Source organism: Leucopleurus acutus (genome assembly GCF_964270905.1).
Source record: "Leucopleurus acutus genome assembly, chromosome: 5".
Lineage (NCBI taxonomy): Eukaryota > Metazoa > Chordata > Mammalia > Artiodactyla > Delphinidae > Leucopleurus > Leucopleurus acutus.
In genome coordinates, this window is record NC_139147.1 from 69,260,035 (window position 1) to 69,548,392 (window position 288,358).

A 288,358-nucleotide genomic window follows, 5' to 3' on the forward strand; every position below is an offset into this window, starting at 1 on the left:
TTCGACAGGCAAGTTGTTTCTGCCGTCTGGATGTTTCGTCGTCCCTGGTTATTCTCTCTCCTATAATTTCCGCCTCTGTGTGGGATTAATAAAATGATGCTTTCATTTTCCCTTCTCATCTTGACTTCTCGCAGTGGTCGTATCTTCACCCCTATACACGCGGTTCGAGTAACCTGCCATTTTGGGTCAGGGCAATTTACGCTGATTTCGCTTCCCATCATCCCTAGAAGCCGGCGGGAACTGCCCTTTATCTTAACTGCTAGCCGGGTTGAAGATTCTGTCTCTGAAGGTTTATTCCCTGCCTTTTGATGTTAAGTTACTTGTACAGTGGAGAACGGCAACGAGAAGTATGTCCCTTTTCCTATCCGATTAAAGTTGCCCGTGTGGCCTAGGATCCAGTGTCATTCTTGAGGGCCTGGAGGATGCCCAAATGCGTCTTCCAGCCCGAAGCCGCGTGGGCTCGCCCGTCGCCGAAGCCCGTCGTCGAAGCAGGACGAGGATGAGACGATTAGGCTGCCGGCTAAGGGTGAGGTGTCGAGTGGAGCGAGAAGCTTTCCACCCACAGTATTCCAAGGTAGAGGGATGTTGGCTTATATGGAAAATATGTCTGCTTAAGGAAAGCGGGACAGCTTGGGGAACCTGCTTCAACCAGCTGACCTCACTTTCCATTCACTGCTTTGTTCTAGCGGTTTTTGGTTTGTACTAGAAGTCTCCTAACCGTCAATTTTCTCATGCCCAAATCTCTCTTTAAATTAATTACTGTACATGTGGTGGTATACGATACTTATTTATTCTTTCCAGTAAGTATTTATTTTATGGAGCGTCTGCGACATTGCACTGGGGTTCATGGCACTAAGTGAAAGACCGAGTCCTCGGTCTCCCAGACGTTATAGAGGGAGCCAGGTGAAAATAACTGTGTTAATTGGTGAAGAGTGTTATCAGTTAGGAAGTTGTTTCAGTAATCCAGGCCGTAGCGAGTAGTGGTTTGGGCCAGAGTGGTCGCAATTGAGGTGATGAAAACTGAATTGAATTCTGGACATATTTTAGAAGTAGCGCTGATAAGATTTGTTGATATGTTAGCTGTGGCGTGTGAGGTAAAAGACATTATGAGTAGCTTGGAATAATTGAGTTGTAGAAGAAGCTATTTTGAAGGCAGAAATCTGAGATTTTATCTTTTACTTGCTGAGCTTGACGTCTATTAGACATTCAAGTGGAGAGGTTGAGTAGACAGATATAGACACTGAGGTTCCAGGAAGAAGTGTGGACTAGAGGTATAAATTTGACAGCCATCAGGGCGGTGATGGTATTTACAGCCATGAGATACCTAAAGATTGAGAGGTAATAACAAAACGGTTGTCAGTGTCTCATCCTTACAGCCCCACCGATTGTGTAGAGATCCTGTTGCCTGGTTTTCCTGACTTCTTTAAAGTGCAAGTTGGTGTACTCACGTTGCAAACTGTGATCAGAGGGAAAAATTTTTGCAAAGGAAATAAAGAAGCGAGTCATTTTGCAGAGCAGATAATCACTATCTAAAAGCTTCTTTCATTCATTTAACTGATATTTTTCCCAATATAACCTGCTTAGTGGGAAAGTAGGAGGCAGGAATGCATAAAGCTCTGTCGGAAATCAATTTAAAACGCAACGTATCTTCTTACAGTCACTTAGACTCCAGTCTGTTCTCTCCAGTATAGTCACAGTGATCTTTTCCAAATACAAACTTGTTCATGTCTACTACCTTCCCCCCACTCTCTTATGACATTTAAATGGCTTTTAATGGCAATTATGGTAAAGTATAAAATATTTAATGTGACCCACAATAATGTGCGTGGTCTTAACTCCTACCTGCTTCTTCAGTCTCACGTCACACCATGCTCTCCCTAGACATACTACCTTTATCTTAGTTCTTCCAATGAGTGATGAGCCTTTCTGCCACAGGGGCTTTGAGCCTGTTGTTCTCTCTGCCTAGAATCTCCATCCCTACCTTCCTCCTTCTGATCTAAGTTTGCCATCACTTTCCCTAAACTTCTGGAGTGAATCATTCACCTTGTCTCCACGTACTTCCTCTCATGACACAGGCCACAGTAATTTTATATTTACTCATGTGACTTCTCTCCCCAATAGACCACAAGTTTCATAAGACAGGAATAGTGGTATTTTCTTGTAGTAGTGGTTTGTTTGAGTTGTTTGTTTTTCCCCTTCATTGCCTGACACATTGCCAGCAACATGATTCTGTCTGGATCAAGCATGATTTCTCTAGCAAAAGTAATTATTTCAAGCCTTAGGACTATCATGACACAAGCAGAGCTCATTAGAGTTCTTCTGTGAAATTGATATGAGGATGCTGGGGTGTAGTGTTCATCTTTTTGTCAGGATTATTAAAAATAAGAGGTTGCGCTCCTGGCTCCAGACAGTCACCTTCCCTTCCATGTGGGCAGAGGAGAAACCAAGCAAACACGAGGGACTCTGTGTTTTAAGGGCTTTGGGTCTTGATTCCAGTCCCTGAGGTCTGGTACTTGATGCTTTTCCTTCAATTTTGTGGGTTTTCTCGTTATTCTCCCCAGCAAGGGAGTCAATATATTTCTTTTGCTTAATCTAGCAGTCCCAGAACAACAACAACAAACCACAGCTCTATCCCATTTGTTCCAATAAAAGCCCTGGAAAGTAATCTCTTTAGTTTGACTCACATGCCCATCACTGAGCCAATCATTGCAACCAAAGGGGATACAATATGCTGACTGGCCAGGTCTTTGTCATATACACATAGCAGGAGGAGGGAGGCTTCACCCAAACTGTATAAATTGAGTTTATACATCCCCCGCATTTGGGGGATATAGTTCCCCCAGAAGTAATAAGGGAGTTGTTATCAGAAGAAGAGAATAGATGTTGGGCAGGTATGGTAGGCTGAAAAATGCCCCCCCTCATTGATGTCAAATATCTGTGAATGTTACCGTATTTGGAAAATACATTTAAATTAAAGATCTTAAGATGAGAAGATAATCTTGGATTATCCAGTGGGCCCTAAATGCAATCACATATCCTTATAGAATAGACACACAGAGAAAAAGAGTCACACAGGAAGAGGAGGAGGCAGTGTGACCACGGAGGCAGTGTGATCACAGAGGCAGAGATTGGAGTGATGAACCACAAATCGAGGTACGTTGACAGCCACCAGAATCTGAACGGTGCAAAGAATGGATTCTCCTTTAGAGCCTCCAGAGGCAGTACAGACTTGCCTTGCAATACCTTGATCTCAGACTTAGAGAATTGTGAGAGAACAAATTTGTCTTAAGCCACCCAGTTTGTGGTAATTTGTTACTGCAGCAACAGAAAACTAATACAGCAGATAAAAACAACAGATACTGAATGCATATTATATGCCTCCAAGTATCTTACTCCAAGCCGAGTATTGGGAGAATTGCTACATTCAAAGAATAATTGAGAATGTTAAGCAGGTTAAACTGGTCTAAATAAACATTATTTCTGAGGACTACAAAGCAGTATTGTTGTGAGGAGAGAAGTCAGGAAAATCTTCTCGAAGGCATGTCTCAAACATAATCATAGGGATGTGTTATGAAAAGGTTGAAAGTCATTAAAGTGAGAGAAGATAAAAGGTAAAAAATGTAAGAGGACACAGCCATGTTGTGTTTACAGAAAGCTAACAAGAGTGAAGGGATAAAAATAAGTCTGAATAAATAGTTGGAACTTGATTGCTGGACTGAGGAATTTAAATTTGAACTAAGGCATGGTAATGAATCAGGTTCTTAAATAGTTATAGGTTGAAAGTATTATCCGAAAAGAAAAATCAACTCCCATTTATTAGTTTCCTATTGCTGCTGTAAAAAATTATCACAAGTTAGTGGCTTGACACATCATGGAATTTATTCTCTTAAAGTTCTGTGGATCAGAAGTCCAAAATGATTCTTTCAGGGATAAAGTCAAGGTGTTGGCAGGGCTGGTTCTTTCTGGAAGCTCCAAGGGAGAATCCATTCTTTACCTCTTCCAGCTCCTAGAAGTTGCTGGCATTCCTTGGCTACAGTCACATCTCTCCAGTCTCTCCAATCTCTGATTCTGTTGTTGGAATACCTTCTCTGATTTTGATTCTCCTGCTTCTCTCTTACAACAACTTTTGCGATTACATTGGGCCCAACCTGATGGTCAGGGATACTCTCCCCATCTTAAAATCCTTGACTTAATCTTATCTGCCAGTCCCCTTTACCTTATAAATAACAGTCTGGGGGTTAGAGCATGGACATATTTGGGGGCTATTATTCAGCCTACCACATTCCATTACCAAAAGAAAGGGAAGGAGGGAGAGAGGGAAAACCCCAAAGACTTGAAAAATGATAAACATTCTTTAAACCATTGCTGAATTTGCAGGAAAGTAAAGGGTATCTCCAAAGTGGGGATCAGAAGTGGAGTGAGGGCTTGTGTTGGGCATGGTAAAGAATAGTAAATTGAAACCAGAACAGTGATCAGTTAGTATAAAGCAAAAGCCAGGATTTCTCTGAAGGTAAATGCTAATGCCAGTGCTAGGGCTGAGACTAATCCAGTGAGTTTTCTAGGGCTTTTTCTATTTGGGCACAACCCATTGATTTCAACATATGAATTTTGAGGGGGTCATAAACATTCAGACCATAGAAGTTGCCTTCCTTGACAAAAGGGATTTTGTAGGTGTGATTAAATCAGGGACCCTGAGATGAGGAGATTATCTTGGATTATTTGGGTGGGTCCTCTGTAATCATAAAAAGGAGGCGGAGGAAGAATCAGTCAGCCAGAAGGCAGTGTGACTACAGAAGAAAGTCAGAGTGAGATGCAGTGTTTTTGGCTTTGAAGATGGAGGAAGGGGACTTCCAGAATCTGGAAAACACAAGGAAGTAGGTTCTTCCCTAGAGCCTTCAGAAAGGAATGCAGCCGCGCCAACATCTTGATTTTAGCCCAGTGAGTCCTGTACTGGACTGCTGATCTACAGAACTATAAGATAATAAATTTGTATTGTTTTTTAAGCCACTGAGTTTGTGGTAATTTGTTACATCAGTAATTGAAAACTAATACAGTAATACATCTGTATCGATAGCAGCCAAAAAGCATTACTAGAGGTAAAATCTTTCATAATAAACTGTTCTGTTCACCAGGAGAACAACAATTTTAAACAGGTATGCATAATTTAAGAGGTATGGCCTCTGTGCTACTGTTCCAATTCTACGTAGAGAATTATAAAACATTATTGGATGATGTTAAGGAAGACCTAAATAAGTGGAGAGATACTGAGTTCATAGATTGGAAGACTCAATACAGTAAAGATGACAGTTCTCCCCAAATTAATTTATAAATTGCATGCAATCGCAATCAAAATTTCACCAACTAGTTTTTGTTGTTTGTTTTGATTTTTGTGGAATTTGAGAAGCAGATTGAGATTTTATATGGAAATTTTAATGGTCCAAAAATTACCAGGATATTGGGAGAACTTGCTCTACAAGGTAACAACATTTATTGTAAACTATAGTTTTACAATTAAGACAGTATAGTATTAGCATAAGGATGGCAAATAGACTGATAGAACAGGATAGAGAGTCCAGGAACAGACCCACACATATATAGTCACTTTATTTATGACAGAGATACAGTAGGGAAAAGATGAACATTCCAGTAAATGATTCTGGGAGAAGTGGATATTCGTATGGGAAAAAAAAATTTCCTTCCTCACACTATACACAAAAATCATTTCTAGACTTAAAATGTGAAATTAAACATTTAAAGCTCTTAGAATTAGTATAGGAGAATATCTTTATGACCTCAAAGGTAAGGATAGAATTTTAAAACAAGATATAAAAAGTACCAACTGTAAATGAAAAGGTTGCTACTATGACTATATTAAAGTAAAGGATTTTTGTTCATCAAAAGATAGCATAAAACAAGCAAAAAAAAAAAAAAGCAAGGTACAGAGTGGGAGAGGATATTTGCCACACATGTAATTAATAAACGACTAGTCTCCACAACATATGAAAACTTCAAATCTGTAAGAGATAATTACATTGAAAACGTGGGCAAAAAAAATATAAATGACCAGTAAACATATGCAAATATGTTCAACCTCTTATTAATCAGGGAAATGAAAATTATAAGCACAGTGTGATACCATTAGCCATTCTCTGGAGTGGGTAAAATGAAACTGTTTGATAACACCAGCTGTTGGTGAGGGGACTGCAAGTGGTGAGTTGGCACATTCACTTTGGAAAGCAGTTTGGCCTTATCTGGGAAAGTCAAAGATACACATATCCCATGACTGTTTTTCTAATGCCAGGTTGATGGCCTTAAAGATTCCCTAGGGTACATATATCAGAATATTCAAAGCAGTATTTTTCGTTATAGTCCCACACTGAATGGAACACATCTATCTACAGTAGAATAAATAAATAAATTGTATATCTTACGATGGGATACTTTACAGCGATGCAGGTGAACAAATTGCAGCTCTATTCAGTTATAACAGAGGAATCTCAAACAATATTGAGTGAAAGAAGTAAGGCACAGAATACATACAGTATGATTCATTCATCTAAAGTTGAAAATCAGGCTAAATGAAAAATTATATTGTTTAAGGGATTCATACACAGGTGGTAAAACTAAAGAAAAGCAAAGAAATTATCATCACAAAAGTCAGGATAGTGGATACTTACCCAGGATAGGTAAGATAGGTGGATAGTGGGGAGGGAGGAATTTATGACCAAGAGGGGACAAGTAGCAAGGATTGGGAGAGTGGCAGGGAGAGGAGTTCTGGGAGTAAAGGAAATGCTTTATTTCTTCACCTGGGTGGTGGCTATATAGGTTTTCCCTTAGTGATAATTCATTAAGATGTATATTTATGTTTTGGGTGCTTTTTGCTTATACTTTATATGTTAGATATACTTTATATGCTTGATATACATAAATGATATATAATAAAAAATAAAGAGGAGTCCTGATAGTAGGAAATACTGCATCAGGATGATCATGTAAGAAGCTATTGTAGTTAATCTGGGTATAATAAAGATGTTAAGGGGGGACATCCCTGGTGGTGCAGTGGTTAAGAATCCGCCTGCCAATGCAGGGGACACGGGTTCGAGCCCTGGTCCGGGAAGATCCCACATGCCGCGGAGCAACTAAGCCCATGCACCACAACTACTGAGCCTGCACTCTAAGCCCGGGAGCCACAACTACTGAGCCCGCACGCCTAGAGCCCGTGCTCCGCAACCAAAGAAGCCACTGCAATGAGAAGCCCGTGCACTCCAATGAAGAGTACCCACTGCTCGCCACAGCTAGAGAAAGCCCAGGCACAGCAACGAAGACCCAACGCAGCTAAAAATAAATAAATAAATATATATTTTAAAAAAAAAATGTTAAGGGGACAGCATCGCTGGCACCTCTTTTTTTTAAAAAAATTTATTTATTTATTTTGGCTGCTCTGGGTCTTAGTTGCGGCATGCGGGATCTAGGTCCCCAACTAAGGATTGAACCCAGGCCCCCTGCATTGGGAGCACGGAGTCTTACCCATTAGACCACCAGGGAAGTCCCTGGCACCTCTTTTAAAGAGAAGCTGCTGAGGCAAAACCCTGGTGACAGATAGTGGCCATGTTTTGTACCCTATTATCTTCATCCCTTTGACTACAGATAGGAATACATATACAGATGGTAAGACTATACAACAAAGCAATGAAATGTTTATCACACATTCAGGATAGTGGATACTTCTGGACTTGAGCTGGGCACCTGATCCAGGAGTTATTGATAGGGAGGCACCCCTCTTCCTCATCTTTTCATCTCCATAAAAAAAGGCAACTTCTGTACAAAAGAGGTTATGTACTAATCAGATTTCCAGCTTCCTGAACAATGGAGACCAAAACTGGTTAGTTAGAGAGGAGTGTATTGAAAGGACATTGGATAGCTCACAAAATTGATGGAAAAGCTGAAGAATAAGGTTTGGAACATCGACAGGAGCCAAGGGAAATTAGACATCTAAAAATAGAGACCAAATCAATACACAGGAAGAGTCTGGTTAGTATCTAACAACTTCTGTCATTGGCACAGCCACCATTGGGCATTGGATGCTGCCATTATTGTTTCCTCTGTCACCTCTGGAAAGATTCTAAACTGCCATTTACTTCTCTGTGTTATTCACTCCAGAGTCAAGGTTGTAGGTAGGAGCATATTGTTGGAAGCTGACATGCCCAAGAGACAAGGCAGATGGGAAAGGGGCTATTTGCCCACACTTGAGCTTCTTTATTGGAATTACCTCCAAATAGGAAGTGTGTTTAGATACTGGGTGGCCAAAAATGAAAGACACCCATCACAGGAAATATCAGAAATAAACATATCTGGCCCCACAGGGAGGAGGAAAGAGTAATATGATTAAGATCTGTGAAATTCTTTGGGCCATGTTTTAACCGGGGACGAGAGATTCTGCACAGTCAGGAAAGGCAGCCAGGCTGACTCTTACTTCTGCCCTGCAGTGCACCATTCTCTCTCTTTTCTAGTTTCTCTGCCTGTGATTGGGAATAGGGAGTAGGGTGTAATTCTGATCAGCCCTGTGCTACTGGCTTGGCTATCTTCAATTCAGGAAGCTGAAAGTCCAGAGGTCAGCAATCTCCATGGTTGGTCACGTGCCCCAAAACATACCCTTATAGGGCTCTCTCTTTTTCTTTTATTATTTTTTTATTGAAGTGTAATTGATTTACAATGTTGTGCCAGTCTGCTGTACAGCAAAATGCCTCAGTTATACACATATAGACACTCTTTTTTTATATTCTTTTCCAATTTGGTTTATCACAGGATATTTAATATAGTTCCCTGTGCTATACAGTAGGCCCTTGTTGTTTATCCATCCTATATATAATAGTTTACATCTGCTAATCCTAAACTCCCAGTCCTTCCCCCACCTCCTTCCCCCTTGGCAACCACAAGTCTGTTCTCTGTGTGAGTCTGTTTCTGTTTTGTAGGTAGGTTCCTTTGTGCCATATTTTAGATTCCACATATAAGTGATACCATGTGGTATTTTTCTCTTTCTGACTTACTTCACTTAGTATGATAATCTCTAGTTGCATCCACGTTGCTGCAAATGGCATTATTCCGTTCTTTTTATGGCTGAGTAGTATTCCATTGTATATATGTACCACATCTTCTTTATCCATTCATCTGTCCATAGACATTTAGGTTGTTTCCATGTTTTGGCTATTGTGAATAGTGCTGCTATGAACATAGGGGTACATGTATCTTTTTGAATTATAGTTTTGTCCAGGTATATGCCCAGGAGTGGAATTGCTGGATCCTATGGTAATTCTATTTTTAGTTATCTGAGGAACCTCCACACTGTTTTCCATAGTGGCTGTACCAACTTACATTCCCACCAACAGTGTAGGAGGGTTCCCTTTTCCCCACACCCTCTCCAGCATTTGTTATTTGTAGACTTTTTAATCATGGCCATTCTGACTGGTATGAAGTGGTATCTCATTGTAGTTTTGATTTGCATTTCTCTAATAGTTAATGATGTTGAGTATCTTTTCATGTGGAGGGCTCTCTGTTAATGGCCAGATGGGAGATGGTGCTGAGGTCATTCCCCACCTTCCTGAATTGTTATAGTTTCATTATCATACAAAACCCTGCAGAAAAGGAGGGGTGAGTGATAGGATTCAAACTCTAAATTCCACTCTAAACTTCCAGTTAGCCCATAGAATGGCCAGTGATATGACTAATATGAAAAGGTTATATCACATTATTCTTTTGAGAATTTGAGCTGACACCTGAGCAGATGTGGAGAGGGGAGACGCTCTATGAGAGACTGTGAGATAGCTGCCTTAGTACTTGATGACTTTCTATGATCAGCTTCAGGCCATAGGTCTCCTTATAAATGGTTAATAAACACACCAATGAAGATAAATAACATTTATGAACAAACGATGATTAAAATGATGAGATGGACACCCCCTTTTTTTTTTTCTTCAGAATGTCAAAGATAAAAATAATACTGTTAGCAGGGATATAAGGACATGGGTATTCTTAAACTTTGCTATTGAATGTACAGACTAATAACACTGTCTGGAAGGCAGCTTGACAATACATAGCAAAACCTTCAAACCATGAATGTCCTTTGACCCAATAAGTACACTTCTTGGAATTTATCTTAAGGGATTTAGCTCAACTTTTTTTTTTTTAATTTTATTGAAGTATAGTTGATTTATAGTGTTGTGTTAGTGTCTGCTGTACAGCAAAGTGATTCAGTTATATATATTCTTTTTCATATTCTTTTCCATTATGGTTTATCACAGAATATTGAATACAGTTCCCTGTACTATACAGTAGGACCTTGATTTTTTTAAAAAATTTTTATTGGAATATAGTTGATTTACAACGTTGTGTTAGTTTCTGCCGTACAGCAAAGTAAATTTGTTATATATGTGTGTGTGTGTGTGTGTGTGTGTGTGTGTGTGTGTGTCTCCACTCTTTTTTAGATTCTATTCCCATGTAGAGGACCTTGTTGTTTATCTATCCTATATATAATAGTTTGCATTTGCTAATCCCAAACTCCCAGTCTTTCCCTCCCTTACTCCCCTTCCCCTTGGCAACAACAAGTCTGTTCTCTCTGTCTGTGAGTCTGTTTATCTTAAGAAATTTAGGGTGTGAAAAAAGATTTAGTTAGTTATAAATGCTCGTCACAATGCTATTTACAGTATCAAACTGTTGTAAATAATCTAAATGTCCAGCAGTACAGACTGGTTAAATTATGATAGAGGTTTAAAATAGTATAACATTAAGACATTAAAAATGATTTTGCAGAAACTTAATTTCAAATGATTCAGCAAAAATAAAGTGTGTGTGTGTGTGTGTGTGTATGTAACAGAGAGCACAAGTGTGAGAGAAATTGTGAGCAAAGGGCAAATGTGGAAAATGATGTGATTGTTAAGACAAAAACTATAACAGGTCAGAAATGTCTACTCTGCCTGCAAGCTGACAAGGTGGCCTGGCCCCCACCCCACACACTCTCGTATTTTCATGTATATTTTTCTTTCAGGGCCCAGCCGCAGCAAGGGGCTCCAGATTTTTGTCCCTGGAGACCATTACTGCCAATTCTTGGGGTCTTCCTCCCAAAGGACAGCCTCAAGGCATTGTTCTCTCTTTGTGACCCAGCCCAAGTTTCAGTACCCTGTGCTGAGGAAGCTGGCCTCTTCACCCAGGTCCCTCAATGAGGAAATGTTCTCTTCTTTTGAATACCATGGGGGACACACATGGTCTGGGGCCTGATCCAGGTGGATGGAGTGTGGGGTTTCACAGGAAGAGGAGCAGGGCAGAGCTTGATCTCAGGGTGCACTTTGTGGCTTAAGGTATGTGTGTGGGGGTTAGTCTGGGTCCAGATAGAGGGGCAGGAAGAGGATATATGTATGTATGTGTATGTTTATATATATAAAATAAAATATACATGTTATTTATATATATATTATACTGTTACATACACACACACACACACACACACACACACACACACACATACGCACACAAATAATGAGCCCTCTGAGCCACAAAACAAAAACAGTTTATCATTTATGGCAAAAGCAGCAGCCAGAGCAACATCTTATGTTGGTTACCAAGCCCCATCCACACAGGGCAACATAGTGAGGGCCAGATGGTACCTGCATATGCAGTGGGGTGCATTACAGGAGAGGAACCCTGTAATGGCATATTGGGGGTGGTACATTCTGATCCCCTTCAGCTCCTTATACAAATATTAGGAAACTCTGATCTTATATATGGCTGCTGGTGACCTGTCTCTCCTGCCCTCCAAAGAGAGAGAAACCTTGTCTTTGTTCTAGAATGTAAGCCAGTCTTCTCCAAGATGGGAAGGAGAGGTCTTTATCTTTACTATTCTGAACATCTCTGGGAAGAGAAACATATCTAATCCTTACCCTACTGGAATGTCTTTGTAGGGGAGGAAAAAAAAAAACCCTTTATCCTCTACCCTCTTAGGTTCAGTGTCTGGGACCCTGCGAATTGAACTGATAAAAGATTAACAGGAGAAAAAGGTTTACTTCATATACATGTGGGGGGCCTCACAGAAATGAAGTGAAAACCCCAAAGAGGTGGTCAGACCCAGAGGGTTATATACCATTTTAACAAAGAGCAATAAATTTGTGGAGAAGTGACAAGACAAAGGAACGTGGGTTAAGGTTTTTATGGGCAGTAAATTGTGGGAAGGTAAGCTTGTGGGGAAAATTAATGGAAGATAAGGGTTATTTTTAGTAAAGTTTGTTATGTAGCTGCCACCTCTGGGCTGAGACGAGTTTAGAGTCAACTCGTGTCTGGTGATTAAGTGTTATTGTGCTCTTCCTGATATATGAGAGAGGATGGGGACACATTCACAAAGGGAAATTTATGCCCTGCTTTTAGGCAAATAGGGGGAGGTTAGAGAGCTTTTTCTGTATCTGCTGTTTCTCACTTGCCTTCAGCTCAAAATAGTCCTTATGTCAAAGTGGCATATTTGGGGGTGGTACATTTTGATCCCCTTCAGCTCCTTATACAAATACTGGAATTGATTGTAAATGCTTTTGATCAGAAGACCTGAATTGTCCAGAAAAGTGAGATGTTCAGAGTGGATCATCTCCGAACAAAATGGAGTGGATCATCTCCCAACAGTATTCTACTGAAGGGTTTAAGAGTGTTTATCGAACTATTCTATCAATCTTTCTCCAAGTTTGAAAAAATTTTAAATAAAAAGTTGGGGAAATAATGCAGAGATGCATTTGATATGGAAATTGTTTAGAATATATTAAGTAGAAAAGTGGACTATACATGGTGTGTACTAAGATCTTATTTTTATAACAGGTATATCTGTCTATAGAGAGAAAAAATCTATAAGGGGATATACCAATATATTATTAGTGTTTATCTTTGGCTGAGTAAGGGCATTAGGTTTTTTGTTTTGTTTGTTTTTGCGGTACTCGGGCCTCTCACTGTTGTGGCCTCTCCCGTTGCGGAGCACAGCCTCCGGACGTGCAGGCTCAGCGGCCATGGCTTACGGGCCCAACCGCTCCACGGCATGTGGGATCTTCCCAGACCTGGGCACGAACCCGTGTCCCCTGCATCGGCAGGTGGACTCTCAACCACTGTGCCACCAGGGAAGCCCTAGGTTTTTTTTTTTTAATGTTCTTTCTGTTTATATGTATTCTGCTTTTCTTTCCCCAATGAGTGGTATTGTGAGTAAATTTTTTTCTCTAAGTTTATCAAAAACGAATCCCTTTATGTGTTCTAATGAGGGTAGATAGCAGTGACATGTTGGTTTTTTCTCCCCCCATCTTGGATGTACTTAAATTGCCCTGCAAAGTGGGGAGGGAAGAGAGTGAAAGATAAAGAGAAGAGGAGAGAAACCTAGGAGAAGAGACAGGTCTGGGAGGATTTTTCAAATGAAATGCTGATCAATATGAATTCCCTTATTTACCTTACCTACCTTACAAAATCAGTAAATTCTTTTATATTTTTGTGTGAGTTGAATTTTTTGGTGGGAAACTCAAAAGGAAGAGGAGACAACAGTAGTATGGGTTACATTTTGGGTGCTGCCTGGGATTTTCAGAGTAAAGTGCACTGCCTAGCTATATTTAGGATTAAATCATCGCCTAGAATAGTGGTTTTCAAACTCTTAAAGATTATTGAGGCCCCTAAAGAACTTTTATTTATGTGATTTATAACTACTTTATATTATCCATATTAGAAATCAAAACTAAGAAAAATTTAAATCACAAGAATATGTAAGCTGTCAGAGTGATGACATTATCACACATAATGACACCAAAAGTAAAAGCAACAAAAGCAAAAATAAACAAATGGGACTATATCATACTAAAAATCTTCTGTTACAGCAAAGGAAACCATCAACAAAATAAAAAGACAACCTACTGAATGGGAGAAAATATTTGCAAATCATATATCTGATAAGGAATTAATATCCAAAATATATAAAGAACTCATACAACTCTATAGCAAAAGAACAATCCAATTAAAAAATGGGGGCTTCCCTGGTGGCACAGTGGTTGAGAGTCCGCCTGCCAATGCAGGGGACACGGGTTCGTGCCCTGGTCCGGGAAGATCCCACATGCCGCGGAGCAGCTAGGCCCGTGAGCCATGGCCGCTGAGCCTGCGCGTCCGGAGCCTGTGCTTCGCAACGGGAGAGGCCACAACAGTGAGAGGCCTGCGTACCGCAAAAAAAAAATAATAATAATAAAAAATGGGCAGAAGATCTGAATAGACATTTTTTTTTTCCAAAGAAGACACACAGATGACCAACAGGTACCTGAAAAGATGCTCAGCATCGTTAATCATCAGGGAAATGAAAATCAAAACCACAATGAAGCATCACCTCCTGCCTGTTAGAAAGACTTTATCAAAAAGACAAGAAAGAACAATTGTTGGCAAGGAGGTGGAGAAAAGGGAACCCTCGGGCACTGTTGGTGGAAATGTAAATTGGTGCAGCCACTATGGAAAAAAGTATTGAGTTTCCTCAAAAAATTAAAAATATAACTATATGATCATATAACTATATGATCCAGCAATTCCATTTCTGGGCATTATCTGAAGAAAATGAAAACACTAACTAGAAAAGATATATGCACCCCCATGTTCATTGCAGCATAATTTACAATAGCCACGATATGGAAACAACCTCAGTGTCCATCAACAGATAATGGATAAAGATGTTTATATATATATATATAAAATCTCCATAAAAAAGAATGAAATCTTGCCATTTGTGACATGGATGGACCTCGAGGGCGTTATGCTAAGTGAAATAAGTCAGACAGAGAAGGCCAAATACTGTGTGACCTCTCTTATATGTGGAATATAAAACAACAACAACAACAAAAACCCAACCAACATCATAGATACAGAGAACACATTGATGTTCTCTTTGTTGGGATTGTTGCCCGATCCCTGTGTTTTCTGAGTTGCTACTTCTCACTCTCAGTTGTGCCTGTTGTCCACCAGTCTACAGCTTCTCTAGTCTAACTTTATTTATTTATTTTTTCCCTCTGGTCTAACTTTAAAAGACCCCTTTTCCTGCCAGCGTTCGAGGAGAGACTGTCAGAGGGCCTGTGGGCTAAGGGAGGAGATGGAGGGGGGACAGTCAACCTAATTCCTGTTTTTTGCCTTGTTCTGTGGTAGGACTCAGCTTGCTTTTTGACGGTTTCTCCCCTGAAGATGCTTGCAGTGTGGAAAAAGTTGAAACGAAATTACTTACCAATTAGTTTATCCCAAAATTTTGTCAACAACTCAAGTCTAATGTATCACCTCTCTTATTCTTTGCCCTGTGGGTTTAATGCCTTTTGTGCCTTTACTTTCATTTTAGTGAGGTTTTGGGAGGCAGGAGATAAATTCAGGTGTCCAATCTGCCACGTATGACCACTAGCCTCAATTTAGTTTCCATAGAAACAGCTTCTCTTCCCTTTAGCACCCCATTTTTATTGATTTATATAATAATTAAATTATGTAATTACAGTTGTACAACTGGCATAAAGAAGTTTAAGAACAAATCCAATTGACTCTTGGTAAATACTACTACTCAGTGGCCATCAGTTAGTAGAACAGAAGTGTGTGGGCTCCAGTTCATTTATTTTACAGAAAGACTGAAAATTGTGGTTAGGTTGGGCAAGTTGGATTAAATGGAAATTAGTTAACTGAGCTTCTACATTAAATAAATGAATATAAGACATTCATTACAGGGTGCATTTTATTTCTATTTTATTTTTTTAACATCTTTATTGGAGTATAATTGCTTTACAATGGTGTGTTAGTTTCTGCTGTATAACAAAGTGAATCAGCTATACATATACAAACATCCCCATATCTCCTCCCTGTTGTGTCTCCCTCCCACCCTCCCTATCCCACTCCTCTAGGTGGACACAAAGCACCGAGCTGATCTCCCTCATTAACAGGGTGCATTATTAAAAGTCTAAATGATTTGGCTTCTTGGACAACCAATTTAACTTTAAATGACTTTATCTGTGTTTAAAAACTCCTTGAGCAAGCAGATGCCTTTCCAGAATCAGGCTCTTTTCTGTACTTTGAACGTGGGTACTATTGATGTGTTCAGACTGACTTCCTGGACTCTGGACCCTTGTCTGTCCTAACTCCTATGTATCCCATCCTACTTCTGCATTGATTTCCTGGTTGGACTTTGACCTGCATTGACCTCAATGCATCAGTGAGTTGATGCCTTACATTCCTTTTGAGGCTCCCCTTCATAGGTACATGGTTCCCTCAGTCTCTAACCTTTTAGGCTTCTTCAGAGTAAAACTGACTTGCCTTCCTGTTGGCCTTCTTCTCTGCAGGAAGTCAGGTTTCAGCTTCTGTGCTCTAAGTAAGTTACCTGCTCATCTGTTTGCTTTCCACCTTCCAAAATTCTGGTATTTTTCATCTTTCTTCTCCCATATTTGTCTTTGAGGGGTTTATAGCTTTAATAAAAAGTATTCCTTCACTCTCGGTTTAATGGGATTCTGAAGAGAACGGTTACTGCTTGTCTTCTGGAGTTCATGTTTGCTCTTCTCTCGACTATGGTAGCTTCCCATTTTCTAAACCCTTAATCTCTTGATTCTCCAGAAAATAGGAGCATTTTGAGCTTTCTAGACAACTTAAAAAAGGTGTCTACCTAGTCTTTTCCTGGGACTGCCTAGCAGAGCCCTATTTGTTCTGTGGTTAATATACTGCCAGAAACAAGTCAATGTGAATTAGCTTTTGTAAATATAAATTAAAAATTAGAGAACTTTTGGGGATTAAAGGTTAAGTGTGTGTTTAAAGTCAAGCCAACTTTGAGAAATTTCCTCTTGATTGGAAAATAAGACTCATAAGGTCAGATGAGCTTTTCTCTTTTGACTATGAAGAAGAGAGTATTTAGAGACTGGAAGTTAAAACTTCCGGAGACCAAGAAGGCAGTTGTAGCATTTCCTAAACTCAGAGCAATTGTGTTTCATACAGCTGTATGTGCACTTTCAGTTACAAAGATGTTTTTCCGGAGGTGGGTGGAATTTCAATAATTCTTTCCATCTTTCATTAGTGTATAACTTTTCCACATATTTGTTTTGTTTCTACAGAAGTATTATCAGTTCCTTGCGGGTAGAGGATGTTCCTGACACATCTTAGCATCTCCGAGTGCTAGAAGGATAGAGCTGACCATAAGGATCAGGTACTGTGCATGAGCTCTTTTAATTTTTATAACAATCTGTGAAGGAGGAAATATAATTTCTCTAATTTTATAGGTGAGGAAACTGAAGCACAAGCTACACAACTCCAGTGAGAAGCAGAGCTGGAACTGATTCCACTTGGCTGATTCCCCAGGTCAGCTAGATCCTACCCCTCATATCCTGCAGTGCTTGCTTTCAGTGAACAGGTGAGTTGCTTTCTGGAGAGACAGATCTGGGACTTCATGGAGCTTACAGAATAGGCTGTATGACTGCTTGCTAAGAAATGTCTGTTGAATCTGACCAGAGGCTATTGGTCATTGTAACATACCATCTGGAGCAAGACTGTGGAGAAGCCCTATAGCTTAACCTGTCTCTTAACTGTTGGAAGCTACTGATGTCTGCCCAAAAGAAGCTAATAATAATGAATTGACTTTTAGGTTAATTTGTAACCTTCTTCTTCCTTAGTTATCTCCAGCTGGAAGAAATCTAGTCCCAGAGAGTCAAATAATGATGTCTTGTGAAGAGTTATCATGTACTTCTGTGTGGTCACTACTGGGGCTGTGATCTCTGACATGAAGCCCTCCTTGCAATGTACAAGCATTTGGAACACTGGCAAGGCCTGTGAGCTAAAATTTCAAACAACCAGCAGTTAGAAACTGACTGTTGTCTCTAAGTGCTGTAGATCTCCTGGGTATTTCCAGTTCCAATGGGAAGGGAGTTATGATCAAAGCCACTAAGGTTAAAATGACTGTAGCTATCAGGATGGCCCCTCCCCCTTCCTTTTGGTTCACTGTCGGGGAAATCTTGCCCCAGGGGTGCTCTTTCTCTGCTATCTCAGTTGTCCCTGTTGGATGCTCCCCTGTCTCAAGTAGCTACAAGTTCCAAAAACACCAGAGATTTTTTGCCTAACTGGTTGCTTCATATCACAAGTAATCTGGTAATTGCTTGTGAATTGTAGGTCTCTATTTCGATTTTGTGGTGAGAAGCACAGAACTGGTACTTTTTCAATGTCTTAAAAAGTGAAAAAATATATGAATGTAAATAATCAAACACAATAACATAAGTATTGAGTTTGTGTTATCCAATATGATTGATGAAACTATAGACCATACTTTCCAGACTGATTTCATGTAAACTTTTATGTTTTAATTTCACAATTTGAAAAGTGATATGCATAGTTAAGGTAAAATTTGGAGTTTCTCTTTTCCTCCTAGTCCATCTAAAACAGTGCTGTCTAATAGAACTTTATAGAACGTTTTAATCTGTGCTGTCCAATAAGATAGCCAGCCACTAGTCACATGTGATTATGAGCACTTAATGTGGCTAGTGCAGCTGAGGAATTGAATTTTAAATTGTATTTATTTTCATTAATTTAAATTTAAATAGTCACTGGTGAGTCATGGCTACCATATTGGTCAGAATAGATCTAGAATACAGTGATGACCTTATAACAGGATAGTCTAGGCTATGTTACAGCCACAAAGAATGCTAAAATCTTGGGGATTTATAAGAACAAAGATTTATTTCTTTCTTGTGTTATGTACTCATTTGGGATTGGCTTGGGACCTAGGTGGATAACGTAGCCACCATCTGACATGTTGCCAGTCACTATGGAGAGTCTTGCACCAGTACTTAAATTCTCTGGACCAGAGGGGATGAACATCACTTCTGCTTCTACCTCGCTGACTGGAATTAGTCACACAGCCCCATCTCCCATCTCACACAGGGAGTCAGGAATGTGGTCCTAATCATGTGCCAGGGGGCAAAGAGCCTCAGTAATGACTGTCACAGACATTAGCTTCCTTTTCGAAATACAGAGGCATTCCCAAGGGTTAAAGAAAGTAGTATTACCTGTGTTTTCTTGAAAAGTGGAGTTTCTTTAGAATTCAGTTATTCTTTAGCTCATTGACACTCACTAGCACAGATGTATTAAAGCACAGATTTTATTAAAATGTGTAGAACTCAAACATCTTGATAAAAAGAGACTTTAAGTTAGAGCTGACAACAGTCAGCATGTCTTTTTAGTTATACATAGAAATTCATTTAATATGAAGCTCTGCGATGTAAGGAATAATCAATGGATTGTTTTTTATATGTTTGGGAAGAGAATGGAATGGAAGGAAATTGTTTTCTTTCAGAATATAAGGTACATTTTTCACTAGCGAGGAATAAAAAGTCCTTTTCTTTAAAAATAATAATTTCCTCACTAGGAACATTTGTGGATTGGGGTTGCCTTAAAAAAGTGAAACAATTTAAATATTATCTGGACAATGGATTCTTTCCAGACTATACTGTGGAATCATAGAATCATCTAGTCTAACATTTAATAGTATGTCTTGATTCTTTCTAGAATACCTACAGTATTGTTTGAATACTCGAGGCCTGGGGGGGCCCACCATCTGATATCTGAAAACAGACTTCCTGTGAAGCAGGAGTGATGGTTTCCTGAGAACAAATGCTTCACTATCAAGACATGGAAAGATAGCACTCGGCTGCTAGTAACAAATTGCACCAAAGTTACAAATGCAGACCAAGCCTTGGTAAATATTAATGACGATGATGATTTTGTGACCTACTAAAAATGTCAGATTTTAGCATTATGAGCGTACTGTAGATACTAGAATGTAATTGAACCAAAATGATGCTCGAGAGAAATTTTGAAGTAAATGTGCAAATTAGGCTACGTAGTATAAACTAGAAGTGCCTAAGTCATTCTTCTGTTCCTTAGTAAAGCACAACCAAGTAAGCCTTTTTTTTTTTTTTTTTTTTGGCTGCTCTGCGAGGCATGTGGAATCTTAGTTCCCTGACCAGGTATCGAACCCATGCCCCCTGCAGTGGAAGCGTGGATTCTTAACCACTGGACCACCAGGGAAGTCTCTCCCAGCATGTAAGCCATTTATGCAGCAGAGCATTTGTTTTTAGTTTCTGACATCTGTTTGGGTCGTCTACAACTGGTGGCATGGAAGGGAAAAGAAGGCTGCAAAGACTGAACAAAGAGCATGCACTGTGGTAGCCTTTATTTAAAAATTGTGAGCTAACTACAGTTGTAGTGTTCTCATTTACCATTCTGATGGCATAATAAACTGGGAGAACATTAACACAACTTCAAGAAGGCATCAAAAAACCTGTAAACAAACATACACACCACGCATGCGCGCACATATACAGCATACATGCACACAAAGATTATAGTCTAAACACAATCAAAAGTGATGAAGAAAAGCTTTGAATGCTCTAAATCAAATTTTAAAACACTTTATTATAATAAACTGTGGCAATACTGTGGCTATATGAAAAATGTTGTAACTGCTTAAAAAGCAAAAAGAAAAATACTGGCAATTTGAAACTAGCAGCAAGAAGCAGATAAAAATAGAATGGAAGATAACATAAGACTAAGTAACATCAAAATTCTAATGTTGATACTGTGTAGGATTGCACTGAAGTAATTTAAAATTAGTTCTTAAGGAACTCGCAAAAAGTCCCTTGAAATATTAAACTGCTGCGCTTTACAAACAGTGGAAAAGAAAAAAGTATTTGGAATGTTACACACACAGAGAGGAAATGTATTAGGCATATCAGTTTATGGTCTTTGTTTATGCCCTTCAAAAAGTTTTATAAAGAAAAATTTAAGTGCCAATGTAGTGAAAGAAAGTTAAAAATTCCTAAAGATGCAAGTCTGAGTGCATTTATCAGGTTAAGAATATATTTCAAGGTCGGGGGGCAAGGCATGATTGATGCACATTCAAGAAGAAAAGTCTCGTGGAATCCATAAGGTAAGTAGAGTTCTCTGGAGCACGTTTAAAAATGAAGGTATATTAAACTCAGACTATCCTGAATGAGATTCCAAAGTATGTGGAGTTCTATAGCTGAAATCTATTTCATAGTGGCCAATAAATAATTAAGACTAACTTTTCAGCAAACTGTTTTTTCATACATTCAAACACAAAAATCTTTACCACACATGCAGAGCTGATATTCTAAAACAGCGCAGGTATGAATCCTGGTTTCAGAAAAACACATTAACAAGGATTTTTTTTCCATTTTTTTTCCATAGGTTCCTGTAGAAATCTTCAAAGGGGGATAAGTTTAGATTTCCTACTGATTTTGGAAGAAAGGAGATTCTGTTTTTCCTAAGGAAGCCAGTCATCCATGAGCAGGAGACGTGTCTTCAGAATCTAAGAAGTGTAATATCCCTAATGCTTAAACTCATGGCAAGTCCAGATCCAGAAAAACTGGCAGGTAGAACAGGGGATGGAAATGAAAAGTTCAAATGTCTATAGTATACTTTGGAAATATTGTGCCTCGTAAGTTAAAATGGCTCAACTGCCTGCAGAATGAAGTGCTACAGGACTGGAGGAGACCCGGTTCTCTGGAGTAGGAGCTGGGAGAGACCCCCATCTCCAGGGACCCTCTGGGCAGGGCTGTGACCTTGTTTTTTCATGAGTGCTTTCAGTTGGAGAATTTATATGACTTTGCCCAGATAAAGCTTCCTTATGTTACTTTTTCTCTAAAATTGGTCGGTCAGGCAAGTTACTGGTGATTTCCCAAAATGAAATCTAGCTGTACTAGAATCTTAAGGTGCCAGCTAATTTAAATTAATGCCCCTCAGTAACGCTGCTGGGTATCAACCACTATTGCTGAAGAATCAACCCCCAAATGACCTAACTAAGTAATCTATCACACTAGGTGCTTCTACTGTCTTGGGTTTTTTGAGCTTTAGAGAGATAGTCTTTGTAATATGACTTAGAAACTGCTTCTCTCTGGCTTTGTTTCATTCTTCCTCCTCTTCTTCTTCCCCTTCTCCTTCTCCTTCCTCCATGGTTTCCACAATGAGCTCTGCTGTGCAGGTGGCTTCTCCAAGACTGTTGACAGCCTTGCAAGTGTACTTGGCATCATCATCCCCGCAAACATCACTAATGATTAAAGAGCAGTTCCCATCCTCATCATAGTCTATCTGGAAGTGGCGGGACTCCCTGATTGACTGGTCATCTTTGAACCAGACGACCTCAGGGTCTGGGTATCCTGTATCACAGGGAGGGAACACAAGTTGCAGAAACTATTATTTAAAACTTATTATCAGTTCATGCAAACTCTTGAGCTACCTCTATTGATTAAGGGGACAAAGGGAAAAAAATTATGATGTTGGCTTTTACCATCTGTTTCGATATTTACATTTGAATAGGGGCATGTACTGTAAACACTAATATCTGAAACGCCACATAAGGTATTGTACAGGCATCCCGTTCCCCACCCATGTAAGGCTGGCACCACCTCCCACCTTAACACAGACATAGATAACTCCCCAGACACTGTCCCAGTTCCAACCACATGCCTGGGGCTAAATATCTTCTTGGATTAAAAGAAAACTTTTTTTTATCTTGTATAAAAGAACTTAAATAAATTTAAATAAAACAATAAGAGTTAGAAAAAATGGGCACAAGGGATCTTTTGGGGGTGATGGAAATGTTTAAAAATTGGATTGTGGTAATGACTGCACAATTCTGTAAATTTCTAAAAATAATTGAATTGTATACTTAAAATGGGTGAATTTTATGGTGTATAAATTATAATTCAAAGATGATAACAGACCTGTAAAACATAAATTAGGGGAACTGACAATACTGCTAGGAAAAAGAAAGCAGTATTTGTCTTAGTCTGATCCAAAGACAGACTCATTTGTCTCATTTTATGCATTAGTCATGTTGCTGCAAAGTTCAGCATTAAAATATATATGTTTTATGCCTTTAAAAACATAATAATACTAACTGACTTGTTTTTAAACTTTGGAGAAGTAGTTTTACAGGACAAAAATCACAAATTACACATAAGAATTCTAACATTCTTTTCGAGTAGCTTTTAACGAGCAGCATCATATGCTTTACTTTCTCCTCAGCACTCCAAAGTGATGCAAATACCAAGAAAATAATCCCGAAGAGAAAAGTAAGCAAAAAGATAATTATTATGAAATAATATTTTCTAAAAAATAAAGGAAAAAGTAAAGAACTTAAGACCCAAAGACAGCGGTGATGGTGAGAGCTACAAGCAGTGGCCCAGGACTCTCAGCAGAACCCCCAATCTGAGCACTTCCACACTAGCAAAGGCAGCACATCCACTTTTTAAAAATATTGAATGAAAAAAGAGAAAGATTATTGTAGGCGAGGCATTTATAAGGCATCTTGGTAATATAGTGATGCAGGAGAAAAATTGTTTTTTCATTCCTACCTTTGGGTTACTTTACCCAAAAGGCATTATCTAGCCATACTGCTGGAGAATCTTACAAAGTGGGAGGCATGGTTCGTTATCACTGCTGTCCTGTGCTATGCTGCCTTGGGGAAGTTGGTCTGACCGAAATGGGAGATAGCCCTCCACTCTGGTTGGCACACAACAGTCACAGACCTGAAGCAAAGAGGCCTGTCTTATCTTGCCACTTATCTTTCTAGAATGTTGCAGTCTGTTGAGACTGAAATGCTATGTGTCACCAACACTGCTAACTTCTCAGGTGCTACGCTAAGATCCCTTAGGGTCCCTTGAGCTCTAACAACTCACTCTGGCCACGTTATTTCTAGCAGGCAGAGAAACATGGGGAAGACAGCACAGGGGCCTGGATCCCAACTTCCCTCAGTTTGAAGTCACACCGCAGGCTGTCTCTGCACTTACCAGATCCACAACTTTTCCCTTGACTCCATGACATCTTTAAAAGACTTGAAAGGTTTCCCCTTTCCACATGTTATCTCACAGTCTCCAGAGCCACTCAAGGCATTAGACACTGTCTTACAGACGAGGACTAGAGGCTCAGAAGAGCTGAATCACCGCCCAAGGTCACAGAGCCCGGTGATTAACAGCAGAGCTGCCTTCTCTGCATCCTATGCTCTGTGCCAGCCTTCCTTTGAGAGCCTTTGGTGGGCAGTTCACATGCTTCCCATAAGCTTGCAAAGCTCATTTCATTAAGCACGTTCCATAGCCAAATAGGTCCATGATAAACCACTTTTAACTTGGGTGTAGTGGCTGATGTAAGTAGGTGAAATATCCGATGTGCCCTCAATGAGTCCCTGAATGGCCCTAATCTTAAGCAGGTAGAGTGGGGCAGTGGGCCAACTCCTCCTGACCCATTTTCCCTCACAGCCTGGCTGCCCCAGAACTGACATTCTGCCAAGGGCACACCGTAGGGGCCCACCAGCCAACCATACCCCTTTTGTAGGTAAGGGAAGAACAGCTACAAACTTACCTTCGATCTTGCAGTCAAATCTAGCAGCACTTCCCTCCACAACTTCTAAATCACGAATGGTCTTAGAAAAGTAGGGTTTTACATGGGGCTTTTCCTCAGCGACAGCCTCAAGGAAAGCTTGGGAGACATCTTCTAGAAGACAGGGAAGAGGACATGGCAATTTCTTTATTCCTTGTTCTCTCCTCTTCCCTGGTTTAAAAAAGCTGACTTTTTTTTTTCTTTTTTAAGTTGTTATAATTTAGCAAATAATGGCGCTTAGAGGACTGAATCATAAGCACACCTTTCTCCTGGGGACTGGCTGGCCTGCTGCCAAATGATTTTGGCAGAAGAGAGAACTGTGACCAAACTGGGGAAATGTTTGGACTCCCTCCCTTATGCTGACACACTGAAAAAGGAAATAATCTTTAAAAAAGTTATCTGGCTGCATTTCATGCTGCTTCAGGATTCAGTTGAGGGTATCGAAGAAGGACAGAAGCACGCCATCCCACCTGATCTCTGTACCCCCTCTGCCCTCCTCTGGGAGGAGGGCAGCAGCAGGCCCTTCATCTGCTCCTTGGAAGGGAAGAGCCAGGTCCTAGAGGCATCTTCGATTTGCCAATAGCTCTATTCTCCACACGGATACTGCCTTCACAGTGTATGACTCTGGACCAGGGTTTGGGATTGGTCCAGGGAAAAGCTGTAACTTTGAGTGGCTCCTGATCCTCTCCTTCCCCTTCAGGCTATTTCTGGGTCACCTGGAGAGTGGCAGGGCTGGAGCAGGAGGGACCAGGCCCATGTGCAGCAGTCTCGGTCCCCGGCTGCATCAGAGCAGCTCAGCAAGCAGCCTCACCGATTACCCTGTCTTATGCACAAAGGGAGCTAGACTCAGCTTCTCACCTTTGGATACCAAAAGCATCAGGCAGTGGGAGGTGGAGGAGTGTCTCAGGCCAAATGAGGCACCTCAGGATAAGGGCCAGACCCTACATGCATCTGAAGCGGGAAGAGGCCAAGGCCTTCACTGAGGAGATGGATGGGGCAGCATCTCAAAGACGGTGGGCAAGTAACTAACCCTGTTGGTGTCTAGGAGGGGCCCTGCCAGTCACTGTCTACCCAGTTCAAATGACATATTCCAGCATCATGAAAAATACCAAACAAATATGGACTATATGAGTCAATTTTTGTTTAAAAGGAAAACGCAAAGACACGTTAAAAAAACGGATATTTTTAAAAAGTACACTGCTATATGTGATTTTTATTTTATGTTTGCCTGTTATACAAGCATCGCTTTTGTAATGAGAAAAACGAAACTTTTAATAAAGCCTTTGCTAATTCTTATGTAAAATATAGGTAAAAGGTTAGTGTAGATCATCTAGTTCTATTAGACAAATAACTTTCCTTCTGAAAATAGTTAAACCTAAGGTGAAACAATTAAAGACTACTACATTTAATAATTATTGTCAGGGCAGTGTAAAAGTAGTTTCAAATTTTTCCTTGTAGGTTGTATTATTAAAAAACCCAACCCCCCACCTTAAGGGAAAAAACCCTCTAAATGCCTGTCCATCCCCCAACCCTTCCTTTGTCACCATCGGGCTGGAGAAAATCTTCCTGGAGCTCCTTACCTTCAGATTCTAGTTTTTCTGCATTGAGTGGGCTGGTTGGTGACCCTGTTGAAGATTTCCTGCCACTGAGCCCTGAGATCATTGCCATAGAGGAGAGTCTTCCAATGGCTCTCACAGCATTGCCCGTTTTCTGGAAAATAGACACTGGCGTTGGACTCAGGCGGTGTCACTGGTTCCAGCTGGGCAGCGGGGCTCAGGGAAAAAAGCCCAGCCCAGGAGAAGCAGCTGTCCTTGAAACAAGGGCCTCCTGCGTGCCGAGTTTCTGCAGAGGAGTGAGCCCAACCTTGCTCTGCTCAGCACTATCAGCGTGTCAGAAGATGTTCGGAGAATGGAATGGGGCCTGGAACCGATGTGTGCGTTAATGTGACTAAACAAGGTCAACATGAGACAAAAACCCTTTTCATACTGTGCTTCAACTCCCATAAAAGGGATAGTTTATATAAAGCAACTGCAGGCTGAGACGGCTCCAAAGACTTAACTGCTGACAGGGCCCAGTGGAGGCTGTTTCTCATAAAACAATGCTAGTGATAGGATTTTAATTGGCCAAGAGAATAGTTACTACGGATCCCACAGGTCCCGCTGGGAAAAGAGAAAAAAAAAAAAAAAAAGGCCTTCTATTGACCATAGGCAAGTCGCTTAACCTCCCTGGGCTTCAGTTTCCTTCTCTGTATAAGGAGGGGGTTGGACAGGATGATCTCCAAGGTCTCATTTAGTTCTGTTTATGATTCAGATACTTAAAGAGATTTCGAGAAATACTCTGGCTGGCCCCAGCACAAGTCTACAGTGAAGTTCTGGAGGGGTGTTCTTCCCTGATGTACACCCAGCATCAAAAAGCAGCACCCAAAGAAATGAAAAGCACAGCACTTTGCTTTTCTTAGTCAAGGCACCTTGGGAGAGGACAGAATTTTTACTGAAAAAGATGCCAGGACTTGAAAATTTTCTTTGCATTGTGAAAATTCTACCAAGCATAGGATTTAGGTCAAGAAGTCCCCAATTATACACATTGTGTCTGTGTTTCTCACCTTTAAGTAAAGATTCTCACCCGTTTTCTAAGGTCAATGGAATGACTAAGATAAGAAACTAAGGCATAACCACTGCTTTCCAGCCCTGCACCCAAAGCATCTTTTGAGGCATCCAGATGCTGTGCATCCAGGGAGCAAACGTCACCACAGACTAGCTGCTGAGAGAGGAAGGAAACAGCCTGACAAGGGACAGGCTAGTTCTCTAACCACTCATTACTCTGCTAACGTGTGCAAATCACTTCCCCTCTCTGGGCCTCACTGTTGGACCTGAAGATTCAAATATCCCTGCAGCTCTAGTCGTCTACAGAAAGACTGTGATTCAGACACGCAAATGTGTAGCAGGGAACGCTCCCCTTGAGCCCATGGGCTCCCTAATCCCAAACACCTGGATGCAGGACTGTCTCCACTTGTATGGTGTGGAAGAATGAAGTCTTTCCTCTTCTGTTAACAAAAGGACTAATAGGAAGCCATGAGAACAAGGCAAATCAAAGCGTTACAATATTTCAGAGAAGGTGGCAAATGACAAACGAATAGACCACACACTGGGGGAAATTTTCCATCAGATGGAGCAATAGACCATATAATTTCTAAAACAGGAAGAAATGTAAGTGCTCAATAGGGAAAATCTTAGTAACCCACACATCAGAGGTCAATCTTTGGGAGCTGCTTCATGGGAAAAACTAGTTGGTGGGGAAGTTATTTGTCAGAACTATATGTTCTAGCCTTCCAGTTTCATGCCTTTGAGCTGAAAATTGGTTGCTGCTTTACTAACTGAGACCTTTGGAAATTTTTAAAACATCAAAAAAGAAAGATTCAATTCTTGATAAGTTCCATTCTTGTCTTGAGGAGGCCTTTTTCTTGTTGGAGGGCAATTTGCCAAGGCTGGGTTCCTGTGTTCCAGGCGGGCAGGGTCTGTAACGGCTTCCCTAACAGAGCACAGACTCCCTCCCCTGGGAGAGCCAGCGAGGGTGACTAACCAGCCTGGTTTCCCAGGACTGAGGGATGGCCCAGGATGAGGGGCTTTCAGGGATAAAGCTGAGACAGGCCCTGGAAAACCTCGGCAAGGTGATCACCCTAGAGCCAGCCAGCCATCATGGGCCCTACATAAACACCAACAGCCCCAAGACTACAATTTCCCCTGAGAATGCGTATTATCTAAATGTGATGGCCAAGAGTACTCCATGCTATACTGAGTCAAAAGCTTTCTTCCCCAAGGCCCTTTGGTCCAGACTGCTGAAGTCTTTGTGGTTCTCAGAGAATAAAGATGGCTGCCCACAAGCCTCCAATTCCTAGTCCTTTGCTTCCATTTTGCATGCAGAGGCCCTGTTATCCTGCTCAACTTACCCACCCTCAATGCTATTACTCACCACCACGTCTCTTCAACATTCTTTTGATATAAATAAAAAACCTACCCTCTTTCAGAATAACTTCATTCTAAGATCAATAATACAATGAGTCATCTATCTATTGCTTGCTTGTTGGGGCTTGTTCCCATGTTACTTCCTTCCCCTTTTATGAAAACCACACCAGGGGCTTCCCTGGTGGCACAGTGGTTAAGAATCCGCCTGCCAATGCAGGGGACATGGGTTTGAGCCCTGGTCCGGGAAGATCCCACGTGCCACACAGCAACTAAGGCCATGCACCACAACTACTGAGCCTGTGCTCTAGAGCCCATGAGCCACAACTACTGAGGCCACGTGCCACAACTACTGAAACCCCCGCGCCTAGAGCCCCTGCTCTGCAACAAGGGAAGCCACCGCAATGAGAAGCCCACGCACTGCAACAGAATAGCCCCCGCTCACTGCAACTAGAGAAAGCCCGCGCGCAGCAACGAAGACCCAACACAGCCAAAAATAAATTTAAAAAATCCTTAAGAATGTCACAAGCTTTAAAAAAAAAACACCACGCCAGAATGATAGCAAGGAAGCTTTTCTTACGCAGCTGTAGAGCGCTGTGGGCCCCCTGTGCTTGCCTTGGCCCTCTCCCTCCACAGCACACCCCATTCTATCCCCCTCCACTCCACTCCGCCTCAGCACACAGAACCTCAGCTGCTCTCAGAGGGAACCCCCTATTCCAGGGGTGCTAAGGTCCTGGTATCCAGAGTTTAAAATGTGAAAAACATTTTCCTAAGGAGGAGATGTAACACAAGGTGGTCAGATGCAGCTGAACTATTACCAGTGACAATATGCTTCAGGGACATTGTGTGTTGAATGGGATTTTGCAGACTACTTTTCTATGTAATTTTGTGAAACATAACCACTGTTTCTGTGGAAAAGCCATTTCCAAATGCTGCTACCTATATTAAAATAGGAAATTAATGTTCCTTTTCTGAATTCTGTCCTTTCCCTTCTCACTTTCAGAAAACCTTATGGCTGATAACACTGTAAACAACAAGAAAAAAATGTGATTCAGATATCACCACAAATTATGGTTTCCGGACACATCTGACTGAAAAATTCCATTTATTTCCTCTCCCATTTCCTTATCTCTTCTCTGTGCCTATCCCCTGGGTTTAGGCTCTTCCTGGCTTTGGTTCACCAGCAGATGTGTGGATGCCTCCAGAAGCCTGAAGTAATAAGGCTGCCCTTTAGCCCACGGCCTCATCCAACCAAAACCCAGTGCAATTCCCTCCTCTGAGAACTGCCCCACCCCCATACCAGTCACCGTATCTGCTCCAGAAATACCGCTATTTCTTTGAGATCTACTGGCCACAGGATCATTAATAAAGCCAACCTTTGATTTTGTGGTCCCCTTGTGGCTTTGTTTTTTTTTTAAAGAATATTTGCTCCTCTGATTTCACTGGACCCTAATGGCACCAGAAGGTAAGGTAAGCGGCACAGGTGTTCCAACTCACCAGGTACTTGACAGAGGCCAGGAGATCCACCCAAACCTTCAGGCGGGGCTAACCAAGAACTGACTCCCACTTCGGGGAGGCCGCTGAGATGTGCAGGGGGTGAAGTCTCTCAGACCCACACACCCGAAGCCCCTCTCTCACCTTTGCTCCTCTCAACCTTTGTGTGAACTTGGACTTTTCAGTGAACTGCGGTTTAGTCATTCTGTGTGGCAAATCACCAGTGTCCCAGTTGCCCCCAAAATGGTGGTTTCCTTGTTCTCTGCCACAAAGGCAAGGTCTAAATGCCCCAGTCCCCTGAATGCCCAGCTAAAAGACTGCTTCTGTCAGGCCAGCATGATCAGGGTGGGGTCCAGTTCCCACCTCTGCGCCTTTTCCTCCGTCTGTGCTGTTATCCCCTCCTCTCTGTGCTCTACTCATGTTCCATGGCCAACTTCAGACTCCTGTCAGACTCACATCCACCTCTGGTGTGACTGGTTCCATTCTCTGTCCGCACTCACATATATGGGAATGGAGAGCTATAGTGAACATTTATAATTCTTGGTGTGTGTTATGTCCTTTTATGTCTATTTGCTTCAGGTCCCTGTTACACTGTACATTCCTTGAGTATAGAAACCATGCACCCTCCAGTAGCCCAGGAATTTTATAATACTAGTAGTGATAATAGAAATAAAATAGATCATGATAAGTTCTCTATGGTTTTGGATGATCATTTTCTCCATCTGCTAACAATCAGAGGCGATTTGTGTCATTAAACTGTGTGCTGTTAAGACTCTGTACGCTGGAGCCAGTCTCTGGGTTTGAATCCTGGCTTTCCCACTTACTAGCTGTGACCCTGGGTGACCTTCCTAACCTTTCTCTGCTTTGTTTGTCTGAGAACTGGGGATAACAATAGTACCTGCCTCCCAGGATTAAAAAACTACATAGAGAGTGCTTTGAATGTTCCCTATACGTGGCCAGCCCTCCATACATATTGGCTACCGATCTCATCTGTGAACACTTACTATGTGCCAGGCCATGTGCTAAAGGCCAGATGAATATTATCTCATATAATTCTCACAACAGTGAGAATCTCACAAAGATTTGGTACCACTAATATCCCCATTTTATAGATGAGAAAACGAAGGCACAGCAAGGTTGAGTAACTTGGCTAAGGACATGTAGCTAGTAACATGCAACCTCTCTATGTCTCTCCCATGTCTCTCTTTGTGGAACATGTGCCCACCTCCTTCACTGTAAAGAAATGCAAGACCATCACGCTACCTATAAGGAGATCACATTCTCCAGGGCTGCCAAATAGTCCTAAAGGTGACATTGCTCGTCCCTAGTCACGAAGACATGGAATGTCAGTCTTGGTCCCAGACTATTTCAGAAACAAATGTAAACATTTTTGGAGTGAGGCCAGGGCAAGTTGGGAATGAGGGTAGCTTGAATAAAGCAATTATGAGGGACGACATCCCAGTCCAAAGTGACCCCTCATTACCTGCCATTTTCTTCTTGCCATGTACTTCTTCATCCGGTCCTTGGAGAGTTTCTTGGCCTCCATGTTCTTGGTGTCTTTCATTAGCCATGTATGCTGAAGGCACTGGGTGCAGTCCAAGCGGTTTCTAATAGAGGCAGAGATCAGAGGGTTTCTGAGCAGAAGGGGACCACAGAGGCTGCTGGTCAGATCAGAAACGGGAGGTCACCTGTCCCTAGTTACACAGGGCAGAGCCCAGGGCTCTCTGCTCCCAGTCCATCCACCATGGTGAGAATCACTGTGCTCTTGGCCTTTTTCCTCTCTTGGTCTGGGTTACACTGACTAGACCCAGAATACATTAGTGTTGAGAAGGCCTAAACACCAGTAAGCAACTGGAGTCTCATGACCTGCCCTTGGGGTCTAGGGAGGCTAAGTGCTGGAGGGCAGACATGTCTGGGAATGACTGGCACCGTATTCCAGGGTGGGGTCATTCTGCTGGTCACGTGGGGGCTGGGAACTGTGGAGGCCCGATCCTTCTGCCTCCTTGTCTGATGGAGAGAAGAGTGAAACCTTAGGCCCAAACCTTCGAGAATCAGTGAACTCTCAAATCTTATGGTGTGGTTGAGTATCAGGTTTTTCCCATTAAAACTCAGAGATCACATTCTCTGGGCCTGGGGTCACAGCCTAACTGGCCAGTGGTGGAAGGTACCTGGCCACACTCAGGCAGGCAGCTCCTACATGATCTAGATACAAAATAAGCATCCAGCTTTGTACAACCTATGAATTATGACAACCTTAGAACTGCACTGAAACTCATTTAATCTTCTGAAAGCTCTGGGAATCTAGAAATATTTCAGGGCCATCACCTTAATTGTCATAGGACTAATGAAGCCCAAAGTACCAAGTGCTAACATATGTAGAAAAATGAGTAAAAGTAAATTTGCTAACTATAGCAAATGTAGTGGTCTTTAGATAAGGGGATATGGATTATTTTAATTTTCTTATATTCAAAGTTTGTACAACTTACATGTATTAACTTATAATAGAAAAACATTTTTTAAAGTCCTGATAGATGGAGATTTCTGGTTGAAGAGATGCTGAGTTTGAGTTTATGGGAATCTAGTGTCTTGATCTATATGAAATCAATTCTTTGGTGAGTCCATTTTATGAGCACAGAGAAGCCAACACGTTTCTGAATAAACTCAAGGTCAGGTGAGAAAATAGGGTATATACACAATACCTCATTTACCACATCTTGGGTGAATGAAGCCTGGTTGACAGAAGCCATCCTTGGACCAGAGTTGTTAGGAAGGAGGTCCGCACCTCCCTGAGGCACCTGGGGAGCGGGGACCCATCACACGGGAGGGGCATCTCGGCCCCCCGCAACATCTAGATCCTCCTTGGGTCACGCCTGCTTCTGAGGTGAAGACTGGGGCAGCAAAGTGCTAAAAAGACCTCGCTGTCAAGGAGTGTGGAATGTCTCCTCTGGAGGAGTTTGGCCCTGAGCTGGCTAAAAAGGACTGAGAGGTGGGTGCGTAACCAGAAAACCAGACCGAACCACTTAAGAGACCCTCTAGCCTCGCTCCTTTAGCAACTGTGCTCTCATGTCCCAGACAGGATTTCCCCCAGAGGGGGCAAGACGACCGACAGCCTCACAGGGGTCTGCGGGCCAGGCAGACAGGGCAGAACCTAGGCCACAAAGTCCCCTTGGTGCACATGCAGAGCCTCTGGGCTGACTCCTCCCACCTTCCTCCTCCACGCCACCCGTTTCAACACCACCTTCTGGGGAAAAGCTTACAGCTGCTTGTATTGCCAAATACGACTCCCCGGGGCCCCTGGAGCCAGGCCTTGCCTCATCTGGCCACCTGTTCACAGAGTGGGTGAGGCGCCCGACAGCCCGTGGCCCCCCGCCGACACCCCACCACTCCCTTGCCCTGCTGCAGGCTGGCCCTCCCAGCACGTGCACGGCCCCTCTCCATTTCCTACCGTAACGGTAGCTGCTTCCCCTCGCCAGTGAATTCTCTCCAGCCACACCAAGACCCCCTCAACCTCCCCTCCTCTGCTCTAGCCTCCTCTACTGCTCCCATCTCCATCCTCTTCCCCCTGAAATACTGACTGAGCACCTTGGGCCTCTGACCTTTCCTCACAGCCTTAGGCCGTCTATATGCCTGAACACTCAGGCCTCCTGACGTTCACAAATGTTCTTTATTGTCATCTGCTGACCACCTGGGCAGCTCCAGGCAGCCCCAGAAGGTGGAGGAGAGAACCTCACAGTCTGCACGGTTGCAAGGGACAGAGATGGAGCTGGGCCCAGTGGCCTGGGGTCACAGCCTAACTGGCCAGTGGTGGAAGGTACCTGGCCACACTCAGGCAGGCAGCTCCTACATGATCTAGATACAAAATAAGCATCCAGCCAGAATAGCTAGGAGTATGGTCAGGACCGGCAAACAGGGTACCCCCCCCTGCAAGCCCCAGAAGGGGGGCTGAGGTTTCCGCAGGGCGGCTGCAGGCCACAGCTGTACACGGAAAATAAAAGGGTCTGTCGTTATTCACACACAAGCTGCCTCATTCCGTCAACAGGCAGTCAAGCGCTGTGTTTCAGGTGAGGTTTCTGTGCTTAGAAAGACAGGAGAGTGTCGGGCACCAGGGAGCAGGACCCTCGCGCACGCAGTGCCCATCCTCCCCTCCTCGGGTGCGGAGGGGCCCACGACAGGGAAAGAGAGTCCCTGCCTCTGGACCCCAGTCCGGGGAGTGGGGAGGCCGAAAAGACTGAAATCGCGACTCATTACTTCATATCTTTCTTCAGCAAGCTGCTGATAAAATCCTTGGCGTCATCAGAGATCTCATCGAAGGCCTCGTCGTCAAAGTCCCAGGTGGCTGAGGTGACGTTGGCTAAGGTTTCGTTATCGTTGTCACCCATGAAGGGGGACAGTCCACTGACCCTGGGGGATGAGAGAGGAGAGCAGTGAGTGGGGGAGGCCAGCAGGGAGGGCGGTCCCGCCAGGGGAGCGCTCCCTGAGGTCAGAGGTGAGAGCGCCCCAAACGCCCCCACGCCTGCCTCCCCTCCCACCCAGGAGAGAAGGGGGCGTGGCTCTCAGCCTCTGCCCGCTGGCTCACTCACTGTACTTCTGGGGTGTCGCCCGCCTGTTGACACCACCTGCCTGTGAAGCTGAGGCGGAGGGACTTTTCTTCAGTTTACCACTTCCACACAGCACTGCAGGGCCTTCCTCCCTGCCTTCTGTTCTTCCCCAACACCCAGGCGAGAACTTCGCCCCGCAGAACCTTCTCCAAGGTCCCGGGGGGAGGAATGGCCTCCTTCGCAGGGCTCCAGGCACGCGCGCACGCGCACACACAGACACACAGACACACAGACACACAGACACACAGACACACACACACACACACACACACACACACACACACACACACACACACACACACACGTGGACTGGTCACGTGGTACAGCACTCATCACCGCACCCTATCCCGCCCTCCCACCTCTCACCATCAGCATCAAGAACAGGGCCAGCCCAAGTGGGGCTCAGCAAGGGTGTGTCCACGAAGGGTGGACCTGCAATGCGGGTCGGTGATCCATCTATACTTGACGTCAATGCGCCTGAGGCATTTAGGCCAAACCAGAAAACTTCCCTCGGAGGAACCATGGCCTGTTCATTCGCTGGGTGACCTTGGACAATTCCCCTCATCTCTCTGTGTCAGCTTCCTCCTCTGTTAGATGGACAACCTGCTACTTGGAGTGGTCACCACTGCCACCTCTCCCTGTTCTCCTTCTCCTGCGTCCTCATTCTCATAACAGCAGACATCTATCAAATGTTCACTATGTGCCATGCACTGGGCAGAGAGCTAAAACAGATGGACTCATTCAGTCTTAACACCACCCTTTAAGGCAGGTAACTCATTACGTCGTTTAACAGATAAGGAAACTGAGGCACCAAGTGAGGGTAAGTAACTTGCTCAAGGATTTGCAGTCAATGAGCCTATTTCTTTTTTTTCTTTTTCTTTTTTTTTTTTTGCGGTACGCGGGCCTCTCACTGTCGCGGCCCCCCCTTTGCGGAGCACAGGCTCCGGACGCGCAGGCTCAGCGGCCATGGCTCACGGGCCCAGCCGCTCCGCAGCATGTGGGATCCTCCCGGACCGGGGCACGAACCCGTGACCCCTGCATCGGCAGGCAGACTCTCAACCACTGCGCCACCAGAAAAGCCCAATGAGCCTATTTCTTAACTGCTAATTTGTACAGTCATTTCTAGGAAGATGAAGTAAATCACAGCGTACAGCACTGGCAGGAGGCCTGGTCCGCAGTAAGGAGCTTGGTCTGTGACCACAGCTATTATGCAGTTCTTCTGTACACAGTTCACCCCCACTGCCCCATCAATCTGTGATCTCTGGAATGACTCACTTACCAATAGCTTAAGCCAAATAAAATTTGGAAGGTAAAGTATCTCAGAGCCGAATGGAGCAGACGTCTGGCTTACTGGCCTCACTTCTCACCTCTGGCGGGCACCTCATCTTCCCCCCAGCCATGCAGCCCGCCGCTCACCCCGACCTAGGGCCGGCTTCATGGGCCTTGGAAGAGCCCCGCTCTTGGCTTCATGCTCTGCTGCCATCATTTTGAAATTCTTAATGTTTACACAAGTCACCCCACCTTTTGATGCTGCACTGGGCCCTATGATTTATGTAGCTGGTCCTGCCCTGTCCCCACCTGAGCCCCATGAGATGGATCTAGGGCCCTCATGCCATCAACCTTCCAAGTTAAGGCTTCACTAACAACCCTTTCCCCAAATCCCTCATCATAAACAATAATGCAAACCCCTCGGGAGCTGTTTTGGCATCCAAGAGGCATCAGCTTATGAAATACACTCGGCCCTGAAAACTAAGTTTTGTAAAACAAAATCTATTGAAATATTGCAAGGAAAGCTTGCCATGGGAGGAACCCTCTGGTGAAAATCTTCATTAAAAAGAAGAAAAAGAGCTTTTTCAGTGTGAATTATCTCGCCCTAATCAACATATTTGTGCTTTTGAATAAAAGAGTTTTATAGATGGCATTAAAATGTCTTAAAGCAAGACACCCATTTATGTTCTGAGAAGGCAAGGAGATAATCATTCTCGATCATATCACAATGAGGGAAGGGTGGGACCTCACCAGGCCAGAGTCTGTGCTGTTATATGCTATTCCTTTCCCCTCTCTGGGCCTCAGCTTCCCCCCTTATACACCAAGGGTACTGGACTAGAATTCCTAGGGGCTCCCAGGAAGCCCATAGGCTTAACTAGTCCCATCAAGAAGCAGCCTGACTCTTGCTTGCCAGCTACATGCTTCATTCTGTCTCTGCACTTTCCATTTGAAACAAAGAGGGGAAGTCCTACAGCACTCCAAGAGATCGCCGGGAGGCGGGGGAGGGGGCAGGGAAGTAAACAACCCTGCTGTGGAATGCTGAAAGGCCGCCTTTGTAAACCTCCTTTCCTAATTAGGAGCTGTCATCCTGCAAAGATAGGGCTTAATCTCTGTGATGTTCATAGTTGGGGAGAGCCTCCTCTCCTCTGGCCTCTGGCACTCCTCCTTCCTGGCAGCCCATCCATCTGAAATCCCTCCCAAGCCTTGGCTGGCTCCTCACCTGCCCCAGCTCCCCCAGCATTCCCCCTGATAAACAGTACGTCTCTAAAATAAAAAATATGCAGAGCCTGACGATGAAGACAGTATGCGAATTTTAGTAATTCGAATTTTAGTAACGCCTTTCCGTGGTGGTGGGATTTTGCAGAATTTTTAAACTTCCTTTCTTGTACTTTTTCTTTATTGCTAGAATTTGCATAGGATCATATATGATTGGGTTGTTCAACCCAATTAACAAACATAGTAACCCTAGCATTAAAAACACAGCTACTCACCTCTTTTCCTAGTCTTACCTAGGTTTTAACTGAAGGGGATCAGAGTATACCACCCCAAAATATGAACTTGGGCATAAAAATTGCCTTGAGCTGAAGGCAATTAGCCCTTTGTCCTCCCTCTTTCTGTCTAAAAGCAGGACATAAATTTCTCTTTGTTAAGGTGACATAAATTTCCATTTGTTCTATTTGTCCATTTCTTCTCTTCCCAGGAAGAGGAGGAAGACTGTCATCTGCATATTAGATATCGACGAACAGTCCCTATACATTTCCTAGTCACCTTGTCACAATTTACTCCCTCCAGAAGCTCCAAACCCTTTTTCCTTCGTCTAGTTATTTCTGTATAATTTATCACTCTTTGTTAAAGTAGTATATAAGCCCCAAATTTTCAAGGTACCTTGAGTCACATTTCTTTATGAACACCTGTGCATATGTACATAATTAAATCTGTTTTCTTTTTGTTAATCTGTCCTTTTAAAAAAAATTTATTTATTTGGTTGTGCCGGGTCTTAGTTGCTGCATGTGGGCTCCTTAGTTGTGGCATGAGAAGTGTTAGTTGCAGCACGCATATGGGATCTAGTTCCCTGGCCAGGGATCGAACCCGGGCCCCCTGCATTGGGAGCGTGGAGTCTCAGCCACTGTGCCATCAGGGAAGTCCCGTTAAACTGTCTTTTGTCAGTTTGACTTGCAGACCCCCAAGAACTGAACCAAAGAGGTAGAGGAAAGTGTTTTTCTCCCCAACGTAACCAGTGAATTTGTCTGGTTTTCACAAAATTGTCATCAGTGTGGGCAAGTTCTTGGATGCTCTACTTTTTCCTCACTTGACATTGTCTTTCACAAGTGTATACAGAGTCTCAATGTTCATTTTTAATGGTTAAATATTAGTCTTTGTGCTAATGAGTCAACTAAGGACATGACTGCAGGGTGTTCTAATTTCTTAATCTCTTACTGCAGCCAAACGTCACCAGGGAATCTGATGCGGGGGCGTGTTCTGCTTGGAGGACAGAGCATGAGGAGACAGAAGGCAGAAATGCCTCTTGAATTACACTTTCTCTGTGGTGCTTTTTAAGCAGATGATTCCACTGCATGAATGGCCAGCAAAGGAGGCCATACATCTTCCAGCAGAACTACTGAGCGCTTAGGAAGGGGTTAGTATTTTATCCCATTTTATCCTTGGGATGCTCATTCCCTGGTGTGGTGGGAAGATTTGAGAGGGCTGGTCAGGCCCCACAGGAAGAGCTGGGCATCGTTTTGTGCAGTAGCCTAGGAAAGACAGACCCAGGGTTTAGTCATGTTAACCACAGCCCAAGTCCCTGGAGAGCAAAACCTGCAGGTGGTGTCTGGGCCTGGTGTGGATGTAGGGTGCCTGGAGGTCTCAGGACCTGCAATAGAGAGCATGTCTGGACTCAGCAGCTAAGAGGGAAGAAGCAGCCCTGGGTGGAGCTCCTGGATCCCTCTGAAGAGCCCTGCATCCAAATCTGAGTCTGAGTAGGTACCTGATGCTTGGGCACTGGGACTTCTCCCCAGCTCACTAGGCTGCTGTCCCCAGAAGGTAGATTCCAGACGGGGATGGATCTGGCTCTCTGGACCATGGTACGTGCTCACAGATGAGCTGAGATGGGAAGTCTGCCGCTGAGCACAGCAGGAAGATGGCAGGGAGGAGAAAGCAGGGCAGCAGGTTGGGGGAGGGGAGGAGGAGAAGGAATTCTGGGGTAGGGGTGAGGGCAGGGCACAGAGAAGGGTTTTGGTGTCTCCACAGGCAGTAAGGGAACAGCAAGTCCTAAGGAAATGGGGGGAGGGAGATAAGAGAGGGAAGGAGGTCTTAGAAAAGGAGGCGAGGCTTAGAATTTCTTCACCGTTGAAGTGTGGCCTAGAGAGCCTGGTCCTCTCTCTTCCTGCCAGAAACCAATGGGTATTGGTAAGAGCAGAAGTCTCCAGCAGATCCACGAAACCTGCTTCTCCCTTCAGAATCAGGGGTGAGAGGGTAAGGGGCCCCCAACCCCACCTGCTACATCTCTACCCTGCCTGGGGACCCTGGGCAGGCAGTGGAGCCAGGTCTCCTGTACCGTGACAGGCTCTGCCCCGATCTCTCCGAGGGTGTGAGGAGTTCCTTCAGCAAAGTCAAAACAACTTATGGGACACAGCTGCTCACTTAGGAGGTGCTCACCAAATCTGCGCTGAGGGATACACCTGTTATCACTCGTCCCCCAGCTCTCCATATCTCACTGGCCCCAGAAAGGAGACGGTGGGGAGCGGGGGGCACCCTCTGGCAAGGACTCCAAGCTCCAAAGAGAGGGATGGAGGGTGCATGAGGGCCGCCAGAGAACCTCTTCTGGGGGCTTCCGGCAGTGGCTCCAGAATTCTGCAGAGCAGGGGCTGAGCGGAAGCAATCTGGCTGGCTGCACCTTGTGTTCTCACACCACATGCCCTGCTGACAGCCCTAGCTGAGGAGAGAGACTCCCGGACCTCAATCCCCACTGTGAGAGCAGCAGGAAACGTCCCGCAGGGCAGAGCAGCCCGGATGCTGGGGAGGCTACAGGAGGCTGCGTAGGGCTGGCCTGTGTCCGCCACCCCCACTGCTCACCTGCCCCCCTTCCACAGGCACCTCTCCACCCTCCTCCCGCCTCCGTCCAGATGCCTTCAGGCTGGTGCCCCATTCATCAAAATTATTTCCCCCCCCATTTCAAAAAGCCCTTCCCTATTCCTAGGTCTCAGCTTTAAAAGTAATCTAGCAAACCATGTAACATGTTATCCAAATTACTTCTTCCACCTCAAAGAATTTTCATTTTAAAATAAAGTGCTCTTATGAGCCAGTAATTCTAGTTCTAGATTATGTATCCAACAGAAATGCATAAAGAGATTCACTAAAGCACGTGTACCGGAATACTCACAATAACCCGAACTGGAATCTAGCCCATCGGCACAGAATGGATAGGTAAACTGGATGAAGTTCACAGAGTGGAACACTATACAGCACCGAGAATGAACAGCCTACAGCTACACACCGTAACGTGAATGGGGGCCGCAAACAAGGTGGGGCAGAAGCCAGACACATCTTTCTGTATGATTTCTTTTATATAAAGTTCAAAAGCAGGTGAACATGGTGCGTGATGTTAGAATGGGGATCAGGTTACCCCTGAGGGAGTAACCAGAGCCTGGGCACCGGGAGGGCTGCGGGCCTGGTATTGTGTGGTTTCCGAGTCTGGGTATAGGTGTGTTTACTGTGCAAATTCACTGAACGTCTAGTCACCGGTCTGGCCCTGACCCGTAGGGAGACCGATCGTCCTAGTTTGCCCAGGATGGTCCTCACTGCAGCACTGAAAGTCCCGTATCCTGGAAAACCCATCAGTGCTGGGTGAACTGGGACAGCTGGCCATGCTCTAGGACTGTGGGAAGTGGGCAGCCATGTGGGCTTCCCTGGCTCCTGTGACCTCAATGCCCAATGAAGATCGAATCTCTGCCATGCCCCACCCCCAGGTTTATTCTGAGGACCAAACAGATGGTCCTGATTCTACAGCAGTGGGAAAACCGATGGAGAGAGTAAGGCAAGTCTCCACGATGGCTGCAGGGGGACCCAGGGCCAAGCCAAGCCACAGGGCAGCTGGGTCTGAACAGAGGGGGCTGACCAAAGACCGTGTCCCAAGACCCTCTCCTGGGCAAAGACCCGGCGTGACCCCATCCAGCCTGGGGCAGCCCCCACTGCCCTGCTCTTTATTTACCAAGGGGCCAGCACTACAGAATCTGGCAGTTTTCTTCACTCCTCAGCTCCCTTTCTCCTGGAGGGGACTGGGTAGGGAGAGGCAGGGAGATGCTCTCCTGGCCAGTTTCTTCTCTGCTGCTCTGGGGGAGGCTGTGTGGGTGGGGGTGACCCCAAGCAGGGAAGAAGATGACTCTCTGGGGTACAGAACCTGTGACACAGGTTCAACTGAGGTAGGCTGTCCTCATAGCCCACAGGGAGAGTAAGACTCCTGAGCACGTGAAAAAGCCACATTGGTGCGCGCGCACACACACACACACACACACACACACACACACACACACACACACACAATCACTCTGCTTCTGCTAAAGCTTTTGTAACAGTGGTTCCTAAACCTGGCTGTGCAGCAGAATCACCTAAAGCCATTTCTCACACTGGGGTCTGAAGACCCCATGGATCTAAGAAAGTATTCTTAGAGGTCAATATTCAAGTTTTCTGTGAAAATGTTTAATTTGTCCTTTTGCTTTAACAACAAAAACTTTTTTACAAAATGACTACATGCATATCTGCATTTTCAGGGAGACCATCCCCTAACTGTGTGATGCCACACAAACTCAGGGGCTGCCACTAAGGCTAGTGCCTGCTTGCAGCCTCGGGCTTCAGAGACTAAATCAGTCAAATCCCAACACGAGGGTGTGCTCTAGGGCCTGGTACTCAAAGTGCTGTCTTCAGACCAGCACCACCAGCAACCAGCGCCTGTTAGGAATGTGGATTCTCAGGTCCCCTGGAGCCTCTGAATCAGAACTTGTAATCTAAGCAGCCCAGGTGATTCCCTCATATTACTGTCTGTGAAGCACTGGTCTAGATTACTGGCCTTCCCTCTTTTCTCCAGCATTTTTTAACGGAATGGCTTCCTATTTTCCACCTAATTTCCCAATTCTAATTACTACACAGTAGCTTTCTGTTGTCTATGGGTCCCACTAAAAGCTCTATCATCAAAAGTGCTTATTAATTAGTCTGTATACTGGACGCAGAGATGAGGCTGGAATTTGGGGTCCCTCTGCCGTGAGGATGGGGTGCGGTCCTCTGAAGATGACGATGACACCCACAGCAGATGTACACCTGGCCTCTCTCCCTGCTTCTCTATGGACCCATGTACACACATGAAGGTAAATGCCACGGCACCAGCCACGTTCCTGTCCTCCTGACCAAAGGCCCCTAGGTGGCTAGCATCAAGGATGGTGAGGGGCCCAGAACGGGGCTCTTGCTGTGTAGAGCTAGACGCTCCTGCAGAAGTGTGACGTGGGCTGTGGACATCACCGGGAGCACAGAAGCCAGGCAGGCCAGCGAGGAGGGGGTTGGGAGCCTACCGCCCTCCTGACTCTAGGCGGGCTCCCCATCAGGACCCGCCCTGGTCCCGTCAACATCAGGGCAGCCTGGGGACCCTCCCGCCGTGCGCCCCAGGACTCACAGGATGTAGCAGATGACCCCGATACTCCACATGTCTGTGGCGTAGCCGATGGGCTCGTAGTTGATCACTTCCGGTGCGACGAACTCTGGGGTGCCAAAGAGGACCTTCAGAGAGCCCGCGTTCTCTGCAACCAGGATGGAGAGGGATCAATCGCCAGAACGTCCCTAAGCCAACCCGAGGTCAGCAGGTGCCTGGGAGGGACACAGGCGAGGCCGGCCTTCAGCGGCTCTCCCCCTGCAGGACGGCACAGGGACAACAGCCTCCTCGTGGAACAAGGGCATCGACACACCAGTGGAACCGCCCTGCCCCGGATGGAATGGCTCTCCATGTGTCTGTCTCTCCCATGAGTTCCCTGAAAGAGGGGTGGTGACTTGTGCTTGAAAATAATCTCTACCATTCAGTCTGTCATTTGTACCCTGCTGCCTGCTTTATGAGGACTTTCCTATTTAATGCTCTGGCCAAGGAGGATGGCCCCCATCTCCCAAGGAGAAAAGGGAGGCCCAGGGAGTGACTCCCCCCGAACCCTGTGTCCCGGTAAATGGTGCTCAGGACCTAACCCAGGGGGTCTGACTCCTGAGCCATGTTCCTCCCCTCCCCCACCCACCTCTCCACGTCTAGTGTCACATCTCTCTTCCCAGGAGCTGCCGGGAGGTTAGTTGGGAAAAACCGTAACCCTGAGGTGGGGCCTCTGAGCCATAGAGGGCCATCACCCGCCAAAATGACTCTTGGGTTGGGTACTCAGGCCCTGAGCGCCCTCCCCTAACGTGCCCTGCCTCCTGAAAGGGCAGGAACAGCAGTGTTGCTTCAGAGAGCCCTGGACTAGGCCCCAGGTCCTCATTCCACCCCAGCTCATCGTGGGACTTGCTGGGCAAAGCTACTGTGAACCTCGGTTTCCTGGTCTACAAATTGAGGCTCATAAAATCTGCCCTGCCTGCCTCCAAGCGTTGCTGTGAGAATCAGATGAGAGAAAGTAGGTGAAAGTGCTCTGGAAACTGTACAGTAGGGTGCAAATGTGAGGAAGCACCATCAGCAAAACGTTCTGCTGCTGAAGGCACCAGAGTGAAAAAAATAATAATGATAAAACAAATGAAAACACCTACAAAGTGCTTACCATGTGCGAGGCACTGCTCTTATCCCTCTACCTATATTAACTCAGTGAGCCCATAACAACTCTATGAGGTGAGTCCTACTGTTACCCCAATTTACAGATGAGAAATTTGAGACATAGGTTCCCATAGCTAGTAAGTGGGAGGGGCAGTCTCCACGGTCTGTGATCTCAGCTCCAATCCAGGGCATCCCCTTTAATACTGTTGTGTCTGATACAGTGCCTGGAACACACACAGCCATGGCCACTGCCATGACGTGTTGGTGACAACAGGAGAGGTGGCTCGGCCTTACCCAACCTCCTGGCCAGACCGAAGTCGATGAGCTTGATCCTGGTGCCTGTCTTGTTGACACACATGATGTTCTCGGGCTTGAGGTCCAGATGGACAATGCCCTGCTTGTGGATGTACTCCACCCCCTCCGAGATCTGCCTCATGTACTTGATGCACTCCCGCTCGGTCAGCTCAAAGTCCTCATCGATGATGCGCTCGAACAGCTCACCCCCGGACACGCTGTGGGGACAGAGGGGGTGCTCAGACCACAGGAGCAGGGAGCCTGGCTGGCAGGAAGCCTGGCCAGGGTAGACTGGGGGAAGGGGTCACGGCCAGGAAAGCCCAGTGTATGGGGGTGCCAGGCATTTTCTGCAGCTTCCTGAGTCCCAGACCACTGCCCCGTTATGTCGGTCCCAGTCTTCCACTGTGTGAGGACGGCCTGGTCCTCCTGGTTTCCTGCTTGGGGGACACCGCCTGTGCCCACTAAGCTTTGGAGGGGTTCAGGGAAGCATTTACTAGGCAGTCTCAGAGGTGGCCATGAACTGAGAGATCTAGAATGATCTCCTAAGCAAAAAGGGTAACTGCCAGACAACCTCTTTCCCCCAAATGACTATAGATGTAAGGGATTATCCTGTTCTCCAGCCATGTCTTTTAGTCATAAAGAATTGAGTTTAAAAACTCACAGTACCCGTAAGCATTTGTTTTGCATAGCCAGAAGCAGAAAAATATCTTCAATAATACAGAGCATCAGCACGTTTTGTAAAAGTCATTGGCTGTAACCTATTATACTTACAGTTGGGATCGATTTGCTTCCTCTGGCTAGGCCTATAACATCAGTTTACTCCTTCCAGCCATAACTAACTTGCCTCCCCTGCTCCCTGGCCCAGGCTGGGAGTGTAGTACATCCTTCCTGCCTGGACAGACTCTGGATCCTGGCCATGGTGGTTCTGGGGCCTGCAGTGGGCGTCTCTTCTAAGGATTGGCCAGCCAGCCTATTTCCCTTCAGTGCAAATGCTGTCACATGGGGCCTCTCTGTTCCCCTCTCCCAGCCTTCCAAACCCACCTTCCTTGCTCGCTGCTCAGGAACCTTAAAGCATCCCCTTGGTAACTTATGCAGCATCCAGACATCAGTAAGCTCTTTTTTTACAATGGCCTGTGGATCCACCAGCTGAACAAGGTTGAGTGGGCTTCCTTCGGAGCCTGTCCTCTTCCAAGGGGCTTCCCTCTTCTAAGGGAGTCATCACAAAGATGGGAAAGAGCCGAGTTTGAATCCCGTCTCTGTGGCTTGGGCAAGTTACTTAACCTTTCTGAGCCCCAGTTTCCTCATCTGTCCCTAAAGCATCATGTCTGACACACAGTGGGTGCTCAGCACATATTAATTATCGTCTGACAACCTGCTGCGGGCCAAGTGGATCTTGTTACTGACCCCTGAGGGAGAGACAAGACAAGGACGCACCATGGGGCCCAGCACACGGAAGCCTCTGTGGGTCTCCATCACCACAGGACAAAGACTTCTGGGAGGGCTGAGCGGGTAAAGGTCAGTCTGTGCCAGTGGCCGCTGGGGGCCGCTGGAACCAACGCTTTAGAACCAACCGAGAAGGAGGTCCTTGTGTGGCCAGCAGGTGGCGCCTCTGTCCTCAAGCCCTTCATTTCTGTTGCCCGCCACCCAGGCTCTAGGTCAAACTCTAATCCCTGTTCTTAGGTTCCTAGGTTTCAGGCCATTCTTAACATCTCTGAGCCCCAATTTCCTCATCTGTAAGATGCAGATAAAAACAGCACTATCTCACAGGGTTGCTGTGAAGATTGAGTGAATTAATACAGGTAAAGTGCTTAGAAAAGTGCCTGGCATATAGTACGTGCTCAATAATGTTAATTATCTTTTTTTTTTTTCCTTTTTAAAGAACCAGTGGGGGCTCTTGTTGAAAATACAGACTCCCAAGCTTCTCCCCTGAAGATTCTGATTTAGAAAATCTTGGAAGGGTTGTGATCCATATTTTTAATGAGTACCCCAGGTCATTGTTAAAATCAGACAAGTTTGAGAAATATTGGCTTACTCAGTTACCACCCCTGGGAAGCCAGCTGAAATTCATGTCCTCCGAGAAATCACTCCCAATTTCATCATATGATCTTTCCCTCCCTGGGTTCCCACACTCTCATCTCTGCACTTTCCCCATCAAGTCTGCCTTGTCTTAAAGTTGTTTGTGAACATGTCTGGAAAAGGTACGGCTCATCTCTAGACCCTTGTTTTTACCTGGCAATATCTGGCACAGACAAGGTACCCCAAAATGTTTGGTTTTAAATTTAAAATATTCTGAAAAAGCAAGAAACCATTTTTTGCAGTGTCCTTGGGAACGTCTGAGGCAATGAGTGGTGGAAATCTGAGCCGTGGAGATAATTACTGCTGCATTTCTAGAGGTAGCCTATTCAGTAGAGGTGCAAATATAGGTTCAAACCTATTCAAATTTAGTTGATGTATTTTGAAAACTGTCCTTGTGGTCCATTTTCAAGGATGTAAGGGGTTACATAAACGGTTCTATATAGGTTTCTTTTCAAAACGCTCAAGACTGTGGGTGGGAAGAAGCTGCCACCCACAGAGATGGGATAAAGCCATGGGCCAAGACTGGGCGGAGGAAATGTGTGCTTAATAAATTAACAGTGATGAGTGAGTGAATGAATGAGTGAAAACCTACCTTATTCCAAGGGATCAAATTTATCCCCCAACTGTAGACATTGGCCAGCGCTCCCTGGCAGCCAGAAGGACGACACTCCATGGGGCTCCAAACCCAGACCCTCTCCTCCTTGTCTCATGGCAGCTAGCTGCTTATTCTTTGATCAGTTTTGCCAATGGCAGCATGAAGGTGAGATGGGCAATGGATGGATGACTCAGCTTAAGCTGCACATCTGCTTCAGTGCTCAGGGGCCCACCAGCCCTTGGAATGTCCCGAAAGGACCAGCCCTGACTCCAGGCCCGGAGCCTGAAGGAACTCCTGTATCAGAGCAACACTGCTACAACGATAGGGGCTACAGTAATCGGAGGTCAGAAAGGCTGAAGACACATTAATTCTGGGCTCTCACTGTATCTGAGGCGGCTGATCTGAAGCCTGGGGCCCTGCAATACATTTTCATTTTTCTGTATCACCAGGGATTGTCCTTCTCTTAATCTCAGTTTCTCCACCGAACAAGGAGAAGAGCAAATCGTACTGCTGAAAGCCAGCCTTTGCCTTCTCAGTGGCCAGGTCTGTTTAAGCTGGAAGGGAAGTACAGATTGAGTATGAATCTGCTCCTTCTTCTCTGGTCGAGTTCCTATCAAGGGGCAAGCTCCTTACCCCAAGTGCAGGAGAATCAGCTGGCATCTGTGAATGTAAGACTCACTCCTGTCCACGGGGGAGGCATGGGGTGGAGGGATGAAAGCCAGACCAGCTGAAGCCCTCGTACGTTTTCTCCCAGCATTTTCCGTCCAGCTTGCCAACTCCCAATTCCAAGCTAAGTATGGTATTCTGCCCACTGGTTCTGCTGCCCAGCCTCACCCAGGCTTGGTTGCCTCCTACCCGCTCCTGCACCTTCTCACGAGCTTGCTCAAGGGTTAAGTTCCAAAGATAAGACATTTCTTCACATGTCCCCACACGCCCACGCTGCCTGGACCAAGCAACCTGTTCTACAATAAATGTGAAAGGCTGCAGCCCACAGGGCTATTGTGAGGGTATAATGAGTGAGGCCATGGACATGGGCTAAATCTTTCCTAGAAGTGGGGAGGGAAGTTTGAATTCGGGGCTGAAAACTGATTCTAAGAGACGAAGGAAGATTTTCTTTGAATCTGTGTAAAAGTTCCACAGAGCTGCAGAATTTTAGAACCAAAAGGGAGTATAATCCAAATAGCTCTCCTCGCTGAAAGGATATAATAATTACAAAGTCACAGCTCGACAGTAATAGAAGCTGACCCCAGGTTTCCTCAATAGTAGGATTTGTTCCACAAACCAGTTGGGTGTTAAAGTGCTCACAAAATAATTTTAAGTGAAAAAAAGACCAGGATATAGAAAAAGTCAATGCATCATACTCCTAAGAATAACTCGCAATTATACAGCCTGTGCCTGACACATGTTATTCCATCTAATCCCCTATTGTACACGAGATGGTTTGTAGCCTCCTTTTACAGATAATAAAACTAATGATTGGCACAGTTGGGCAACTTATTCAAGGTCGTCAACAAGAGGCAGAGCAGGGATTGAAGTGAGGTTTCTCAGACTCAAGTCTGTCTCTTAACCACGACTGCCTTTCCTGAGGAACACAAACTGAAAGGAAACACAGCAAAGGTTCACGGAGTGAGGGGAGTCACTTCTCAAACTGGGGATGCCTCACTGGCTTCACCTTTCCCGGGAAGGAACACCGAGATGTTGACACAGTCCTCTCCGAAGGACTGAGATCCCTGAAGCTCGGGATGAGCAGTTCAAGGATGCTGCAGGCACTTTCAGAGTATTGCTAAAGCTGTCAAATGCACATCCCCTTTGATCCGGCACTCCCACGCTTCTGGGAGTTTACTCTACAGATGTACACAGGCATGAGTGTAAAGCTATATGTACAAGGTTATAGACACTGCCTTTTTGCAAAAGCCAAAGCCTGGAAACCATCCAAAACCCTATCAAAAGAAGACGAATAACCTGTGGTCTATGCATGCGCTGAGATCCCAGGGAGCAGGGAGAGTGAGGAAGCCCCCTGGCTACTGATGTGGGCCTCTCTCCAAGATACACTGTTGAATGGAAAGAAGCCAAGTATAGAATATTGAGTGAAACTTGTCTTTGGGTTAAAAGGTGGGAAGTATGTGTATATGTACATACATACATACATATATATTCATACATGAATATGAATAATATATATATAAATAATATATGCTTGCATTTTCATAAAGAAACTTTGGAAGGACACAGACAAAACCAACAAAATTGGTTACCAGTGGTGCTGAGGCAGGGTAGGAACAGGGTAGACGGGAGACGGGTAGGAATGGAACTTCTCATTGTGTATTCTCTTATATTTTTTTATGTGATTGTATCATATACTTTTAAAATTCAGATTAAAAAAGGAAAAGAAATGATTAAAAAATACACATTGGGCTTCCCTGGTGGGGCAGCGGTTGAGAGTCCGCCTGCTGATGGAGGGGACGCGGGTTCGTGCCCCGGTCCGGGAAGATCCCACATGCTGTGGAGCGGCTGGGCCTGTGAGCCATGGCTGCTGAGCCTGTGCGTCCGGAGCCTGTGCTCCGCAACGGGAGAGGCCACAACAGTGAGAGGCCCGTGTATCGCAAAACAAAAAAAAACAAACAAAAAAAACACACTACGGAGCATGTCTGGCTTACTGACTCCAGTATGTTTGTGTGTGTGTGTGTGTGTGTGTGTGTGTGTGTGTGTGTGTGTCTGTGTGCGCGCGCACATGCAGACCAGCACTCAGAGGGGAGAGAGGTGAAGGACTGGGACTCGAAGAAACAATGGAGTCCAGGAAAGCCTTGGCTGGATGTCATCTGGTCCTCCCCCGCCTCTGTACAGCCCAGCTCAGAAAGCGCTACTCTTTGGTGAGTGAGAGGTCAAGAGAGAACAAACCAGCGTGGACCAGGGGCACACAGAGCAGAGCAGGAGGACGGGAGCGAGGCTTATGCTCCTGCATTCTGAGCTCCCAGCCCTGGGCCCCCTTCTCTCTCACAGGCCGGTTAGGAAGCTGCCCTGTCCCCCCTCTTCTGCTCTAAAGCCACCTCTAGGTCAGAATGCCCTGAATGAAACCAAGGAGCCGAGGGGTAGCCCTGAGCCTTTCACAGGGAGGTGAGGGTGAGAAGGGGGCAGGGGTCCTCAAAGGCCTGCCAGTGTGCTCTGGAGATGAGCAGAGGGGGCTGGTGGGCAGTGGGTCAGGGCCAGCACCGTGCACAGATGGGCTGTCCCCAGTGGTCGGCACCCGGCCACATGGGCTGCTGAGTGTCGTGCACATCACACCCTGGCCCACAGTGCTCTCCATCTCGGGGCGGAGGGTGGTGGCAGGACAGCGGTGGAGTCCCACAAGGGGATCCTGGGCCGCCCCGCGGCGGGACACTCACATTTCCAGGACCATGACGATGTTGGCCTTCTCTTCGAAGGCATCCACACACTGGACCAGCTTGGGGTGGTGGAGGCAGTTCATGATGCTGATCTCCTGCCGGATGTTCTCCTTCTCTTTTGCTGAATATGCCTTGAAGAATTTCCCTGCCCAGATTTTTCCAGTTTTCTTCTCTACAAGTCGAAAGACCTGTCCAAATTTCCCACTGTGAAAGGAGGAGAGAAAAAGCAATTTAGCCCAGCTTTCCACTGACCTGGGATTGGCAAGTGATGGACCGTGGGACCCATCTGGCCTCCCTCTTTTCCTAAATAAAGTTTTACTGGAAAACAGCCATGCCCATTTGTGCCCAGATTGTCTGTGGCTGCTTCTGGGTTTCAGTAGCAGAGCAGTCGTTGCAGCATAAACCACATGGCCCACAAACCCTAAATATCCATTATCTGGCCCTTTACAGAAGAAGTCGGCCAGTCCCTGCTCTAGGTCAGTGAAGCACACTGCGGATGCCATAAACCTACTCTCCATCACTTGTCAATGTCAGCCCGGGTCTGGCCCCCAACCCTGCCCTAACCCTGTCCAGTGTTGCTGTTCTTTCAGGACTGTCATCTCCTTGGGCTGAGGCCTCAATCTTGGCGACAGACTTCTTTCCCTTTCCCCCGCGAAAGGACCCGTGACGTCAGGTTGGGGAAGTCCTCCCCAGGTACCGGGAATTTCAGAGTGGTTGCCTTCCTTCCACGTCTTTCCAGTACCGGGGGCCTGGAGACAGCCTAGCAAGGCCCCTGCTTCCCACTGTAGGGATGGCAGTGGTGGCATTCCGCTGACACCACTCCCGCCCCAGAGCAGGGTCCTCGTTCTTCAGGACTGCGATGAGGTTGGTGTCACTCCTTTATTGGACAGAAACCCTCTGGAAATAAAGAGCTGAGCCCCATTCCTCTCTCTTCCACCTCCCCTCCTCCTCCAGGGATAGTGGGCGACAGGCAGCCCTGGGTGCTGCTGCTGGTGGGCACAGCCTAGCTGTGCCGAGGGCCCAGGGTTGTGGTCTGAGTCCACTGGTGTCTCTGCAGCCCAGGGAAGAGCCTGAGCAGAGACTGTGGCCTGAGTTCACAAAGCGAGGCGTGATGACAGGAGGTGCATGTCAAGGGGGCGCGTTCTCCTGAAGCACTAGAGCTAGAACTGCTGAACGGCGAGCACGGATCAAAGGGAAGGGATCCTAAGGACGGGTCGGGCCAGACCCGCTGCCCTGGCTTATGTCCTATGTGAGGGGTGGATTGCAGAGGGGGACGGGCCTGCTCAAGCTTGCGGAGGGATCCCGGGGCACAGCAGCTCCTAAGAGAGCCCTGGCCGGGTGATGCTTTCACGGGTGCCAACAGGTCAAGCCCTCCCGGTTCTGCAGGAACCTCAGTCTGGAGAGTTGGCAGAACCCAGGGAAGGACAGGAAGAGGAAGCAGGGAACTTAACCTCGGGGCCTGCGCCACCCTCACCCTGGGCTCCGGAAGGGTGCTTCCCACTCCACTTACGATCCTAGTCTCTCTTCGATGTCATAGAAGTCAGACACTTTCTGGTCAGTATTGACCACGACGGTCCGATAATCGACCTCGGGCTCCTTTTCATCTGCAGGGTGGGGGTCGGGGTGAGTGTGAGTCATCAGACCCCTCACCCACCCCCCTCCACCCCTCGAGTCTTCCCGAGGACGGGGGCCAGCACTCACCATCATCTGACACCTCCACTTCATCCTTCGGCTCTATGGGGAGAGAGGGCGTGGGCGATTAGTAACGAAGGCCCACTGAGAGCAAAGCATGCCGGGAGCCCTGTCGGACTTCAGCCTTCCCAGGCACAAGACCACCAAGCCCAGAGCTCTGGGCACCACCACGGGGTCAGTGGGTCCACGCTGCAACAGGGCCACGTATACACTGGCAGGCGCTGACCCCCACCCAGCCCCTCCTCTGCCAGCTCTCCCCTCCATCCACTCCCCTCTAGCCTTGAGGTCCCCTAGACATGCCCTTCTTCACATCTTTTCTAGTCTCTCTGACTTTCAGAACCTACACACAACTACAACAGTCCCTTTCTGCTCCGGCTCAAAAGTCGGCAACTTATAATTGCTACTAGTGTCAAATCCATTTATCCATTTGCTGAGAACTTTTTCTGGAATTCCAGCTAGGTACCAGTTATTTTGCCAGGGATCATGGGTGTACAAAACAAAATACAGATGGCATGATCTCTCCTCCTTTCTTGGAGCTTATATATAATTTCGTTGGAGAGGCAAAAACACATATCCTTGAAATATCCATTACGAGCGTTATATAATCAAGCACGTGATATCGCAGTACAAACTGAGTAGACAATGGAGGAAGGTGACACAAGTGGGGCAAGTATAAAGTCAGAGCAATTAGTCTAGGAAGAAGGAGCCCTTGAGTTGCGTCTTAAAGGAAATGATGGAACACAGCGAGGAGGTGGGTGACGTCATGCAGGAAGCCAGCGGGTGTTTATGGGTATGGCAAGGAGGGACATGAGCAGCCCACCCTGGCCGTTCACAGGTGGGGGGTCGTGGATGGGGGGTCGTGAGGGGACAGGCTGGTGGCCAGAGGAATCCACCCCCTTCTGAAGTCCAGGCTTTCCTTTGCTTTGGTATAATTAGTCCCTAAAGAGCCACTGTGGCTTCTTGACCTTAGCCAAGTGCCCTTCCCTTCCTGGACCTCAGTTTCCTCATCTGTAAAAGGAAAGCACTGTACTTCTGGGTGGTTTCTCGGGTCCTTGGCTAGCCCTGGACGCCATGCTTTGTGATGTGCTAGGTGCTACTCAGCCATGATGTGGGGCTGTGTCCCATCTGACAGCGGGAACCAAGGGAGGCTTCCCGAAGAGGTAGAAAGACCTGAGGAAGCCAGAGAGGGAGGCCAAGGATTTCTAAAGTGTGTGTGTGTTTGTGTGTGTGAACAACTGGGGGAAAGGGTGTGATTTGCTGAAGCTCCCAGCAGAGCAAGACTGAGGACAGGAAAGGGACGGCAGATGGAAGGAAGGCCAGAGCAGACGGGGCCGAGGGGTTGGTCAGACACTGCCCAGAAAGGAGGGCTTGTGTGGGAGCGGGCCCAGCTCTGTGTGCTTCGCAAGTGGAATGCTGGCGGTGAAGGTGTGGGTAGGGGACCAGGTGCAGCTTGAAACCATAGACAGTGAGCCTCTCTGTTAGGCTGAGGGCAGAACAAATGACTGAAACCTAAGCAGGCAACCTGAGAGAAGTCACACAGTTCCCATGCAAGGTAAGTACCCCTTGCTGGAAAAGAGTTTTGAGAGAGTTTATAAGCATGTGACCGGGAACAAGAGAGGCTATGATTTGTTTAGAGTTCTTAAAATGCTGTTGATAAAGTTTCATTTTAAAAAACCAACACAAGTGGGATTGGGAGGAATATTTGTCACAGAAAGGAAAATGCCGTGGAAAAATAAAAAAAGGATAAGGTCGATGGGGACTCAGATTAGTGGTGGGGTTCACAGATACTGTCGGGATGTGAGTATAACTGATCAAGTCTTCTAAATCACAGATTTGAGAGTTGACAGTGACACTGTCAAATTCACAGATGACCAAAATGTACTTGAGAGCAACACACCTGGAAGGTAGTAATGGAGTCATGTGTTCAGGGAGAACTGAATCATTCAGACTTTCAGCATGACAAGCCCTAGGGTATCTAGTTAGAACCAAATGTGGGAGGCCCCATTCCTCAAGCAACTGCTCTGGCCAACAGAATGCTGTCACTGGGGACGTGTGCACCAGCTGCAAACAGGTGTTATTACTCTGCCCTTGGTAGAGCCTGGGGTCATGTGATCCTAGAACCCTGGCTGTTGGCACTGAGAAAGTCTCAGTGGAGCTGGAGGAGGCGTGGGCCATTGAAAGGAAGAGCTGCCATGTGAGGATGATCAGAAAAGGTTAGGCCTCTCTGGTTGGGAAAGAAGCCTAAAGCAGACGTGATAAAAAACAAAAAAATCACAATAGCCAAGGGTGAGATTAGGGTTATGAACTTTCACCAACTCATGAATACTATAACGTGGGAGAACAGTTTAGCGTTATACCTCACATGGGAGGAACGCTGCAGGCATCTGGAAATCACACCTCAAGAGCCACCGTAAGAACGATGAATAGGTTCACGAGATGTTTAGGTTAGTTCAACAATGGTATGTCAGACGGGGATTTAAGGAAAGCAAGAGATTCAAGTCAATTCAACAATCACTAACTGAGCACTTGTGGATGCCAGTCACTGCATGGGGCCTTAGAGACAAAACATTAATGATAATACCCACATTTAGTGGCAGGGAGGCCCCATCGTCCTGATCCGTGGTACCCTAGCTGAGACAGTGGTTTGACCTCTCCTGAACTTTTTGTCCCCATGCCACATATCCTGGTGTAGAATGAGCAACAGGATGAGAGAGTACAGAGAGACAGGCTCTCCTGGCCTGGAATCTCTAGGAGGAACCGTCTGTCCTCTCCTCGTGAAGGAACAGAAGCAGCGCTGTGAGCCCATGAGGGGCTTTCCGATGACCTGTTTCCCGGAGGCATCTTCCAGGTGGCCCTGAAAGGGCATGCAGTTCTAGAACTGGCCTCTCCCCATCTCTCTGACACCAGTTAGAGATGGAGCTAGCCTTCTTGCCCTCCTCTCAAATACCACACCTACCCTCAACTCCTGCCTCTCTCCTTAGCAGTCAAGATGCAGCGTGCTTTCCTGGTACCAAGGCTGTGGGGTCCAGCTCAATCTCAGGGAACCCAGGCCCCGGCCTCTGGCTCACTGTTACACAGCAACCCTTCCTCTGTGCGGAACTCGGACCAAGGCTCCAGGCTGAGACATTTCCCTTCCTCCTTTTCCTTCTCGTCCTGTCTCCACTCTATTTGGAAGGGAAATGGCCATGAGAGGAGGAACCCCAGAGGCGTGGGGGAAAGACCACAATTCAATTAGCCAAGCTCTCTGAGCATAAAGGGGTAGTAATGAGAGAGGTGGCCACGTGGTGTCCATCTTTCCATTCAGGAAGGAGCTAAACTGCAGTAGAAGGGACTTCAACGAGATACTTTTAAAAAAATCCACTCGGAAAGAGCTGTGAGATCCAAGAGCTAAGTGGAAGAACTATTCGGAAGATGGTTTCAAGATATTTCTGCAGGCAGATGACACCATCCGCCTGGAGTGGTGTTTCGGGGAGGGCCGGCTGAGCGCTCTGGCCCTCACGTGGCACGTGTCTAGCTGGCTCCCTGGACAGAGCGGTCCCTTTGCACGGCGGAGGGCTGCTGGGCGCCCAGCGGGCACTAGAGGGCGCCCGCGCCCCGGGGAGGGCAGCCGCGGCAGCTCAGGGTGAGCGGTTGATTTCCGCTGCTTCTCTGGGGGCTCTGCATCTCTACCCTACTCTGCAAGCAGCCTCTATCACAGCTGTTTGCTAACAACCATACAGACTAGAACAAATGAGGATTAGGAGCAAGGACGGAGCGGATTTCAGAGTTAGAATTGAGTATGGTGGGAGTGGAGATCCAGACCTGGTTGGGATGGGAGAGAGCGGCTGCGTTGGGTGGGAGGGGGAAGGGGAGGTGCTCGTTTACTCAGGTTTGGGAAGACGAGGAGGGGTGCTGTCAGGTTACGGGTCCTAGACTTAGCGGGGTGGGGGGCTCTGGCATAAGGAGGCCACAGAGCTGGGTGGAGACCTACATGCTATGCTGTGGCCTCCACCGTATCCCTAGAGCCCCTGCAGCACCCGGAACACAGGAGGGGCACCGGTCACACTGAGTGAGCGAATGCAGAGTGAGGGCGGGGATGGAACTGAGAGGTCCGGATGAAGCCCAAAACTGAAGTTGCTGAGGCAGAGGCTGGAGGGGCCGTGGTAGCGGTGGGAAGGTGAGAGCCAACATTAGCTGTGCTTAGAGGGAGGAGGGTTAATTGGCACTGCCTTTGTATGACCACCAGACCCCACGGGCTCACAGAAATGATCTACTATAATCACATTCCTCTTCTACACGTGTGCACACACACACACCCCCTCCACTTCTCTGAGAGCCATTGCACTTTTAAAGAGGAGAGAGATGATCAACCCAGGCTATAACTGACAGGCTTCTGAGCCATCCACAGAGCTTCACTTGGAAGCCACACCCCCTTACTCTCACCCTCCCATCCCCCCCTTCATCCTCTGCCCCTCAGAGGATGTTCTGTGCTGTTCTGCCCCTTCCCCCTCCCATCAGGGACAAGCCAGCTGGACCTGGGGGTGGGAGCATCTTCCAGCCTGGAAGCCCTGGGTGGCCTGGACCCCTCCTCTGGATTGCAGGCAATTTCAACATTTCCCTTTGTCTGCTTCCTGCCAGGACGGGCCCCAGGAAGAGAATCTGAGGACCACAGAAGGGAGTTCAGCTGGCCTCAGGCAAGAAGGGAGAGGCCACCTGCCTGGACCCAAGTGGTCCCAGCCCCTCCTCCCCACAGACCGTCCTCACAGCCCTGGAAGCTGCTGTCCTGGCCTCCTAGGAGCCACACGCGCAGCTCCTGTGGCCTCTGGTCCTCTGTGTGGGGCTCAACAGGTATTCTACAGTCTCTCCTGGTACACGCCCTAAAAGACCTGGAAGTTTTCCCTTCCAGCTAATGCACATCTCACTGCCACGTTACCCCTTTTCTATCACTTTTCTAGGAGGTTGGGAGTCATCTTCTTGGACAAAGTAATATGCTAAAAACGTGCAGACTGGAACCTGGCTGCCTCTCCTGGCACGCCCACTCGAACCAGTCTGCTTCCCATTCTGCTCATGTCAAAGGGCGGCCGACGGCAGTTTTGTTACTGCTTCTCCCAGAAGACATCTGTGAGCGGCTGGTGGGCAGGAGCCCCATGAAACTGCAAAGAGGTCTGGCAGGGCTCTCTCGGGCCGGGCTCCACGATCCACGCCGCCACAGCACACTGTGGCTCTCAGAGAGACCTGCCCTCTGGGGGATCTCTAGGGCTCCCTGGGCAAAGGCCCCCAAGACAGGGCTGCACAGGCAGAATTATAAATTTGGTGTGTTTTCCACTGGCAACCTCCAAACTTTCTTTCTGGAGCCCTCATTTAATTTGAAAGTAAAGTTTAATATCTGTTTTATGCCTAAATTTTGAAACTAAAGAGGGGTATCAAACTGTAATGACAGTTTCCATACGTATGATGCCTCTGGCTATACGGTGATTTCAGGACCTGCGCCCTGTCCAGCTCCTGGTCCTTTAGTCTTCTCTCTACCTCACATCTTACAGCTCTCTCTTCTCCTAGAAGTCTTTCACTTGTTTTCCCTCCACCTTCCTCCCTGCCCCCAACCTTGCCTCCATCTTAAATTCACAGCACTCGTTTTCTTCTCTTCACATGAAACTTCTTGAAGTAACGTTCCATACTTCTGGCCTCTCCTTCTTCCATTTATTCCTTAGCCCTAGGCCAACCATTCTCGACCCTGTGGAAATGCTATGGACTTTGCTCTCAAAGATCATGGCTTATCAAAGGGCTGAATCCAAAGATCTTGCATCCTCATCTCTTTCCTCTTTGCCACTCGCTGCTTCCATGTTTCTGCAACACAGCTCCAGCCTCCCCTTGGTTCTCTCCCCTCTCAGTCCTTTCTCCTGGTCGTGCAGGCTCCTTCATTTCTGTATCAGTGTAGACTTTCTTTACCCCCCTCTCCGTGAACTTACTGATGCCCATGGCTTCAATTACCAATTAAATAGTGAAGACCCCCCCCCCCCGCCCCAAACCTGTAGCTTGAGCTTAAACCTTTCTCCTGAGCTCTGGATTCAACCATCCAACAGTCTGAAGACACCTCCCCATGGATATCCCTCAGACACCTCAACTCAACAGGACTGAAGCCAGAACTTCCACCTTCTCTGGGACTCCCTGCTATCTAACCTCCAAGTCACTGGGAGGCAGCCTGGCCTCCTCCATTAGTTTAATGAACGGAGCTCAGGCTCAGGGTCAGACAGCTCTGAGTTCAAGCTTCAACACACCATTTCCAAGCTCTGTGACCTTGGGCAACTAGTTCCACCCCTCTAAACCTCAGTTCCCCTATCTGTAAAGTGGGGGTAATGACAGTATCTACTTCGTTGAGTTAGATGCGTGACATAATGCACGTAAAGTGCTTAATGTATGGTTAGCATACAGCAAGTGTTTAATATATGTTAGCCACCATGAATCATAATCATCAACCTCTAAATGGCTCTTGAACTTGTCTTTAGTTGCCCAAGCTGGGACTTGGGAGTAATCTTAGACTCTTCTAACTTTTCCCTTGAATTCTCTGCCCCAGAAGTCATCAGGAATAGTCAATTCCACCTCCTAAGGAGCCCTTACTATACCTCTCCCGGACTACACCACAGGGGCTCAACCAGTATTTCACTGACTCCGATCTCATCCCCCTAGTCCACTTCAGTGCTTCTCAAACTTTCAAGTGTATATGAATCCATGGGGGGTGAGGGTGGATAATGTTAAAATGAAGGTTCAGAAGGGACTAGGGAAGTGGGGGGCAGAGAGTCTGCATTTCTAACAGGCTCCCAGGATCCCAAGACTAGTGGTCCAGACCACCCCTTGAGTTCCAAAGGTCTATTCTTCCTCTAACTCTCTTTCTAAAAAAACAGATCTAATTGCATCAAGCCCCTGCCTGAAAACCTTTGATGAACTCACGATTTTACCCACACTCTCCTTTTCGTGTTGCTTCCTCCTGTTCTATCTCACACAGCATATGCCCTGGCCACACACACGAGTCTCAAAATGCCATGCATTTCTACCACTTTGTACCTCTGCTCACACTGTTTCCTCTGTGAGGAATGCCTCTCCCAATCTGCCCTACCTCTTGGAATCCTATTCCTTTTCCCAAGACTCAGCATAAGTATTACGTCTAGGAAGTCTTTCCCAACCTTCATGGCAAAATTATTCATGCTTTCTGCTATGTCTCCGCAATTTGTTTATACTGGTCTAATAGGATGCAGCCCATCTCATTATAGTTAGCTGTCCTCCTTGTCAGATTTTATGCTCCCAATCTTATCGGTCTTCCCTGACACTGAGTTCACCCTCAAACATGAGTGCAAGAGAGGAGGGAGCTGGATGAGTGGGTAGGGCAAGACGTTGAAACTATAGGTCTACCTGAGCTCCCGCTTCCCAGGACTGTGCTTCTGATTAACACACCATCGGCCCTGCTGGGAGTGTACCAAAACCGATGGTTCAATAGTTTTTGAAGGATCATAGGTACCTCTTTTAGAGTATGCATCAGCATCACAACATTGGAAATCAAGATCCCAAAAGACTCTGCCAGCCATCAGTGATGTCTTGTCAGTTCCCTTGTACCCATCTCAGCTCAGCCTTCTATACACACAAGGTAAGTCACGCACATTTATCGCAAGCCAGTGATGAAAGGAAGGCAGCCTACCCTCAGGTTTCTCTCCCACCACTGTGAGTTCAGACTCCTGGCTCGGCTCACTGGTCCCATAGACGTTGATGGCGCGCACACGGAATTTATACTCTCGGTCAGGCAGCAGGTCGTGGATGTTAAAAGAGGTGCTGCGGCATGTGGCTAGTTCCTTCCACTTCTTGTCCACCGAGTCCCAGATCTCGACGCTGTAGGACTGTACGGCGCTGCCCCCATCGTACGAGGAGCCGTACCAGGACAGGGTCAGCGAGGAGCTGCGAATGTCAGAGGCACAAGGCGTGCCGGCCGGGGGGTCCGGCTTGTCTGGGGAGAGAGAAGCACAACATCACCCAACTCTGCAGGACTGCAGGGAGAGAAGTTCTTTCATTGGCTCTGTCATGAGGGAGAAGCCTGGAGAACAGGAGCTGTGATCCCTGGTCCTGGCTCTCCTTCCCTCATCCACACGGCCACACCTAGGTACATACCTGCCTATGTGGAAAGCCCCACAAATACCGATTTGCTCAGAAAAAACCTCTTTTTTGGTTAGTTTCCAGTCTACACATCATGGTTTCCTGTGCTTTGCCCAAGTCAAAAACATATTTCTCTGTGTAAACAGACCTAGGAAGCTGCCCAGGAGGCGTGGACTGCTTCCCATCAAAAATATGCTTTGAGAGAGAGTTCAGTGTGTGTGTGTGTGTGTGTGTGTGTGTGTGTGTGTGTGTGTGTATGTCTCCTTCAGGCCTGATGTCAGTGACCTGTGACATAACCAGGGGTCAGTCTCCACTTTCTCTAGGACCTGGGAAACACCTGCCCCGCTGGGAGTCAGTACAGCACAGTGAGCTCTGAAGTCACACACTGGGTTTGAATACAGCTCTGTCTTCATTCATTACTTGTTAACCCCTCTGTGCCACAGTTTCCTCGTCTGTAAAACGTGCATGATAATAGCACTGGATCACAAGGTTGTTGTGAGATGTTCTTAGAAAAGCGTCTTGTTTGAGTAGCCTTTACTGTCATCATTATTGCAGAAGTTTATTTCTAACTTTATAATATATAAAAAATTACTCCTACCCTCTCTCTGTCATCCTCCTAGGACTGGTATAAAATGAGATAGAGAATTTCAAAGCGAACCACAGTAGCAAATCACAATCATCCCTGACTGAGGGCCAGAAAATGAGCTGAGGACACAAACTAGGAGCGGCCCTTTGTCTGGCCGCCTTCCCATTCAGACCAGTAATGCTAAGAACCAGTAACACTGCCAACTTCAAGGCAAATCACGGTAGTCAGTGTGTTCATTAATGCGGTTCTTTAGTTCTGCTGATTTTTGGCAGGTGTTCATCTGAACAGAATTCTCTTCTTCAGATTTAGTCTCTGCAGGTGGTTGGTTTAGTTACAGATACCAGTGTTCACTAAGCCTTCATCTCCTCCAAGACAATCTGAGTCCTAGAGCTCCCCAAACTGGCAATTAAAAGCCATGTTTTATGCTCTGTGAATTTATAAGCTATGTGAATTCCAGCTAATTCCTTAACTTCCAGGACAAGTTTGTCTTTTTCATTTGGAAAATGGGGTTAATATATATCTACCTCTTAGGGGTTTGGCAAGCATCAAATAAGCAAACCCAGGTAAAAGTACTTGATTTCTACTCTCCTTCCCCTCAGCAAGGTAGGAAGGCCAAAGAAAATCCCTGCAAATGACTTAAGCATATTGAGAAGAAAAAGAACATTCTGCCTGTGTATGTGTCCATGCATACACATACACCTATACATACATACACACACACACACAAACACATACATATACACCTATACACACATCCACATATACATATACACACACATACTCATTTTCCCCCCTCCCCCAAGCCCTGCTGCTTCTACATCCAGCCAAGAACGCACTGCCCGGAAGCCATCCATACCCAGCAAGCCCAGCCTGGGCTGACTCGCCCTGGAGTGACTCTGGGACTGTGACAGCCACTCCCCACCGGTGGCAGTCACGCTGGAGGCCTCCTATGATGGAACCACTTTCACGGGTTGTTCAATATGTTCTCTTAGAAAAACTGTTTGTTCTGAAAGATATGTTGGTCTTTTTAGAAATATCTCTGGTGTTGGCTAAGATGTTTATTACTCTAAACTCTCTTACAGGCAAGTGGTTCAAGTCCTCTCAAGACCCAGCTAAGGCAGTCAAAAGGCCTAAAGAAAGATGAAGGACAGACTCCCTGCCTCCCTCCCTCAAAGGAAATGCCTGGAAAACTGACTGGACACGTTTAATGTCCTGTAGTTTGAGATGACGAATACAGATACACTCCACTGACTGATATTCTCCCCTCCTGCTTTGGTCAAGAAAAGAAAACTTGGAGAAATGGGTATTTTGGAAAAGGTACTATTAATCCCCTACCCTGTTCCAAATTTAGTCTCTTGGCTAAAAGAGAGAGAACTGACACAGGACATATGTCACTGCCTGCAGCATGAGAGAAGATGCAAAGTTTGGGGAGGGTGGCTTTAATTCAAAGTGAAACCTCAATGCTTTCAAGGAATTTGATGCCATATTAAGGAGTTCAGAACAGACGCAAGTTTGAAGTCATAGGAGATTAGGAGGCCCCACCCGCATGCCTGCCCTGGGAGCCACGGGCTGAGCCTGATGCTTTCTGTTCTTTCCAGCCTACGGCGCTCCACATGGAGGCCGGATGAGCTGGGGACGAAAACCCTCAGGACAGAATAGACGTCCTCAGAACAGCCTGCTCTCAGGGCCAAAGAAACAGACGCACTCAGTCTGGGAGGGAGGCCTGGGCATGGCCTGGCAAAGGCCAGGCGGGCTCAGTGTCCGGGGCCCCGAGCTCCATGCTTCCTTGGAATTCTTTCGTGGCTCCCTGGAGACTTGACTAGCAGAATGGGAAACGCTGAGTCTAAAGGAAGGGGCTCCGATGGTACCAGTTCCAGGATTTTCTCTCCAGCAAATGTTCTCACTCCTGGGAAAACGGAGGATCTCATCTCTGCTGCTTCTCTGGAGTAACTGCGCTGGCAGTCCCTGCGTGCCTGTGTGTTTGAAGATGGTCTGTGACTGGGCCTAACCCCACCTGGGCCTCCCTCCACTGGCACCTCAGAAGCCACCTGCAGCTTTTAGAGAATGGCAGGGCTGCAAGGGCCCCCAGGTTATCTAGCTGGGTAATCCCGGCCCTTCGGGATTAGGCAAGGCACTTTGCTTACCGAGAATACCCAGCTGGCCAGTGACAGAGCCAAGAGGAGATTCTAAAAGGTCTCTGAACCCTCACTCCAGGGGCCTGTTATTTTCCCAGCTATCAGGCTGAATAAGATCAAGAATGCATCTTGCTTAAGCCCAAGCCAAGCATTACGATGAGAAATCTCCTGCCCTTAAAAATCATGCAAGTTCCAAGCTCAGAGAGTATTGGGGGATTACTGGGTATCTGGGATCCCCTTTGCTTTGTTTTTCTCCTTTAAAGATACGCAGAGTGGGGCTTCCCTGGTGGCGCAGTGGTTGGGAGTCCGCCCGCCGATGCAGGGGACGCGGGTTCGTGCCCCGGTCCGGGAAGATCCCACGTGCCGCGGAGCGGCTGGGCCGGTGAGCCATGGCCGCTGAGCCTGCGCGTCCGGAGCCTGTGCTCCGCAACGGGAGAGGCCACAACAGTGAGAGGCCCGCTTACCACAAAAAAAAAAAAAAAAAAAAAAGATACGCAGAGTGGCCTGTTTTTCTTGTGTTGCACAAGTCGTATGAAGGACTTCATCTGGGTCCAGCTGCTCTCTCCTGCCCGAGAGGCCCCTCCCTCACCCTTCCGAGGCCGAGGCTGGAGGCCCACTCGTGGGCAGAGGTCCTCTGCGCATCACAAATCCCTGCACTATCTCTTAACATATAATAATAATTAGCCTTCAAAATAGCTAAACATCACTCATTTAAAGTAACTGAAGGAAAGACTAAGTTTTTTGAATGAATTTATGTATTTATTTTTTTATTTTTGGCTGTGTTGGGTCATCGCTGCCGTGCGCGGGCTTTTCTCTAGTTGTGGCGAGGGGGGGCTACTCTTCCTTGCGGTGCACGGACTTCCCGTTGTGGTAGCTTCTCTTGTTGTGGAGCACGGGCTCTAGGCACGTGGGCTTCAGTAGTTGTGGCGTGCAAGCTCAGTAGTTGTGGCTCGCGGGCTCTAGAGCACAGGCTCAGTGGTTGTGGCACATGGGCTTAGTTGCTCCGCGGCATGTGGGATCTTCCCGGACCAGGGCTCGAACCTGTGTTCCCTGCGTTGGCAGGTGGGTTCTTAACCACTGCACCACCAGGGAAGCCCAGGGAAAGGCTAATTTTTATCATCATTTAAAAAAATAGGAGTCAGAGACTATCTGAAAAGAAAGGGGTACTTTAAAAAACATACAAGAAGAGACGTTTACTGCTAATTAGTAGAAGTTGTGCTAAACTGGCCTTATTTAGCTGGCTTACAAGTGGGTGCTTCCAAAGTGCTTGTAACTGACTGGAGTAGGCCAAACAATTCCTGTTTCATCTCATTTACATTTTACATCTACTTAATCAACCCTGATCAGATAATACACAGATGTCGCTAGAGACATGCAGGTAAACCTGGGCTTCATCCAGATTTACTTTGGACTGATTCTAAATCCCCAGGCTCTGAATGAATGTGGATTTGCTGTACCCATCAACGCGAGTCCTCATTTTATTGAGCAATTCTATTCTTAGCTCTCCAAGGGGGAAGCAGACAGAAAGCCCTTCCCCTCCATTCCATTCCCCTCCCAGGACGGCATTTAACATGCCGCTCCTGCCAGCTGGCGGACAGCCACGCCAATGGCCCTGTCAGCACCGGCCGACGAGAATGAGAAACTCAACCATAAAAGGCCACAACTGCAGCCCGTACGGTGGTGATGGGGGAGGGGAGCGGGGGGCACCGTGGGGAGCATGGGGGCAGGGGGCGCTGGCCCCAGAAAGGCAGTTCCATGGACTTGACCCTAACGTTCCCCCAGCAGGAGCAGATGAGAGAGAACACCAAGGAAAACTGGAAACTGCTACCAGCTGACGGGCGGGGCGTGGCACCAAATCAATACTCCAGGTTCCGGTCTAAGTGGACAGGCGAACCGGATCACTAGCACCAATCCCCCCCCCAAAGTGTTCCTGACTCCAGGAGGAGACAATTAAAATAGGAGTCACCACAGAGAGTGAGGGGGTCAAGGGTCTCTCCTGTCTTTTATAGATGAGAAACCTATTCCCTGAGCCTCTGGTCCACTGGCCTTCCCAGAGATAAAACTCCTGACCTAAGGAAACTAAAGAAAGGGGATCAGATCAAAGAACACCAGGTGAAATCCAAAACTGGGCAGAAGGCCTAAATAGACATTTCTCCAAAGAAGATATACAGATTGCCAACAAACACATGAAAGGATGCTCAACATCACTAATCATTAGAGAAATGCAAATCAAAACTACAATGAGATATCATCTCACACCAGTCAGAATGGCCATCATCAAAAAATCTACAAACAATAAATTCTGGACAGGGTGTGGAGAAAAGGGAACCCTCTTGCTCTGTTGGTGGGAATATAAATTGATACAGCCACTATGGAGAACAGGATGGAGGTTCCTTAAAAAACTAAAAATAGAACTACCATACGACCCAGCAATCCCACTACTGGGCATATACCCTGAGAAAACCATAATTCAAAATGAGTCATGGGGCTTCCCTGGTGGCACAGTGGTTGAGAGTCCGCCTGCCGATGCAGGGGACGTGGGTTTGTGCCCCGGTCCGGGAAGACCCCACATGCTGCGGAGCGGCTGGGCCCGTGAGCCATGGCCACTGAGCCTGCGTGTCCGGAGCCTGTGCTCCACAGCGGGAGAGGTCACAACAGTGAGAGGCCCACGTACCGCAAAATTAGTCATGTACCACAATGTTCACTGCAGCTCTATTTACAATAGCCAGGACATGGAAGCAACCTAAGTGTCCATCGACAGATGAATGGATAAAGAAGATGAGGCACATATATACAGTGGAATATTCCTCAGCCATAGAAAGAAATGAAATTGAGTTATTTGTAGTGAGGTGGATGGACCTAGAGTCTGTCATACAGAGTGAAGTAAGTCAGAAAGAGAAAAACAAATACCGTATGCTAACACGTATATATGGAATCTAAAAAAAAAAATGGTCATGAAGAACCTAGGGGCAGGACAGGAATAAAGACACAGATCTACTAGAGAATGGACTTGAGGACACGGAGAGGGGGAAGGGTAAGCTGGGACAAAGTGAGAGAGTGGCATAGACATATATACACTCCCAAACGTAAAATAGATGGCTAGTGGGAAGCAGCCGCATAGCACAGGGAGATCAGCTCAGTGGTTTGTGACCACCTAGAGGGGTAGGATAGGAAGGGTGGGAGGGAGGGAGACGCAAGAGGGAAGAGATATGGGGACATATGTATATGTATAGCTGATTCACTTTGTTATACAGCAGAAACTAACACACCATTGTAAAGCAATTATACTCCAATAAAGATGTTAAAAAAAAAAAAAAGAACACCAGGTGAAAAGCTTTCGTGTGCACCACGTATGAAGGCCCGAAAGTGCTCTAGGACCAGCCTGCTATCCATCTGCTGCTCCTTCGCTGTCCTGAACGCCTGCCACGTGTGTGTGTGGGGGCAGTGGGCTGAGCATGACGGACAGTAGGAGGCCAGTTAGGAAGCTAGTTTGATATTTCAAGAGAGAGTTGACCAGGGCATGAAAAACACAGTGATTGAGATGGAGAGGAAAAAGTGACCTTGACAATCAGTCTGAAGACAGACTCTGAACTCAATCCTGGGATGTAGGAGATAAGAAAAAGGGAGTGGATTGGGGATTAGGAGGGCAAGGTGACCTCAGAAGAGCAGTCCCAGAAGACTAATGGGGCCTGGGGGTGAGGCTACAGGGAGTTGAAGATTGTTGCCAGGGAGGTGAAGAAGGAGACTCAGAGGAGAGACTGGCTCTTTCAGAGGGTTTGGCCGTGAAGAGAGAGCAGGAGAAAGATGCTAGGGTGGCCAGAGTGAGACGAGATACTGCAGGAGTTATGCGTGCCTGTGCGCATGGCGACGATGGGACAGTCCTGGCAACATTTATGGGAGAAATTGGGGAGAAGTTGAAGAGAATGCGGGTGGCGGGGGTTGGAGCCCTCAAGAGCCTGGGGTCCGGAGCACAGGAGAAAGGTGGGCAACACCCAGAGCCTGGACGGTGGAGTCAGCACGGGGACAGATAGAGAGACGCCTGCAGGTGTGGGACCACCAAGCTAACCAAGTTCATGCCTGATGCCTCCTATTTCTCAGAGAGGCCAGTGGCCAAGGCCTGCAGGGTAGGGGGGTCTCGAGGAATGGCTGTCTCAGGGTGTGGGAGAGGGCACTGACCAGTGCTGACGCCCTGGCTGAGTCTGGACGTTGACAGAGCCCAGCACTGAGTCTGCAGATTGATGTGGTCTCTCTGCCGTGCCCCGAACTCAGGCAGAGCGGCAGTGAAGTTGAAAGGCAGCACTGATTCAAGGTGAGGGTTTGCGAGGGGACTGGGGTTGGGGGCAGGCAGTGGACCAGGGGGAGAAGGGGTCACAGAGGCTAGCTGGAGAGAGTTGGAGTGGTAGAGCTCAGAGTCTGGCTAGAAAGGGAAACCGGGAGGGGATTCATAGGAAGAGGAAAACGCTGTGTGTGCAAGGTCTGGGATTCTCAACAAGCACGAAGGGCAGCAACAGTGTGAGAGCAGGGAGTGGGAGAGCGGGGAGAAAGGGAGCCTGTGGGCAGAGGGAACGCGTGCTGAAGCAGCGGCTCCGGGAGACGAGGCCTGGAAGTCCATCATCCCGCCTTCCCTACGCCCCGTCCCCAGACTCACCCACAACGGTGAGGTTGACCTGGGCCTGCCTGCTGCCCAGCCTGTTCTCCACCAGCAGAGTGTAGCAGCCACAGTGCTCCTGGCGTGCAGCCCGGATCGTGAGCTTGCTGACGTTCTCACTGTTCTCCACCTTGATGTGCTCACTCTCCTGGATCTGGGACAGAGAGTGGGGCAGGCACTGGAGACTTTGAGCCAGAAAGGAAGGGGGCTCCGACCCACACTCCTCACCCCTGGGGATGTGGATACAGCTGCCCGAGCTGTGTGGGGCTGGTCTTGTCTGGGCTCTGAGCTTCCCCCTAAGCGGGGAAGACCCCCTAAGGTCTAGACTCTGAGCTTCCCCCTCTCCTGCATCTAGAGCCAAGCTGCCCTGACAGGGTCGAGATCTGGGACAAGCAGGGAGGGAGTGAGCTGTCACTCTCTGCTCCAGACCGGAAACAGGGCACATTCCAGCCCCCTCCACTGCTCTGGGATGGGATGGTGGGAGAACAGATTTGATCAAAGTCACTTACAAAGCCCACCCAGTGGGTTCTGACCTCTTGTGTGCCGTCAGATACCACAGTCACCAGCCAGATGTGGCTATTCAAATTTTAGTTGAGTGGCAAACCATCCAAATGTCCATCAACGGATGGACAGATAAACAAAATGTGGTACATCCAGAAAACGGAATAGTATTTGGCCATAAAAAAGGAATAAAATATTGGTTCATGTTACATCATGGATGTGCCCTGAAAACGTAACGCTAAGTGAAAAAACCCAGACACAAAAGAACACATATTGTATGATTCCATTTATATGAAATGCCCAGAATAGGCAAATCCAAAGAGACAGAAAGCAGGTGAGAGATTGCCAGGGTCTGGGGGAAGGGGAGAAATGACTACGAATGGGTCTGGGGTTTCTTTTCGAGGTGATAAAAATGTTCTGGAATCAGAAAATCGTTATGGTTGCCCAACCTTGTGAATATATGTACACTTTAAAAGGATGCATTTTATGGTGTGTGAATTATATCTCAACAAAGCTGTTACAACAATTTTTAATTAACTGAAGTATAAAATTCAGTTCCTCGGTTGCACTAGTCACACTTCACGTGTTCAATAGCCACATATGGTTAGTGGCTACTCTACTGGATAACAGACATGGTACAGTTACATCACTACAGAAAGTTCTGTTGGATGGAGCTGGGACTTGGCTCAATGTCTCTGAAGAGGGTTGAGATTCCATCTTACTTCAGACACCACTAGCCCAGACAAAACCCAAGCAAACATGCTTTGGGATAAGGCCAGCTTCTCTTCTTCATCTTTTGAGTCCAACTCTTCTTTCTTCCCCAGTACTAGCCTCCCACCTCTGGGCCTTAGGACAATTTGAATGGGTTGGAAATAGAGCAACAGAGGGCTCAGAAGAAGTCATCACACCTTCCGTAGAGGTCCTGATCCAGGGCCAGCCTGCCGGTCTGGGGCCCCTGCTCATCAGGCACATGGGCACACACTACCAACGTGGGATCAGAAAAATGGCCAGGCTCCCCAAGTTTCTCTAAAAGGAACTGGTTGTTTGGAAATTCAAACATTTTCCTGTAGGACTGTTGTTATAAATGGAAGTTAGATTTCTGGGTCAGTAAGCCAAAATTCTGTTTAACGTACAACTGATCTACTCAAATACTCAGGTGCACTTTTATCTCTCCAGCATGCGGTAAGTTTAAGTGGTTGCCACAGATAGGGTTCAGTGAGCTGGCACAGAATCACAGAAAGCTCTAGAGTCTGAGAGGTCATTTAGGTCACTGGTTCGATTTTCCTGACTCCAAGTAGAATTCTAGACAGAGATACCCAAATCAGGTGGGGGCCGTAGGTGGTTTCTGTTTTCTCCTTCATATTCTTCTCTATCACACAAATTGTCTATAAAACAGGCATCCTTGCTAGATGTAGAAGAAAAGGTTATTAAGAGCTCAGATGTGGTGGGTGGGTGACAGGGGTGTGAGGGGCTCTCCCATTTCTCAGGCCCCTGTGATGAGCAGCGATGCTGCCCTTCATCACAGCATTTCTCATCCCTTTTGGCCCACGACGGCTCTGGAACTTGTGTGGGCTGTTCTCGGGCCACTGCCCTCTGTTACTGACCTGCTTTCGGAACTTCATCCAGGTGCAGGTGATGGGCTGGGTGCCGGCCACTTTACCAAACAGCTCCACAGGCTCTCCTGCACGCACCTTTTGGTCCTCAGGAAACTGGATGATCTGAGGGGGCATGGCTGGGGGAGGACAAGGGAGAGAGTGAGCTCCGAGGAGGAGGGAGCCTCAGACATTCTAATCTCATTCGACGCTCCCAGCCACATTGGTCTGTTGCTCCTCTCTCACCTTCCGGAACCTTCAGGGTAAGACTGAGCAATGACCACTGCTTCAGACACCTGGGCTGACGGATCTGCTAGGTTTGCTGGCCTCTTGATCCTGATTCCCTCAGAAGTGACCCACACAATTTACAAGGCATGATTCTCCGTTCGTTGGTGGTTGTGGAATTTGTGCCTTACTCTAATTTTTTGAATCTGTGACCTTACTCCTTTATTAGTTACAAAGCATCTTGCCTTCTAACCTCCAGGTCACCCTGGCTGACAGGCTCAATATGGTTCACATCCTCAAATGTCTTTCCGTGGAAAACAGACAGGGCTTCCTATCACAGGGACATACAGAGCAGAGCATGAAAACAGCACAAAGTGGATTATCTCAGTAAGGGGCAGACTGGAGGACAGAGAGGTGAGCAGGATTTCACAGCAGGGATGGGAAAGTCACCAGTATCGTGTGATGCTGTCCATACCAGAGAAGCAGGAGAAAAGGCAAGTAGTGGAAGAGGGTGGGGGACCAAGGTGTACAGAGACTCTTGGGGAAATTTCAGCCTGAATAATGCAGAGCTTGAATCGGGGAGCGGGGTGGGACCACATCCCCAGTGGTCAGTCTAGCAGAGCAAAGGGTAAACCCCTCACAGCAGATGACTCCCTCGCCCGCAAATGTTGCTGTGACCAATTACCTGCCTTCGGAGGTGTCTTGGGCGCAGGTTTCTTTTTCACAGTTGCATCACCTGAAACAAAGAAGTTCTCAGGTTACTTTCTGTTATTATTATTTTTTTTTACAAGGCTCCTGAATCCTAGGAGGGCACAGTCTGATCCACTGGCCCCTCATCCAGATGGAGCCCTCCCTTGAAGATGTCTTTCTGGAGACCTTGCAGTCGCACATGGACAACCTCATGAGCGACTGAATACCACTTCTCAACAGGGCCTCTGGAGGGGTCCCCGGAGCCTCCAGGGAGATAAAAACTCTGAAAAATGCTTAAGCTTCCATTGTCCATTTCTATGATGATAACCCCAAACTCACTAACTCTTCTCTTACCCTTTCAGGAAACTCATAAGGGAAATTATGTCAGATAAACTGACTAAATTTAGTCCTTGGTGTGGATCCAAGGGTCTCAGGCTTCCTTTGGGTCACAGACTGTGGACCATGGCTTTTATTTTTTTAATGTTTGTTGAATGGATCAATGAATGAACAAACAAATGAATGAACAAACCAATGGTCTCCTTCATTCTTACCCCACCCCATTCTCCAAATGACTCACATAAGAAAACTGACCCAGAGAGACCAGTTTTGCCGCACTAACCTATTCATTTGTCTAAATAGCAATATGGCGAATATGTAATAAGCTATCTTCATAGCTTATTTTCATATTTCTTTCAGGACTTTGTTCAAAAGTCATCTAACGTACTTACCCAAGTGAAATGAAAACCTACATGCACACAGACACCTGTATATGAATGTTTGTAGTGGGTTTATTTGTGATTGCCAAAAACTAGAAGTTATCCAAATGTCCTTCAACTGGAGAATGAATGAACTGTGGTACAGTCATACAAGGAAATACCACTCATCGATAAAAAGGAACAAACTTCTGATATACACAACATGAATGGATCTCAATGATTCATCTTTCTCTTCTGCTAAAAGAAGTCAGACTCAAAGGCTGTGTACTGTATAATTCTATTTGTAGGACATTTTAGAAAAGGCAAAACTGTAGGGACAGAGAAAAGGTGGGTGGGGAGGGGTTGACTACTAAGGGGCACAGGACATATTTTAAGGTGTAGAAACCATATCTTGGTCGTGGTGGTAGTTACAGGACTACACGCATTTGTCAAGAACTGTGCAACAGAATGGGTGAATTTTACTGTATGTAAATTATAATATGAAAAATGGGAAAGAGCTGCTTAACCAGTGAGATCCTCCCTAACCACACTATATCAAATAGCTGTGGTTTTATAATAGATTGTCCTTGTTTCTAGGAAATATATACTGAGGTATTGAGGTATAGAGGATACCACATGTGCAACTTACTTTCAAACTGTTCATAAACAATAATGTGTACGTGTGTATGTATACGTGTATATGTGTTTGTGAAGAGGTAGAAGGAAAGAGAGGTTGAAAAATAGAGGAAGAGAAAGAGAGAGAACATATGATAAAGCAAAAATGATAAAACATTAATATTTGAAGAATGTGAATGAAGGGTATACAAGAAATATTTGTACTATTTTTGCAACTTTTCCATAGTTCTGAAATTATTTCAAAATAAAAGTTAAACAGAAAGTTAAACAATGTTTTATCCAGCCAACATGATGTAGTTGTTCAAATGGAGAAAGAGAAAGCAGTGTCTGTTGAGGAGATGGCTGGGAGGTGCGACACAGGGTGGACCTGAGGACTCGAGATGATCTAACCTGGAGAGAAGAGCCCCACTGATCAGGAACCGAGTGACTCAGAGTAGAGAGTCAGGGTGATGTCTGGTGGAGGGTGGCTGGAGCACAGGGCTGGTTTCAGAGAGCAGTGGCACGAAGATGGCGTGACAATTTAAAGAAGATAAAAAATTCAGTTCCTCGGTCACACTAGTCACATTTCAAGTGCTCATAGCCATGCATGTTTAGTGGCTTCCATATTGTGTAGACAGAGAGCACTGCTATCATCACAGAAAGTTCTATTGGACAGTGCTGGTCTAGAATGTCAAGTTTGAGAGTTAGGTCTCTGTCCTGAGTAACAGGAAGTCCTAACACAAACGGCAGTCCAACTGGGCTAGAGGACCCCTGGAGGTCTTTCTAGTTCCAGGGCACAAGAATATCCAATTAGGAGGCTATTGCCATACTCTTAGGAGAAACACATCAAGGTCCAGCCTTGGCAAAGGCAGCAGAAAAGAAAATACAAATAAGAGATGGAAGAAAAGTTAAAAGAATTCCGGGGCTAAACAAGAGGGAGGAACAAAGATTTCTCAGGGACATCTTCCTTGAATAAATGGGAAAAATTTTATCGATGGAACGTGGAATCTAGGAGTGAAAGATGAGGAGTTTGGCTTGGCTCAAGAGAATGTGGTCGATGAAAGAGTTTAATCTGTGTATTGGCTAGAAGCCCAGGATCAGAATTCTAGAGATAGTTGGTGGAAGCTGAACGACAAAGATTTTAGGATCCAACATGCAATCATTAATGGAAACTGTGAGGATGGGTCAGTTCTTTGGGGAAAAGAGTACAGTGAAAGATGAGAAAGGGCCAGGGTCTGATCTGAGCTGATACTCTCAGGGAGGAGCTGGGCTGAAGGAGAGGGGCTGTGGAAGGACTGTTCCTGAAACCCAGGGTGGAGGAGGATGGGTACTGGGAGGATACGACCAGCATCAGGTGATGGGTGGTATTTGAGAGGGCAGGTTGTGTGGGATGGTGGGGTCAGAAGTTGCTCTAGAGTAGATTCTCAAGGACACAGCTAGGGAGTCAACTAATCCATCAAGAATTCTGGAGGTGAAAGGGACAAAGAGAAGCAGGTGAAGAAGAGGAAATGTCAAGCTAACGTTTCTTCCAAGGTGAGAGAGAAGAGAACAGGTGTGAAAGCAGAAGGCTAGGACTAGGTGGAGAGGGAGAGCGCAGAGACGCTGGCAGGGAAGAGCCTGGGAAAGTCAGATCCCTCGGGAGTGCGTACTGGATGGGATACGGAACCCTCAGAATTGGCCGAGCCACAAAGCCCCTGCTCCCTGCATCCAGGGCAGCTGGAAGGGAGACGGCACAACTGGAAGAGAGCAGCCCTCAAGGGAAGGAAAGAGGGGCTCCTACCAGAGCCGGGATCTGACCTCCTGGGAGAGGGAAAGCCATCTCTTCAGAGGAACTGTGTGGAGGGCTGTTGTTATGGGCTGAGTGGTGTCCCCCGCAGTTCATATGTTGAAGCCCTAGCCCCTAATACCTCAGAATATGACTATATTTGGAGACAGGAACTTTAAAGAGGTGATCAAATTAAAAGGAGGCTGTTAGGGTGGACCCTCATCCAAACCGACTGGTGTCCTTATAAGAACAGGAAATTTGGGCACGTGGAGAGACACCAGGGATGCACACGCAGAAAAAGGGCCGTGTGAGGCAAGAAGCCCGCCACCTGCAGGCCAAGGAGAGAGGCCTCAGGAGAAACCAAACCTGCTGACACCTGATCTCGGACTTCCAGCTTCCAGAACCGTGAGACAATACATTTCTGATGTTTAGGTCCTCCAGTCTGCGGTACTTTGTTATGGCAGCCCTAGCACGCTGTAGCTGCGGACGAGCTCTGGGGGCAGGGAAGGAGACTGCCAGCCCCTGGAGTGGTGGGCTAGGAGTTAATCAGAAGGCAAGGAAGGGCACAAAGTGAAAGCAGATGACTCCAAAGTGCCCCCCTATACTATTCTTGGGGGCTCTGGGTAAACCTACCTGGCCAGAAGTAGAGCCTGAACTAATAGCAATATTTCTATGTTACAGTTAAATAAGATTGAAGGCCAAAGTTTTATGGTAGTTCTACAAATTTCGAGCGCCTCCTGTTTGAATTGGTTAGCATTTGAAACTGGTTTGGTTCCTATCAGTAACAACTATTTGAAACATTAACAATGTTCTGTATCCTCTTCTATACATATTTTATAGGACCATCTGCTGAAATCCATTAACTGCGTTCTGGGCTTAGGAGAACATATTTAATGGATTAGGAAGCAGAGTCACTGGATTCTAAACCTGGTTTCTCGTAGAGAGCTAGACTCAGCAAGTTGAGTTTCTAACCCATGATGTCATCATCCTTTTTCTCACTGGGTTCTTACCCCAACCAAACACAAGCAGGGCACTTCACGTTGTTTCCATTTCATGAAAAAGGAGATGGATTTGAATAAAAGTCAGATGACTTGCTGGGTTTATAAAACGGCATGTGGCCAAGTGAGAAACAGGACTTAACCCTCTTGCTGCCCAGTGTATGGCTGCTTTCCTCCTGTTTCCTCTTGACTCCAGCTGACATTCTGCCCCGTCCTCAAACCAGGTCCTTGAAACCTTTCTCTGTCCCTTTGCAGAAATGCAGTGGGTGTAGGCTCTGGCACTGGACTTGGGTTTGAATACTGCCCTGTTACTTCCTAAGCTGTGTGACTTATAGCCTGTTATTTAACCTCTTGGAGCTTCAGTTTCCTCAAAGACTGTGGGAAGAATAAATAAAATTTGTTGTAAAGAATTAAGCTACATTGTAAAGAAGGTATAGCAATAAAGTGCAAGCTCTAACACCAGCCCTACCACCCATTCACCTTTCTTCCCCAAACACATCCCCAGAGGACTGCTCTGTACTTTCCTTCACCTGTTTAGTCTCCACACTGTTGGTCAGGTCAGCTTTATACCTACAAGAGGTCGCTTGTGCTGCACCTGAAGCTCCTTCCGCAGTTCAGGTCCTCAGTAGAGGGAAAATTCTTGCTGGTCCAGATGCCCAAGCTCTCAGTACTTCTTGGGTCACTAACTAGTTTCTTTTCCTCTGGATGCACCCTTCTTATTATCTTATTATTGCTGTCAGCCCTTTGTCCCTCACCCCCTTCTCCAGCACCCCAAACTTTCTGTGCTAGCCATTGCCAGAGAGGAGTATCACAGAAGGAAAATAAAATCCAACCATCTTTGCAAACCTCAGACACAGGGTGAGGCAAGGAGGGAAGAGTGTCCTCCCTCTCCTTTTTTTTTTTTTTTTTTTTTTTTGGCGGTACACGGGCCTCTCACTGTTGTGGCCTCTCCCGTTGCGGAGCACAGGCTCCGGACGCACAGGCTCAGCGGCCATGGCTCGTGGGCCCAGCCGCTCTGCGGCATGTGGGATCTTCCCGGACCAGCGCACGAACCCGTGTCCCCTGCATCGGCAGGCAGACTCTCAACCACTGCGCCACCAGGGAAGCCCTCTGAGTTCCTTTTTTTTATCCCTCTTTCTGCTGCCCTCATTTTTCCTGGAGCCCAGACCTCTCTCCTGGGCCCACCCATACATTCCACTACCTGACACCATTTCCCTAGGCACATACCGCAAACCCAACACATCCAAAACCAAATCCAGGTTCTTCTCCCCATACTGCTTCTCATCCCCATTTCTCCCAAGGCCCCCTCCCTGCCCACATCCGGTCACGAGCTGACATCTTTCAATTCCATCAACAAGATAACCTCCTTGGTCCCACTTCCACATCCCCACTGTCACCATTCTAGTCCTAACTGTACCACCTCCTAGACCTCTGGTCCCCTTTCCCCACACTAATACATCCATCACTCAGTGGCCAAAATGGTCTTTCTCAAATGCAAGTCTGATGTCACTCCACTGTTGAAACCTCTCCAGTGGCTGCCAACTGCCTCTTAGGATCAAGTCCAACTCACCAGACAAGGGCCTTCAAGATTTGTCCCCGACTTTCAGACCCAGCCTTCTTTCTAACTCTTGGGGAACACCCTCACCCATGCCCTGTATGCTCAATGTCAGTGGTTCTCAAAATCTAGTGTGCATGATGATCACCCGGGAGACTTGCTGAAAACACAGATTCCTGACCTTCCTGGGGTGTGGATGTTGCCGGTTCCTGTGCCAGCTTCTGGGGGGCACTGCTCTGTACTCTACACTGAAGGCCTTTCAGTTTCTGCAATGCCAGGATTTTGTTGTCAACTCTTTGCTGACTCTTGCACATTCTGGGACAGGTCTCAGCTCACGCATCACTGCTGCCAGGTTGGGCTCCATGCCCCTCCAAGGCAGTTCAATCAGTAGTCATCACAAGGCACTGCAATTGCAGAAACCTGCCCCCAACACGCATACACCCCAGCAAGCTCCCTGGGGACAGGAACGAGGCCCATCCTGTTCATTTTCTGTATCCCCAGTGCGTAGCTCAGTACCTGGCACAGGCTTGAAAACAGCTCTTAAAGGAATAAATGGAACCCCCGAGGATCTCTGTTAACATGGGAATTCCCGAGAATACTCCAACCCACCCCTGGGCTCTGATGCTCAGAGATAAAGCCCATTGGCTTGAATCCTTGTGCAACTTTCCACAAAAAGGAGAAGGTCCCTTGCTCTGTTACCAGTTAGATCAAAGCTGCCAGGTGCTGGGCCTTCTACCCCAGACAGGGGACTGAGGCTGGAAGAAGTGAAGCAACCCAATAAGAACATCACAAATCAAAGCACTGAATTTAGAAGGTTCCTGGGAAACATGGGGCTGGGCTGGGAAGGCTCGCCTCCGATTATCTGGGTAATCCGTCTTTTGCTTTTGCCCCAGCCTGCCCCCACCCACCTAGTCCTGGCCCCATGAACCTTCCTCTGCCCTGGGAGGGCAGAGGTCAGCACCCCACAGAAGTTTCCAGACTGCTCAATCTGAAGACACATGAGTCCCTCTCTCCAGTGATCTCCAGAAAGATCAGAGCCAGCAATTGGGAGATATTTACAGAGCCTGAAGGCGGGTCTTACAGCTTCAAAAGGGTCTGAGATAATGGAAAGCCAAAGGGAATTGGGGAGGTGGCATGAACAGCCTAGGGTACAGGGAGGTCCCTGGATCTCCGCCTCTCCGGGGACATTTCCTTTTTTAGGTAGCTAGCTAAAAATAGACATCAAACCCTTCACAATTCCCAAAATCAGCATTAACTTTCTGCCACGAGCTCCTGAAGGGGACTTGGGTTGGGTGACGTGTGGAGGGACAGCACCCACCCTGCAGGGCTGTGTCAGAACAGGACGGTGGAGGTGAGGACCTGGGGATGGAAGGCTGAATCTCACTGTCCTGCACTGGGGGAGGCTCAGGGCTCCAGGGGACTTGAAAACTCCCCCCAGCAATGTCCCTCTCCCTCCCCCCACACACATTAGGCCCTTTCCAACCCCTCCTTACAAACCTGTGGAAAAATATTAGTCATTCTCCCAGAATGAACATCTCTGGGCAAATTTCCTATACACATCCCCTCATAGCAAAGGCTGTCACGTAAGAAGATTCCAGAGGAACACTGCTCCTCTTGTTACCGCAAACACCCAGCCCTGAGCCCCCAGGGCACAGAACGTCAGGACAGTTGTGAAAGAGGCAGCCCAGCATGGCCAGGACAGCAGTGTCAGTGTTGTTTGATGGGCATCCTCCAGGCCCTTCCCTGGGAGGACCCATCCTGCCATTAAACTGGCTTGTGGGAGACAATGGAAGAGCTGGGAAGGATCTGGAGGTGGCAGCCTGGGAGTGGAAGCACAGGTCCACATGCGTGGTGTGGTGGAGGGTGGCATGACCACCATCACTCCTCAGAGGCCAGTATTTTGGTTGGGAGTAACCAGGAGTTGGTGCCAGCTTTCAAAGACATTCATGGAAATAGTCCCGCTTCTCTCCCGGGCCCATACCTTTCCCCGTCAAGCAAGTCTCGATGCCAAGTCTTAACCCCTCCAGCATCTCCTTCCAGCCCTCTGAATCCTGGAGAGAGTTTGATCAAAAGAAAGATTTGATCCTGGAGAAAATCTTCTGGATAACTGGACACTGCTTTTGATATCCAAAGATGCTTTCAAAGATGACTTTGTGGTTCAGAGAGAGACACATACAGGAGTCCAAGGCCAAGATATCTAAGAGCATCGTAATCTGGGATAGTAGTCAGTGAGGTCAAAGTGACCGGTATGAGAGGTGAAGCTCAAGGTCAAGGCCAGGCATGGAACATAAAGTGGTGCAGCTGTATCCTCTCCAGATCCCAGAAGCAGGGGAACTCAAAAATACATTTGAAAAGTGAAATACCTATTATATCCCTACTTCACACCAGGCACTGAAATTTCAGAGATGGACAGGCACTGGTTCCTGTCCCCTAGTTGTAAAAGCACCTTGTGGATGTTCCTCTATCTCTTTCCTAAAAGACCGTCAGCTTTACGGACTGATAGGAGGAACCCCTGAGCCTGTTATCGCACTGGCAGTGCCTCTCTGTATTTTCTCAAACCATCCTTCAACCCCATCAATGCCTCTCTCACACAAAATTCCAGTCAGATCCCCTCCAGCTGGACACACTAAGCCTGGACTCTATGCATATGGCCTCCTTCCCATCAGGATATCTCTGCTGCTGTGTGTTCATGCTTGCCGGAGCTTCCACCCTTCATGTACCAGATGATACAAAGGGTGTTGGCCAGCCCCACCTGCGCTGTGTCACTCCAAAGCAAAGCATTCTACTGAATGTCTTGATGTCAGAGCTGGAAAAGGCCTGGGGGGTCAGTCGGAGAAAGTCCCCATTTGACAGGTGCAGAGGGAGGAAGGGCTTTGACTAAGGCCACATGTTCAATTAGAGGCAGAACCAAGACATTCATTTCCTGCTCTCCAGCCCAGGGGCTTGTTTGGCTATGCCCTGGGCCTGAGCACTGCCCCACCGGGCACAGTAAATGGGCATCTGGAGGTCCAACAAGGAAGGGTATTGCTGTCCACCCACGCCCCCCATCCCCGTCACAGTGGGGATACTTCTCCCCCAGGCCCACGCACGTCTCTCTTGTTCTCTCTCCAAAGGTGGGAGACGACCCACTCTGGGCTGGAGGAGTGCATGAAGTTTTCCAGGAGTGCTGAGACTGAATTCCCATCAAGATGGGGGAAAGCAGCCATAACAATAGACAAAAACTGAATATGGGACCGTGGGTTAAACAGTATCGGTTCAATGTTAAATGTCCTGATTTTAATAATCGCATTGTGGTTATGTTCTTAGGAGATACACAGTAGATATTTAGAGATCAAGGGCATGATGTCTCTATTTGTAAATGGTATATATACGTCTATATGATGAATGGTGAATATATATGAACAGATATAGTGTATATATAGTATATATACAGTGTATATAGATACATAGATATGAATATTTGATGAATGGTGTATATATATATATGAGTTTATACACAGAGAACGACAAAACAATGGAACAAAATGCAAATAATTGATGAATCTAAGTAAAGGGTGTACAAGAGTTTCTTGTACTATTCTTGCACCTTTTCTGTAAATTTGAAATTATATAAAATAAAGTTAGAAAAAAATTCCCATTGAGAGGCATGCAGCAAAGACCCTGACAGGTCTCAAGATCCAGGGAAGCACGCCGGCTGTCACACTCTTCTCCCCCAGCTCTGATGGTAGCAGACCTCTGTCCCCACTGGTGGACAGTGTCCACTGTGTGGACAGCACAAGGGATGGCCCTGAGACTATGGAAGGCACAGGGTGGCGTGGGAGGAACGGAGATCAGGGTTGCCCTCACAGTGCCCACATGTAACCAGCTGTGAGCTGTGAGACTCTGGGCAAGATAGTTTAGTTCTCTAAGACTCAGATTTGCTCATCTGTTAAATGGGAACAACTATTTGTAGCTCAGTTGAATAAGACTTGCCTGAAGTGACATAGATTGAGTGGCTAAGATGATGCCTGTTGCATGGGTGCTCAAAAAACTCTTGTTTTGTGTGATGGGCAGGTGACTGAATCGGAGGCCCTCACGATAGTACCTGTGCATTCCTCCCTCCAGTCTCCCCTCACAAGAGGAGTGTTACAGCTCCTCCTCAACGAAACCACATTCCTCTCCTCTTTCATAACCTGGCCTAGCATTTCCCTCATCCCCAAACCTTCCCAGATGACCCCCTCCTCACTTCTGTACCTGTGAGTTGGTGTCTGTCAGGTTAACTGGTACTCTCGTCAGTTTTCTCTCATCCGGCCCCTTGGGTTTGGGCAAATCAGCTTGGCTTTTCCCTCACGCTCCCCAGAGCTAGGCAGCAGCGGTGCCCCCGGGGGCTCTCAGGTCAGTGTAGACAAGCGTCATCTACTTTCACACCTGACAGCTCCCTCACAGGACCAAACATCCGAGCTGGGGAGGGGAGGGCATGCAGACAGGGATCTGGCCACCATCTATTTGACTAGGAAACCACTCAGCCTCCCCTCGGTCACTGGAGGAAAGATGGATTTCCTGGTTAAATTAGGTACTTCCCAGCCCTTGATGAAAATGAACACACATACACAGCCAGACCACTCAGCAACGTGAGAATCTGGGCTTTCTCATGGAAACAGAGATGTTTGGGACTGGGGACGGCAATGTTAAGAGAAAAAGGCAAGTTGCAGAGGTGTACAGGCTGCATAATTCCATTTCTGTGAGAAGAAAATCCAACTGAAATATTTGCATGTGTATATGTGAATAGTCAGAAAAAAGTAATTGTGAATTCATTTGAGGAGGTGAGTGAACTTAGGGGTAAGATGAAAGAGGGCTTTCACATTGTACTTGGTAAACTTCTGTACTAGTTAAAATGTTGAAACAAGAAGGCATGCATATTTAACTTATGTAATTGATAAATCATATAAATTATCCCCCAAAGTGAGAAAAGAACTGGGGGTGCAGGCCTAAAAGACACCCCCTTCATTCCCTATCTCTGGGCAGCTGCCTTCTCAGGAGCCTCCTGGGAAGGAAGCCCCACAGTGGTACACAGGCGCCCAGGAAACTCTGCAGGTTTCGAAGGAAAAGTGCTGCTAATGCCCTCAGTGCCCCAGGGAGTGACAGGCTGGGATGATGGGGGCCAGGAGGCGTGGGCCGGCAGAGGGATTCAACATGGCCATTACTATAGATAGAGACACACACTTCCATTCTTTTGGGCGTAAGACATCTGTCTGTAACTCCACCGTGAAGGCTTTCTACACAGAGTGAAATTCCCCTTCAGCAGACAAGCAGTGTCAGCTGGAGTGGATGCAGTCACGAATGTGTTTGTTTGCCACGGAGATGAAGCACTTGCAGTTGCCCCTTCCTCTGAACAGCACTGCCCACTGAGCCCCCTTCTCCGCACCCTTCGGAGGGGAAAGAACCATGGCGCCCAGACTCCACCAGAGCATCTTGCTCTCTCCCTAAAGGCAGGTGATGGAAATGCCCTGAGGACCTGGGCCGGGGGCCCGCAGTGGTTCCACATTTAATGGAGTTAGAAGAGTTAGACCCGGTTCTGCTTCTCAAGACCAGCGGTGCCAGGGCACCGGGATTCCCTCTGGACAGCTCGTTTCCAGCCTGGCTGACAGCACCTTGGAATGGCCCAGGAGCGTAAACATACACTGAAGCTGGGATCCCACTGCCAGAGATTCTGATCTAATTAGTCTGGGGTGCAGCAGGGAGCAGTGGTTTTAAATGCTCCCCAGGTGAATCTAACATGCAGCCAGGGTCGAGGGCCCCTGCCCTGGAACTGCACGATGACAGCTTGGCTGGGGTTTTCCACAGCCTTCTCTTCTCCAGGGCAAAGAGCCCAGGTCCCGGGTCTGCTCACTGTCTCCAGTTTGTTTTTCTCTTTCACGGCTCTCCTCTGACCCCACCTCACTTCCCTCGGGATCTCACCGGAATAGATGTGCCAGAGCTGAGGACAGGAGGCTGCTGACCTCCCAGCTCGAACTCCAGGCACTCCTGCTTCTGCCCCCAGGAGAGGAGAACAATCGCATCAGACCCAGTTCACCAGCACTTGGCGCTCTTACGAGACCCCATGTCTCTCCCGAGGACTTTTTCCCATAACTAAATAGAACACAGGCCCAAGAAATCCTTTCGGAAGATAAAATCATTAACCCATTCTCACCAGGTTTTTCTTAGAATTGTTTATGCATTGTCAACAACTTATTATTAAACGTCGACTTTTGATAATTGGAGGCTCCCAGTGGTTAAATATCCATGAGAGGGCTTCCCTGGTGGCGCAGTGGTTGGGAATCTGCCTGCCAATGCAGGGGACAGGGGTTTGAGCCCTGGTCTGGGAAGATCCCACAGGCCGCGGAGCAACTAGGCCCGTGAGCCACAACTACTGAGCCTGCGCGTCCGGAGCCTGCGCTCCGCAACGGGAGAGGCCACAACAGTGAGAGGCCCGCGTACCACGATGAAGAGTGGCCCCCGCTCGCCGCAGCTAGAGAAAGCCCTCGCACAGAAACGAAGACCCAACACAGCCAAAAATAAATAAATATCCATGAGAAATTATCATTCCACTTTGGCTGCCCTGGCATACTGAAGGCTGAGCGTGCTCCCCATCCCCAAAAGCTTGGCTGGTATGTGCATGAGGAACACAAGCTCCTCATTGGGAAGGTAAATAGGTGAAGAGATGAGGACAAAACTAAGTTACAGAACACTGCCTTGTAACGGAAAAAGAGAGGCAGCCTTTGAATTAACCTAGCTCACTTCCCTTCATTAGTATCGGTCATCAAGAGTTTGTCTTGTCTTTTGCTCTTTTAAAACACAGAGTGTGTTGGGGATGCCCAAGCAACCCCATATCTTTTGTTAAAATTGGAGGTTTTGAAGCATCCTTCTAACAAAATTAGACCGATAATTAATCAGCAGCGGAAGCCAGGGCTGCGTTATGACCTTCGTGGAGTCTAAGCACTTTTGCCTCTGAAGGCTCCTTCCCTTCACTAAAGAAAAAAAAAAAAGTATATACTTACATACATACATACATAAATTATATTTTACAACTGCACTGGTATAAAGATGAATATATTTATGTTCTGAATTAAAACATTTTCTTTGACCTAAAAGTTAAATTTTCCCCTCATTTTATAAGATATTGAAATATTTTGGGGGGCCTGTAGAAGCCCCGTGGACCCTAGGCACAGTGCCTGAAAGCTTCTAACGGGTTCTGGGGGAAGCCAAGATGCAAAAAGAGGGAGAGAGCCAGGCAGTCATAGGAGAAGCCCCTTCCCTGCTTGGCTATTAGACCACAGCTGCAAGCTTGTTCTGAGAGATGGTGGTAAGGCCTTTCTATGAGCAGGTCACGGCACTGGCATCCTGAAAGGTGCACCCCTACGTTGGGCCAGCTGGAGGCCCACGGAACTTAAAAAGGAGGAAGGAGGATGAGACACAGACACATCACCGTGACCCTGGGAAGAGGACAGCCAATGGCAGAAGGGGGATGCTGAGTGCTATGGGGGCTTACGGGAGGGAAGAGTTCCTTTCAGCTGGAGCAAAGACGAGCTCAGGGATGAGATGACTTTTCAGTGGGAGCCTGTCCCACAAGAGAGGTGCCAGAGCAAAGGCACAAAGGGAGGAACACAGGGATGTCCGGTGCACACAGAGGAGCTCAGTTTGGCTTGAGGATGAAACGGGAGTATGGAGCTGGGGGGCAATGCTTGGAAAGAAAGGCTGAGGCTGGATGTCAGAAGGTGTGCTCACACGTGGCAGGTGTGCCAGGACGGCAACGTGTGAGGGGTTCACTTCCACGGGACTGGTGGGCTCTGGGGACCGCTGGGCACTCCAGCCAGGAGTGATCTGATCAGAGCCACTGTGTAAGAAGGTCTATGTGGCAGGAAAGACTCAACTGGGATAGATTAGGGGAAGGTCTCCCAGGGTTCTTGGTGGGAAGCAGAAGAGGCCTGAGTGACGATGCCACGGGATGTGGATGTGCAGCACTACTTAGGCCTTGGAGAGGTGGGAGGGCTGAGAAAAGGCCAGTGGCTCGGTCACCGGGAGCTCACAGGGCACCAGGGTGGTGGCAGGGTCCAGGCTCCGAGGAGCACAGGCAGGGAAGCGGCCGGCCCTCAGTCCCGGGTTTGCCTGGAAGGGCTGAACGAGTACTTACTCTCTGTTCCTAGCACGGAAGGAAGAGAGCTCTTTGGCCTCCGGGCTTTCATCTCCGGGGCCCTGGCGTTCTCACTGGTGGGGGCATCTGGAACAAAACAGGTTAACGACAAACATGAGTAGGCAGCTGCCCAGGGGAAGAAGCAGAAGAGGCATCGCGATAAACATCCCACCTCAACCCCAGCAGGTCCTCCCCGTCCCGGCTCCACTCTGAGGGCCCTCAGCGCCTGCCGGGCAGGCCAGGCACCTTCCTCTCAAGAGCACCAAAGAAGGAGTGTCCTCGCCACCCGGCCTTATAAATCAGGGGCAGAGCACAGCTGCCCTGAAGATGGATGGACAGGCTGCCCTGGGAGCTGGGTAGCGCTTTCGCCTCTGCTGCAGGCACGGGCCGCCAGAATCGCATCACTGGCAGGGCTGGGGGACAGTCAGAGCCCCTCTGCTCACCAGTGCCTATCTTTTCCCTTCACTGGGTCTTAACGCGCTTGGGCTAAACATTCTGGATTTCCAAAAGCCCACTCTGTGTAGAGAGGTCTCTTGAACAGGGGACGCAGGGGATGGGCTGCTGCCCTGGGCTCATGGTCTGGAGGGGGCTTGCAGCCTGTTGTCTCTGACTCTTGTACCGAGGGACACCGACAGTCAGACCTCCAGACCTCCAGATGAAGGCCTCTGAGCAGGCGGCCGGCACGCCTCACGGGCTCTGGACTGAGCCTTGGAGCCCTTGTGGGGGCTTCCGCACCCTCCCCAAAGCAGAGCCACTGGAACCCTGCAGCGGCAGCCTCTGGGCAGAGCTGAAATGCTGCCCGGGTGAGTGCACCACTCCGCGGGGCTGTCCTCCGCTCCCCCTCTTCCCATTCATGCCCAGTGTGGAAGATGCCGGGGGAAACCCTCCTTTGTCAGGGCAGCAGGGTGACATAGCGCTGGGCTGGGTGGAAAAGGCCCTCACTGGGCCGAGAAGAGCCTGGCCTCTAGCAAGCTGCTGGGACCGGGATAAGAAGGGGCTGGCTGCACCGCTATCACTGGGCTCCAGCATTTTCCCCACAAGGAACTCTCTTCAGGGACTAAGCTGGGAGGGAGCCTCCCCCTCCCAGCCCCTTCCTGTGCATCCTTTTCCTGCTCCTGAAGAGGAAGCGCAGAGGGAGAAAGGAGGGGTGGGACTTTCCAGCTGCCGCTTGGCCACATTCCTGTGGCCTGTCTGGGGAGGAAGGGCCATCTCCCTGTCCCCGCCTCCACGGTGGGGCAATCCCAGACTCTAACACGTGCTCTCGCCTAGACTGGGCTTCTGGGGCTTTGCGGGGTGGGCTCGGAAGCACAGAACCAGGGGCTGGGCGGGTACACTTCCCTTGACATTTGTAGATCAGGCTGCCATAAACCAAGGTCATGGGGTGAGTCTATGGTTCCCTGTCTGGGGCCCTCCCTTCTTCCCTTCCTTCAAGACCAGCACTTCTGACAGCACCAATGACAAGTTAAAGAAAGGTGCACCCAGAAATGTCTCTGTTTTCCCCCCTTTTAAGGAAGAGGAGGCGAGGCCAGAGTGTGCACAGACAGTCCTCTCTTCCTTGGCATGAGTACTCGCTTTGCCGTCTTTTTCCCAGTGAGTTCCGGGGCATCAGAGGAGGGAGACAAGGAAGGACCAAGATTTTTTTTTAATTGATGGGGAAACTGAGGCATAAGCAAGCAAAGGAGGAGAGGCCCAGTTTCCCTGGGCTCCTGAAAGAAAGGAGATGGGGACTGAGATTCCTTCTCTCCTCGTGGGGTCACGATGGGCTTTGCTTCCAAGCATCATTAGAGTAGGGATGGAGAGAAGAGGGCTCTAGCTGCAGCTCTGTCATCAGCAATCCTGGGATCGTGGGCAAATAATTTCAGCTGCCCTGGGTCTCTGTTTCCACATTTGTACAAGGGAAACTACACTTATTTTCTCTGCCTCACAGCACTACAAGGCTCTAGGGAGAGAATGCGTGCGACGGTGATCATTTACCTGTTCATTCATTTCTCCTGTTCGCCGCATTTCCTCGCCTCCTTTCCAAATCCGCTTTAGAATCCTCCACCTTCACAAAGCCCTCCCGGATGGGCCCCTGCTGTATGTTTCCTGCCTCCTCATCCATCCTCAGCTCTTGGGTGCCTGCTTTACACTGACTTGTGAGTACACCACCCCGTCATGTGCTTTGAGCCTTGTTTGTAGATGTTCCTTATCTTTCCATCTGGCCGTGAGGAGAGGGGCTCACGTTTCCCTGGCTGACCAGGCACACCCCCAGACTTGGAGCCCCACAGGGGTGCAACGAGCCCCCTCTTCCCTCTGCAGCACCCCCGCCCCCTGTGGGCTGCGCCTGCAACACGAGCCACTAGCCATCAGTCTGTCCGTGAGAACCGCAGCAAGGAGTGCGCTGAGAGGACCACATGCTTAATCAGAACCAGTTTTGTGCTCACATGGCTGCCCAGGGGATAAAAATAATAGTAATAAAAGTTTAAGAGCAGCATGTATTTTCTGTCTATTTTAATCAGTTTGTGATGAAACTGAACTCCATTTCTAGATCTGGGCCCCAGGGCTGGAGTTCTTTGCTGGTCTGCTGGTGCCCCCAAAGAAGCAGTGGGGAGGAAGGTGGTGGTGTGAGGAGGGGGGGTGGCCTCAACATAGAGAGGAAAACGTGTCCTTATATGGACAATGCCTCACCCCTTCCACTCCTGGGCTAGCTCTGGGCTCAGCCTTCCAACGCAGCATTTCTCCTTCTGTCTCCCCCGAGAGAGGTCATTCCCAGAGCTGCAACCCTAGGTAGGGGGAGTGAAGTCTTGGGAGGCTTCTGGGGGGCGGTCTGAGCTTCCAGGAGCCCCAGGAGGGGGCAGGGCAGAGGGGCTGGCCTCTCTCTCTCTCTCTCTCTCTCTCTCTCTCTCTCTCTCGCTCTGCCCAGGAGCAAGCAGCATGCTGGCACAATCAGGAGGGAGAGCGCTCTGGTCAGGATGAGCGCCTTCCTGGCTCTGCAGGCCGGTGACTGTGAGTCCTTGGGCAAGTTCCTGACCTTCTTCACCAGGAAACAGGGAATGACAACACCCCAACAGAGGAGCGAATGAGATGCGGAGTAAGAGGTGGCATTTGTTGGGTGCTCAGGCCGTGCCTGGCACCATGCTAAGTGCTTTACACTCCTGTTTCGGGTTGAACCACACCATTCGCCAATATTCAAGTGTTCCTGACCTACTGAAAGAGCAATTTTATTTAGTTCAACCTAATACATTTTAGCTGCCTGAGACCATATGAAGAACAAATGGGAGTGGGAGCAGACTGAGGCCAACAAAAGAAGTGGGGTCGGCTCAGCCACCACAAGGGCTCCCTGGCCATGGAGGCAGTGGACCACAGTGGCTAGGAGCCAAGGTGTGGGTTTAAATCCCTACCCAGCTAGTTATTAGCTGCATACACCTCAGATTAGGCTTTAAACTCCCTTCTTACAGTTGCAAATCACCCCGAGTCGCCAAATCCATGGCTAAGGCTCAGGCTTTGCCTTATTTTACTCCGCAGAGGCTTTTGACACAGTGATCTCCATCATTCCTTTCTTATTGAAATGATCACCCTTTGGCCTCTGGGACCCCCCTCCCTGCTTGATTTCTTCCGGTCTCACCATGGCCAGTCCTTCTCCGTCTCCTTCGCAGACCTCTGTCCTGCCTTACTTGTCAGTGTTGGGCTCTCTCCTTCCCTCCTCCATCCACATCCAGCCCTGGGGACCTCATCTACTCCCGGGGCGTTCAGTGGCCTCACAAAGATGGCTCCTCATGTCCTGCCTCCAACCCCGACCTCCCTCCTCAACTCCAGATTCATCTAAAGGTCAACCTACACGACAGGCCCACTTGGATGTCTAATGGACACCTGAAACTTCACCTACATGGAAGTCTTGACTGTCCCCCACCCCTACCCATCCTGATCTTAGTAGGTGGTACCACCATTGACCTGTGCTCCCTCACGAAAACTAAGGGTCATCTTTGACTTCCCTTTCTCTCTATTTCCAATTCATCAGCAAATCTTATCAGCTGTACTGTCAAAACATTATAAATCTGGTCATTTCCCACCTCTTCCATAGAGTCTAAGCTGCCATCATCTCATGCCTGGGCTATCGTGGCAACCTTGAATCTGCTCTCCCTCTTACCCCTCCTGGGTCTGGTCACCGCCTGAGTGATCCTTTACGACGGCCAGGGCTGTCCCACCGCACTTATGATAAAATCCAGCGTCCTGGTCACAGCCTACATGGCCTTGCAGATCTGGTCCTCCTCAGTCTCGTTTCCTACCACTCTGCCCCTGGCCCGGGGCTCGGCCACCCTGGCCTCCTTACCTCTCCTTCTGGGAGTGTCTCCCGTACAGTCTCAGCTCAGGGTTTTGCTCCTGTTCCTTAACCTGTACCGTGCTACTGCTGGGACGCCTTCCCAGATGCCTTCAGGCCTCTGTTCAAATGCCTCTTCCTCAGAGAGGCCCCACCCTCTCCAACAACAGCACGCCCCCCCATCACCCTGCTTTGCTTTCTTCACAGCACGTGTTGTTGCCTGAGATCGTATGACATATCTGTTCATCCGTATTTTTGTCTCTCCCTCACTCGAATGTAAAGGCTCTGAGAACAGGAACTTGTTTCGTTCACTGCTTTTAACCCCAGCCCCAGGAGCAGAGCGGGCACTGACATACAGGTTGAGAGAAGGCCCATGGGGATGCCACCCCCCAGCAAATGCACACACCAGCCTCCATGGTTACAAAGCCCCTGATCTCACTGGTAGCTGAGGCCCGATGCCCTTGGCAAGGTGGTTGGGAAGGGCAGCCTGATCTGCCCGGTCTTAGGATTTGGGCCTACAAAGGGCTTTGCTTCCTTACCTCTCACCTGGGTGTGAATGAGAGGGAGTGGGCCACTCAGGCCAGAGGTGCAGAAGGACTTTCCAGCAAGAAGGGCTGTTAGTAAGGAAGACCTGGATCTCTTGGAAAGTGGACACTGCCATGTTACTCACTAGACAAGGAGGCCATGCAGGTGGTGGAAAGGTGCAGACTTTGGAACCAGACACACCTGGGTTGGAGTCCTGCCAGGGTAACTCATGCCAGGGAGTCATGTGACTCCCTGTGCAGGGTGGCTCGAAGGGCCTGGGCTTTGGGATCAGAGACACCCAGGGAAACGGCATCTCCTGCTTACTGTCTGAGTGACTGGGGAAGGCTGCTGACCCTCGCTGAGCCTGGGTTTTCCCACTGAGAAAGATACCCTGCCCAACTGCTGCATAAACTAAAAATGCACAAGAGTTTCTGGCCACGGCAGGCCATGGCAGGTCTTGAAGGTCAGCTTTTTCTCCTCCTGGGTGAGTTTTCTGACAAGTCCTTACCCACCCCAGGCTTCAGCTGCCTTCTGTGGTACAAGTTGACATGTCTGCTGCTAACCTGGAAGGAACGGCGGTATGACCATAATCAAGTGCACAGGGCTTCCCCGGTGGCGCAGTGGTTGAGAGACCACCTGCCGATGCAGGGGACACGGGTTCGTGCCCCGGTTCGGGAAGATCCCACATGCCGCGGAGCGGCTGGGCCTGTGAGCCATGGCCGCTGAACCTGCGTGTCTGGAGCCTGTGCTCCGCAACGGGAGAGGCCACAACAGTGAGAGGTCCACGTACCGCAAAAAAAAAAAAAAAAAAAAAAAAAAAAAGTTCACAGAGCTCGCTTTTTCTTATGGAAACAACCCAAATGGCAGGATTAAAAGAGCCAGATGTGCTGCATTATGAAGGCTACCTCCCTCTGTCTTTCCTCTAAGAGGGAAGTAGTAGTGTGGCTAATACGGAAGAGCCAGTGAGCCAAAGTCATTTTCATGAGGTCTTGAAATATATCATTCTATTAGCCACAGATATATAGTCTAAATGGTGTCCAGCACAGGCTACGTGAGTGATAGTGAGTGACTGTCGGGGGCAGGGCCAGCCTGACATCAGCATTAGCTGTGGTCCCCACCCCGAGACGAGAAGGACCTTGCAGCCCCTTAGGAGGGAAGCAAGACTGGTCTTATCCAGAGGTTTAGCAGGGCAGCTGCAGATGGAGAGCAATGGAAGACCCTGCCCAACAGCTAGGCTTCAAAGTTCAGGCAAGGTTACTTCTTAGGGCAAGCGGTTCTTCACTGTCTTTTAACTCATGACTTCTTTTAAGAATTTGTTTAAAACCTGTGGACCCTTTCTTCAGAAAAATGCTCTAACCCACAAACACATAAAAGTTTGCCTATAATATCAAAGGGTGCATGGGCCCATTGGGACCTCTAAGCCAGGTACTCTCGCCTAAGGGTGCGGGGAGAGCTGAGAGGATCGGGGACATTATGATGGCCACGATTAGAAGGAGACTAACTTAGGGGCAAAGAAAGCCCTTTAAGTTGCAGAATGAATTCCCAAACCTTAAAAGAAAAGAATCCCCAAATGTATTCTCTAGGGAAAAAGGAAATTTTTAAAAATTTTAAAAAATGAGCCACTTGCTCTTTCTGGAAAAGGTGCTGACACTTTGCAGATAAGGAGAATGAATTGCAGTCCTGCCTTCAGCTAGCCATGTAAATAGGACCCAAAGAGGCTAGGGATTCCCAGAGCAGATAACCTCATTAACAGGCAGGGCTTCCTTCTGGAACCAGCATGGGTCCCAAGTGTGGCGCTGCTAGAAATAGGTTTCTGGGGTCAAGTTCCCAGAAACACTGTTTTTTCAATTGCAGTACCTGTCTAGAAAGAAGCAGAACTCTGACCTGGGTGGGTGACAGGAGTAATCAGAAGCCACGGCCCCTAGCCTCAAAACATGTGTTTCAAGCCCCCTTCTGAACTGACCATACACTTTGACCCATGGAATCTGCTCCCTTAGACTCCAGAGCCCCTGTGACAAACACATTCACAGAACTCCAGGGAGACACCCACAATATTCTACAGTTTCAGGTTTACTGTTGGCTACTGACAATTTAATTTGTGTTACCATTATATGTTTTTTTAAAAAAGACTTTGGTTTTTAAGACTCTCTCTTCTTTTCTCCCACTCATTAGGTATCAGGGATCTCAGCTTTTATGATCAGGAAATCACATTACAAAATCCAGAATGGAGACAAGGATTCCACATCTTGTGGAACGGGGGTGAAACAGGTTAGGGGTTTAGAAGCCAAGTGATTATATTCAAAGTCAGAGGAACAACAAAACTGGCCTTCAAGATGCCTTATTTGGACACTAGCTTTTAACGTGTCACTGATAGTTACAAACCAGGCATTTCAAGGGCAAGAAATTGTTTCCCCCAAACTACCTTTTTAGACAGTTCCAGGCAAGTAACGAAATACCAAGAAAGGGCACTGGATTGCAAGTCCCAAGATGGGACTCTGGCCCTGGCTTGGCCCTCAATAGAGCAGGGAACCTCACGAGGGAAGCTTTCCCTCTCTGAACAGCCTGGGTGTCCCGTCCCAAGTGAGGGTGGTGGCCTAAACCATCCACTTCCAAGCCTCTTATTCTAACCCTACACAGAGGAGAAAAGGAAAGTCACAAACACACCACCTGCGTTTCTTTAGGACAAATCCCCATTCCTTACAGCTTGGATTCGCCCCTTCCTCACAAGAAACTCCACTCAGACCTGGTGAGCCTCTCCGTCCCCACGCGTCTCTTCCTCTCCCTCTGCTGTATTATAAGTACTTTTCTCTAACTGCAGAGGCAGGCCTGTCCCCGTTACCCGAAGCCTCAGCCCCTACTCACCTCCTGGAGGAAGTGTCCCCACTTGGACCTCGCTCTGCTCCCTCTTCCTCACGGGTCTGTCCTGCTGGCACTGGCACTTGTTCTCTGCGGCTTGTAAAATACTCTGTAGTCATTTTCCTGTGGGTGTGTCTTTTCTCCTCCTGCCCTGTCTCACCCTTTCCTGCCTGGCACGTGGGGGTCAGGACTGAGGAAGGGGGACCAGCAAGGTGAGCCGCCCTCTTCCGAGCCGGGGGCAGGGCTGTGAGGTCACAGGGGACCACCAAGTAGAGCTCCCACTTTCCCTCCTGTCTCACTGTTTTGCAAAAGATGGCTTGCCACCCACGAAGTGAACGCCTCAGGCTGGGATGGCAGCCTCGGCCGCAGCCCCGTTCAGGTACGGTGGGAAGGGGGCGCTGAGAAGCGGGATTCTACGTGTGGCGGGGTGGGTGGGCACGACCTACCGTCCACGGTGACTTGGCAGGAACACTCAGCCTGGCCGGCGCTGTTCTCGGCTACGCACTTGTATAAGCCTCTGTCCTCGGGCAGTGCCTTCTCGATGGAGACGGAGCACAGTGAGCCTGGGTGGGAAGAGGAACGTTTGTTGAGTGGACCACGTCTGAGCCCAACACCTGCCGGGCACTTGAGCATCAGAGCAAGTGTTATTCACACGCCCAGAAGTCAGAGGCCCTGTGGGAACCAACCTGCTCGCCCCACCAGAGCCAAGGCGCTTTGCTGATAACCCAGATTCAACATAACTGATCCCTAAGATACCCAACCGCCCCCGACCCAGGCAAGTTCTCTCATGGGGATGTGATAGAAAGGCAAGAAGAGAGAGAAAGAGCCTCTGCCTTTGGAGAGCATCAGCACAACAGAAGGGGCAGATGGACCCAGGCCCTCACACTGGATGTCACCGAGAGAGACAAGCAGTAGTCAGGCTCAGGTCCACAGACTGGGGTAGGGACACTGGCAGGTGAGGACACTCTGCCCTGCTTACAGCAATGCTTCGGGGAATGCATCCTACAAAAGGGCATTTTGAACAAAGAGGTGAGCGGGGGAGGGCAGGAGTCCCTGTCCAGCAGGGACACTAGCCTGTGGGCTGATCTGTTGGGAGGAGACAGTGACCAGCCTGGGACCCTGGAGCTGGCTTTTCAGGAATGGTATCTGAGCTGAGAATCATGGCCGATGAGGGGCGCCGGGCTGGGAGAGGGCCTCTGTGGGGCTGCCTCTCTCAGTGCAGGGTCCTTTGGTCCCCTCAGAGAGTGATGGCCTTCTTTTCCACGGGGCTACCCTTGCCCCAGCACACCTCTTCTGGCCTGGTTGGGGGAAGGAGGGGTCAAGCCGGGCATGAACAGAAGTCTGGTCCTCACCCATCCTAGCTCTCTCATCCCAGGGCTGGCTACTTCCCTGGGGGACACGTTTGGGGAGTTTCCCTTAGGGTGTGGGGAGACACCAGGCTGAGGACTGGGCTCGCTGGGCCAGGCAGGAGGGCAGCAGTACCCTCGTTCCTGCCATCAGACACACACACAAGCCAGCAGCACGGCGTCCTGCCCAAAGCTGCCCTGTCGTCAGGGCAGCCGTCATCATACGAGGAGGAGGATACAGCCAGAGCCACGTGCATCCTGCCGCCTGGAGCCACTGGCTCCGGCCACCTCCCTTTCCGCCACACTGCCCGGCACAAGTCACTGGCTCTGAGCGGGCAAAGCTGTGTGCATCCCAGGTGTGTATGCGAAGCAGCATGGCCTTTGATCTCACAAGTCCCCGCACCCCCATGAGACAGATGCACAGACTTGACCAACAAATACAAGGATATTCAGAGAGAGGAAGGGTGATGTCAGTTCTGCCCAGAGAACCTCACTAAGGCTGGAGGAGACCTGGGTAAGGTCTTCAACAGGGAAACCTCAGTCCTGCCGACCCCTTGGGGCAGGATGGCTGATCTGCGCCCCTCCCTCCTACACTCTGAGACCCCACCTCTCAGAAGGACCTCACTATGCTCTCCCACCGGGGTCGGCAAGGCCTCAGGATGGCTTCCCATTGTGGCTAGGAGACAGAATTTGCAGACGCTGCAACAGAAAGGATTTAGGTTGGATTTTTAGGAACTCTGTGGTGAGAGTGAGAACTAGATGAGGCACAGGAATCAGGGAACGAGGGGTACTATCTTCTAGAGAGAGACACTTCCATTCATCTGGGAGGGCAGGGGCATGCGCAGATGACCTCCGGCCCCCAGACGTGAGGTTTAGAAGAAACGGACCCCATCTTGCCATCTTCCCTCAGTCTGAGCCTAAGGCTCGGGGAGCAGATATCCCACTGCCAGCAGACATCCTGGTCGAATCCTTGATCGTCTCTCAGCTTCAGTCCCCCAGCTGCCTTCAGCCTTAAACCCAAATGGAACAAAACAGTAGTGAGACCCCGGGAGAGGTGGAGCGTGTACACCACAGCCCTTGCCCTTCACGGGGGGGAGCATCAGAAAGGCAGTTTTTCCAAGCCGTTCAGAGCCTGGACCCCTGGCCGTGCGCGCGGGCTGGGGGAGGGCCCCCGGCAGGCCTGGAGGCTGGGCTGGCCCAGATTGAAGCATCTGGTATTTCCTGTGGGACAGCTTATTCCTGACCTCCAGAAGAAAAACTGTTTCCCAGAGGTTTTTTTGAGAAGCCTTAGCCTGGTGGGGAATTTTGAGAGGAAGGGGAGGGGGATGGGAACCAGGGATCCAATGAAGGGCTCAGCTAGACCGGTCCCTGGGAGAGCCCCTCAAGGCCACAGAGTCTGAAGACCACCCCACCGTCTTGTGCTTTCTCTGAGTGTGTGGGGAGAGGAGGTGCGGGGTGTACGAGGTAGAGGGAGGGGTCCCAAGCCCTAGAGGCTCTGCTCCGAGGCTGCCCTCAGTTAGCAGTGTCTCCCGACCTGGTCCCCCGGCATGCCGGGACAGTACAGCTCAGCTCCAGGTCACCTCCTCAGGGATGGTGCCTTCCTTGCCATCTCTAAGCACCCCTGGCCGTAGGTGGACCTCTTCTGTGCCCTGAGTTCACCTTTATCAGAGCTTGCCTCCCAAGGCCATTACTGAAACACACGCCTCTCTCCCACGCTAGATCATGGAGGGCAGCGACTATTATGAATGTTTTTCCTGAGCCTGGAATGCAGTCAGTTTAAAAACAAAAATTTGCCATTCTGAGAATGTCCAAGGCATATTTCTGGAGCAGGTGATCTGGTAGGATCTATGCAACAGAAAGTCACGAACACTTAATCAAACAACCTACCACTGAAAAAGATAGTATAGTTTCTAAAAGGAAAAAAAAAATGCCTAACTCAGAATTCTTCAAGTGGATTATGCATACAATGAAAAGGGCTAGAATACAGCCTCGCACGTAGTAGGTGCTGTATAGATCCTTGTGTTCTGTAGGATGGACTTATACAGGTTTTGAAAAAGCCTTTGCAAGATCCCACACTGAAGGCAATTAAAAATGAATCATCGGTTGACAGCAGCAACAAAAATGAATCCTCATTCATAGATGGGGAGAAATGTTTGCCAGGGACAGAAGCCTGGCCCGGGGACAGGAAACAAGGCATAAAGATGAAAGCACTTCTCAGGAGCAGCGCAGAGCCCACTGGCCAGCCATGGGCCTCCCAGTCCTGGGCCAAGGCCTGAGCAGCGCTGCTGCGGGTCCAGAAAGGGCCTGGTGAGGCCAGCCTGCAGGCCTGGAGGGCAGGCCCAGCTGCTGTAAGTGAGCACCCTCCGCCCTGCCGTTCCGGGGGACGCAAGAAGAGCAAGGACTCCTCCACAGGTCCCTCCAAGAAGGAACAGTCAACTCAACTGCCTGCCATCGCACCTCTCCTGCTCTCCTTGGTGCTAGACAGAGTGGACATAATCATGTTTTGGGGGGCCTGCGGGCTATGAGCCCTATTCAAGTACAGGGTTCAGAGAAGCACCCCTGAAACCTATCAACAGTGCCCACCAGCAGTAGGTCACAGACACACACATTGATGGGGGAAGGGCACAAGAGTCTGTCATGGCCAAAGGCCCCAGGGACAACAGTCTGGGAAGGAGTCCTGGGGGAAGTGAATCTTGATCTTAGATGAGGTAACAGAAGGGGGTTCAGTGCAGTGGAGCAAGTACGGTTCCGAGCCAGGGAGGCGGGGGTGGGGGGGATGCTCAGGAGGGTGTGAAGGATGGGGAAACCCACTTAGCAACCCCCCTTCTCCCTACAAACCCCTCAAAACACCAGCTGCCTTCCTTGTTTCCACTGGTGCCGTCACTGTGAACCAGTCACCCACACATGGACACTCAGCGCTCCTCCACCCCTTCCTCTCCTCTACCCCAGCCGCCCACCCTTCCAAGCCAGGCAACAGGTTCTGTTAATTCTGCCTTTGCTTCTTGCACTGGTTATCTCCTGTCTGTGCCCATGGCTACCTTGTTGGTCCAGGCCTCACCACCTGTCTCCCCACCCTCTTCGGTAAGCTCCTTCCTTGTCTTTGGGCACAGAATCAATCAAAAGCCGTAAATCCCAGCTGTGTGTCTATTGCTCTCCATTCCCAACTCTTACATGGCTCCCTGCTGCCTTTAGGATTGAGTTCCTTCTTAGTATGATGGAGGATGCAATGGGGCCGATGCTGGGAGCCGGCCTGCCCTGGCTGCCGCCTGTGCTCCTGCCTGGGAAGCCCACACCCTCCCTCTCCTGCTGCGGGCCCTGCCTGCCTTCACACTTCAGATCAAGGCCCTGCTCTTTCACCGCCAGCCTCTCCCTGCGGCCCAGCACTCAGCTCCCTCTCCTCTCACTCCCAGCAGCCATCATCGGCACTTGGCTGGAAGAGGTTTATCACTGTGCATGTGTGTCCTCTCTTTCCAGATCTATCGGGAGCAGATTTACTCATACCTCTCAGAGGTCCCACTCCCTGCAGCGGAGCCTCCTGAAGTGGTCACTGACGAGGCTATACCGCAGGTTTTCTCCTGGGTCTGTGTTTGACCTGGGCTCTTGTAGACTTGGACAGGGAAGCACTAGAGAAGGGACAGTGGACACAGTGTGGCTGCTGCTTTGAGACCAGGCCTTCTCCCTACCAGGCCCGTTTCAAGGTCAGCTTCCTCTACTGCAGTGAAAATACCAGAAACTCACAAGCCCAGAGGGCACGGCCAGTCTTCCAGCCTCCTGACAACTGTTGACAGTGTTGCGGAATAAACAGCCATTAGCCTTTTCCCTTGCTAGACAACACTCTCTGGGGAGCTGATCAGGGAAGGACCAGGATGCTGACACGCTAACAAGAATTAACTAAGAGGTGATACAGCACAGCGATCTAGGCGTTGGAACTCAGCTGCCTGCCTTCCAATCCCAGCTCTGTTACTAACTAGCTGTGCAGCCTTGGGCAAAGCGCTTAACTTCTCTGTTAGATGGGCAGTATAGTGGTTGTGAGGATTAAATGAGTGTAAAGCATAGTAAGATGCCTCAGTCAGTGTCTCGCACGTGGTGTTCAATTAGTGCAGGCTACTCTTATTTTTCAAAGGAGAATTACAAATATTTAGAACCTTTTTAACAGTTGGTTTGGGGGCTATCTCCATAATTCCCCCCCACCCCCCCCGCCCCAGTCTCTCTCTATCCTCTCATTGTCCTGGCCTTCATTTAATCATGTCTTCTTCCCCAGCTTTAGACCTAAAGGGTCCGTCTGAGGTGCTTTCTGTGGGAGGTGACACTGGAGTAGCCAGTGTAAAAGGGTCTCGGCGCCCAGCAGCTATGCTACATCAAGGCACCCTGGGTATGAACAGCCCATTCTAAGGGCTCAGGTGCGTTTCTGAGACCAGAGCTGAGGTGTGCTTACACTGCTTTGTCCAGTTGATTGTTTATAAGCAGCTCTTGGTGGCTCTGCAGGTTCCACGCAGGTCCCACAACAGCTGCACAGCCATGGGCATTGCCCTCAGCCGTCCCAACATCAGCTTCCCCGAGGGTGGTACAGCCACGGACCTCACAGCGTGTAGGACTGTGGACCACACGTGTCCCCACGATGGCAGCTGCCCACCTTCCGTCCCGCCCCGCGAGGTCACCACAGGGTAACCTGGGAAATTCTCCTGGTCGAGGTTTCGGGTCAGTTTTACCCGAAACTTTCCAACAGGGAGGGGCCCACAGAGGTGGCAGGGAAGGCTGGGCATCCACTCCCCTGGACATCTCATCCCACCGTGGTGATCCCCCATACCTTCCTGTGTGTGGAAAGGCCGAACTAGCAGAGGCAGGGGGATGGATGAGATGACTTCTGGAGGCCCCTACCAAGCTGAGGATTTTCATGTGGAAAAGCTATCGTGTCAACACGTTAGCAGAAAAGACACCCTTCTTTTCTCTCCTGGCTAATTTCCCCTTTACTCCTTCAGCAGTTAGATTCAAAACGCTCAGCTGTTCCAGATTTGCTGTCTGAGCTGCAGAGTGAAGACAGAAACTCCATCGTGAGGGCAGAGGGATGCTATTTTCAAATGCTTCATTAGGGTTTTTAAGAGGAAGAAAGCAAGCCAGATGAGGGGTGAGGGAGGGGTGGAGAGGGGTGCCGTCAGAGGATGGGAAGGAAGGCAGCACAGCGGGGGGAGTGCTTCTGTCTCAGCTGATCTGGATTTGACAGGACCTGACTGCTAGGGCCTCTGCCCTGACTGCCCTCTACCTCTCAAGGTTAAAATGCCACGACCCCGGGAGCTTGTGCCCTGCCCTGTCCAGAGCTACCAGCATCAGCCTCGAGTCAGGCCAGACTCTATCCTAGGGCCGGCCACCAGAGTGGGGCGTGGGAAGGCTGCTGTCCTTGGAGCTCGCATCCAGGACTGGGATTTACGGAAACATTTCAAACCAAATGAGGGGTCAGAGAAAATACCCGTCTCGTCCCCATCTCTTCTCTAGGTTAAACTGGCCCATCTGAGAGCTCCAAACCCTGAAAGGCCCCAGATGGCAGGCTTTAGGGCCCCCCCTCTTCTCTCCACAACCCAAGAATGTGAAATACCAGCAAACGAAAGTCTCATCCAAATTAGGAAGCGAGTGGCTCTGTCTGCCTGTGAGTGTGTGCCGTAGGGGCTGCTTGGGGTTTTGGCTTGCCCCTCGGGTCCCTTCAAACACACAACGTTATCAAGACTTAAGTTGTTGACCCCAAATCACATCCCGTCACTGCACACCCTGACCTGAACCTAAAATGCTGCTTCAAAGGCAGTTCTCAGCCCCAAGCCCCTGGTCAGCCCTAACCCCAGTGCCCCCATTTCCAAGCCTATGATCAGAGCCTTCTCTGGGCCAAAGCTGGGCATTAGCCCAGGCCTGCTCTGAGGAGCCACGCCTAGGGGTGCCATGAGGGGGCTCTGCCAGACAGATGCTGAGATCTGGGAATGTGCCTGGGGGACCAGGCACCCACCCCTGTCCCCCAGCCATGGAGTGTGGCGGGCACCAATCCCGTGAGTGAGGGGCACAGAGAGTGGCCTTTCCCACCCAGGCTCTGGGCTACTAACACCATCAACAAGCCAGGGCTCCAGGAGCTGACGGTGGCTGGGACAGAGCTACCCTCCCTCCCGGCCCCAACCGTGTTACCTTCTTGGGAGAGGACAATGAACTTGGTAGTCTTGAGCGTCTTTCCATTCAGGGTCCAGGTGATGGTGGCCGGGGGGTCAGAGGACACCTGGCACTGGAGCAGCAGTTTCTCACCCTCCACCACACGGAGATCTCGTAGCTTCTCCTTGAAGGCTGGGGCTGTCCCTTGGCTCTCAGGTCTTTTTTCATTATCTGTGGCCCCTGCATGGCCCCTCTTGCAGTTCACATCATTCTTAACCTCCTTCTTAAGTTCTTCATTCCCAGCTGGTTTTGGGGCCTCGGATAACTTGGCATTGCCCAAGGGTTTGGGGGTCTCGGCTGACTTGACATTACCCAAGGGTTTGGGGGTCTCAGTCAGCTTGGCATTGCCCAAGGGTTTGGGGGTCTCAGTCAGCTTGACATTACCCATGGGTTTGGGGGTCTCGGCTGGCTTGACATTACCCATGGGTTTGGGGGTCTCGGCCGGCTTGGCATTGCCCATGGGTTTGGGGGTCTCGGCCGGCTTGGCATTACCCAAGGGTTTGGGGGTCTCAGTCAGCTTGACATTACCCATGGGTTTGGGGGTCTCGGCCGGCTTCGCATTGCCCACGGTTTTCAGAAACCCTGAAGGCTGGGCATTGCCTACAGGCTTGGGACCTTCTGCTGCCTTGGCATTCAAGGCTTCAGAGCTGTTACTGCCATTCTCTGCAGGTAGCGTTTTCTTACTGCCCAACACCGAGCGGAAACCTGGGGTGGCAGGTTTTGGAGGTGGCACCTTCTCAGGCACAGGGGTCTTGGGGGTCCCCTTCTTGGCCAGGACAGAGCGGAAGTCCACCTGCTGGGGGCTATGCACCTTCCGCTCTTCTTCCGACACGGTCTTCGGCTTCACCTGCCGCTGCAGGTTGGCGCGGAAATCCATCTGCTCGGCTGGGATCTCCTTCAGGTCCTCTTCAGACAAGGTCTTGGTACTCACCTTCTTGCCCAGGAGGTCGCGGAAGTCCAGCTGCCCCACCTCCTGCTGGCGGATGGCCTCCTCGGTGTGCTGCCGCGTCTCCACACGCCGCGTGAGCACCCCACGCACGCCCTCGCCGTCTCCCTCGTCGGGCCCGCCCTGCCCTCCTGCTGGCCAGCCGGGCCTCAGGCTCCCGTAGCCGCCACCGCCACCACCATCAGCGCCGGCTCCCCGGCTGCGGAGGCCCTCACCGCTGGCAGGCTCCCTTCCCCTGCGACCAGTGAAGGGAAAAAGGAAAGTAGCAGGAGGAAAAGGGGCTGGGTAAGAAAGAGACGTCGGGGAGAGCACATCCCCAGGGAGGGAAGGAGGGCGGGGGGAGGGGGGCTGGCCAGGCCGTGTTTATAGAAGGGAACTGTGGTGAGAGGCGCTTGCTTGCTTCGTTGGTTGTTACATCGGTAATGACTTCAGTAGCCTTATAAGGGTGCATGCCAAAAAAAAAATAAATAAATAAAAAATTTCACCCCCCTCTCCTCCCCGGCTCTCCCTCCCTCATCCCCCTTCCAATCTCTCCCTCTTGGCTCGGGCAGCCTCTCCTGGAGGATACAAACAATCTGGGGCTGCTGGGCCGGGCCTGCTGGGACCAGGAGGAAGGTGGGCGGGTGGTGGCACGGGGCCTGGCTGGGCAGCCCCTGGGTGGTACTCACCGCAGGACAGCTCTGGCAGGGCTGCTCTGTAGCATCAGTGATACCTGGCAACTGCATTCACCAACCCGGTTCCTGAAGAATTCAAGGGATCAGTACAGATCAAGAGGCTTTCTGGGCCAAGGGCCTGCCCAGCCTAGGGCTGTGAGGCGGGCGGGGCAGGCAGGAACTTGGCCCTGGGCTGGCTGGCTGACCCCAGGGAAGACAGGACCCTGGGCTAAGCTGTGACCCTAACACACCCACACCAGACCTAGATTTAGGGCAGGGCCCTCCCCCACTTTGGTCACGCTTTATTTTTCCAGCTCTTGTTTAAAAAGAAAAAAAAAAAAAAGAATCTTCTGGGCAATAGCTACAGTAGGCATCCAGAAGTAGGACTACTTTTATGTAAGTATATTACAAAAATTATACGATCAGTCCATCACTCAGTCAGGGAAGAGTGAAGACTAACACAGCTAAGGGCTGGGATGGAGCCCCTTGGTCTAGACTGTGTGGCCCCGGTCAGCCTGCCCAGTGACCCTGAGTCTGACTCCAAGCTCCCTTAATACAGAGGTGGTTATTCCTTCTCCTCACAAGGTGCCCCCACCTGTAGATTTGTACTGATCAGCAATCAGTAGGGTGGGATGGGAAAGTTACAGGTCTTGGATTCAAGTAGACCCAGGTCCCAACCCCTTCCCCTGCTAGCCAGCTCTGTGAGTTTAGGCAAAATTACTTAACCTTGATGAACTTCATTTTTCTTACCTATAAAAACAATGCTGGGCTTCCCTGATGGTGCAGTGGTTAAGATCCTCCTGCCAATGCAGGGGACACGGGTTTGAGCCCCAGTCCGGGAAGATCCCACATGCCACGGAGCAGCTAAGGTCCCCTTCACCTGCTCATGAAATGAAAATACCCTCCAATCCCTACCCATCAGCAAATGCCCTCAGATCAGAACTTTTCATATTAAAAACCTAACAGGTATCTCCCTACAAGGGTGACCCATTTTCTTCTTCCATTGGGTGGAGAGGGCTCCGGATTCTTCAGCCCATTGTTAAAGCTCTTCATGACCAGCTGAGGCCCCTCTGCTCAGGAAAGGGGCTGCAACCAGGCTTGCTGTGCTGGGCTTACAGCAGATCAGCCCTCTGACCCCACAAGGCTGCCACCTGCTGGCATTTCTGGGCTCTGACCAGCCAAGAAGGTTCTGCTCAGACGAGGGGAAGTGGAGGGGCAGATCTGAGAGCCAAAGGTGACTCTGCCTGATAATAACCACGTTGTATGCAGCACCTTCCAGCCTTCATGACTTGCAGCCACTATCTTTCTTCTCCCCACACAGCCCAGTGAGGCTCAGAGCACTGCTCTGCTCATTCATTGCAAAGGGAAGAAAGGGAGGCCCAGGAGTTTCCGGGATGCAGTGTTGGGCTCTTGGGGTCTCGCACTCATTCCCTGCATTTGGCCATCTTACTTGCACTTCAGGGGCTGACACATGCCCCAGACCCTACCGTAGACACAATCCATCTCACTTACTCATGGCAGCTCTGAAAGGTTGGGGTCAGCATTGTTTTTTGTTTTGTTTTTATTTATTTATTTTTTGCTGTGTTGGGTCTTCGTTGCTGTGTGTGGGCTTTCTCTAGTTGTAGCACACAGGGGCTACTCTTCGTTGCGGTGAGCAGGCTTCTCATTGCGGTGGCTTCTCTTGTTGTGGAGCACGGGCTCTAGGTGCTCGGGCTTCAGTAGCTGTGGCACGTGGGCTCAGTAGTTGTGGCTTGCGGGCTTAGCTGCTCCGTGGCATGTGGGATCTTCCCGGACTGGGGCTCAAACCCGTGTCTCCTGCATTGGCAGGAGGATTCTTAACCACTGCACCATCAGGGAAGCCCAGCATTGTTTTTATAGGTAAGAAAAATGAAGTTCATCAAGGTTAAGTAATTTTGCCTAAACTCACAGAGCTGGCTAGCAGGGGAAGGGGTTGGGACCTGGGTCTACTTGAATCCAAGACCTGTAACTTTCCCATCCCACCCTACTGGCTGCTGCTCAGTACAAATCTACTCTGGGACATGTGTGTGTGTGTGTGTGTGTGTGTGTGTGTGTGTGTGTGTGTGTGTGTGTGTGTGTGTGTGTGTGTGTGTGTGTGTGTGTGTCTGTGTGTGTGTCTGTGTGTGTGTGTGTATCAACTGCAGGCGTGTGGGCTCCACCTGATGGGCACCTGTGCCTGCAGGCCCATGTTTGGGAACGTGTGTTATGTCACCCCCCACGTGGACAGAGAGCTGAGCATGTGTCCCATAGCTCTGCCGATGCATGTGGGTATCTACCTTGCTTTGCCTGGCCTCCCTCCCAATGGAGGACCAGCTCCGGGTCAGGCCCCAGCAGCCCACTGTGTGGCAGATGACTCTTGAGGGTCCCGGGGGGTCACTGTTCACTCCTAGACACTGGGACCCACATGACAGGAGAAGAGGTTGATCTTTCGTGCTCCCTAACCCTCCTCTCACCTCCTGGTCACCTTCCTCAATGCTCAAGCTCTTGGGGGTGCAGATTCGAGGTTTGGGGAGTTTGAGGGCCCAGGGTGCTCCTGTGCTCCACAAACAGCAGTTAGGTGCCTCCTCAGTGTCAGGCCCTGGGAAAGCTGGGAGGCCCTCAGAGCATCCTGAGAACTCAGCACAGAAGGCTAACAGGGCTTGGGTCAACCATGGGAGGTCACTTGGGGGTGAGGCCCAGCCCCCTGGCACCCCCCTTCTGCCAGGCTGCTGGCCAGTAGAGCCCGCTCTATTCCCGCTTTTCTTTCAAGCACAGGGTACGGGGCCTGGGGTTGGCGTGGGGCAGGACAACAAGATGCCCAAGGGCCATGTTTTCTGGGGAGCCCTTTTCGACACCTCCTCAGCTGAGTTTTCTCCTCTCACAAGTAGCACACAGCCCAGGTGCAAAACTCAGGAGCAGACACTGACCAGATGGCCCTGCTGTGCCCCCGCCAAGCCCCTCAGAGGCTCTAAATGGTGGGGTGCCCTGACCCCCAAGCTGGAGTAAGCTCTATCTCCCCATGGGGGAAGCAGGTAAGCACTTCTGTTGTTTCCTATTACCTGCCTTGAAGGAGGCAGGTACAGGTGGCCTTCCCCAGGCCTCACCCTGAGGTACCCAGGCAGTCTGAGGGGGCAGATGGGAGGTAGAGAACTTGGGATACCATGGCTGGCCCACTATGTATATCAATCCTTGGCATGGGGGTCACTATGCCTGCAGCCACAAACTTAAGTCTCTGCTAGACTTTGAAGGCTGATCCTGGGTGCTTCTGGAGCCTGCAAAGGTCAGAGAGGCCTGTTGCCTGGAAGCCACACCCCAGATAATCTAACCAGCTGATCAGCCTCTTCGGCCCTCTTTTTTTTAAAATTTATTTATTTGTTTATTTTTGGCTGCGTTGGGTCTTCATTGCTGCGTGGGCTTTTCTCTAGTTGTGGTGAGCTGGGGCCACCCCCTTCTGCGGTGCGCGGGCTTCTCATTGTGGTGGCTTCTCTTGTTGCGGAGCACGGGCTCCAGGCACACAGGCCTCGGTAGTTGCAGCACGCGGGCTCAGTAGTTGTGGCTCGCGGGCTCTAGAGCGCAGGCCCAGCAGCTGTGGCGCACGGGCCTAGTTGCTCTGTGGCATGTGAGATCTTCCCGGACCATGGCTCAAACCCTTGTCCCCCGCGTTAGCAGGCAGACTCTTAACCACTGCGCCACCAGGGAAGTCCCTTTGGCCCTCTTTGGTGCCTGCACATACTGTATTCAGTTACAAAGTCAGGCCTGAGACTGAGGCGCGACCCCCATGCACAGCCCAGGTGCTGCCACAGAGGACATGCGGCTGTCGCCCTGTAAGCTGTACCTTTTACAACTAACAGAATCCTTTGTGTTCCCTGCCTCCTAAACCCTGAATAAGAAGCCCCAGTCTTTGGTTACAAAGCCTTGGACGCTGTCCCACTCTGAATCACCCACCCCTGGAATGGATTTTACATGCAAAATTAGTTTAAAGAACTAATTTCCTGGCAAGTATTAATTTTTGAAATATTTCAGCTGGAATTTGGAGTTGACTTTTTGACATTTCCCCTTTTAGTTCAGAAGACAAAGGCTAGGGGAGGGAAGGGGAGGTAGAAACCAACCACCCGTATGTACCCCCAACTTCAGCAGGACAGAGAGTACCTGTCCCACCCCCACCCTCAGCCTGGCTTCCTCCCAGCCTCCTAGTCTCCCTCCTTGAAAGGCATTCTGTCCTGGGTCTAGGTCTGGTTTCTCTCTAGGTCTGGGTCTGAGAAAAGCCACAGGGCAGCGGGCCCCCTGGCAGGCCTGGCACACACTCCCCAGGGCAACTTTCCGCAGACTGGCTCCTTCTCACTGGGGACAAAGCCAAGGCCAGGGCAGCAGCCTCCCAAAGGAATGAAGAGGCTGGACTCTGGGGAGGGAAAAGGGGCAAGGGCTGCACGTGTGGGGACCCTAGTGCGATGTCCCAGGCTTCCCAAGTTCCCAGTGCACTGAAACAACGAATGGAGGAGCATCTGATTTAAAGACAGAGCTAGGCTTCCAGTCTAGGCTCTGCTACTCACCTTTGGGTGGCCGTGACCCTGAGGCCTCAGCTTCCCCCATTATTAAACAAGGAGGTGGCTAGATAACTTCTGAAGTCCCTTCCAGCTAGGACAGTCTAAGTTTTATGACTGTCCCCAGCTGGGCCCAGACAGTCTGCCTGCTGACCTCCCAGTGCAACCCTCCACTCTGGCCTGGCAGACTTCCCACGGCCTTGCTTTGTTCCTTCCTACCCTCTCGTGCTCAGCCTATCCAACGAGACTTTACTCATTTGCCCCAGAATCCCACAAAAACCTCATCTCTTTTAGGATGTCTAGCTTGATTACATGAGTATTATCTCAAAGCACCACTCCTTTCATACAGACAAGCTCTATTCTAACATACCATCAGTTTCCACTGTTTGTACTGGCCTAGAGGAAGAAGGAACGACCTTCTCTCCATTTTGGAGGCAGATCGGCCTTCCTGATAATAAACGGTTCAGACACGAGGCAAAGGCCGTTGATGTGTTCTCAGCATCCTGCTGATGGTGGTAGGATGACCAGTCAGCCCATGAACATCTCATCAGCTGACCACAGACATGTCATTAGCTCAGCTGAGGTTTGCTGAGCTTTGCCCAGCTAAGTAGAATTCCCTAGCAGATCCAAAGATGCCCAATGAATAATAAATGGGTATTTTCTTAAAAGTCACTAAGTCTTGGGATGATCTGTTGTGCAGCAAAAGCTAACGATGCAAATATAAAGCACATGCCCAGAAAGGACCCAAGCAGACGGAGCACACGCTGGGTTTTGTCATTACGGTAGGAACAGTGCTCCGTCCTGGCAGTAGCTTTGCCATATTGCTACAGAGCTCAGAGACTTGAACATGATGGGCTCAGCACAGGGAAATGATTGATCCAGGAGAGCAAGCCCCTTGCAAAGTGGCCAGGCACCTGAGCCAGAGCAGTTCAGCCATCTTCAGGACGCGGCACAACCTGTTTGCAGAGCCCAGGGGCAGACAAGTGCTCTTCTTCAGTGCTAATACCAACCCTAGGGGCTGGCGTTCTGTCTCTGTCAACCCAGGGTTGGCATGGAATTTTAAGAGTTAGAACATTTTAAAGGTAGAAGAACATTTCTGGATCACATTCATGTAACAAATAGTTACCAAATGCTGACTACGGGCAGATACTGTTCTAGGCACTGGGAACACGGCAGTGTGCCTTCGTGGAGCTTACCTTCCCATGTTCCCTAGAAAGACCTTGAAAGGGAGGAAGAAGGAATGGGGAGAGTTAACGTCCCTGCAGTGGTTTTAAATGTCTACAAATTCTTTGATACTCCTTTCTCCAAGAGGTGGAACTTAATTCCCCTCCGCGGGAGTATGGGTTGTACTTAGCGACTCACTTCTTGCAAAGAGAGTGTAGCAGGACTAATGGTGTGTGACTTCCAAGGATAGGTCATACGAGACACTGCAAGTTCCAACTAGTTCTCTCTCTTGGACCACCAACTCTGGGGAAGCCAGCTGCCATGTCATGAAGACACTCAAGCAGCCCTAGGGAGAGGTCCACACAGCCAGGAGCTGAGGCCTCCTGCCAACAGCCCTGTGAGTGAGCCATCATAGATGTGGACCCTGCAGGCTCAGTCGAGCCTTCAGAGACAGCAGCCCCTGCTGACATCTTCACTGAAACCTCAGGTAAAACCCTGAGCCCAAACTCATCTAGCTAAGCAGCTTCAAATTCCTGACCCATACAAACTATGAGAGTATAATTGTTTGTTGTCTGAAGCTGCTATGTATGGGGTAATTTGTTACTCTGCAATAGATAATGAATACATTCCTTCGATCCTGCTGCTTTTCCAATTTGAATCCATCTTCCCTCCTTCCTAGTCTTCATATACCAAATAATGGGGGAACAAAAGCCAGGATGTAATAAGACAGAGGACTCTGGGGAACTGAGCTCAGAGGAGAAGGCTCTCAGTGCACCTCTGTTGTATTGAAGTGGAAAAAACAAAGGCAGAAGCACCAGTCCTGCAGCCTCTTTACCTTGAAGCCCAACCCCACGTTACTTTGTGATTCCTCCGGCTTCCCAGTCCCAGGTAGGGACTTTGCCGGGAGGTAGGAATTTGGGGGGTAGGGGTTAAAGGAGGTTGGCAGGTCATGCAGACTCACTTGAGCAGGATCTCATACTGGCCGGCATGCCAGGGCTGCACGTTCTTTAGAACCAGGGTGAACACGTCCTCATTCTGTAGCACCTCGAAGTGGCCAGTGTCTGTGGAGAGGGCTTTGCCGTCCCGGAGCCAGTGCACAGTGGGGAAGGGGTCCCCAGCTATGGCACAGGAGATGAGGACACTCTGGCCCAGGCAGGCTGTCACTGAGCGGGGCTTGCTGATGAACCAGGGCTGGATGCCATCCTGAGGCTCTGAAGTTAGCAAAGGATTGAGTTAGAGAGGGAGGCCTTTCAGCAGAGAGCATTCACTCAACTCTCCATGGCAGTGAAGGTTGGAAGACAGAGTGTTACCCAAAGAACAGCTTGTCCAGAAATCACTTTTATTGAACATACAGGTAGAGCACATCCTTCTCATGGCAAATCTGTCTTGGTTACTTCTCACAGGATAATATTAACATGAATTTGTATATCCAAAGCATGGGGAGGTTGTCCAGAAGGTACAGGGGCACTGGGATAGGTGCCAATGATCTGCATGACATGTGTATGACTAAGGGTTGTCACTTGCTTCATGCGTGCTTAATTTGTCTCTCCCCTTAAATATGGGTTCTCTAAAGGCTAGGACCATCATAGGCCGTAACTCATCTGTCACTGCCAAAGTGTTAGTGTGTTAGGAGATATCTCTCCCAGCACTCTCCGAAGCTTGACACCAGTACCCCAGAGAGGGCAGGAGCTTCAGAAGGTAGGGAGAGGAGGACCCACTCAGCCACAGCCTTAGATGTAGGATGGGGAGCTGCCACTGGGGCTGGGGTGGGACCCAGGGAGCGTGGGGTCCGTGGTGGGGACAAAGTAGACTCACGTGCTTTTCTCGCCTCCAAATCACCTTTGGAGAGACCATGGCAGCAAAGCCTCCCTGCCCCTGCCCCTGCCCGCCACTGGTCAGCGGGGCAGCCTCACCTTGCACTGTGAGCATGGCCTGGGTGCGGACCTCTCCTGCGCTGTTCCAGGCTTCACAGGTGTAAGTGCCCGTGTCCTCCGGGAACACTTCCTGGATACAAAGGCTGTGCTGAGTGCCTCTCTGTTCAAAGTGGAAGTCCTCTGACTCCTGGATCTCATTCCCGTTGTGAAGCCAGATGACCTCAGGGGGTGGGTTCCCTGAACGGGGAGGAGAGGCAGGGGAGCTCGTCAGGGAGGTGCTTCCCTGGGCTGTGCAGCAACTCTACTTAATACTGTGACGTTGTATTGCATAAGTTTTCCCATCCATAACATATTCTAACCCTATCTATCTCAAAGGTTCACTGGGAGGATTAAATAAATGAATACCTTAGCAGCCCACTAGAAACACTGATTAGAATAGCATCTGGCACAAAGAAAGTACTCAATGCATGTTCATTGTAATTACTTAACAACGGATTTGGGGAAACCAGGAAGAATCCAGAAGTGAAAAATATTACTTCAGAGATAAAAGAGGAAACCTAGAAGAATGGTTTTTAAAATTAGAATTCAAACTGCTTGATAATGCTGAGTGGTAGCTGGATCAGTGGGTTCCACACTGTTTCCTGCTGTGCACACCTCACACCTTGTGTACATGCCCAGGCAACGCCATGGGGACGTCACAGAAACTCCCTTGTCAGTCTTCACCAAGGGAAAGCTCCCTTAGCACTTCATTTTGCTACCATACAAATGTTGTCCAGGGGTGAAGATGGGTACCAGGCTTTCCCGATGGGTACCAGGCTTTCTAAACCCAGCTCATGGTGGAGAGCATTTTCACTTTTACTAGTCTACTTCCCCAGGTAGCTTCTAGCCATTTGTTTGGGCATAAAACAATGGCCACCTGTGAGGGTTTCCTCTGCAGAAAGAGCTGAGCCATTGCACTCTGCTTCCAGGGGAGCAAATCCCCGGGAACGGCTGCTGAGGGAGGCTGTGTGGTATCAAGCTCTTTCAAGGACAGAGGAGACCGCCATCTCTCTCTGATGGGGTAGCCAGCACGTGTCTGGAGGCCAGGTGCAGGGTGCCTCTGATTTCTATCAACTCGAGGAGTATGTGCAGGGGAGGGGACCCGGCCTCTGCCTGCATTGTCCCGGGACTGCCTTCAGCCTTCGGGAGCAGGGAGTTCATCCTAGGATCCCTAAAAGGGTGAGCCCATGGGTTCTCTCCCAACTCATCTTTATCGCTTCTGCAACTCAAAAGGAACTGAAAAACCAGAAAGGACCTCCAGGCTGTTGCGGGACTGATCAGAGGCCAGCATGAGTCTGCGTCAGTAAGTCTGTCCCAGGATATTCCGCAGGCTTCGCTTGCCGGCTTCTAGCAAAAACAGTAAAATCTCTCACTGGGCTGTTCATCCCACACTCGTGTCACCCCACCCATTTGAGAAGGACCCCTGTTCTATCTTCTCACCTTAACATTTGAATAGAGCAACTGAGACTTACCTTCCAAGGGTTAGAAAGTTCTCACATCATCTGGTTTTGGGCCTGTGTTCACAATCTTCCAGCTACATTGGCCATACTACGTTCTCAGTTAATCCCTCACCTCTCTAGCATGGCCATCTTCTTCCCTGGACCACTTAACCTCGAATCCAGAAAATCCAGCCCAGAGAAAGCAGAAGAGAGGGACCAAGAGGCTCCACTTCTTTGGGCCCACTGACTGACAGTCCTAGGCTGCCTTTCTGGTAGACAGTGATCTGAGCAGGATGGCGGGAAGCAAAGCCCATGTTGCAACCATGCCCGTTTTCACGTATACCCCGGGGACAGAGATGCAGGGACAGACCTGACACCTGGACTGTCATGGTGACCTGGCTCCCGTCCATGACTCTGAGATCAGAGAGGCCTTGCAGGAAGAGGGGCGCAATGGGCTTGCTGGAGGCCGTGGGCAGGAGGTACTCACTCTTCTCGTCACTCTTCTTTTCTGCATGGCAAAAGAATGTGGGGTGAACAGTCACTCATTCATTCCGCAGACACAGACGAAATGAGCACTCAGCACATGAATGTGTTGGGGCTCAGGTTCCCACCAGAAACTGACCGCTGCCAGATAAGGAGCTCGGGAGGCCCTGGAGATGCCTAGGAACAAGGTGTGCCCATTTCCCTGTGTGGTACGACAGTGCTCTTGCCTCACAGCAGGAAAGGATGAGGCCTCTGTAGGGCCATGTCCAACCTAGGCTCTGGCTCCCCAGGAGCACTTCCAGGGGATGGAGGCTGGGAGTGGGGGAGCCAAAACTTGGCACCTTATGAGACTTTTTTCCCCTTAAATTGTATTTAATCTTTTGAATAAGTGATACATTCATATAGCATAAAATTCAAAAGGTACAAAGGGTATGTGTACAATCTCCCTTCTACCCCTGTCCTCTGGCCAAATGTCTCTCCCCAGAGGCAACCGATTTTCAGTTCCTTGTTCACCTTGCCAAAGATGGTCCATGTGTATAACACACAATAGCATATAGGTATACTTTTTAATTTTTCTTCTCTTAAAAAAAAATGATAGCACACTATACACAATGATTGGCATCTTGCTTCTTCATCTAACAATACAGCTATCCTTCAGTATCTGCAGGGTACTGGTACCAGGACCCCTTGCAGATACCAAAACCAGCAGATGCTCCAGTCCCATATATAAAATGCATAAAACCTAAAATCCTCCTGTATACTTTAAATCATCTCCAGATTACTTATAATACCTAATACGATGTAAATGCTACGTAAAGAGTGGCCAGTGCGGCAAATTCAAGTTTCCCGTTTTGAAACTTTCTGAAATTTTTTTTCTCGAATATTTTTGATATGCGGTTAGTTGAATCCGCAGATGCAGAGCCCATGAGGGCTGACTCTATATCTTGATGTTTCTCATAAGACAGAACTGGAGAGCTTCCTCATTGTTTTCTATGACTGCACGATGCTCCTTTACCATCTCCTGAGATTTTAAGCACCTCAGGAAAGTCAAAGATGCTACATAATTAGAATGACTAAAATTAAAGACGGATCAACCTAAGTACTGGGGTCTGGCAAGGATGTGGGGCAACTAGAACTCTCCTACACTGCTGGTGCGAGTGTAAAATAGTACAGAGCCTTTTAAAAGCAGTTTGGCGGGCTTCCCTGGTGGCACAGTGGTTGAGAGTCCGCCTGCCGATGCAGGGGACACGGGTTCGTGTCCCGGTCCGGGAAGGTCCCACAGGCCGCGGAGCGGCTAGGCCCGTGAGCCATGGCCACTGAGCCTGCGCGTCCGGAGCCTGTGCTCCGCAACGGGAGAGGCCACAACAGTGAGAGAGGCCCGCATACCACAAAAAAAAAACCAAAAAAACAAAAAAAGACAGTTTGGCAGTTTCTTAAAAAGTTAAACATACATTAAGCATATGAGCCATTCATTCTACTCCTGGGTATTTACACAAGAGAAATGAAAGCACGTATCCATACATTTTTGAGTTGCACACAAACATTCATAGCGGTTTTATTCCTAACGGCCCCAAACTGGAAACAACTCAAATATTCCATCAACAAGTGAATGAATAAACAAATTATGATACACCCGTACAATGGAATACTACTCAGCACTAATGAGAGACACTACGACAGGGACAAATCTCACAAAAATTACACTGCACGAAAGAAGCCAGGCGAAGAAAGAGTACCTAATGGATGATTCCATTTACATAAAATTCTAGAAAATGCAAAATATAGTGACAGAAAGGTTGCTTGGGGCAGGCGTTCTGGGGAGGGATTGTAAAGGGAAACAAGGAAGCATTTGGGGATGATGGAGATGTTCATTTTTTAAAATTGTGGTGAAGGTTTCATGGGTGAAGCCTTCAAATTAAACACCATAAATATATGCAGTTTGTTGTACAACCAAAACGGGGAGGGGGGTTGGTGGCGGAATCTCTCTCTGGGACGGGGAAGGAGTGCACCGGCTAGACAAAGACAAAAACTAGAACAGCTCTCTGGGTTCGGGGCTGGCCTACTCACTCCCACGCCATTCGCTGGGGAGATCGGTTAACAAATAGGCTTCCCATTATTCTTAGAATCCTCCCTGCGCCGGGCTCTGACCTGCCTCGTGTGAGCCGCACAGGGGAAGGAGCCGTAAGGTTAGGTTGGGCTGGTGTCTGTTTCCCACACAGGATGGCCCTCGTGCAGGGCAAGCTCCCAGCTGCCCCGTCTCTGATCCTGCCCTTCGTCCTGTGAGCCAGGTGGCTTTGACCTTCAATAACTCTTTGTTAGCCTTCTTATTTTTGTCTTTGGGGGAGGGGGGCAGGGGTAGGGACCAAGAAGGCTATGGTATCTCTAAGTTAAACTCTAAGTTTGGGGGAAGAGGGACTGTGGTATTTTGAGTTCTTTTTAGCACAGGGCCACACATACCAGACCTTCTCCTGGAAGCCTGAAGCCATGAGGACACATTTCCAGGGTGCTTTCCATACCTGGGAAAGGCCTAACTCCAAACTGGCCACTAGATTTTTATCTGCTGGCACCGAAAACAAAATATGGTGCACTGCAGAGCACACCCAGCATGGCTTCTGGGAATGAGGCAAGAGAGAGAGGCTGGGAAGACCAGGTAGGTAGGAGGACAATTTTCCCCAAGGCACGTGCCGTGTGAAGGGCGTGGAGCCAGAGTGCAAGGGAAGACAGGGCCCATGACCAGAGGATGGGCTCTCAGAGCCATCCTGCCCCAGCCCCTGGCATCACTGCCTTTGACAGGGGGCAGCCTGGCAGCCTTGGCCTTGGCAGAAGGCCCCGGGAGTGGGCTCCGGGGGCCCAACATTGGAAATGCAGAGATCTCCTTTCTCTGACTGAGTGGCAGTAGCCAGGGAAGCAGGCTGCCTCAGGAGAGTTGAGGAATTTCCTGTCTTGCACAGACTGAGAAGGCTCGAGGACAAAATGTTTTTGCCTGTCCAGGGCCCTCCCTGTTCCCGCCTCTCTGCTGTCTCAGCCAGAGTCCCCAGCTTCGCAGAGCTCCCTGCAGACGGGCTCTTATTCCTAGGTGCTGTGGAAACATCAAAAACTCCAGCTCCCTTTCCTTCAAGCCAGTGCACCTCCTCTTTGACCCCCACCGTCTCCTGGGTCTTCCTACTGCCCAGTTTTCTGGCCTGGGGCTTTGGCAAAACCAGGCCACCCTACGGGTCTCAGCCAGTGGGGACTAAATGCCTATCTATAGCTCCCTGTCCTGAGAGGGTGGCCTGGGCACTGACTCCCAGGTGGCAGCTCACTGGTTCTCTGAAAGCCACTGAAATGTAGGATCTGAAGCCGGGTCCTGGTCTTGGGCAAGTCACTGTCTCTCTCGAAAGCTCGACTTCTTCATCTGTATTTAGGGTAATAATAGTATCATCACAGGACCTGGGGGTTTGAAAGAGATAATCTGTGAAAATACTTTGTCTGGCCATCCAACATCAATAGTCGCAGGTGTGAGAGGCTGGCACGAGAGCTGACTCACACCTACCCGCTTGGGCGCAATTAGCTGGTGGGTTTATCAGCGAAAGAAGAACAAACAGAGCCTGGACCCTCACCCCAGGATTACAGACTCATTTTGATGTAACCTAAAGGGAAATACTGTTAGGAATACAAATGTGTTGCTTAAAAATACCATGGATATATCTAAAGTAAATCTAAAGCAATCTGAGAACAAAATTTCACTGCACTCCCTCAGAGAGAGATGAGAGAGAGTGCCTGAATCTGTGGGAACTGCTCCTGGCAGGCATTTAGTTCCAATGTCACCCATCGCCTCTGACCCTGTTCTTGCCTCCCCAAAGCCCCACTGTAAGAAGGAAAGAAGAGGGAAGTGACTGGGAGGAAATGTGCAGAATGAACCTATTCTCAGACCTGCCGTTCAGGGTCACACGGGACTAGAGCTACGGTGAATCGGGCTAGTGGGTGGCTGAGTCATCCCCAGCATTCAACCTCCCCAGAATCTTCACAGAGTGAGAAAATCAACCCCCTACAATTACACTCTGCGCTGGGGTTCAGGAGCCAACAAGGATGTCAGCCTTGAGACAAGCAGCTTCCTCTAGGCGACCTGAGAGAAGCATCCCTAACTTGAATCCTGAAACCCCAGTGCTAACCCCACTGCCCCACTTTACTGGTAGTGAGGCCAGGATGTGCTCAGGTGAAGGGAGTTGCCCAAGGTCCCAGAGCCTGTGACAGGCAGACCTAGAGCTCACCCCAGGTCTCCTGACTGCAAGGCCAAGGTGTTCTGGAGGTTGTCTCTTCCAAGGGAGCCAGCCACCTCCCGTGATGCCCATGCTGAACTCCCCATGAGGGCAAATGTCCTATGCTGACCCCCATTCTTGATCCTTGACAAGGCAGAAAGCTAACGCAGGGCAGGGAAAGCCGGGGAAAAGGGCAAGGCGTGTGTATGTCATTTAATTCCAAAGCCACACACAACTTCTTCTCGCTCATCTGTGGCTGACGGACCACGTATCAGTTTATGCTCACTCTTGTGTGGACTTAGATAAAACAAGAAGAGACAGATGGAGACAGGTGCTGTGAACTCACAGCCTGAGCTGCGTGATCTGAAGCAAGTTCCCTATCCTAAGCCTCAGTGTTCTCTCCTCTAAACTGATAAGAATACTACAGTTATCATCAGTTACCGACAATCATGCAACAGTGATAAGTAATGCACACATCATCAGTATAATGCATGACAAACACTGCAGGGTTTTCAGATGATTCAAAGAAATAACACCCATAAAACAGCTACAAGAACATCTGACACATAATAAGTACAGGAATAAATGTTTTGTGCCTTTCCTAACCCAACTGACTGTTTTTGGTTGAGCAAACTCAACCTGACAATAACTACGATGAGAAAAGTCTCCCAAATCCGGACATTCACATTTAATCAGGCAGAGAACTGAAAGGTCTCAGCTTCCATTGAGATAACATTATAATAATTCCTTACAAAGTTCAGCACCTCACCATTCTAAAGGATTCTAAAGGATGTCTGCAGCTCTCAGTTTATCCTCAACACCCCCTGAAGTAGGGAAGACTGTGCCCTCCTTTTACAGCAGAAAGAGCTGAGGCTCAAATTGGAGAAGGAACTGTTAAAGCAAATAAAGTTGAATCCATCCCCTCAAACCATATATAAGTGGATTAAAGATAACATCTCTCCCAAACTTCATGTAGAGAAAGGATTTGTGCACATCTCAATGACTAGCTTCCCACAGTACATTTCTAGTGAAGTAAACCCACCCAGTGATGAAACAGATTCTTCCTCTGCTCCTTCCGAAAAACAACTGCTTCTTTCCTTCAAGCCAGTAATGTAGAAATTCCTTCACGATCACGTTGATCTACGAGTTAGTGCCCTCTATGCTCTTCAGGTGCACTGCTACGACAGCAACTTCCCGAAAGGCATGTTACTCCTCTTTCTTGTTCACTTCTATGACATGGGGATTATCGAAGAAGAAGCTTTCTTGGCTTGGAGAGAAGATAGAACCCAAGAGTTTCCAGGGAAAGGCAAGGCTTTGTTCCAGGTGAATCAGTGGCTAACCTGGCTAGAAACTGCTGAGGAAGAAGAATCAGAAGAAGCTGACTATAAAAGAACCAGCCAAAGCCTTAAATTGTGGAAAACATACTGTGGCTATGATGTAACTGCATTTGACCTAACCACTGTGAAAATTCATTCCGCTGTAAAGTTTTCACAATATTTAAAGCAGAAGCATGTCAGTTAGGATTTCCTTCTGCATAAGGTTTTTTTGTAGTGTAATGTCTTAATCGTAGTCTACCAACAAATATTTTAGGAGTATCTTTAATGTTTAGATAGTATATTAAATGCAGCATGCAATATTACACCATAAGTTCTCAAGCAGAGGCAGTCTATTGCAAAGACCTTCTTTGCTGCCAGTTATCATAGGCTGTCTTAAGTTAGAAAACTGAAGAGCAACACTGAATACTGTAGAAATGCACTTTGCTCAGTAATACTTGAGTTGTTGCAATATTTGATTATCCATTTGGTTGTTACAGAAAAATTCTTAACTGTAATTGATGGTTGCTGACGTAAGAGTATATTGCCTGTATTTCTACCTCTAGTAATGGGCTTTATGTGCTAGGTTTTAATATCCTTGAGCCTGGGCAAGTGCACGAGTCTTTTTAAAAGAAACATGGTTTACTTGCACAAAACGGATCAGTTTTGAGAGATCGTAAATGCCCTTGAAGTGGTCTTCGTGGGTATGAAACAAATTGTGAGAATTTGAATTGGTCCCTCTTATTATAGTACTGAAATTAAGTCTACTTAATTTATCAAGTCATGTTCATGCCCTGATTTTATATACTTCCTTCAGAGAAGGAAGCTGGTCTGTCCTAAGAGCTGACATGGCCAACGGAGTCCTGGTCTGGATGCTTCCCTTCCTGTCCTGAGGACAACGGCCAGTCGCCTAGATTCCACTGGGAGCTTTCTGTCACTGTGCTCATGCCCAGAGTCGCCGATTCTCCTAGAGATGTCTCTTCCAGGGTTGTGCTTTAGCTGTCACCTGGCACAGTCCTGGTTTGAGGTAGGGAAGGCAGGCCAGGGTCTGAGGTGAGAGGCTCCCAGTGGCCATGGAGCCTCAGGGAACCTGAGCCTCCTTCATTTGGGGAAGGCAGGCACTGGCCGTGGCACACCAATAGCAAGGGAGGAGTCCCTGGGACCCTATGACAGACTTGCTACCCAGCTCAAATGGGGCCAGACTAGACAGACCCCAGGGCTTCCCCACACCTGTGCTTCCTCTGCTTTGCTGAGACCAACCCCAGAGGGGCCCTTCTTTCTGGAATAAAGGATGGGCCAAGCCTCCTCGATTTATTGGCCTAGGACTAAAGATCTGAAGTGGACTTATCTGTTGCTCTGGTACTTGGTCAATTGGCCAGTGGCTCTCCACTCACTCACTGACTTAACTCTGCTGCTGAACTGAGCAGCCAGGTACTGGGGGCTTTGTTCCATTTTGAGAGAAAGGAAAAGGACCTGGCCTCTCCTCCAGTGGGAAAGACAAGAACTAAGATTAAGAATGCTGGGACTTCCCTGGTGGTGCAGTGGTTAAGAACTGTCTGCCAATGCAGGGGACACGGGTTCGAGCCCCGGTCCAGGAAGATCCCACATGCCGCGGAGCAACTAAGCCCATGCACCACAACTACTGAGCCTGCGCTCTAGAGCCCACATGCCACAGCTACTGAAGCCCGTGCGCCTAGAGCCCGTGCTCCGCAACAAGAGAAGCCACCGCAAGAAGCCCCTGCACTGCAACGAAGAGTAGCCTCTGCTCGCCGCAACTAGAGAGAGCCCGTGCACAGCAATGAAGACCCAACGTAGCCAAAAATAAATAAACTAAAAAAAAAAGAATGCTTATAAGCAGTTTATTGACAAGTAAAAATGATGCCACATAGACTAAGCTGTAGCAAGACTTAAGAAAGGGAAAGAGGAGCGAGAGGAGAGAAGAGAGGGCGGGAGAAAGAAGGGACATGGAAGAGGGACTGAGGGAAAAGGAAGGAGAGAGATGTGGGGGGAACATTGCTTTCTGACCCTACAGACCCTCCGAATTTTCCCTCCTTGGCCGTGTTTGCTCTGTTTTGACTCATCAGAAACTGTTTCTGAAGACAGTTCCTAGTCATGAACTTAAACATAAAATTCTTGCTCTGGGGAAGCAAAAGTATCAAACAAATGATTTCTCAGGGTCCCAGAGCAGCAAAGTAGAAAGCAGATGGGCTGAGGCAGCTGGAGGCCTAGAGCTGCTGCCTATTAGCTAGCTTATTGTGACTTGACCTCTGAGCATCGATTTTCTTCATCTGTAAAGCAGAGTTAATTCAAAAGTGGAAAGTGGAGTTGTTATGGGAATTAAATAAAACGCACCAGCTTTTCTAACTGATTAGATTTTGTCTATCAAAACAGTGTTCCTCATTAGAAAAGCTAATTGATGGTGGTCTTGTTTCAACACTTATAGGAACTGGTATTAACCCAATACTAGATTTTGAAAAGCTCTTATTTAGAGGAAGTTCGGTACCCACACAACAGGTGCTATCTGTTACCTTTCTCATGAATTCGCCTACAGTAACCGGTATAACCCTGCTCCTCAAACCTGGAGACACCAGTGAGGGCTTTGGCTTCTCTTCGGCTTGACATTAAGAAGCCCCTACAGCCTTTGTCCCAGAGCTGGTGTGATGGCAGCGCCTCCCTCTGTACTGCAGTCATTCTCCTGTTCTTCCCTTCTGGGTCCTTCATCTCTACGGGTTTAGCCAGAAAAACAATTCTGAATTTCTCCTCAGAAATTTTCTCTTGGAAGTTTTCTCCACCTGTCAACTTGTACTAGCCCACACGCTGCTCTCTAGAGCACCCCCATGGTTATGGACCTGAATTTGCACACACATTGAGTAGTTTGCCTTGAAAATGGCCCTTAGCAGGCTCCCAGCTCACTCAAAACTTGTGTCAGATTAAAACCAAAAATGATAGAATGTTACCTTTCAAGTGTTTAAACAGATGACACATATACGAAACAGAGACAGAATACCCTACCATCTTAAGAGCTCCTGAAACCGTGTATACAAGTCCCTGGGTCCTTGCCATGTTGTAACAAAAACAGAAATGAGGTTTTTCCTCTCTTGATAACAAGGAAAATAAAGGGAACAGTGAACAGGTGAGAGAAGAAACATAAACTGACCTGAAAGAATTCATCGATCCTAGTTTTACTTTAACTGTTACTAATCTGTAGTGTCTGTAACTAGATTTGTCCTTCACAAAGCTAACCTCTAAGGCTCTCTGACATTATGTGAATTACATCCTGCACCTATCGGGCCCTAATTCCCTGTGAATTACATCCTGCCCCTAACACTCTCTGATCCTGTGTGAATTACATCCTGCACCTGGTGTTTATACTCCCTGAACTCTCTTGTAGCAAATCACCCCTTGTAGCATTCTGCATTTCAGAAAGGTGTGGGCCAGTAACTCAGACACAACAGACTGAGCTGCTGCAGGCAATTACCAGGCTGCCTGACACCAGCTGTGACTGTTTTGAAATAATGCAAGAAGAAAAATGCAAGACCTTCATTACTTTGATCCTTATCACCTACCCCAGACTGTGAGCTCCACCTGTAAGACCTCTTCTGATTCCCGGGGGTGGGTGGGGGGGGCACAGTTCTTGAGGTGCTAGCCTACTCTTTGCCTGGCAACAAATAAAGTTTCTCTATTTCTTTTCCTCCGGAACTCTGTCTCCATATTTCCGCTTGGCATTGATGCACAGAGAGCCAAGATTTTTGGCATCACTCCCCAGGGCTTCTCACCTGGGGAGGGACCACTGCCTGTCACAGCTTTTACTACGTCCTGCTGTCAGAGCCTCAGGCCCGGTCTCTCAGCATCTTCCCTGCTCTGACACCAGCGTCCCTGGACCCACAGGTTGTCACCAAATAAAGGTGGACATGGAAGGGCCCTCCCCTACTTCCTAGCATCCCCCACTCCTCTCAGGTGTGCAGCCACGTGGACCTTTTGAAGATGCATAGTTAGGGGGAGGGAAAATGATTGCATTTATCTCCAATCTGCTGAAGATTTTCCTTAAGCTTTGAACCTGAGCTATTTTGCTTAGTCATAAAAATGCAAAATACCATTCCAACAGCAAACCCGATTCACTCCAAACCCTGTTAAACTGCGGAAATTAAGTAAATTACCAACAAAAGGCAGTTCTGGAAGCACAATTCTCCCTTCTTCTTTATTTGGTGCTCAAAATCCAGCAAGGTCCAGGGATCATGGTCTAGCTTCCTCCTTTCCCTAAGTTCCAGGACCGTTGACTCTAGAGGGCTCATCAAGGAAGCTTACCCTCACCCAGCCACTCCCCATCTGCAGAGCATTTATGCACGGTGCAAATCCCTCCCCGGGGACGGATGCGAGCTCTCTTCCAACAAGTCTGTCTCTTAACCAAATAAACCTACTTAGAGCATCAGCAAAAGGTCTACTTCGGTGGGCATAAAAAGAGGTCCTTCCCCCCATAGCCTTGCTCTCTCTTTTGGTTTTTCTTCTCCCCATTGATTTCTCCAGAACCTAAAAAGCAAATGGGAAGAAGCGGCAAGAAAAAGAATGAAAGGAAACAATGACGTATGACATCCCCCAAAGGATCTCTGACCAGTAATGATAGGGTTGCCAGATGGGAGGCAGGAATCATTGCAACCATAGCCTTCTTACTGCCTTAGAAGTTATAATCAGACTCTAAATGTAAAGGTAAACCATCCAAGCCAGCTGACGTTCCCTCCCGAGGCATGTCTGGGAACCATACTCGCCACCACACTGTCAAAGCACACATCACATTTTGCCATTAGGAACGCAAAGCTGTAATTCTGGATGGCATTCCTGACCAAGAGCTCTGGGCAAATGAATGCTAGAGATGACCTGCAAGGGCTGTAGAGGTAGACCACGATGTGGCTCTAATTGTCCAATTAGTAAAATAAGGCTCCAGACCCATGACACGGAAACAAACACACACTCGGAAGTCCTTCTGTGACAAGAAGGGCCCACATGGCGCACAACACCAGTTCCGTTGTATTAACTTGTATAAAATATTGGTTATAAAATAATTTAACATTGATTTGCTGGCCTTCATAGAATTTAGAAGACTTTGGACACATATTGTAGGCGGACTAAAGTTCTTAAAAAACAAACAAAAACGACAAGGTAAAACTGATGTATATCCTTTCCCCTCAATAAGTTTCTCTTTAGCTGACGTAAGTATTAAAAATGTTTTCAATCTATGTGGAATCTTAAAAAATGGTACAAATGAACCTATTTACAAAACAGAAACAGAGTCACAGATGTAGAAAACAAACTTATGGTTACCAAGGGGGAAAGGGGGGGAGGAGGGATAAATTGGGAGATTGGGATTGACATGTACACACTACTATATATAAACTAAATAACTAATAAGGACCTACTGTATAGCACAGGGAACTCTACTTAATACTCTACAATGACCTATATGGGAATAGAATCTAAAAAAGAGTAGATATATGTATAACTGATTCACTTTGCTATAGAGCAGAAGCTAACATAATATTGTAAATCAACTATACAGTACTCGAATAAAAATTAACAAAAAAAGGGTTATCTCAAAAAATTTTTTTAATGTTTTCGGTGTTTTTAAACTCATAGAGGGAAAGATTATACAACGTCCAAAGTGCCTGCCAGTATCCTCCAATTAATGGCAGGAGGCTGTCAGTACTCAAAGCTGCCCCACAGTGAGCTTGTCACTAATCTGAAAACCAGCTGGGCTTCTACGGATGCTTTCACTGCCTAGTGAATGGCTGACTTCCCTGGTGCCTGTTGCTTTCATTAGAGGCTCTTTATCGAAACAAATACTCTAATAAATATGCTTTATTAAGTTTCATTTTTTATTTTAGAAATCAGGTTTTTAAATTTTTTCTTAACTTACCCACATTTTATGTCCTTAGGTACCTTTAAGAGCCCAGCAGGTCTTCACTTAAATAAACAAACCATTAGGCTGAGACACTGTCTAAATGGGCACTATTAGCAGGTTAATAAATCCAGTCACTTAAGAATTTTAGCCTTGACAAAGATACTCCAGGGGGAGATAAATTAAAATATTCTAGCCTAAGGAAGCCTCCACACCAATGACTCAGTGCAAATACACGGAAATATTCACTCCCCTTCAGATCTTCCTGGCTTCTGCAGGAATTTAGATTAATCATCCTTTAGGCTCCATCTGGGTCAGGAGGGAAGACTTTCACGGCCTGGTTAACTACTAGGGACATTTTTCCTAGTGTGGGAGGAGGAAAGCAGGAATATTTGTTGGGGGGCTTTTGAGAGCTAGTGTGTGGGTTTGCTGAGCACTCCCATGAACCCTGAGACCCCGGACATGTGAGGAGGTGGAGGGAACACCCCCTGCACTACCGGGCAGACTCACCCACCGCCATTGCTCTTTCATTCATTCACTGAACACATGCCCTGCCTCTCTCTGAACCCAGTCTCTACCACTGGGCCCCCCCACTCCCTTTGCTCCAGACTCACTGTCTCTTAAATAGGCTGACTTGATTCCCAACTCAGGGCCTTTGCACTTGCTGTGCCGCCTGCCTGGAGCACTCTTTTTCCAGTTCATGAAGTCTCTGCTCAAAAGCCACCTTCCCCAAGAGGTTTCCTCCAGCACCTAACTAAGAAAGGATCCCTTCCACCCCCCTCTCTATTCTCGTTTTCGTAATAGCACTTGTCGGTATCGGATTAAGCCAGGTGTGGATGATTGCCCATCTCTCCATCAGAATGTAACCGGCAGGAAGACAGAACCTGTCTCTTGTTCATGGCCGCTTCCCCAGAACAATGCCTGGCACCAAGGAGGTGCTCAGTAGAGACCTGCTGATAGGTAAGCACAACCATAAGGGAGGTACAGCTGGTAAGAGAACTCACCCCAGAGGAAGTGACATCTGTGGGCGGGAGTTAGATTTGGGGAGGAAGAGGTTACAGAGGAGAGAAGGCAGGGAAAGCAGGGGAAAGAGGCTGCAGAAATCACGTCAGAGCGATTGCCAGAAATTGCTGAGCCAGCAATCTCTGGATGATTGCAAAACCTTGGCGAAAGGTTAAAGAGGTGAGAAAGAGCACCCATGTCTGGCCTTCAACAAAGTATCTACTGAGCTCTCCTCCAGCAAAAGTTGCCCGGGAACCTGCTCCTCCCTGGAAACCACACCAGGGGAGGGAGAGCCATTGCCGAATGGCGCCCTCTTGTGGCCAGAGCCCCCAGAACAGATGCTCAGGCTATGGCTTTAGTGTGTGGCCCTACACTTCCCTTCTCTGATTCTGATTCTCTCTTCCCTTTACCAAAACCAAACGACCAGACGGACAGACAGAAAAACAACCACCCAGTGTGGCAAAGTTGATCCTTTGGTAAGGCCGCTCCTCAGACTTGCATTTTGAAGGGAGTTCATCTGTTTAAAGGTCGGGACTCCGTTGGACAATCATAAAGGCACCCACTTACTGAGCACGTCCCATGTTTGGAGATCATTAGTGTGTTTGTTAATGTAATCCTCACAGTACTTGGGGTGACTCTCAGTGTCCCCATCACACAGAAGAGGAAGGTGAGGCCCGGAGAGGAAACAGCAGCCCAGCGGCAGGGCTAGCAAGCCGTGCTCAGGACTCACACCTGGGCAGGTGCTCCAAATCCACGCCCCAGCCGTGGTCTGGGGCCACACGGATGGGAGAAAAAGGCCAGGAGGCCTGGGCAGCTGAGGGAGAGGCCCGGACAGTGGTCGGCATAGTAGGGGACTAATGCCTCCACTACAGTCGTCTCCCTCCCCCTGAGCTGCCCCAGAGACTGCAGCCAAAGAAGCGGCCGATAAAGAAAGAAAAACTCCACGGCTGAGGCTGGTGCGGGACGTGGGCCACAGCCTCCTGGGGACCCTGGGAGCAGAGCCAGGGCTGGCACGGTGCCAGGCTCGGCCTGCCCCGACCCTGTGCAGGCAGCCCAGCACGGCAGCCTGAGCTCGGCCACGTCTCAGCCTCCTTCACCATTTATGGTAGCTGAGCCTCTGTTTGGCCTTCACAGGCCAGTCCGTCCCCACACTGGGAGGGGGCCCTCGCTCACACAGGGCTGCTCTCAGAGCGGATCCACGTGGCTCTGGCAGAGTTCTTGCCGGGGACCTCTCTGTTTCTGCTTTGAAACATGCTCAGATGGGCAACCACCCAGGACCTGCCCCTCCCACAGACCTGGGGGCAAGGAGGACAGCCCCCAGGCCGAGTGGGAGGGCCTCCTCGGAAGAAGCAGGGCCGGTCTCCGGCTGGCTGGCCAGTGCACACGGGCACTTCACAGGAATCGCAGAGAACTCAGAGAGGCTGCAGAGAGCCTCTGCAGCCAGGCCACAGCCAAGTCAGGGCACCAGTGCCACTCCTCTATCCCTAGGGGCGACAGTGGCCAGCCCCGGGGGCGAGGGTCAGCCCCACTCTGGGGCCAGGGGACTTGCACTCTGCAAAAGGGCAGGAAGTGTCAGTGGCTTTGGTGATCTGGGTTCAAAAGGCCAGTGTGGCTCACGACCTTGGCGTGCTTAGGCAGTGACATTGATTTCTTGAGACCCTCAGACCCTTCTATGTAAGATAGGAAGAGCACTGCCCCCCACCCCTGGGCTGCTGCTGCCCACATACAGGGAGACTCTCCCCAGGAGGCCGAGCCCTGCGGGAACAGAGCGGGGAGGCATGTCTCCTGCTAGGCTGCTGGAAAAGCAGGGCACAGTGCATCTGTTCCAAGCACCCGGGCCCCAGTCACCGGGGGAGCTGGGGGCCCGGGCTCAGCTGGGGCTGGGGAGTCAGGCTTACCTGAACACCTGGGGCCCAAGAAGTCCTTCCCTGGCACTGTCACCATGCCTGCCGATACCACAGCCCAGACAGCTCTGTCCTGAGTCTGTGGCTCTCTAGGGACTTCCTGGGACTAAGCGCTTGGTGTTGAACGATGGGGACACCAGGCTGGCGAGGTATAAGAGCAAGCCTGGGGCGCTGGGGAGGAGCAAGGGCAGAAGGAAAAGGGGGACAAACGGTGGCCCGCTGGAAGCCTCAATACTGGCACTCGTTACCCGGTGTCTCCCAGTGTCCCCCAGGGCGTGAGGGGTCATTTGTGAGAGCCTAAGTCCTCCAGGGATACTTTGTCTTTCAGTGCGTGCGGTTTTCTGCCTACCAGACTGGAAGCTTCTTGAGCCAAGGGAGTCTTTGCCTCTTTCCCCTGCATCTTCCCTCAGCCTTGGTGGGGTGAGGGGGTGGGGACTGGCCTTGCATGTCCATCTCCCATGGTAGACCCTGGTCACTGTGAGCTCCTGGAGGCCATCGCCTCCACCTGCCTTTAGGTGAGGTGCCCTTTCTCCAAAGCAGATGTGTTGGCAGGAAAGGTGCTTCCAGAGAGGTGCCCAGGGGCTCCTACCATGGACAGTGACCCGGGCGCTGCAGGACACCTGCCCCAAGGTGTTCGCGGCCAGACAGGTGTAGGTGCCCTCGTCCTCTGGGAGGGCATCCTGGATGTGGAGCTCAGCCACGCCAGCCTCGCAGGTGGAGTGAGCATACTGGATGGGCTGCCCTGTGGAGGGAAGCACAGGAAGGCTCAGGCAGGGAGCACCCAGTGGCAGGGTGTGAGCCCTGTCCTCAGCGGGGCAGCTGTTGTCATGACGGCGATGTTCCCCATACCTGCTCAGCCCCACTGAGGGCTAATGATGTGGCGGGACCACCCCCAGCCAACTGGACGGAGGTTCGAGGAGGGGAAAAAGAGGCAGGTGCTAGGGAGGTAAAGGAGAGGGAGTGATTGTGTGTGTGCAGGAGCAAGGCCGGGGCTGGTAGGACTTGGGGGGCAGATTCTGGAGGCACTTAGAATGCAAGCAGGAAAGGGACAGAGTCCTGTGCATTCTGTTTAAATAAATAGTCCCCAAATCCACATCCTAGACTTCACAGAGTCCTGAGCCTGGAAAGAATCTGACAGGGTCATCTGGCCCATAGCCCAGCCTCAGGCAGAACAGACCTCACCCAGACTGCACATGAGGCTCCCGGCTCCTTTTAGATGTCTCCAGAATCAATGATTCCATTTCCCATTGCAGATATTTACCAGAAGTAATTCTGCACCCTCAACCTAACACTGCAATGACATGCATTTTAGGATTCACAGAAAAGATAAATACAGGGAACTAAAAACCGACTCTGGCCCTTTCTTCCAAGAGTCCCTTGCATGGAGGGCCCTTTATTCAGGTCACATAAAGTCCTGCATGGAGATAGAAGTGTGTGGCGTGAAATTCAGTGGTTTCTTTAATGCTATATGCTCCCGGGATTTTATCATTCCAGGATGTGAGCTTTCATTTCCAGGAAAAAAAAAGGAATCTCATTACTGAAGATCCTGGCCTTAGAGCAGGAATGTTTCCATTCACCATATACGAAGCAACTGTCAGTTCCTTCCCTTGTCAGCCCAGGCTCCTGGTTTGCACATCATAAAACTGGGGGTGGGCAGTGGCAGAGGGAGAAAGTGCAGCAAAAGGTCCTCTCCCTGCAATCCAATGTTTTCTTCTGCACATAGCAACACTTCACATCTCCATGACAGGCACCGCCAAGTCAGCCACAGGGCCAGAGGAAAGAGATTCCGCTGGCCCGACTGCACTTCATAGAAGTGGGGCTTGGGGGCTGGGAGAGCCAGGGGCCAGGATCCTGCTACTGAGAGGACTGAACACCCGTGTGTGTGTGTGTGTGTGTGTGTGTGTGTGTGTGTGTGTGCGCGCGCATGTACCTAAAACCTCTCTTCCTTGGGAATACCAGTACATTCCATGACTGCCATCTAAGTGCCTCTGCTATTGAAACCTGTGCCAACAAGCTGTTTGAGAGCTCTCCTTTTACTGGAGCACAGCTCATTTTGGCTCCACAAGCATGGGGTGAAATGGTGGCTCCAGAAAGGAGTTGTTGGCTCAGGGCACTCAGAATTAGGCAACACAGAACTCCCAGCTCCAAGACTGGTGAGATCAGGGTCAGCAGCCAAGGGTCCCCGACTTGTGCATGATCGCCCTCTAGTGGGAAGAGTGTGAAAATGCCAAGATTCGCCAAGAGTAAGGTGGGGTTGCTTTTCAGTTTGGAGAGGTGTAGACCAGGGGTCAGCAAACTCCTGCTCGTGGGCCAAATCCCACTTGACGCCTGTTTTTGTATAGCCCAAAAGCTAAGGATAGTTTCTCATATTTTAAATGGTGGGAAAAAATCAAAGGAGGAATATTTCATGACGTGTGACAACTGTGTGAAATTCACATGTCCATAAATAAAGTTTTATTGCAGTACAGCCACACCCATTCATTGACGTGTTGTCTCTGGCTGCGCTCTGTGCCATGACAGCAGAGTTGAGTAGCTGTGACAGAGACTGCATGGTCTGCGAATTTGGAAATACTTACCATCTGGTCCTTTATTGACAATGTTTCTTGATGTCTGGCCTGGAGTGTGAGCCAGGCGGAAGGGAAACTCTCTTGCTCAGAGCCCTTCCTTTAGTCCTTAACATCCATGCTCTGTTCCAGCTGCAAGGAGGCTGCCTCCTCGCTCAGTCACGGAATCCGATAGGAGCTCTGTCCGTAGAGAGGGGTGGAGACCCCAATTCTCACCTCTCTGCCCAAGAAGACCACACATAGGGAGACCCCAAGGCAACTTCTCTCACTGACTAAAGATCATTTCTAGCAAAGCCTAAGCAAACTATACCAATGAGGCAGGTTCACAGGCAACATGGCAATGGTGCAGAAATGACTGGGGCTATTTGGTGCACAGGTGACGGGCCGCTGCTCCCTTAAGGAGCCTATTCCATCAGCGTGAGAGCTGCCAGAGACCCGAACCTTCTGTTCCAGCCCAACTCCTCACCAATAAAGAAGACGATACCCAAAGAGGTAAAGGGGGGTGTCCAAGGTCACCCAACCACTCGATACGGAGAAGGACAAGTGCAGATCCTTCATTCTCCCTGCAGATCCCCAAAGCAGACCCCACTCAATTTCACCAATTTTATGGACTGTTCTCAATTCTAATAATAGAGTACTCCCATACTTTTGGAATTTAAAGGCTTTTTTTTTTTTTAAAAAAAAGAGAAGGGTGATAATATATAATAATTTTTTTTTCCCCAAAGGACCTTACTTGCCAAAAAAAAAAAAAAGTTGGGATGTCTCTATAGGACTATAATGTTAAAAAGAATTACTGGTCTATAAACCCCCAAACCACTTGCCGCTAAATAAAAGGCAAGATCCCATGAGCAACTGCGAGTGTGGTTCATTAATCTGTTGGTATATTTGTTCATTTATTGACTCAACAAATATTTACTGAGGCCCACTCTGAGCCTGGCCATATGAAAAGGAACTAAATTGCTTGTGCACCTAGGTGCCAGGCATCTCATTAACTGTTTTATATAAAGGATCTAATTTAATTTTCACAACTGCCACCCTGGAAGGTAGGTGGCATTATTCTCGTCTTGCAGACGAGGAGCTCAAGGTTCAGACTGGAGTAAAACTTGCCGAGTGTCCCCAGCCAGGCATTAGCAGACTCCCAGGTCCCGTGCTCTCTCCGTACCCCGTGCTTCCTTCTCATGCATAAACGGTTCAGAGTGATATGTGGGGAAGCCAAGTGAGAATGCAGCCAGGGTCAAGGGCCCAGGCAGCTGGAGCAGGGGGGACTCACCATTGAGCAGCCAAGTGATTCGGGGCACCGGGGTCCCCTGCACCGAGCACTGCAGCACAAAGTCCTGGCCCTCAACGACAGTGCAGTCCTTCAGGACACTGGAGAATGAGGGGGCCGCCTCCATCACGGCCAGCCCTGTGAAGGCAGAGAACAGACAGGCCACCTCAGATCACAGCTGACCCGTGCTGTTGACTGACCGGAGGCTGACACCTCACTGCCCTGGGCGCCCAGGGCTTGCTTCTTTGGTGGCCTGGCTTTGCCTGACCCATCATCACACAGGGAAGCAGGCAGCGCCACTGAGGCAGAGACCTGGAGCCTGAGGCAGAGTCACTGGCAGGGGCTTTTTCACTGTCACAAGACACCCCAGGTCTGGGAGTGCTCAGGACGAGGCTGGCCTCCTCTCCTCCGGGACACAAGTCCCTCCCCACTCCCCATCTTGTCTTGACTTTCATTATCCTGGCGCATCCGCAGAGCTCCTCCTTCCCCCTTTCTTGGCCCTATTCTACTTTCTGGTGTCTTTTATCATCTTTGACGTGTCCCATCAGACGATGCACACATTTTTTTTCTTTATTTTAAAAATCCTTGGCCGAAATGTTTCATTAGATTGAAAATGTGGATAAAATAGATTTTTTAGGAAAACATAAATTGCCTAAGCTGACTCAAAGAACAATTTATAAATTAAAAAAAACAGACTGGCAACCTCTATGATCTAATCACAGAAATATCCCCTTATGGTTTACTCAAGAGATATATGTACAAGGATGGACACTGAAACATTGTATGTAATAGCTAAAGACCCTGCACACTCTTCTGAATATCTTTTTCACTTGTAGAGACCACATGCCCATTGGTGAGGACATTTCAATTTTAAATTATTATAATTAATTTTTCCAATTCCAGGACAGAATCAAATGACAAGGACTTACATGGGTTCTAGTTTTCCAACCTAGGCCAGTGATTCAGAAGCACTGGGGGCCTGGGACAATGCATTACTCAGTCCCCCCATGATTGTGATGCACAATCTCACTGAGAACCACTGAGCTGAACTTTCCAGAAGCCTTCTACATAGGTGAGTCGGGGAGTGTTTTGTAGTTTGGGGGCCATAATTAAGAGCAATAGGGATAGAAAATCTCTTCTACAACACCCAGAACGTGCTGCAGAAGAGTCAAGGTGGCTGACAGCTGAGAGAAGGCAACTGGATTTGGTGATGAGAAGACATCTCACTGGTACTTTTCACGAGGCTATTCCATACAGTGATGAGGGGAAAACCATATTATACAGCAAAGGTTTAAGGGCAAAGGCTAATAGTCGAGGGCTTACCAGGTACTTTTCCAGAGGTGACAATGCCACGAGACTGCTATCTTTAGCTCGTTGTATGGATGAAGTTCATAATTTCCCATAGTCAAGCCCAATGGTGAAGCAGGGCTTTACACCCAGTTCTCTGACTTTACATCCACACTTCCTCTAGCCCCGAGCTCCCCTAGAGGGAGAGTAGCAGTGGGCGCACAGCTACAAGTCAGGATATGGTGCATCTGAATGGGACTGGTCCTGAGGGAAGGGATGCCAGCCTATCTGGACAGGTGGGGGAAGGCTCCACCTCCACCCCTTTGGACGGCATCGAATTCCCCCATTAGAGAAATGCCTTTGGGAGTCACTGAAAACAATACGGGCTTTTGTGTCAGACCAACACGGGTTAGGAATAGGCTATTTTTTACAAGGCATGGGACCTTGAACAAGTCACTGAACCTCACTACAGCTCAGTATTCTCATTTGGAAAACGGGTGTAACTCTATCTCGTAAGATCGTTGGGATAACTGAACGGGGCCATGCAAGTAAAGCTTTTAGCACGAAGTCTGGCACATTGAACAGGCTTTCGGTGGGGGATTAGCTGTTATTATCAGCTAATAACTGGAGACTGGAGTAGCACCAAGTTTTGGGGTAAAAGAGTGAGAGAGAGAACGTGGGAGCTTAAGGGTCACTGAAGCAGAAGGAAGTTTTTTTTTCTTTTTAGTTGAGGGGAGACCAGAGCACACCCGTAGGGAGCAGAAAGAGGCCTCTAGATAGGGGGACAGGGAGAGACTGAAGAAATAGTGGGAGAGTTAATCATTATTAGACCCGATCTTTGTGGGGATGGGAGGGATGGAAAGAGAAGTCTTGGTAAGGGAAACAGGCAGCTTTTCTGCAGTGATAGGAAGAAAGAGAGGAAGAGGCGTTAGACGACCGACATCTTGGTGAAGGCTTCTAGAGAACGGCTAAGGAGAAAAGCAGTCAAGCAGGGCTTCTGGAATGGCAGACTAAGGACTGCCATAAGTCTGCCCCTCCAGACGAGGAACAGGGACGCTGGCAAAAGGACTCAACACCAGCTTTCTCAGAACTCTGGAAATTACCTGAAGGCTTGCAGCATCTGAGCAGCCTTCATTCTAAAACAAACACACACACAGCTGAATCCTGGTAAGCACAGCTAGCTCTGTGGCGTGCCCAGTTTCCACCCCCTTGCCCAGCTCTGCGGTGGCTTTAAAACCCATAGCGTCTTTCACCCCCAACTTGCTGCAGGTGCGGTCTCCACGCACAGCTTCCATTTAATAATAGCAGCTAACACTCCAACCAAAGCTTCTTGGGTTTTAACCTTTGGTGGACCCAATGCTAGGCGAGTCCCCCGCCCTGACACAGAGTCCTGGATCATGAAGCTCAGGTTCCCCGACCTGGGACCTCTGCCTACAGGCGCTCCCACCTCCAAATGAATGGATACTATTCCTTGAGGAGGAATCCACAAATGTAGTAAAATTCCCGATTAGGAAGTGAGTCAATGGTATACAGTGAAAAGCAAGACTACCTCTCACCCCTTCCTGGACCCCCAGTGTCTCTTCCTAGAGGTAACTTGTGGACCCTTCCAGAAATGTTTATGCACACACAAGCATCAGTTTGCTTTGTGTACACAGATTTTTTTTCCTTTAACACAAACAGCATATGATACACACGGCTTGTCCCCCGTACTAACATATCTTGGACGGGTTTCACTAGCAGGGTCTACAGGTCAGGCACATTCGTTCCCCTGGCTTCATGGCATCTTACTGTGTGAATGAACTAGTAAGCTCTTTTTTTTTTTGAAACATTTATTATGGCAAATTTCAAACATACACAAAAGTAGAGAAAGCTGTATAGTGAATCATCATATCCCTGTTTCTCAACTTTCATAATGGCCAATCTCACTTCATTCATACCCGCCGCTGAGTCCCACAACACATGGATTATATCTGAAGTAAATATCACAAATCATATCATTTCACCAGTAAATAACTCAGCTTATATCTCTAAAATATATGGACGTTGAAAAAAATCACCACGAGATCCGCCATCACATCTTAAAAATAGCACTAACTCCTTTATACTGGATATCCTGTCCGTGCTCAAATTTTCCTGATGTTCTTACAAACAAAATTTTTTTAAGGTGTCTCCATCAGGATCCACGCAAAGTCCATGTATTGCAACTACTGGTGTCTCTTATGTGTCTTTTCATCTAAGTTTCCTACAGTTTGTTCCTTCTTTCCTTTTGGCTTGCAATTTACTTGTTGAGAAAATAGGTGAAGGTTATTTGTCTCATAGAGTTTCCATCAGCCTGCAATGTGCTGTGGTCTAATAAGTTCCTCAATAGTATGACATGAGTCTAGGGTCCCTAAACACAGTTCTGTTACAGTAGTGAAAAAATGGAAACAATCTAAATGGAAACAATAAGGCCATGCCTAAACATCATTCTATGAAATATTATAAGGCCATTACAAAGCATGCTTTTTTTTTTTTTTTGCGGTACGCGGGCCTCTCACTGTTGTGGCCTCTCCCGTTGCGGAGCACAGGCTCCGGACGCGCAGGCTCAGTGGCCACGGCTCACGGGCCCAGCCGGTCCGCGGCATGTGGGATCTTCCTGGACCGGGGCACGAACCCGTGTCCCCTGCATCGGCAGGCGGACTCTCAACCACTGCGCCACCAGGGAAGCCCCAAAGCATGCTTTTAAACGATATTAAAAAATATAGAACGATGCTTACGTAATGTGAGCAAATTAGAATAGTAAGCAGTATACAAACAGCACAAAGCTAAACGTGTTTTAAAAATATTAAACTATCATTTACTTCTGAGTCGTAAGATTATACAGAGTGTTTACATTCCTCTCAATGAACATGCACTGCTTTTATAAACAGACACTATAACGAGCACAAAAGATGTGGCCCTCACATCACCTCACATCACTCTCGGTGTGTCCATCTGGTTCTCTGTGAGACTTGGCAGCCCACAGCGGGGCTGGGCCTGGGGCCTGGGCGTGTTTATTCTGAGGTGATTCGGATGCGAACTCCTGATCAGGAATCACTGTCCTGGAGCAGTGACTCTGGCCTTGGCCGGTGGGTGGGGGCGATGTTTCTGTCGGGTGGTACCCCCTGGGCAGGGGGCTGCAGGAGGTGACGCTTGTGCGGTGTATGAGGCACCCCACAGAGGTCCTCCCTCAGGGAACCCGGGGTGACCTGGAGGAATGTACTCACTTTTCACCAGGAGGGTCCAGCCACAGGACACCCGGCCTCGGACATTGGTGGCCGTGCAGCTGTAGTTCCCGCTGTCCCTGGCCCGGGCTCTCAGGAGGCAGAGGTAATGGGTCCCCCCAGCTTCATAAACCTCGATGGTGCCTTCTCTTCTCCTCAAGGGGGCGCCGTCCAGGAACCAGGTCACTTCAGGCTTTGGGATCCCTGAAACTACAGGGCCAGGTGAAGGACAGGAGGCCCCCGAGAGCACGCTGGACTTGTGGGGCGCAGGTAGGGGTGGAGAGGCTGAGCCGGAGGGCAGAGCCCAGCCCCGTGTGCGGCCGCCCTCCCGCTTCAACCTGCTTTCTTACCCCTCCACCCCACACCCCAAGATGGAGGCAGGGTCCCTGGGGAGGAAGGCTACAAGGGGATAAGCTGGGCCTCCAGATCAGCCAGAGGGAGGAAAGAGGAGGGGCCCCTGCGGCTTGTGTGCGGTGGAGGTGGTGGTGATGGGTTTCCCGCGGAGGGTGGTGAGAATTAGGGCTCAGGGTCAGTGCTGTCTCCAACCATGAACAACGGGTCACTGCTAGGAGTTTCTCCAGAACAAGAGACATGACGAGATTGAGTCCTTCCGGAGGGGAGACCCCTGTAAGGTGCTTCCTGGGGTCGGGGGATACAGGAGACTCTGACCACTGAGCGGAAGGGCGGGAGTGGCCCCCCGGGGGCTAAGTGTGGGCACCAGCGGCCTCAGGCAGCTCTACTCACCCTCGCATCTGAACTTGACGGGCTGGTCCTCACTGACTTCCTGGCTTTGGGGCTTGGTCTCAAATTTGGGGAATGTTGTGTCCCCCTGGCCCTCCGTGGGGACCTTCCTGGTAGCAACCTGGCCCACAGTGTCTTGGCTTCCCAGGCCACACTGCCTGGCGTGGAGGGCGGCTGGAGGGCGAGCAGCTGGCTTCTCCCTCTCTTCTCTGGAAGGAGACGGGGCACCCGAGACTGGCACTCTCGGTGCCAGCTGCACTTTTGCGGCCTGCAGGGTGATGGTGCTGGAAGTCTTCTGCAGGACGGGGGTCCTCAGGGCCTTTCCGGGCGAGTCCCCCGCTGGCTCCGGCTCAGATTCCCTCAGGGGCTGAGGCTGGCTCCCCCTGGCCCAGGCAGGGGAACCACCTCTCTGGATGCTGGAGCAGTTCTTACTCTCAGCTGCAGCCTCCAAGCCATCCAGTTTCAGCCCCTGAGTGACTCCATTGGTCACTTCCTTCCTGATGTCTGAATTGGCCACCTTTGTTCCTCTCACAAGCGACCTGTTTGGTGGGTTGTGTGGCGGGGGACAGTGGGGCAGAAGAAGAAATAGAACAATCATCTGGTTATGCATTACAAGCCCAGACTCCAGGGATTACAAAAGCCCACAGATCAAGACAGAGTAAGAGCCGATGTCTTTCTATGCAGTTTGCTCAGTTTCCAGGCAGAAAACAAGCAGCCATTCTTCAAACCCATCCCTAGCCCAGTGTTCTATCCACACTTTTACATCTGCCCTTTTTCTCTTCTCCATGAGCCCCGGCCTGGTTCGAACACGTGGTGTCCGCTGTCCACCCTGGCCCTAACCCAAGTTCCACGTAGCACGCACCGTCCATCTTTTAAAAACATAAATTGAATGATGACATTTTAAGCTTAAGAATTTCCAACAGCTTTCCCACTCGATTAAGAGTAAAACTGAGCTGTTCAAGACGGCCTGGCAGGGATGCCATGTGGGAGGTGGCTCTGCGTGGACGCCACCCTCCCCACGACACTGTCTCCAGTGCCTACCAGGCTGCAGCGCCTCAGGGTTCTCTGGGCCCCAGGCTCCCTCTCAACTCACCACTTTCACACCTGCAACACCTCTGTTTGGAACACTTTCTCCCTGGGCTTTTCTTCTCCTAGCTCATACTACTCCTCACAGGCCTGGGCTCCAACATCAAGCTTTCGAAGAGGGGTCCTCTGACACTCTACTCCAAACGAGCGCTTCTCGCACTTATGCTTAGCGCTCATGTGTTGTGTGGCTCTGCTTAAGGCCCTTCTCTACACCAGACAGCTCGCCACGCCTACCCAGCATCTAGCACAGAGCCTCACGCTCAGGAAAGGAAGCTCTCCCGGTGAAGACGTGCTGGGTGAGCAAGTGGATTCTGGCCTTGAACGTGGAGGGCATCCTTGCAGAGCAGCGCCCTTCCTAATGACGGCTAACTAGTAAAGACACCGAGCAGGGTCTTCAAGAGTCTCGATGCTGATGGCAAGCCTGACACAGGATCGGGACAGCAAATTACAATAGAATAAAACTAAACACCCCAAATAAAACAGTGCCTCCTAAACAGTCAGTTCTCCCCCCTACACGGTGACTCAGAAATTCAGGGCGTTTCTTGATGACGAGCCCTCTTTTCTCTCAGGGCGTTTCAAGATGGAAACATGATGATCACAAAGGCTTCACATACCTATTGGCAACGTCCAAGCCTGGAAAAAGGGAGAAGGTAGAAAGACCGTTAGTGGAATGTTTTATACACCAAGAGCAGCAAGTGATACGACAACCATCTCTTGTTTATGACAGAGTTTGGCTTCCCAAACTCTCACTTTCCCCATCACCTATGGTCCTCCCTCCCTCTCTCCTTTCAGCTTCCCTGGTCCTGAACTTCTTGGGTTAATCTGATAAACTCCTCTGGGCCCTGGAGACACTGTTAAGCTTCCAGCACTGCCCTGGGACCTTTATGGCAGGCTCTGCTGCCCCGCCCTGGGCACTGGAGCTTCCTGTTCTCTAGCCCACAGAAGGAAACAAACACCACTCTACTGACAACTTCAAACCCAGAAAGTGTAACTTGCATGTGGCCCTCAAAAAGAAACCGCCAGTGATCATTTTTGACAAATACCTGCTTCATTTTAAAGTATACAGAGACAGTGTAATTTTATTCAGTTCTTCAAAGAAAAAACATAGAATTACTAGATATGTTTTTCTTGCCACACGATTTTAAAACATTTTTATCACGGAAAATTACAAAATATACAATAGTACAGAGAAGGATATAACAAACACTGAAAGCCTACACCCAGATTAGGGAAATATCAACCTTTTGCCAATCTTATCTATCCCTTTTTGTTTTGGTTATTTGAGGGGCTTTTTCTGGGAATATTTTCAAACAAAATGTCATTAAGTGCTTCAGAAGGAGACAGTTCTTTAATTCAGTGCCAGGGCAAGTAAAGGGAGAGCTACTAAAACACTTCTCCAGATGACTGACAGCAGGTCCTGAGCCTGTAGTGAGTTGTGAAGTCGAATGCTATGGCCAGGACCAGGGTTTTTTCTTTTTCTTTTTTTAAAATTGCCAACGTTTTCTTATGTGGTAGTCCTACACTTTATTTATTTTCAAATATTCATTTATTTATTTATTTATTTTGGCTGCACCGGGTCTTAGTTGCGGCACGCGGGATCTTTTTTTTTTTTTTTTTTTTTAGTTTCAGCATGTGGGATCTAGTTCCCCAACCAGGGATCGAACCCGGGTCCCCTGCATTGGGAGCATGGAGTCTTACCCACTGGAACACCAGGAAAGTCCCCAGGGTTTTGTCTTTTAATGGTGTAGAATGGAAGAGAAAATGCCAGCATGTACTGTACATACTACTACTCAGGATTGTTTCATAAAACTTGTTTTAGTTAAATCTCTCTCTCTCTCTCTCTCTCTCTCTCTCTCTCTCTCTCTCTCTCTCTCCATCTATCTATCTGTCTATCTATCTATCTATCTCCTGGGTTGCAATGTAGAATAAATTTGTTTCTGTGGGCAGCGAACACACTTGGGCCAAAAATGTACAGAAAGCAAGAAGGGGTATTTTCTGAGAAAGGAAAGAGACAGGGAAGAGGAAAATCAAAGAAATGAGGGTAAGAAAGGAGGAGAGAGTAAGGTCGCTTCCCTCCCAGATCCCCAAATCCCACCCCGCTCAAGGTTCCCGCTAGAATGAAGTGACGTCAATCCCCTTCCCCCTCCACACACTCTGGCTTCCCCAGGCTGGACTTGGCAGAACCAAGGGGAATGTAAGGGAGAGGCGTATTCAAAGAGATTTCAAGAGAAGAGTTTACTGGGGCTGATGACTACAGCAAGAAGAGACAGGAGTCATAGGCGATGCTAAAATGCCCAGTCTGGTGGGAAGCGAAGAGTTACATTGAGGGAGCACCTGATCTGAACGACAGGATGGATGACAAGATCAATTTCAGGCAGGTTAAATCTGAGGTGATGGCAAGACATTAGCAACGCCCACTCTCCCAAAAGGCAATTAGAGATGTAAATAAAAAAGGAGTCTGGGGCTTCTCTGGTGGCGCAGCGGTTGAGAGTCCGCCTGCCGATGCAGGGGACACGGGTTCGCGCCCCGGTCCGGGAGGATCCCACATGCCGCGGAGCGGCTGGGCCCGTGAGCCATGGCCGCTGAGCCTGCGCGTCTGGAGCCTGTGCTCTGCAACGGGAGAGGCCACAGCAGTGAGAGGCCCGCGTACCGCAAAAAAAAAAAAAAAAAAAAAAAAAAAAAGGAGTCTGTGCAAGAAGGAAAAACTGAACAGAGGTGTGCAGACACACGTGAAGCATCTTCCTCCATGGCCGTGTCTGTGCTAGCCGCCTACCCTTTCTTCTGATTCAAGACCCTGCCCCTGGGGAGGGACACATGAGTAGGTAAGTGTGACACGTGTCACACACAGACACGTAATGAGCAAGCAGCTCCTTCTAGGAGGGTAGGGACTCCAGGAAGGGACGGTCCGGCACTAGCCCTCCCACCGCCTGATACCTTGGATGGAGAGCTCAGCAGACATGGAGGCCTTCCCTGACCCGTTCACCACCAGGCACGTGTACACTCCCACGTCATCTTGGTTGACCTCGTGGATTTCCAGGACTTGCATCCCATTCTTCTCAGACATAGACACACGGGAACTGGGCTGCAGGGGAACATCTCCCTGGGGACGGCATAGGCAGCTTGGTCAGAGAAACTGCTCACCTTTTGACTCTGTCCTACCTGCTGTCAATCCAGGTGGGACAGACACCAGGCATGCACAGCAGGGCCCTCTGCTCTGGGCTCTGTCAACATGCTTGGAGAGCAGCCTGAGGGCAACCCAAGGGTCCTGGCTCGAGGAGCATGGATGCGCTGTGGTGTTCGGTCCAGCTGAGGGCAGGTGTATGGAACCTGTTTCAAAGGAGCCCTAGTTTGAGGTGGGAAATCCTATATTCCTCACTTTAGTTCTCCTCTGTCTTCCTCTTCCTTTTACTGATGTTCCAGGGTCAGTACAGGAGAATCAGGAGTCAGGGAAAACGCATCCTGTCACTCATTTTTATACAGGAGTTCCATCTGTGAAAAAGCTCCTCTCCCTGGCCTTGACCCCCAGAGCTCCTCACTGCCCTGTTAACATGGGCTGCCCCCCCACCACTGCTGCCTCCTCTTCCCCCTCCCCCACCCCCCCACCTCTGTCTTCACATTGTTCAGCCCTGAATGATTTATAAAGCACTCCCACGTGGAGCCTCCCAGCAGTATTTGTAGGTAGGTGGGATTATCTCTGCCTCATAGATAAGGAAACTGGGGTTCTAAGAGATCAAATGCTTTGCCCAGCATCTCATGCTTTGTCAATCAGGGAGCTGTGGCTTGAAATCAGCCCCAGACTTCAGACTCCACTCTCTTGACATGGTCAGGTCTGTTTTGACTCAGAAGTTTTATACTGTTTTGTGAGCGTGTGGATTACAGGACATCGTGGGTTGAGTAACACAGGGAGAGTGTGCAAACAGGGGCAAGAACGGGCACGGCTACCAAACACATGAGAACCTCAAGGACGCTCTACAGTTGAAGTGGAAGGGACTGATTGGGAAGACCGACTCCCCGCAGTCCAGGGATCTAACCCAGAGTCAGGGCAGACAAAACCTCACCTTGAGCCAGGAGACCTGTGGCTGGGGCCGGCCAGTGATCTTGCAGGAGAATCGCCCCATCTGTCCTTCTCTGACCACCGCTCGGCCCAGCTTAGTAGCAAACTTTGGTGGGCATTCTCCCCAGATGCTGGGACGGGTCTCCACCGCAGGGGCTGCAAATCTGTCCCTGTAAAGAAATCAGCAGAGAATCTACAGCAGTGCAGATGCTTTTCTCTCTGTCCCCACCCAAGTTACTTAAGTTGGGCTCAGAAATCAGCAAAGGGCAACCTTCCCAATTCTGTGCCTCAAACACATGTCTGAAAAGATCTGTGGCACCAAAACCTATTGCCTCCACCTCCTGAGCGTGCAGCTAGCCCTCAGTTACTAGCCTCCCGTGAAGTTAGGTATGCTTGAATTCTACGGAGGTCTGGCCAAAGCCCAGCTTTGGCCAACAGACTGTGGTCAGAAAGCAGAAACACCATGTGCCATTTCTGGGTTGGACCCATCAAAACCTCCTGTGCTGTTCTCCACAGCCTCTCTTGCCCACTCTTCTGGCTGGATGCAGAGTCCTGCTGAGGCTCCGAGGCCTAGGAGACGATGGAGCCACAGAACAGAAGGAACCTGGGTCCCTGAAAGATGATAGGAAGGTTTTCCACCTGTGCAAGAATATGTGCACTGACTTTGCTTGAGTAAGAAATCACCTTTCCCTGTGTCGAGCCATTGCAATCTGGGGGCTTGCCTGTAACAGCAGCCACTGTTACTTACCCTCACCAATTGAGGCTTACTTGCCATACGAAATTCACATACTGACTGCCCCTTGTAAGTCCGCTTGTTTAAGTCTTCTGACTATTTGCCTTGGTGGTTAGGGACTCCTGCAGACTATGGCCACGTAGCCCACTTGCATTTAGCAACTGGACTCGTCAAAGGGCTATCCATAGAGGCCTCCAGGTCAGGAGATGCCGTGTGACTGACACATCACACCACAATAGGCTCCCGCTTTAGTTATCACAACCCAAGATGTTTGAGAAGACTTGCTCCCCAGGCTGTTCTGCCAACGCCCCAGGAAACGCCAGTTACCTTACGCTGGGTTGGACATCCTGGAACTTACCCCGAGGCTCTGGAAGCAAGAGGCTGACCGCGCTTCTTCACAAAGCCCCCTGCAAGTAGGAAACAAAGAGAAAGAGGCTTGAAAAGTCCGGTCTGAGCCACACACTGGCAGCAACAAAAGCCAGAAAGAGTCAGCGGGGGCGGGGCGCAGATAATGACGGAACAGCTCACCCTGACCGAGCCCATACTAGGTCAGGCTCTATGGTGGGCGCTTTACATGCATCGTCGCACGGATTTCCTGCAATACTTTAAGGAGGCTGGTATTACAACATCCTTCTATTTTTTTAAACAGGTGAGACAAAATGAGATTCGGAGACATAAAGTCGCCCAGTTGAGTCACAGAGCCAGTAATGGTACAGGAAAGCATCCCGGTTTACCTATTCTAGAACACTCCACCATTCTGCTGAGTGCTTATATGCCCCTGGACCTTCCACTCGGGGATGATCTGTGGCGATCAGGACCTCTCCAGAAAAGGAGCCAGTTGAACGGACAGGGGAGATGCACATGCATCTCTCTTACTACATCTACTCCTTTTTGACCCAATCACCACTCCACCCTTCCACTTAACGCCCAGCAAACAGCAGGGTCTGTCCCACTGGAATGGAGCAGATCACAGGAGACAAGCTCCAGAGCAGCCCGCACCTCCCAGAACCTGCACCAGCGGGACGCTGGGCACTGCTAGTCCTGGGTGAGGGGCTGCTGTGCTGGGCGGGAAGCAGTTAAACAGCAGACTGTGCAAGGCGGCTGGGCTCAGCTCCTTCACCCAACTGCGGCTGCTGGGAGGAGCAACTCATAAGGTGACCAGGAGGTGACTATACAGCAGTGGGGTGTTTTTGAGGAATGGGGAGGGGGAGAGGAGGGCACTTTTGAGATGACTATCAGCATGGAAGCTGTTCTCTTTCTGCGACACACTGGGAATGTTTTTGTTTTTGTTTTTGTTTTTTGGCGGTACGCGGGCCTCTCACTGTTGTGGCCTCTCTCGTTGCGGAGCACAGGCTCCGGACGCGCAGGCTCCGCGGCATGTGGCATCTTCCCGGACCGGGGCACGAACCCGCGTCCCCTGCATCGGCAGGCGGACTCTCAACCACTGCGCCACCGGGGAAGCCCGGGAATGTTTATTAAACTCCACCCAAGGCACGCATGGAAAGGGTAGAAGTCATTCCCTGATATCGGCAGGCAGCTGTAATGGGAGATGTGCAGGGTGTCTCCCGGAAAAGGGTAAACTTCCTTAAATTCCAGCACTGATCACATCTATGTGAATGCATAGGAACATCGGAATGGAAGGTGAAGGTCATGGCTGAGTACCTCCCTCAGCCATATCTGGTTGAAGGTTACACCAGGACCTTAGTGAAAAAGGGTTAATAACAATGCCTGCCTCACATGTAAGCTGTGATGCCACATGGGTTGACACTTGTGGTACATGCATTCTGCTTAACATAACTATCTAGTGAGCCGTGTACAGTTTTCATCCCACAATGTGGGTTTAGTTCTTGTCATTCAATTCTCTGTTCAAGGTTAAAAGAATTTATAAGCTGATAAAAGGAGAGACCTGCTCTGGGAAGGCCCAACTGACAACTGCAGTCAAGATGCTGGGGTCCCTCGGACACCGCTGGAGGAAGTGCTTTTAGAAGGTATTTGAGCAAATGAGAATCATCAGCTTTAAAGATGCTCTGCTCTTAGATCAGCATCTTCCTTTCTGTCTCTCCAGTTAAAGGAAACGATGCTAAAAGTAGGAAAGAAAGTTTACAAAGCTACTCACTTTGGTCTTGTTTGTAGTAGTAAATATTGGAAACAACATAAATGTCACACAGTAGGGAGACAATAAGTGGCTTAGTAGAATGTACAATTAGACATCGTATTCTGCCACCAAATTATGTTTAAGAATATATGAAACATGCAGAAATATGTTAAAAATATTATATCATTTGCTCTTCAGCACACTCCAGCTGGGCTGTGATCCTCTCCACTCCACGGAGCTCCATTCCGACCACCATCTTGCCAAACCCAGTGGTTAATCCTCTGACAATCTCACTCAGTAGCACCTGACAGCAGGGGCCACTCCTCTCCAAAGCACTTTCTCCTCCAGACTCTCCTGCTTTTACCAGGTTGCCTATTCTTTCCTCAACCTCCTTCTCTTCTGGAACTTTATCTCTGAGAGCACCCTAGGGCTGAGTCTTGGGTCCTCTCCTCAGCGCTATGGACTCTTCCCCGGGGGGGTCTTAGTCCCATAGCTTTAAATAATATCCATAATGACTCCCAAACCATACTCCCACCAGAACTTTTTATTCCTCAGAAGTATCCAGGCCAGTGCCCAGCACATAGTAGGTATTCAAATATTTGTTAAACGAACGCATTTTATGAAAAAAAGAGCAGCATGCAAAATTTTCTATTCAATGTGATCATAATCAGGTAAAAATAAGATAAAACACCCAAACACAGTGAAACAACCAGAAGAAAATATATCAAAACGTAATCGCCTCTTATACATGCTCTATTCCACAGCATTAGGCACACACCAATCACTAAGACTCTCATCTAAAATATCCAGGTACCATTCACTGCACTTATCATGCTACTGTACCACTCATTTCACATTGGGGTAAAGATCTGATAAAAATTAGACTGGTCAATAGATAACCAACAAGGACCTACTGTATAGCACAAGGAACTACACTCAGTATTCTGTAATAACCTATAAGGGAAAAGAACCTGAAAAGGAATATGTGTACATATAACTGAATCACTGTGCTGTACACCTGAAACCAACACGATATTGTAAATCAACTATACTTTAATAGAAATAAATAATTAATTTAAAAAATTAGACTGATCAACAGATGAATGGATAAACAATATAAGGTCTATCTATACAATGAAATATTATTCAGCCATGCAGAGAAATAATGATACATGCTACAACAAAGATTAACCCTGACAATTTTTGCTAAGTGAAAAAAGCCAGACACGCAAAAAATGTATGATTCCATTTATATGAAATGTTCTGAAGCGGCAAATCCACAGAGACAGAAGGCAGATTGAGTGGTTGCCAGGGGCTGGGGGAGGGGGGAGTGGAGTGACGGCTCAATGGGTGTGGGGTTTCTGTTTGGGGTGATGAAAAGTTCTGGGGCTAGACAGTGGTGATCGCTGCACACCATTGTGAATGTACTTAATGCCATTGAGTTGCATGCTTTAAAAGGGTTAAAATGGCAAATTTTATGTAATATGTATTTTATCACAATAAAAAAATTATACTAAGAATCTTTAAAACTCTTGGGAGCTAAATGTCTTAATCCAAAGGCTAAAATTCCTCTACTCCTTAAAAGATAGGGCAAAAATATGGCATTTCCTCAAAGAATACCGAAAGTGTGCTGTTTGGAGGTACTTCTGTATCAGAGTAAGAGCAGTTTATGGTACAGTCCAAAGGTAACATATAAAGCAGTCAGCTAACAATGGAATTGAGGACTGCTCATCTTAACGTGTGTCAACACCAGAGACATACATCAAAGCAAACAGAGAATTGGGGCTAAAATAGCTAACAGGGTCTATTTATAGGCAACAATTTGAAGCTGCACATTGTCAGATAAGGCAAAATTGATTCTGTGAAAGTATGAAAATCTGGCAGAACAGCAAGGCTATGTAGAAAAATAAGTGGAAAGGGGACTAAGGTAGAAATGCCCAAAATAGAAGAGTAGGTTAAGAGAATTAGTGAAGACAGGATCGAGTTAGTGAGAGGGAAAAAAAGGCCAAGGCACCAAAGGTATTTAAACAGTCATCTCAGATTTTTCAAGAATGAGTAAAAGAGGCTGCTAGCAGGTTTTAGGAATGAAAAGTTCCATAGTGGAGGTACTACGCACATTTTGTCAAAGACTGAGTAGACACAGAGAATGCTGCTGAAAGGGGAATAATGTGATCATGATGGTAAGAAGAAGACATACTTCTAAAAAGGTGCGACGATATAATTTATCATCATCAACAGAGACTCTGGACACTGAAAGGGGCATAATTAATAATTCTGCCCGGACAACAGGAGTAAACTCAGGACTGTTCCAGGCAAACCAGGGAGCAGTCACCCCACTTGCAGGCAATTTCAAAGGAGATTTTAAGGACTGCTTAAAATAGTGGTTCTTCACTCAATCAAAACAAATACCCACTTTTTATAACATGTATTTAGCAATGTCCCCTGTGCCATGTTGAATCAATATTGGCCGCTAACCATCCGTATATATAATTTCAAAAAGAAAACAAATGTAAAGCCCTGACTAAAATGTTAAGGAGAAACAAAAGGAAAGGGAAGTATAGTAATGTTTATTTCAATATGGAATTTCAATATTTTGATATTGTACATCAATAGATGTTCAAGCATGTCTATTTCAATGTAAATGCCCAGGCACTTTAGAAGACATAACGAAATAGATGCCTGCACTGACTCATATGCATGTTTGGATTTGAAGGTGAATGATCAAAAAACACACTGTACAAGTAGTCACGGAAATGAAGGAACACAGGTATCCAGGTGGACGCTAGAATAAAAAGTAGTGTTAGCAATGTTATATGTCAATTATATCTCAATAAAGAGAAAAAAAGAAAAAATTAGTATAGTAAAAAGAAAGAGTCGTGTTAGGATAAATAACAGAGAAGACATTATATAACAAAGAAAGAATGAAACCTTAAAAGAAGATATCACAGCAAGACAAGTTACAGACCCCTGAAGTAGAGAAAATGGGGGAAAAATGACTGTAAGTGTGGTGTCAAAACAGTTTTCTGCTGTATGACATGGGATCCTTGAGACCTCATCTGTACTAAAACACTGATTCAGTCCCTATTATGCATAAGGCATTAGTTAGAGCTTCAGCAAGTAGACTGATGTGTGTAATAAAAGCTAGAATAAAACTTGAGCCTTAAGAGAAAAGCAAAGTGCTTCAAAGATGGGGGAGGGGACACCCCAGAGCAGGGCCTATTGAAGATCTTGAGTTTCAGTTTAAAGGTGGATCATTGGACGATTCGAAGGGAGGGAATGATAAAATCCCATCTGAATTCTTTGAAAGATATTTTCAGCAGCAATGCGGAGATTAGAGTGGGGTATGGGTAGAACTGGGGAGACCATTTGGAAATCTGTGCAACAGGACGGAGTGGATAGGACCACGATGGTGGCAGTGGGGACAAATGAGAACTGGCACAGCAGGATCTGGTGACTGACCAGGGAAGGGGAGGGAGGGAGCACTTGAGGATGACGAGGTGGCTGGGCTGCCCTGCTGCCAAAGGAGGTTTGGGTTATCACCTGTCAAGGTTTCAGCTGTGTCTTCCAGAGGGCGCTAAAGTCCTAACCATAAATGTTAATGCACCTCGGCCAGGGGCTGCCTGTCACTGTATAAATGGGGGCCTCACCCTATATAAACAGTTCACTCTACAGCCTCCACTCAGGCAGGGAGCTCTGGAGGTCACTGCCACAGTCCACGTTCACTGGAATGTGCACATGTACATTATTCTTACACCATGACACTCAATAACAAATACAGTTGACCCTTGAAGAACATGGTGGTTAGGGATGCCAACCCCGTGCAGTGGAAAATCCACGTACTCTATCTCTGCCTCAAAAATGAAGGAATTGATACATGACTCACCCAAGGGCAGGAAGCTGAAGCTGTTCTGCAGAATCAGGACTCAAACCCTAGTTCTTTTGATTCTGCATATTGTGATCTCTAATTGAACACAAACTTCCTCCCACACTAAGTTAATTTAAATATCTGTAAAATGAAAATACAGGTACTCTATTTATTGAAAAAAAATCCTTATATAAGTGGACTCATGCAGTTCAAAACTGTTATTCAAGGGTCAACCATACATCCTTGCATAGAGGCTAAGGAGGTTATCCCAGGGCGCCTAGTAGACATTTCAGGAGTTCTATTTGGGTCCCCAGGAAACTGATGCACTAAAGAACCAGTTCTTCCTCAGGCGGTTGAAATAAAATATCCACCACTTAGAAGACAAATTACTTCCTGGTCATTGATGGATAAGGTAGTCGTATATCCTACCCAATGAGTTCAAAGGAGTAGGGACACGAAGTTTTGTTTTGGAGGGGGGAATAGTTGAATAAATTGCGGCCAGCGATCTCTCAACTGTCTTACATAACTACTCTGAAGAGGAATTTAGATCCTCTGCAGAGACAAAATAGCTGCTTTCTTTAGAGTCTTCTTTCTGAGGCCAAGGAGCACAGGCATGCCAGCTCACTTCTCAAGAGTCACTTTCCACTGTGATTCCCTCCCCAAACACCAAGCCAAGTAGCAGGTATTCCCTTCAGTACTTAAGTCATTAAGACTGATCTTGTATCAATTTATCAGGAAGGAAACAAAGAGAAATTTACCTCCGGTTTGAGCCGCTCCCCACTTGTGGGTCTGATGTGGTGGGAGTCATCTGGCTGTGGCTACTGTACAGGTGTCTGATCAGAAGCCACCCAGTGAGCAAGTGGAGCATTGGGGAAGGTTACTTTAAGCATGGTTCTGGAGAAAGTCATTGTACTAATAAGCAACCCATTTTTGTTGGGGATCATGCAGAGTGATGGTGTATCAAAGACTAATGGAACGCATGAAAAATCTGTGATCGTAATACTTGTAGTAAACCCATGTGTTCAGAAAAATAAAGGTAAAGTTAAAAAGATGCATGAAGCAAAGCAAGCACATAGTAGGTCTGTCCCTCAAGCTGTGGCTAAGGGCAGCAGTTCATCTGGAGAGCTACATGCCGTAGGAAAATGGAAAAGCAACAATTCAGGGCAGAATCGTCCACTCATACTCTGGAACGGATATGACTCTAAAAACCGCCTCGCCTCGTGCTCCAGACCTCCCACAGTCTCCTCCCAATCTGTCCTTCAGCTTTATTTCCCACTACTCTCTGCTCCTGCCCGTCTACTCACCCCACCATCCACCCCAGGCCCTAACTCTTAACCACCTTCCTCTCATCCCCAGCATCAGAATCAGAATCTGCCATCCCAATCTCACTCGCTCTGTCCGGGCTAGCCAAGCCCCCCCTCCTCCAAGAAGATACCGCAGACCATTTCGGCCTCCAGATGTCTCGTCCTCCTCTACGTTTACAGAGCGGAAGCGCCAATCATTTGGCAAACAAACTTGTGCTGCCTTGGGGTTGTGCTTTTTACTTAGCTTTTAATGTGTCTACGTCTTAGCTGACCAACCAGGTTCTTGCAGAAAGGATCTGACAAAGCATTTCATCTCCCACACGGCACCGCGCAAAGCCAGCACTTCCTAAATGCAGCCTGATGTTGTTGCTTAATTGCAACATAACAATGAAATATGAGGTCAAGAAAGTCTCTTGACAGCAATAACCAAGTCTTGCTGCTCTTAGATCCCAGCACAAAGTTAGCACATGCAATGAGGTCTGATGAATGAAGAAGAGGCTACAACTACAAGCAACTGGGAAAGGTCTGGGGGCGGAGATGGGAGAAATGGGTACAGGAGTTAGAGATGGGAAGAAAAGATGGCGGCTGGGCCAGCCAGGGGTACTGGCGTGTATTTTGGAGGGAAAAAGAGGCAAAGTGAAACTGGAAGGTGAAAACAAAAGAGGGTAGGGAGAAGGAGATTTGGAAGGCGTGCTTCCAGAACAGAATGGGACCAAGTCATTTGTCATCTAACCCTTCCGTGTAGCAAATAAGTGAGGCAGTCTTGACACACAACTGTTTCACGGCAAAGAGACTGGAGGGGCAAAAAGAATAATCTTTATCTCTACCATATTTATATTTTTCCCATTGATGAGACAGAAAAGGACAAGAACTCAGAACATTTTAATATTCTGACTGGGTAAGAAAAACAATAGGGCAGATGCCCCTACAGAAAGAAGAGTCATCAGCGAGTATAACAGACTGAAAAGAGTTTATAAAGAATACAAATGGGAAATATAATTACAGGTCTTTAAGAAGGTAGAAAATTTAGGTAAAAGAAGACAGTACAAAAGAAGAGAACAAAACAAAAGGAGAATCACGAAAGACGTTCTTGAGGAATACAACAATTTAAAACTCAGCCATTGTAAATAGACATGGGCTCAAATATATAATGGCATCAATTCAATCCAATGTGAAAATAAAGGGATCTGAGAAGTCTGACCCTGGAAAAGGGTAGTAGCAAAAGACATGGCGCAGAAGCGTTTCCCACAAATTCAAAATCACCAGAGAATGCAAGCTACCAGAATAGCTTGGCTAGCGGTCACTAAGGCCAGTCTTCTCCCTTAAATCCCATGACATGGGGTCACTCTCCTTTCTGCCGCCACATTCCAGGTGGCCTGCCACCTGGCTCTCTTTTGCTCGCATGGTCAGGGAGCACTTAATTCTATTGCAAAAGTGATATTTGTTACCTATTTATAGTCTCTCTTTCCCCATTGGAAGTAAACTCCAAGGGGGCAGACAGCCTGTCTGAATTGGGCCTGACACAGAGAGAAACAGAGTGGTGAACGAGGCAATGGATAGAGGGATGCACTCTTTGCTTGTGTGAGACATTCCAAGATGAGGGGACATGTCTTTGCTTTTCCACAGAGACAAAAGTGGCAGCCTCAGAACCTATCACCTACAGGGGAGGGAGCTGGGGGAAGAATCACCCAGGAACGGAGGTGAAGGAGGAGGAATTTGCATGAAGGATAGTGTACTTAATAGAGAAGAAAGAGTGATGGTCAAGGCTGGATCCAGAAAGGAGGGAGGAAACAGGTCTTTGACTACCCCCCACCTCCATTTATTCATTTCAAAGAAAACTCCCAAGAGGAAGGAGCTCCTGGCCGAATCTATTCCCCAGCGAATACATATTCACTATTTTTAAAGTTATTTTTTCAGTTGTTCATTGCACTCTTAGGCGGAGTCGTTAATGGCTTGGAATTTATTTTTCGGAGATGAAAATAAACTTTATCCACTTCCTCTGAAACTATAGCTCTCCACTCTCTTGCTACTCTTCTTCCCCTAGATAAGCCCTTATTTCTCAACATCATCTTTAAAGCTTTACTCACTGCCCAGTGCACCAGATGTGTTGATCATGACTAGGGTAACCGTGCAATTTATTATCCAAACTGGGACTCTTTTGAAAGTCAAAGGAGGCTCTATTTATAATTACATTGTTAGAGCAGGCATGCTGGGACGAATGGTCACCCTAAGGACACTTGCTGTGACCATGGGTCTGCAAAAGGGCAACCACTTGCCCAAATGCTCACATTTGAGAATCATTTGTACTAGGAAAAATATATCACATCTGAAACTCAATCCTTCCTTGCTACTCAAAGTGTGACCTGTGGACCAGCAGCACGGGCACCACCCAGGGGCTGGTTAGAAGTGCAGACACTTGGGCCCTACTCTAGGCCTACAGAACCAGAATCTGCATTTTAACAAGATTCCCGCAGGTGATTTGGGTGCCCTTGCATTTGTATTAAACAAGCCTATAAGGTGAGTATGAGCCATCCTGAGGCCCCGATCACCTCTGGGCCTCCAGTTTGGCTTTCCCCGGGTTCCTGAACTCATGGCCTTAAAATTAACCCTCTATTACTTGAAATGACTTAAGTGACTCTCTGGTCCCTGAAACACAAAGGATCTTCTCAAAGTCAGACCACCACGGCTCGGCTCGGGTAAATCTCTCATTTCAGCCCCGCCCCTCACTCCACCCCACGGCCCTAGGTTCACTCTGTGGATGTGATTGCCCAGGACAACCTGCCACCTTGTTCCTACACGTGGGCTTCTCTTTTTTCTCCTTGTAAGCCTTGTTTATCCCTATTCAAGCTTCTAGAGCTGTGCTGTCCAGTACAGTAGGCATTAGTCACCTGTAGTTATTGAGCTCTTGAAATACGGCTGGTCTGAATCGAGATGTGTTACCATGTAAAATACGCTGCAAATGTTGAAGAATGTAAAATATCTCAGAAATAATTTTTATATGTTGAAATGATAGTATCTTGGATATACTGGGTTTTATATACTGCGTTATATATACTGCGTTAAGGTAAAGTATTTTATTAAATTCGATTTCAACTTTAAAAAAAAATGTGGCTACTAGAAAACCTGAGATGACACATGTGGCTCACATGATACAGTCGACCCTTTAACAATGAGGGGGTCAGGGGTGCCCACCCTCCCCGCCGTTGAAAATCCATGTACAACTTAGAGTCAGCCCTCTGCACGTTCGTCGTTCCTCTGTGTCTGCGGTTCCACATTGCAGATTCAACCAACCTCAGACTGTGTAATACTGTGGTATTTACTATTAAAAAAGATCCCCATATAAGTGTACCTGCGAGGTTCAAACTCATATAGTTCAAGGGGCAATTGTATTTCTCTGGACAGTGTGGGGCTAGAGAACAGGCTGTGGCCCCTACGTTATACAGAAAGCTCCCAGAAAGCAGGCACCGCGTCTCTTCCCTGCTCTGTGACCAGTCCTCTGGAGGTAGGTGAGTGTCAGGGCTGGCTACACAAAGCCTTTCCAGGGCTCAGACTAGGGCTGCACAAGGTCATGAATGGTCCTGTCATGAAGATGCTTGCCCTCAAGGAGGAGAGTGCATGCTTCTTGGCCCTGGTTACCAAAGGAAATCAGAGGAGAAAGCTTTCTCCTCTATTCTCCACACAAGGATTTCCCTCTGCAAGTAGTTCTCAGGATATTAATGCCACGTTTGAACATCACAAGGTTACCATTTATTGAGTGCCTACTATTTGTCAGTGCTGCACTGATCTTTACACAACCCACGGGGCAGCCATTAGCATCAGTTTACGGAAAAGGAAATAAGGTTCGGAAAGGTTAATTTCCCCAGAAATGAGTGGAGCTAAAATCCAAGACCGTTGGATAGCACTGCCTTCTAAACTTGACCATTAGGGGGTCAAAAGGCTCCATACATGAGTCATACTCTTAATTCCTGAAGCTCTGCTCTTTCTGAATAAGAAGCATAACTAAGAAGCAAAGCACAGGGAGCTGGCGAGAAGCAGGAGGGCTGCTGGATTCCCTTTGGAAGGGTTTGGGCTAGCCTGGCACCGTCAACGGCTTATCCACGGCATAAGAGACCAGAGTGGATCCTTCCAGGGCTACAGTCTATGGGGTAGTCCCAAACCACACATGGGCTGAAACTGGCCTCTGATGCAGAAGCAGAAAGTATACAGGGCCATTCACATTTAAAGGTACTGCAGCCTTTAGGTCTTTCTCTACCTCCTAGGGTTAGAAGGCATAAAGCATCTTCGATGATCTCAAATTGAAACCAAAGGGGAGGGCGCAGGGCTGAGAGCCTTAGCCTTCTCTCATTTGCTATAGTTCTCCTGCCTTCTTTCTTTTCCTCTGCCCTGAGCACCATGACCTAATAAAAATTTTCCTGCTTAGTTGAGGCATCAGATCTAATGTCCTCACTGATGGGAACAAAAAAAAAAAAAAAAAGGTTTCATACGACCTGGGTTTTATATAGCTCTCCTGTACTCCTAACCCACTCCCTTCCTTTACAATGGATCACAGAAAACAAGGGCTAGCCCAGGTTGTAGAGACCACTGAATTCAAACCCTTTATTCTACAGAAACCGAGATCCAGAGTTTAAAGTCGCACATGGACCGGCAAAAGTTGGGACCAGAACCCTGAACCTCGGATTCCCCGTTTCCCCAGCTCCAAATAGAAAATCAGAAAAGGGGTGTTATAGACTACATTTTTGTGTCCCCACCCAAATTCATATGTTGAAGCCCTCACCCCACACAATGTCACTGTATTTGAAGACAGGGCCTGTGAGGAGGTGACAAAGGTTCAGTGAGGTCCTAAGGGTGGGGCCCTTAGAAGAAGAAGAAGCGACACGAGAGTTCCCTCTCTCCACCATGTGAGGACACAGCAAGAAGGCGGCTCTCTGCAAGCCAGGAAAAGAGCCTTCACCAGAAACCAAATCCTGCTGGACTGATCTTGAACCTCCAGCTTCCAGAACTGTGAGAAAATTCATCTCTGTTATTTAAGCCACGCAGTCTGTGGCATTTCGTATTGGCAGCCTGGGTTGACTAACACCAGGGGCTAAAGTAATTTTTATTTGTGGGCCTCAACTCAAAGTTTGGGCATTGAAAAGTGTATACTGTAGGGGAAAGCACAGCCCCAGAACTGGCCGAGACGAGGGTCATTCAGAGAGTGACCAGGGGCCACCTTCCATGTGCAATGCCCCAGCCCACAGGTACTTGAAGGCCATTAAAAGGAATGCGTCACTCAGTTAAAGAATTTGGGGAAAGTATCCAAACTATGCATATTCTGTTCTGTGAAACAGCCTGTCTGTCCTTTCCTGATGCAAGCGAACAAGAAAAACTCTGGCCGAGGTACACCTCGCCCCCTCTGGAACCTTCTCTGGCACACAGTGTCCCCTGAAAACCAGGTTGGGAGGACTGTTTTCTGAGAGAGGAGAAATGAGTCTGACCCTCTGGTTTATAAGCCCTTAGAAAGGCCTGGAAGGGTGGAGGGAACCTTGCCATATTTCTGAGGGTCTGACGAACCCACATGTCCTTTTAGACATCAGGGCTTTAAGCAGCCGCCAGTGGCCTGAACTGGAAATGTTCTCGCCAGTGGAGTGCCTTCAGCATGTGGGAGATACGCCGGCAGCAAAAGGAACAGTTTTACTTATGGTCAAATGTTTTCCTGGAATTTTTAAAGTTAATAAACTTAACAGAATTTTATTTAAGTACAAAGGAAAAAGAAGGCAAAATAACTAATCAGTGTTAACACACTTGTATGTTTATCTCCTATGTATTTTTCTGAGTTTTACAAAGTTGTTTACGATGGGCATGTACTACTTTATAATGATGATAATAAACATTGCTCATTCTCTAAATAGTTCAGTATCTAGCCTGTGCCAGGAAGTTTTCTAGATGCTGGAGATAACAGCAGTAAACAAGCTAAAGTCCTTCTTCTCCTAGAGCTTCCAGTTAGAGGTGGGGCTTGGGGGAGATAATCAAAGGGGAGGCAGCGACAGTCCCAGGATGGCGAGTCCAGGGGATGAGGTGGTCAGAGAGGGTTCTCTAAGGAGGGGACGTCTGAGCAGAGACCTGAAGGAAGTGAGGGGCCGAGTCAGGGGCCGGGCCGCGGAAAGAGCTCTTCTTTACACAGGGAACAGCCGGGTGAAGGTCCTGAGGCTTTGCCCAGGGACAAGCAGAGGGCCAGTGTGACCACAGTGGAGCGAGCAGGGTGAGGAGTGGTAGGAGAAGGGTCTGGAGAGCCAGGCAGGAGCGGGATGCACTTTGTAAGGCCATGATGAGGAATCTGGTACCAGTCTCAGTGTGAGGGGAAGCGAGGGGAAGGCTGGAGCAGAAAGGGAGGTGATGTGTAGTCTGACATTGTCTCCTGGGATGCCTCCCTTGTTCCAGGGACCACATTGCCCCCATCAGACTAACAGGTCCTGAGTTCCGGGATGGGGATGCTTTCTCTTGTGCGTCCCTCTCCCAAGAGAGGGCTGAGGCAGGAGCTGCAGGCCTTGGGGAAACTGATGGCTCATTTCTCCCCAGGGCTTTCACCTCTTGGGACTCACCTTCTACCGTCAACTCCACTGTCACCTGGCGGGCACCACTACCATTGGTGGCTTCACAGGTATACTTTCCCTTGTCCTCCTCACGGACAGCATGAATCACAAGGCTGAAAGTCCCCCGGGTACCACAGTCCAGCAGGAAGCGGCCCCCACCGGCAATGGGTTGCCCGTTTCTGTGCCATGTCACTTGGGGCTCTGGGTAACCCCGGACCTTCAAGGAAAAGAAGAAAGGGTGAGAGCTTGTACATAAAGAGTACTTCCTATGTGGCAGGTATTGTTCTGGGTGCTTTACATGTATTAACTCTTTTAATCCTCATAACATCCCCTGCAACAAATACTATTTTCATCCCCATTTTGGAGACGAGGAGATTGAGATGCAGGGTTTTGGTAGATTTCTCGAGGTCTTGAAGGTAGCAAGTGGCCGAGTCAGGCATCCTGGCTCCACAGCCCACCACACAAGTGTCTCTCAGGCCTGGATGCAGGATTAGAATCACCAGGGGGAGATTTAAAGCCATACTAGTGCCCAGGTCCAACCTTGGACCAATTAAATCAGAACCCCAGTGTGTGGGGACTGAGCATGGGGATTCTAGAGCAGTGCTTCCTACTCTAACATGAATCACTTGTTAAAAATGCAGATTCTGCTTCTATAGGTTTGGGGTAGGCCTGAGATTCTGCAGTTCAGACAAGCTCTCAGATGATGCTGAGGCCGCTGGTCCCTAGAACTCACCTTGGGTAGCAAGGTTCTAGATCTGAGCTGCCCAGTAATGGCAGCCGCTAGCCACACACGGCAGCTGAGCGCTTGAAACGTGGCGGATCCTGAGTTGCACTGTAACTGCACTGTAAATGTAAATTATACGTGGGGTTTTGAAGAGTTAGTATGAAAAGAGAATGTGAACTACCTCGATAATTTAAAAATACTGATTACATATTGAAAAGATAGTCATTTTGATATACTGGGTTAAATAAAATATATTGTTAAAACTAATTTCACTTGTTTCTCTTTACTTTTTTAATGTGGCTACTAGGAAAGGGACAGCTACATACATGCCTTGCTTGATGTTTCTATCAGGCGGTGCTGCCCTAGACCACTCTTTCTCTACAAATAGTTAGCAGCTAACATCTGTTGAGCGCTAAGTGTTAAGCACTTTTCTAAATACTTGGCATATCTGAGCCTCACAGCAACTTGTTCAGAGAGAAGATATTTTCCCAAAGAGGGGAAAATGCAGAGAGAGACAAATTCCAGGAAATCACCTTGAGTTTCAGAGAAAGTTCCCCAAGGGCGCTGAAACCCCTGAAACTCAACAGGCCCTTTGGAATGGACTCATCTTCGGAGGAGCAGGGCTCAGACTGGCCCGTCAATGCACAGCCTGGGACCTGAACTGGGGGATTTTAGCACTGAAAATGTACAGAAGACATCACAGAAACCTCCTGAGAAAGAAATTGTTGGCGTTACAAACAGGTTGTAACAGTAGCTTTTATCCACGGATCCACTCCAAGACAAGAGAGCATAGATACAGATGAAGCCAACCCAAAATTCCCTGGATGACCCCAAATTACATTGACAAAGAAAGCCTTCAGTGACCCACAGCAATACTCCTCCTATACGCCCCAGCAAGGTCAGAGAGGAGGCTTTATCACCACGTGGGAGAAAGGGGAGGGGAGGTGGCTGTGCCGTCACGCCTGGCCATTGCAGCCTCACCGGGCACGTATCCTATCTCAGGGTGATGCTGTTGAAGGGGACTACGTGCATATTATAATGCCTACTATAATATGAAACAAAGTGTCAACAGCGATTGCCTCTAGGTCTCTCTTTTCCTTTTACTTAACTGTCATTTTCTGATATTCCTGCAAATAACACCCCTGACCTTTGTAAAACAGAAAAAAAATTAAATGAAAATATGTGTTCCTTTTATATTCGTGTGCCTGTATAATGAATGTATACCACAACCATTCCTTAATCTGTGGAGCCCCTCAGGGTACTTAAATCTAGAAATGGAAATTAAAGTGGTACACAAAAAACATTATGCATGTTTGAAGGTAGCAAATGCCAAATCTGTATAAAACACATCACCTTGTGGCACTATCTTGGCACAAAGGTTCATGCCAAGGAATATCAGAAAATCACTGTGTTAAAGCATTCTTTTTCTCTGTGAAAGCATATTTTCAGGAAACAACTAAGGAAAGAAACTCTTTCCTACAGAAGGAAGCCCCTTGGGAGTCTGGTCCTATAGTGAATCTGCGAATCATCATCTTCTCCTCCATCCTGTCAGGCAGAGCCAGCCTCACCTCCAGATGATCAGGTGGCCTTCTGTCAGCGTCAGAGAAAGGCAGTGCAGAACCCTGGGACTGGGAGGAGATGAATCATTAACTTCACCAAAGGCGTCCTTAGCATTCCACGAGCAAGTACTCTGGCCCCCTGCAGTGGTGCCAACTCTGTGGCCACCAGGGCCTGAGGCGTCAATGTTTAACTGGGGACATTACAAGTGCTCCAGACCTCAGGGACACAGATCCCTCTTTCCCTTTCCATTTTCCTCTCATTTTCAATTTTTATTTATTTAATTTATCCTGGTTGCACCAGGTCTTAGTTGTGGCATGTGTGCTCCTTAGTTGCAGCATGCATGTGAGATCTAGTTCCCTGCCCAGGGATCGAACCCAAGTCCCCTGTGTTGGAGGGTGGGTTCTTAACCACTGCACCACCAGGGAAGTCCCTCTCATTTTCTTTTTCTTTTTTTTTTTTTTAACATCTTTATTGGGGTATAATTGCTTTACAATGGTGTGTTAGTTCATTTTCTACATACATATACATTCCCTTCCACCCCACACCAACAGATCCACCTTTGCAACACCCTTATATATTAAAATATCCAGGGATTTTTAAACATGCTGAAATTGGTACCACTTAGAAAGCTGTGGTTTGCAATGGACTTTTGTACACCCTGCATCTGAAGCAAAGGCAGGAATTTCTATGACCTATTTCCGCTCCAAGGTCTGAATGATTTTCAGCTCCAATTCTTATCCTCTCAATAATGAAAACCTTGTTCAACCACTACCTAACGTTACCTAAAAATTACTCAACTTCAAGTAAACTCATTTTTATTGCCGGCCCACTATCCTGGGCTCCTGGGTGGGGAAAGAAGAGAAGCCTGGACTCACACCCGTGGTTGTGTGACAGCAGCCCTGCCCTCCCTGGACGCCTTATCTGCCTTCGCCACGGGCCTTCCACCAAGAAGCCACAGATGGGGGATTTCTTACAGCCCAGTCTAAGACCACAGTAAAAACCCAGTGATACTTTAGTTTTCAGAGGTCTTCCACATATAGAATCTTATTTGATTCTTGCAACACTACAAGGGAGGTGTCTTGGGTTGGGTTCCCAGGAAGCAGAACCTGAGATAGGGATTCAGGAACCCAGGTCTTAGTCAACAATCAGAGCAGCTGGGAATGGGTGTAGCAGCCTGGTGCAGGGGATCTGAGTGGGGGTACCAAAAGTGTCTGTGACAGCATGCAAGGCCAATCATATTATTAAGCCCAGAGAGCAAAGGAAAGAGGCCTGGAGAAGTGGATGATTTGCCAGCAGTAAAGTGGCAGATCTGGGACCACAATTTTGGTCTCCAAGTTGAGTGGCTGTCTCTCTGTGCTTCACTGTAAATTCATTTTTTTGGTGACATAAATATTATAGAATCCAAAGCATTAATAAGGGTCTATCTCTAATAGACCCTAAGCCTCCTCTAGGTTACAGCAATATCTGCTCCCCACTTTGGGAGAAAGCCAAAGAACTCACAAAAGTCATGGCCATCCCATAAGCAAGTCTTGGGCCGTTTCCCTGGAGTAACAGGAGGACAGTGCTATAGACTGAATGTGTCTCTCCAAAGTTCATGTCGAAATCCTAACCCTTAATGTGATTATATCGGGAGACGGGGACTTTGGGGTGATTAGGTCAGGAAGGTGGAACCCTTATGAGTGGGATTAGTGCCCTTACAAAAGAGATCCCAGAGAGTTCCCTCACCCCTTCTACCGTGTGAGGACAGAGTGAGAAGCTGGCCAGCTATGAACCAGGAACCGGACCTCTCCAGACACTGAATCTGCTGGTGCTTTGATTTTGGACTTCCCAGCCTCCAAACATGTGAGAAATAAATTTCTGTTGTTGAAACCACCCCACCTGTGGTATTTCTGTTATAGCAGAAATACCCCAGTGGTCTAAGATAGACAGGGACGGGTGCCATGCACGTGCCCAAGACACGCCTAGGAAAGTCAGTGTGGAACAGAGAAGACAGTGTAAGAGCCAGGCCTGAGTCCTGGGTCTGACTTGTCTTCCTAGCCTCTTCAGGTTGTAATTCCTTCCTTTCATGGAAGAGAAAACAGCTCTTGATAGCTCAGGCTCCTTCCATTCCTGAAATAGTCTGGATCTACATAGTGACCCACTTAGCTTCTGGAGGAAGATTCTTTCCTCTCCCTCCAGTCTACCCTGGGCCCCAGCCCACAGCCTTAATACTCTCTAATCCTCCATAAGGGAAAATCAAGTGACCACAAGGAAGAAGGCTTGTGAACATGAGTGGGCAGCCCTGACTTGTCACCATAATGAGTTTTTGGAAATGGCCCCAAAGAGGGTCATTCTAAGGAGAATCATATTTTTGCCACAGTAAACCACATTTAATTGGAGGTTGTGTTCTTGAACAAAAGCCTGGGATCAAGTAAATCAAGGGCATAGCTGACAATCTGTCATACAAATAAAGATATAGTAACCATAACCCCTATAATAATTTAAAATAGTAAAATTGTGCTCCAGTGCCATAAAATGTCCCCAGAGACTTTACGGCCTCAAAAGGCCTTTAAAAGGAATGGGGGCTCATTCTGTGTGTGTTGGATGGTGAGGAGAAAGCTGGGCTGCAGGCGGGCAGCTGCTCACTGCCATGTCACACCAGCTGGCCGTGCTGGAGAGTTTTTCAGAACCTGGTGCTGTCTCAAGATCTACTTAATGATTGAAAGTGAAACATTCTTAAGGGTACTGTCTCTTCATTTTTCTCTGATGTGTGTGAAGGGCTTGCAGTTAATTCCAGTTTGCCCAGGACAGGCTACCAGAGCATCAGCCCAGAACGAGGCCAGGTTCTCTGGCCTTCACAACCCCTACAAGACTCAGAGCAACACATCTGCCTTCTCAGCTCGGTGAGTGGTAGAAAGGGGGTGATTCTGCTGTTTTTGATGATCTCCTGCACGTCTTTTGTTCCTGGGTGGGCCTGTCCCTGTTTGCACAATGCGAGCCCACACAGCTGCAGTGCAGAGCTGGGCAGGACATGAAACTGAGACTCTGCCCACATTGGGGACGGAGGGAGACCAAAACGAGTGAAACCAGGATTACCCTAAGGCCAGGGTGAAAGGAGACGGCCCGGCAGGACACTGGGGAGTTGGGAAGATACACAAAGAAGACGTGAGCAGTGAGCTGAGAAGTCCTTGGGGCTGGGAACAATAGATGGAGGGGTTGTCAATAAGTACTTCTTTGAAACCTGTTGAGTAACTGAATCAACGATGGGAAAGGCTGAGCCTGAAGAATGGGAAATTAAGGAAACCTGCTGGACAGATGCCCCACCTCACCCCGCCGCAAGCTGGACAAGCTGATTCTGCAACACAACTGTCTCCATGCTTCCTATGATTGCCGGCCTGTCTGTAGCACATCACTCTGAACCTCTTCCCCTGTTTCAAGGCAGCTTCTTCTATAATAAAGAAATTCTCCTATGAGAAATGACTAGAACAGGGCTGGTGATTTAAAAAGTGAAGAATAATGGGAAGTTAATCAGTGATGCTGAGGAATGCGTGGAAGAATTCTCTGTCCCCTCTCCAAGTATAAGCTCACCCAGATAATAAATGGACATGGATGCACAGAAAGGAGAATTAAAACGTTAACACCCCCAGCAAATCAGACCACAGAAAATGCCTATGAAACTTACATCATGGGTGTATTATGAGAGTGGAGAGTGAAGGGTGAGCCATGGGCATGGCATGACCGAGCTTAGCGGCCTGGGTCTGTGTCAGCAACTGGCACACGGCCCATTGGACAGGCGGAACTTAATGAAGGCTTTGAATAATCCTGTTAACCAACAGTCAAAAGCCTTAAGCGAACCCACAGAACCCATCAGGAAGAGATCATACCAGCTAAAAACAGCAACTAGTGAGAGGCTTAAACTGCTGGATGCTCCCTGCCCTTAAGTTCAAGTTGTGAAAGAGCGAGGACCAAAGCAGTTCCACGAAAAACAAAAGCAGAATGCAGAGCATCAGTCCTCAAACTGGCCCAGAGAACGCCACCTGGGCCATCAGGGAAAGATGCTCCAGGTCTCTATCTGTGATCAGCCACTCTCACTTTCTTTTCTTTTCTTTTTTTTTAACATTCTTTATCATATTCTTTTCCATTATGGTTTATTATAGGATATTGAATATAGTTCCCTGTGCTATACAGTAGGACCTTGTTGTTTATCCGTTCTATATATAACAGTTTTTATCTGCTAATCCCAAACTCCCAATCCATCCCTCCCCCACCCCTCCTTCCACTTGGCAGCTACAAGTCTGTTCTCTAATGTCTGTGAGTCTGTTTCTGTTTCCCAGATAAGTTTGTTTGTGTCATATTTTAGATTCCACATATAAGCGATAGCATATGGTATTTGTCTTTCTCTTTCTGACTTACTTCTCTTAGTATGATAACTTCTAGGTCCACCCATGTAGATGCAAATGGCATTATTTCATTCTTTTTATGGCTGAGTAATATCCCGTTGTGTATATATACCACATCTTCTTTATTCATTCATCTGTCCATGGACATTTAGGTTGTTTCCATGTCTTGGGTATTTTAAATAATGCTGCTATGAACATTGTGGTGCATGTATCTTTTCAAATTAGTGTTTTGTCCAGATGTATGCCCAGGAATGGGATTGCTGGATTATACGGCAACTTGATTTTTAGTTTTTTGCACTCTCACTTTCTATGGCGTTTTCTTTTCCTCTGGCCCAAGACACAGACAACCCCATATCCCTACATCTGCCAGACTGAGAACATCCTGTTTCTCCCACAGAGAGTACGAGACAGGCTATAGCTTGGCAGTCTTGGGTTATACCTCAGGCCCTTCTGAATGTTTCAAACAAAAAGCTTGATTTCCTTTTATCTAGCTTACCCTATCAATGCATGCACCTTTTTTATTCCCTTTCTTTTTTTTTGAAATTTATTTATTTAATTTATTTTATTTTTGGATGTGTTGTATCCTTGTTGCTGTGCGGGCTTTCTCTAGTTGTGGTGAGCTGGGGCTACTCTTTGTTGCAGTGCGTGGGCTTCTCATTGCAGTGGCTTCTCTTGTTGTGGAGCACGGGCTCTAGGCATGCAGGCTTCAGTAGCTGTGGCACGTGGTCTCATTAGTTGTGGCTCATGGGCTCAGTAGCTGTGGCTCACGGGCTCTAGAGCGCAGGCTCAGTAGTTGTGGCACACGGGTTTACTTACTCCACGGCATGTGGGATCTTCCCGGACCAGGACTTGAACCCATTGTCCCCTGCATTGGCAGGCAGATTCTTAGCCACTGTGCCACCAGGAAAGCCCCTGATTCCTTTTCAATGACACAAGCACCTAAAATTCTGAAGCAGTCCAACAAAGAAACAGAATTCTAAGTGTAATAGGGAAACTCTCACATTGATGTTTTCCTAGTTTTTCCAAATTCAGAGTTTTCCTATAAAAACAAGTGTTCTTCTGTTTGAACTCTAGTCCTTGTGGGATGGCTGTGGGATGCCAGCCTTACTGCAAACCTCTCTACTCAAAGCCCTGAGTTCTGGCTTTACCCCCATCATGATGGTGTCCAAGGACACGGCATCTCCAGCTGGTGAAGCTGGCCTGGGAGCTCACTCTCCAGTTTCTACTGCCAAGTTGAGATATACTCTCAGATATATTAAAATATTAATAAGAGGCGTGTAGTATCATAGAAGTTTAACAAACTAGTGCTGTGGCTTGGTTTTGTTTGATTTGCTCAGGATCTCCTGCCTACCTTTCCCAGTGTAAGCTACTCCTTTGAGGTAGCAGACTCACTCCTCTACCCACCACAGGTGAGTCAGGTGGAGATGCATTAGGCAGCCGCCTCCTGGCCAAAACGCTCAGACTTCCAAAATGAGCATGATTCACGTCAGCCAATCAGAGCTCTTCCCTGCAATTTCAACCAGAATAAAGGGAGACCAAACTGTCTCTTCACAGGGACCTCAAGCTGGGAAGATGTAAGCCTGAAGCTATCTGTCCACAGCCATATTTTCCCATCCCTGCCCCCTGTTTTCTTGCCTCCACCTAAGGGAAGGAAGCCGTGTGCAAAATAAGACATCACATACACAGTGAAGAAGAAAAGAGAGGGAGGCACGGCCTGGCAGAGCTATGGCAGAGCGGGGATCCACTCAGTCATACGAGACAGTACATGTCTTTCACTTAACCCATGGAGTTAGTCTGTCCCTTGCAAACAAGAGTCCTGACTAATTCAGGAAGGTATGTGGCATCTGGAATCAGACAGACCTGTGCTGGATGCTGGCTGCACCAAGCAACAGCTGCCTGACTTTGGGCAACTTACTTATCTGACCCTCAGTTTATACAACTGTAAGATGGGATGATATCACTATCCACTTCCATGGACAAGTTTCTGCCCAAATGAGATAGCATATGTACAACAGTATATTAACAAATTCGAAAGGTTAGATCCTCTGTCTCTCCTTTTCTTCAAAGTCAGTAATTCCTTATAATAAGTTACCTTAGAATCCATTCAGCTCCCAGCTTTAACAGCACGAAGCTGTATTTCTGCCCTAAGAAATACCACCACTTTGTGAACTTCTGGGCTTGTTGAACCTCATCTTACACAACTCGAATTCTTATAGACAACTTGGAGGCATCACGCCCTTGATTAGATAAAAATCTAACCCTTTAAACTGAAAACACCTTCTGCCTTCGCTGAACTGGCTTATTATTTTTATTTAAAGAGCAAACCCCTTTTGAAAAGTGATCATTGATTTTATGTAACATCACAAAGCACATTTCAAAACAAATATCCACTCTACAGTTTTGTCTGCACCATCATTCCACTCCTGTAATACCACGTGCAACTCTGAGACAGAGGCCATCCCCTTGATTTCTGCCTCACTGACTTATGCAGCCCTGGAATGTCAAGGGCATGGGCAAGTTTCGGGAAGGAAATAAATCTGGGGTAATTAATCTGAAGTTTCTGGCCAGTCCTGGTTGGATCTGGGGAGACAGAGACATACTTCACTGGCAGAAGAGATGGAGCACAGGGCTCCTCCCCAAATAATGCACAGCCCACTTGGCAACGGCTCACGGCCCCTCACAACAGCACAGCCCAGATGCCACAAGACTCAAAAACTGGCCACAGATTGTACTGGGAAGGTCCCGGCCTATGAGGACTCTCAAAGAATGTGAGGCGATTCTGTCTAAAAGCAAAGGTGGGCCAAAGTGACCAGGGGGTCCCAACAACCTAAGACTATCTCGGCTTGGCCCCCTTGGCTTAAACGGGCTCCCCTGGCAGCCGCTGACCACCCGCTCTGCAGGCATGTCATGGCACAAAGCCTGCATTCTGCTTGGACTCACCCAGGTGGCAGCCTGCGAGGGAGGTGGGGGAGCAGGTGGGGCTTTGGCAGCAGGACCTTGCGGGCTGCCTGCATCCCTATGGCCAGGAGGGGGTCTCTGTGATGCCGTCAGAAAATACCTGGCATGAAGGGTAGAACGCAGTTGTGTGAGTTTGCTTCTCTATGGCAGAATGTCCTCCCCAGGCCCTGCTGCTCAAAGGTACCCTGATCTGCATAGAGAATCATGCCAGATAAGGAATTGAAAGCTGCTCCCTGGGCAACGTCAGGGTCTGACTGCCCACTGGGCTGAAAAACACAATCAAACATGCTGTCTTAAACTGTTTTCACTCTCACCAAGACAGGTACATGGTCAAAATGTACATTAAGTCATAAAAAAAAAAAAAAAAAAAAAAAGCAGGCCTCTGCTCTACCCCTCCCACCCCCAATTTCCACTTCCTTCAGGAAATCACCTTCAAGTCTTTTAGCCATTTCTTTTGGTATTTTTTTCCCTGTATTTCTAAATAACAGCCTTACACAACTCCTTATTTTATTCTTTTTAATTTTAGACTTTATTTCTTAACATCTCTATATGGAATATGAGCTTTCAGCTCTCAAATCTTCCCCCACATAAACCCTTCCCCCCACCCCCACCCCCAATAACCACATCTGAATTTTTATTAAGCCAGTGTGTTAGTGTTTGCTTCATTCTAACTTTGCTCATTGCCAAGCTACATAGTATATTACTATTACATTTTTCCTGGAGTTAATACCTGCCATACTTTTGGTTTGATTCGTTTTGTAAGAACCCAACTTCTCAAGAGAACTATAAAATTCTTCTCAGCAATGGTCAAATGCATCAGATAATGAATTCATCAGTGGCTTTTACTTTTTTCTTCTTTGGAGAGAGCCCTTCTGGAATCTTCTGTCATTGTCCTCCAATCTAAACTCTATGCTGTCTAGGTCTGACACACAGTGGTCCAGGGACTTTCAGTCACCCCTCCTCTTTAACCATCCACTTTGGTTAAACATGTCCCCTTCCAGTGGTTTCTTAAGGACAATTTAACCTTTCTTAAGGTTAAATTTTTAAACCTGGCATTTCCAAAAGTATCAATATTCTACTTTATACGCAACTTACAGTTTATCTAGGAAAGGAATTAGAGCAGAAAATCTCTTTCTCTTCAGAATTTTGAAGGTATTGCTTCATGGCATTTGCAGGCAATGATTCTGGCATCCAGTGTTGCTGTGAGAGGGACAACGCCAAGGCGGTCCTTCCTCTATGACCCGGTGTGTGGTGTGTGGTGTGTGGCGTGCGTGTGCATGTTTTCATTCCAAATTTTGAGAATCTTCTCTTTATCCCTGACAGTCTAGAGTTCCGTGACGATTTGCTTTGGTGTGGGTCTTAGTTCACTCGTTGTATTGGACCCTTGGTAATAGGTCTTTTCATTACTGGCAATGCATATCTTCCAATTGTGAGGAATTTTTGTGTTTTGACAATTCTCTCTCTATTGTTTTTTACTATGTTCTCTTTACAGAATTCCCGAGTTGGATATTAGCCCTACTAGACTGACCCTTTACATTTCTCTTATTTTCTCATTTATTTTCCCCTTCTTTTTGTTCTCTCTGGGAGACTTCCTTGACTTTCATCTTCCAGCCAGTCTATTGAAGTTAATATTTTAGCTATCATTAATTTTTTCAAAAAATCTTCTTTCTCAGTTTTTCAAAACTGCTTTGAATAAACTCCTCTTCTTGTTTAATGGAAGCAACATCTTATCTCTGTGGTGAGACGAAATGTCTTCAAAGTCTTCTGTTCCTACTTGGTTCTTTTTCTGGTTCTTTTTGTCTCTTTCATAACAGAGGCTTCCCTTGAACAGCTGATGGTCCTTCACTGACTCTCCACGCATGTGAGTGAAGAAATTAAAATCTCTGTGCACACAAGTGGGGCCTTATCAATTTGTTGGATCTCCCAGTAGTGTGAATGGGTAAAAACTCTCAACTATCCATATCTGTGGATCTTGTTTCTTGAGATGATCAGTTTTCACAAAGAGAAAATCTTCTGATTCCCTGCTTAGGTGGTGTTGGTTTGGACACAGTAATTAAGTCTGTCTACCAGCATTTGCGACTCTGACTGAGGGAAGGCCTTGAGGGGTCTCATCTCATACGGTGACTTTCACTTAGCCCCTTGCCCTTTCGAGTACAACACCTCACCCTGCCTGCAGCTGTGCCTTGCGCCCAGGAGTTGAGAGTCGGTCAAGTTCAGTCTGTCCTCAGAGAATCTTCGAGCTTTCAGGTGGAGGGGAGGAGCAGTGGCCCGGCACATGGAGTATGGAAGGGGACTGGGGACCCTAACTGCTCCTTATTACATTTTCTTTTTTGCAGTACGCGGGCCTCTCACTGTTGTGGCCTCTCCCGTTGCGGAGCACAGGCTCCGGACGCGCAAGGCTCAGCGGCCATGGCTCACGGGCCCAGCCGCTCCGCGGCATGTGGGATCTTCCCGGACCGGGGCACGAACCCGTGTCCCCTGCATCGGCAGGCGGACTCTCAACCACTGCGCCACCAGGGAAGCCCACCTCCTTATTACATTTTTAACCAATCCTCCAGTTTTCAGTTTCATTCCACAACCCAGGCTTTCAAAATACATGGTGCCTCCCACTTCTCAGCCTCTTTAGGAATTGTTTTGGCACAGGCAGCCTTACTTTTTCTTATTTCCCACTCCCTAGCCACAGGCACGGCACAACACAGAAAGCTAAAACCCGTCAGCCAATCATCTATTCATCTTCCACCATCCATCAATTCGTTGACATGGCTCATCAGCTGTTGTCTCTCTCTCATTCTATTTGTCCCCACAGATTAATAAGTTTTCATTTTCTTTTAATAAAAACTCATTTTAAGGATAGTTATCATAAAAACAACAACAACAAAACAGAAAATAAGCAAGGATGTGGAGAAACTGGAATCCCTGTGTACTGTTGGGGAGAATGTAGAATGGTATACCTGCTGTGGAAAGCAGTATGGTGGTTCCCCCCAAAATTAAAAATAGAATTACCATACAATCCAGCAATTCCACTTCTGGGTATAAACCCAAAAGAACTGAAAGGAGGGACATGAACAGATATTTGTACACCCATGTTCACAGCGGCACTATTCACATAGCCAAGAGGCGGAAGCAATCCAAGTGTCCATCAGTGGATGCCTGGATAAACCAAATGTGATATATACATACAATGAAATATTATTCAGCCTTAAAAAGGAAGGAAGTCGTGACACATGCTACAACATGGATGAACCTGGAGGACATTAAGCTGAGTGAAATAAGCCAGTCACAAAAGGACAAACACTTAGATGATTCCACTTAGATGAGGACCTAGTGTGATGATATTCATGGAGACAGAAAATAGAATGGTAGTTGCCAGGGCTGGGAGGAGGCGTGAAATGGGGAGTTAGTGTTTAATAGGTACAGAATTTCCGTTTTGTAAGATGGAAAAAGTTTGGGAAATGGGTGGTGGTGTTAGTCGCACACCATTTGAATGTATTTAATACCACTGAACTGTACGTACACTTAAACACGGTTAAAATGGTCAATTTTCTGCTATGTATATTTTACACGATAAAAAAAATCAGTGAGTCATACATACGTGGATGTATTTTTGAACTCTGTTTCAATTATCTGTATGTTTTTACCCCTTTGCCAAATACTACACTGCCTTTGGTACAATAGCTTTACGTTAGGTACTAAAATCAGGAAATAAGTTTGAAAACATATAAATCAGACCAAAGTCACTCCTCTATTTTAAAAATTTCCAATGGTTTCTCACTGTACTAAGAATAAAACCCAATTACCATGGCTTACAAGGCCCTGTGTGCCCTGGTCCCTGCCTATTTCTCTCCCCGCTCCATCCTTGCCCACTGTTCCCCTGCCACACAGGTCTTCTCTCCACCAGGAAATAAGATGAAGACAACTGGTACTCTACCCTGGAGTGGGTCCCCACCTGCGGGATGACGGGGCACGCGATCGACCAGAGCACGCACGGTCAGTGCCGCAGAAGAGGCGTGGACGGAGGACTGAAGGAGCCCGTGGAGGATGGGGGGAGCCCCGTAGTGGCACCGCTGCTGTGAGCTGAGCAGGACTCCGGGGGCCACCTCCCAATACAGCGTCAGCCCCCAGGGAGCTGGGGTGGGGTGGCGGATAGAGCTGGGTAGGTGAGAACCAGCCACTCAAGTCTGACTAGGCAGAAGATGGTTCCCAGTAGCTCTGCCAGCTTTGCGGCAGCCCCTCAGGATCCCCACCCGGATGGGCTCAGGGAGAGGTGAGCGGAGATGGATCCCAGGCCAGGGCAGTGGGAGCACAGCCTGGGAGGAGCCCTGGGGCTCCAATCTCCCTCCACACACATCCCAGTGTCATCCGGGCAGTGATCCACAGCCACTCCTGCCTGATTCGTTGCTCCTGCCAACTGAGTTGCATGCAGTGCAGCTCTTGCACAAGCTGCTGTTCAGGAATTTTAGGGCAGGGCCCCAGGGGACACAGGAAAGAGAGCAGAAACAAATGCCAGGACCCTCACAGAAGGGCCCATTGTGAACAAGCCTGTGCATGGTGGCGGCATGGGTGTCTGCTGGTGGCATGCTGGGGGCAGGGAACGCCAAAGGGGTTTGAGTCCTACTTCGAAACACACATTTAAAGCAGATTTAGACTTCCCGCTCCGAACCACTGATATTTCTTTTCTGAAGAAGCATCTGGAAAAATGGAGCGAAAAGCTGCCCGGTTATTTAGTAAAAACAAAACCCAAACTTTCCTTTCCCCCCTCCTCCTGCCAATGTCCCTTTAAAGTATGTGATCCTCAGGGATCCACGGGGGCTGGGGCCCAGCTATCATCACTGGCTAGAAGGCTAGGATACCTCCCCAGCCCCCAAAGCTGTGTGCTCAGGGTCAGTGGACCAACACATGGCTGGTGGAGAGGAATCAAAACCAACCCATTTCCCAGACTGCTACAAGAGAAGCTTGAGGGTTTCCTGTGTTGGGAGCTTTGCAGCCCAAATAGCCCTTCTCCCCGCGTCCTAGAATATCCCTAGTGAAAGGAGGAGGGTAAACAGTCTGCAAAAAGCCTGGGCATGCGTTTTCCTTTCTAATCACAGAGTACTGTTAAGAAATGCGATAGGCGCCACTGTTAGAGCATCAGCGTCGAGGAGCCTGTAGGCTGGGCTTGGCCACGGCCTCAGGGTGGGTAACTGCTCAGAGGATTCCAGGTGCAGTCCATGAAGCTGCTAAGCATGAGTGGAGGTGCTGGCAGGCACCGGGGTCACCCTTATAAGTTAGGGCTCTACTGACTCAGAGCAAGTCGGCTACAGACAACTCCAGGCCTGAGGAACAGGGAAGAGGTAAGAATGGGTTTGCCAGTCCCTGGGGGAGTGTCAGGAAGCGGCAGGGAGAAGCAATTTACAGGGAAGAATGGTGCCTCTGGGGTGCCTTCAGGGAAGAGGGCTGCTGAAAAGATGGCCTGGTTCATACTTTGTGCTGCAAAAAGGGTCAGCTTCAGGCTGGCTACTAAAGGGTCTGTAAACTTCTTGTGCCCCTAAGAATCCACTTTGGCCTAGAAAAGCTTAACTCTTTCTACTGCCACCACTCTCACCTTCTCAGAGAGACCCGAGCCTCTGGGAATTCTGGTAACACTTTCTGCCTCTCACCCGACACCTTCCCATGGTAGCTGCTTCACCCACACTGGGGCCCACTGTAGCCTGAGCAGGACAGGGAATTCCTGGTCCAGATCCCAAGGGGAGGCAGGCCAGTCTGCAGCCCAGAAGGAAGGGGCATGCCTGGGGTCCAGAGCCCATCACTCTCAGTGGCAGGAGGGAAGCGTGAGAGCAGTGTTTATTCCAAAGCCGTTTTCTGTCAAGAGCCTCTCAGCCGGGTCCAGGGCCGGGGCCCCATTTCCAAGGTTGGTGTTTTTCCCTTCCTTCTGCTGGACAGGGAGAAGTGGAAAAAACCAGCACTGCCTTGGCCCTTAGCTTCTTTGGAGCTGATTTTGCTCCCCCTGGCAGGGTCTGACATGCAAACCACAAATGCGGGCCACAGCAGCGTCAGAGTCCTCAGCTCTGCTCCCCAGCTGGGTCACCAGACCCGCGTGACTCACCCAGGCAAAGATCCCTGACACCACTCAGGGCTCCGGCCACTGCTGCTCCCGTCCTCACTCCACACCTAGGCCACAGAGGGCCTACTTCTCTAAATATACCTGTAGTCTGCGTACTGGGGACAAGGTTCCCGCTCTAAAGAGATAGTACTTATTTTCAAAGCTGAAAAGAAATATCCTGCAGCCAGGGCTAAATGCCAATTCTCAGTTATTTCCCTGATGCAAAGCTCTATTTCTATTTGTCTACAGGATGTGTCCTACATCAGATTTATCCTCCTAATTTTGTCCTTTGAAAAAACGCTCACCATACACCATTAGGTGAACGTGATAGATACCTTAGAGACCTGCGGCTAGTGGGACCAAGAGAGGAGCAGTTCCAAGACACCACACCCTCCCCCTCTCTGCCCCTTCCTCCAGAACCACTCACTCCCCCCTAGAGAGTCTCCCCAATTATCCAGCGCCCTCTGATCTCTCTCACCGCCCAGCTTTCAGAACTTACACTATTCTCTAAAGTGACTGCATTTTAAAAACAAGCAGACATTTATCTGTTTAAAATCAGGCCTGTTCCAGGAAATCTGGGCCAAACTAATCACCATTACATCACCTTTCATATTTCTTTCTGCCCTACAGCAAGCACAGTGACCATACTTTCCATATAAAATCAGGACACATTATCTGACAAGAGATTCATGGGCAACCTCCAGGTGCAAGGAGGAGTTGGTGTTATAAAGTCTCAACATCAAAACACTGGAACTCCAAGAATATTTGGATGACTTTACTGGAAAAAATGAGAATATTTTGAATCAGAATGGCTGACAACAATCTGAGATGTCAGCAGCTATGACAGTAACACAGGTTATGCTTTTTTTTTTTTTTTTCTGTACATGAATGCCTACATCTGCTTTATTCATAATAGCCCAAGTTGGAAACAACCAACTATCCATCACACAGCTTATGCTTTTGTTTATTCCAGGCACATTCAGCATAGCTCCCTACAAGACTGTGAGTTACCTAAGAGGGGGAACTAGACATGTTACCTATTTTGAAGATCTCTCCATGTCCAGCAGGACTACTAAATCCACTACTGAGTGGACGGTTGACTGATGTCTCTCCTCTCCCATCTTTAAGTCCCAGCTCAACTATCATTTCAGAAACACCTTTCTTGATGTCCCAAACTCGGTCATGCTGTTATGCTTTCAGGGCACCCCATGTTCTTTCTTCAGTGGGTTTCATCAGAGTTCATAATTCATCTATATTTAGTTATTCTTGCCTGTCTCATAGCACTAGACCACAACTGCTTGTGGAAAGAACTACAGAGGTTTGGCTCATCAGTGAATCACCAACTCCTTGGCACGTAGTAGGTGATCAACCAGCATTTTTACATTAATGACCTGGTCTCTCTGGTAAGTCCCAGGACTTCATATTTCTCCTTTGCACCAACATTGTTATTAATTACTTGAACGAAGACTGCAAAGCTGCTCGTTGAGAACTAGAGTTAGCATCAATACTGGGGGCACATAGGCTAATAGAATCAACATGCTAAAAGAACAAATGTCCAAATAAACAGAAAGTTAGCAGAGAACAAGTACTGTGAAGGTTCTAAATCATCAGCTAGACAAAATCAGAGTGGCAGGGGCAGCTCATGTGTCAAAGGAGCTGGCAAGAGTCTCCTAAACTTCATCCAGTCTTAAGCTATACTACAGAGCATGGTGTGTGAACAAGGAGAGGGCAGCCGCATGCTGCCTGACCACCACTGCCAGGTGCCACAGGTTAACTGGACATGGATGAAGGGGCTCATGATCTGTGAGGTGATGACCATGCCTACTGCCCCTCTGGCACCTTGCTGGTGCTCAACAAATGTTTACTGAAGGAACATAAAGGCTAGTTGATGGAAATAGGTATATTTAGCCTGGAACAAAACACACCACAAGGAGGACATAACTGTCTTCAAATATATAAAGAGCTCTTGTATAAAACAATCATGTGCTGCATAGCTCCAGAACAGGGATGAACAGGTCCAAAATCTAGGCAGATTTAAGCTGATACAAGGAAGGGTAACAATACCTGAACAATGAAAGGGACCAACTGTAACATGATAGATCTCCATCCCCAGAAGTCTTCACAAGGAGGCTGGAGAACCATCTGGCTGGGATGTTGTCCAGGGAAACTTCATCCCCTCTAAGATGACTTCCACCCCAAATCCTAGTCTTCTAAGAAATTAACAGAGCTGAATGTATAAAGGTGAGAGAGAACTTGAAAGAAACATTACATTTATGCTATAAATAACCTTTGTGCTATGAATACAGAGCTTGGAACGATCTGTTCCTTGAAGGGTTTAATGAACTCACCCACAAAACTCTATGGATCCAGCATGTTTTCAGGAGATGTTTCCTCAATCTTCTAATTTCTTCCACTGAACTTTTCAGGTTTCCAATTTCTTTTTTTAGTCAATTTTGGTAGTTCCTATTTTCTTAGAAAAAATACATTTCTTTCAAGATTTCCAAATGTATTATCAGAGCTGAACAGGGAAATCTCATTTTGTCAACTCCAGATCTGTGGTTAGAGTCTCATTTCTAAATTTTATTTATATTTCCTGTTTTTCTCTGGTTGGTCTGGTTGGCCTTGCCTATTTCCTATTTCCAAGACTAGTCCTTAAACATATTCATTAATATCATTTTTCTACTTTTAATGAACTCATGTCTTTTATATAAATAAAAGAAATGGTCTCCTTTGGTTTGTTCTATTATTTGATTTTGTGAGTTGAATAATTAATTCATTATTTTTTAGTATTTTTTGTTCTATAATAAAAACATTAAAGACTATGAATATACCTCTGATACTGGCTTTAGCCAGTTATAAACCAGCTACTCAAAAAGCAAGATTGTTTTCAAATCTAGTAGCTATTACCAGTTAGAAAAGGTACACACACACACACACACACACACACACACACACACACACACACACTTCATCTAGGAATAAACTTAAGATGTGCAAGGATCTATGTAATGAAAGTTTCAAAACTTTCTAAACAACATATGAGAAGTCTTGAATAAATAAAGAAAAATACTTTGTCCTTGGGTTAAAAGTAATCAGTGGGATTATACTATTAAATATGGAAATGTTAAAAAGCTATAATATTAAAATGTTAACTGTCTTGGTTCGGATACAAAAATACATACATTGATTAATAAAACAGTCCAGAAAATCCAAGAACAATCTCTATACATATGACTTTAGTACATGATAAAAGTGCCTTCAAATGAATGAGAAAAGAATAAATTATTAAGTAAATATGGATCATTTTTTTTAAAAATCACATTTAAGATCCCTACCTCACACTACACAGAGAAACATCCTTTTTTTTTTTTTTTTTTTTTTTGCGGTACGCGGGCCTCTCACTGTTGTGGCCTCTCCCGTTGCGGAGCACAGGCTCCGGACGCGCAGGCTCAGCGGCCATGGCTCACGGGCCCAGCCGCTCCGCGGCATGTGGGATCTTCCCGGACCGGGGCACGAACCCGTGTCCCCTGCATCGGCAGGCGGACTCTCAACCACTGCGCCACCAGGGAAGCCCAGAAACATCCATTTTGATTAAAATGTTAAAAGTTAAAAAAAAAGCTAGAAAAAATGCATATATAATCTTAGGGATTCCAACTATGATAACAATGGCAGAAACTATAAAGATATTTAGCCACTTAAATTTAAAACTTTTGTACAAAAGTAAAGTTATGACCAAAATTAAAAGGTAAATGAATGAAAACTATTTGAATTACATATAGAAAACAAAGGTGGACGTTCTTAATACATAAGTTTGTATAACTAAGGAAAACGAGTACATAAAGAAAAAAGTGAAGGGTATGGACAAGAAGTACATGAGACAGCCAAACATATAAAAAATGTTTAATTTAAAAGTGATCAAGCAATGCAGATGTAGAGAATGCACTTGAGGACACGGGGAGCGGGAAGGGTAAGCTGGGACGAAGCGAGAGAGCGGCATGGACATATATACACTACCAAACGTAAAACAGATAGCTAGGGGGAAGCAGCCGCATAGCACAGGGAGATCAGCTGGGTGCTTTGTGACCCCCTAGAGGGCTGGGATAGGGAGGGTGGGAGGGAGACGCAAGAGGGAGGGGATATGGGGATATATGTATATGCATAGCTGATTCACTTTGTTATACAGCAGAAACTAACACACCATTGTAAAGCAGTTATGCTCCAATAAAGATGGTAAAAAAAAAAGTGATCAAGCATATGTGAAATAAAATGTGATACTGTTCATTATTAAAGTTTGTTAATTTAATAGGTAAAGTGATAACCAGTGCTTATAAGAGTAAGGGAAAATTAAATTCTTAAACACTGCTGATGTGAGAGTTACAATTTGAACTGCATTTTTCTTACCTATGAAATTAACATAGTAATGGTGATCTTACAAGGCTGTCTTAGCAACTTGGAAATAGCTATCAAAAGACTTTAAAAGATTCAATAAGTCTAATATCTGCCTTAGGAATTATCGAAGTTGTCCATGATGATGGATGTAAGTTTAAGTTATTTAAAAGAGCAAATATTATAAATCCAAACGTCATGTCCAAAACTTAATCTATTTAAAATAACTATCCAGCCAGATGGTAGCCACTGGGGATGGAAGCTGGTTGTGGCTACAGTGGCGGGCACACCATCATGTCCCAGAAGGAATATTCCGTCAGCACTGTTTAAAGGAAGGAAACTGCAAAGCTTTGAAATATTCATTTTTGAATGTAAAAGATCAATTTTGGATGCCAGATAAATTTAGAGGATAAAAGGATACTGACAGGATGTTGAAACCAAGATGAAAACAGCAAAAGGATTTACTCTACTCATTAAAACAGAGAAGCCAAAATAGGAAGCATACCTTTTGTCACATCTGTTTCATTGGACCAGCTTTTCCTTCCATGGAACACTGGAGAATATGGATGAGTTCTGTTTTTGAATATGTATGAATGATTCTCTTGCTCTAAGTTATTTTTAGAAGAAAAATTTAATGGAACAATTATGGGCTGAGAGTGAATAAATCTGTTTCAAGAATTGTTCTAAGGCATATAAATTAATTAAATTTAAATAATTATGGTACAAAGATGGGATGAAATACTATACAGCTATTAAAAATTATAATTTTGCAGCACACAAGAAAACATTAAATATTAATTTACATAAAAGGGCAACTTATAAAACTACAGTTATTTAATATGTATAATATGGTGTTTAATAACCATATATGTTCCTCCTGGTATAAAAGGAGAAAAATTGAAAGGAAATATACAAGCATAGAAACAGCTTCTTTCTCTGGTGGTGGGATTGTTTTCTTTTCTATACTTTTCTGTATTTCCAACTTTTTTTTTTTACAGTGAATATATTTTACCTTCTTGAACAACACCAAAAACATTTAAAAACCTAACTTACTGAAGTTCAAATTATGTAAATTTTCTAGGAGCCATTTTTTGGAAAGTAACTAAAAAAGAAAACGGCTGTGACTAAAAGTCCCCTCAGAAAGGAAGACTGAGGGAAGGGCACGCCATACTTGTCTGTAAGAAAATCCAGCTGAAATCGGCACGGCTGGTGACCAGCTGGAATAAGACCAAATGGGCTGCGGCTGTAGCAGAGCTGGCAGCATTCTCCATGGAAGGCCCTTTGCAGCAAAGGGTGGGAGGCTTCTGAATGGGAGCTTAGAACAGTGTCCTCACTCCCTAGCTGGTGTCCAGCAGGACCACTGAAAGGACTTCAAAGGACAATGAAGTCCATCCGTCACTCGCCCAGGAGACAGCCCACACCCCACACCCCTGCCCAGAGAACCTCACATTGGTTAACTCATCCTGCAAGGATGCAAGTCAGTGGTTAACTCCAAGCCTTGAGTGAAATAGCGACTGTGGTCCTGGCCAAATCCTCTCTCAGGTTTAACTGGTTTCAACCTCTGAGCTGGAGTCTGATCCTGAGTAGAGCCACTGCCCGTCCCCAGCTGAGGCTGCCAGGGCCTTGGCAGAGTCCTGGGGCTGAGCTCCATCCATGGAGCGAGACAGTTCTGGGCATGGAAAAGCAAGGGGAGGCTGGGCGCCAGCCTCCTCCCCAGCTGTTTTCAATAAGGCTCCACTTCTGAGGTTGCTGGCAGACCTCTGGAAAGATCTGAACCAACCTCACAAAATGTTTTCCATCAAACCCACAATTAAGTAATGTTCTCTTAACTCATGAACTGCACATGAAACCTTTTTCCTGTCACTTCTTAGCTCCTCTCCTAAGCAACCTACCAGCAGGTCAGGCTGGGATTACAGAGCTTTTGTGGGGTCAGCGGAGACCACAGCACAGGCTTCCCGAGGCCATTACTATGCCTCCTCCTGCTACACAAGGATGGAGGGGTTGAATATTTGGCCTCACGATGTACAAGCCACATTATACACATCATTTCATTTAATCCTCCCAATGGCCCTGGAAGGTCAGCATTACTATGCTAATTTTACAGGTAATAAAAATGAAGTTCAAAAAAGATAAGTCATTTGTACAAGATCCCCAATTCATGCTTTTTCCGCTACAGCCTTCCAAGGAGGTCAGATAGGATTGTGGGCAAGAAAATTCCACGTATCAAAAAGCTATTCTAAGACCATCTGGTCTTTTGGCAAGATTTAAGCACCACAGCCTTATTTTGTAACTGAATAAATTAGTGACTCCTAGAATGACCTAAGATGGATCCCACCTTCTCCATGAGGTCTTCTGAGTGCTTCTTGCCAATAGCTTTTATCACATATTTTATAGTATTTTATATTCTGACCAAAGGGCATTAGGTCTTATTTACTGAGGAGGGTTTGTTTCTTCACTCACTTGACAAAAGCTTGCAAAGCACCCTTCCCCAGTACTATGCTAGTCATTTGTAAGAGATACACAGATGATTATGAACTAGTCTCGACTCAGGGAGTACCAACTCTCAGAGAGGAGATGGAGAAGACAGATTCAACAAAGGAAATCTTATAAGACAAGTGCACACACACACACACACACACACACACACTTTACCTCCTTAATCAGGCTGCATCAATGCTTAGTGAACAAGAACCGAGTCTTCAGTGTTTTCCTGCTCATAGGACCTAGCCCCGTATCTGCTGCACACCTATGTTAGAGTCAGTACAGTTGGCCTGGCCCCTATCTTAGGAAGCCCCTTTCTACTGGGGGAGACAGTATCCACCTCTAAGGGTCCCTCCTCTGGGATCCAATGAAGACAAAGTGACAAATACACTCTGAATAAGGATATGATTCAAAGGGGAAGATTAAAATTAGTAAATATTTGGGCCAGGACCTGATGCGTGGAGAAAAAAAGGGAAGAAGAAAAACAAGGAGTAGTTCAAGACTTGACCCTGTGTGGTTGGTGGAATCTCCGAGCCTGAAACTATGAGATCTAGCCCATCCCTTTGTCAGTCAGTGTCCAGGAAGCTGGCACTAGGAGGTTAAGGCAGAGGCAGAGGCAGACTGGGGCCTAGAGAAGGATTCTGGCTCAGAGAGCAGTTTGGCAGAGACAGGAAAGAACCAGGCTGGGAGCTGAGGCAGGAAGAAGCGGGGGACAAACTGACACACTAAGTTTGTGTCTCACGGATGAAGGAGCGATGTCAAGCCAAAGACCAGCCTTTGGGAAAGCACTGGAACTTTAAAAGGCCCAAAGCCTTTGTCCCTGTAGTCCCTCTACTGCAAACTAGTCAACCCCAAGGAAATAATATTAATTACTGAATTGAAAGCTTCATGTATAAGATGTTCACCAAAATTTAATTTGTAAAAGGAAATACTGGAAACCATCTAGATAACTACCAATGGAGGAATGATTCAGTAAATTGTAGCGTATCAAATTTAATGGAATATGAACCATTAAAACTGTATTGACAGAGTGACTTGAAAAATGATATGTTGGGTGAGAAAAGGCAGGATACAAAACAGTATAAACAATTTTTAGGTGGTTTTAGGACAGTATAAATGATCTTTAGAGTGGTGCTATGGGCAGATTAGTGATCATGTTACTAGTATAATGCCTACCATTTTATTAGGGAAGTACTGTGTGTTGACATCAACTCTCCAACCAATAATGCTGTGAGGCAGCAATTATTATTATTATTATTCCCTGCTCACTATAGAGCTTAGAGAACAGATCTTAAAGCCCGTGCTCTTTCTACCCCTCCCACTGCCCTATGGCACGGAGGTTCTTGGTTCCCTACACTACATTTTATGACCATTTAAGCCCTGGTAAGGCCATGTTTACAAGCACAGGGTTGACCACTGCTCCCTGAAGAAGGCAAGATGAACTAGGCCTCCCAGAGGCATTCACCCACATTCTGCCGCAGCTGGAGTCCCGTCTCCCTACCCATCCCTCTAACCCCCGAAACCTTGGAGAGATCATGCCTCTCACCTGACTAGGGGGAACTGAAAGGTCCAGGGAGCATCACCAAATGTAGAACAGAGAGCTCAGGGCCACCGGGAAATGAGGTGTGGAGCAACTGGGGGGTGGCCTGAGCTGCTTTAGGAACAAAGAAGAGCAGATGGCTGGGTGATCTGAGTTCTGGGGAGGAGGGGATCGCAGAGCAGAGAAGGACGACAGAGCCAGGGTCCTCCACTCTTCTGCCCAATAGCATCTCTCACTGCCTTTAAAATCGAGATAGTTCCCCTTATGTACACACAGAAAATGTGCACATATCCCCAGGTACATACCACAGGAGAGCTCCTACTAGTTATGTCCTGTGATTGTATCTCCTGAGTAAATGAGCTTACTTTTGAAGGACAAAATGGGTCTTGTACCAGATCGTGATTCTTAGGAAGCTTATCGTCACATCTGAAACCCATCTCCATCAACTCTACAAGACTGTACAACACTCATTTCTGTGTGCTCGTCTTATCCCAGGTCTATTATTCCCTCCCCATATCTTCCCTTTGCTCTCTTCTGATCTCTCACCTCTATGCCAGTAAAGGATTCAAAGCATTATAAAATTTAATTTATACAAGGGCAATACCACCCCTAAGGGGGTGAAAATTGGTTTGGGGAGAAGGGGGCAAAAAACTTTACTCTTTTTTAGGTATAAAGCACTATATACATACAGTTCATAAAGAGAGAGTACATCCTTGAGAACCGCTGATCTCTGGGAGTCAACCCCGTGCTCGAGCAATAAAGAGAACACCTTCCCTCGACCCCAGATCGTCAGACACATCATTCCCAGAAGTAAATTACATGGTGCACGCAAGTCCGGTCCCCTCCTGCCCCACAGCCTCAGCCCCACGTACGTGCAGCTGAGACCTGTAGCCGTGACCTGTGCTTCCACCTCCTGAGACCAATGATTTCACACCAGTGGTGTGGAGAAGAGCCTGTGTAGGGCCGGTGTGCTCAGATGCAGACCCCATGGTCTCACCTCAGTGGGGCTGGGATGGGGAACTCCAAGCACCCCAGTGGCTTCTGATGGACCCCACTTTGAGACACACTCTCTACACAGGGTCTCTACCAATGACTTAGGCACCTAGGTAGCCAGATTTTTACCCCGAACTCCAAAAAACTCATGCCCTGACTGTCAAAAAGGAAGGGGTGGGGATGGGGGAGGTGACTGATTTGACTTTATTATAAGAGCTTTGACTTTATTATAAGAGCAGGTAAGTCATTAATCAAGCACCAGTGTTCCTTACATGTGTGTGGGACCCACCAGTTCTAGGTCATTATGTTCGTCACTTCCAGAACCAGTGTCTCCCCTCTCCTCTCTGGACTTAACTGTGGCAAGTCTCCCGGTCCTCTGGCCCCACAGGGGATGGCATTGACTGGGGTGGCGCCTGGCCCCGAGTGGCCTGGCTGTGAGGGTCGCAGCCCGGGGAACCGGCCTCCACGGCCTCGGCTTCCCCGCACTGCTCACGGATGAGGTGAGGCCAGCATGACAGGCTGTGGAAAGTATGTCCAGGTGCCTGGATCCCTCGGCCTCATGCCTTTAAAATCAGGATCCAGATTTGATTTGCTTTTCCTTGCCTTCCTGGCTCCAGCTCTTCCAGGCTCATTTTTCACTCCCCTGTCAGGCTTTCCAGGGCTGGGGGGCCGGGCGAGCCAAGACCTTCACACTCCACAGACAAGCCTCCCCCGCCGCCGTCCACGCAGGCTCCCACCCTGCTCCCACCACCTCAGCCTGCCCTGAATCCCGCAGGAGTTTTCTGAGGGGGACGGACCTGCATCTCTTAGAGGAGCCGCTCAGGGACCCAGTGTGTCACCCAGTGAGAGCAAAAGACTGGGCCTATTTCTCATTCTCACACCACTCAGCCAGCCCTGTCGGGACACAGCATCTATTCACTGTCACAGTGCCCCACCCGCTCTCATTTCAGAATGTCCTTGAACAGAGGCCGAGGTCCAGGAGCGACCCTGAAGGAGCCATCGGGTCTGACATGCCACCTTGCCAGATGGCGTCCCAGCCGTCTGGGACGTGTGTGTGGAATGAGTGTGGAAGGGCCGATTCACAGCCTCAGCTGACTGAGAGTGTGAATCTCTTTGAATGGAGAGACGGGACGGTCTCCTGGTCCTCTCTGTCATCTTTTTACCCCAGGTGCACCTGACACCCTGCAGAGAGCTACTGTTTGCCGAACTGAGTTCACCTGTAAACCACCCACTCAGGCCAGCCTGCCTGAGCGTCGCAACTTCCTGTAGCCCTGGGGGTCAGCTGGTGGGCACACGAATAAAACCACTAGGTCTCTACTCCAAAATCTTATTTAAATTTTATGTTTATGGAATCATGGAATGTTAGAGCAGGAAAAGGCATCAGAGTCAGCTGGTCCAACCTCTTTATTTATAAATGAGGAAACTAAAGTCCAGAGGTCAGAGCAAGTTAGAGACAAAGACCCAGGTATAGGACCACCAGCCCAACCCTCCTGCTAGCGTCACACCCTTGGTTCTGAGACAATCCAGCTCCCTATGATGGCCAGCAAATTGCCAAGCAAAGAAGTTTGCAAAGGATGGGATTTTAGTATCACTAGGCTGACTGCAGTTGTATTTAAATTTAAATCCTTGTTAGCTATGATCTAACTACGCCTTACTGAATACCTGCCACGGCAGGGTACCATCCTTGATGCTAGGAAGAATACAAAAATGAGTAAGAAATGGCCCTTAAAGAGCTCTCATTCTAGTGGCAAGCACATAAATAACCAGAACATAAAGCCAAAGACAGATAGTATAAGAAAGCTCCAGGTGATTCAGAAGGAAGGGGAACGTAACTGGCAGGGAGAAGCACGATGGGCTCCCTGGTAGAAGTGACTGTTGAAAGAGCCTGGGTATTACTTATATATCTGGGGTCTAGATTCCAGTTAGAAATACGACAGAAGTCAGGGAGACAAAGCCCAGGACCTGCTCAGGGATGGTGGGGTCAGGTCGTAGGGTGGTTGGGAAAAGCACTGACCCAGGGGACTGACCCACACTGTGGACAACACCGAATGCCAGGCAGGGAGCCTGGACCCCAAACCATGGAAGTCTCTGGGCCAAGAAGAAGAGCTGAAAGAAGAACTTTGCAGAAGATGAAGTCTGGATGGGGCTGAGTGAGGAGCAGCCGGGAGCCCTGGCAGGTTAACCCCGCCTGATGGGTGGGCTCTCACCCCTCAAGGTGTGCCAGCCATTCTTCAGCTCTGCTGTCCACTAGTGGATGGGCAGATTCGACTCACAGAAAGTGATTAGAGACCCGGCATCATTCTTCAGTCTACTTCTCCCTGAGAACACTGTGCTCTGGGGGTCACTGGGCCTCCATTCATACATTTCATTCCATTTAATCCTGCCTATTCTTTCCCAAGAGTTTAGAAATGGGACACAGGGTGATCAGCACTTTCTACCTTCTAACAAACCTAGAAGGGCTTTGTACATTATAACTTTTTATCCAAATGAATGGTGTATTATTAAAAATCCATCCACTGATGGATGAATGGATAAAGAAAAGGTGGTGTATATATATATAATGGAATATTACTCAGCTATTAAAAAAAAAAAGGAAATCCTCTCATTTGTGACATGAATGGACCTGGAGTGTATTAAGCTAAGTGAAATAAGTCAGACAGAGAAAGACAAATACTGTATGATCTCACTTACATGTGGAACAGAGGACTGGTTGCTGGGGTGTGGGTGGGGGGATGATTTGAGATAGGTGAAGGGAGTCAAAAGGTATAAACTCCCAGTTGTAAAATTAAAAAGTCCTGGAGATGTAATGTACAACATGGTGACTATAGTTAATAGCACTGTATTGCACATTTGAAAAGTGATGAGAGTAGATCTCAAAAATGCTCATCACAAGAAAAAAAATTTATAACTGTGTGGTGATGGATGTTAACTAGACTTATTGTGGCGATCACTTTGCAATTTATACAAACATTGAATGATTATGTTGTACTCCTGAGACTAATATAATGCTATATGTCAATTATATCTCAATTTAAAAATAAGACATGATCAGAACAAAATATAAAGAGAACTCCAGGGACTTCCTTGGCGGTCCAGTGGTTAAGACTTCGCCTTCCAAAGCAGGGGGTGAGGGTTCGATTCCTGGTCGGGGAGCTAAGATCCCACATGCCTTGTGGCCAAAAAAACAAAACATAAAACAGAAGCAATACAGTAACAAATTCAATAAAGACGTTAAAAATGGTCCACATCAAAATATCTTTAAAGAGATCTCCAACCCCAAGATGTTGGAACTGAATAAAATAATAATATGTTAAATATGGGAACAACTGTCAAGATTGTTTGGTGCAACTCCCAACCTGACTTGTGGATCCCAAATACTACAGTCCTCAGAAGCCGATACAGCCCTCCTTAAACACGTCTGGTTCTGACCAGCTAAAACAGTACCTGGCTCATGGTAAAGTGCTCAATAAACACAAGGTGAATGAATCAACTCCAAACACTCCAAGTCTACCTTATATAAAAGCAGAACATTCATGATGCAAGAGATTAAAATTTAGAAAATCCACAGACTGAACAAATAATCTCTTATTACTGGGCACCTACCAGGAGCTGGGACTGAGACACATGTTTTAAAAATCAGACATGTGAAATAGGGAACAAACAGTACAATATATGAATCATAGAACTTCAGATTGCAAAGGGCCTTAAGGGTCATCTAAATTTATTATAAGGAGGAATCTGAGACTCAGGGAGGTTTGGTGGTTGGTTGAAAGCTTTGAGGCAGCTTCATAGGAACCAGAACCCGAGTCCAGTGTTCTTTCCACAATATATTATGTTATCCATCCAATCAAATCCTAACTTGTAGAATATAACCCTCCTAGAATGTGGCAATGGAAAAGAATACAATGGACTGGAGGATCTGGAAAAGGCTTCAGAGAGGAGGAAAAGTTTAATTCTCCACTACCAAAATTGATAATCCATTAACTGCAAGATCACTAATGATGGTGATCACGTTTTCTTTTTCTTGAGTCCCAGGATCCAGAGCACAGAGGAAACTCAACTCATGTTGGCCAATTTTAAAGAAAGTTGTATCTTAATTAACTTCACTTAAAGTTGGAAGGAAGTTGTATATTACAAGGAATGTGAACATCTCAGTTTCCATAGAAATTGTATCTATGTAAAAAACAACCAGGCCTGCACAAGCTCTCCCATGCCCATGTAGATTCCCACCGATGAATGCCAAACTGGAGCTGCACACCTGTCCCTCGGGCCACCATGAGCAAACACAGAGAATAAGAAAAGCCGAATCCGGTGTCTCCATCTCTCAGTGCTCATTTTGCCACACAATTTTGTTTCCATTTCAAAGCAGACAGTCAAGTAATTGGAAACATGTTAAAATAATAGAGGCCCAAAGGCCTTATTAGTAGAGACAGATGTATCCACAAAGCACAGTCTTCTCTTCCCTGAGAGGTAAACTGTCACCGCAAAATTAAAAAACACAGACACACAGAGAACTTACAACAACAAAAAATTCTATTTACATGGTTCCTATTCCTCTTCTAACTTTAGGTAGTGAACACGTAGATGCTTTTGGATGGCAGTGCTCACACTGCATAGAGTCCATACTCCACTTCTCTTTCCACTTTGTGTTATGCACACACGTTTCCATTTAGGGGTATAGCTCCCCAAATGAGGTATTTCTTTAAGTACCTCCTTTTGAGCACAAACTAATTCCTTTTTGTCATTTTAAATAGTGCTCTGAACGTCCTAGTATCATCGACTTTTCTCCTTCTCCTTTAAGAGTTAACTTACAGTGTCAAAAGCAGAATTCTTGGCAAAGCACATGAACAGTTTTACCATGCCTGTAACGTTCTGCCAGTCTGGGCCCAAAAAGGCTGAACCAACAATCGGTGCTCCCAGCATGGTTTCCTGTTTCACCTGTTTCCTCACAGCACCAACAGTGGGCTTTTGGCATCTTTTGCGTTGCTAGGTTTTCAGGTACATAAATACTTTAAACGTATCTTAATTTCCATTTGTCTAGTTGCTGGCAGTGTTGGATAACGTATTTTGATGCAGTGCTATAGATTTTTCCACACTTAAACTTTATGTTCCTTTCAATGTAAACAGTGTATTCATCTTTGACCATTTATCAAATAGAATCTGGACATTGAACTCAGATAGATATACCAACTCTTTTTACTGGCAATTTTATTGTGTTTTTTAGAAATGACAGAAGTAATTCCTTTCTACTGTTAAAAAATTTCAAGCTGTAAGAATGTGTACAAGGTAAAAGGTGAAAGTTGAAGGCATAAAATGACAAAAGGTTTCCTCCCCTCTCACTCTTTCCTCTCCCTGGAATAGTATCATTTTCCAGATATAACCACTGAAATCATCTTTCCATTCTTCTTATCATTAAACTCTGTAATTCTAGGTAATATACTCTGGGTCTCTTTCTTGATTTAAGAATTTAGAGAACACTTAGTGGATTCCCACTATGAATGATGAGAAATTTCACTGGCTTACACTGCCCCTCTCTCAACAGTCCTTTTTTGATTTTTAGATCTTCTATTGGACATTAATGACAAGATCATAAACTCAAACGCCTATAGATACCCAAGTATACAAAGTGGGCGGGGACAAGAAATGTCATGAGGCTCTTCCTGCCCATCTATAGCTTTCCCACTGTTAACATGAACGTGGCTAGGGAAAAAGCAAAGTCATAACTGGCAACAGAGCAGAAGCAAGAAAAACTACAATCCTGCAGCCTGTGGAACAAAAACCACATTCACAGAAAGACAGACAAGATGAAAAGGCAGAGGGCTATGTACAGAAAGATAGACAAGATGAAAAGGCAGAGGGCTATGTACCAGATGAAGGAACAAGATAAAAAAACAAGATAGGACATTCCATCCAAAAACAGCAGATTACACTTTCTCCTCAAGTGCACATGGAACATTCTCCAGGAAAGATCACATCCTGGGTCACAAGTAAAGCCTCAGTAGATTTAAGAAAATTGAAATCATATCAAGCATCTCTTCTGACCACAACGCTATGAGATTAGAAATCAATTACAGGGAAAAAAAAAGGTAAAAAACACAAACACATGGAGGCTAAACAATACGTTACTAAATAACCAAGAGATCACTGAAGAAATCAAAGAGAAAATCAAAAAATACCTAGAGACAAATGACAATGAAAACACGACGATCCAAAACCAATGGGATGCAGCAAAAGCAGTTCTAAGAGGGAAGTTTATAGCAATACAAGCCTACCTCAAGAAACAAGAAACAAGAAGCATCTCAAATAAACAATCTAACCATACACCTAAAGGAACTAGAGAAAGAAGAACAAACAAAACCCAAAGTTAGCAGAAGGAAAGAAATCATAAAGATCAGAGCAGAAATAAATGAAATAGAAACAAAGAAAACAAGAGCAAAGATCAATAAAACTAAAAGCTGGTTCTTTGAGCAGATAAACTAAATTGATAAACCATTAGCCAGACTCATCAAGAAAAAGAGAGGACTGAAATCAATAAAATTAGAAATGAAAAAGGAAAAGTTACAACAGACACTGCAGAAATACAAAGCATCCTAAGAGACTACTACAAACAACTCTATGCCAATAAAATGGACAACCTGGAAGAAATGAACAAATTCTTAGAAAGGTATAACATTCCAAGACTGAACCAGGAAGAAACAGAAAATATGAACAGACCAATCACAAATTATGAAATTGAAACTGTGATTAAAAATCTTCCAACAAACAAAAGCCCAGGACCAGATGACTTCACAGGTGAATTCTATCAAACATTTAGAGAAGAGCTAACACCCATCTTTCTCAAACTCTTCCAAAAACTGCAGAGGAAGGAACACTCCCAACTCATTCTATGAGGTCACCATCACCCTGATACCAAAACCAGACACAGATACTACAAAAAAAGAAAATTACAGACCAATATCACTGATGAATATAGATGCAAAAATCCTCAACAAAATACTAGCAAACAGAATCCAACAATATATTAAAAGGATCATACACCATGATCAAGTGGGATTTATCCCAGGGATGCAAGGATTCTTCAATATATGTAAATGAATCAATGTGATAAACCATATTAACAAGTTGAAGAATAAAAACCATATGATCATCTCAACAGATGCAGAAAAAGCTTTTGACAAAATTCAACACCCATTTATGATAAAAACTCTCCAGAAAGTTGGCATAGAGGGAAGCTACCTCAACACAATAAAGGCCATATACAACAAACCCCCAGCAAACATCATTCTCAATGGTGAAAAACTGAAAGCATTTCCTCTAAGATCAGGAACAAGACAAGGATGTCCACTCTCACCACTATTATTCAACATAGTTTTGCAAGTCCTAGCCACGGCAATCAGAGAAGAAAAAGAAATAAAAGGAAACCAAGCTGGAAAAGAAGAAGTCAAACTGTCACTGTTTGCAGATGACATGATACTCTACACAGAGAATCCTAAAGATGCCACCAGAAAACTACTATAGCTTATCAATGAATTTGGTAAAGTTGCAGGATACAAAATTAATGCACAGAAATCTCTTGCATTCGTATACACTAATGATGAAAAATCTGAAAGAGAGATTAAGGAAACACTCCCATTTACCACTGCAACAAAAAGAATCAAATAACTAGGAATAAACCTACCTAAGGTGGTAAGAGACCTATACTCAGAAAACTATAAGACACTGATGAAAGAAATCAAAGATGACACAGATGAAGAGATACACCATGTTCTTGGATTGGAAGGACCAATATTGTGAAAATGACTATACTACCCAGAGCAATCTACAGATTCAATGAAATCCCTATCAAATTACCAATGGCATTTTTTTTTAACAGAACTAGAACAAAAAATCTTATAATTTATATGGAGACACAAAAGACCCCAAATAGCCAAAGCAGTCTTGAGGGAAAAAAATGGAGCTGGAGGAATCAGACTCCCTGACTTCAGACTATACTACAAAGCTACAGTAATCAAGACAATATGGTACTGGTACAAAAACAGAAATATAGATCAATGGAACAGGATAGAAAGCCCAGAGATAAACCCATGCACCTATGGTCAACTAATCTATGAGAAAGGAGGCAAGGATATACAATGGAGAAAAGACAGCCCCTTCAATAAGTGGTGCTGGGAAAACTGGACAGCTACACATAAAATAATGAAATTAGAACACTCCCTAACACCATACACAAAAATAAACTTAAAATGGATTAGAGACTTAAATGTAAGACCGGACACTATAAAACTCTTAGGGGAAAACATAGAAAGAACACTCTTTGACATAAATCACAGCAAGATCTTTTTTGATCCACCTCCTAGAGTAATGGAAATAAAAACAAAAATAAACAAATAGGACCTAGTGAAACTTAAAAGCTTTTAAAAAGCAAAGGAAACTACAAACAAGATGAAAAGACAACCCTCAGATTGAGAGAAAATATTTGCAAACGAAGCAATGGACAAAGGATTAATCTGCAAAATATATAAACAGCTCATGCAGCTCAATATTAAAAAAAACAAACAACCCAATCCAAAAATGGGCAGAAGACCTAAATAGACATTTTCCAAAGAAGACATACAGATGGCCAAGAAGCACATGAAAAGCTGCTCAACATCACTAATTATTAGAGAAATGCAAATCAAAACTACAATGAAGTATCACATAACACCAGTTAGATGGGCATCAACAGAAAATCTACAAACAACAAATGCTGGAGAGGGTGTGGAGAAAAGGGAACCCTCTTGCACTCTTGGTGGGAATGTAAGTTGATACAGCCACTATGGAAAATGGTATGGAGGTTCCTTAAGAAACTAAAAATAGACTTATCATATGACCCAGCAATCCCACTACTGGGCATATACCCAGAGAAAACCATAATTCAAAAAGACACATGCACCCCAATGTTCACTGCAGCACTATTTACAATAGCCAGGTCACGGAAGCAACCTAAATGCCCACTGACAGATGAATGGATAAAGAAGATGTGGTACATATATACAATGGAATATTACTCAGCCATAAAAAGGAACGAAATTGGGTCATTTGTACAGATGTGGATGGATCTAGAGACTGTCATACAGAGTGAAGTAAGTCAGAAAGAGAAAAACAAATACCGTGTATTAACACATATATGTGGAACCTAGAAAAATGGTTCAGATGAACCAGTTTCCAGGACAGAAATTGAGACACAGATGTAGAGAACAAACATATGGACACCAAAGGGGGGAAAGCGGCGGAGTGGGGGGGGGGTGGCGGTGGTGTGATGAATTGGGAGATTGGGATTGACATATATACACTAATATGTATAAAATGGATAACTAATAAGAACCTGCTGTATAAAAACAAACTAACAAAAAAAAACTGGCAAAAGACGCTTGCCCATGTGTTGGGAGATGACTGGGAATCGGAGTTGGTTGGGACTATAGCAACCTGGCAAAGACATGCTTAGATGTAGGGGTAGTACCCACTGACCAACTGTGGCCAGATCTTATTTTTTGAGAAAAGCCATTCAGAAATGAATTGTATGCGTAAGTTTTCCATTTGTAAATCTTACCTCAAATGTTTTGAGAACACTGCTGACCAAACATAAAATGTCTGTGTACCAAATATGGCTGATGAGCTGACCATTTTTTACCTCTTTCATTATGGTTTTAAGTCATATACTCAAGCCTCTGTTATTTGATCCATCTGTTTTAGATGGTATCTCCTCACTTCCCACCATGTAAGATGAGGACAATAGTGCCCTTGTAGTTTTCTCTTCCTCTCTTTCCCTCGTCTACCTTACCATTCATCATTCCTTTACTTTTGGCTTGTCAAAGCTTACAGAGTTTACCTTCTGTTCTGTAACTCTAACTAACACTTTAGAGCTTTGTCTATAGATTGACTTTTAAAAAAAGAACAGGGACTTCCCTGGTGGTGCAGTGTTTAAGAATCTGCCTGCCAATGCAGGGGACACGGGTTCAATCCCTGGTCCAGGAAGATCCCACATGCCGTGGAGCAACTAAGCCCATGGGCCACAACTACTGAGCCTGCGTGCCACAATCACTGAGCCCATGTGCCACAACTACTGAAGCCCGTGAGCCTAGAGTCCGTGCTCCACAACGAGAAGCCACTGCAATGAGAAACCCGCACACCTCAATGAAGAGTAGCCCCCTCTCGCTGCAACTAGAGAAAGCCCGCGCACAGCAACGGAGACACAATGCAGCCAAAAATTAATTAATTAATTAATAAAACTTTTAAAAAATGTATAAAAAAGAACAATTTTCTTGATAGCAATATTATATTGTATAAATATTTTCTTCAAACATCTGGTGGCCATGAGTTAACTATTCACAATCTATGATTGAAGAACTAGTTCCTAAATGGAGGTTTTCCATCACTGTGTGTAGTCCTGTCACCCTGAATGAGGGGCCTGACTGCAAGCTTCGTGTCCCTGAGTGGGGCACGTCTACTGGTGGGCTTCACTTAGAGTGTCTGGGCATGGAGCAGCTGGACAGCAACTGGACAGTCAACACATTTCACCCGGTGGCAAAGTAAAAAAGACTTTCTTTGGAGATACTGATTAATATCCACACCAAGAGCTTCAGTTTTCTCCATAGAGATATTAAGTAAACATCCTTTAATTACCCCAATTTCTGCCCTACAGCCCACTGCTAGTCTCCAAATCCTTTCATCTCAAATATGTGGCTCTCACTTATATGTTATGGTGGGTAGCGCTGATGTATCCATCCATGCAAACCCATGGAAATCCCTCATCCACTAATTCCCCTCTCCTGTTCTCAGTGCAACTCTGAATTAATTCTTTTTAACCCTTTACGTTCATTTCAATGGCACATTTGGAGGGAGGAGAAGTTAATAAATCTGTTCAGTCTGGCATTTTGAATCAGAGTGGCCACCAACTTCTGACAATTGTACTTTCAGCATGACTTGCCCTGTCATTTCCCATTCTGCTGCTTTTCCTTTAAATACTTCAGGAACCAGCCTCCTTGTCATGAGAATTTCTGAGTCACCTGGAACAGACAGCTACTGAAATTTTGGGGAGCACATTCAAGCTTTCTGGGATACCAAGATTACTACTCTTCAACAAAAGTGGAAAACAAAGATTTGTTCATCAAGGGTTTACATTTTTCTTTGAATGATTTTATGCCCTAAGGAAATTATCAAGAATTTAATGTCTTATTTCTATTGTGAGTGGAACAGCCATTGTCAATATATCTTCTAGCTGTGGATCTCTAGTACGTGGGGACCGAATTAAATGCAAGAGTGGCCTTGATCAGCCCTCTCTGATAGCACTTTCTGTGATGATAGAAATGTTCCATAATCTGTGCTGCCCAACACGGTAGCTATCAGCCACATGTGGATACTGAGTGCTGAAAATGTGGCTAGCATGGCTGAAGAAGTGAATTTTTAATTTTATTTAATTTTAATTCATTTAACCTAAATTTAAGTAGCCGTATGTGGCTAATCGCTATCCTACTGGACAATGCAGCTCTAGGCCTCAAACAACTCGTTTGCATTGAGGAAACAAAAGACAATAAACAATACCTGATAAAGCTGCACATTAATAAAAGAAAAAATTAACCAGATAAGTAAGTATTCTAGGAATTCAGAGGAGGGAGCAATTGAGGGTTGGAAAGTTCAGGATTAGCTTAGATCTTCCTATGAGGTAGATCTATGTACTATTGTTAAAAAAAAAAAAGCCCAAAAGATGTTAAGCAAAAAGAGCAAGGTGCAGATCAGTATATGTACATGGGGCCATTTGTATATGTAAAAGCATATACAGATTTATGCATATATTTGCATAGAATATTTGCCTATATTTGCATAGAATATTTCCGGACGGATACCCAAATTGTTAATGGTGGCTACCTCTGGAGAGCAGAAGTACAGGTCAAGGGCAAGCAACATTTTTACTTTGCTGGAATTTTTGTTTTAAAAAAAGTTTAACATTTAAATCGTTTTTTTCTTTATAATAAAATTATAGGCACAGAGATGATTAATGAATAATACGTTTTTAAAAGGCCAAAGTAGTCAACTCTTTCCTGCGGTTATTACTCATGAATGATTTTATGTGATTATTGGGAATCTTCACATCCTATTACCATGGCTCCTCTGTCCTCTACTAAAATGCTTTAAAGAGAAGACATACTTAAGGAAAGTAGCCTGAAGGAGGTAGGGTTTAAATAGGACCTTGATGCTGGCTAAGATGCGGTGAGAGAAGGAAGGGCATTCTTGATAAAGGCATGGCCTCAGGTAAAGAAGGGAGCAGGGAATAGGGTGGGGGAAGGGGAGACAAGACCCTAAGAAGCAGGGGACCAAAGCCCTATGGGCTTGACTGGCAAGAGGTCTCGAGTCAGACCCTACCAACCTGGTTCTCAAGGGAACCAAACACTTACAGAGCACCCATCATGTGGCAGGCATTGTGCTACTCCTGGGACACAAAGACGAATAAGAAACAGTCACTGAGTTCAAGGAACCAGATGAGACCTGTAAAAGGGATGACATCAATAGTGCGAGGAACACAAGATGTGGACGCTGAAGTACTGCCTCCTTCACTTTCTGACATAATCTTGGCAAGGTCTGTAATTACTCTGAGCCCCTGGGTTCTTCCTCTATAAAAAATGGGGATATGAGGGCATTATGCTAAGTGAAATAAGTCAGACAGAGAAAGACAAATACAGCATGATGTCACTTATATGTAGAATCTAAAAAATACAACAAACTAGTGAATATAAAAAAAGAAGCAGACTCACAGACACAGGGAACAAACTAGTGGCTACCAGTGGGGAGGGTGGGGAGGGGCACTGCAGGGGTGGGGCGTGGGAGGTACAAACTACTGGCTGTAAGATAGGTTTAAGGATGTATTGAACAACACGGGGACTACAGCCAATATTTTGCAATAACTGTAAATGGAGTATAACCTTTAAAAATTGTATTAAAAATTTTTTTAACTTTTAAAAATGGGTATAAAGCTACTTTACCATGAGGACAAAATGACGAAGACCATATGCCTGGCGCCAGTAGGCCTATCACACTCTGTCCCCACTCCTAATCGATAGGGAAGATAAAATGTTTTCCTTGTTTACCCTTTCTCCACAAAGGTGATACCAGAACAAAGTACTGCTGTGTGGGTGAGCAGGGCTGGAGTGAGCCATAGGGAGCAAGGGAGGAAGAGGGGTCAGAGCTGGAGAGCTTGGAGCTGATTGGAAGGGCCTTGTGGGCAGCGCTGAGGAACCTCATCCAAGGTTCGAGGATTGAAGCAGGCAGGTGACATAGTCAGACCTGCATTGTCGGTAGGACCAACTGGAAGGACAGAAGTCAGGAAGCAAGAAACCAGTTTCCAAGCCACTGCAAACCTCATTTAATCTCCTCTAAATTCCTATAGTACAAACTATTTAATTGAACTATTTCAAGCATCTAATTATACTGTCATATCCTACTGTTTTATAGGTACACGTTTTTCTCAAGAACCACATCATTAAGACTTCTGAGGACAGAGAATTCCGTGATGGTCCAGTGGTTGGGACTCGGCACTTTCACGCTTTCACTGCCGGGGGCCCGGGTTCGATCCCTGGTTGGGGGTGGGGTGGGGACTAAGATCCCGCAAGTCATGGCCAAAAACAAGACTTCTGAGGGCAGAAAGCAGACCAGATGCTTCCTTCGAACTTCTCTAAGTGGTTGAGCGCTTCTGAGATAGAAGCGAACTGGGCAGTTAGTGGGGGAAGGATACCAATGTTGGTTAAAGTGGAAATTGAGTTATTCTCGCTTTCATGGGTCAGGCCTTCCCTGTTCCGTTCCTCCACCCTCCACGCCTTAAACATAAACATGTCTTAATGAGGCCAGGCTAGCCCGTTGTTGTGAAGCCCCCTTCAGTGAACGCTGAGCCCTTCAGTCTGGACTGAAACCTCATTTGGACTGTAGTTTAAGAGGCACTGAAGTATCAGCTCGTTTCATTCACAGCACAGCCAGGGCCTATCACTATGCTTGCTTTTTCTGATAAGAATGAATTCCAGGGCAGAAGGGAAGAAATCTCCAGTAATTTTAGTATTTTTCCTACCATCTCGCTCCTTTCACACTTGACTCCATGTTGGGGGAAGCAGCCCGTCAGCACTTTAGCCGCCCTCGGGGGCAACAGAGCAGCTGGACGCATTTCAGTCAGCCCTGGACATGTGTGGGCCTCCGCTATCTGCCCGTGGAGGCCCCCAGCACCCTGGGCCCAGCAACACTCACGAGGCAGTGGCACAGTCCATCCTATGCTGTCAGGGTCCAGCTATACCCGTGGGCGGACAACAGATCCCCACATCTGAGTTTCATCTACCTTCTTATCCCCCCAAGCAAACAGCTGCCCCTTGACCATCCCACTCAGGCCTAGGTAAGTCTTCTCATGGGAATAGGCCCACCCAGGCCTTAGAAGTGGGCTCAGGGCCCCTTGGTAGAGAATTCCAGGGTCCTGGGTGCTCAGAACATGGCAGATGGTGTGGCTCCACTGGGTATATCCCTGGAGCAGAGAGATCCCCTGCTCTTGGGCAAGGGTGCAGCCAGATGAAGGAACAGGGGTTTCTAGAATGTGGGCTCAGGTTGCCTGGGTCTAAAGGTGGTACTGATGAGACATAGATCCAAAGTTGTATGAGTTCTGATAACTATAATCTCCTTAAGCTGGCAGAGGAAAAAAAAAAAAAAAAAGGTGGGGCAGGGTAGGTAGCTTTGCCCTAATCAGTAGACCCTGATCAAATAGTAGTTTTCTGTAATGACATTAAATCACCACTTAGCACCATATGGTTGACTCTCTCTCATAGACCCTAGACCCTGTTGGTTCAAGCCAGATGGCCACAGCCAGGGAGGCACAAATTCCTCTAGAATGCTTTAACTGCACGGCCACATTCAACTCAAGCACTCTCCTCACTGTTGGTAGATTTGGTAAAGGTCTGAAAGGGTTTTTTAGTCCTTCTCTGTGTTATGTCTTCTCCCCTGTTATTCCCATCATTTAAGAGAAGATATCTCCACGTGCATCTCATTAGGTGTTGTTTATCAGTTAGGAACACTTTCTATAAAATCTCCTGTGTGAATAACCACAGCCAAAGATCCTATCTAGGAAACTCTCTAAGCCTTAGGACTTCTGTCTCTTAGCTGATGGTCTTTATGTTCCCTCCACAGCTGTAGCCCCCCACCCCCTATGCCCACCCCAACCAATCCTTTGTATTCTGGCTTGTTCCCTCATGGTTTTAACATGGCTGCCTGAGCACCAGCCATCAAATCTGCATTCACGGCAGGAAGCAGGGGAGGGGTGGAATATGAGAGAACCAGTGACTTTTGGTTTGTTTCTTTTTTTGCGGTACACAGGTCTCTCACTGTTGTGGCCTCTCCCGTTGCGGAGCACAGGCTCCGGATGCACAGGCCCAGCGGCCATGGCTCACGGGCCCAGCCGCTCCACAGCACGTCGGATCTTCCCGGACCGGGGCACGAACCCGTGTCCTCTGCATCAGCAGGCAGACTCTCAACCACTGCGCCACCAGGGAAGCCCTTGTTTTGTTTTAATCAGAAAAGCAAATGCTTTCCTAGGAATACACTAGCTGACTTCAGCCAAATGTGTCACTGAACAACTCTTAGCTGCAAAGGAAAACTTCACAATGACCTCTAGAATGGAAAAGGGAAGGGCAAAGAGGGTTGGTCGTGGGTTACCCGTTGGTCCAAAGTACCTGCCACAAAGTGGAAAAACCCTAAAGGATGTGACGGACTGAGACCCACAGAGCTGAACATCTCACAGTTTGGAGCTTCTCAGAAAAAGACAAGAACCACAAGGGGCACCTGTGGTCCTGTCTTAGGGTCACCAAGACTTTTCGATAGAAAGAGGAAGGCGGGGAGGAAGAGGTTCATTAAGTCTTTGGCCTAAAAATAGGATAAAGAGAGGGGGGGTGGGCAACTGTTTTTACCTCTTTCAGGAATAAAACCAGAAAACACAAGGTTGAACCAATTTCTGATTACCAGCTTCAGAAGGCAGTAGGAAACAAATCTTTATAACTTCCTCACATCTGTGGGGCTCATTGTGTTTCTACAGTTATGGGAGGATCCCGTGCCCCATGCAGAAGAAGTTGGGACATCCTAGTACCCTCCACACCAGGCTTTAGGGCTTGAGCTGGTAGTGGCAACTTTTTAGAGGGGCGTGGGGGGAGAGGAAAGCAGACAGAGGCCCTGAGGGCTGCTGCAAGGAAGAGAAGGGTTCCTGCTGGCTGCGATGGGTGCCAGCCTGGGCCTAAGAAGTAGCTTGAAGGCTCATTTTAAAAGTCGCTCAGTTGTAAGAGATTCTGCAAGAACCCAGTGACTGGAGAGCTGAGGTCCTGAGGTCGCTGTGAAACTGACACCAGGACTGGCTGGTGCAGAATGAGCCTCTAGAACAGGATGCGTCCCAGGGCCTGGACAGAGGGGTCAGCTGCAGGACAGGTCAAGTGGCCACAGCAGAGCAGGTTAACATGCCCTAGAGGCAGAGAACCGCTGGCTGTGATCAGGGGATAACCGTTTGGCACTTGGTCTTTTAAAACAAGAAACTCCTGCTCTAAGCTCGTGTCACGCAGGTCACCACCACCCTACCCTTCCCTTCTCTGAGGGGGCCAGGTCAGGAACACCCGCTGCTCATCTGCATCTCTGTATCCAAACAAAAATTCCTCATTCTGGAGTCACTTGACGTGGCCCTTCCCCGATGCAAGGTGTTCCTCTGCTTCAGTGATAATAACACACTCACAGCACGCTAGCTTACAGAGCGCTTTCTAAGACAGCGCCTCCCTCTGTGTTTCTCTCTGCAAGTTCTGAGATGGAGCCAGACATTCCACCTAACATCTCTCTGGAATTGTCTTCCTTCTGTGTCCACTATACACCAGCATGCTCTCAAGGTGCTCTTCTGGGTTAATTCCAGGAAGCTGGTGAGTGGTAACAGAGCTCCGAAGGCTGACCTCTAAGGAACACATTCCCTTTGACCTATAGCCCACATGTAATATACAAAGTCAGCTATTTCCTCAATATAAGTAAAATAAAATGTTCACATAGAGAATGCTCTACTTTAAGAATACTGCAGTCAGCATTGTGAATGCATGAAATGCCATTGAATTGTTTAAGACAGTTAAATTTAGGTATATGAACGTCACCTCATTAAAAAAAAATACTGTTATTACTACACTTCTTGACTTTATGAACTGCTTTGACCATTTTCTTCTTCAACTCGCTTTCTTTTCACATCCCTGAAGGCCAGAAAATATAGAAACAACTAGTTATTTCTTCTCAGATAAGGAAACTGAGGTCCAGAGAAGGTCTGACCTGCCAACTAGAGGATAACTGAGCAACAGAGATCTCCAGTGTGTGGACTCCTGGGCCAGTGCTCATTCTACAAATGTTCCAGGGCAAACAGCCCAAAGGCTCCGCTCCTTCATGACCTCCAAAGTCAGCAAAGGAAGCAAGGCCTCTTCATCTGCAGAAGCTAAGTCATCTCTTACTCTCTGAATTTGAGGGAGGAGTTCATCTCTGACAAGCAATAGGGCAGGAGGGTGGGTGTGGATCAGTTTTGCTAAGCCGTTTTTCACAAGTTCACTTTGAATTTTTTAAGTGTAAGTCCAGTGTTTTATAACATATTCGCAAAGTTGTGCAACCACCACCCCTACCTAATTTCAGAACAGTCATCATCCCCAAAAGAAACACTGCACCGCTCAGCGGTCACTCCCCACTCCTCCCCGCTAGCCCTCCACCACACTCATCTACTGTTAGTCGCTATACTTTTGCCTGTTCTGGACATTTCAGATACGTGCAGTCATTCAACAGGTGGCCTGCTGTGTCTGGCTTCTTTCATGTAGCGTGTTTTCAGTGCTCATCCATGTTGTCGTGTGCATCAGTACTTCACTCCTATTTCTAAATCCCCAGGGACTCTTCCTGTTGCTTCTTTCCTGCCAGCTGAGGGGATGTGGGGATGGAGGGACCACAATCAGGGCAACAGAAAAAAGCCCTCATCCTGGTAGAGCCCAGAGAGAAGAAACAGACCCCTCAGCAGCATCACCAACATTCCCCTTCTTCAAGTAAAACATATGACAAGGAACGTCAGATCCACCAGCAAACAGTTAACTACACAGGCCTGTGCAGAGCACAGAGCCCCTGAATACACTCCAGCCAAACGTGCCACTTAAACAGAGGCAAGGCCCAGTGTCGTCCAGGAAGAGTGATGCTCTTGACTCCTTCACTCCACAAGCTCTCAGGTCCCTGCTCTTAACTTGTAGACTCATAGCACAACCTCATCACCTCATCACCTCAGCTGTCTTCTGCTCGGATCAAAGCCTTCTAGCTGCTAAAGCATTTCCTGGGGGAGATCGTCCGTGTTTAATCCAGGACAAATATTACTTGCAAACCCCTGACTTCCACGTGCATCTCTGCATCAAGCTGATGATCTGACTTCATGGCGGCCTGAGCCAGCAGCTTACTAAAAGTCTCTCCAATGGGGCATAACCTCCATATTCTTACAGTTATTCTTCCCATCTTCCTCTTCTCCTTTCTAGTACAAGGTGGACAAGGAATTATCATTGCCTGCTTGCAGAGGAAGAAATGGAGGCCCAGTAAGGGCAAGAGACCAGTACCCATTAGCAAAAGGTGACAGAACTGAGATAAGGGGTCCTAGCTCCCACCCCATTGCTCTGGATGTACCATGTGGATACACGAGAGGGTCAGTTAACCAAACACTCCTTCCAGGTAGGAAGTGAGACGAAAGTGAGAGTTAGTTCTCAATTGTCAGATCTGAGACTTCCTGCCACCAGCCCCCCTCTTCTTCTCCTAGAATCAGGTGCACGAACCCAGAACACGACCTGCATTAATAGCAAAACTTCGGCGTCCCTCCCCACCCCCAAGTTCTCCAGCACGGCCCAAAGTCAACCACAAACGAAAGAAATAGGGCCAGTGGGCGTATCTCCACTTTACTTGTGAGTCCCAAAGGAAAGCAGGCTTTCTGGCAGGTCAGCCTGCCGAGGGGAAGGCTGGAGCAGAAGCAACCACCCTGCCCCACATCCCCTGCAAGCCGCCCGCCCCGCCTCACTCCTTACCCTCCCTTCAAACTTGGCGGTGGCCCCTTCCTTGATGCAGAGGTTCCGAGGGGGCAAAATGAAAGCAGGGGCCTCGGTCAGGGGCATGGAGCCGACTCTCGAGGGATCCACAGTGACGGAGGTTTTGGAAACGTGTGTCGAGGCAGCCAGCTTCACATCCCCCATGGCCTGCAAACAGGAAGATAGATCAGGTCAGACGAGACAAAGTACAGCCCGTCCTCCGGGCAGGCGGCCGACGTGCCCAGGGTGCTGGTTGGGGCCGCAGCGTCGTGGGCTTTACGGGGAACCCCACTAGGTCAGGAGCCGCCTGGAGCTCCTCTCTGGGAATGAGAGTCCCTGGGTCCCCTACACGCAAAGCTGCAGGGGTGAAGCCCCGTCTGCCCCAGACGCCAGCTCCCAGGGCCACGTCCTGGTCTCCCCAAAACCCCGTGGAGAACTTCCAGGAAGGGGGCAGCTAGAGCAGGAACAGAGAAATCAGATGTTCCTCGGCGTTTTTACAATGGATATCTGAAGTCATACTTAAGTCACTCAACCTTCAGAATCTGTATCTGCGTTAGGCACTCAAGGTGAAAGTAAAAGCTGCTTTTGCCTGAACTGTGAGGGCTCTTGGGCTAAAGAAAAATGAGATCCACAGTCCAAGAAAGACAAGAGTTTAGGGTTCATACGGCAAGGATCCCGGGGGAGGTGAGATGAGGTGAGAGTGCGGGGTTGAAAGCAGGGAAGGAAGCAAGGCTAGGGAGGACCCTAGCCACTTCTGGGGATCAGAGTGCGAAAAAGCCTCAAAAGCCATAGAACGTCAGAGAAGGGAGCATTTTAAGGTTATCCAGGCTCGCTCCTCCATTTATAACTGAGGCCCAGAGAAGGTAAGTCACTCACTCAGAGAGACAAAGCAAAATGATGGCATGACTGGCAAGTACACCTCAGGCTCCTGACTCCTGGTCCAGGGCCCCGTTGGGACTAGACAAGATGTCTATGGGGGCTGGCAGGTTGATTGGAACGAAGGGATCTCCTTAGGATTAATTCTAGAAGTGGAATTAGTAACAGGTATGAATCAGTTCCTGGTTGCAAATTACAGAAATGGACTCTGGCTCTCATAAATGGAGAAGGGATCTGTTGGAAAGACGGGGAGTAGGGAAGCTATCAAAGTCCACAGGAAAGGCTGGAGAACCAGGCTGGGAACACAGGCAGCAGTCGAGAGAAGCCAGGTTGTCAGAGCCTAGCCAAGGTCACTGGACACCCGTTGCCACCCCCTGGAATATGTCCCAAGTATCCCTGCTCCAGATTTCAAGTCCAGGTAGGAGCCTCACCAGGCTGGGATGGTTCCAGGTTGGGGACCACATCTTACTCAGCATGGAATCCACGGTACCTGGCCTATCACAGCCCTGCAACAAACGTCTGCTAAACTGAAGAGGAAGAGTATTTCCAGTTTTTATTTTTCTGTTCATTTTCTTGGGATCGTCAGTCACAAGCCTATGTCCCATGCCAAGTGGGGTGAGCTGACAGAAATGAACAGTGATAATCTGGGCATGTAATGAGTTTGTTTAAATTTAATAACGTCTAACAAAACTAAAATGGAGGCAACAAGTTAAAGCAACAAAGACCTAGGTTCGTTTGTAACAGGGCACACCCCCTGCTTGACAAAGCCAGCTTTCTCTTTCACTGATGAGGTATTAGCTTTGCAAACAAAATCCTTTCCAAATGGTAAGACTCACAGGTTCACTGTAGTAAGTAACAATAAAAACCAAATTTATGCAGCACTTACTATATACCAGGAACTATTCTAAACACTTTACAAATAATAGCTCAATTGCTCCTTACATCAACACTGTGCGACAGATGATCTCATCATCCTCATTTTATGGATTAGAAACCGAGGCTCACTGAGATTAAGTCATTTGCCCAGGGTCAGAGTATTTAGTAGGGGGCAGAACTGGCATTTGATCCCAGGTGTCTGGCACCAAAGCTCCTATTCTTAACCACTGGACCCTCTTTTTTCTTTAATTAATTATTTATTTTTGACTGCGCTGGGTCTTTGTTGCTGCATGCGGGCTTTCTCTAGTTGCAGCGAGCAGGGGCTACTCTTTGTTGCAGTGCGCGGGCTTCTCACTGCAGCTCTTGTTGCAGAGCACAGGCTCTAGGTACATGGGCTTCAGTAGTTGTGGCACGTGGGCTCAGTACTTGTGGTGCACGGGCTTAGGTGCTCCTCGGCATGTGGGATCTTCCCGGACCAGGGCTCGAACCCGTGTTCCCTGCATTGGCAGGCGGATTCTTAATCACTGCACCACCAGGGAAGTCCCCCACTGGACCCTCTTGCTTCCTATTAGCAGTCAGAGTTGGCTGGTAGGAAGTGGGTCTGAGGTTGGGGTCATAAGCGAGAAAGCTGACAGCTGCTACCACACACACATAACACTGAGATCTTCCGTATGACACAGCATACCAATGACAACATTAAAAGGCATTTGATGATCTGGGATAAAATGTCTGCAACCAGAATGAAGGACTAGGATATTTTATATATAAGAAAACAGCCTGACAGATAATGGGTAGAGCTATCACTTGGACGGTACACAGAAGATAGACAAACGACCACAACACAAATGGAAGCTGCCTAGCCTCAGTCAGAATCCAAGAGTGCAAGTCAAGGACAAGTTATTATTTAAAAAAACTAACCAAATGACATTTAAAAAGAAAGACAACATACAATACCGGTGAGACTCTGGGTACTCATATCCTTCTGAGGAGTATAAACTAAAGCAATATTTCTAGAAAGCAATTTTTCAAAAGGATTCTGAAAAAAATGTCCATCTCTTTCCCCAGTAATCCTACATTTAGAAATGTATTATTGGGAAAGAATCAGAGGTACAGCCCCAAATTTATATATGAGAATGCTAATCACATTATTTATAGGAAAATAAACAGAAAAATAATCCAGTTAAATAGAAATAGAAAAAAAAAAACCAGTTAAATATCCAACAGTGAGAATTGGTTAAATACAGTAGAATATCAGGCAGTTATATGAGTGTATATTTACAAGGAAAATAATAATAGGAATTTAATGATATAGAAATTTTAAACTAAAAATAAGTTTCATTATGGAAAATTTCAAACAGAAAAGTAGAAAGAATGATAAAATGAGCACCTCAGATACCTATCACCTAGATTCAACAGTTAACATTTTGCCATATTTATATCATTGTGTTTGTGTATGTGTTTGCAGAACCATTTCAAGGTAATCAGGATATAATTTTAATGGCAAGAATCAGGATATAGTCATTCACTCAATTAAAATATATTTATTGGGGCTTCCCTGGTGGCGCAGTGGTTGAGAGTCCGCCTGCCGATGCAGGGGACACGGGTTCGTGCCCCGGTCCGGGAAGATCCCACATGCCGCGGAGCGGCTGTGCCCGTGAGCCATGGCCGCTGAGCCTGCATGTCCGGAGCCTGTGCTCCGCAACGGGAGAGGCCACAACAGTGAGAGGCCCACATACCACAAAAAAAATAATAATAAAATAAATAAATTTATTGAACATCCACCATGTTGCAAGCTAGGGGCTAGGGATACAGCAGTGAACAATTACATGTGTGTGTGTGGTGAGTGTGATAACAGGGGGTTCTTATATCCTGCAGAGCCTCCCAGGACCATACCCCAGAGGGGACACAGTTCCCTCTGCCCTCCTCCACTGCCACTGAAGTGAGGTGACAAATACACTCTGTGCTGCCAGCGCCAGGGGTGGGGTGGAGTGAGGGCAGGTATCACAAGGGTCGTCGCCAGCCGCAAGTCCAGGGCACTGCTACTTTCCAGCTATTAGCTGGGCAAGGTACTTCAACTCTCCTGGCCTCAGTTTCCTTTTCTATAAAATGAGAATGATAATATCAATCTCACAAAGTTGAGGGGAGGATTTGAATGACAGTATATATAAAACACTTAGTACAGCATAAAAGGCACTCAATAATTGGTAGCTGTCAACATGGTCATCATCCAGCTCCCAAAGGGAAAGCAAGTTCCCCAACCCTGCAGGACACACCCTTTTCACCAAGGATGGCAAGCCCAGGCCAGCCTGATTATCCTCAGGGCAAGGGTATCTGAGTGGGATTATTGTATAACAGCAGTGGGAAGCATATGGCAGACCATGAGAAGGTGGGTAGGAGGGCCTGGGGCCCCTTGACAGCCTCCGCAGCACTGTCCTGTGTGTCCTAGCATGGAACGGGCAGGGTGTATGCACCCGACATCATGCTCAGCCCTAATCTCACTCAATCTCCTGGTCCTGCAAGGCAGTTCTGATTACGTTCCTTTCACAAACGAGGACGCCAGGGCTCAGAAAACCAACTACATTTGTCCAAGGTCACATAGCTAAGAAGTGGAAACCAAACTGAATTCTGATCGTAGCCATATCCTGTGGGCTTCCTGGAGGGCCTCCGGACCCAGACTAGGCATTTCCTGCCTTCTCCAGTAATGGGAGATGCGATAGGCAGAGGCTTGGGAGTTGCATAAAGGAAGGGGGGCGGGGGAATGTAACACCCCCTTCTGCTCTCACTTCTGGCTTTCAAAGACACAAGACTCTTCCACTCTGCTTTCGGGGGAGCTGGAAACTAAGAGTGGTGACATCAGGCTCAGAATTCTCTCTATAAATCCTCTTGATCTTGACCTTCTGAGGTCTCCCGAAGGCCCTGGATGCTATCATCAAAAGCAACATGCTCGGCCCCATACACACAGAAGACAGAAGTCTTCCATCCCTGGGCAGGAGGGAAGGTCTGGCTTCAGGTCAGAAACAGAACAGGCAAGTCAATACAGCAAGTGCCCTGTGAGGGGTGGGGGAGGGTGGGTAGGGCAGTTATTAACCACCACACAGGCAGAACCAGAGCCCAGTCCCAGGCTGGCCAGGCACACCAAACAGCTCTGCTCGGCCCATCACCCGGCCCACTGCCATCAGCCACATAAACATATTCCGTCCACACTGCCAATTAATGGTTACTGGCATATCTGGAATGCTCTACCAATAATAATTATTATAATAATTATAAATCAAACCAAACCATCCTTGTTCCCTTCTAACCCCTCATCCAGCCTGTTGACCACATTCCAGTCGAGAGCACCAGAGGGCCTGGGTGGCTTCTGCAATAATTTCTCTATCGGCAGAGCAGTACTCAGTGGCTGGAGTCAAATACACCTACCCAGGGGGTTTTGTTCAGCACCAGTTAAATGCAGATCAATAAGAGACAGAAGGTAAATGGGAGTGTTTTCTTAATTTCACTTTCAGATTTTTCATCATTAGTGTATAGGAATGCCAGAGATTTTTGTGCATTAATTTTGTATCCTGCTTTACCACTGCAACAAAAAGAATGAAATATCTAGGAATAAACCTACCTAAGGAGACAAAAGACCTGTATGCAGAAAATTATAAGACACTGATGAAAGAAATTAAAGATGATACAAATAGATGGAGAGATATACCATGTTCTTGGATTGGAAGAATCAACATTGTAAAAATGACTATACTACCCAAAGCAATCTACAGATTCAATGCAATCCCTATCAAACTACCACTGGCATTTTTCACAGAACTAGAACAAAAAATTTCACAATTTGTATGGAAACACAAAAGACCCCGAATAGCCAAAGCAATCTTGAGAACGAAAAACAGAGCTGGAGAAATCGGGCAACCTGACCTCAGACTATACTACAAAGCTACAGTAATCAAGACAGTATGGTACTGGCACAAAAACAGAAATATAGCTCAATGGAACAGGATAGAAAGCCCAGAGATAAACCCACACACATATGGTCACGTTATCTTTGATAAAGGAGGCAAGAATGTACAGTGGAGAAAGGACAGCCTCTTCAATAAGTGGTGCTGGGAAAACTGGACTGGTACATGTAAAAGTATGAGATTAGAACACTCCCTAACACCATACACAAAAATAAGCTCAAAATGGATTAAAGACCTAAATGTAAGGCCAGAAACTATCAAACTCTTCGAGGAAAACATAGGCAGAACACTCTATGACATAAATCACAGCAAGATCCTTTTTGACCCACCTCCTAGAGAAATGGAAATAAAAGCAAAAATAAACAAATGGGACCTAATGAAACTTCAAAGCTTTTGCACAGCAAAGGAAATCATAAACAAGACCAAAAGACAACCCTCAGAATGGGAGAAAACATGTGCAAATGAAGCAACTGACAAAGGATTAATCTCCAGAATTTACAAGCAGCTCATGCAGCTCAATAACAATAAAACAAACAACCCAATCCAAAAATAGGCAGAAGACCTAAATTGACATTTCTCCAAAGAAGATATACAGACTGCCAACAAACACATGAAAGAATGCTCAACATCATTAATCATTAGAGAAATGCACATCAAAACTACAATGAGGTATCACCTCACACCAGTCAGAATGGCCATCATCAAAAAATCTAGAAACAATAAATTCTGGACAGGGTGTGGAGAAAAGGGAACACTCTTGCACTGTTGGTGGGAATGTGAATTAGTACAGCCACTATGGAGAACAGTATGGACGTTCCTTAAAAAACTACAAATAGAACTACCATATGACCCAGCAATCCCACTACTGGGCATATACCCTGAGAAAACCATAATTCAAAAAGAGTCATGTACCAAAATGTTCATTGCAGCTCTATTTACAATAGCCAGGAGATGGAAGCAACCTAAGTGTCCATCATCGGATGAATGGATAAAGAAGATGTGGCACATATATACAATGCAATATTACTCAGCCATAAAAAGAAACGAAATTGAGTTATTTGTAGTGAGGTGGATGGACCTAGAGTCTGTCATACAGAGTGAAGTAAGTCAGAAAGAGAGAGACAAATACTGTATGCTAACACATATATATGGAATTTAAGGGGAAAAAAAGTCATGAAGAACCTAGGGGTAAGGCAGGAATAAAGACGCAGACCTACTAGAGAATGGACTTGAGGATATGGGGAGGGGGAAGGGTGAGCTGTGGCAAAGCGAGAGAGAGGCATGGACATATATACACTACCAAACGTAAGGTAGATAGCTAGTGGGAAGCAGCCACATAGCACAGGGAGATCAGCTTGGTGCTTTGTGACCACCTAGAGGGGTGGGATAGGGAGGGTGAGAGGGAGGGAGATGCAAGAGGGAAGAGATATGGGGACATATGTATATGTATAACTGATTCACTTCGTTATAAAGCAGAAACTAACACACCACTGTAAAGCAGTTATACTCCAATAAAGATGTAAAAAGAAAAAAAGAAGAAGAGACAGAAGTAAGAAGAGAAAAAAAGACGGAGGAGGGGATCAGAAGAGCAGTGGTCTGAGGGCTGGAAGCCACACGCCGCCATATACACACAATGCTTGGGCCAAAGCTCACCTCCAAATAAGGTTTTCACAAGTAGCAGAATTTATTAATCCTTCAAAGCAGCACTAAATTAATTTGACTTTAATTCGATCAAAAGCACTTTCAATTGTCTCCTGAACCCAGAAAGGAACACTTTCAACTATGGCCAAGAGAGAGGGCAAAAAGACTGAGGCAAAAAGACTCAGAGAAAAGTTTAAAATCAAGAATGAAGTTACACAGCAGAACAAGTTTAGAGCAACCAGCTGCCCCCTTCCCTACCCAAAGTGCATACATTTTAAATGATCGTAGTCCTTAAGCACCTGATCCGGCAGCAAGGCATCCTGGAGATACCATACCTTCCCTACAGGGAAGGGCTCCCAGTGGGCTCTGCACTGGAAGCCTGGCCGACAGCCATGAACCCCCGGAGCCACAGGCACACAGCAAGCACAGCAAACCACCGAGGTGCAAATGCCCCAGGCAATGACAGCTTCCTCTCCCCACCTTAATCCTCTCTCTTCAGAGCATTCAAATCCTGACAAATTCCCTAATCTCTCCTAATCCTGGAACGAGCTGCTCCTTGGCTGTGGGCTGTGCCTGCTGACTTGCTGTGACCCACCGGAGCAGGCAGTGCGGCAGGGTCACACACCAGAGAACGGACACGCCTTACCGTGACCTCTTCCCCGGGCAGCTCTCCCATGAGTTGGGACGCGTGGACGGCCACGCTTTACCACTGTACTGCAGAGACGCCTGTCCAAGGTCTGTCCGAGAAGGAAGACAGTGAAGGAGAGCCAGAGATGTAGCAGAGCCCAGTGCCAGACTGAAAAGTTAAGGGGCGTTCGTCTGACTGCTCACAGATGTTGCAACTTGCCTTGCACGGAGCAGCCAACTTCACCGGGTCAGAGGGATGTGTGGTTCCAATCCTCCCAGCTGGGGTGACCTTTGAAACCCCTGGCTGCCAGCTGCAGAGGCTCTGAGTGGAGTCCCGGGGAAACCAGGGATGGCAGCTCACAGGTTTTTACTTGTTCAGAGCTGCAGGTTCCAATCTGAGTGTGGAGCAAAGGCAACACACTGTCAAGCTGAGAGCTGAGTCCTTGGAGGGGCTGGGCACACCCCCAACTCCACATCTGGCCTGGAACACTACCCATCCCTAGGCACATGTGGCCTGGGATTACCACCCAGGGCTCGTGCGACCCTTGCCTCCTGAGACCCAGCTCCCTCCTCCTCGAGCTGAAGAAGCCCTGTGTATGATCCCCGGAGTGGGAGCAAGCTCAGAGAGCAGATGGATGGGGGACTCCTGTGCTCCTGTCTTAAGGAATCTGGGCTGAGATCTGAACCATGCTCCACAGACTGTGTTCACGGTGTTGAGAACAGGACCTAGCAGCGTGGGTCCTGACCCCTGGAGAGCTTCAGGAGTGGTCCCTGGCGCATACGTCTAAAACATGGTAGCAAGGTGATGCCCAGTCCAGTCCTTCTCCAGGGGACAGAAGGTATTTCCATAGTTCCAAAGGAATCTCTCATCCTATGCAACTCACACCTTGGGACAGACTGCAGATGTCCAAATCAGAAATGATGTGGATTTAAGCTTTTCTACTGGCTCAGGTCTGATTCTTGAGTAACTGGCCTTCTCCTAACACCTAGCTGACCCCTTAGCCACTAGCTCAGCAGTTCTCAAACATTTTGGTCTCAGGGTCCCTTCATACTCCTAAAATTATTGAAGATCCCAAAGAGCTTTTGTGTGTGAATTGCTGCTATCAATATTTTACTGTATTAAATTAAATTTTTACTGTATTAAAACTAAGAAATAGTAGTTCATTTAAAACATCAATGATAAGCCCATTAGGTTAACATAAGTAACACTTTTAAAAGAAAAATACATTTTCTGAAACAAAAACAAAGTTTAGTAAGAAGAGTTGTTTGTTTTTGCAAATTTATTTAATGTCTGGCTTAACAGAAGACAGCTAGATTTTCATATGTGCTTCTGCATCCAGTTGGTTGTGGCATCACGGTGTTCGTACCTGCTGGAAAACTCCGTCTGAGAGAAAAGGAGAGTGAAAAAGGCAATGACATCTTATTATAAAAAACAAATGACATCTTATTACAAAAATTATTTAGACCTCCTGGGCCCATGAAAGAGTCCCAGGGTCCCCAGGGCCCATTTTGAGAACCGTTGCTCTACCCTATCTCCTGCTCTCCCCATCACCATCTGTTCTTCTGTCCTCTGTAAAGCACACAAGTGGAAGGGAAGAGTGGTTTTATAGGAGTAGTGGTGTGAGGCTTTGAGGGGCAGGTGGGAGAGAGGGTGATCAATACCTAATTTGATTCCATCTGTTTTTCCAAGGGGAATGGTTGAACATATGTGGACCGGAGAGATGTGAAGACAGATACTGATGAAGAGTACACCTTTAAGGCAACTGAGTTCTTGGTCAAGACTGGATATGCACCACAGACTCTGGAAGACCTTGCACATGGTAGATATTTGAATATTTTATGGATAATAAAGGAAGAAATGAATCCAAAAAAACAATGCTACTCACCCTGAGTAACAGAGGTGACTCCAGATCTAGGTCTCCTAGACAGAGGTCTCTGGGGAGCCACCAGAGACTGGAAAGTCATTTTGAATTGGACAGAACTAAGGACAGTAATTCGGACAAAATCATGGAAGGTGTGTCTATCACATACATCATAGTTGGCCGCCATGCAGTCATGTGGTTATTTGATTAACATCTGTCTCCCCCACTGGAACATAAGCCACTCCACTAGGTCACGGGTCCTGGGTGGTTCGCTCACTACTGTATCCCTAATGCCTAGAATACGGATGAGCACACAGTAAGTTCTCGACAAATACTTGTGGAATATATGAATAAATTGAAAGTTGGGCTAAAAAAGCATAAAAAATCACTTCCAAACTATGGTATCACTTAATTTTGTTGTGGAGCAAACATGTGAACATTAGAGAGAGGATGTAGGGAAAGGAGTGGACGAACAGGTCACAACAATAAACAGTCTACCTCTCTGGGGCCTGTAGGCATTTGGTTCCAGACACACGGGTACCAGTCCTGGCTCTAAAGCTGGCGGGTAACTTGTGAATCCTTTCCCCTCTTTGCTTCTCAGGCTGCCTGGGTGTGAAGTGAGCGCAATCATACCCGGCCCTGGGTACACTCTCTGGGTTTCCTGCTGGCATCCTTGAGAGACTTGGGCCCAGGTTTCCGGGTTCCTAAGGGATATCAGGTAAAGCCAGCCCACTCTTTCCTACCCGCCCCCCCGCAGCTGAGTTCTTCCCTGAGCCCACAGGCAGCCCTTCATTCCCCATGGCGTCCTGGGCCTTTCCTCTTGAAAGACACATTAAAGGAAGGTTGGGCGGACTTCCCTGGTGGTGCAGTGGTTACGAATTCGCCTGCCATTGCAGGGGACATGGGGTCGAGCAGCCTGCGTGTCACAACTACTGAACCCCGTGCGCCTAGAGCCCGTGCTCTGCAACAAGAGAAGCCACTGCCATGAGAAGCCCGTGCGCCGCAACGAAGAGTAGCCCCTGCTCACCGCAACTAGAGAAAGCCCGTGCGCAGCAACAAAGACCCAACGCAGCCGTAAATACATACATACATACATACATACATACATACATACATTACATACATTTTCTAAAGAAAGGAAGGCTGGGCTTCTACAGGCAGGTGACCTACCCACTTCAGCCCGGCCACGTCATCAGAGGAGCAGACCACGGGCAGGAGGAGGGTGTCCACTCAGCAGCTCTTCCCTGAGTGCCCACATCTTTGGCAGAAAGTTATTTTTAAATTTTCTTAAAAGGGGATCAAACCAAAAAAAAACACAGCCAAATGAACACACAGTGTGAACGAGTGAGGCCTGCTCTCCTGGAGCTGCTCTCTTACTGTTGGGATTCTTGCTTAATTTGAGATTTAATGAGACCAGATGAGAGAAGCTTTCTGCAGTAAAAGTCACATGCAAAAAGAAATCAGAGCCAGAAACCCTGATTATAATTAAATTAGCAGCATGCACATTCCTATCACAGTCTTAGCAACATCCTAAAGTTCACTCAGCTCATTAGCAGTATCATCCCTGCAGAAGTAAGTTTGGGGTCACAGGCGTGTTTATTCAACCATCCCCTTCTCAAATACCTTGCCTCCCCCTCCATCCTGCTAAGCCACGCCGATGTGCCCGTGAGATGAGCACAGTGAGGACTCAGGCAGGAGCAGCCCCACCTCGGTCTGTGGGAGCCCAGGAAATCCACTCGGGGAGCAGGAACGGTGCTTATGGCTTCCATCGACAGGAGGCCCCTCAGCAGGGAACAGACTGCTGTGCAGTCAGATGTGCATCCTCCACTGTGAAACTGTGGCCTGAAGAAGTGACCACCTCTGAAAGTCTTAGTTTACTCATCTGTAAAATGGAGCTGCTATTAACACTCTCCTACCTGCAGGGTTGCTATGAGGGTCAGCAATGTGTATAAAAAACAGCCCGGCCCAGTCTCTGCCAACGCAGTGGACATGGGGTCAAGCGGCCTGCGTGTCTGGCACAGAATAAGAGCTCAATCCATGGTGGCTGCTATGGTTAATGTTGTTGCTGTCACTGCTGTTGTAAGATTTCTGTCAGAAGCTCAGAGCATAGAAGCAGCCTTGGCCAACAAGGGGGCCAGCTCAGGAAAATGGGCAGGCAGCACCTGACGGTTAAGTAGCTCAGGAGAATCGGAGGCTCCAGTGCCCACTGTGGCTGCACCCGAGCCACTGTGTGACCTTGAGAAAGCCACTTCCCATCTCTGGTTCTCTCTCTGACCTGAAGGGCCTCTCTGGACCTTCCTGTCCTAGTTCACCTGTGTCTCTAGGACTGTTGCCAGCTCTCCATAGGATACCTGGGCAGGTAGGAAAGGTTCCAGCAGGGGGAGCCAAGCCCACAGCAGAGACAAGATGCTTTGGGACACCAGGAGAGGAGAAAGAGACTTCTGTTCCAGGCCCTCCACGGAGGGCTTCACAGGCTGACAGGCGCACCTGGTCCTCGGCGCACACCTGTGAGACACAGGCAGGAGCCATGAAGACTGAAGCCTGGGCCAGCGCTAGGAATGGGCATGAATGCAGTCATTCCGGCTTCGCAGCCTCTGGCCTCTCCCAGGTTGAGCTGCTGATTCTGTGAGGTCTGTCCAGAGAGGGGCTGGGGCTGAAAGAGCTGAAGGGAAACCCCAGGAAAAAGAGGAGAAAAAGGAACCAATAACAGTTCCTGTTTAGTGAGCACTTATTAAGTGTCAGGAGTGGACTAAGTACTTAAGGTGATTCCCTTAGCAGAGCGGCAAATATTAACAGCAAAATTAATGGGGCAGGGTGCTGGGGAGAGCCATTTGCTCATAAAGTAAGTGGAATATATTCCTTTTCTTTCTACCACTTCATTCTTCCTCTCCTCCCTCCCATTTAGCCAACATTTAGTCATTTATTTTGAAACCGGAGTCTTGGGCAGGGGGAGCACATGGAAGGGGTGGCAGGTGGGCAGGGGTGGTGGGTGCGCTATTAGGGATGTAGTGTCTGAGGGGTGAGAGTGGAGGACAGGGAGAAAAGGGAAGGGTCCCCACTCTGTGCCCTGAGTCTGCCCGGCCATTCCTCTCCTGGTCTTTAGTGAAGCCTAGGAAAGCTCTGGAAAAGAAGGCCCAGGAAGGGAGTCCATGATTCTGCTCATCACACCCTCCCTGGAGGGACCCTGAGCAGCTTCTCCAGCTCCAGACAGGCATGTCCCATCCCGTCTTTCTGAGCCACTGGAAGCACATGCTGCCCCTCAGCTTTCTGCCGGGAGCTGGCCCTGTGGTGATGATCTGAGGGGACCGGCCCAGAGGATCCTGTGCTGGGAGGGCCCTTGGATTCTAAGGACACGGCTGCAAGTGAACTGTGAGTGGAGCTCTCCCAGGCCCGGCTACTGAACACGGACCCAGCTTCTCTCCCCACAGTTTAGGGGAGTTGCCAGCACCCCATGGCCTGTGTCTCCTGGGAAAACACTAGCCCTGTGGCTGGACCAATGCCTGGCTGATGCGAGGAGAGAGAATGAGAAAGACCCTTCCATGGGAGGCCTGCCTTTCCCCGTGACAGGCTCAGGCACTGGCTGAGTCGACAGGAGGGTCTGCAGAGATGTGGATGCTGGTAAGTCCTAGGGCTGAGTTTGAAGACTCTCTCCAGCCACAGGCGTCCACAGCTCCTGCTGGACCTCCTGGGGTCCACGCTGCCTCCAGCACATCCCTGCTTCCCCGAGCTTCCCTTACTGAGAGGTGTGGGGATCCTTCTTTGGCAAACCCTGACACAGCATGAGAATATGAGGAAAGCCAGCCTGCTTCACCAACTCCCACAGGCTCCGGGATTTGAAATGCGAATTTGTAATTGTTTTCTACTTACTCCCACAGACGAAACCTGCCTCTTCCAGCTGAAGCCAAAGGCCTGGCCAACAATGTTTCTAGTTTCTCTCTCACTCTTGGTTAGCATTGAGACAAGGGGGCAGGTGCACAGAGAAGAGGAATGAGGAGGGAGCCAAGACCGGGTGTCGCCAACGTGCCAGAGGAGGGAGGGTGCTAAATCCTGGGGAGTTTTTCCCCTGGAATGTTTAGGTTGGCTGCCCCAACCAGAGAGAAATGATCAATTCCTACCCTAGGGTCAAGCCCAGAACTGAACCAAGAACACTGCTGGGGTAACCGCCACCCCTGGGACACTAGGAACAAGAAACTGACAGTCTACGAGTAAGCTTGGTGGTGATGCCAGCCAGTGGACTTGGGCAAGCCATCCCATCACAGGCTGTACTTGAACCTGCTTCTGCCACTTAGTAGCCAGATGACCATGGGTGATTTACTTAATCTCGCTAAACCTCAATTTTCCCATCCGTAAATCTGTTCTGTAGGGCTCTGTGGAGATTAGAGGGAAGGTCAAGTATCTAACACAAAGTAGATACTCAGAATACCCAACACACTGGAACTGCAATGCAATTTCTAGCCATGCCTGGCACATAGCAAGCACTTAGCAAATGATGACTCTCTGGTAACAGTGAACTAGGAGGACCAATCAGAGATATCACATTTCACTTATGTGCTCTCGTTCATTGAAATATTGCCTCAGGGACTTCCCTGGTGGTCCAGTGGTAAAGAATCTGCCTTCTAATGCAGGGGACATGGGTTCAGTCCCTGGTCACGGAACTAAGATCCCACATGCCGCAGGACAACTAAGCCCGAACGCCACAACTACTGAGCTCACGTGCCTCAATGAGAGAGCCCATGTGTCACAAACTATAGAGCCCACGTGCTCTGGAGCCCTCGCGCCACAACTAGAGAGAGAAAACCTGCACACCACAACTAGAGAGAAGCCCATGCCTCAATGAAAGATCCTGCACGCCTCAGTGAAGACCCCGCGTGCAACTAAGACCCGACGCAGACAAAAAAAAAGAAAGAAATTAGAAAAAAAAAGAAATACTGCCTCAAACATAGCCTCATCTATCACAGAGAGTAGATTACTAATTCACACTCTTACATTGACTTCTTTTACTCAGTTACTTGTCATTGGCTAGACAATACGCATTGCTCTCATCCCAAATTCTAGCTTCCTGGTTAGAACAGTGGAATACGGTTGGATCGCAGAATGTGAGGGTTGGTAGGGGACCTAAATCATCTAGCCCAACCCCCTCACTTTACAGATGAGGAAGTGGGCCCAGAGTGGACTTATGTATCCTCAAAGACCAGAGGAGGGCAGGGATCTCTGAAGTTTCCAAGGCACGAGAATTCATGAGAATGAATCCTGATCATCTAAGCAAGTGAGCCCTGCAGGAGAGAGCTGAGCTGGGCAGGGGAAGATGGTGGTACATGTCTCAGTGCAAGGAAACTCACCTGGGAAAGGGATGGGTCAAGGGAAGTTTTGAGAGATATAGTCATTAAATTGATTGAAACTAGGTTGCAGAGGGCCTAGAGGGTAGCATGTTCTTAGATAATGCTACCAAAAGCTTTTGCTTTATAGTAAACTTCAAGCTACTGACAATTTATGCAATGCTTTCCCAATCAAGATCTCATTTCAACTTGACAACATATTGAGATACGTTACAACCCCATTTTATTGATAGGAAATCTGAGGCTCAAAGACCAAGTGACTTGCCTAAAGTCAATGGCTAATAAAGCAGAACTAGAATCCAGTCCTTCTTACTCCAAATCCTGGCTCAATTTGGTAACATGCTCGGGAAGGATTCAGCAAGATATGTTGAATCTTATCATAATAAACACCATGCCCAAAAGGAAATTTCCAGTATAACAACTATGTCGATATTCCCTCGGATTTTATTGGAATGATATCTGATGGGTACAGATTTGACTAATGTAGTCAATCCCTTGCCCAGAGAAAGCCCCTTTTATTTGTCCCAAAGAAATGGGTGACTTCATTTCAATCCCTCATGCCTGAGGGAGAGACCATGCTTACTGGCTAATCTCTGGCAAGTCTATGTAGGACTCACGCCACCATCAGTAGATATGCCTCACCGCACGCGCAGAGATGCTCTCTCTTCCCATTCACAGGCCAGACATCTCTCTGTTCTCCCCCAGAGTGTGCTGCTCTTCTCCAGACTCCCCTCGCTTCTCCTCCCTCTGGCTGGGCACAACCCCAGACCCTGGCCTTGGGTGCTGCATTAGAATGGCCAGGAGGATGCTTTGGCAGTGTGACAAGCCCTGTGTTTCCACAGGCAGTTCACCCCTTGCCCTCACCTGCCCTCCCATGACATGAGGACCTGTCCCCAGTACAGCCTCCAGCTCTGGATGAGAAACAATAGCTTAGTGTTTCCTGGAATTTACCTGGGGTGGTGGAGGGATGCCAACCCAACCCAACCCAACCAGGTTTATCAGCCCAAGGGAGGAAAGTCAGGCTCAGACACAGCCCCGCTCCTCCTTCAGGCTTCTTCAGTCTTCACTCTGAGGGGCTGCATCATCTTCCCTCCTCTGTTGGTAGCACCCACCTAGCACTGTGCAGCCCCACTAGGGTGAGGGGCACAGGGGAGCCTGTCTCTCAAGGTTCCTTTAGGATTCTTGGGTACCAACCTCAGGCCCTTTGTGGAGGAGACTTGCTCACCCTGGGAACCTGAAATGTCAGGGCTGGAAGGGACCTTAGAAATGATGCCATCAGGGGGACCTTCAAGATGGTGGAGGAGTAAGACATGGAGATCACATTCCTTCCCACAAATACATCAAAAATACATCTGCATGGGCTTCCCTGGTGGCGCAGTGGTTGAGAGTCCGCCTGCCGATGCAGGGGACACGGGTTCGTGCCCCGGTCCGGGAAGATCCCACATGCCGCGGAGCGGCTGGGCCCGTGAGCCGTGGCCACTGAGCCTGCGCGTCCGGAGCCTGTGCTCCGCAACGGGAGAGGCCACAACAGTGAGAGATCCTCGTACCACAAAACAAAACAAAACAAAACAAACAAACAAAAAATACATCTACATGTGGAACAACCCCTACAGAACACCTACTGAACGCTGGCAGAAGACCTCAGACTTCCCAAAAGGCAAGAAAATCCCCACGTACCTGGGTGGGGATTTTTCTGGCAAAAAATTGTACCTGGCAAAAGAAAAAACAGAGACAAAAAGTAGGGGCAGGACCTGCACTTCGGGGACAGAGCTGTGAAGGAGGAAAAGTTTCCATACACTAAGAAGCCCCTTCACTGGTGGAGACGGGGGATGGGCCGGAGGGAAGCCTCGGAGCCACAGAGGAGAGCACAGCCACAGGGATGCGGAGGGCAGAGCGGAGAGATTCCTGCACAGAGGATCAGTACTGACCAGCCTGAGAGGCTTGTCTGCTCACCCGCTGGGGCGGGCGGGGGCTGGGAGCTGAGGCTCGGGCTTCAGAGGTCAGACCCCAGGGAGAGGACTTGGGTTGGCTATGTGAACACAGCCTGAGGGGGCTAGTGTGCCACAGCTAGCCAGGAGGGAGTCCAGGAAAAAGTCTGGACCTGCCTAAGAGGCAAGAGACCATTGTTTCGGGGTGTGCGAGGAGAGGGGATTCCTTCCTTGTGTGCCCACAGAAGGCAGAGCACCGCCTAAGTGAGCTCCAGAGACGGGCACAAGCCACGACTATCAGCTCAGACCCCAGAGACAGGCATAAAACACTAACGATGTTGCTGCAGCCACCAAGAAGCCTGTGCGCAAGCACAGATCACTATCCACACACACACCCCAACACCCCACTGGGGACCCGTGCAGCCCTGCACTGTCAGGGTCCTGTGATCCAGGGACAACTTCCCCGGGAGAACACACAGGGCACCTCAGGCTGTTGCAACATCACACCGGCCTCTGCCACTGCGGGGCTCACCCCTCATTCCAGTTATGACTACCGTTCCCCTCCCTCCCCCAAGCCTGAGTGAACAAGAGAGCCCTAATCAGCCGTGGCTTTAACCCCCTCCTGTCTGGGCCGGGAACAGGTGCCTGAGGGCAACCTAAATGCAAAGGTGGGGCCAAAACCAAAGCTGAACCCCAGGAGCTGTGGGAACAAAGAAGAGAAAGGGAAATCTCTCCGTGCAGTCTCAGGAGCAGCGGATTCAATCCCCACAATCATCTTGAGGTACCCTGCATCTGTGGAATGCCTGAGTAGGCAATGAACGAATCACCCCAAAACTGAGGCGGTGGACTTTGGGAGCACCTGTAGATTTGGGGTGTGCTGTCTATGACTGATTTGTTTCTGATTTTTATGTTTATCTTAGTTTAGTTTTTAGTGCCTGTTATCATTGGTGGATTTGTTTATTGGTTTGGTTGCTCTCTTCTTTTTTATTATTATTTTAATAATTAAAAATATTTTGTTTTTAATATATTTTTTTCTTTCTTTTTTTCTCCCTTTTCTTCTGAGCCGTGGGACAGACAGGGTCTTGGTGTTCCAGCTTGGTGTCAGGCCTGAGGCTCTGAGGTGGGAGAGCCGAGTTCAGCACATGGGACCACCAGAGACCTCCCGGCCCCACATAATATCAATTGGCAAGAGCTCTCCCAGAGATCTTTGTCTCAACGCTAAAAACAAGCTCCACCCAACGGCCAGCAAGTTCCAGTACTAGACACCCCATGCCAAAAAACAAGACAGGAACACAACCCCAATCATTAGCAGAGAGTCTGCCTAAAATCATAAGTCCACAGACACCCCCAAACACACCACCAGACGTGGACCTGCCCACCAGAAAGACAAGATCCAGCCTCATCCACCAGAACACAGGCACTAGTCCCCTCCATCAGGAAGCCTACACAACCCACTGAACCAACTTTAGCCACTGGGAACAGACACCAAAAACAACGGGAACTACGAACGTGCAGCCTGCAAAACGGAGACCCCAAACACAGTAAGATAAGCAAAATGAGAAGACAGAAAAACACACAGCAGATGAAGGAGCAAGATAAAAATGCACCAGACCTAACAAATGAAGAGGAAATAGGCAGTCTACCTGAAAAAGAATTCAGAGTAAAGACAGTAAAGATGATCCAAAATCTTGGAAATAGAATGGAGAAAATACAAGAAACATTTCACAAGGACCTAGAAGAACTAAAGAGTGAACAAACAATGATGAACAACACAATAAATGAAATTAAAAATTCTCTAGAAGGAATCAATAGCAGAATAACTGAGGCACAAGAACAGATAAATGACCTGAAGATAAAATAGTGGAAATAACTACTGCAGAGCAGATGAGAGAAAAAAGAATGAAAAAAATTGAGGACAGTCTCAGAGACCTCTGGGACAACATTAAATGCACCAACATTCGAATTATAGGGGTCCCAGAAGAGAAAAAGAAAAGGTCTGAGAAAATATTTGAAGAGATTATAGTTGAAAACACCCCTAACATGGGAAAGGAAATAGTCAATCAAGTCCAGGAAGCAAAGAGACCCCATACAGGATAAATCCAAGGAGAAACATGCCAAGATGCATATTAATCAAACCATCAAAAATTAAATACAAAGAAAAAATATTAAAAGCAGCAAGGGAAAAGCAACAAATAACATACAAGGGAATCCCCATAAGGTTAACAGCTGATTTTTCAGCAGAAACTCTGCAAGCCAGAAGTGAGTGGCAGGACATATTTAAAGTGATGATAAGGAAAAACCTACAACCAAGATTACTCTACCCGGCAAGGATCTCATTCAGATTTGATGGAGAAATTAAAACCTTTACAGACAAGCAAAAATTAACAGAATTGAGCACCACCGAACCAGCTTTACAACAAATGCTAAAGGAACTTCTCTAGGCAAGAAACACAAGAGAAGGAAAAGACCTACAATAACAAACCCAAAACAATTAAGCAAATGGTAATGGGAACATACTATCGATAATTACCTTAAATGTAAATGCATTAAATGCTCCAACCAAAAGACACAGACTGGCTGAATGTATACAAAAACAAGAACTGTATATATGCTGTCTACAAGAGACCCACTTCAGACCTAGGGACACATACAGACTGAAAGTGAGGGGATGGGAAAAGATATTCCAGGCAAATGGAAATCAAAAGAAAGCTGGAGTAGCAATTCTCATATCAGACAAAATAGACTTTAAAATAAAGACTATTACAAGAGACAAAGAAGGACACTACATAATGATCAAGGGATCGATCCAAGAAGAAAATATAACCAACATAAATATTTATGCACCCAACATAGGAGCACTTCAATACATAAGGCAAATGCTAATAGCCATAAAACGGGAAATCGACAGTAACATAACAATAGTAGGGGACTTTAACACCCCACTTTCACCAATGGACAGACCATCCAAAATGAAAATAGGGAAACACAAGCTTGAAATGATACATTAGAAAAGATGGGCTTAATTGATATTTATAGGACATTCCATCCAAAAACAACAGAATACAATTTCTTCTCAAGTGCTCATGGAACATTCTCCAGGATAGATCATATCTTGGGTCACAAATCAAGCCTCAGTAAATTTAAGAAAATTGAAGTTGTATCAAGTATCTTTTCCGACAACAATGCTATGAGACTAGATTCCAATTACAGGAAAAAAACTGTAAAAAATACAAACACATGGCGGCTAAATGATAGGCTACTAAATAACCAAGAGATCACTGAAGAAATCAAACAGGAAGTCAAAAAATACATAGAAACAAATGACAATGAAAACATGACAACCCAAAACCTATGGGATGCAGCAAAAGCAGTTCTAAGAGGGAAGCATATAGCAATACAATCCTACCTCAAGAAACAAGAAAAATCTCAAATAAACAACCTAACCCTACACCTAAAGCAATTAGAGAAAGAAGAACAAAAAACCCCCAAAAGTTAGCAGAAGGAAAGAAATCATAAAGATGAGATCAGAAATAAATGAAAAAGAAATGAAGGAAACAATAGCAAAGATCCATAAAACTAAAAGCTGCTTCTTTGAGAAGATAAAATTCATAAACCATTAGCCAGGCTCACCAAGAAAAAAAAGGGAGAAGATTCAAATCAACAGAATTAGAAATGAAAAAGGAGAAGTAACAACTGACACTGCAGAAATACAAAGGATCATGAGAGACTACTATAAGCAACTATATGCCAATAAAATGGACCACCTGGAAGAAATGGACAAATTCTTAGAAAAGCACAACCTTCCGAGACTGAACAGGGAAGAAACAGAAAATATAAACAGACCAATCACAAGCACTGAAATTGAAACTGTGATTAAAAATCTTCCAACAAACAAAAGCCCAGGACCAGATGGCTTCACAGGCGAATTCTATCAAACATTTAGAGAAGAACTAACATCTATCCTTCTCAAACTCTTGCAAAATAGAGCAGAGGGAGGAACACTCCCAAACTCATTCTATAAGGCCACCATCACCATGATACCAAAACCAGACAAAGATGTCACAAAAAAAGAAAACTACAGGCCAATATCACTGATGAATATAACTGCAAAAATCCTCAACAAAATATTAGCAAACAGAATCCAAAAGCACATTAAAAGGATCATACACCTTGATTAAGTGGGGTTTATCCCAGGAATGCAAGGATTCTTCAATATACGCGGATCAATCAATGTGATACACCATATTAAAAAACTGAAGGATAAAAAGCATACGATGATCTCAATCGATGCAGAAAAAGCTTTTGAGAAAATTCAACACCCATTCATGAAAAAAACTCTCCAGAAAGTAGGCATAGAGGGAACCTACCTCAACAAAATAAAGGCCATATGTGATAAACCCACAGCCAACATCGTTCTCAATGGTGAAAAACTGAAACCATTTCCTCTAAGATCAGGAACAAGACAAGGTTGCCCACCCTCACCACTATTATTCAATATAGTTTTGGAAGTTTTAGCCACAGCAATCAGAGAAGAAAAAGAAATAAAAGGAATCCAAATCGGAAAAGAAGAAGTAAAACTGTCACTGTTTGCAGATGACATGATACTATACATAGAGAATCCTAAAGATGCTACCAGAAAACTACTAGAGCTAATCAATGAATCTGGTAAAGTAGCAGGATACAAAATTAATGCACAGAAATCTCTTGCATTCCTATACACTAATGACAAAAAAGTCTGAAAAAGAAATTAAGAAAACACTCCCATTTACCACTGCAAGAATAAAATACCTAGGAATAAACCTAGCTAAGGAGACAAAAGACCTGTATGCAGAAAACTATAAGACACTGATGAAAGAAATTAAAGATGATACAAACAGATGGAGAGATATACCATGTTCTTGGATTGGAAGAATCAACATTGTGAAAATGACTATACTACCCAAAGCAATCTACAGATTCAATGCAATCCCTATCAAACTACCAATGACATTTTTCACAGAACTAGAACAAAAAATTTCACAAACTGTATGGAAACACAAAAAACCCCAAATAGAAAGTTATCTTGAGAAAGAAAAATGGAGCTGCAGGAATCAGGCTCCCGGACTTCAGACTATACTACAAAGCTACAGTAATCAATACAGTATGGTACTAGCACAAAAACAGAAATATAGCTCCATGGAACAGGATAGAAAGCCCAGAGATAAACCCACGCACTTATGGTCACCTCATCTTTGATAAAGGAGGCAAGAATATACAATGGAGAAAAGACAGTCTCTTTGGTGTACAACAGAAACTAACACAGTATTGTGAAGCAATTATACTCCAATAAAGATCTATTAAAAAGAAAAAAGAATGAAAAGAAAGAACACTTCCTAACACCATCCACAAAAATAAACTCAGAATGGATTAAAGACTTAAATGTAAGGCCAGACAGTATAAAACTCTTAGAGGACAACATAGTCAGAACACTCTATGACATAAATCACAGCAAGATCCTTTTTGACCCACCTCCTAGAGAAATGGAAATAAAACCAAAAATAAACAAATGGGACCTAATGAAACTTAAAAGCTTTTGCCCAGGAAAGGAAACCATAAACAAGACAAAAAGACAACCCTCAGAATGAGAGAAAATATTTGCAAATGAAGCAACTGACAAAGGATTAATCTCCAAAATATACAAGCAGCTCATGCAGCTGAATATCAAAAAACAAACAACCCAATCCAAAAATGGGCAGAAGACCTAAATAGACATTTCTCCAAAGAAGATATACAGACTGCTAACAAACACATGAAAGGATGCTCAACATCACGAATCATTAGAGAAATGTAAATCAAAACTACAATGAGGTATCACCTCACACAGGTCAGAATGGCCATTATCAAAAAATCTACAAACAATAAATGCTGGAGAGGGTGTGGAGAAAAGGGAACCTTCTTGCACTGTTGGTGGGAATGTAAATTGATACAGCCACTATGGAGAACAGTATGGAGGTTCCTTAAAAAACTACAAATAGAACTACCATATGACCCAGCAATCCCACTACTGGGCATATACCCTGAGAATACCATAATTCAAAGAGACATGTACCACAATGTTCACTGCAGCACTATTTACAATAGCCAGGACATGGAAGCAAACTAAGTGTCTACTGACAGATGAATGGATAAAGATGGGGCACATATATACAATGGAATATTATTCCACCATTAAAAAGAAACGAAATTGAGTCATTTGTAGGGAGGTGGATGGACTAGAGTCTGTCATACAGAATGAAGTAAATCAGAAAAAGAAAAACAAATACTGTATGCTAACACATATATATGGAATCAAAAAAAAAAAAGTTCTCATGAACCTAGGGGCAGGACAGGAATAAAAACCCAGATGTAGGCAATGGACTTGAGGACACAGGGAGCGGGAAGGGCAAGCTGGGACGAAGTAAGAGAGTAGCATTGACATATATATACCACCAAATGTAAAATAGATAGCTAGTGGGAAGCAGCCGCATAGCACAGGGAGATCAGCTCGGTGCTTTGTGACCACCTAGAGGAGTGGGATAGGGAGGGTGGGAGGGAGGGAGATGCAAGAGGGAGGAGACATGGGGATATATGTGTACATATAGCTGATTCACTTTGTTATACAGCAGAAATGAACACAACATTATAAAGCAATTATACTCCAATAAAGGTGTTAAAAAAAAAAAAAGGCAAAGTCCACAGAAAAAAAAAAAAAAAGAAATGATGCCATCACACCCCCAACCCCGGAGTGGAGCAACTCATTCCTGGAACGTCAACTATACTCAAAGATCTGGGGGAAGCATTTCTATATGAGAACCAATGTGTTCACATTGTTGTACCAAATGACAACTGTAAGTTGATTTTACAAATTACCCTAAGACTTCAAAGAAATGTGATGCTTTCTGCAAGCTGTTTCAGGCTACACCCCAAGCCCCTACCCTCAGAATACTAGTTCTTCCTCCAATTCCCTGGGGATGGCAGAGTCAGAGAAGCACTGCTCCCACCCAAACCCTGTATCACAGAAAGGAAACCTCAGGTCCAGCCCAGTGAAGTGACCGTGAACCACAATATCTACTCTTACTAATAAAAATAATCCATTTACTGAATGCTTACCACGAGCCAGGTACTCTACTGAGAGTTTTACTTAACTTTCCTTTTCAAAGCAACTCTGTAAGAGGTATGATTTTCACTTTAAAGATGAAAAGAAGACTCAGAAGTTGAGTGATATATCCAAAATCGCAAAGCTAACAATGACAGCTACTTCTTAGCAGCTGGATTTGAACCCATGCCTCTGAGTCCCAGGTTCAGAGCCTTGATGACAATGTCACACCGTTAGTGATGCAAGAGGGAGGAGCTGGGAGTGGGTCGGAGTCCAGGGTGCTGGTGTCTTGTCCTAGATTATTATGCATAGCCCCAGAATACAAGGGTGCCTTAGCTTACCCTCGGCCTATCAGTAAGAAAACTGAGGCTCAGAGAGAAGAGCGCAACTTAAGGCCAGAGCCTCCAAACTTCAGAGACAGCATCTGCTAACGGTGGGCTCTGTGGGAGTATCCTAACCTCTCTGGGGTTAGAAGACCTCTAACATCCCTCCTGAATGTACCAGTTATAACCTGACTGGCACATCCTGTCAGCCTTTGTGAGCCTGAGCACCTGCGGGGGCCTCATTCACTTTGGTCTGCAGACAGCAGCTCTGACAAGTTACCCTTAACCTCCCGCCAGGGGGCTGGACTGGGGTGGGGGGTGGCGGGGGTGCGTGCTAAGGGAACTCGTTTGACAATTGCAAGTCACTCCTGGTTCTGAACTGATCAACCAGCCTGCTAGTCATTAGCTAAGCCCTGTATGCCAGGAAGCAGAATGTATGCACAGTAGCCAAAAGCCACAGCCACAAGCACGCACACCCCTCTCAGCAAGGAAATTCCAGAAGTTCATTCATTCCTGTGGTTTGCATCTATAAGAATCTTCTTCCAGATCCCAACTTCTTAGGTCCCTGATGTCGTCTAAAGGCCTACTCCACATCTGGACAAAAGCATGCTGAAAAGATGCGACTGTTGTGACTGCTTAGAATATTGACATTATCTGTGGTATCCATGTTGATCGCCTGAGCCAATCAAGCCAGGTTTATCAACACTGTGCTCCCAGCAGGGCCGGAAGAACCCTGGCTGAAGGGTCAGAACACACAGTCTGTCCACACACCCATCACTGTGTGTTTATCCAGCTCTGTCCCGGACTCCATGGGGCTCTGTGTGTTGGGAGGAAAAGGGAGCAGAACATCAGGGGGTGAAGAGACAGGAGTTCGAGAAAGTTGAGACTCAGGGAGCAGCTTTGGAAGGGCCAGCACTCCTCACTTTGGCCTTGAGGAGGCCTCTGGACAGCAGGAACCATCAGCCTGCTGGGGGAGAGCACCCCACCCCGAGAGTAGTTAAAGGCAGCTCACAGCCTGCTTGCTTCTCCCCAGCCCAGCCCAGCCCCTCAGCTCCCACCCGCTCTGTCGCAGCTCCTCCTGAGCGTGTTGCAGGTTCTAGAGTCTCGCCTCCAGCTGTGGCTCTTTAAAGCTGAGCCACTCGAGGTTCACACAGGCCCCACCTGATGTTCTAAGCCTGTCCCGGTTCCCCCCGGAGCTGCTGACTGGGGAGCCCCTCACACCTCGTCTAGACAGGCTCCGGGACCCAGGACATTGGCTGGGGGCGGGCAGGCCACCGCCTCTCACCTTCCCTTTCGTGCTCCTTGAATAGGCGGGAGAAGCCACTCAAGCACCAGGTGTGCAGGCCCTCGGCCGTCCTGCTGTCCCCTCACGCTGGGCTGCAGCTCAAGGCCCTTCCGCACCACGCCTGCCTGCCTCCCTTCCTCCCTCCCAAAGGACGCCCTCTGCTTCTCTGTCTCGGCAGGCGATTAGGGATGTTGCTGAGAACATCCAGTTCTTAGCATCTGCAACAATGGACGATAACGGAGGGTGACGCATTTTCTTCCGTTAGGACTTTTCCCACCAATCATGTCTCCCTCCCTTCCTCCTCAGGCGTCACTGAAGATACTGACAAGGCTAACATGTGTCTCTTCTCCTCTCCCACACCAAACCTGCTCCGGACGGGCGCTGTTGAGAAAGAAAATGGCGACCCCTGGGAACCCGGAGGAAAGGGCATGGAGAAAACTGATGGGCAATGGAGAGCACGGTGCGTCAGCAGGAACACAGCCAAGTGTGACTGACTCTCTGGAGAGAGGACCGAGCTCACAGGTGTCAGCTCAACTGGCCCCAGTGGGGAGGAGAGGGCCCCTGTCCCTCCCATCTTCTCTCGGAAACAGGGGCCCAGCAGGAAGATCAAGGGCTACCCCATGTGTCAGCGGGGCTCACACCTGGCCAGGGGAGCACAGACCTTGAAGACAGGGGACTTGGAATCCTATTGGGGAGGCCAGATCAACAAAGGAGAACAATATAACCACAGGGGCCAGGAAAGTGGGATTGGAAGTCAAACAGCTGGTGGGCCCTGGCCTGTTCCCTGGGACTTGGTAAACCCTTCCCATTTTCCACTCCCGAACCCCACAGTTCTGCACCCTGCTCAGGACACGCAGCCAACACAAATCAGCAGTTCGTTTCTTAGCATTTGCCTAGAGGGGAGCATGGGCCCAGCATTTATTGGGTGTTAAGTGTTCTCTCTCCCCCGCAGTAATAAGATGGGTACAGGACTCTGAAAGGAAGTATGTTGTTTACCATCACTGCAAAGCTTTGAAGTGGCCATCCTAGCTGTTAGAACATTTTCTCCAGGGCAATTTGGGTAAGCTTCCATCCCCTGTATGTAGCAGCCAACCAGCTAGGCCTCTCCAGGTGTGGTAGATGAGGCCAAAATAGGACTACTAAATGTGCTTATCCATACCAAATAGACCTATTCAATTAATAATGCACTTCTAATTATTCTAATGAAACAATTTATCATTCACGCTAGAAGTAAGAATCAGTTTTACTCTCACTCTGGTTTTTTATGATTACTCAATTCGGGATTTTTCTGAGAGAAAGCAGTCCCCTGGGACTTCCTAGAGTCCAGTGTTTGATGGGGGGAAATTATTTATACTGAAGAACTCTGCTCCCCCTCACACCTGTTAGCTGGGGCTTGGTTCCATCTCTCTGATGGCTTTGTTCCTCTTGGTTTCTAGGCCAAAGTGAGCTTCTGGGAAGTTGCAATTTGGCACAAGTGCGTACTTGCTTGGGTGTCCTCTCTCTCAGCTGATCTTTGCAGGTTCCTGGCAAGTCTCTCTCTTAGCTGAGACAATGCTCCCCCCCCCCCATCCTCTTCCCGCACCTCTTAACTAGAAAAATAAAATAATATCCAGGTTCCAGAAGGTAATTTCTTGCTTAAGCCCAGGAAAAGCCAAAGAGAGCTAGCTTATCCCCACATCTGCCACCTGCAATGCTCAACCAAACAACAGGACAAACCATCTACGAAAGATCTAGCTATCTCTTCACTTCTGCAATCCCTGAAGCATTTCTTTGTCTGTTCGTGTGCACAGTGAGCTGCATCTGTATGGCTTCCCCATGGACCAGAAGCCCCTCTGAGCTGACACTGTGAGGAGATGCTGCCTAAAGGACGTCCCTTGAGTCCACTCCCCGAGCCCCGCGAGGTCCAGCTGGGCATCTCTGGGCACTCGGGGTCGGACCCGTCCTCCTGTGGGCACAGGGGAGGGGCCTCCTCCACAATCGCACTTTTCTTGCGAGCTGAACCTAAGGCCAGGCTCCCAGGCTGCGTCACAGAGGGTCAGCTTGGTGCTCTGCTCTGAAAGGGGGTTCCCAGTAAGGCAGCCTTGACAGAGCCAACGGAACACGGGGTAGACACCAAGAAAGAAACAGAGCTCTCCCAGGCCGAGTTCTTGTTGGCTTCAAGTTATTTTCTACCTCTTCAATGTATTTCTGCACTAGCCATATATAGGCTTTTCTATTAAAATTCCAGAACTTTTCTAGGGACACCTGCTCCCAGGTGCACAAATAGGACGACGGCTCAGCTGACAAATTATCTCTTCTCACTGTAGATACTCTTCTGCTCAATGAAAACTTTAACGGTCATGCACTCAATTTGTGGGATAGGTAAGGAAGGATGGAAGTGAAAGAGGAGCTCCTGGGTCAGAGTGAAATATGAATTCTAGCTACATGCTACAGCAGCTTAGGCATAACCACTGTGATTATCCTACCACTAATCAGGACGCAGAGCTGTATTCAAATGGGCCACGTCTCCATCAGGCCTGGGCCTGCCTCACCATCAGGGAATCTTAACTCACCAGCTCTTATGCACTAGAGGAAACCGGCAGAGCAATTACCATCAACCTATATTGTCCTCCTCCTTCCTTTTCAATAACTAGGGTGACCACATGACATATTACCCAAACCAGGACTCTTCTGAGAGTGAAGAGAGGAACTACTAACACTTATGCCGGGACTGTCCAGGGGAAATAGGATGTGTGTGACCACCCTACTCACTCCCACCATCTCCCTAAGTCTGGATGTGACACATGACTTCAAGGATGTTTTCCCTGGCCACATTCACTCTGTTCTGGCCAAGCTTGTACTTCACATGCCCTCAGTCCAGGAAACTGTTATGTTATTTCACGCACTGGGTTATATTTGGACATGTTCTCATATCTGTCCTCGCTCCTTTTCTAGACCATCAGTGTCTTAGTTTCTGACTTGTTTTTTTGAACTACAGTTGATTTACAATACTGTGTTAGTTTCAGGTATACAGCAAAGTGATTCAGTTATATATATATTTTTCAGATTATTTTCCATTATAGGATATTATAAGATATTGAATATAGTTCCCTGTGCTATACAGTAATCCTTGCTGCTTATCTATTTTAGGTACAGTAGTTTGTATGTGTTAACCCCATACTCCTAATTTATCCCTCCTCCCCTTTGGTAACCATAAGTTTGTTTTCTATACCTGTGAGTCTGTTTTTGTCTTGTATACTGTCTTGTATATAGATTCATTTGTATTATTTTTTAGATTCCACATATAAGTGATATCGCATAATATTTGTCTTTCTCTGTCTGACTTACTTCACTTAGTATGATATTCTCTAGGTCCATCCATGTTGCTGCAAATGGCAATATTTCATTCTTTTTTGTGGTTGACTAATGTTCCATTATATATATACCACATTTTCTTTAACCAATCACCTGTTGATGGCCACTTGGGTTGTTTCCGTGTCTCGGCTATTGTAAATTGTGCTGCTATGAACACTGGGGTGCTTGTATCTTCTCGAATTAGAGTTTTTGTCTCTTTTGGATACATGCCCAGGAGTGGGATTGCTGGATCATACGGCAGCTCTGTGTTTAGGTTTTTAAGGAACCTCCATGCTGTTCTCCATAGTGGCTGCACCAATTTACATTCTCACCAACAGTGTAGGAGGGTTCCCTTTTCTGCACTGTTTGCTGACTTTTTGCATGAACTTTAAACTCACTCTAGTTCCTTTGTTCCATCCACTTTTGTCATTGTTCATAAATAAATAATATTTGCTGAAAGTCTGGTTGTAAGTACGATTGCAAATGATTGCAAACTTTTTTCCTAACATAAATACTGTCGTTTTTTATATATTTTTCCAGTATTTTTCTATATATGTACTTTTTAAAACAAACTTATACATACACACTATCATTGCCTTCAACTTCATACTTTTGTTCATGCTAAACCACAATATTTTTCCTGGTTACGGAACATTCTTCCTAAGTCTCATTTTTAATAACTTTGTAACATTCCGTCAAGTGGATGAACCATCATTTACTCAATCACGTCCCTGTTATTTACCATTTAGGTTGTTTCCAATTTCACTAAAACAAACAACATCACAAGTCACCATTTCATGAACATAACTTCTCCTTCACTCTAGATTATATCTACTCAAGATATATTTCAAGAATTTCAATTACTAAGTCAAAGTGCTTGAAATTTTTATGGCTCTCAAGTCCAGGTCCTCTTAATTTCTGTCAATGTACTACCTGGGGTGACTCCTGGCTCCCCAAATATTTTGCTCTCCTTCCTCAGCCCCAGTTTGATCTTGAGCTCCTTGTTCTGGTGCCAGGGCCCAGGTATGAGCCAGGTCCAGGGATTCCCGCACAGTTTGAAGGGATGTGCACTTAGATATCTGACCAAGTTAGGCAAGGCTTGGGAAATGAGGCAAGTATTGAGCAAGACAGGGAAGGATCCCACCCCAAGGAGTCATGAAGTTCAAAACAACTATTGTTATCAAGCAAAACATGGGGCCTCTGCTCTCTCTCCTCTGTAATCCTGCCAGTGGGGGCAGCCCCAGATGCCTCTGAGCCTTTTCTGCCCAGCTGAGTCCTACCTTAACCTCAAGGTATCCTCTTCTCTAAGGCCTTCCCAGCAGGATTTATGACACAGGTTCTTGAGCACAGACTCAGACAAACTTTCCAATCTGTGATAAAATATAGAAAATGAGGACAATACGTGGAATTTTTCATACAGCTCACTGCACATAGGTTAAAAGGCCATCCTTTAATCTCAGTTTATGTCCTTCACACTTGCTTGGAATTAATGTATTCTTTCATTTATTTGTAAAATTGTCCGTGGCTTTGTTTAATTAGTAGTTCGTTTACTTATGGCATATGTTTTGACAGCTCACTACCTGCCAGGTGCTATTCTAGACCCTAGAGACAGAGCAGCAAACACAAGAGACAAAGGTGCCTGACAACTAGCTTTTCTGATTGTGATATAAGTGCCTGACATGTAGCTTTTGATTGTTGAAGCCTCCACTTCAAAGACAGCCATTTGGAATAAACACAATGCCAGCTACAGGACTAGATAAACAGCCAGGCCGCCCCACCCATGAGGTTCCCTTTTTCTTAGAGAGAGCTCTGGTGACCTAGATAACTGACCGTTCGACGGTTTTTCCCTCCCTGTGCTTTAATTCCTGCTTTTATGCTTTAAATTCACCAATAAAGAGTGAACACTTGAAACCCTAGGTCCTCCAACCCTCGACCCCAATAAAGGCAGAACCCCAGGTCTGCTCCATCTCGTGCTCTCTCTCCCTCTCTCCCCCCACTCCTCGCTGTGTGGTCCCGGGGAGGCCTTGCACCCTCGGGGGCCCGTGTGCAAGAAGCCTTGTCTTTTCTAAGTTCCCTGACGGTTGTTGCTGAGCTGCAGCTTGCAGTCTTAGTAAGAACCACAAGGGTCGGTCCAGCCACAACACTGGCTCCAGGTGGAAAAGTGTCTGTGGGGGACCACCACAAGTAGCACGGCCCAGGCGAGTGCCCCCAGGCGTCTCTCGCTTACAGGATCACTATCACCAGGCCGAGAAGGCCCTGAAACAGCGCCCTTGCTCTGACTGTGGAGGCTCTGTCTCCGCAGCGCCCTGGAGGGTGGGGGGAAAGGGCTCAGGTTTGGGCATCGCTGTATCTCCACGGTGGTGTCCTGCACAGTCACTTCTTACTAAACACTTGCTGGGGATGGGGTTTCATAAAGACACTGACACTCCCTGGAGCGTTAGTGGGGACACTTGTGTGCACAGCAGAGGGCCTGTGGACGGTTTGAAAAAGGGTGTGAAATTAACCAACTCTGGGGCCACAGTGCCTGGCTTCCAATCCCAGCTCTGCTGTAGGACCTTCAGCAAATGTTTTCTCCTCTCAGCCTGTGTCCTCCCTTGTAAAATGGGCAGGATTGTAACAGTACTTGCTTGAAGAGGCTTGAAGATGGAAGCCCTCCGCACAGTCCTTGGCACACCAGAAGCCCTCAGTAAATGTGACCTAGTTGTAGCAATAACAATAGCATCAATTGGGTGCTAAATAAACCAGCTAATAGGTGACTGTGTCAACATTAAACCAGGTGAAAGGTCACAGCCCAGAGAACCAAACTGAAATTGAAGGTACATTTGACAGGCCAGAAATGTTAAAGATATAACAGGGAAAATTAAATTTGTATATGAAGGAAGAAAAAAACAAACTGGCCAGACTTTCTCTTCCTTCTCCACATGTCAATGATAGAAACTGATAGAATTTCATTTATGTCAGTGATAGAAACAGGGCAAAATGCTCCTACCACATCCAGGTTTGTTCAATGATGGGCACATGCCAGAACTCAACCACAAATGGCCACGATTAGTTGACGGGAACGGAACTAGGGAATAAACACACAAGTTCAGGGACTTTCCTAAAGTATGGACATTCCACAGACAGATAATTTCCAGTGCCACCCAGAACTCCGAAATTTAAGAAATCTGAGGGAGGGCGGGATGGGGTAGAAAACAGAATACTGGCCACAACGAGCAGCAGGACAAAGGCCCAAGTGTGCAGAGGTTGCTCTTAGCTCTGTGATTGAAATGCAACGCTGTGCAAATTTAATGTCGGCGGCTCAGATAAAATAATGTCAGCAGACTAGATAATTAAAGCTTTTTGGCTCACTTCTTTGTTCTCTTGCTTTCCGGAGGGAGGTCGATAGAAAAAGGAGACGGGTCCAGTAAACCAAGAATTCCTCAGAGTTTTAAGTATATTTTTAGTTACTCCCGACATCTGGGATAGCAGAGACATTATTTCGGGATCAGAGATCAGATCCTGATCATGCCCTTTACACGGGGCTAAACATCACTCTCTAAAATCCTTTGATGAGAATGCACTTATTGCAAAGATACGCACAGGCTAACTGAGACCACATTTAGGGTGTCTGTCGCTTCTGACAGATGTTTCTGGCTGAGTGGAACAGATGCCATTAAACCAGCTGCCACCATTCCTATTTTTCACCATCTTCCCAAATTCCTTCCTGGACCTGCACCTGGACCAGACCTGTTCCACTCGGGACTGGAGCTGCCCAAGACCAGGGGAGTGACCACGGGTCCACAGCCAGGTCCTTACAGAGAAGCAATGGACCCAACTGCCTGGTCCCACTTGCTTTTTAAAGCATGGGCTACTCGACAAGGAAAGAGTAAATCACAAAACCACAGACACAGTTAAGAGTGCAGGGAGATCTTCGAACCCAACCTCCCATCCAGTAGAGGAATGCTGTTCTGCCCCAAACTGGGCAAGGGTGGGACTGATATGTTTGTGGACAATTGCCAGGACCTGGCTGAGCCATGAGGCTGCTGATTACAGGGATGGAACCAAACCCATCAGGGATGGAGGGAGGACTTAGCCAAGGTCCTGGTGGGTCCCTCTGTAAGAATGCCGGGAACTGCAGGACTAGGGATGCATCTGAGACTAACCCCTCCAGCCCCCTTAGGGCAGGCTGGGGTTCCCTAGAGTCAGAACTCCCCCCCACCCCACTAGTGCAGGAACTCTCTCTGGGCATGTCTGACAGGTGAAAATGCTCAGAGAGGGGACAGGAAGGGGTGGGAGGGGAAGGAGTTCCAGTCACTGTGTACAGCAGGGTCTGCTGAGCCATGATATGGCTTCGCCTAACTGGACCCAATTCTGTCCCCTGGAGCCACATGAACTCTACCTTTCTACAAGACATGGCTACAAGTATCTGAAGACAATCATCATTTATCCTTTATCCTTCTGCAGATGAAACACACTCGACCCTTTCAACTGTTCCTACTTGCCATTGTTTCCAAACCGTTTCACATCCTCTGGGTTCATGCTAGTTTCACCAGGACCCCCTTGGTGTGACCCTGAGGACTGAAGAAAGCACACAGGAGCACAGTGGATAAACCACAGGTTTGAATCTCGGCGCCATCATCCCCCATGCCTCAATTTCCTCTGCAGTTTCCTCTGCAGCACCTGATAATCTTAGTCATGAGAAATGCCTAAGTCAGTTCATAGAGAACTCTTAGAACTGTGCCTGGCGAGGCAGCTGATAAGCAGCTAATTAAGTCTCAGCTATTTCTTGGCACAATGCTTAGCGTAAGAAGTATGCAGTGCACATGCAAATCCTGCAGCTGATACTCCATTACTCACCAGCTTTCTTACTCATAAAACAACAGTACCACCTCTGAGCTTTGATGCGGTAAGTTGTGAGAAGTCTCCTGGTCAGTGCGTGGTGCAGAACAAGCAGGCCATATACACTAGCTTCCTTCCCCTTTGTACGGATGCAGCAGCTAGGAGCCATTCTCTATGGGTCTCTCATGTGCTGTATATCCGACAAGCACAGGCACTGACTGCCTTTGCTCCAGATTGTCTTTTCAAGAATATTTGTATCATAAACAACCTTGGGAGAAAGAGTGTCTTTCTTTGGAGCAAAGAACAGGCATGCTTATTGTCCATTATAAAAGATCTGAGTTCCCTAGTCTCAGGATTTCTCTCCACTGTGTGGGCAGGTGTCACCCTATGGAAATTGGAGCTCAAAGAACCAGTGAGAGAAAATGCTGGTTCTCTGGTCACTGTCATTGTTATGAACCATAAAGTCCTGTCCCTAACCCATGGAGCTTATCTTCTGCCAGCATTCACGAAACCTTGGCAGCAAACTCACTAGCTTGCCAATTGGTGAAATCTCAGACCCTCCATAGTGATTAAAGACAACTACAGAGAAGAGACAGTGACAAAATAACCACCCCCTGACCCCTACAGTAAAGATATTAAATTATCATCAACCTTATCATAGTCTATCTACACTTAGCTGATTTTCTAAAAATTCTAAGTAAAGAATTTATTTCCTTATTTATTCATTTCGATTTTCATCTTCTTGATTTTAATCGAAAGTTCCATTCATTTGAGGTGTCTTCTAAAGTTTTTTTGAGGGGAGACATCTTCTGAACTTGAAGGTCCCCCTTTCCAGTGCCTCTGTCAGAGGTGCACAGACCACAGTCTCTCCTCCCGTTCCACTCACTTCTCCCACCAGACCAGGTAGACCCTCCTTCTAAATCTAGGTTCTCATCTGTAGCATGAGACACCAGTTTGAATTGTATAAAGCTCTTGACAGGTTTCTACCTTCATTCAATTTGTGGCTAAGAGCACGGTGAGTTCTACAATCACCCTAGGATGCTCTTTGTTCTCCCCTTACCCTTTACCGAGAGCACTGGGGGAGCCTCTATATTAACACCTCCACTTCCAAAAGGTAGAGATGTGTGACCTATGGGATGCGACACAGCTGAAGATCAGCAGGACACCAGCTGGTGTAGTTAGGAAGAAGAGGTAAGAACACCCACGTCCTGCTGGGAAATCTGGCCTAAAACCCCTGAGGTTGTAACCCAGAGCAAGTGGAGATCTGAGAAGGCAGCTGTGTGAATGGGGTAGGGAAGTGCAAATACTGCCATGGATGTGCTTCAGACTCATCTCTGGCACTAAGAAAGACAGGGGCACAGTTAGGGACAACGTTATGAAATGCAATTTCAACTCACCCCAAGGAGCTTAGTAGGAGGCCGGTAGATATGAAGCTGTCAGTGGTTCCAAATCTTCTTCAGACACCGTAAATTAGTGGGACAAGATCTTTACTCCCATCCTCTACCACTGCCACTACCACTGTCCCTTATTTTCAGATCAAGGATTCATGCCCGTGACAAACTCTAGCTCACAGGTACCCACTGAATATTCAGATAAGCAACCAGTGATTTTCATCGTTTTGTCCCTTGGGTACTTTCTTGCATTTTATATGAACACTCCCTCTCCACCACAAAACTGGGTATATCTGGGTCTCAGCATCTGGCATTAAATTATAACATGATTCTTTTCAAAAATAAATAAAAATAAGTGAGCCAATAAATCTCTTGAACTACAATGCTTTTTCTCTTATTCATCTTTTTAAATTGAGGGGGTTTTATTTTTAGATTTTACTGTCTGAAGATTTCTTACAATATTTTTAAGCATGACTGGGTATACCAAGATCTCAACATCTGGTCATAAGTTACTTGCAGAACTGTGGCATAGTTTTCTTTCTTTTGAAAAATAATTAATCTGTGATGGCTTTAATGGATATCAAATGAATAATAACATAGTTTCAGCAATAAGCTTGGACTTTATCAGGCCCCATGGTCAAGGATTACCCAGGAAAGTTTAGTAATTAGGCTCCCAGGGTAACTCCAGGGGATGGATCCTTGGCTTGCAGGCTTATTACCAGCTTAAACTCTCATCCCACACCCCAAGTCTCCCTTGTGCTATAGAGGGCTCTCAACTTCTGGTCCTGCCTCCTCAAGGTGGCCTCCCATCTCTTCAAAGCTCTCACAGTGTCCCATCCAGAAACTGCTTCTATGCTTTCCTATGATTCAACGGTCCTCTGGTTTCATTATGTCTGGGTAAGAGACAGGACAGGATCCAAATCTCATCCCAGACTCCCGATTGTCAGAAAACTCATCTCTCTACCTACGCAGATTAACTCCTAATGTACTCAACCCTTAGGGGGTTTTGAGGCTGTTCCACAACAGACTGTCCCCAGTCAGAGATGGCCAGACCTTCACACCTGGTTACCCCCACAGGTACAGATCAATAAAACCCAGTCAGTGGAATACTACTCAGCCATAAGAAAGAATGAAATAATGCCATTTGCAGCAACATGGATGGACCTAGAGATTATCACACTAAGTGAAGTAAGTCAGACAAAGACAAAGTTCATACGGTATCACTTACATGTGGAATCTAAAAAATGATACAAATGACTTATTTACAAAACAGAAACAGACTCACAAAACAAACTTACAGTTAGAAAAAGGGAAGGGGAGATAAATTAGGAGCTTGTGATTAACAGATACACACTATATATAAAATAAACAACAAGATCCTACTGTATAGCACAGGGAACAATAGTCAATATCTTGCAATAATCTATAATGGAAAAGCATCTGAAAAAGAATACATACATGCGGGACCTTCCTGGTGGCGCAGTGGTTAAGAATCCGCCTGCCAATGCAGTGGACATGGGTTTGAGCCCTGGTCCAGGAAGATCCCACATGCCGCGGCGCAACGAAGCCCGTGCGACACGACTACTGAGCCTGCGCTCTAGATCCCATGCGCCACAACTACTGAGCCCGTGTGCCACAACTACTGAAGCCAGCGCACCTAGAGCCCGTGTTCCGCAATGAGAAGCCCGTGCACCACAACGAAGAGTAGCCCCCGCTTGCTGCAACTAGAGAAAGCCCGCGCGCAGCAACAAAGACCCAACACAGACAAAAAATAAAAATAAATAAATAAATATTTTAAAAAAGAAAGAAACATTTGCTAAAGGTCCGTGCATCATCTATAAGGGGCCCACTGGCTCAGACTTTAAGGGTTCCTGGAGAAGGGCACCGAGTTCTGGGCAGCCTCTACACCGACCAGGTTAACGGCTGTGCTCATGAGGCCCTGTTTCCTCACTAAGGAGGAAAAAGAGAGTACTGGATGATTTCTGCAGCCCCATCTGCTCTAGGTTTTACAACAGAAGTTTGACTGTCCTCTTTTCCTCATTGCAAACTTCCGGGTCCTGAGCATAAAGCTGGTAACTACACAGAAAGGGCTTCATGCACAGCCCTCTCAGCACCAGTGGCTCTACCTTCAGCCCCATTTTAGCCGAGGCAAACCTGCCTTTAAAATAAAGCAACTTGGGCTTCCCTGGTGGCGCAGTGGTTGAGAGTCTGCCTGCCGATGCAGGGGACACTGGTTCGTGCCCCGGTCCGGGAAGATCCCACATGCCGCGGAGCGGCTACGCCTGTGAGCCATGGCCGCTGAGCCTGCGCGTCCGGAGCCTATGCTCCACAATGGGAGAGGCCACAACAGTGAGAGGCCCACGTACCGCAAATAAATAAATAAATAAAAATAAAGCAACTTGCGTTAATTTCTCCATCCTTTGATCTTCTGCCTCTGCTGCTTCACAAAGTCATGGCTTTAAGGCTTCGCCTTCCAAGGGAGCCATGCTCAGACATACAGAGTGTTCACTTTGATCCAGCCTCCCCTGAATACTAAAATAATGCCTCCCATCTCAGATGCAGGTTCTGTATTTTCTTTCAGGCAGCAGTAGGACACCACTACTTTTTTTCTTTATCAGCCACTTCAGAGTCCAACCTCACTGTCATTTTTTTTTAATTCCTTTAAAGTTACAGGATTTATTTTCTTAATGAAAGAGCAGCCCCTACATACTTTTTTTTTGCCTTTCCAAGTAGTCTAAGAGGCTACTCTCTCACCTCAGTGATGGGGCCATAGCTCAAAGCACCTTTAGAACCATGGGGAAAACAATCAGTGCTATAAAAGCACAGGCCACGCTTCCTCTCACTTATTCCTCTTTCCCTTCCTCTTCCTTCTCACACTCTTTGCTTCACTAGAATTGGTTGTGGCCCCATCAGCCTCCTTTGCGCTGAGAGTGAACAGATGGCTCCCTGGCTGACACTGGCTGAGGACCCTGACACGCTATAAGCCTGAGCGTCAGCATGATGGCAACAGAAAACCCATCTCCCTCACTGGCTAAACCTGCAAAAAGCAATGAATCCTGCCCCCCCTCAAATAACACATAGGAAATCCCAAAAGATCACTGACATGTTTGAAATACTATTGAGAAATATATTTCAGAATATTATTTGAAATATTATTCACCATTGGATAGCTGCCCAAAGAAGTCCCCATCTAAACACTCACTCTATGTTACCCTAACACAGAACTTCTCACTAAACAGAGTGGAGATGACCACGTCTGTGCAGCTCTTGGTTAGCACCCGGAATAGCTGGGCGCACATTAACACGGAATTCTACCTGTGCGCCAACCCCAACGAGGTCTGCTTGACAAGGAAACAGAGGGTCAAAGGGGAAATCAAAATCGAATGGAGGGACTTCCCTGGTGGCACAGTGGCTAAGAATCCACCTGCCAATGCAGGGGACATGGGTTTGATCTCTGGTCCGGGAAGATCCAATATGCCTCCGAGCAACTAAGCCCGTGCACCACAACTACTGAGCCCGTGCGTCGAGAGCCCGTGCTCTGCAACGAGAAGCCACCGCAATGAGAAGCCTGCACACCGCAACGAAGAGTAGCACCGGCTCGCTGCAATTAGAGAAAGCCCGTGTACAGCAAGGAAGACCCAATGCAGCCAGAAATAAATATTAATTAATTAATTAATTTCAAACAAACAAACAAAAAAAAACCAAATGGAGTTCATCACAGCAGCCTCCTGGAGCAGTGGAGGAAGAAGCTTGGGGCAGTCGGGAAGCTGGAGCACCACAGTTCGGCAGTACGAATAGCTTCTAGCAGAGGCCATGGCACCCAGCAGGCACTTAAGCAATCTTGATTCCTGGCTGGCTCCACTGATGGTCCCACTGACTTGACCAGTTCTAGAATTCTGACCGGCCAAGCCAAGGTCAACAGATAATGCTAAAGCATGTTGACTTCACCCCCACCTGCCTGGGCACCCGGCCAGGTGTCATCTCACCTTGGGCGCTGTGGTCCCCTCCGGCAGCTCCTCAGGGCGGACTGAGGGGGCGGGGTCAACAGCACAATTTAAACTCTGCCCACTCACCAATGTCTCCTCTGCTGCTTGTTGGGCTGAGAGGACAAGGAAAGAAGTCCTGGAGGTCTGCCTCACCGTGGGGAGCCCTCAGCCAGGACACTCGTGAAGTTGTTCTGGACTGCAGCAGGGGCAGCCTATCTGGCAGCCACCTGGCCGGTGCCCAGCAGAAAGGAGGACAGGAAAGCCGAGGCGGGGACAGACATGCAACAGGGAGTGGAAGCGGCAGCCGGAGGACCTCATCACCGGAGAGGCTGTTGGAAATGTCCCAAGGTCAACAATTGTTGCTTTTATGACCACGTGTGGGCGGCTATGGGTTTAGAGTTCAGGAACAATGGTTACGAGGAGAACCAGAACAAGGTGCTTCCTTCCCCCACAGAGGACAGATGCAGGGGAGCCAGGGAGGATGGTGCTGGGGTGAGGGTGCAGTGTCTGGGGAGAGGCCCTAGCAGGGATGAGGGAGGAAGGACACCTGGCAGGCCTCTCAGGAGGCCATTGGGGTCTCTGGAGGGGCCCGGCTTTGGTGACACAGCCAGGGGAAGGGGATGCCCACAGGATGGGGAGAAAGTACCCACATCTGGGAGAAGACTGTCCTCAGGGGTGAGTGAGCCCCCGCCCCCCACCGTCCCAGGACCCAGCCCACGTCCCATGCCCCGCAGAACCCACATGCAGGCAGCCCACGGCGCCCACCCCTCAGCCTGGTCCAGGCTCCCGAAGTTCACCCCTTCTCCCCCCTTCACAAACCTGTTTCCCTCCAGCAGCAAAACTCAGATATTCCTTAAGAGGGAAACAAATACTTGTATCAAGCGTATGCAGTAAATCCATTCTCTCAAAGGAACAAATGACTTATCTCTGAGCCCATTATGTGTTGCCCTTCCAGAAGGTGTATTAGTAAAAGATTCTTTGTAAACCCAAGGAAATCAAATGCTCATGATGGAATTTCAGCAGAGGAACTTTCAGGCGGAAAGGTCCTTACACATCCCTTCCATCACACAGGAGATCTAGAGGGTGGATGCTCCGTCTAGGGTGGTGGTCCCCCCCACTTTGAAGAAGAAATGGGAGTGACTGGACCCTCTGAAGAGGGGTGGGATGGGGTGCAATTCTCACCCTGTTACAGTGCCACGGCTAGACGTTCTTTCCCACCCGGACAGGGAGCTTCAGCAGAGAGCTAATCCCAAGGGTGCCAGCCCCACCTGAACCCACTTGTTGCTGGTAACCCGTGTGGCCACAGGACCAGGTGGGAGCTGAAGCAGGATGGGTGCTCCTGTAAGTAATGGTTTCTGTGTCTCTCATGGCCTAAGCCAGTCGGTCCCAGCGGAACTGCTCTCCACCCAGCAAGCTCAGTCCACGTGCTGCCCCTCTACTCAAGGATTCTCCACCCTTGGCAAAGGGCTCAGGCACCTGTGGCTTGACCCTGACTCCACCTCCAGCTGGAGCACACCCGGCACCTCATCCTCGCCAGCCACTCTTCCGCTGGCTGCCAGCAGGAGGCACCTCCTCACCTGTTCTCCTGTGCCTCAGGCCCACATCCCACCCTGTGCCCACGGGAGCCGGGGATGCTCCACGGAGCCCATTCTTTTGTCCAGCGGATTAGGCCACTTCCGGCTATAATCCTTTCACAGCTCAACCTGCATCAAGGATGGTTTCCAAAAGGACCCGAAGTCACTCACAAGAAAATACAAAATTAAACTGATTATTTAAAAACTAAAACTGTATAAAAGCTGTAATATATGGAAAATGGTTTTCTAAACTAATTTTACAAACGTATCAAGCATTACATCTGTCCCGTAAGTTTCATGACACTCATAGTAAAAAAACAAAAAAAGGAAACGGAATGGGTCACATAATTCTCCTTGCTGTGAGGATGCAAAGGCACTTCATCAGGAAACAGTGCTAATCTCTGCAGAGAGGGAACTGAACATCACATGAACGATTCCACCCATAGGGTTTTCAGAAAGAAATGCTCACTGTTCGGCCCCTTTTTAACATCAACACTTATGAAAGTAAGAAAAATATTAAAACATGACTTGAGATTTTTGCAGGGAACTAAAGCAATGTCATTTGGGCAGGGGTCTGGAAGCTTAAATACAAGGCACAGTGATTCTCAGGGCACCTCACCACGCTTTCTGCAGCAAAGAGGGGAAGAGGAAGCTTCCAGGGGGAGGGGCACTCGGAAATGTGGTGGGATTATTAATTCCCATATGACTTGGGGGTGGGAGGACAAGAATGCTAAAATCCTACATTAAACAGAATACTCATTATAAAGAATTATCTCATCTAAAATGCTAATAGTACCCCTGCTGAGAAACAGTGGAAGGGGAATCAGTAATTAGCATGACTCTTTTAATGCCTTAAATACCAATTAAATCTTCACAGAGAGTTGACAGCAAAGACTACAAGAATGTCTGCTCTGGGAGTACAGATGAAGGGGGATGCAGGCTTCTGATGTGTCAGTCCTGCTGGTGGTGACATGCCGATCATTTTATAAAGGGATTGGAGCCTGATGAGTACTGTTGGTTAGAGAGAGAGCTGGATGATGGCGAGCTATACGCATGCCTGTGGAAAGGGACAAACCTCTCCCATTTTTTCTTTCTTTATATGTCTAAATGAGGACACAGTTGGGACATCAAAACTGCACATCAACACATCACAGGAGAAACTAGTCTAGAGCACTGGTTTTCAAAGTGTGGTTCCCAACTAACATCACCTGGGAACTTGTTGGAACTACCCCACACCGGCTGAATAGAAGAAACTGAGTGGGTCCAGCCAGGTGTGTTTTAACAAGCCCTCCAGGTGAGCCTGATTCAGGCTCAAGTTTGAGAATAGCCAGTCTAGAAGGTTTAGGGCTGAACATGGCCATTGGTCACCAGAGATATTTTAGAAATGCTGGCTCACCCCTGTGCCTAGTCTCTATTAGACTCTGACAGGGAGGGGGATATTGCAACATGTCTGCTGCAGGCAAATGATCAGGGACAGAGGGTCTGAGAGGGAAGACCTAAGTGATGAGAAATGGGAGCAAAGAGTGAATTATCAGGGGCCAATTTAAGTCTCAAGTCAGATTAACCACCCTAGAAGGATTTTGTTTTATTGAAACATAGTTGATTTACAATATTATATTAGTTTCAGGTACAGATAGTGATTTACAGCATTTACAGTGATTTACAGCATAGTGATTTAGTATTTTTATATATTCCATTTAAAGGTCTTACAAAATAATGGTTATAATTCCCTGTGCTATACAGTATATCCTTGTTGCTTATCTGTTTTATACATAGTAGCTTGTATCTCTTAATCCCATACCCCTATCTTGCCCCTCTCCTCTTCCCTCTCCACATTGGTATCCACTAGGTTGTTTTCTACATTGGTGAGTCTGTTTTACTAGATATATTTAACTTTTTATATTCCACATATAAGTGATAACACAGTATTTGTCTTTTTCTGTCTGACTTATTTCACTAGCATAATACACTCTAGGTCTATACACATCGTTGTAAATGGCAGAATTTCATTCTTTTTTATGGCAGAGTAATATTCCATTGTATACAGCACCTTCTTTATCCATCCATCTATTGATGGACATTTGGGTTGCTTCCATATTAGCTATTGTAAATAGTGCTGCTATGAACATTGGGGTGCATGTACCTTTTCAAATTAGTGTTTTCATTTTTTCCAGATATATACCCAGGAATGGAATTGCTGGATCATATGGTAGTTTTATTTTTAGTTTTTTGAGGAACCTCCATACTGTTTTCCATAGCAGCTGCACCAATTTACCTTTCCACCAACAGTGTACAAGGATTGCCTTTTCTCCACATCCTCACCAACATTTGTTATTTGTAGACTTTTTGATGATGGCCATCCTGACATGTGTGAGGTGATAACTTGTTGTTTTGACTTGTATTTCCCTAATAGCGATGTTGAGCATCTTTTCATGTGCCTGTTAGCCATCACTATGTCTTCTTCGGAAAAAAATCTATTCAAGTCTTCTGCCCATTTCTTCTTTGGATTGTTTTTTTTTTATATTGAGTTGTATGAGCCATTTGTATATTTTAGATATTAATCCCTTGTTAGTTGCATCATTTGCAAATATTTTCTCCCATTCAGTAGATTGTCTTTTTGTTTTGTTGATGGTTTCCTTTGCTGTGCAAAAGTTTTAAGTTTAATTAGTCCCATTTGTTTATTTTTGCTTTTATTTCTTTTGCATGAGGAGCTAGATCCCCCAAAATATTGCCACAATTTATGTCAAAGAGTTTTCTGCCTATGTTCTCCTCTAGGAGTTTTATGGTTTCATGTCTTATATTTAGGTCTTTAACCCTTTTTGAGTTATTTTGTATATGGTGTGAGGAAATGTTCTAATCTCATTCTTTTACATGTAGCTGTCCAGTTTTCCCAGCACCACTTATTGAAGAGACTATCTTTTCTCCACTGTATATTCTTGCCTCCTTTGCTGTAGATAAAGTGACCACAGGTGTGCTGGTTTATTTCTTGGTAGAAGGATTTTGTTTTTAATCAAACTTGTACTTCTCTTTGAATAGTCAATACATTTATATGATTCAAAAGATTCAAAGGGTATGCAGTAAAAGGTCTTTCACCCTCCCCTGCTCCTAGGTATTCAGCTCCAACTTCCCTTCCTCAGAATCAGCCATGTCATCAGTGTCTTCTAGGAATATGTTATAAAAATACATATATGTTTTTGTCCCCACTTTCTTTCTTAAAAACACACTGTTTTGTACCTTGCTTTTTTCACTTAATATATTTTGGGGATTATTCCATATTCCATCAAGAACCACCTAGAAGACTTCCAAGTATCTGGAAACATACAACACCCCAGAGACATGTGTGCCTTCCCTAAAGAGAAGGAACATCTGCTAGGCATTACATGATTCCTGTGGATTTCTTAGTGAACCCTCTATAGAGAAATTGTCCTGAAATTCTCAGTTTGGAGAACTCTCCTCAGGCCCTACTTGTATGCTGTGTTATAACAGAAGGAGGTAATATGGAAACTCTGAGGTCATTAAAGTCCAAGAATAACACTACCAGATAACATTAGCAACTAGTGGGTCAGACACCCTATGATACACAGCAGAGGAAAGCTTGAACCCTGGAAAGAACTCAAAGCAATGAGATGACTTGAACTTTTTGTCTGTAAGACTAATAACCATAAAACACATTTTATCTATAGGAATTCACAAAACACATGAAAGGATAAAGACATGAACTAGTGAAGAATACTTAGGTCAGTTTTCAACACTTAGAATCAGATATATAACAGAATAAAATTATATATATATATATATATATATATATATATATATATATATATATATATATAATCCCTATCCTTCTACAAGCTTCAGTTACAGTAACAGTTCCTTCAGAATTACTTTTTGTTCTGTCCTTCAGCACTATTAGTAAGATTAGTGATGTTGAGCACATTTTCATATACCTATTGGCCACTTGGATGTCATTTTTGGAAAAATGTCTATTCAGGTCCCTTGCTCATTTTTTAATTGGGTTATGATATCTTTGTGGTGGGTTTTTGTTTGTTTTGTTTCTGCTATTGAGCTATATGAGTTCTTTATATATTTTAGATATTAATCCCTTTTTAGATATATGGTTTTCAGATATTTTTTCCCATTCTGTATGTTGCCTTTTCATTTTGTTGACGGTTACCTTTGCTGAGCAAAAGCTTTTTAGTTTGATAGAGTCCCACTTGTTTATATTTGCTCTTGTTGCCTGAGTTTTTGGTGTCATATCTAAAAAATCACTGCCAAGACCAATGTCAAGGAGCTTTTTTCTTATGTTTTCTTCTGGGAGTTTTAAAGTTTCAGGTCTTCTGTTTAAGTCTTTAATCCATTCTTATTTGACTTTTGTGTATAGTATAAGGGTCTAATTTCATTCTTTTGCATATGGATATGCAAAATTTTCCCAACACCATCGGTTGAAGAGACTCTTCTTTCTCCATTGTGTATTCTTGGACCCCTTGTCAAAGATTAGTTGACTGTATATGTATGGGTTTATTTCTGGGCTCTCTATTCTGTTCCACTGATACATGTCTGTTTTAATGCCAGTACCATACTGTTTTGATAAGTATAGCTTTGTAATATAGTTTGAAATCAGGAATTGTAATGCCTCCAGCTTTGTTCTTCTTTCTCAAGAGTGCTTCGGCTACTCAGAGTCTTCTGTGGTTCCATACTAATTTTAGGATTGTTTGTTCTATTTCTGTGAAAAATGTCATTGGAATTTTGATAGGGATTGCATTGCATCTGTAGATCTCTTTGGGTAGTACAGATGATTTAACAATATTAATTCTTCCAATCCATGAACACGAGCTATCTTTCCATTTACTTATGTCTTATTCAATTTCTTTCATCAATGTCTTATAGTGTTCAGTGTATAGGTCTTTCACCTCCTTAGTTAAATTTATTCATATGTATTTAATTCTTTTTAATGCTATTGTAAATAGGATTGTTTTCTTAATTTCTTTTTAGGATAGTTTATTGTTGGTGCCTCCAGCTTCTGACACAGGTTTTAATGAAGACAAGTTCCTTCTGCAGGGAGGCACCCCTTTCCAAAGGCCACATCAATTCAGAGAGAAAAACCAAAACAAAAGCCCCACAGCAAGAGACAGGAAGGAAGGGAAGCTATTCAAACTCCCTGTCCCTCTCTTCCATAACACACAATAGCTGAGTCCTCTACTGGAGAATCATGGCTCCAAAAGAATCCCTCTGACCTGGTGTTTTCTGGTTTTAAAGCCTCCGTTTGAGCACTGTCACTATGGCGACAAGTCTAGGATGCTCTACTCTAAGTGAGGAAGCTTATCCTTCAAACAAGCTTCTTGAGTTAGCAACAAAGGAATTCACTGAACCTCAACTAATCTCATATTCTCCTGGGAGACCTCTCTCAAGAGGCACTTTCCTCCCCTTGCCCTCACAAACCTCCCAGGTTTACACTGTTCGGCCAACAACCACATTTACATAGAGATTTACAGTTTACTGTCAACCACATCACCCCAATCAAGCCCTGAGGAGTCCTCTTCAGTCACATGAGCCTCTTCTACAACAACTAAACAAAACGAGGCCCTTGGTTTTAGGGAGCCCTTCCCCGGAAGGCTAGCAGACACAGGCCCTGCAGCTGAGATGGGACAGAGGAAGGAGTGGGAGCGTAGGGAACTTACCCACATGACTTTTTCTTTTCCAGAGGGAAGAATCTGCAGTGGCTTCTAACCCTGGCAGGCCTGATGCCCACTCCCCTGAAGCTCTTCTCAGTCTGTTCCGGGCTGTTGTTCTGCCTTGGCTCATGTTCTACATCATTCCCAGCCCCAGCTGTTCCAAGAGTGGCTGTCGGCTCTGGGGAATTTATCCTCCCTGACTTCAGAGGGGTCTTCCTTAAATATGAGTCCTTAGAGTCTGCCCTGGCTTCCTATAACATAGGTGTAAAAGGAAAACTCTCCTTTACTTTTCTCTACTCTGTGATGACATTCTGTTTCACTTCTGGTCACCAAATGTGTAGAGATTTGCCCCTCAACAAGCAATTCTCTGCAACACCAGCTGAGTGTCCTACAATTGAATTCAATTCTGACACTATCTACCTGGAGAGAGCATCAGATCCCACAGACTGCCCCCACTTCAGATACCAACTGCAAGTCCAGGTTGTCACCTGGACTTCTGACTGACTGGCTATAAATCAGAGGCTCCCACGACTCCCCTCCTCGAGTTTGATCACTTGCTAGGACAGCTCACAGAATTCAAGAAAACAGTTTACTTATTAGATTAATGGTTTATTACAATGGATAGTAAAGAACATGAATGAACAGTCAGATGAAGAGATACATAGGGTGAGGTCCGGAAAAGTCCCAAGCACAGGGGCTTCTGTCTCGTGGAGTCTGGGGTATACCACCTTCCTGGCACATAGATGAAACAACCCAAGAGCTCTCCAAACACCATCTTTTTGGGTTTTTTGGCAGCTTCCTGTCATAGGTACGAATGAATACATCATTGGCCACTGGTGATCAAGTCAATCTCTAGCCCTTCTCCCCTCCCCAGAGATCAGGAAGTGGAACTGAAAGTTCCAACTCTCTAATCACCTGGCTGGCTCTGCTGGCAACTATCCCCCTTCCTATGGTTTTCTAGGGGCTTTCCAAAAATGACCTCATTAATATAAACTCAATGGTTGAAACAGGTTTCTTATGAATAACAAAAAACACCCATTTCATCTTTATGCTCTAGTGCTACTTAAGGAGTTAGGAACAAAAGATGTCCATATAGTTCTTATCACTTAAGAAATTACAAAGGTTTTAAGAGCTATTTCCAGGAAACATGACAAATTTATTACATCAGCGTATCACAATAGGCCTACCTCTTATTAGTTTTATAACCTTGAGGAAGTGATTTAACCTTTCTAAGCCTGTTGCCTCTTCTGTAAGATGGGGGCAATTACATCTATCCAGATGGTTCTGATAAGGACTGAAGACACAGATACATTCTACAATTCTTAGTTCCCGCCCATCCCAGCCCACTCTGCCCTCAGGGGGTAGGCAGTCTCAAATCCTAAGGAGGTTCATAACAAAGAGATAAAATGACGTACCAACCTCGCATTGACCTCTCTACCTTGTGACTTTGGTCATTTCTGGGTGATATGTAATTCTTTTCCTCCGGTTTTCAAAACAAACAAATAAGGGAGGCTGTTCAACCTCATTTGTCTTTATTATGAGAGGCAATGAAGTAGGAACAAAGATCATCCTAGGAGATAAAACTTGGTTCCAGTCCTCCCTGCTCATTGAGTTCCTCAGCCTCTCTGGTCTCCAGGAGTTTCTTTTTAAATACCTTACCTCCCAGAGGAAAGGGGCTGGATAGGGTGCTCTGTTAGAGCCCCTTCCTGCTCTAAGATCTCTGAACTTTAAGGGAGTACCAAACATGAAACGGGAATAAATCAGACTTACCAGAGAGACTGGTCTTGCCCTCTAGGAGTGTTCTAAACTCTGCCCTCACTTCTTAAAATAAACATTTCATTTCGGAATAATTTTAGATTTTTAGAAAAGTTGCTAAGATGATGCAGAGAGTTCCTTTAACCACTTTCCCCTAATTTTAACATCTTACATTACCGTGGTACATTTGTCAGAACTACAAAACCAACATTGGTACATTATTTACTAAATTCCAGATTTTATTTGGATTTCACCAATTTTTCTACTAATGTCTTTTTTTCTGCTCCTGGATCCAATCCAGGATACCTCATTGCATTTAGGATAAAACAACTTTTAAATGGTGAAAGATTTCCAACATAGCGACAAACAGATCTTCAATAAAAAGAACATCAGATACACTTGAGGCTATTTTTTTTTTTTTTTTTTTTACTTGAGGCTATTTTTGAGCCCTCTCTTCCCATTTTCAAGCCCTTTCCTTTCTCCCTAGAGAAGCATCATCACAAACTCATTGTTTATCATTCCCTGGCATGTTTGCATGGATTCCTAAAAAGAAAATATAAGCATAAACACTATTTATTATTGCTTTTCAGACTTTAAAACTTATATAAATATTATTCTTTTCATATCCTTCCATACCCTGCTTCTTTCATTCAACTATGTTTTTGAGATCCATCTGTTAAGAAATATAGCGATAGTTCTTTTTGCTCCTGTGCATAAGATGTACAGCATTTCATTCTATGAGTACACCACTACTATCATTCTCCTACTGATGGACATTTAAACCATTTCTTTCTTTTCTTTTCTTTTTTTTGCTGCAATAGACATTTTAATGCATTTGCTGAAACATAAGAAAGATTCTCCATCTAGGACTAGAATTTCTGCATTAAAAGGTGTAACCAGCTTTCTGGTGGAGATGACCTTCCCATGATAACATGACTCTCGCAAAGGATCTCATTCATCCCTCTCCAGAAGAGGAGAAGAAGAAACACAAGAAGTGCCTGGTACGGAGCCCCAATTCCTATTTCATGGATGTGAAATGCCCAGGTTGCTATAAAGTCACCACCGTCTTTAGCCATGCACAAACAGTAGTTTTGTGTCTTGGCTGCTCTACTGTCCTCTGCCAGCCTACAGGAGGAAAAGCAAGGCTTACAGAAGGACGCTCCTTCAGATGGAAGCAGCACTAAAAGCACCCAGAATCAAGATGAATGGGAAACCATCCCAATAAACGCATTTGGGATACATCCTGTTTATTGTCTTGTTTTACTGCTAGGAAGCTCCTACCTCACGTATTCAGGGGCAACTCTAGAGTCAGTTGGGGCAATCTGTGAAATCAAATGAAGGCAGTTTCCAAGTCAAAAGTCCACAGGGCTGAATATAAGGATTCCTTACCAAGAAAGAGGAAAGCTGTTGATGCTAACACCGCAAAGAGGGGTAAAGAGGAAAATCTGGTAAGAACCCATGAACTTCTGGAGGACACCTTAATCTTCACACTGATCTATGCATTGGCAGAATAAAAGAAGATAATAGTTATTTAATACATCCAGGACAGACGCTGCATTTAAAATCTTGTGTGGTCCTAAGAGTATCTAGCTGAAGCACTCAAAACCTAGCCCTCTAAGAAATTCTTTTGCTTCTTACCAGAGAAAAAGGGGTGAACTGTACTTGGCTCCTCTACCTCTTTTTGGCTTTTTACCTCTCTAACGTAATAAACTACAATTATTGAGTCTCTCATTTCTTTTCAGCTTACAAAAGAATATTTCAATTCTCTGCCACTTTAAAGTGCCTGTTACCTTTCCTGTGCACTTGAACTCCAGGTAACATGCTTCCCTTCACCAAGTTTGTGACAATGTACGGTGATTCAACTTCTACTTTTAATCCCTCTAACCTAAAACATTTCCTTGGATCACCAATGATCTCTTATATCCAGGGGCCACTTGTCCTTTTTTATTCAGGTGTCATTTCTAGGGAACATTCTGATTTGTATATAACCTTGTCCTCAATAAATCTTCAGACTTGTGTCTTTGAAGCATTAAAAAAAAAAAAGGTGTAACTAAATTGTTTCTTAAAGCTGTTGTACTGATCTACACTCCTTTCAGAAGTGAATGAGTCTGTTGTTCCACGTCCTCATCCATACTTGGAAGGGCATTCATTTTATAAATTAATTTGGTGACAACTGGCATCTTTATAATGAGTCTTCCAGTTCATGAACACTGCCTTTTTTCCCATTTATTAAGACGTTTTCTTTTCAGTAATTGTAATTCCTCCAAAAATTTCTTGTACATATTTTGGTTAGGCATACCACTAGGTATCTTGAAGCTTTTATTACTATTGAAAATGGGATCCTTTATTTATTAATTTTTCTAATTGGTTATTACCGGTGAATAAGATTTCTATATGCTGATTTTGTGTCTAGGGAAACTGGCAAGCTCTTCCTATATATTTTCTACTTAAAAAAACTCAAGAAAATCATATTGTATGCAAATAAGGACATATCTTTCCAACATTCACAACATTTTTCTTATCTTGTTGCATTGGCTAGAATCTCCTGTACAATGCTGAATATGAATGGTGAGAAAGGGCATCTTTATCTTTTTCATGTCTTTACTGAAAAGAAGCCTAGAGTCTTATTGTTAAGAATAGCTTTTGCTGGAATATTTTGATAGATGCTCTTTATCAAGTTAAGGAAATTCCCTTCTAAGTTTCCTGAGAAGTCTATTCAATCATGAACAAGCACTAAATTCTGACAACTAACTTTCCTGTTTCTTACAGATTGTAGGTATTATTGATCTGTTAACATGATTTATTACATTAACATATTTTCTGATGTTGGATCATTCTTAATTTCATGCATAAACTCTACTTAGAATGTAAATATTTGAAATAGATGTGCAACTATTCCATAAGCATCTATGTTTATAAATTGGATTGTTTTATAATTTTCCTTTCTTGTATTCTTCTTGTCTGGTTTGGGTATTTAGGTTATATTATCATGGTAAAAGTAGATAGCTTTTCCTAATTTTCTATTCTCTTAAACAGTTTGTTAATATTAGGATTATCTACTTCTTAGAAGTTGCATAAAGTACAGACGTAAACCACCTAAGCCTGATATTTTGGAGAGATGAGGTCTTGGTTATCAGCTTAAGTTCTTTAATGATTTTTGCTTTTTGGTATTTTCTATATTTTTTAAAGTAGTTTTGGCAAATTATATTTACCTAGAAAACTATGTGTTTTCCCAATCCAAATTTTGTCATAAAATTCTTCTGAGTATAATCTTATGATTTTTATTATCTATTACGCATCTGTAGTTATAGTTCCCTTTCTTTCAAAATATTATTTGTAGCTCTTTTTTGAAAAAAAAGAAACTTAACTAGGGATTTATCTATTTTATAACTTTTTGATCCTCTAAATTGCTTTCTATTTCATTTTGTTTGTCCTCTTAGTTTCCTTACTTTTACTTTTCTAAAGGCTTATTTTCTTCCTTGTCTATCTTCTTGAGATGGACATGCATCGACAGTAATAGTCATCCACACAATATGTATTCTCCCTTTGTTCTTTATTAGCATAACCCCTATTTAGTTTGGGAAATCAATATGCCAAGCTAAAAGACAAACAAATTATGTTTTTCAGACTCCCCTGCAGCTAGGAAATGCTATATGACACACTTGTTACCAACGACACATAAGTGGAACTTATTGGGTAGGGCTTCCAGGAAAACTCTTTAATTACAGGTAGCAGACTCAGCTGGTACATGCCTCTTTCATAACCTGTCCTTTTCTTCCTCATCATGTTTGGAATGTGCATACAAAACTGGAAGTAGAGCAGCCATCTTACAACCATGAGGCAGCTAGCATGAGTATGAAAACTAAGTTTAGATGAGTCAAAAGTTAGAAGACCCTGGGCTATCATGGCATCATGGAACCTCCACATCTGATTTGAACTGTCTACCTCCAAATGAAATCAAGTCCCCCATAAAACTGTGTTCCTCTGAGACAGGAGGGAAGAGGGCAGGGCACAACCATTAAAAGAATGATACAACCATTAAGAACAGAATATGACATAAACTGGTTAGAACCTATTAGGCCCTAGATGGTGGAAGATTTGACTTCCAGTAGACCTTGATCCTCATTACACACTCACTGTAATAATTAGCATGCTAAATGACATACCCACAGGCACCATGACAGTTCCAAGGCCAACCATAAAAGGCCAAAAAGTGGGCAGTGGCCCAATTCCTGGAAATCCCCGCCCCTTCCCCAACATAGTTGGAATACTTCCAATTTATTAGCCTATGAAATTACCCAGCCCACAAAAACTAACCATCCCATATTTTGGGGCTGCTCTTGCCTTTTGAGATAAGACTGTATTCTGTCTATGGTATGTGTATCTCTCTAAATAAATCCATTTCTTACCTATCACTTTGTCTCTCACTGAATTCTTTCTGCTATGAGACATAAAGAACCTAAGCTTCATTAAATCCTGAGACCAGGTGTGCGATTTCAATGAAAAGACAGTGGGTTCAAGTCCAAGTCTGAATTTTGGCTGGGTTTGAGTCCCATCTGAGGTGTGATTGGGTTCAAGTCCCAATCTGAGGTGTGCGGTTTCACCTCTGCGAAGTTTATGATTAACCTCTCCAACCAAAACTTTATTTCCTTTTTTATCCTGCACCAGTTTCCCTCAGGATTGAGGAGTATCAAAGAAAAGGGGGGACTGAAACTGAGCAGGACCCTGCAGCGCCCTCCCAGGTACAAAAGCCTTTTTGTGTCCCCTGTTTCCTGTTTGTAGAAAAAGGCTTTAGTGTCCTAGGCCTTCCCTGATTTCCAAAGAGCAGAGCCAGTTATGATTTAGGGAAGTGAGGGAAAGCAGAAACAAAGGAAAGGCAGTCAAGAAACAATAGTTCAGCAATCAGAGTCCTAGTTCCTCTTCAAGGGATATAAGTAACCATCTGATGCGTATCTTTGAGTTGTTCTGCAGGAACTAAGACTCCCACCCAGGTGGAGGATGGTGACTACATGCTGACCACAAGCACAGAGACCCCAGACTGGCTGGAACCAGAAGGTTGGTGATTAAGATTCCTGAAACACAACACTGTTTCCTCACCACCAACCAATCAGAAGAAAATCATGCCCTCCACAACCTTCAGCCCAAATGTTGCCTTTAAAAACCTTATAGTCCAGCCAGCCAGGAAGATGGATCTGAGAAAAACCTATGTCTCATATCTTCTTGGTTGGCACCCTCTTATCAATAAACTGCTCCAAACTCTGATGTTTCAGTTTGTTTGGCCTTACTGTGCATCAGTACAGGAACTTGAGTTTGACAAAACAAACTTCTTGTTACATGACAAGATTAAACCTCTAGGTCATTTAACCCATGATCATTTACACACAGTCAAATGCCATTTTAAATAATACAATATTCAACTATCTTTCATTTTATTTATTGTTTTTTTATTTTTATTTTTTTTGCGGTACACGGGCCTCTCACTGTTGTGGCCTCTCCCGTTGCGGACACGCAGGCTCAGCGGACACGCAGGCTCAGCGGACACGCAGGCTCAGCGGCCATGGCTCACGGGCCCAGCCGCTCTGCGGCATATGGGAACTTCCCGGACCGGGGCACGAACCCGTGTCCCCTGCATCGGCAGGCGGACTCTCAACCACTGTGCCACCAGGGAAGCCCATTTTTTTGATTTTTAATAAATGTATTTAAGGTCATAAATTTTCCTGAAAGCAAAGCTTTCTTGACTAAACTGAGAGATCAACTGTGCTGGTCCAGACCAGAAAGACCACCTAGCCAACCCAAAAAGTAGTGATATAAATGAAAATGGCCATGGTTTAAGTCCCTAAATTTGGGGGTGGTCTGTTATACAGTAAAAGCTAACCAATACAGAAATTGGTTTCAAGAGTCGGGTGCTGCCATAACAAAATCCTAAAACATGTGGTGCTGGCTTTGGAATAGGGCAGTGACCAGAAAATCAGTAAGGAAGCAGACTGCAAAGGTGGCAACAATGAAAAAACAAACAAACCCAAAACCCACCTGCTGTAGCAGGTCTGGAAAATGACGACTCATACTATGTAGACACAGAACAGTTGGTAAAAGTGAAGTTGACACTACCTTGAGAGGAAAAAGATGAACCTAATGAACTTTCGGTTACAGCTAAGTAGATCTCCAGAGAGAATTTGGAAAGTGCCACTTGGGTACTCTTCACTGCATGTGATAAAATACGGCAAGACAGAAGAATGGGCAAAAGAAGGAAATGTTCAGTTTGCAACCAGAATTTAGATGGAATACAGCGGGCCCAGGGCCTGCTGTGTTGGAAAATAAAACTCTCATCTCCAGTCTCCCCATATCTGAATAGTCTTCAAGTACAAGATTCTTAAAGTAAAAGGAGACCTTAGGACAAAGAGAAAAGCAAGGGTATGGCCACTTGTTAAGATCTCTGAAAGATTGAAGATAGTGCCTAGTATACTTTCTCAACTAGACAAAAAGGCATGACAGAAGCCTAATCCCAAATCACAGCGAATAAATCTAGAGAAAAAATAATTGTGGGTATAGCTTTTGTTGAATAAAGTAGACTATAATCTGTTACACCGAAAGCCCAAAATGTTTAAAAAAACAAAAACAAAACAAAACTATACCAGCAAAAGCACCATCAGCTTGGACTAGAGGGAACTAAGATTGATTAAACTGCAAAGAAGTCTCTAGGCTCTCAACTACCCATGGGCAGGAAGCCAGATGAGAAAGCTGCTGAACTGTTAACATGGCCATTTCTTATGGAAAGGAAAGATTTCTCAAGATGAGGAACCAAGGGACTAGAGAATGGAGTCTAGGGCCTTGGAGAACAATGGAATGGGAAGGCACTCCCAGGAAGCAAAACTAAGCCCTGATCAAGGGCCTAGGGGGAATTTTAGACCAGTGATTTTATGTATCCTCTGATCTTCCCCCTTTTGAAGGGATGCGTCTATTCAGTTAACCTGTCTCTGTCTCACCACTGTACGTCAGGTGTGCAGGGAGAAGGTGACTTGTCATTTTAATTCACAGATCTCTGAATCAAGAGGTGTCTTAGCCAAGGATCCTCATTCATCCTGATGTGATAAGATCATGAGATCGCATCCTTCCAGCCTGATGCTATATGTAGGATGAGACACGTAAAGTGGGAGAAATGTGAATAATTTGTGGCAAAGGAGCAAACTGTGGTAGATTCTAAAAGCAGCCACACACGTCTATACAATGGAATGTTACTCAGCCATAAAAAGAAACAAAACTGAGTTATTTGTAGGGAGGTGGATGGATCTAGAGTCTGTCATACAGAGTGAAGTCAGTCAGAAAGAGAAAAACAAATACCGTATGCTAACACGTATATATGGAATCTAAAAAAAAAAATGGTTCTGAAGAACCTAGGGGCAGGACAGGAATAAAGCAGCAGACACAGAGAATGGACATGAGGACACGGGGAGTGGGAAGGGTAAGCTGGGATGAAGTAAGAGAGTGGCATGGACATATATACACTACCAAATGTAATACAGATAGCTAGTGGGAAGCAGCCACATAGCACAGGGAGATCAGCTTAGTGCTTTGTGACCACCTAGAGGGGTGGGATAGGGAGGGTGGGAGGGAGGGAGATGCAAGAGGGAGGAGACATGGGGATATATGTATACGTGTAGCTGATTCACTTTGTTATAAAGCAGAAACTAACACACCATTGTAAAGCAATTATATTCCAATAAAGATGTTAAAAAAATTTTTTTAATTAAAAAAAATAAAAGCAGCCACAAATTCTTTTCCTCCTACCAAGGGGTGGAGTCTGTTTCTCCACCACTTGAATCTGGGCTTGGCCTCGTGACTTGTTTTTGCTAACAGGACATTAGTAAATGTAATACAAACAGAAGATTAAAAAGTGCTTGCAAAAGGAGGCTTGCTCTCTGGCTGCATTTGGAAGCCTGGACTATCATGTGAACAGCCTCAGTAGACAATTTGGAAGATGAGAGGCAATTTGGAAGAGAACTAAGGCATCCCAGCATGCAGGCTGTCAACTTCCAGACATTGAAGCTATCCTAGATCATCTAGCCAGCCACCAGCCCATCACAGATGTGTGTGATGGTCAAGATCAGCTGAGCTGGCCCAGATTTTTAAAACTACACAGCTACCCCAAAGATTCTAGAGCTGAATAAGATAGTGTTTCTTTTAAGCCATTAAGTTTTGTAGTGGTTTGTTATGCAGCAAACCTCAGCTGTTACAATTATAATTTTTTTTACATAGTCCATAATTATCATCTTCCTGACTCTGAATATGGCTTTAACATCCCTCCCCCCCAGAACAGCCTGCCCCATATTGCTATTGTCGTCTAATTTTCATTTTAATCATATTTTTAAATCACACACACACACACACACTCAGGAATTTTTTATAGGTTAACAGTTAAATGAATATAAATATATTTAATCAATTTCTGTGTTCACTGTTGTTTCTTATATTGTGCATCCTTTCCCATTGTTTGATTTTTTTCCTTCTAAAGTATATCTTTTAATAGTTCTTTTAATGAGAGTCTTGAGTTTATACCTTTGGTCTTTATTTTTCTCTCACTGCTGTAGGATAGTTTGTCTAGGCATAGTATTCTAGGTCCAACACTTAGAAGTTGTAAGTCTGTTTTCTTACTTCTCCTGCTGCTGAAACATCTATTAGTCATTTATTTATACATGATTTTTTTTTTTTTCGGTACATGGGTCTCTCACTGTTGTGGCCTCTCCTGTTGTGGAGCACAGGCTCCGGACGTGCAGGCTCAGCGGCCATGGCAATGGCTCACGGGCCCAGCCGCTCCGCGGCATGTGGGATCTTCCCAGATCGGGGCACGAACTTGTGTACCCTGCATCGGCAGGCGGACTCTCAACCACTGCGCCACCAGGGAAGCCCCATGACATATTTTTAACTCTGATTTTTAATTGGTTGCTATGGACTGAATGTTTGTGTCCCCCCTAAATTCATATGATGAAGCCTCAACTCCCAATGTGACTGTATTTGGAGACCGGACCTTTATGGAGGTAATTAGGGTTAAATGAAGTCATAACAGTGGGGCCCTGATCAGATAGGATCAGTGTCCTTAGAAGAATAGACAGGAGAGAGCTCGCATTCTCTCTCTCCCTGCTACGTCAGGACACAGTGAGAAGGCGGCCATCTACAAGCCAGAAAGACAGTTCTCACCAGAAACTAAATCAGTTTTGATCTCGGACTTCCCAGCCTCCAAAACTGTGAGAAATAAATGTCTGTTGTTTAAACCACCCAGTCTATGGCATGTTGTTATGACAGCCCAAGCAGCTTCATACACTGGTCTCCCCCCTGCCCTTGATAGAATGCAGTTTCACTGCAATATGTGTAATTGTGGGTTAACTTTTATTTAACCTCCGTAGTATTCGGAGATACTTTTGATCCAAGAACTCATAGTTAGTCAACTCTCGAAAATTATTAGCCATGTATTTAAATATTGCTTCTCTTTCATTCCCTCTGTTCTCTCTTTAACTTTTATTATAGAATGTTGAAGCCAGTCAATTTATCTTTCATATCTCTAAACTTACAGGGTAAGTTTCTCTGTACTGCTTTCCAATCTGTTAACTTACTTCAGTGGTATCTAGGAATCAGTGTACCCTATCTATTGTATCTTTATTTCAATAACTACAGCTTTCATTTCACATTTTAATTTTTTATATATATCTGATCTTATTTATGCTTTTTTTCATAATTCCTTATTTTTTCATGAAAGTTATGCCTTTTTTTTAGGGCAGGGCACATCCTCTACCTACTTATTATAAAGTTATCTTCAGACTAGTCTATAAAATTAATGTCATTTGGGATAATTTCTTATTCTTACGGTTGATTCTGTTACCTGATTTATTTGCAATTTTGGAGTTGCAAGTTCCTTTTGAGTCTGTTCTTCTCACTTTTGTTACTTTGTTCCTCTCTCTCTGACCCCATTTCTCCTTGACCCTCCGAGCCCCCAGTGCAGAAGCAGGTTGGGTGTTACAGTCCCACAAGAACATGGCAGCTGCAGTCACAGAACCAGCAGGCAGCTGGGCTCAGTTCCTGGCAGCAAGGCTATGTGCTTGTTCTTGCCTTCCTTAGCCCACAACTCCTGTCCCAGTCTCCTCCTTCCCTCTCACACACCCAGCCTTCCTTCCTGACTTGGTGAGCTCTTCTTCAGCCCTGGCTTCAAGCCTTACTCTGGTTTCTCAATGCCTGCAGAGCACTCTTATTTTTTTGGTCCCTTTATTTCATAGGAGCCAAACTCTTCATAGCCACTGCCTCCAACCAACCTACAGCACAAGAAACTTCAGTCTCTGATCACCTTTTTGCAATTCTCTTCTTTTATGATCCACAGAGATGGTTACTTCACATCTGAGGCCGGTGATGTTCATTTTTTGTTTCTCTTTCCTTTTGTCCCTCAGAGATATGAGTTTGGGGAATCACTTTTCAAAATGTACACAAAATGTACATTAGGAATCTGGTCCTCCTTCCCAAAGTTGCACGTGCCCCCAAAATGAAACTTTAACAAAGGACAAGGGGATCATATGTGAATGCCAATCATTTCTCTCTTGAGCCAGAGAAGCATCTCCACCTCACTAAAGCCTCTCTGTCCAAAAGGCAAGCATGGTGACGACGGCAAAGAGAACCACTGCTCTTGGCTACCATATACCCTGGAGATCTGGGAACTTCTCCTTTTAGATCTAAGCTATTTATTGATCAAACGAACCAGAACGGAGGACTTTGGCAAGAACTTGAAAGACTAATATAATCTTTCCCATTCATTCAAAAACTTCAGTTAGAAAGAATGGGATGGAAAGAGGACACAGGAAATATTGTGATGTGGCATATTCAAAACTACAAGTCCATTCTTTTCGGAACAGAACTTGCTACACTGGGGCATGGGCACCTGAGTCTTCAGTGTCTGTGACGTTGTCCTTACAGTTACTGGACAAATACAGGGATATAACTTAGTCTGGAATCAATAAGTGGAGAACGCACAACACAAGTAGCTTTCCTTCCCCTTGACCTGGAGAGAGACGTCTTCCTTGCCTATAAGCATATAGGGAGAAATTTCACTTTCAGTTGGAACAACTCAATTTGGCATTCCCCTATAACATACCACCACAACTCTCATCTGTTTATCCACTGGGAACTTCCCGATTGGCCTCATCAGGGTACCAGGTGGGATGAGATGGGGCACGTCAATTTCAGCACTAACTTCCAGGGGTTTACTTTTGTATGTGTGCTCATCTGGGGGTTTGCTTTTTGCCAAGTCTACCGTAACACAGCCAGTTTTCCATTTAGCTACACGACTCATTCAAATATTTATTGAGCATTTACTGATAAGAACAGCTCCTATGTAATGGGGACCTCTGTTTGCATGACAGTGAATTTTACATACCCATTTAATCTTCACAACCGCTAGTCATTCAAAGTAGGCACTGTTACCTTCATTTTTCAATAGAGAAAACAGGCTTAGAGAAGTTTAGTAGTTTCTCAAAGTCACACAGGCTGGAGCTTGAATTTGGATATGACTCCAAAACCAAAAATGTTTTTGTTATTGCAATCTGAGGACACCCGTTCTTTCCTATAGAGAAACTGTGTGTTCCAGGCTATGGCCCTAAGTTTTCTACACTGAGGCAAGGCCAGCCTAAAACAGCCTACTCCGGAGCTGTCCCCTGGCCTGTATATATTCATTTTCCCCTCCCATCTCCATTCTGCCATTTGTGCTTCTGGGGCCTATGACCTAACAACTCTCAGCTACAGGCAGAATCAGACAGAGGCAACAAGAACTTTTGGGTCACTATTGGTATTGGATTCTGGGCCCTTCTCATTCAGGGCCCCGAGGTTTGGTAGTTTTCCTGCTGCCTAAGCTCTGGGGATTTGTCTCCTTGTCAAGCTTATTTTTATCACTTGCAGTGGTGCCCAGATCCCGTGGTATTGGCCTTGGCCCTGAGGATGGTATATAATAGGCAGAAAAATGCAGTGGGACTTGGAAGAACTGAGAGGTCTCCAGAAAGGGAGAGACCTCGAAGTACGAAGGAAAGGAAAACTGGAGCTGGTTTCCCAGAAATGTGGATGGGCTCTAACCTTCCACTCACTCCTTTGGCCTCTTTAGTAATTCCCTGGACAGCCTGGGAGAGTCATGGGCCTCAGCTCACCAAAATGCTTCTCCCCACTCCATCCTGACACCTAATGTGCTAAGTGCTTTGTGGGCATTACTTCATTTCATCCTTATGACATCCTATGAGGTATAGGTGTTATTATCTCCATATCATAGATGAGAAAACCAAGGGAAAGAGAAGTTTTATAACTTACACAAAATCGCACAGCTAGTAAATGACAGAGCTAGGATTCAAAATCAAGCAGTCTGATGCAGAGGCTGTATGCTAAACTACTACAGAAATAGCCTCATAGAAAAAACAGAAAAGATGGATGTAAAATATGTGTCTATAATTAGTTACAGGGATTTGGGGGGATTGGGCAATGCTTGGTCAACACCATATTTTGACTGGTGAAGGGCTAGGCTCTGTGACCTTCCCACACACTGTCTTCTAAAGGATGCCCGTTCAATTGGAGTGGACAGAAGGGTTCTTGGCCCACAGCACATTTGACTCACGGCATTCACTCAATAAATGTTAGCTAGAGTAGAAGCCCTTTTAAATAACCTCCACTTACCAGAATACCCTTTTAGGCAACATTCTCCATTCCCTCTGTACCAGATACTTACTGCCTGATGCCACCATGCTGAATGCTCAGGGCTACTAGGTATTCTCTAGTATACCTGAACCTTCTGCTCCTTCCAGGTGAGCTGTTTGCAAGAGTCAGCTGACTTGTCCCCAAAACCACTTTTTCCAATTGTATTTACTACTTAGCTTATATAAGTGAATTCACATATAATTCAGCCTGATTCAATCATACCAAATGCCAGCCATTTCCAAAAACCTAACCCACGTTCAAAAGATGAGGTGTCATAATAACACAAGGTGTTAGAAAGACTGTCCAACTATCACTATCATATAGAGGCTGTCCAACTATCACTATCATAGAAACACTGTCTAACTATCACTATCATATGAAGACTGTCCAACTATCACTATCATATGAAGACTGTCCAACTATCACTATCATATGAAGACTGTCCAACTATCACTATCATATGAAGACTGTCCAACTATCACTATCATATGAAGACTGTCCAACTATCACTATCATAGAAAGACTGTCCAACTATCACTATCATAGAAAGAGGTTCTATAACTCAAGAAGAAAAAGACAAATCATTTAATAGAAAAATGAGCCAAGGACAAGAACGATTTACAAATAGCAAGAAAACATGGCAACGTGCCCAATCTTACCAGAGGTAAGTAAAAATTAAATTAACAGTGAGATAGCATTTACTATCCATTAGACTAACAAAAATTTAAATGACTGATGTCATCTGGTTTTGGTAAGGTATGGGCAATCAAACTGTTACCAGTAATTTCTTGTAGGTAGTAGAAACAATAAATTCATATACATAAATACATTTTTAAGGGGATTTTCAGTGTTTTCGGATGCAGCTAAATAAAAAGCAAAACTCACCCTCAGAAGGAAGAAGGAACTGCTCTAAACCTTAAACACTATTCTAAAACTGAAATTCGAGAAACATTTACAGCAATGTGGCATCACCAAATGAAGAGGTGATAATACGCACCCTCCTAAGAGGACTACTGTGATTTAGACGAGGACTTCCTAGTGTGGTGATTCAGACGCCCATCTCCCAACTCTGCTGGCCTATCTTGGCGGGTGTGGCAGCGCCCATCCCAGCAGGCCCAGCACAGGACGCCATGCTGTTCAGCAACACCCCTCTCTCTCTTCCCCACTCTCTCACGTACAAGGCTCGGGTTGCACTGGGGTGGACAGTTTGCCTCTCACGTTCTTTGATCAGAACATTGCTGGGTCTCCAACCTCTCATGCTTGAAACAGACTTGCTGGTATTTGAGCCCTCAGGACACCCAGCGCCTGCAATAAAATAAAGACTCAGCTTCTCTTGGAGACCCACAGAGCCAAGGACATAGTGTTCTATCTATACAATGAAATGCAGATTTCCCAATAAAAGGCAAAATTCTTGACTTTGGGAGGTTGAATAGGATGGAAAAGAATTCCAGCTGGTTAAAGTTACGGCACTGAAAAAAGCCCTGTCTGAGAATAATTCTTGTGTCTGAGGCCAAGATGCTGTCATCTTGCCACAGGCTGTTAAAATATTCACTCACGGCGTGCTCCAATCCTCAAAGCTGTGCCCTGAGACAGTCTAAATTGGTCAATAAACACAGTGGTTCAGTCTTGCTGCCTTCTCTTCTGAAATTAAGAATATTTTAGCTGAATTAGTGCCAGGGCAAAATGTACAGGAGGCTGTATTTAGTTAAAAACTGGTTGGACACAATGATTACATGTTAAGATCATGAAAGAAATGTCAAGAATCCTCCTTCCTGCTGTATAGCTGAAAGAAGAAAGCCATAAAACAGAGTCAGCTGTGTCCTGTGGGCCTAATAAGGTGGGCTCTGGGGTGAGACTGCTGGGTTTCCTCCACAGCACCATCACTTCCAGCTCGGTGACCCTGACTAAGTCTCCTGGCGTCTCTGTCCCCCCATTTCCTCGTCTGAAATATGGGGATGCTAAAAGAGCTCACCACATAGGGTCATCAGAAAGGGCAATGAGTTAATCCATTGAAAGCGCTGCTCTCCAAGGAAGCACTCAAATGTTAGTTATCACCCCTGGAAGGGAGAAGTGGTGGGCTGGAGAGAATGCTGAAGGACTTGAATGTCTATCACCGGTTTGACAACCCCTGTAGAAGGCATTTATTCATGTGCTCTGCCCAAGCTGTCCTCTGGCCATTTCATGTGTTTAGCCATTTACCTCTGACACTTACCTCGCAGCCCTTTGGGTGTGTGTCATCTCCCTAACTAGATGGTGAGCTCCTGGAGGGCAGAAGTGGTGTCTTCACCTAGCACAGAGTCTGGTCCCCAGTAAGCACTCAACAAATATCTGATTGACCCTGCTAGCTGTTCATATGCAGACTGAACTGGACTCAAAATTAATCACACAAACTCCATTTAAATGGGCTTTTCTAGAAGCGCAGCTAAACTCTGCAGGATACATTCATCAAAAGCAGAGATAGAGATGGGTCTCTGTGATCCACTGGACAACAGCGCCAGAAGGTGCCACCCCTGCCACAGGCATGGTGCTCTCTTACTCGCTGTCTGGGAGCTCTCGTCGCTCTCAGCAGGAGAATCCTCCCTGCCCGCAGCAGAGCTCCAGGCCTGCAGAGACCCCGTGCAGAATCCGGGCAGCAGTCTGCATCTTTCCCCAAGAAGTCTTTAAGGCCCCGTTGGCTAAGCCCCGGCCATCTGGACCGGCTCCTGTGCCACCTGGAATATTTAGAGACCAGCTCCAGTTCACAATCCTAGCTTCGTACTCTGACCTCCTGGCCACGTGTTCTCAAACTGCCAAGTTGTGCAATTTAAGTTGGAGAATCCTGTGTCTCTCGAGGTCATCTGTTCATTCAGCAAGCTTCCTAGAGGGTCTTCTATATTCCAGGTACTAACCACGTTCTTAAAATACCAAATCGTAATAAAAATGACTAACATGCCATTTACTGAATATTGAGTACGTGTCAGATACTGTGTTAAGTGCCCTCAGTCCATTGTCTAATTTAATTCAGGGAGGTTGGTATTATTCTCATTTTACGGATGAGGAAAATGAGACACAGAGATGAAGTAACTTGCACTCGCATGGTCAGTGAGCTGCAGGGCTGGATTAAGGCCTGAAGCCAAGTCGGTCTGCGAGTAAGCACTCTGGTCACGAGGCTTGCTGGCGCTCCCTGCCTCACTTAATCTATTTCTCTTCTCTAGCTTTACGACTCTTGCTCACGTCACCCTTATCACCTACATTCAAAAGATCTAAACAAATTGGATCTTGCCTATTTCACGGGCTCTTCTGGACCAGGTTTGATGTGACAGGTTATCAAACCCCTGACACTAAACAAAAAAGGTGAAGTTCAGGTTGGGCCGAATAATATCGCCTTTCAGCACCTCTTGCATCCCTCCTCCCATGTCCACCTCCTCCTTCCCTACCTGTCCTTCTCTCCTTTTTCTATCTGCTTCCCAATACACCCATTCAGGTATCCCACGGGCTCCCCAGCTCAACCCCAAATGAAACTCACCCTGCTTCCTGACTTCTCTGCCAACGCTTTACACTTAGCTGCCTGGTATTCACGTTGAAACCTCAGAGTCATCAGCATGAGAAGGAAATAGAGCATGCTGAATAAAAATACAGGCTCTGGGTTCAAATTCTGGATCTGACCCTACCAGCTGCAGGACCTAGGAACAAGTTACTTAATCTAGCTCTGTCTCAGTTTCCTGATCTGCAAAATGAGGATAAAAACAGCACCTACCAAAAAAGAAAGTGTTTTGCCACAAATGCGGCAGGAACAACTGGATATCCATTAGGGGAAAAAAAGAATTTTGACTCCCCCATTTCATATGTTACACAAAAATTAATTTGAGATGGATGATAGATCTAAACATAGAAATTAAAGCTATAAAGCTTCTAGAAGGAAATATAAGAGATGATCTTTGTAATATGGGAGTCAGCAAAAGTTTCTTAGGATATGGAGAAAAGAACAGCCTTACAAAGAAAATGATAAATTAGACCTTGTCAAAATTTAAAACTTCTATTCATCGGAAGACACTGTTAAGAAAATGAATAGGCAAGCCACAATTAGGAAAAAGATTTGCAAATCACATATCTGACAAATAAGGAGTATTCAGAATAAATAAAGAATCCCTAAAATTCAATAAGAAAAACCACAATTTTTAAATGGGCAAAATATTTGAACAACACTCAGAAAGCAAGATGTAGGGATCTCAGAAACATTATACCACGTGACAGAAACTTCAAACCAGAGAGTACATACTGTACAATTCCATTTATATGAAGTTCTAGCAAAGGCACAGGAATCTATGATTTAAAAATCAGAACAGTGGTTGCCTCTGAAGAGTGGGGACAGGGACTGACTGAGGAGGAACATGAAGGAATTTCCTGGGATGCTGGTAATGTCCAAATCTTGAAAGGGGCTTGGGTTGCACAGTTGCATGCTTTGGTCAAAAGTCAGACAATGGTACAGTTAAGATCTGTGCATTTCACATATGTAAATTTTTCTCGAAAGGAAAGTAATGTAAACAACTATTGAGCTCTAATTAATGGTACGTGTGCTTAAGTATTTAGGGGAAAATGTACTAATGTCTGCAACCTAATTTGAAATGCATCACAAAAACAAGATGGTCGGACGGATAACAGTAGGATGGATAGATTCGTGACAAAGCAAACACAGCAACATGTTAATTTTAGAATCTGGGTGGAGAGTATATAGGTATTCACTGTACATTTGTTTCAACTTTGCTGCATATTTGAAACTTTTCATAACGAAATAACAGAAAATAGTACCTACAATATAAGATTGCTTTACCATCTTTTACCCTCTTTCCTGTCACCACTCACATGGTCTCCAACACCTGCTACCTTTACATCACTCACATTCCTCCCTTCGCTGGCTCTTCTGCAATCTCCAGCTAGGTCCAAGCCATGGACTCATACCTGGATTGCAGGCCTACTGTCCTCCCTACTGCTGGTGTTCCCTCACTCCAATCCATCCTGAATGTCAGTCTTCTCACTCACAGCTCTTATTATGTGAACGCTGCTGCTCAGCAGCTTTTGATGACTCTCCCTTAACAATCTCAAAACTCTCAGCCTGCAACAAGGCCTTTGCATTCCGGCCTCGTTCTATCAATATGATTGCCCTATGGAAATACAGAAATTCTTGCCTACAGTCAAACAAGATAACTACTTATCCCCTAACACAACACACACTTCCTATCCCAACACCCTTGCCTCCTCTACAGGAATCTATTCCTGGGTGTCCAGGGGCCCAGCTACAGGTCTCAGCAGTTCAGCATATGAACAGAAGGTGGTCAGAAAACTTTGGCCTTGACAGGTATGAGTTTCAAGGCTTCCTACAGAGACTCAGCAGTGTTATGCCAGCACAGAAAGCACCTACTCCCTTTATTCACTTGTTTGTTCATTCATTTACTCTCTAACTCACTTGCTAAGTACTTACTATAGCCAGATAATCTGCTAGAGGCTGCAAAGGAGGTAAAGTGACAGGACCCCAGCCTGAAGAAACCCAGTTAGTGAGAGTAAGATTGAAGAATAGTCAGAATTCATAGTAAGTCCTATCCTGAAGGTGGCAGTACCAGAAATCTCACTCAAGGTTCGTTCCAGATTGAGTCTGGTGAAAGGGTAGTGAGATCCCTGTGGCAGTTTCAAAGCATGGCCTCAAAAGCTTTGACACTCCTCCCACTGAGGTAGGGGAGAATCTGTGTTCCCGCCCCCTTGAATCTGAGCAGGCTTGTGACTGTCTTGACCAACAGAGCACAGGAAAAGTGATGCTGTGTGGCTTCTGAGGCCAGGGCATAGAAGACCAGGCGGCTTCCACCTGGCTCTCATGGAGTGCTCACTCTCCAAAGGCTCCTGGGACACTCCCTCTTGGAAGCCAGCCACCATGCTGTGAAGAAGCCCAGGCCACATGCAGAGGCCACATGTAGGCACTCTGGCTACATGGGCCCCAGCTGACCCCAGCCTTCAAGTCATCTCAGCCTAGGCACCAGACTGTAAGTAAAGAAGCCTCCAGTGATTCCAGCTCTTAACCATTTGAGTCATCTGAGCCACCGAGGTCTTCAGAAAACATCCCCACCATGTCCTGTTCAAATTCCTGAGCATAATAAAGAATAATATTTATTAGTAGTACTATGCTGAACATAATAACGTTGTTTTATGCTGCTATGTCTGGGGGTGTTTTGTTACCAGCAATGGATGACTGGAACAATCCCTTCAAAAACAAGTGCTACTCATGGCAGGGCCCTGGGCGGCCTGAGCCGGGGCCCTGAATCCAACAAAGAGTGACACCCCCAAAGATTGTAACTGGAACACCCCTTTAAAATTTTTACCCCATTTATCAAGTTTATAATACCTTCAGTCATTCAACATTCAACAAATAACGTACTAATTGCCTAGATGTGACAGTTACTGTTTAGTATTAGATAAAAATCCCTGCCCTCCGGGAGCTTACTACCTAGTGGAGAAACAGACAGTAAGTGAGACAAGTAAGGAAAATATAACCCACGTTGGATAGGGGTTAAATATAAGGAGAGAAAATAAAGCCGGGAGACGGGTGTGGGATCAATATTTTAGAGAGGGTGGCCAGGAAAGGCCTCATGGAGAAGGTGACTTGAACAAAGCCCTTTTGGAAAGTCCTGGGATGGGAATACCAGGCCCCCATGGCTGTCTCCTTCTAAGCACCCTTCCCATGTCACATGCTCATACCCCATCAGCTAGACAGACCTCACAAAAATCCACAGGGTCAAGGAGCTTCTCCAACACAACTCTCAAATAAGAATTATGTGATGCCAAAGCAGGAAGGGCCCTCAGACCCATCCATTCTCACCCCCTCACCTTTCAGTGGAGAAACTGAAGCCATGGTGTTCCAGCTGGCCTAAGACTTAACCTGAGACGTGCACGTCTGCCCAGCCCTGTGCTCTTGCTCCTGCTCTCCACTGATTACTGGAAAACCCTTCTCCTTTGGTAACTAAGCTCTTTCTCCCTTGGTTGCATCACCCCAGCCAGTTGCACCTGATCCTCCCCATCTGTCACTGACATAGTCTGAGACCAGTCCCCAGAGTGGGTGGGTAAGGGAGTCCAAGATTAGAACCAGCACTGGCCCAAGACAACAGCCAGCATTCCCACCAATAGTGCTACCAATGCCTATAACACCTCCATCAACAGCCCCTCCACAATGCAGTCACTGACACAGAAAATGGACATCTTCCACTTTCTCTTCTTAGTCGCTCTGTTGTGCGTTGAACTGGGTCCTCCAAAAAGTCATGTTGAGAGACTGGTTCAAGATGGCAGAGTAGAAGGACGTGCGCTCATTCCCTCTTGCGAGAGCACCAGAATCACAACTAACTGCTGAACAATCATCGAAAGGAAGACACTGGAACTCGCCAAAAAAGATACCCCAGATCCAAACACAAAGGAGAAGCTGCAATGAGATGGTAGGAGGGGCGCAATCACAATAAAATCAACTCCCATAACTGCTGGGTGGGTGACTCACAAACTGGAGAACACTTATACCACAGAAGTCCACCCACTGGAGTGAAGAAGGTTCTAAGCCCCACATCAGGCTTCCAAACCTGGGGATCCGGTAATGGGAGGAGGAATTCCTAGAGAATCAGACTTTGAAGGCTAGTGGGATTTGATTGCAGGACTTTGACAGGACTGGGGGAAACAGAGACTCCACTCTTGAAGGGCACACACAAAGTAGTGTATGCATTAGGACTCAGGGGAAGGAGCAGTGACCCAATAGGAGATGGAACCAGACTTACCTGCTAGTGTTGGAGGGTATCCTGCAGAGGCGGGGGTGGCTCTGGCTCACCGTGGGGACAAGGACACTGGCAGCAGAAGTTCTGGGAAGTACTCCTTGGCGTGAGCCCTCCCAGAGTCCGCCATTAGCCCCACCAAAGAGCCCGGTAGGCCCCAGTGCTGGGTCACCTCAGGCCAAACAAACAACATAGAAAGAACCCAGTGCCACCCAACAGCAGACAAGCAGATTAAACTTTTACTGAGCTGTGCCCACCACAACAACACCCAACGCTACCCACCACCAGTCCCTCCCATCAGGAAGCTTGCACAAGCCTCTTAGATAGCCTCATCCACCAGACGGCAGACAGCAGAAGCAAGAAGAACTGTAATTCTGCAGCCTGTGCAAGGAAAACCACATTCACAGAAAGAAAAACAAAATGAAAAGACAGAGGAATTTGTCCCACATGAAGGAACAAGATAAACCCCAGAAAAACAACCAAATGAAGTGGAGATAGGCAACCTTCCAGAAAAAGAATTCAGAATAATGATAGTGAAGATGATCCAGGACCTCGGAAAAAGAATGGAGGCAAAGATCGAGAAGATGCAAGAAATGTTTAACAACGGTCTAGAAGAATTAAAGAACAAACAAACAGAGATGAACAATACAATAACTGAAATGAAAAATCCACTAGAAGGAATCAATAGCAGAATAACTGAGGCAGAAGAACGGATAAGTGACCTGGAAGACAGAATGGTGGAATTTACTGCAACAAAACAGAATAAAGAAAAAAGAATGAAAAGAAATGAAGACAGCCTAAGAGACTTCTGGGACAACATTAAACGCAACAACATTCGCATTATGGGGGTCTCAGAAGCAGAAGAGAGAGAGAAAGGACCCGAGAAAATATTTGAAGAGATTATAGTCAAAAACTTCCCTAACATGGGAAAGGAAATAGCCACCCAAGTCCAGGAAGCTCAGAGATCACAGGCAGGATAAACCCAAGGAGAAACATGCTGAGACACATAGTAATCAAACTCACAAAAATTAAGGACAAAGAAAAATTATTGAAAGCAGCAAGGGAAAAACAACAAATAACATACAAGGGAACTCCCATAAGGTTAACAGCTGACTTCTCAGCAGAAACTCTACAAGCCAGAAGAGATTGGCACAATATATTTAAAGTGATGAAAGGGAAGACCCTACAACCAAGATTACTCTACCCAGCAAAGATCTCATTCAGATTCGATGGAGAAATCAAAAGCTTTACAGACAAGCAACAGCTAAGAGAATTCAGCACCACCAAACCAGCTCTACAACAAATGCTAAAGGAACTTCTCTAAGTGAGAAACACAAGAGAAGAAAAGGACCTACAAAAACAAACCCATAACAATTGAGAAAATGGTAAAAGGAACATACATATTGATAACTACCATAAAAGTGAATGGATTAAATGCTCCAACCAAAAGACACAGGTTCGCTGAATGGATACAAAAACAAGACCATATATATGCTGCCAACAAGACACCCACTTCAGAGCTAGGGATACATACAGACTGAAAGTGAGGGGATGGAAAAAGATATTCCATGCAAATGGAAATCAAAAGAAAGCTGGAGTAGCAATACTCATATCAGATAAAATAGACTTTAAAATAAAGAATGTTACAAGAGACAAGGAAGGACACTACATAATGATCAAGGGATCAATCCAAGAAGAAGATATAACAATTATAAATATATATGCACCCAACATAGGAGCACCTCAATACATAAGGCAACTGCTAACAGCTATAAAAGAGGAAATCGACAGTAACACAGTATTAGTGAGGAACTTTAACACCTCACACCAATGGACAGATCATCCAAACAGAAAATTAATAAGGAAACACAAGCTTTAAAGGACACAGTAGACCAGATAGATTTAATTGATATTTATAGGACACTCCACCCAGAAACAGCAGATTACACTTTCTTCTCAAGTGTACACGGAACATTCTCCAGGAGAGATCACATCCTGGGTCACAAGTCAAGCCTCAGTAAATTTAAGAAAATTGAAATCATATCAAGCATCTTTTCTGACCACAACACTATGAAATTAGAAATCAATTACAGGGGGAAGAAACGTAAAAAACACAAACACATGGAGGCTAAACAATATGTTACTAAATAACCAAGAGATCACTGAAGAAATCAAAGAGAAAATCAAAAAATACTTAGAGACAAATTACAACGAAAACACAATGATCCAAAACCTATGGGATGCAGCAAAAGCAGTTCTAAGAGGGAAGTTTATAGCAATACAAGCCTACCTCAAGAAACAAGAAGCATCTAAAATAAACAATCTAACCTTACACCTAAAGGAACTAGAGAAAGAAGAACAAGCAAAACCCGAAGTTAGTAGAAGGAAAGAAATCATAAATATCAGAGCAGAAATAAATGAAATACAAACAAAGAAACAATAGCAAATATCAATAAAACTAAAAGCTGGTTCTTTGAGTAGATAAACAAAGTTGATAAACCTTTATCCAGAATCAACAAGAAAAAAAGGAAGAGGACTCAAATCAATAAAATTAAAAATGAAAAAGGAGAAGTTACAATGGACACTGCAGAAATACAAAGCATCATAAGAGAGTACTACAAGCAACTCTATGCCAATAAAATGGACAACCTGGAAGAAATGGACAAATTCTTAGAACAGTATAACCTTCCAAGACTGAACCAGGAAGTAATAGAAAATATGAACAGACCAATCACAAGTAATGAAACTGAAACTGTGACTAAAAATCTTCGAACAAACAAAAGTCCAGGACCAGATGGTTTCACAGGTGAATTCTATCAAACATTTAGACAAGAGCTAACATCCATCCTTCTCAAACTCTTCCAAAAAACTGCAGAGGAAGGAACACTCCCAAACCCATTCTATGAGGTCACCATCACCCTGATACCAAAACCAGACACAGATACTACAAAAAAAGAAAATTACAGACCAATATCACTGATGAATATAGATGCAAAAACCCTCAACAAAATACTAGCAAACAGAATCCAACAACACATTAAAAGGATCATACACCATGATCAAGTGGGATTTATCCCAGGGATGCAAGGATTCTTCAATATACACAAATCAATCAATGTGATACACCCTATTAACAAATTGAAGAATAAAAACCATATGATCATCTCAATAGATGCAGAAAAAGCTTTTGACAAAATTCAGCACCAATTTATTATAAAAACTTTCCAGAGTGTGGGCATAGAGGGCACTTACCTCAACATAATAAAGGTCACACATGACAAATCCACAGCAAACATCATTATCAATGGTGAAAACTGAAACCATTTCCTCTAAGATCAGGAACAAGACAAGGATGTCCACTCTCGTCACTATTATTCAACATAGCTTTGGAAGTCCTAGCCATGGCAATTAGAGAAGAAAAAGAAATAAAACGAATTCGAATTGTAAAAGAAGAAGTCAAACTGTCACTGTTTGCAGATGACATGATACTATACATAGAGAATCCTAAAGATGTCACCAGAAAACTACTATAGCTGATCAATGAATTTGGTAAAGTTGTGGGATACAAACTTAATGCACAGAAATCTCTTGCATTCCTATACACTAACAATGAAAGATCAGAAACAGAAATTAAGGAAACAATCCTATTCACCATTGTAACAAAAAGAATAAAATACCTAGGAATAAACCTACCTAAGGTGGTAAAAGACCTATACTCAGGAAACTATAAGACACTGCTGAAAGAAATCAAAGATGACACAGATGAAGAGATATACCATGTTCTTGGATTGGAAGAATCAATATTGTGAAAATGACTATACTACCCAAAGCAATCTACAGATTCAATACAATCCTTATCAAATTACCTGTGACATTTTTTACAGAACTAGAACAAAAAATCTTAAAATTTTTATGGAGATACAAAAGACCCTGAATAGCGAAAGCAGTCTTCAGGGGAAAAAACAGAGCTGCAGGATCAGACTCCCTGACTTCAGACTATACTACAAAGCTACAGTAATCAAGACAACGTGGTACTGGCACAAAACAGAAATACAGATCAATGGAATTGGATAGAAAGCCCAGAGATAAACCTACGCACCTATGGTCAACTGATCTATGAGAAAGGAGGCAAGGATATACAATGGAGAAAAGACAGTCTCTTCAATAAGTGGTGCTGGGAAAACTGACAGCTACACATAAAAGAATGAAATTAGAACACTCACTAACACCATACACAAAAATAAACTCAAAATGGATTAGAGACCTAAATGTAATACCGGATACTATGAAACTCTCAGAGGAAAACATAGGAAGAACACTCTTTGACATAAATCACAGCAAGGTCTTTTTTGATCCACCTCCTAGAGTAATGGAAATAAAAACAAAAATAAACAAATGGGACCTAATAAAACTTAAAAGCTTTTAAAAGCAAAGGAAACTACAAAGAAGACAAAAAGACAACCCTCAGAATGGGAGAAAATATTTGCAAATGAATCAATAAAGGATTAATCTCCCAAATATATAAACACCTCATGCAGCTCAATATTAAAAAAACAAACAACCCAATGCAAAAATGCACAGAAGACCTAAATATACATTTCTCCAAAGACATACAGATGGCCAAGAAGCACATGAAAAGCTGCTCAACATCACCAAATATTAGAGAAATGCAAATCAAAACTGCAATGAGGTATCACCTCACACCAGTTAGAATGGGCATCATCAGAAAATCTACAAACAACAAATGCTGGAGAGGGTGTGGAGAAAAGGGAACCCTCTTGCACTCTTGGTGGGAATGTAAATTGATACAGCCACTATGGAGAACAGTATGGAGGTTCCTTATAAAACTAAAAATAGAATTACCACATGACCCAGCAATCCCACTACTGGGCATATACCCAGAGAAAACCATAATTCAAAAAGACACATGCACCCCAATGTTCACTGCAGCACTATTTACAGTAGTCAGGTCATGGAAGTAACCTAAATGCCCATCGACAGACGAATGGATAAAGAAGATGTGGTACATATATACAATGGAATATACTCAGCCATAAAATGGAATGAAATTGGGTCATTTTTACAGACGTGGATGAATCTAGAGACTGTCATACAGAGCGAAGTAAGTCAGAAAGAGAAAAACAAATATCTTATATTAACGCATATATGTGGAACCTAGAAAAATGGTACAGATGAACCAGTTTGCAAGGCAGAAATTGAGACAGAGATGTAGAGAACAAATGTATGGACACCAAGGGGGGAAAGCAGTGGGGGTGGTGGTGATGGTGGTGTGATGAATTGGGAGATTGGGATTGACAGGTATACACTAATATGTATAAAATGGATAACTAATAAGAACCAGCTGTATAAAAAAATAAAATTCAAAAATTCAAAGAAACATAAGTAAAAATAAAAGCAAAAAAAAAAAAAAGTCATGTTGAAATCCTAACCGCCCCCCGCCTCCCATCCAACCTGTGAATATAACCTTATTTGGAAATAGAGTCTTTGCAAGTTAAGATGAGTTCACACGGGAGCAGGATGCTCCCTAATGAAATGACTGGTGTCCTTACAAGAAGAGGGAAATTTGGACACATACACAATACACAGAGACACAGAAGAGAGACAGCCACATGCAGATGGAGGCAGAGATTAGAGTGATGCCTGGGCAAGCCAAGGAATGCCAGCGGTTTGTCAGCAACCCACCAGCTGCTAAAAGAGACGAGGAAGCAGTCTTTCCTAGAGCCTTCAAAGGGAATGTGGCTCTGCTGACACTGTAATTTCAGACTTCTAGCCTCTAGGACTGTGAAAGAATAAGTTTCTGCTGTTCTAAGCCAGTGTGTGGTAGTTTTGTCACAGCAGCCCTAAGAAACTAGCACCCTTGCGTATATAAAAAGTCTGGAGGTACCCGTGGTCCCCATACACAGGCTTTCTCCCTGTAATTCCAGGTCAGGTGCTCAGAAGCAGCTCCCACCTCCCCCTTCACCACTCCTCATCCTTCATATCTACCAACAGTGCATGTACCGAGTCCACCCAGGGAGCCTGCAGGAAGCAGGTGAGAAGCCAGTCATGCCTAGGGTTTGGGGTACAAACAATTTGTTGACCACGTTGATCTATGTCTTGCTATGGGCACAACCTGTTTTATACGGTTTGGCTCCAACCAGTCTAGGATCTGTTGGCCTTTTTACCCTACTTAAGAACGACTGACGGTCCCTGTGACAGGCTGAGAGGTCACAGGGAAGTACCATCCACAGAAGACCAATCACTCTCATGGGTCCAATAGCAAAACAAATTAAACAAAATCATCCCAGTAATAGGCTCTTTGGCAATATGGAACAAAAGCAAAAAAAGAGGATCGTAATGTACCTTTCAACCTGCTAATGCTATTCTTGGAATACCAAGGAAATGACACAACAGAAAAAAAACAAACAATTTGGACAAAGATAATTATAGCAGTGTTACTCATAATTGTGGAATAAAAACTGGAAACATTAATTGCAGAACAGTTAAAAGAGAGTGTCATAATAATACCTAACATTTCCTGAGCCCTTACTATACGGCAGACAATACACCAAATGTTTTGCTTGGATTATCTTATTTCACCCTCATAAAAATCTTATGACAAAGCTGTGTTATCCCTTTTTTAGAGATAAACCTGTTCAAGGTCACACAGCTAGCAAGTGGCAAGTGACCACTACTTTATGCCCTCTGCTTAGAGTAGTGACTTTACCATGGCCATGTGAAATAGGACAAGTTCTTTTTAAATTCCCTGAGCCTTAGGCCCTCAACTATAAAACAGGAACAAGAATAACATCATAAGACTGAAAAAATAAATGCAAAATGTGTGAACCATTAAGTAAACTATAAAATCATTATCCAAATGAAAAGTACTTACAGACTCAATGACAACTGAATATCTCATGTGGTGGGAGTCCAACTGTAGCCCATCTAGCATGCCGAGTTGAACAGTTAGAATTTTATCTTTCACGTAGTAGAAGATTAACACTGTTTTTTAACCAGGGATGTTACACGTTAATGTTGTTTTGAGGTACGATAATATAAAATCATCTCAGGATGACCAAACTGGAACTTTATTTAATTTCCAATCCTCTCACAAGTTTTATGAGCTCTCTAGTAAAAGCCCTGGTCTGATTCCTCCAGAGGGTGGGCAGGGTGGGCCTGGAAGCAACAGTTTCCTTGATTCACTGATTTCCGGCAGGAGACACAGGGGTCTCATCCCCTAACAACTGTACTCAGGGGTCTAGAATGCCAGCAAAGGAAAGCAGAGACCCCAGAGCACACAAAGAGGTGGGGGCGTCCTGATGGCATCTGGGGAGAGCTCTCCTCACCCCTCCCGCACGTCACTGGGCAGTAAGGATGGTACAAATGTGTTCTGTCCACAGTGAGGGCCTACACATGTCTAAAGGACGGTTATTACTGTCACCAGGTCCTAGGGGTCTGACACTGTCAAACACCAGGCAATTATGCAATCGGTTCCACTCACCAGAGTCTGGCGCAGTCCCAGGACCCTGTTCCCATCCCAGTGAACCAGGCTGAATAAGGCAAAAGCACCAAACAATCCAAGGCCCCACCCAGACCTGGCAGCTGGCCCCTCCCTACTCCAGAGCAAAATCAGACACTCAGCCCCTGAGTCGCCCCTCCCCAGCCTTCAGTCAAAAAATACCTGAGAAGGGAGAAAGTGACTAACACCCCTCTCCATACCCCAGATGTCTAGTGGATTTTCCCATCACGTTTGTAACCTGTTTTGCATTTCTTTTGCCCACCACTCCCTGCTTAATATCCTTCAGAGTCCCCCCTCATCTCTCAGGAGAGGGGGTGGGGTGTTTAATGTAACCCTCGCAACACTGCTGGGAGGTTGTGAGCATCTTCATTTTAGAAATGAGTGAAGGGAAGTTCAGAGTAGTTAAATAATTTCCCAGGCTCACCCATCTAATACGTTGCTGAGCTGGGATTCAAACCCAGGTGTGTGAGCTGCAAAGCCCGGACCTCCCCATCAACCACACACCTGCTCTCCCAGTCAATGAGAAGAAGTAGCCGAGATGGATTCTGCAACCTGCCTATACAAAATCTGTCTGGTGCACCAAGTTGCCATGGCACTACGTGGTCAACACATAGCTGCCAGAGACACAAAGGTCAGGCGTGTTCACATTCAGGAGCCAGACGGGACCCCCTCCTGCTCCGGCTCTCCCACACACTGGCACACCCTCTGTAAAAGGAGACCAGGGCCCTGGTAGGGGTCAGTCAAGCCCTTTCAGAACACCAGCACTAGGCTGGCATCTGGATGCCTGACTTCCTGTGTCAACCACAATTCTTAGGAAAAGGAGAGAGTAATTAGAAAGCAGTGCCCCACAGACCAAACTTAAGTCATGTTTCCAAAATAGACTCCGAAATGAAAGATCAGCCTGTGCCTGCAGTGACAGCACTTGGGCCCAACTCCTCCACACAGCCCCCATTTCCTCTGAGCCCCTGAGGGGACCATAAAGGGAGGTCAGCAGGAGCACCATGGACATGCACAGTTCTTTCCATGGGCCGCAAATATTTACTAACCATCCACTATATGCTTGATGGGAGATAAGAGGTGGTACTATACTATGACCCTGCTCCTGAGAAGCTCCCAGCTCGGTGACAAGCTAAGAAACAAAGACACGGATAGGTGCAGACCAGATGCTCTAAACTAAGTGAAGTTTATCTTGGGAATGCAAGGCTGGTTCAACATTTGAAAATCAATCAATGTAATTCACCATATTAACAGACTACAGCAGGGGTGGGCAAACTATGCCCCTTAGGCCAAACTGTCTGGTTTTGTAAATAAAGTTTTATTGAAACACAACCATGACCATTCATTCACATATTATCTATGGCTGTTTTCATTCTACAAAAAAAAATGGCAGAGTTGAATACTTGTGACAGACATTATATAGCCTGTTAAGTTGAAAATTTTTACTACTGGCTCTTTTCAGAAAAAGTTTGTTGACCCTTGATCTAGATTATTGGGAAAGAGCCCTTTCACCCATAAAACTACAGCAACTCCAACTCCCTCTACTCTCTGTTCTACAGACCAGGTTGGGAAGCAGATGCGAGCATTAGGGTCCCAGACTCTCAGGGCTGGAAGACCAGGCCATTGCCTTCCACAAGGGAAACAGTCCAAGGTACGACTTCCACTCCTCCCTCCCACTGGTCCCACTCGCAGGTAAAAACCTCAGGGCTCTCTGGAAGAATCTGGCACAGGCTTTTACTAAAGCTTTCATAATAAATGCTTGTAGATGCAGAAAAACTCCTTCTATACCTCCATGTTCACCTTCCCAACCCAACTACCCCCAAAAAGGAGAATTCTGGAGGTCTCAAATCAATGATCTAAGCTTCCACTTTAGCAAACTAGTAAAGGAAGAGAAACTAAACCAAAGCAAGCAGAAGAAAACAAATAATAAAGAGAAGAAATCAATGAACTTGAAAACAGAAAATTAACAGAGAATGATCAAAGAAACCAAAAGCTGGTTCTTTGAAAATATCAATAAAGTTGACAAACCTCTGGCCAGACTGGCAGAGAGCAAAAAAGATACAAACTACAAATATTAGTAATGAAAGAAGAGACACCACTATAATCCCTAAAGACATTAAAAGGATAATAAGCAAATATTATCAACAATATTTGCCCGTAAATTCTACATTTTGGATGAAACAAATTACCCCCAAAGCACAAACTACCAAAAAACACTCAAGTTGACACGGACTTATATATACCACCAAATGTAAAATAGATAGCTAGTGGGAAGCAGCCACATAGCACAGGGAGATCAGCTCAGTGCTTTGTGACCACCTAGAGGGGTGGGATAGGGAGGGTGGGAGGGAGAAGCAAGTGGGAAGAGATATGGGGATATATGTATATGTATAGCTGATTCACTTTGTTATAAAGCAGAAACTAACACACAATTGTAAAGCAATTATACTCCAATAAAGATGTTTAAAAAAATCACTCCAGGAAAAAATGATGACCTAGATAGCCCTACACTTATTAAATAATTTAGTTTGCAGTTAAAACTATCCCAGGGCTTCCCTGGTGGTGCAGTGGTTGAGAGTCCGCCTGCCAATGCAGGGGACATGGGTTCGTGCCCCAGTCCGGGGACATGGGTTCGTGCCCCAGTCCGGGAAGATCCCACATGCCGCGGAGCGGCTGGGCCTGTGAGCCATGGCTGCTGAGCCTGTGCTTCCAGAGCCCGTGCTCTGCAACGGGAGAGGCCACAACAGTGAGAGGCCCGCGTACCGCAAAAAAAAAAAAAAAAAAACTATCCCAGAAAACACACCAGGTTCAAATGGCTCCACAGGAAAATTCTACCAAAAATTTAAGAAATAAACAATAGCTACCCTGTACAACTCTTCCAGGAAATAGAAGTGGAGGAAACACTTCACAACTCCTTTTATGAGGTAACCAATACCCTGACACCAAAATCAGACAAAGACATTATAAGAAGAGAACTAGCCCAATATCCTTCATAAGTATAAATGCACACACACAAAAAACCTCAATAAAATGTTAGTAAATTCAACCCAGCAATATACAAAAAGATTAATAATATATCATGACCAAGTGGAGTTTATTCCTGGAATGTAAGGCTGGTTAATCATACAGAAATTAATTAATGTAATTCAGCATATCAACAGACTAAAGCAGAGATCAGCAAACTATGCAGCCTGTCTTTGTAAATAATAACTACTGGAACACAGACATGTGCATTCATTTATGTATTGTTTATGGTTGGTTTCATGCTGCAATGGCAGAGCTGAGTCATTGATTAGAGACCTTTAAGAGTCGAGTAGAGACCTTATGGCCCACAAAGGCTATAATATTTACTCTCTGGCTGCTATGATCTGAATGCTTGTGTCCTTCCAAAATTTATATGTTGAAATCCTAACCCCTAAAGATGATGATATTAAAAGGTGGGACCTTTGGGAGGTGCTTAAGCCATAAGGATGGAGCTCTCATGAATAGGATTAGTGCCCTTATAAAAGAGACTCCAAAGAGATCCCTAACCCATTCTACCATGTAGAGGACACAGGAAGAAAGTGCTGGCTATGAACCAGGAAGAGGACACTCTAAAACTTGACCATGCTGGAACTCTGATCTTGAACTTACCAGCCTCCCGAACTGTGAGCAATAAATTTCTGTTGTTTATAAGTTACCCATTCAGTGGTATTTTGTTATAGCATTCTAAACAGACTAAGACACTTGCCCTTTAAGAAAACATCTGCCAACTCTTGGACAAAAAAAAAGATATACATGATCATTTCAACAGATCTACAAAGAGCACTTGAAAAAAAATCATTATCCATTCAAATTAAAAAATCTCAACAAGCTGGGAGTAGAGGGAACTTCCTCAACATAATAAGGAATATCTACAAAAATCACACAGCTAGCATCAAACATAATGGTATGAGACTGAATGCTTGTCACCTAAGATTGGAAATAAGACAAAGATGTTTATTTTCACCACTCCTTTTTAACATTATACTGAAGATCCTAACCAGCACAACAAGGCAAGAAAAATAAATACAAGTCAAATAAATTAGATTGAAAATAAAACTGTCTTTATTCACAGATAACATATTACCTGCATAGAAAATCCCAAAGAATCTTAAAAAGAGCTACTAGAACTAGTGAGTTTAGAAAGGTCACAAGATACAGGGACTTCCGTGGTGGCGCAGTGGTTAAGAATCTGCCTGCCAATGCAGGGTACATGGGTTCAAGCCCTGGTCTGGGAGATCCCACATGCCGTGGAGCAACTAAGCCCATGCACCACGACTACTGAGCCTGTGCTCTAGAGCCCACGAGCCACAACTACTGAGCTCGCATACCTAGAGCCTGTGCTCCACAACAAGAGAAGCCACCACAATGAGAAGCTCACTCACCACAACCAAGAGCAGACCCCGCTTGCCACAACTAGAGAAAGCCCACGCACAGCAAAGAAGACCCAATGAAGCCAAAAATAATAAATAAATAAATTTATAAGAAAGGTCACAAGATACAAAGATTAATATACAAAAATCAATTGTTAGAAAGAGAAAAGCTCAGGGAAATAGTTAAGAGGCAGAGGAGGGTTGAAAATTGGTTCTATAACTCAGCCTCCTAAATTACATATTTTTATGGTGTTGGTTAGCTTCAAACAATTACATACCAATTATATTAATTTCCAAATTCTATAGGTACATATTTTGGTACACTTTATCCTCTGATTTAAATCTTTTTAAAATTCACTGAAATAACATGTCAATTGTATTTACAGTTGACCCTTGAACAGCATGGGTTTAAACTAAGTGGGTCCACTTATACATGAATTTTATCAATAGTAAATACTACAGTACTACATGATTCTCGGTTGGTTGAATCTGCAGATACAGAACCTCAGATAAGTAGGAATCACAGATACAGAGGACTGACTCTAAGTTATACACGAATTTTCAACTGCAAGGAAGGTCAGTACTCCTAACCCCCAAGTTGTTCAAGGGTCAACTGTACTAGCAATGAACAACTGGAAAACAGAATTTTACTGAAAGTGCCATTTACAATTACACCAAAAATATGAAATACATAGCTATTAGTCTAGCAAAATATGTCCAATATTTACTATGCTAAAACTACAAAACACTGATGAAGAAATCAAAGACCTCAATAAGTGCAGGGATGGAGTTTATTTATGTATTAGAAGACCCAAAATTGTTAACATGTCAATTCTCCCTAAACTGATCTATAGATTCAATACAATACTAATGAAACTTCCAGCAGGATTCTATGCAGAAACCAATAAAATGATTTTAAAATATATATGAAAGGCAAAGATATAGAATAGTCAAAACAATTAGGAAAAGGAAGAACTAAGTTGAAGGATTCACACTACCTGATTTCAAAACTTAAAACAAACCTACAATAATCAAGACAGTGTGGTATTGCTGAAAGGATATACACATAAACCAATGGAACAGAATAGTCAGAAACAGACACACACATATATTCTCAACTGATTTCCAACAAAGATACAAAGGCAATTCAATCCTTCAAGGGGAAGGATAGTCATTTCACTATGGTGCTAGAGAAATTGGACATGTGTATGCAGAAAGAACCTCTATCTATACCTTGCTCCATGTACAAAAACTAACTCAAAATGGATTAGACCTAAATGTAAAACCTAAAACTATAAGACATCTTAAAGAAAGTACTGGAGAAAATCTTAATGACTTCATATTAGGTAATTCTTAGATACAACACCAAAAGAATATATTTTTTCAATTGATAAATTGGACCTCGGCAAAATTTAAAACTTCTGCTCTGCAAAAATAGACTTTGTTAAGAGAATAAAAAGACAAGCTATAGACAATGAAAAAATATTTGCTAAACATGTCTGGACTCATGTCCAGAAAACGAAAAATTATATCTCAAAACTCAATGAAAATGAAACAAAGATGCTAAACATTATTATTCATTAAGGAATTGCAAATTAAAACCACAATGATAAAAGTATACCTATTAGAATATCTAAAATTTTTTAAAAGTCTGGCAATACTAAGTGCTGACAAGGATATGGAAACTATAACCCTTGTACATTGCTAGTGGGAATGCAAAATGGTAGAGCCACTTTGGAAAACAGTTTGCCATTTTATTATAATACACCATATCACCCAGCAATCCCATTCCTATTTACCCAAGTGAAGTGAAAATCTATGTTCACATAAAAACCTGTACACAAATACTCAGAGTGAATTATTCATTATTACCCCAAACTGGAAACAGCCCTAATGTCCTTCAACTGGCTAATAGAGAAATACATACAATGGAATAACACTCAGTAGCATACAGGAATGACCTACTGGTATACCCAACAACACAGGTAACTCTCCAACACACTGATAAAAGTATACCTACTAGAATATAGGTATGAATATCAGAATATAGGCTAAATGAAAGAAGGTAAACTTAAAAGGCTACGTACTATATGACATTCTGAGAGAGGCAAAATCATAGGTACAGAAATCAGACCAGTGATTCCCACTTAGGGTCTTCAGGTGGTAGAAGAGTTGACTATAAAAGTGCCCAAGGTGGGCTTCTCTGGTAGCGCAGTGGTTAAGAATCTGCCTGCCAGGGCTTCCCTGGTGGTGCAGTGGTTAAGAATCCACCTGCCAATGCAGGGGACACGGGTTTGAGCCCTGGTCTGGGAAGAACCCACATGCCGTGGAGCAACTAAGCCTGTGAGCCACAACTACTGAGCCTGTGCTCTAAAGCCCGTGTGCCACAACTACTGAAGCCCGCATGCCTAGAGCCGGTGCTCTGCAACAAGAGAAGCCACCACAATGAGAAGCCCATGCACCACAACGAAGACCCAATGCAGCTAAAAATAAATAAATTAATTAATAAAAATTTAAAAAAAAAAGAATCCACCTGCCAAATCAGGGGACACGGGTTCAAACTCTGGTCCAGGAAGATCCCACGTGCCATGGAGCGACTAAGCCGTGCACCACAACTACTGAGCCTGCACTCTAGAGCCCACAAGCCACAACTACTGAAGCCTGTGCACCTAGAGCCCATGCTCTGTGACAAGAAAAGCCATGCAATGACAAGCCCATGCACTGCAAGAAAGAGTAGCCCCTGCTCGCCGCAACTAGACAAAGCCTGTGCGCAGCAATGAAGACCCAATGCAGCACCCCCAAAACTAATTAATTTAAAAAAAATTTTTTTTTAAAGTGTCCAAAGCAATTTTTGGAAGTGAGGGAAATATTCTGTATCTTGATTGTGGTAATGCTTATATGACTATCTATGTTTGTCAAAATGCAAAGTTGTACACTAAAATAAGTTAATCTTACTATACATAAATTATACCTCAATTTTTTTTTAATGAGGAAAAATGTCTTAAAAAAGATTCTGAGGACTTCCCTGGTGGCACAGTGGTTAAGAATCCGCCTGCCAATGCAGGAGACACAGGTCCGATCCCTGGTCCGGGAAGATCCCACATGCCGCGGAGCAACAAAGCCGATGCGCTACAAATACTGAGCCTGCACTCTAGAGCCCATGAGCCACAACTACTGAAGCCCACGCGCCTAGAGCCTGGGCTCCGCAACAAGAGAAGCCACCGCAATGAGAAGCCTGTGCACCACAATGAGTAGCCCCCGCTCGCCGCAACTAGAGAAAGCCCGTGCACAGCAATGAAGACCCAATGCAGCCAAAATTTTAAAAATTAAAAAAAAGAAAAGATTCTGCCATGATGCAGCATGGAAAAGAAAAGTTATTGTGTAACTAAAACAACACCTACCACTTGTCAAGCAATGGAATCAAAGGCAATAGAAACTGCCACATGTATCAGAATAAAGCATAGACTTTTCAAAGATAGGAAAAGTTGGTGTCACTAATTCATGTGCAACACATGATCAGCTGGGTACTGAACAATAGTTTTTTCAAAGCTTCCAGTTAACTTTCAGAAGAAGACTTTTAGCAACATTATTTTCTTATAGGACTTAAACCAGAGCTAAAAGTTTAACCTAAATGAAACGTAGATAAAACCCTGGTATACTTTGGTACTCCTCAGAATTATTCTGTCGATCCTAAAGGGGCTGAAGATGTCAAAATCGTGGGCACACACAAAATCAGCCAAGGATAGCAAAGACAGTTAATAGTTCTATCTCACTTATGACCATAAATGCAAAAAAAAAATTCCAATAGAGTATTAGAAAATCAAAGCCAGCAAGGTGTTTACCAAAACTATACATGACCAAGTAGTTATTCAAGAATTTATCTTAGGAATTCAAGGATGGCTCAACATTCAAATATCATGAGCACAGATTATCAAAAACAGCATTTTATCTTGAAGTCTTGTGTAATTCTGATAGACAAACACAATTCAGAAGGATCTGAATACTTTGATTGTGATAATGATAAAGAAAGTGAATATGAATAAAAGCATATTGAAATTTAGAAATTCTTCTAAAATTGTGTATATTAAAGGAAGTGTTTTTTCCCCTAAGAATCTAGAAAGTGATATGAATCTTACAGCCTATGGTAACTTGAAATCAAGAAAATATGGGAATGTTATCCCCTTTCACTATACAACTATTACCTTTTTTTTTCCTCTTCAACTAGCCTGAGTTGGTTTCTGTTAATTTTGAAGAATCTTTCCTAATACACAAATCAAAGAAATAATTACATAGTGAAAAAGCAACCAAGATTGATTCTCAAATCTGGCTGACATTGGAAACACCTGGGGAGCTTTGTAAAAACAGATTCCCTGACCACACCCAGGTCTAGGCTGGGGACTAGGAGGCATGGATTATTTTGCCAACAAGGCTCCCAAAGGAATTTTTGTTATTAGTGGGATCTGGAAGACTGCTATTAGGAGATAAAGGCTTTAGGCATGTCTTTCCCTTGAAGTTTTTTCTGTGTGGTCATAGATATAAAAATTTTAGCATGAATAAAACTAAACAAGTAAACTTTCCATAATAATATATGACTTGTCACCATCAAACAAATTTTACAGGGACCAATTCAAGGTTCCTACGGAAGTTCAAATGAGGAGGGGAACTTGAAGCTCAGGAGGTCAAAGGCAGTCTCCATTTTGGGGCAGGTGCCTGACACGTATTAGGAACTTAATTCATTCCCTGAACAAATATTTAAGGATAGAAGAACTTGTCAGACAAAGAGGCAAGCGAAGAATATTCCTGCAGAGGATAAACTCATAAACGCAAAGAGGTAGGAAACTGGGTTCAGGGACAATAAGTTAATGAGTCTTGTTGCCTTGGAGGTCAGATTACAGAGGCCCTTGCGCTTCGGGTTAAGGCTTTTCTGTGAGAAGCAGGGAGCCACTGAAGGTTTCTGAAGGTGGAGTGACACAGCCAGACTGGGCTTTAAGATTAACAAAGCAATCAAGTGTAACATGTATTTGTGCCACAGGGAAGCCAGTTTATGGTCCAAGTGTGAGCTAGCAAAGGTCTGGTCGTGAGCAATAGCAATATGACAGTAAACCCCAGGGATTCTCTCTGCCTGGGATAACCAGAGCAGGGGGTAACCACAAGAGGAGGGGCTGCGTGGCCGTGGTCATCTGCAGCCAGCTGGTGCCCAATCACAACAAAAGCCTGAGAACTCCCTAAAACACTTCCGTTGAAACGCCATGGGGTAAAATCAGTAGCAACTGCGTTAACTGTCTCATGCCCAGCATGAGGCCCTGCGATGAAGACAGAAGCTTCGGTAGTAGTAAGAGGAAAGTTACGGGCACACTGAAACAGCCTACTGCCTCTTCTTGAACATGTCCATTTCCACAAGGTGACCAACCAAGCGACTATGCTCTGTTGACACTAAAACAAAAATATGGACTGAGAACTGAACCTGGATAATGAGGAAGGGTAGAAACAGGTCCGTTTTAGGCACATTCTCTGAATAGGCTTAGTACTCCGCAGGAAAAGTGCATAATGTTTAGGAGAAAAATAGAACAGTTATGCCTAACCATGAGGTAGATGAGTGAAAAGTACCTTCTCTGGGAGCAGATGGGAGATGCCTTAGGATCTTTCTTGAACACTCCCACTCACTCACTAGCCAGGCCTTCAACCCAGCACCTGTGGCGTGTCAGGTACTAAGACTACTTACTGGTCTAAGAGTAAGGACACGGAGATGAACCATGGCCTTTGCCCTCAGGAACTCGAGGCCTAGTGGGCCACCACACCTTATAACTGCATTGCAATAAAAGTTACCAAGCATTTGTTTATCTGCCCACGGCCTCCTCAGGCAAGCAGAGAAGGGGTCCACGTGTTCATGGGATCTCTGAACCCCTAACTCCAGGCTGGGCTCCATTTATATATGCCCTTGCAGAGACCTGGACAGCGCTGGAGCTGACTCCAAACCACGGCCTCTTCCTGGTTTGTCACACAGCCTCAGGAGACATTCTACCTAGTCCAGCCCTAAAAAAGGAGAAGAGCATTCCTGCCAGGGTCAGTGCAGATGGCCAGAGCTTCCAACTGTTCATAGGGTGAAAATTCCTGTGAAAGACGGTACATTCCAGAGTCAAGGCAGACCCAGAAGACAGTGTCAGCCACAGGTGTCGAGTCTAGCTATCAGGTGGGATGCGGGCTAGGATTTCAGGGACGGGTGGAAGCTGTGTGGGCAGATATAAGGCACGCAGGGGCCCTGGCAGCAGAGAGATGGCAGTGATCACAGAGTCAGACCAGATAAGGAACACTCACCTCTGCTCCTCAAGGCACCCTCAGACTGAAGAGGCCAGCCTTCAAGGACTTCGGAGAACCTGGTGGGACAGATGATAGAACCGACATGCATCCATTTCTCTGGCCGAGGTCAGGCCTTCCCACCCCATCACCATCCCCCACCAGGGTGGAGTGATAATAGCTCTGGCTGTTCCCGGTTCTGCCACCAACGCCTTGGCCTCTTAGACGAGGGCGTCCACCTCACGATAATGCAGGTGTCAGGTGGACTGACAGAAATGAAGCATGAGGAAAGAACACAGAGCCCCGGGAACCCAAAAGTCTTCATGGGATGGGCTTTCACTCTGGCTACAGATTTGCCTCACGTAATTTTTGATCCAGTATAAAGTGAAAACAAAATTGTTCCAGGAATATTCTGGGCAGCAGAGGGAAAATACCCCCAAAATAAATCTCAGGACAAGCTGTCCTGCATGGTTGAGAGCTCACCACAGGGTCAAAGGTTCTTCACCAGGTTCAAACAAAGGAGGAGCTGAGAGCATCTGGACACTGGAACCAAGTGTTCCCACCTTCTTCTCTTCGGGCCTGTACCCACCCTCCCTCTCCCTCATCTTCGAGGCCTTTCCTTATCACGCCAGCCTCTGAAATTCCCCCAAATGAGTCTGTGCCACAAAACTTATCCCTGTTTTCTAATTATATACTTCATACATGTTAGCTGTCTCCCCACAAAAACCTGAAGTCTCTTGGGCATACTAACTTCCTTTTATAATCCTCCACAGGGCTAGGTGGAGAGGAGGTCTGTAATTCATGTTTGTTGGCCGATGTACAGGTCATTCCACAGACCTAGCGAACACTACTCAATATGTAGAATAACGGGTATTCCTTCTTTTGTGCCTCCTTATATCCACATATTCATTTCATTTTTATGACCACCTTCATTGTCAGAAGAAGAAACTGCAGTCAGCCCACAGAGGTTGAATACCATACCCAGGAACATCCAGCCAGTAAGTGAACAGGATGGCTCTGAACCCAAGTTTAACTCCAAAGATCACATTCTACTCTCACGCTGCCTGTCCTGCCAGAAATCTGAAGGAGAGCTACTCTGTACCAGAAATATCAATCTCTGAAAACAAAAAACATAAACAGCATCCTCAACGACGGAAGCTCAACAGTGTAGCTATTCGGTTCCTGAAAGATTATGAGAACTAACTCATAAGGTCCTGCGTTAACAAATCAGCATCCATCCGATCTGGGGGCCCAGGGTCCGGGGTGGGGGGAGGAGGGCGGAATCAAGCAGCAGATCCGAAAGAAAAGGAAATCCTCTCCTCATCCCGTTTCTTTTGTCTCCAGACGGCCCACGAGAAGAGGGGAGGGGAGAAAGGGGGACAGAAGTGCCAACAATGGGGGGAGGGGACAACAGTGGGATATTCAAGAAGCCAGATCTATGCACAAATTGCCACAGCTCCCTTGCAGGGTGTCCATTGTGCGCATTCACCCTCAGATAAAAGGGACAGTGAGCAGCGGGACAATGCGAGCCTCTGGAAACCCAGCCTTATCCCCACAAGCTACAAACAGGGAGCAATTCTTACTGGCTCGCCTCCATTTCACAAGGGCTGCAGCCCTGACAACAGGTGCATCCAACAGGGCAGGAGGGACGCGTCTGCTGACCTGCAGTGACAAATACTGAGGTCCACCCACCTTGAGAGTGTAAGAACTGCATTTGCTCAACCTGTTGGCTTAAAACAAACGGAAAAGTATGAAGCCAAAACTCAATAAAGAGACAAGGGCATTCACCTGCGGAACTGCACAGGTGGGAGAGGCTCACACGGCAGACCCTGGCCCAGCGCACTCACCTTTCAGTGCTTGTGGAGCAGGGGGCCAAGGGAGCAGAAGGGAGGGGGCAGATGTCACGTGGCACAGGATCCTGTCCTAGTGACTCTTCTGCGCTGCTCTCACTCTGGACTCCCAGCCCCATGCCACCCAAGTGTCCACATGCAAACAGTCCTACCTTGTGTCCTCTGGGTGCACTCTCTGCAGGTCAGAGGAGAATGACAAATAGTCAAGTTGGGAGAGGACAACGTCTTCTGTTGGGAAAGGTTACGTTCTAAGGGTTGTACTCTAAATTTCCCTACATTTACAGAAAGGATAGGACAGGAAGCTTTTAAGAATGAACAATTTCCCAATCAGAGTGTGTTGGTTTGAACTGGGGGAAGGGCAGTTAGGCTTCCAAGCGGCCCTGGTGTATATTTCCAGAATACGAAGAAGTGTTGTTCTCAGAAAGATACTAAAAGTCCACATGTTCATGGGATCTCTGCACCCCTACCTCCAGGCTGGGCTGCATTCTCAAACTGTCACCTCTTGAACCTCTTAAAAAGCAAAGCGCCAATAAATCAACTGTTTCACAGACTCAGACTCATATCTTGGGGGGGAAGCAAGGGGTCATTCTTGTAGACACTGAGTACACAGTGACCCCAGAGCATTCACAGCCTATTTCTCTGAGGCTGGGGCAGAACTCCCCAGCTACGATCAAAACCCCTCCTCCACTCGTGGCACTGCAAGGGCCTCTCAACCCCAGCACCATCTGGGGCCAGCCTCCTTTTCTGACAAGCCTTCCCAGCAGACTCCCCTGCAGCTGCCAGCCAGAGACCCCTGCCCTATAGTGACTACACCTGTCTGTCTAAGGTCCAGGCTGCAGGTGAGTCCACCTAAGCTTACCAGTTAGACCAGGAACTTCCCCAGGGCCTAGTCTGCTCTGTACATGTCCCCCAAGATCTAACCCCTGAGGAAAGTCTCCTGATAAGAGGATCAGCAAACCTCATATAAAGAAAATACTCCAAGGCCCCAGCTACACCCTCCTCAGTTATTTAGTTACTGCACAAAAGAAACCAAACACACAGATCCTTTGCCACTGTGGGGTAGTTTTCCGAGCTCATGCCTAGTAGTGCACGAGGACCAGCATTTTTTTGATCATGAGTGAAGGGACAGGGAGGCACATCTTGGTGAAAAGGCTCTTGTCCCCAGAGTACCCACTACCCCATCCAGTAGCCAGCGTCCAGCCACTCCCCACCCAGGGCCAAGTGCCCAGGCTCCTCCCTGCTCTGGATGAAGGCTACTGGCCCACCTAGGATGGGAGACAAAGGGCCAACCTCACTCTGGGCATGAAGAAAGAACATTCCATACCAGCCTAGGGCACTATGGTGCCAGCAGCCTCACCTTCTACATCCCTGCAGTACGCAGGGCAGGGAAAGAGACTACGACAGAGGATCACCGAAGAGAGAAGGGAAGGGGGTCAGGAATTTAAAAGTAAAGAGATGGAGGGGAAGGGGGAAATAAAGTGAAAAAAACAAAAATATTTTACTAGAACCTGAAATGCCTTTTAGGCACCCAGAAGCACCTACACTTCCCCCAGAGACTTGCATTGTGGATCCCTGATGCTTTGAAGTGTGAGGGGTTCCCTAAACGGTTCTCTCAAGCCCCTCATTTGCAAATAACTCATTGACAAGTTGTGCATTTTGACAAAAGATTGCACTAAAGCAGTGAAGAACCTACAGCCCCAGCTGGAAGGGGGATGCAACACTAGGCAGGCTCCGAGGCCTTGGGGGGTGGGGGGGGCGGATTGCACATACTCTGCTCTTTGCACTTGGAGAGAGGAAGGATGGTAAAACCAGCGGCCTGAGGCCTGGCACTATTCCTACCGCCCGGGTGTTCCCCCACCAGGGCCCAGCTCCTTCAATTGCAAGGGCTATTTTTACCCCTTCTAGGACTCAAAGAAGCTGGGTCTTTCTCCTTCAGGTTACT

At 46.4% G+C, this 288,358-nt stretch overlaps 2 protein-coding genes and 1 long non-coding RNA gene across 6 annotated transcripts; 2 read left to right on the forward strand and 1 right to left on the reverse strand.

Annotated features, from left to right (window-relative positions):
* The first annotated feature begins 16,086 nt into the window (after positions 1–16,086).
* LOC309962057 lies at positions 16,087–21,359 on the forward strand. 2 transcript variants are annotated; one of them, XR_014326219.1, is made up of 5 exons: positions 16,087–17,026; positions 17,103–17,194; positions 17,268–17,398; positions 19,543–19,732; positions 21,247–21,359. It is a non-coding gene; the product is annotated as an uncharacterized lncRNA (long non-coding RNA). The 2 variants fall into 2 exon arrangements; XR_014326220.1 differs by having other exon boundaries at positions 16,090–16,988.
* On the reverse strand, positions 20,193–205,598 carry MYLK (myosin light chain kinase). 3 transcript variants are annotated; one of them, XM_082839581.1, is made up of 33 exons: positions 205,519–205,598; positions 197,524–197,691; positions 153,333–153,540; positions 139,849–139,897; positions 138,762–138,927; positions 137,638–137,803; positions 135,318–135,336; positions 133,621–134,156; positions 132,880–133,086; positions 128,351–128,485; positions 125,106–125,258; positions 118,249–118,443; positions 110,057–110,194; positions 108,248–108,445; positions 107,296–107,545; positions 100,648–100,719; positions 99,013–100,214; positions 91,951–92,067; positions 83,827–83,913; positions 70,045–70,095; positions 69,147–69,274; positions 67,042–67,195; positions 59,224–59,526; positions 51,567–51,599; positions 51,376–51,469; positions 49,866–50,069; positions 43,812–44,029; positions 42,414–42,537; positions 34,137–34,289; positions 31,372–31,495; positions 26,016–26,145; positions 24,418–24,549; positions 20,193–22,214 (listed from the first exon to the last, which is right to left on the reverse strand). In XM_082839581.1, exons 1-33 carry the CDS (start codon positions 205,546–205,548, stop codon positions 21,964–21,966), a joined length of 6,195 nt encoding a protein of 2,064 aa, XP_082695707.1. In that variant the 5' UTR covers positions 205,549–205,598; the 3' UTR covers positions 20,193–21,963. The 3 variants fall into 3 exon arrangements, with proteins under 3 accessions (XP_082695707.1, XP_082695708.1, XP_082695709.1); XM_082839582.1 differs by lacking the exons at positions 83,827–83,913; positions 91,951–92,067; positions 99,013–100,214; ... (14 more) ...; positions 197,524–197,691; positions 205,519–205,598 and adding an exon at positions 70,404–70,501; XM_082839583.1 differs by lacking the exons at positions 34,137–34,289; positions 42,414–42,537; positions 43,812–44,029; ... (24 more) ...; positions 197,524–197,691; positions 205,519–205,598 and adding an exon at positions 32,588–32,609.
* Positions 205,599–246,762: 41,164 nt separating this feature from the next.
* Positions 246,763–247,063, forward strand: LOC309962172 (small ribosomal subunit protein eS27-like; the record flags this gene model as incomplete). The annotated part of the gene is made up of 1 exon (XM_082839806.1): positions 246,763–247,063. Exon 1 carries the CDS (start codon positions 246,812–246,814, stop codon positions 247,061–247,063), a length of 252 nt encoding a protein of 83 aa, XP_082695932.1. The 5' UTR covers positions 246,763–246,811.
* Positions 247,064–288,358: the final 41,295 nt, after the last annotated feature.

Bases quoted from the DNA above. Each gene is read 5' to 3' on its own strand.
- MYLK (XM_082839581.1), bottom strand. From the start codon at position 205,548: ATGGGAGAGCTGCCCGGGGAAGAGGTCACG. The intron at 138,928-139,848 runs GTAAGTTCCAGG...ATTTCTTTACAG, and splicing joins CTTGCTTCCAGAGCCTCGGG to GGACAGATTTGCAGCCCCTG. The intron at 22,215-24,417 runs GTAAGTTTGTAG...CCTGTGATACAG, and splicing joins ATTTGACTGCAAGATCGAAG to GATACCCAGACCCTGAGGTC.